This window comes from Mirounga angustirostris, unplaced genomic scaffold (genome assembly GCF_029215605.1).
Source record: "Mirounga angustirostris isolate CCGP_5_RB_7025 unplaced genomic scaffold, mMirAng1.0.hap1 SCAF_2, whole genome shotgun sequence".
NCBI lineage: Eukaryota > Metazoa > Chordata > Mammalia > Carnivora > Phocidae > Mirounga > Mirounga angustirostris.
Window position 1 is genome coordinate 269,472 of NW_026991710.1, and position 225,355 is coordinate 494,826.

A 225,355-nucleotide genomic window follows, 5' to 3' on the forward strand; every position below is an offset into this window, starting at 1 on the left:
ATAGAGCTGGAAGTCCGGAATTGTGATGCCGCCAGCTTTGCTTTTCTTTTTCAACATTCCTCTGGCTATGCGGGGTCTTTTCTGGTTCCATACAAATTTTAGGATTATTTGTTCCATTTCTTTGAGAAAAGTGGATGGTATTTTGATAGGAATTGCATTAAATGTGTAGATTGCTCTAGGTAGCATTGACATCTTCACAATATTTATTCTTCCAATCCGTGAGCATGGAATGTTTTTCCATTTCTTTGTGTCTTCCTCAATTTCTCTCATGAGTTTTCCATAGTTTTCTGAGTACAGATCCTTTGCCTCTTTGGTTAGGTTTATTCCTAGGTATCTTATGGTTTTGGGTGCAATTGTAAGCGGGATCAACTCCTTAATTTCTCTTTGTTCTGTCTCATTGTTAGTGTATAGAAATGCAATGATTTCTGTGCATGGGTTTTATATCCTGCCACTTTGCTAAATTCCTGTATGAGTTCTAGCAGTTTTGGGGTAGAGACTTTTGTGTTTTCCACGTAGAGTATCATGTAATCTGTGAAGAGTGAGAGTATGACTTCTGCTTTGCCAATTTGGATGCCTTTTCTTTCTTTTTGTTGTCTTATTGCTGAGGCTAGGACTTCCAGTACTATTTTGAACAACAGTGGTGATAGTGGACATCCCTGCCATGTTCCTGACCTTAGGGGAAATGCTCTCAGTTTTTCCCCATTGAGAATGATATTCGCTGTGGGGTTTTCATATATGGCTTTTGTGATATTGAGGTATGTACCCTCTATCCCTACACTGTGGAGAGTTTTAATCAAGAAAGGATGCTGTACTTTGTCAAATGCTTTTTCTGCATCTGTTGAGAGGATCATATGGTTCTTGTCCTTTCTTTTATTTATGTAACATATCACACTGATTCATTTGCGGGTGTTGAACCCCCCTTGGTGGGAATAAATGGGAATAAGTGGGAATAAATCCCACTTGGTTGTGGTGAATAATCCTTTTAATGTACTGTTGGATCCTATTGGCTAGTATTTTGGTGAGAATTTTTGCATCCATGTTCATCAGGGATATTGGTCTGTAATTCTCTTTTGTGGTGCGGTCTTTGGTTTTGGGATCAAGGTAATGCTGGCCTCATAGAAAGAGTTTGGATGTTTTCCTTCTAATTTTTGAAACAGCTTCAGAAAAATAGATATTAATTCTTCTTGAAATGTTTGGTAGAATTCCCCTGGGAAGCCATCTGGGCCTGGGCTGTTGTTTGTTGGGAGATTTCTGATGACTGCTTCAATTTCCTTAGTGGTTATAGGTCTGTTCAGGTTTTCTATTTCTTCCTGTTTCAGCTTTGGTAGTTTATATGTCTCTAGGAATGCATCCATTTCTTCCAGATTGCCTAATTTGTTGGCATATGGTTGCTCATAATATGTTCTTATAATTGTTTATATTTCTTTGGTGTTGGTTGTGATCTCTCCTCTTTCATTCATGATTTTATTTATTTGGGTCCTTTCTCTTTTCTTTTTGATAAGTCTGGCTAGGGGTTTAACAATATTATTAATTCTTTCAAAGAAACTGCTCCTAGTTTCATTGATCTGTTCCACTGCTCTTTTGGTTTCTATTTCATTGATTTCTGCTCTGATCTTTATTATTTCTCTTCTCCTGCTGGGTTTAGGCTTTATTTGCTATTCTTTATCCAGCTCTTTTAGGTGTAAGGTTAGGTTGTGTATTTGAGACCTTTCTTGTTTCTTGAGAAAGGCTTGTATTGCTATATACTTCCTCTTAGGACCTCCTTTGCTGCATCCCAAAGATTTTGAACAGTTGTGTTTTCATTTTCATTTGTTTCCATGAATTTTTTAAATTCTTCTTTAATTTCCTGGTTGACCCATTCGTTCTTTAGCAGGATGTTCTTTAGCCTCCATGTATTTGAGTTCTTTCCAACTTTCCTCTTGTGATTGAGTTCCAGTTTCAAAACTTTCCTTCTTTCTTTCTTTCTTGGAGGCTATTGTGTTCAATTTCTGTTTCCAACGTTGTATTGCTTTTTATTGCTTGAATATAGTAATAAGATTGATTTTTGTGTGTTATCCTGTGACCTAGGTCACATTTAACATGGGATAAAACGTGTTGTCATTGTTTTAGAATAGTCTGGGATTTTCTACAGAGATAATCATGTAGTCTGTATACCTCCCTTTCCAATCTATATTATTTTTATTTCTTTTTCTTGCTGTTTGCACTGGCTAAGACTTCCAACATTGAACAGGTGTGGTGAGAGAGGACATTTTTACCTTGTTTCTGATCTTAGGGGGAAAGCATTCAGCATTTCACCATTAAGTATTACACAATTACATAATTCTATACACTAAAACTCATAGAACGGTACACTAAAAAAAAGTCTTGGTGTATAATAATTTTTTTACAAAAAAATTTTTAAAATACAACAAGTACCAGCAATGAACAATTGGAATTTGAAATAAAAGACACAATACTATGTACATTAGTACCAAAAAGAAATGAAATACATAGGTATAAATCTAACAAAATATATAGAAGATCTATATGAGGAAACTATAAAACTCTGAAGAAATAAATCAAAGAAGCTCTAAATAAATGGAGAGATATTCCATGTTCATGAATAGGAAGACTTGGGGTGCCTGGGTCACTCAGTCGGTTAAGCACCTGCCTTCGGCTCAGGTCATGACCCCTGGGTCATGGGATTGAGCCCTGCTTCAGGCTCCCTGCTCAGTGGGGAGCCTGCTTCTCCCTCTCCCTCTCCCTCTCCCTTTCCCTCTGCTGCTCCCCCTGCTTGTTCTCTCTCTCTCTCTTTCTCTGTCAAATAAATAAATAAAATCTTTAAAAAAAATGAATAGGAAGACTCGATATTGTCAGGATGTCAGTTCTTCCCAACTAGATCTATAGATTCCATGTAATCCCAATTAAAATTCCAGCAAGTTCTCTTGTGGATATTGACAAATTGATTCTGAGGTTTATATGGAGAGGCAAAAGACCCAGAATAGCCAATACAAAATTGAAGAAGAACCAAGTTGGAGGACCAACACTATCCAACTTCAAGACTCACTATAAAGTTACAGTAATCAACACAGTGCAGTATTGGTGAAAGAACAGACAGATGCATCAATGGAACAGAACAGAGAGCCCAGAAATAGACCCACACGATTTTGTCAATGATCTTTGACAAAGGAGCAAAGACAATACAATGGAGAAAAGATAGTCTCTGTAACAAATGACGCTAGAACAATGGAAATCCACATGCAAAAAAAATGAACCTAGACACAGACCTTACACCCTTCACAGAAATTAACCTCAAACAGATCATAGGCCTAAATGTAAAATGCAAAACTATAAACTTCCTAACAGGTAACAGAGAAGAAGATCTAGATGACCTTGAATTTCACAGTGACTTCTTAGATAACAATACCAAAAACATGAAAGAAAAAATTGGTAAGTTGGACCTCGTTAAAATTCAAAACTTCTGCTCTGTGAAAAACACTGTTAAGAGAATAACACAAGCCTCAGGATGGGATAAAATATTTGCAAAAGACACATCTAGTAAAGGACTATCATCCAAAACTTACAAACACTTAAAAGTCAACAATAAGAGGGGCTCCTGGGTGGCTCAGTGAATGAAGCGTCTGCCTTCAGCTCAGGTCATGATCTCGGGGTCCTGGGATTGAGCCCTGCATTGGGCTCCTTGCTCAGCGGGGAGGCTGCTTGTCTCCCTCTCCCTGTGCCCCTCCCTGGCTGTGCTCTCTCTCTCTCTGTAAAATAAATAAATAAAATCTTTAAAAAAAAAAGGCAACAATAAGAAAAACAACTCAATTAAAAGGGCAAAAGACCTGAACAGACACCTCACCAAAGAAGATACACAGTTAGCAAATAGCATATGAAAACATGCTAAAAATCATGTCATTTGAGGACTGCAAATTAAAATAATCATGAAACATCTATCTGAATGACCAAAACCTGGAGTACTGACAACTTCAAGAGCTAGCATAGCCACAAGACATGCACCACTGCTGTGGGCCAGCGTGGACGTGGAGCCACGGGGACATGCACCACTGCTATGGGCCAGCGTGGACGTGGAGCCACGGGGACACGCACCACTGCTTTTGGAAAGGAAGCTAGTGTAGCCCTCTTGGAAGATGGTTAGGTGGTTTTTTACGGAACTAAACACACTCTTACCACATGATCCAGCAGTCCCACTCCTTGGTATTTACCCAAATGAGTTAAAAACTTACATCTAGGGGCGCCTGGCTGGCTCAGTCAGTAGAGCATGCGACTCTTGATCTCAGGGTCGTGAGTTCAAGTCCCATGTTGGGCGTAGAGCTTACTTGAAAAATAAAAAGAAATAAAATATACATCCACACAAAGTTTTCACAAATATTTATAACAGCTTTATTTGTAATTACCAAAACCTTAAAACAACGAAGATGTTTTTCAGTAGGTGAATGGATAATAAATTTGGTCCATCCAGGCAATGGAATACTATTGAGCACTAAAAAGAAATGAGCTGTCAAGCCAGGTAAAGATATGCAGGAAACGTAGATGCAAATTACCAAATGAAAGAAACCAGCTGAAAAGGCTACATATATTCCAGTTATATGAAATTCTAAAAAAGGCAAAACTATGGATACAGTAAAAAGTCCATGCTTGGAGGGATTTGGAAGGAGGAAGAATCTGTGGATTACAGGCAGTAAAATATTCTCTATGATACCTTTATGTATTCTGTGGATCCATGTCACTGTACATTTGTCAAAACCTACAGAATGTACAACACAAAAAATTAAACCTAAACTATATAGATTTTAGTTAATAACAATACATCAATATTGGTTCACAATTGTAACAAATGCATCACACTAATGCAAGATGTTAACAATGAGGGAAACGAGGGGGATCTATGAGAATTCTCTGTACTTTCCACTCAGTTTCTCTGTAAACCTACACCTGCTCAGAAGAATAAAGTCTATTAACTAAAAAAAAAGACAGACAACTTTCGGGCGCCTGGGTGGCTCAGTTAGTTAAGTGTCTGCCTTTGGCTCAAGTCATGATCCTGGAGTCCCAGGATCAAGTCCCGAGTTGGGCTCCCCACTCAGTGAGGAGTCTGCTTCTCCTTCTGACCCTCCCTGCTCTCTTAAAAATCTTTAAGAAGGAAATTCTAAAAAAAGACAATGGACTCCTCAAAGGAAGATATACAGTGGCCAACAAGCACATGAAAAAGTACTCACCATTCATCCTCAGGGAATGCAAATTAAAGCCAAGATGATATACCAAACCCATGAGAATAACTAAAACTTTAAAGATTGTTATAGACTGAATGTTTGTGTCCCCCCAAAGTTCATATGTTGAGATCCTAGCCCCAAAGTGATGGTATTAGGAGGTGGGACTTGGGGTGATTGCATCATGAGCGGGATTATAAACGGGGCTCCCCGAGAGCCCCCCTCCTCCGCCACTGAGGACACAGAAGATGTCACCTGTGAACCACGAAGAGGCTTTCACCAGGCACTGAATCGGCTGTCACCCTGATCTCAGACTTCCAGCCCCCAGAGCTGTGAGAAATAACGGTTTAAGCTGCAGCCTGTGGTGTTGTCACTAATGCGGCTTTAATGGACTGAGACCGCGACTAACAGCAAACGTGGATGAGAATACGCTGCTCATTCTACATATATTACTGGCACAACCACTTTAGAAAACAGTTTTGCAGTTTCTTCCGAAGTTAAGCCTACGCCTACCCATGACCCAGCAGTGCCACCCATGGGTGTTCACCTAAGGGAAATGTCCATAAAAAGACTATAGAGTAGCTTATTTTCATGATGGAACAGGATACGACCCAATGTTCATCAGCAAGAGGACAATTAAGGGGGGTGCATCGGGGCGGTGCAACGCTACTCAGCTGTACAAGCCCGCACACCACCTCGGCCGCTAGGGCCTTGGGGCTGGGTGCACCGCCAGGCGACAGGTGTGGGAACCGGGGGCCACAATCTCCCCACTCACCAGGGGCAGCAGGTGATCCTTTCCAATCCCATCCTGGGGACCTGCTTCCTCGGAAGCCACCCCAAAGGCGAGCTGGTGTCCAAGTCCATTACTTGGAGGTGGGAAGTGCAGACAGGGTTCAGGGATGGAAGGCAGACAGTGAGAAATGCAGCTGTGACTCCCAGGGCTGACCCAGCCCTCCCAGGAAGGCCCTGGTGTCCCGCCTGAACACAGTTTTGCAGGACAGTACAGCCAGGCAAAGCCACCCTGTGGATAAAGATAGACACAAGCGCACTTTGTAATCGCGCTGAACACAGACCACAAACATTGTCTGAGCCACGGAAATGACCCAGCATCCCCTCTGCTGGCTGGCTGCAGTGGTGGCCGTCGTCAGCGTCCACCTGGCTCCAGGCCTCCCCTCCTGGATGAGGTGTGTCCAGATGCCCAGGTACGGACAGCGTCCTAATTCCTGACCGGCACCTGACCCCAGCGAAGGCCTCTTCCTCAAGCCCTCCCCCAAACCGTCCAACGCAGCCCAAATCCCAGAAGTCCTTCCTCACTGAGATGCCCGTGGTTCCCATCATGTGTGTCCCCTTTCGCCACTTGTTCAGGTACAGGGAGTTTCTAGTGGATTTTGACGAGAGTATATTGACACAAAAGAGGTGGTTTCTTGAACCAGCTGCATGAGGTACATTGCAGTGGACACAGGGTAAACGCACATCTTGGAATTGTGCCTCCTTTTTGTTCCAGGATGAAAACAGCTGGGTGGCTCCCCGCTCTGGTCCATCCTGGGGGTGCTGCTCCCTGGGACTTCGGGCTGTGCCACCGGCAGAACCGCCTTGGGGGAAAAGGAGTCAGGTGGACACCGGCAGCTGGGGGGTGAGAGCCAACAATCTGGGTCCCAGCTTGGCATCTGCTCCAATTGCTTAGATAACTGGATTTATTGGGACTTAGCATTGCCACCTTTTTTGTACCTTCTCTTTGCTTCCTTTCCCCCCTCCATTTCTATCCCTGGTAGATTAAGCACGTTTCTCCACTTCTTTAAACGTCTACCAGTTTGTGAATTATATATGCTTATTTATATTTTATTCCTTCAGTGGTCACCCACAAGTCGTTTAACCAATTTATAATGACATACTGAAAACACAACAGTACATTTCAATGTGTTCTCTGTCCTACAGATAATTCACAAGTTTAATTTCCAAACATACGGGGGTTTCTAATTATCGTTGTTGGTCTCTAGACTGATTGCCCTGAGGCCAGACTACATGTTCTGTCTTATGCCAGTCCCATGAATTATGTTGGGACGAGCTTTCTGGCCTAATCAGCAGTTAATTTTTGTAAATATTTATGTGAACTTTAAAAGAATATGCATTTTTTCAGTTGAGTGCAGAGTTCTATATATGTTCAATTGGCCAAGTTAGCTAATGGCATTGTTTAAATCCCCTGTGTCTTTTCCTGATTTTCAGCTGCTTCCTTACTGAAGAGATGTGTTAAGTGCTTTATCCTTGAATCAGATCTTCTTGGGTTACATGTTCTTTTCCTCAGAACTTTGAATTTTATTGAATTCATGTTCTTACTATGTTGTTTCTTGAGTTATTTTTCTGCTAGGTTGGGCTCTTGGTCCATGTTTGCACTCAATATTTACTTGTTTGCTTGTTTCTCTATAGTGTGTCTATTTGGTTGCCTTGCTGGTTCTTTCCATTTTGCTTGTGCCAGGACAACCCCATCCAGAATACATTTCCACCTTAGATATAGCATGGAGAGGTTTTACACTCTTCCCACCATTTCTGAGAATGACTTACTTTTTCTTCCGCATTGGCCTGCGATGGGGCTTCTGATGACCCTGCATGCCTCTGTGGCCTGAGAGTTTGGTAGGGGCTGGGCAGAGTACAGGTGGGCCAGGTCGGTCAGTCTTACCTGTGCTTGGCTGAGATGATGTCAGGCAACCTGGCCAGGTTTACCCCACCCAGCAGGGCTGGGGCAGCAAGGCAGGCAATTCGCATCATCCCCAGGAGGACAGAGCTCTGGATCCCTCCTTCTCATTAGGAATCTGCTGGCTTTTCCCTGTTTCCCTGTAACCTGCCTCCATGCAGCAGCTCCCACCTTGCCTGTGGGGAAGCAGTGAGAATATTCAGGAGGAAGCCCAGGACTGACGTCTCCCACATGGCTTTTCTGCTCTGCAGGCAGGTGAGCTGGTTAGGGGTTGAACCTGCACTTCCTTCTCTTCTGTGTCTTTCATTGGCTGCTAGTTTTGATGATGTTCGAATTGGATTCTGCCTTTTCCAGATTAATTTTTTTAAGTAAACTTATAATTTTAAAAGTTTTAAATTTTAAAAGAAGTGTGAAGATAGTGCAGAGGGTTCCCATATTCCTGCACTCAATTTCGCCTGTTATTAACATCTTTCATGAGTATGGCACATTTGAACCAACACTGATACATTTTGTTAACTAAAGTTCATTCTTTATTCAGATTTCCTTAGGTTTTACTTGGTGTCCTTTTTCTGTTCCAAGATCTCATTGAGGATATCATATTTTTTAGGTGTCAAGTCTCCTTAGGCTCCTCTTGGCTGTGATATTTTCTCAGACATTCCTTGTGTTTTATGGCCTTGACACTTAAGGAGTGATGGTGTCAGTTAATTTGTAGAACATCCTTCACCTGGGGTTAGTCTGATGTTTTTCTCCTGGGTAGAGACCTGGGGTTAGTCTGATGTTTTTCTCCTGGGTAGACTGAGACCTGGGGTTAGTCTGATGTTTTTCTCATGGGTAGACTGAGACCTGGGGTTAGTCTGATGTTTTTCTCATGGGTAGACTGAGGCCTGGGGTTAGTCTGATGTTTTTCTCATGGGTAGACTGAGACCTGGGGTTAGTCTGATGGTTAGTCTCATGGTTAAACTGGGGTAATGGGTTTGGGAGAGGAAGACCACAGAGCTGAAGTGCCCTTCTCATGACATCTTATCAAGGGCACACACTACCAACATGGTGGATCACTGTGCTGTTGATCTTGATCTGGAGGTGGTGGTTTCGTCAGACTTCTCCACTATCACCTACTGTTTTTGCCCCTTTTTCATACTGTGTTCTTTGCAGGGAAGTCACTGTGTGCAGCCCACACTCAGAGTGAGGGTTTTTTCCCATCTCCTTGAAGGCAGTGTCTACCTAAAGTATTTGGAATCCCACATGGCAGATTTATCTCTTCTCCCCACTGTGTTTATTCATTCACTTATGTCTGTGTGGACTAATGGATCTTTATTCTGCACTTGAGTTATAACCCAACACTCTTACTTTGGTGTTCAAAGTGTTCCACCTTTGATCACTGGGAGCTTGGTCAGTTGCCGCTGTGTCCCTTTGACATGCCCCATCGTTGTGGGTTTGTGTCTGCTAATTAGCATTTCCTTGCTTCCAGGCTTATTTTGGATATTTCCTGCCCCAGTCATAGGTGAATTTCTCCTAGTTGGTGAGTTCTGATTATCTACTTAACTTTATTTCTGCTCCATGTATGAAGAATTAACTGCAGGAGTGAGAACCCATACCGAGTGTCAGTTGTCCGTCTTGGCCTGGAAGTTGCAGCCAGGCCCAGTCCTGGTTGGGTGACGGGGGGGAGCCAGGAGGTGTAATGGGCTGTGCCCCCCTCCCTGAGACCCATGGTCAGGGCCTAGTGGACATGCGTGCACAGAAGTTCTGACTGATGGACTCCTTTGAGAGAACCAGGGTTTTTGGCCAACTGGACACAGCACAAGGCCCTCCTCTCTTTAACACCGCACCAAAGGGTCGTTCTTAAAGCGAGTCAAAGGTCAGTGCTTGGGTTGGCCTCGAAGGTTGCCTAGTACCTGTTAACGTTTGCCTTTCCAAGAACTGTCTTGGCACAGGGAACTTCAGAGAAAGATGGAGTAGAAGCAGATGTGACCCTGGGATTGGCCTCTCTGCCCACCAGCTCCCCAGCTCCTGGGTCTCCTGCTGCAAGGGTGTAGTAGCCTGAGCTTCGGCTACACCCTCACCCAGTCCCTTCCCACCCTCCAGGCCTTTCCCTAGCCAGGCAAGACCCTTCTCTCTCTCCCAGCAAAGCCCTTTTTAACCCTGTGCAACATAAATCCCAATGGACTCACTCAACTGAGGGTGCAAGAAATACTGTTTTGTTCCGTAAAAATCAACTAAACCTCAACTCTCATGCGTTGTCCTAAGGCTCAGAGAAATCACCCTGGGCACTAAGGGGAACTGATGCGCAGCCCTGGCCAGGGCCCTGAGTTGGGGATGTGGGGCCCCAGCAGCAGGGAGGCGCTACCAGCTTCATCCTCCAGGAAAAGCAGTGTGAACAGTGCAGGACTCTGGGTGCGGGCTGAGCCCACCCTCCTGGCTAAGGATCTTCTCTGAGCCTCAGGCTGAAGCCTGCCAGCCAGCACTGGCCATCGGAGTCTGCGCCCCTTACTCCCAGGCTCTGCCCTCAGACCGGTATGGGCCTCTGCTTGGCCTGCTAGGGCCACCTGGGCCCCACCCCCACGGGCTGCAGCCTTGGCCACTGGTGTGCGGACAGAGCGGGGGCAGCAGGAAGGACGACGCCACCCCGGCTGGCTTCGGCTCCCTGGCCGTGGGGCAGAGACTTTGCTGCCGCGGCCGAGAATAAGCCGCACGTGGCAGCCCGGACGTGTCCCCTGTCCCGTGCCCAGCCTCCTGGCTGCTGGTCAGCGCCCAGCTCAGGACCAGCTGCCGCCTCCCTGCAGGCGACTCACAGGACCCAGGCCGTCCGCTCCTTGCCCCAACTCAGCCGGCGGAGGGCACCGCGAAGGCTCCGGAAGAACTCGGGGAAGGAACGCGGAGGACTCAGGACCGTGGGGGGAACGGAGCCCGAGGTCTGGCCCAGGACTCGCCGAGCGCCGCGCACGGGCTTCTCCCCGGTTCTGATGGGCCGGGCTCCTGCCACGGGACCCTCTCGGGGCCAATTGTGGCGGCTCGATCTGGCACACGCTTATTGGCTCAGGCCGGCCGGGTGGGCGGGGCAGAGCCCCGAGGGGCCGCGGGCCACGCTCCGCAGGCGAGGCTTTGGCTCCCGGACCTCTCGTCGTAGCGCTCACCTCGAGTGGCACTGGGCCGGGGTCCTGCCCTGAGGCCCTTCCATGAGTAAGTCCACGCAGACGTGTGGCCGACACTGGCCTGTCATTGAGACAGCCCGGGCCCCCCTCGCCAGCCCGACTACCAGCCCACCCCCAAGCTCGGCCGCAATCCCGCCCCCAGCCCAGCCCCACCCCCTGCCCCAGTCCCCAATCCCGCCCCCAGCCCAGCCCCCCGGCCCCGCCCCCAGCCCAGCCCCCCGGCCCCGCCCCCAGCCCAGCCCCATCCCCCGCCCCAGTCCCCAATCCCGCCCCCAGCCCAGCCCCCCCCCGGTCCCGCCCCCAGCCCAGCCCAGCCCCCCGGTCCCGCCACAGCCCCTCAATCCCGCCCCCAGCCCAGCCCCACCCCCTGCCCCAGGCCCCTCAATCCCGCCCCCAGCCCAGCCCCACCCCCCGCCCCAGCCCCCTCAATCCCGCCCCCAGCCCAGCCCCATCCCCCGCCCCAGTCCCCAATCCCGCCCCCAGCCCAGCCCCCCCGGTCCCGCCCCCAGCCCAGCCCCCCGGTCCCGCCCCAGCCCCTCAATCCCGCCCCAGCCCAGTCCCACCCCCTGCCCCAGCCCCCCGGCCCCGCCCCCAGCCCAGACCCATCCCCCGCCCCAGTCCCCAATCCCGCCCCCAGCCCAGCCCCCCGGTCCCGCCCCCAGCCCAGCCCAGCCCCCCCCGGTCCCGCCCCCAGCCCAGCCCCCCGGTCCCGCCACAGCCCCTCAATCCCGCCCCCAGCCCAGCCCCACCCCCTGCCCCAGCCCCCGGTCCCGCCCCCAGCCCAGACCCATCCCCCGCCCCAGTCCCCAATCCCGCCCCCAGCCCAGCCCCCCGGCCCCGCCCCCAGCCCAGCCCAGCCCCCCGGCCCCGCCCCCAGCCCAGCCCCACCCCCGCCACAGCCCCCGGTCCCGCCCCCAGCCCAGACCCACCCCCCCCGCCACAGCCTCCGGTCCCGCCCGTGGGACCAGCCCAAGCCGGGCTCTCTGCTACCCACCACTCCTCCGCGACAGGACCCCTCCTTTCCCTAGACCTGAGGGGGCCTGCTGAGACAGGAGTGGAAACGGTTCCAAACTGTGTGGACAGGTGGCCCGGACTCAGTGTGTTCACTGGGCCCCGCCGACTGCGACTGTGGACAGCAGGACTTGTCTAGCTGCGGATTAGCAGAACTGGACAAAACGGTCCTTAATTGCCAGACCTTTAAAATTGTGACCTGACAGCCTTGACAGTTAAGTGGCTTGTGAGCAAGGAGCTCACATAGTGCAGGTCCCTGAGAGGAGAGGAAGCAGGAAATCGCTAGCAGCTGGCAGGGAGCAGGAGAGGGAGGCGGTCCTCAGAGCCAGGAGCTGGTCAGACCTGCCTGCCTGCAGAGTGGGACGATGTGTCTGCAGGGTGCAACGGATCCAGGTGTGCTCTGCTTCGTCAAGACTTAAACAGCCAGAAAGGAAAGAGACTCTGCTAAGAGTCAGTGTGGATCTAGAACAAGCATCTGGAGCAAGACCGTGGTCAGCGGAGTCATGGTCACTGCTCTGAAGGGCCCTGGGCATGGCTGGTCCTCTGGCTGCAGTGCTCTCCCATGGGAATCCCACAGGGCTCCCTCTTCTTCTCCTTGGGGCTTCTCTGCACCTCCTCAGAGGTGAAATATTGGTCCTCACCATCCTCTCTGCCCCCTTAATCCACTCAATTTCCTCCACAGAAGAAATCACCACTTGATTTATGTTTTTGTTTATCATCTGTCTCTTGTCACTGAAAAAATCAGTTCCAGGAGGAAGGGACCTCAGTTATCCCTGGTGCATAAAACTGAGCTTGGCACATCAGAGGGATTCAGTAAACATCAAGTGAGCAAGTATCTTTACCTGGAGTCCTCAGACACCATCACCTGAGGTCACTGAGGAAGGGCTAGTCAGAGGGAAGGTGTGCCAGGTCACCTAGCATATCCCGGTTGCTGCTCAAGACTAAGCCCAGTCCCTGCTAGGCTGGGGTGGTGGGGGGAGTGGAGACTGAACGATGGATGCCATTTTCAGTGCCCTTCTAAGAGGGGCCATCCTGGGGTGGCCTAAAGGCACGGAGTTGGCTGCAAAGACTTCTGTCAGTGTTTTGGATCCGGGGAGGGAGGATGGACAGCTGCTCCTTCTTCAGGGGGCAAAGGCACACTGGGTGGTACTCAGGGCTGGGGTCCAAACTCTCCCCAGAGGCAGGTCCTCCCATACCCCCCTTCCTGACACCGCCCAGCCCCTGAGGCAGAGGCAAAGGAGTGATGGCTCTGGAGCAGCCTTCAGGGCACAGCTCTGTGGGGAGGCGTGCAGGGGGCAGGGGTGGGGGATGAGTGTAGCCTTTCTACTTGCCAAGACTGGGCAGGTTTTGCTGAAAGCATTTCTGGCCAGCATTGTGAGGAAAATCACAGGTGGCCCAGAGAGGCCCCCAGAACTGGAGGCCACACACATCCTTTCTGGGGATACAAGGCACCTTGGGTAGGCTTTGGGTACGGGAAGGACATGGGTGGGGCCCAGAAGGGAGAGAGCAAGGCTGCTGTCTGGGCCGGGTCAGGGTGCCCGGGGTTCCACGGGCACCTCCTCCAGCGTCAGCCCAGATGGGCAGGCTTCCCTGGTGGGGCGTGGGACCCAGAGCTCCCGCAAGGCACAGAGGCCTCCCTAAGGACACGGGGAGGAGATGGCCACCACAGGACAGACTAGAGGCAGGATCCTCAGGGCTGCAAAGGAGTTTGGGGGGGGGGGGGTTGGCCGAAAGTGTGGCCAACACAGTGGGACCCGGGCCCTCCAGGGCCTGGCCTATCTGTGGGGAGGGCAAGGCCTGTCAAGGGGTCTGTGCAGGTGGGAGACTCATAGAAGGAGGGGGGAGGGGGGAGGAAGGAAGGGAGCCCCAAAGGGTCTGGTCTGCCTTTTGGATGATTACCCTGGGTCTGCCTTAGAGAGAACCGGGTGAATCTGGGTCCGGGCGGTGGGGAGACCCTGCAGTTGTGGACAACCAGGGACAGGGGGAGGTGCCCCCTATCTGGCAGGGCGTGGAAGAGAGTGAGACCTGTCCAACGGGGTCCGGCCCCTCCTGCCAGGACCCCAGTCTGCCCTCTGGCTGCCAAGGCGGGATCAGGACTCTGGAGAGAATGGCCACATGGTGTGAAATCACTGTGGTGTTTTATTGGCTGTGATTCCATCCAGAGACTACACACGCGACGGCCCCCGACATGCAGGAGGAGGCCCAGGCGCAAAGACAGGAGGACGGACGACATCCACAGTTCACGCTAAGCTCGGCTGCTCCGGGCGCCCCATGCGCTGGGAACGGGATGCGGGGTTTCTACGAGACAGCGCCCTGTCTGCTCAGAGCTGGCTTTTCAAAGTGTGAAAACAGGCATTTAAAAAAGACGTGGGACCAGGAGGAGTCAGAGAGGGCGCGGGACGCGCGGGGCGCACCAAGGCGGCGCGGGGCGCCAGGACACGCTCTCACGTCTTGGAGCGGGGGGCGTGCGCGGTTCATATTGCGGTCTATTGATATGGCTTCTCTAAAGAGCGACGGAGGGCCACGCCCCTGGCCCGCAACACGTGGACACAATGAATTTGTGATATGGACAGAAAGGGGCCCCGGGCACCAAGGCAACGGGCTTTCTGTCACGATAAAACTCCCCAAACACGTAAGACCTCATTTACCTGAGATTCAACATATCGTGATGCAAAGGAAAACAAGGACGAAGGAGACGTAAGGGTTCAGGGTTCGGGAGGCCCGCGGCGGTTGCCGTCAAACTCCGCCTCCGCTGAGCGCCAGGCCACCTGGCAGTCCCCACCTCGAGGGGCCTGCTCCCTTCGGGGGAGGGCAGGCCGGCCTTTCTGTCTCCAGACGCACAGCACTCATCTGAGGGCTCTGCGTCTCCTCCCAGATCTCCTTGCGGGTGTGCGGGTGCAGGGGGTGAGGGCAGGGGATACCCCCCATCCAGAGCAGCCTCCGATGATGGTGAGACTGGAGGTGCCAACCAGGGAGGGGAGTGGGCTGGGCCCACGGACTCAGAGGGGTACGAGTTAGAGGGATGTGTGAGAGTCTGTGTGTATTCCACCCTGGTCGGGGGGTGGTCTGGGAAGTTTCCCCCTAGGCCTATTGCTTTGTTTCCCTTAGTTTAGAAGAGAACCCAGTCCTGGTATTTCTAAGAAGCTAAGCCTTCCAGAGGAGTGGGCCGAGAAGGGAGAGTGAAGGACAGGGAGAGACAGATGGACAATGAATGTGAGGGGTGCAGGTGGAGGTGGGCAACCTTCAGACAGGAAGATTCAGAGATCCTGCTACCCAGGTGTCATTGTGGGGATGGGGGAGGCTGCTCGCCCCTCCCAGTTCCCCTCCCAGCCTGCACACCCACCTTCCCCCCACTATGGCTGTGCTCCTGAGTTTGGGACCGGACAAGCGCCCACCAACGCAGGAATGGCGCACCGAGGGGTGGTCAAGATGCTGGCCCTTTCGGTGGCCCTGGCCTTGGGCACTGCTGGGTGGGTGTGAAGGGCAGGAGCAGTAAGGGACGTCCCAGGCTCTGGGGGAGGGTCCAACCCAGAGGAGCACGTGGGCTGGTCCCCGGGGCCTGCAGCACAGACCGCAGGGGCCCGGGGGAGGGGCAGGCGCCCCTCCCCCGTGGCGGTGGCGATGGCAGTGCGGGGAGAGGGGTGGGGGGGAGAGGTGTGCGCAGGCTCCCGAGGTATGAGGGGGGCATGGGGCTGATAGATCTAGGACTATGGCTTATATTGGCGTTGGGGGCTGCACTCTGCTCCCGACATCCCTTCAAGGGGCCTCCGCGGAGGGCATGTACAGGGGGTAGGTAGGCGGGGGCGGCGAGGGGGGTGGGGGCTCCGGGCTCTGGCGGGCTGCCGTCCAGCGCAGGGTCGTTACTTCTTGAACATGTCCTGCAGCGGCCCGGGCAGGTACTTGATGACCGTGTCCAGGATGCTCTCGTCTTCCTCCTCTGGCTCGTCCCCACAGCCCGGCGGGATGGCCTTCTTGGGCCTCGTCAGGCTGCCCTCCGAATTGGCCTCCATGGCGGCCTGGGCCTCAGCCTCGCGTTCCTCCTTCTTCTTGATGCCGTACTGGGGGGGAGGGGAGGGGGTCAGACCGCGAGCGGATTTCCCAGCCCAGGCCTGGCTCCGGGCGCCACACCTGGACCCTTCCTGCGCCTGCAGGATGGGCCAAGAGGCCTCGAGAGGCGGTGCCCGTGGCTGTGAGGGTGTGGGGAGCCCCTGGGCCCACCGACTGCCGCCAAGACCCCAGAAGACAAAGTCCCCACACAGGAGGGTGCCTGGAAGGGTGTGGGGGACCCCACGGAGTGTGCAGGGGCGACAGCGGAAGCCGGGGCTTGGGGGCTGTGTTGAGTGGGAAGCACAGGGAAGGGGGAAGGTCAATCCCCACCAGCGCCAAAGCTGCGCCCCCGCCCCACCCCGCCCCTCCCCCCTGCCATCCTGCCTCGCCTTCCCAGGGAGGCAGGGCGCTGTGCTCAGCGGGCCTGGCTGTGGGCTAGGAGGGGCAGGCAGGATGTCTGCTGGCCGTTGTGAAGAACCCATTTGTCCGTGGCTGGCGGGCCCACGCAGCCCAGATCCCTGGTCGGGTGAGGTGTGGTCACATCTCAGGCCTGGAAAACTCTCCCTAGATGCCTCCAGGACCCCCGCCCCTACCTGGACAGCGAGGGGAGGGTGCCCAGTGGCAGTTCTAGGTGGATGTTCTGGAGCCCCACCTAGGCGTGCCCTCAGCCAACACTCCCAGGCACCCCTGAGCCCCCCATTTCCGGTTTCCCCTCTGTACTGGGTAGAATAGTGTCCCCCCAAAATTCATGTCACCTGGAACCTTACAATGCAGGCTTATTTGGAAATAGGGTCTTTGCAGATGTTATTAAGGTAAGGAGATCATCCTGGTCCCTAAATCCAGTGAGAGTTTCCTTGTAGAAGAAAGACAAGGACAGACAAAGCCACAGGAAAGTGGAGAAAGGCTGGCTACAAGCCAAGGACACGGAGGACTGCCAGGGGCCACATAGGAGACAAGGAAGGGTTCTCCCCTGCAGGTTTCAGAAGGAGGGCAGCCCCGCCCACATCCTGATTGTGGACTTCTGGCCTCCAGAACTGAGAGAATAAATTTCTAAGAGACGAACACATGCCCCCTCCCCCCAGGCCTACCACTGGCCCTGCAGGAACCAGCATTGAACCATCCTAGCCCTGCAGGATGGAGGAGGATGAGCCTGTGGTCACCAGGAGGCCTCCTGCCTCAGGGCTGGTGGGAACTGGGCGGGGTCACACTGGACTTATGGGTTTCAGGGGCTGGTGGTCTCTGATGGGCCAAGCTCGGGACCCACTGAGGCTGGAAAGAGGGGCACCCCTTGGCCAGGCCTGAGGTTCTGGATCACACATAAGGGAATGCACAGGGGCAGAAGCATTAATAAGGGTAAACAGGGACAACTGGGGACAGCGTGTCGGTGTCAGCGATTATCCACAGACTCCAGATTTCTACTGGGGACACAGAAGCACAGGATCACTGGCCTCAGGGAGGAGGTGTTTCTGCCCAGGGGGAGGACTGACCCCAATGCTCACTCATCTCTCCTTGCCAACCCCTCCCAACGAAAATGGATTCTGCTTCTGGTGCTGGTGGGAGCGGGGGAATGCCCCACTCTCCAAGAAGGACCTTCCCTCTCCTTCCAGATTTCGGGGGAGCTGGCTGTGTCCCACCCCCAGCCTGCTGACGATGCTGACGGAAACCTCTGCACCTCTCTGCTCCCTGAGGCTGCAGGCGGCTTCAGGCATGGGGGAGTCAATGGCCACCTTCAGCAGAGGTCAGAGATGAAGAAGCCATGCTCTCTGCCCACCTGTGACCAGAGCACAGCCTGGGCTTCCTTGCCACTTGGCAGACACTGAGAGAGGAGTGTTCATCCGTCTTCTTCAGCGGGAGCCCTGAGCAGCCCACGGTCCCTTGTGCTGGGAGGGTCTCAGTGAGGGGCCGATGGGAGCACCCAGGGAACATCCTGGGCAGCAGGCACATGGACCAGAGGGCCCGTCAGGTCAGCCAGGGCACAGAGTGGGACAAGCTGGCCGGACACTGGGCGCCCCTTGCACAAGCAGCATGGGTCCTGCTCCTGGGTCACTGCTCAGGGACAAACTCACGGCAGAGGGAGTGGCGCTTAGGCTTAGAAGGGGAAGGAGGGACATGTGGCTTGGAGCCCTGTGGGGCGGAACGTGGGCGGGGGAGAGAGGCACTGCCAGAAACTAGGTCAGACCAGAGGGAGCCTCCCTCCAGCCCGGGGCACAGACTCCGGCAGACTCCTCCAGCCACAGACGTCTGTGCACGCGGCAGGAACATTCAAGCGCCGGGGTGCCGGTCCGTGCGCTGGACCCGGGGGGCTGAGCTGCCTAAAGCCTGCACTCACACTCACCGCGGAAGTGCCTGTGCTCAGGGAACACGCATGTTATGGCGAGAGCACGTTGTGTACAGTTGAGCAGAGTGATCTCCCCGACCAGAGAGGCAAGCTCTGAGCAACCACGGTCTGCAGTGTTGGGGCTGTCCCCTCTGGCGTCCAGAAAGGAGACCCCAGCCCCCAGCTCACTCCAGTGAGACTCAAAGTCCTGCCAAGGCTGCGGCCACTGGGGTCCAGCTGAAGGTCACAATTACTCTGTTAGGGGAGGGACTCCAGAGCTGGGGTCCACACCAGAGCTTGGCTCCACTGTGATCTGGCTAAGAGCTGATTTGAGGCTCCCGAGCTCCGGAGACAAATGTCCAGCCACAGCCGGTCCAGGCACCCACTGGAGGTGCCCAACCTCCACACTGACCATGAAGATGGCAGGGTCCCGCCCCACACCCCGCGGCTGGGAGGAACCTGGTGCTAATTAACAGTGAGGATCTGTAATATCCCAAAACAACAAATAATCGGCAATCACATGCACACTTTTACTATCAGCACAAACCTCAGACTGAACCTTGAGTGATCAAGGGGATGTGGGGGACTGGGTGGGCTTGGATCCACCAGTAGGGTGCTGGGAGGAGGGTGGTTGTGGCTCAAAGCTGAGGATCTCAAACCTGGTGGTGGGCATGCAAACCAGAAGGTGAGTATGCAAATCAGGAAATGTATATGCAAACCAGGCAAATAAGCACAAGTGGGTCAATCTCACAGGTGCGCCATGATGGGGTGGGGAAAGGGAGGCTCTGCCCACCGACCCCCAAGGTGAGACATCCTACAAGCCTGCTTCTGCTTTCCTTGGATGAGGTCGCCAAGGGACCTGGGTGCCCCAGAGGACACGTGACCCTGGCCCCTATGCCCTCCATCTCATGGCCCTCCCACCCATCTGATGGAGCCCTGGACTGGGCAGCTCAGCACCTCCTTTTCTGACCAGCCCCCATGAGGCCTACGGGTATGTGGCACCAGGGCAGGACTGGAGGAAGCTGGGTCTGGTGCCTGGGGGCCAGCGAGGATAATCTGGGGAAGCCACACCTGAAGAGCAGGATTCCCACCTGTGAGGAACAGAGGAAAGTGGGAAGGGTTACGTGGACAGGTGGAAGAGGGCTCTGCAGAGAACCCGGTGGACATGAGTGTCAGGCAGACCTCTTAGGGGCAGGACCTGGGAGCTGGGTCACTCAATGGGGCTCCAGGTGCAGCGGGGACCAGATGCTGCCCCCACCCAAGCAGATGCCCTGCCTTCACCACTCAGGATGGCTGCTGGCAAGGGGGTCAGCTCCGGCCCTGTACCCCACCCCATCAGTGCACAGCCTCCATTCCTGGTCTGAGCTGCCTCCATTTCCAGGGGGCCCTGGGGCTCATGGGGGGGTGGGCCACATTCTGGAGGTTGGAGTGGTGGCACTGGGAAGACCTGGGCCTCCTGTGGCTCCAGCATCCAAAACATGCCAGCCCCCCTCCTGAGCTGCCTCTGACCCATGAATGGAGGGACTCACCATTGTCCCCGTCTGCCCAGCACTGGCACCACCCCCTACCCAATGCCTGGCCAGGTGACCACTGTCTCATTTAGCTCTGCAGCCACACAGGAAAGGCCCCTGCCTGGCAGACTCAGTTTTGTGGTGTCTAGGTGGACCACAGCAGGTGTCTCTAACACACCCACACCTTCTCTGCAGCTGGACCCTCTGGGGACAGGTCCTGGCCCACTCATCCTACCTAATCCCACAGTAGCTGAGAAAACAATCAGGCTGAGCAGGTAAGGGAACCATGGCCCAGCCTGAGGTGCTCTGACCCCTGCCCGTGTGACTGGGTTCAGTAGATGCCCCCGTGCCCACTGGGCCCACGAGAACAGAACCCAGATGTGCGCAGGAAGGGTTCCTCCAACTGGCAGGGGTGAGGCCCAGCCTCCAGGGCTGGCAGAGAAGGTGAAGGCCCCCAGCACACCCAGGGGATTCCAGGTAGGGGTGCTCACGTAGGGAGAGAGGGGGCCCTGAGGCTCTGCCATGGGGTGCAGCCCTCCACAGAGCCACCCCAGTGCTGGGGGTCTTGAGGACAGATCCATCACTCGGGGGAGCTTGGTGAGGGTCCTCATCCATGAGGCATTAGGAGCAGTGTACCCAGGGAGGGGGCACCCCCCACTTCCACCAGGCCTCATGCCGGGACTGTTCCCCAGGTCCCCATCACTCTGTTGTGGAGCTCATGCTCACTGGAGCACCCACTCCCTCACTCATTCACTGGCTTAGCATCCACAGGGCCAGGTTCCGTTTCAGTCAACAGGAACAGAGCCAGGCACAAAACAGCCAAAGCCCCCACCCTCCACGTGCAGGTGGATAATGAACAGCAAAGAAGTAAAAAACAGGAGTGTGTTGGATAAAAGAAGGTTTGGGGAGCCAACTAAAGCAGGAGACGGGGAGGGTTGTGTGGAGGGTGGGGAGGGGAGGGAGGGGCCTCAGGGAGAGATCCAGAGAGAAGCAACCACGCAAAAGCCCAGGGGCACTGGGAACGTGGACCCCAAGGAGGCCCAGTGCACAGTGGGTGTAAGTCACCGCAAGCCTGGGCTGGGGCTCCAGATGAAATGGGAGCCAGCGGACGGTTTGAAGAGGGGAGAGACAGAAAGGGCTTCCATATTAAAGGCGAAATGAGTGGAGTCTGTTGAGCCCATGAACTCACACGAACGCACGTGAGTCTCCGAGGGCCAGGGCCAGGCTCAGGGGAGGGGGCTTACTTGGCACCTGCCTCCTGATGGGGGAGACTGGGGAGGCCACCCCCACTCCACACCCACAGGGGCCCCGAGGCCTATCCAAACACTGTGACCCGTTTGTGAGGCTCAAGGCCAGGTCCTCCCAGGATCCGCCACTGGGGTGCACACGTGGGGCAAAGCCGTGGGCAGCAGACACAGACAGACAGAGAGACAGACAGGCTTCAGAACACAGCTGCTCCAGCCCTCTCTCTCACCCCCTACCCTCCCCCAATCTCTCTGTCTCTGTCCCACCCTCAGCTCCCCCAAGCCATGGCCACCATCACCGGATTCCTCTCCTCTTAGAAGACATTCTGCCTGGGCATCTGTCTGTCTCTGTCTCTTGATTCTCCCCCTTCTGCCTCATCCCCCATTTCCTGATCCCTACAGTGATACCCCCACCGACAGCCTAAGCTGCCTGACCCAGAAGGGGCCAGTGCTGGGGCAGAAAAGGGCAGGAGGTGCTCGTGAGTGGCTCTCACAGCAAAATCAGCTTTGTGAAGGTCCCCAGAAAAGGTGTCCAGTGACCAGTGGTGGGATGTTGAGGTTTGCGGTCCCCACACCCCTATCAATTTGGGGGCCCCACGTGGGCTCAGAGATGTGCAGGCACCCCACTGGGCTGTCCCACCTTGGGAGGCCTGGCCCTCAGGCTGGGTGGAGCTGGCCCCTCCCTGGGTACACTGAGGCAGAACTCAGCAGGTGGGAAGATCCTGCGGTCTAGGCTCTGCCACCCCGCAGCCTGGGCATCTCAGAGTCCAGGGCCGGGGACCACGGAGATCTCCTGAGGGGACCCAGCTCCTTACCAGCAGGTTTTATCCGCAGGGTCTGGGAACACCTCTCTCAGAACCCAGAGCCAGGGTCATCGGGGTTAGGGGCAGGAAGGAACCAAGCAAGGCAACACTCCCCCCTTCCTGAGTCTCCTACCCAGACACCCGGACCCAGTGACCGCCAGGCCACAGGCACCCTTGGTGGAGGAGGCCCAGCCTGGCTTGGGGCCAGGGTGGCCTTGAAGACCTTGGGAGGCCATATGGTTTGGGGGATGCTGAGGGCTCACGAAACTCCCAGGTCCCCAGGGGAAGGCCCATCTCCTCACCTGGCACCCAGCCTGGCCCACCCTGGATGGAGCTGGAGCAGCTCCCCCAACACCTGCCCTCTCTCCCACCCTTCCAACCTGGCTGCTGGATGGTCCACGGAGGATGGGCCATGGACACACCCCCGGGGGCTCGGACCCCCTGCGGCTCTGGCACAGTGCTCTGTGAGCCTCGCAGCCAGCTCAGCCTCCCTTGCCCCTCCCAATCTGGGCCTCGGTTTCCCCATCTGTGACCGGCACAATGCTTTCACCGTCCCACTCACTGGGGAAGGGAGCCCAGATGATTCCCAGGAGGGCTGTGGCTGCCAACTCGAAGCCCACCCCCCAAGCCAGACCTCAGTCTGCAGGCCTTTTTCCCCCATCACCCTGTTGTGAACCTCAGAAGCTATGAGGACCCTCCAGGGCTGCTCGGGTGCAGTCCCCTGCCCATGATGACTCACCCCACTCAGGGTCTGCCTGAGAGCCGGTTGCCCCTGGGCAGCCCGGAGGGACAGCTCCAGGAGGAGCAGGGCGGGAGAGCTTCTCCTGCAGAAACCACCATCTGGTCCAGAGAGCCTGGGAGACCCGATCATGAGGATGGGACCCCGGCCCACTGTGGAGAGCAGGAAAGACTTGGTGTCCCACAGGGTGAGTCCTAATGCTGGCAAGCCTGCGCAGCAGACGTGGACTCCCGGGGGTGTGCGGACCTCTCCTGTCCTGCTCCCTTCCCATCGGACCACCTCCCGGGGCTTCGGAGTGTACCATCCGAAGGTCTGCTCCGGGCAGCCAGGCGAAGGAGAGGCAGGAAGAGCCCAGTCCAGGGTGGGTGAGTGGTGGGGGTGCCCTGGCCAGAGCCCAGCTGTCCCCACGCCCCGTGCCCACCTTGTCTCGGATGCCCTGACGCATGGCCTCACGCTCAGCCTCCATTTTGGCGTACTTGGCCTTGCGCTCCTCCTCTTCTTGCCGCAGGGCCTCCTGGCGCTCCTCCTCCTTCTTGGCTGCATCGGGGTCCTTCTCCTCGTCACCGCCAAGCATCTTCCCCATGTCTTTTGTGGCCCCTGGCGACAGAAGGGTGGTGAGTCAGGCCAGCTCCCCCCTGCTGGCCGCTGCTGCCCAGCGAGGGTCCCGGCCCGGGGCTCGGGTCTCCCTCCATCTCTGCTCCTGCCCTCCCAGCCCGACCCCCAGCCAGTTCTGGAAGCTTCTATCCATGGAGGGGAGCCTGGCCTGGTGTGTGTCAGGGGAGGGAGGAGGTCCGTGCTAGCAGGGAAGTGTGATCACATGGGCGTGCATCTGCCCATCTGTGCGTGCGGCTGCACGTGTCCGTGTGAGTCCGGGAGGGGCTGGGCATGTCTTCTCTGGGGCTTGTGTCCGACAGAAGGTGGTGGAAGGGACGGTTTGAATGCGTGAACAGGTGGGCTGAGGGGCAGCCCCGGGCGAGGTTCTGCTGAGGCTCCGGCGCGCAGGGGCTGGGGGGTAACCCCTGGCCCAGAGCTGCTGGAGGCCGCGTGTGGAGCACCAAGGTCCTAATTTCTCTGCTGCACCAGCCGCCACTTTTCTCATGAGCTCCTGATTCACAGGCAACAACAAACACCTCCCCGGACGCCCTCTGTGGCTCGACCCACAGGACAGAGACAGGTAATTACAGCTCAAGCTCGGCTGGCACTGCGGTGAGCCCCGGCCCTTCAGTGGCTCCTGGGCGCAGAGCGACCCCACGTCACAGGCATGGGGGGCAATCTCAGCCTGGGGCGCTCAGCCCCTTGGGGTGCCCCTGCCTGGCCAGCGTCCCCATCATCCCTGCATGCTTCCTCCGCAAGGGGCCCCCCAGCCCAGGCTCCCCTGTGCCTGCCATCCTGAGCCAGGACCAGTGACCAACCATCCCCACTCCCATCGACACCCTTCTGTCTGCTTCTGTCCTCTGACCCGTGATGAGCCCACATGAGCACTGCCAAGGCTAGCTGAGTCCACGCCTTGGGCGAAAACTGTGAGGTGGAAATGCACAAAACCCCCAGTTAAGTCTGTGTGGGTGGGCACGAACATCACTGCGCCTCTCCAGAAGTGCCCCCGTCCCCAGCTGCGTACTGCCCCCTTCTCTCTAAATTCAGTGACTCCGTGTCCTGATTCTCCGTTTCCCTCTCCTTGGCCCTCCTGGACTGTCATACTCAGTCTGCTCCTCACAGGTCCGTGCAGTCCTGAGCCTGGAGAGACTCGCCCTCCGGCAGGTGTCTGCTCTATGCTACTCCTGCCGGTTACTCAGGACTGACCCCCAAACCGTGTGAGCAGAGGACGTAGTTTGCAAGACCACCTGCTGTTGGTGGCAAGAGAACAACTCTTAGGGGCGCCCGGCTGGCTCAGTTGGTGAGGCGCCCGCCTTCGGCTCAGGTCATGATCTCAGGGTCCTGGGATCGAGGCCCGCTTCGGGTTCCCTGCTCAGCGGGAGTCTGCTGCTCCCTTTCCCTCCACTGCTCCCCCTGCTTGTGCTCGCTCGCTCCCTCTCTCTCTTTCTCTGTCAAATAAATAAATAAATAATCTTAAAAAAGAGAGAGAGAGAGAACTCTCGGGTGGAGTGCTCTGGGCTGAAAACGAGACGTTCGTCAGGCTGGACCACGCCTACGCCCCGTGGGCCTTCCTAGCTGCTGGGAACTACCACAGGGTCTCGGAGTGTGGGGACGCCAAGGCCACCATGTCACTGTGAGGACAGGGAGCCCCCCTCCACCGGGTATGTGGTACAGATCCAGACTAACAGAAAACTAAAGCCTCAGGGTCTGTTTTCAGGCACTCCTGCAGAATTTCATGAAGCCGATCTGAAGCCAGTGATTCACGGGAAACCAGACCAGAGTCACTTGCATACTCTTCTGACAGTTGCCCAGATAATAAGCAGAATCTCTCTGCGCCCCATGCTGCTCTCAGTCTGGCAGGCGTGGGGGAGGCGGCAACAACCCACAATCCAGGGAGTAGCTGCAATTTCCCGACTTCTCTGGCCTGCTGGCCACCCACAGCATCGAGGCTCCGCTTTTCTGTAAACCTCCCCTCTTGAACAGCTAATTCACACTACAGTGAGAGTGACCAACAGCTCTTCCTCCCTCCTGAGAAGGACTGGCGTATTAAAGCAGAACTGGTGGGCGGGGGGGCGCGTGGGTGGCTCAGTCAGTTGAGCCTCTGACTCTTGGTTTTGGCTCAGGTCATGGTCTCAGGGTTCTGAGATCGAGCCCTGCATCATCAGCCTCCGCACTCAGCACGGAGTCTGCTTGAGATTCCTCTCCCCTCCCCAGTCCTCCCCCACTCACAGTCTCTCTCTCTCTTTAAAAAAGCAAACAAGCGAAATCTTAAAAAAACAAAACAAAACAAAACAAAAAAGCCGAGCTGGTGAATGGTCTCACCCCCTCTCTCTCCTGGGAGGGAAAAGTGTAGGACCGCTGGGGAAGGGCAGCGGGGAGGGGCACCCTTACTTGGTGGTCCCTATACGGACTTCTTCAACTCAGCACATGGCCTGTAGCCTAGTGATCAAATGCATCTATTGAGCACCAGCTGTGTGCTGAGCTCTGTTACACTAGGGTGGGCCTGGGGGGCTTGCCCAGGACCCTTCTGGCTCTGAGTTTCACGGGCTCCCCAGGATTCCTGGCATTCTTGTCCGGCCCTCAGTTGAGCTCTGGGCTGTTCCCCTGGCCTGAGGCTTAGGGAAAGCCAAGGGGGGCCTGGCCCATCGGATGGAGGGGCGGCTCTGGGAGGCTGCATGGCCTCTCCTAGGCCAGGGGTGGGAGCACCAGAGGTCACCCCACAGTGGTGTGGGTTAGTGCCGCACCAGCCGGCTGCAAAGCCACTCACTGTCTGAACAAGACCCACCCTCGGGGCGACCACAGCGCCATGTGGCAAGCGCCACTGGCCCCCCGTGTCCCCGTCGTGGCCTCCACTGCTGTGCTGAAGAACAGGCTTCTGGAAGGCCCACCTGGCTGGGAATTAACAGAAACTGCAGGAAGCTTGGTCCTGGCACGGAAACCCCACAGGCCATTTGCTGTCCTGGCATGGAAGCTGGGGAGCCTGGGCAGGTGCCTGAGGGCCTGGCCGCATAGCTGCCAACCTCATTTCCAGGTGAGGAAACAGACACCGAGCGGTCCCACCCCAACCCCCAGGTCCAAGTGCCTGACGCAGAAGGTGGGTGGACTCTGTGGCTCGTGGTCCCACCGCCAGCGTCCCACACTGGCTCCATGGGGGCAGAAGTGCAGGGAGGGAGGCCAGAGTCTACCCCCCTTTTCTCTCACTCTTCTCTGAGCCTCAGTTTCCAGGTGAGAGGTGGAGAAAACAGTGCATGGGTTGGGGGGCGCAGACCCAGCCGGTGCTTCTCAGCCTGGGCCCTACACAGACGTTTTCTCCAAAGACCTGGGGAAGCTGGGTAGAACAGCAGGCTCTGATGTCCCCACCTCAGGAACTCTGCACTTGCTGCTGTTTTTCCAGAACTTTGTCCACTGCTCCCAACCCAGACAGGCTTTCCTGGGGCTCCTCGTGCATACTAATCACCCTGTAACAGTGGTCACTGCTGTGGTGCATTCATTTATGGTTCATTATACGTAACTGAATTGGTGCATGTTTAAATAATATGTAAGTTATTGCTGATTTTTAAAACTTCATTTGGAAAGTTTTAGATTCATAGAAGTCACCAGGTACAAAGGGTTCCTGCACACACCTGACCAGCTTCTTCTACCGTTGGCTGCGACACACTCATCAAAGCTAATATGATCATCACAGGTGCAAGACTGTGAAGCAAACTACAGACCTTATCTGAATGTCACCGCTTTCCCCTTTCCTATTCCAGGATCCAATCCTACATACCATGTTACATTTAGATTAAAGTCAATTTTTAAAAAGAGAGAAGTATTTTTTACCTTGAAATAAATCTATGGGAGAATTACAAAATTTAATGGAAAACTAAAATATTTCTAAATAAATAAAGACATTGTCATGTTCATGCCTGGGAGATTCCATAATGAAGCTGTCAGTTCTCCCCAAAGTGAGTCTCAATCACACCCCCAAGAGTTAAAAAGGAAATTCTGTGAAATATGACAAGCTAAGAATTTTGCATACAGAAAAGTTGGAAGTCCCCTAAAGGCCAGGACAGACACCGAGGAAAGAACCAGGAAGAAGCTGGCTGAGCAGACAGCTCATGCGCACTGTGGTGTGATGCAGTCTGGCTGTGGAGGGAGACAGAAATCGGCATCAGAGGGGACGGGCAGCCCCACAAACACACGGGACTTGGACACGTGACCAGTGACGGAGGTGGGGCCTCAGAAGCCTGGAGAAAGAACCAGATCTCCCTAAATGGGGCTGGGATAAATTTCTGGTGGGGAAGCGTGACCCAGGACTCCTCGGTGACACCACAAATTCTTGGGGATTACAGATCTGATAATGAACCCAAAATAAAAACGAGGGAAGAGAAAACAGCCCTCATCAGCCAGCTTTATGTTCCCACAGGTCGCATTACCTGAAATGATACTGTAAGTTTGTTTGCTTGCTTTTTCTTGTTGGTCTCTGCCAACAGAAAGTGAGCTCCACGAGAGCAGGAACCGACCAGCTCATGGCCGTGCCCCCAACACCTAGAATAGCGTCTTGCATGTCTGGGTGCTCAACAAATATTTGGCAAATAACAAACTAAAATTTTATTTATTTTTTTAAGATTTTATTTATTTATTCGACAGAGAGAGAGAGACAGCGAGAGAGGGAACACAAGCAGGGGGAGTGGGAGAGGGAGAAGCAGGCTTCCCGCCGAGCAGGGAGCCCGATGTGGGACTTGATCCCAGGACCCTGGGATCATGACCTGAGCCGAAGGCAGACACTTAACGACTGAGCCACCTAGGTGCCCAACAAACTAACATTTTAAAAGATATGTATCATGCACTGAGCCATAAATAAAATCTTAACAAACTCTACTGCTAATGTCATAGTCTATGATGAAATAGTGAACATTTTTCTCTTGGCTCAGTAATGAGCAAAGGATGCTCCCTCTCACTGATCCCACTCACCTTTGTACTAAAGGACCTTGTTCCTGCACCAAGGCAAGAAAAGAAAGAGAGGCATGAAGGTTGACAGGGCAGAAGTAAAACTGCCCTTAGTATTAACAAACAACATGACTGTCTACAAAACCACTACTAGAACCAATATGTGAATTTAGCATGGTCACAAGATACAAGATTAATAAGCAACAAATGTATTTTTATATACTAACAGCAAACAATTAGAAAATGAAATTTTAAAATAATCCCATTAAAAATACTGACAAAAACATAAAATATCTATGCCTCTGTTCTTTTTTTTTTTTTTAAAGATTTATTTATTTATTTATTAGAGAGCAAGTGAGAGAGAAACAGCATGAGAGAGGAGAGGGTCAGAGGGAGAAGCAGGCTCCCCGTCGAGCCGGGAGCCCGATGTGGGACTCGATCCCAGGACCCCGGGATCATGACCCGAGCCGAAGGCAGTCGCTCAACCAACTGAGCCACCCAGGCGCCCCTATGCCTCTGTTCTTAATAGATGTGCCAGTCTGCTTCGCCTAAAACCACAGAACTGCTGAGAGGAATTAAAGAAGACCAGAATGAATGGAGGGATGTACCATGTTCCAGGACATAATACTGCTGGGACGTCACTCTTCCCTGGGCTGGTCTGTTTGTTCAGTGCAACCCCAAGGAAATGCAAGCAGGCTTTTTTGAACAAATTTGCCAGCTGATTCTAAATTCATGTGGACGTGGAAGAAGACCTAGATTAGATAAAACATCTTTGCAGAAGGAGACTAACTCTAGAGGACTTACATATTTGACTTCAAGACTTCCTATAATCAAGACAGTGGGGTATGGACAAAGGAGTGGACATATGGGTCAATGGAACGGAACAGAGCCCAGAAATGGACCCACCCATATATGTTCGGCTGGGTTTTTTTGACAAAGCTGCAAAGATAACTCAATGAGGAAAGGACAGTCTTTTTACAAGCAACACTGCAACAAGCAGATATCCCCATGCAAATAAATACATGAGTAAATTTCTTCCCTTACCTCACTCCTTACACAAAGTTCAATCATAGACCTAACTGTAAAAGTTAAAATTACAAAACTTCTAGAAGAAAACATAAGAGAATAATCTCTGTGAGCTTGACTTATGCACAGATCTCTTACAGAGGTGACAAAAAGCACGAACTTAAAAGAAAATATTAATCCACTGGGCTTCATCAACATTAAAACCACACTCCCTGCGGTCTTGCCACCCCACCCCTGTGGGACAGGCAGGGCAGGGGTCTCAGCCGCCACGGGGCCCCCCTGCCCTGCATCCAGCTGCAAGGGTGGAGGGACACGGGCGGCTTCCCACCCTCCATGGGAGAGTGTCTTGGAGTTCTACTGAATTTCATAAGAAAATAAAATGAGTATTATAAAGATACCAGGTTCCCCCCCAACCCCCGCCCACCTCTTTTGCTGGTGACATGGTCACATACCTAAAGAACTCATGACATCCAGGGAAAACCTACCACCGACTCATCACGGAATATGGCAGAATGGCTAGACGTGATATTTATAGATATAAATTCATTGCTTTGCACCATCTAATCAATAACAGGCTGAGACACAAATGGGACAACGTTCTAGCCACAATAATTATAAAGAGAGCAAATACTTAGGAATAAGTTTAACAAGGAAATCCACAGAACCCGGAGGTAGAAAATGTCTCCTAAATGTAAGGCTTTACAGACATTGTGGATTCCTGAAGGGCAGGCTTGACACAATGAAGATGCCAATTACCCCAAGGCTAACCCTAACCGTGTGCAGTCTGGGGGGTACTTCTAGCCGAAACACCAACAAGCCTTTCTTCTTTCTTTCTTTGGGGTTTGGACCAAATTAAGATTCATCTGGCAGTTTAACTGTCGGAGAAAACCTGACCCTAGTGCCACGGGGAAATGCCCCCTCCCCGTGAATCCCAGAAACGTCCAGAGAGTTGGGGACAGCACCAAGGTCATCAGATTAGACCCGTTTTAAAACGTGGCCATGCGTGCTGTGGGGAGTGCTGGGGAAGGCGCACCCTCTCTCCATCTGGGGAAGGGACATGGTCACAGCAGTTTGGGCAAGCAATGTGACGGTTTTCAGCACATTTAGAGCCCACGCAGACTTCGACCCCGCTGCCCCACCCCTCCACACGGTCCCGTTAAAACAAACACTCCTCCCTGCAGAACGCACGCCCAGACACGATGCAGGCCTGTTAGTTTCAGCTGCGGCCCCGACAAACAGCTGGAGACAAGGTGACATCTCAGCCACATGGCCACACGGGCACTCACCATGATGCACCCAGGTCAGGGAGTCCAGGTGGTCGTGAGCGTGAGGGGCCACCAGGAGCTCTGAGAGCTGGGTACAGACAAATGAATATCACAGATGCCTCATTTGGAAAGCCAGCAGAGAAAGCCCTATATGGGAACACACCCGTGTTTCATGATTATTTAAAAGACAGAAAAAGGATAGGCAGGTTACAAACCAGGTTCACACCAAACCTAAACCCTGAACAAAACAGCATGAGTCCTTTTCAAACTCAGGGCATGTTTACAAAAAGCAACCAAATATTGTCCTACACTACAAAGAGACACCACTTTACACCCACGACTACTGAAAAATAATAATAATAGTTTCAAAAAAACAGAAGGGCACCTGGGTGGCTCAGTCAGTTGAGCGTCCGACTCTTGGTTTCGGCTCTGGTCGTGATCTCAGGGTGGCAAGATGGAGCCCCATGTCGGACTCTGAGCTCAGCGGGGAGGCTGCTTCTCTCCTTCCTCTGCCCCTCCCCCTGCCCGTGCTTTCTCTTGCTAAAATAAATAAATCTTTAAAAAAAAAAGGTAGAGGGGCGCCTGGGTGGCTCAGTTGGTTAAGCGACTGCCTTCAGCTCGGGTCATGATCCCGGGGTCCTGGGATCGAGTCCCACATCGGGCTCCCTGCTCTGCGGGGAGCCTGCTTCTCCCTCTCCCACTCCCCCTGCTTGTGTTCCCTCTCTCGCTGTGTCTCTCTCTGTCAAATAAATAAATAAAATCTTTAAAAAAAATAAAGAAAGAAAATAAAATAAAAATAAATAAATAAATAAAAAAGGTAGAAAACAAGCCTTGGCGAGGATGTGGGGAAACGAGCCCCGTGCCCCATGGGGGCGACGGGGTGTAAAATGTTGCAGCCATCATCAAAAACAGTGTGGAGGGGCCTCAAAAATTACACTTAGAATCACCACGTGACCCAGCAAGCGTTCTCCTGGGTCCGTGCCCAAAAGAACTGAAGACAGCATGATTCACAATAACCGACAGGTGGAGATAACCCAGGTATCCAGTGACGGATGGATGCGTGAACAGACGTGGTCCAGGCACTTGGGAACATTATTCAGCCTTTAACAGGAAGGAGATTCTGACATGGATGAACCCTGAAAATATCATGTCGAGTGCAATTTGCCAGACATGAAAAAACAAATACAGTAGGAGTCCCCTTCTAGGAGATTCCCCAAGTAGGCAAAATCATAGAGACAGAAAGTGGATGGTGGGTGTCGGGGGTGGGGAGTGAGTGTTTAATGAGGACAGTTTGGGAAGATGAACAAGTTCTGGAGGTGGAGGGTGGGGACAACAGTGTGAACGCGCTTCCTGCCACTTGCTGGGCACTCAAAAATGGTCAAAATTGCACATTTTATTCTATGAATATTGTATGACAATAACGAGAAGCATAAATTTAAAACGACGTACACTCTTATGTCTGAAAAAAGCCTGTCGGGCTGCAGAGATAACCTCAATGCGTTAGGACTGGGGCCACATCTCCGGCGGCCCCCAGGAGAGGGCCTGATGAACAACGAGGAACAACCCCCCTCCCAGGCCCTTGTGAATGTAAAACCTCTCTAACGATGAATGAGTTAGGGAGTCGGAGTGGAACCGGGATTGCTGCCTGTCTGGGAAGCAGAGCGAGGAGGACTTGATCCTGCAAAACCTGGGGGCGGGGGCGGCCAACGCTGCAAATTCCCCCGAACACTCCCGTTCCTGAGGCAGCAGGAACACCCCAGTCACACCTTGGTTTCGAGCCTCCGAGAGAGAACCTAGGCGAGCAGGAGGCAGGGGTGGGCACCGCGAACGGGGGAGTCAGTGCGCTGAGGAAGACAACGGGGCGGGCTGGATTCAGGATTCGGGCAGGGCCGCCTGCTCGGGGCAAGAAGATGGGAAGCATAAAGACATCCAGAATTAGGAAAAACGTGCAGGAAATCCCTGCAGATTGTAAGGGCATTAATATGACCAAATAATACATCATATTCCAATACGTTTGAAAACGTGAACGAAGCAGCTTTTCTAAAAAATGTTGTCAAAAACGGAGAACTATGTCTAAGAATTCACAGATGGATTCTTTCAAACATTTAAGAAAGATAAGTCCAATGATATTTTAAATGTTCTTGGAAAGGAGAAAAAAGAAGGAAATTCCCCAGGTTATTTTTGTGAAATCCGCATAAGAATGATGCCAAAAACTGGCAGAGAGAGCAATGGCCCAGCTTCTCCTCCAACAGTGGAAATGCTAAACCAGAACTGGGTTTAGGGAAGGGAAGCTGGCCTTTCTTGCAGAATTCTACAGCAAAACAGAATTTCTTCTCAGTGGGGTGGGTCCATTTTGGGGAAGTAAAGTTGGTTCTATATTAGAAAAATATGATGCTCCTAATGCGGTCCGCGCCGCCCGCTAGAACAGCGCTGCTCTGAGGCTCCGTGGGTGACCTGGCGCCTGACTTTGCCTTCCTCTCTCCCGGACGGACGGACGGACGCTGCGCAGCTGGCCCTGTCCCTCCACCCTTGCAGCCAGGGGCAGGCAGGGGGCACTGACGCTCTCCGCCAGGAGGAGGCCCGGGGGCTCCTGAGACCCCTGCCCTGCCTGTCCACCGCCTCCTCCCCCAGCCCCGTCCTACCTCCAACAGGGACGGGGCTGTGGGGGGACCTCAGGCGGTGCTGCCCGCGCATCACCCCCGCAGATGGGGGCCCTCACGAGCACAACCTATTTTTAAAAACAGCTTTATGGAAGCATAATTGTAATCCCACCCCCCAGGCCCCCTCTGGCAACTGCTGACCTACTTTCTGTCCTTCCCAGATTCATGTGTGTTCCCTAGAAAGTTGTGTAAATGGAATCATAGAACAGGTAGTACCTGGGGAGGTGGGGTCTGCGTCCACCACTGGGCACAGCACTTTGGAGATCCATCCATGCCGTCATGTGCACCAATAGTTCATCCCTTCTTACCGTTGAGTAGGGCCCATCACACAGATGGACGTGATCGGCTTATCCCTTCCCCTGTTGATGGACATCTGGGCTGTTTCCAGTTTGGGTCTTCACCGAATTGCTCTGCACATGTGTGGACGTGTTCTTCCTGTTCTCTTGGGCAGAGGCCTGGCAGGGAATTGCTGAGTTGCATGGTATCTTACAGTTCACTTTCTAAGAAACTGCCACAGTTTTCCAAAGTGGTCGCACCATATTGAAGCCCCAGCAGCACTGAGCAAGGACTTGCACTTCTCTGCATCCGTGCCCACACTTCCTCTTGTTTTCAGATTCCAAACGTCCAGGTGGCCGTGGAGTGTCTTTGTATGTGCTTAGTAGCTATGTTTACATCTTATTTGGTGGAATACCTATTCAAAGCTTTTGCACACTTTCAAAAACTAACTTTTTATTTTGGATCTACAGAAAATTTTTGGAGAAAGAGATGTTCCCACATCCCCAGCACCCAGTCTGCCCTGTTGTTAACACGTTACAGTAACGTGATATATTCGTCGCAATCAAGGAACCACGCTGATAATGGTATTACTATGTCCATGCCATGCTCCGACTTCCCTAGTTTTTACCTGATGTCCCTTTTGCTCCAGCGTCCAGGACACACATGATATTCAGCGGTCACGTCTCCTTAGGTCCTCTTGGCTGACAGTTTCCCAGGCTTTCCTTGTGTTTGATGACCTTGACAGCTCTGAGGACTTTCCGGGAATTTTCTTTCTCACAATTAGGATTTGTCTGATGTTTTTCTCAAGGCTGGACTGAGGTTCTGGGTTTGGGGAGGAGGACCCCGGTGCTGGAGGGCCCCTCTCCACACATCACGTCCAGGGCACCTGGGACCAGCATGGCTCCACACCACGATGCCGACCTTGACTTCCCAACCCGGCCCACTTGCAAAGCAAGCGCTACTGTCCACGGCCTTGAGCTTCTGCCCATTTCTTAATCGCATTGCTGGTCTTCTTATCATTGAATGGCAAGGGTTCTTTATAGATTTCGGATACAAGTCCAATTTTATCTTAAAGATGTAAATTTTGGTTTTCTTTTTCCCCCATTTCATTCATTTCTGCTCTGAACTTTATTATCGTCTTTCTTCTGCTCACTCCAGGTTTCCATTTGTTTTTCTTTTCCTGGTTTCTGATGTTAGAAGCTGAGGTTAATCATTTGAGACCTTTCTTTTTTTTGAATAGGGGTGTTTAGTGTGCTTCTCCCCGCTGAGCAGAGACCCCACCTGGGGCTGGATCCCAGGACCCCGGGATCATGACCTGAGCAGAAGGCAGACGCTCCATGACTGAGCCACCCAGGCGCCCCTCAGTTTATAATACTTTCTAATTTCCCTTTAGATTGCTTCTCAGACCCATGAGCTATTTAGAAGTGTGCTGTTTCGTTTCCAAGTATTTGGGGGGATTTTCCAAATTTCTTGTTCCATCCCACTGCGGTCTGAGAACATACTTGGTGTGACTGAAATCTTTCACGTTCACTATGATTTGTTTTATGGCCCAGGACACGTTCTAGCTTCATCCCTGTTCTGTCTGTGTCTGAGAAGAATGTACACTCCGCCCTCACGGGGAGAATTCTCTGAAGTCAATCAGCTCAGGTCTGCAGACAGTGTTGTTAAGTCTTGAACGTGCTCACCGCTTTTCTGTCTGTTCTACCAACTACTGGATATCTCCACCTGAACTTGGGGATTTGTCTATTTGTCCTTTAAGCTCTGCATGCCTGTCTTCATGTATGTACCTTGAAGCTCATCTTTGGTGTAGAAACGGTTGACACTGTTATATCCCCCTAATCCATCAGCATCTCTGTGAAGAAGGGACCTTCTTCGTCCCTGGTGACAGCTTCTGCTCGGAAATCGACCTTGTACGATAGTAACGTATCCACTCCAGCTTGCTTTTGATCAATATTAGCATGGCTTATCTTTTCCATCTTTTTACTTTTACCCTATTTGCACCTTTATATTTAAAGTGAGTTTCTTTTAGGTAGCATAAAGTTGGGTCTTGATTTTCTACCCAATTTGACAGTCTGCCTCTTAACGAGAGTGCTCCAATAGCCAGACCAGAAAAGGCTCCGGACCTCAGTGCAACTTTCTGTCAGAGCGGGAAGAAGGGCTGGCCTGGGTTGTGGGGGAAAGAACCCACAGACGAAGCGCAGCTCTGGTCCTGCCTAATGGAGCCCCAGAATAAGGCAGGAAAGAATCCAAGTGTCTAAGCAACCTGACCACATCTGGAACAAAGCTCATGAATATATTTAGGAAAACAAAAATATCCAGCACCCAACAGGGTGAAACTCAGAATGTCCAGCACTCAGTGAAAAATTACCAGACATGCCAGGAAGTGGGAAGTCCAGCCGCTGACAAGGAAGCCCCCCCAAACCCTGACAAGCCGACGGTATCAGGAACACACGGTGGAAACACCTGGGACATTGCAGAGTTCAATGGCAAGTGGCAAGCACAGAAAGCTATAGTAAATAACAGAAAATTCACCTGAAATGTGCAAATCATAAATACGGCAACTACAGGATATCCAAAAATTGCATTGAGTAAATGAAAGATGTTGAATTAAAATTAAGAGAGCGTTGGGGCGCCTGGGTGGCTCAGTTGGTTAAGCGACTGCCTTCGGCTCGGGTCATGATCCTGGAGTCCCGGGATCGAGTCCCACATCAGGCTCCCTGCTCAGCGGGGAGCCTGCTTCTCCCTCTGACCCTCCCCCCTCTCATGTGCTCTCTGTCTCTCTCATTCTCTCTGTCTCAAATAAATAAATAAAATCTTTAAAAAAAAAAATTAAGAGAGCGTTTTATCTATTCAACCAGCACCAGCTGACGACATCCCGTGTGGGGAGCATTATGGAGCACCATCAGGGACGCAGATCTGTGTGATCTTCGTAGAGGGCAGGCAGGGAATGTGTGTCCGAAGAATTTCAGGTATGCACATCCTCCCACCGTCCTGTAGTCCTGTCAGCCAGGAAGTAACGGTCTTCGGAGAGGCCACTCCTCCTGCAGCCAGAGCACCACACGTCCGTCCGTCTGACAACCTGCCCCGAAGACCGGTCTCCCGCGGGGAGTTACCTCCTGCCCGGCGCCTGACCTCGTGTTTGCTGATCCGGTCCCCACACTCGAGTATAGGCTGCCTCAAGACAGATCCTGTCTGTGCGTCTGGCTCGTGGGGGGAAGGAGGTAAATCCTGACGGAGGGTCCGTCACAAGCGCCGGACCTGTGATGACGAGCTGGTGTTGGTTAAGTCGACAGCCGCGAACGCACACAAGCTCACACCCGGTGTCCCGACACCAGGCTAGTTCTGATCACCCTCACGCCACGTGTCCTGGCGCACGCGTGTGCCCATGTGGGTGATGGTGTACCGAGATGTGGTTAAACGTGATGGACGGACACCCTCTCTACAACGCCCTAAAATGGGAGTAAAGACATTTACAAGTGTAATCACACAAGGTCAAACAGGAGAGGAGACGAGGGAACGAGGTCTGGGGAGGAAGGAAGGCCGACGCATGGCAGAACCTGAGCTGAGACACGGATCCACCAGCAGAGCTGGGCGCACCAGGCCCTGTGGGGTCCGGGCTGGGGTATGCACAAGGGGCCCTGTCCTCCCTGCACGGGGGTCCACCACCACCCAAGCAGCAAAGGGGAATCAAGAAGTCGTCTCCCTGGGGAAGCCGAACAGGAGGCCCCACAGACTCAGGCACTGGGGGCAGAGGTGACGGTCCAGCTCAGAAGCGGCTTAAGTGGACAACTGTTTCCTGAAAGAGAGGGCCCACCCAGGCCCCTGTCCACTGCCTTGCTGGCAGACTCTGTCATCCAGCCACACAGGGTCTATTTCTGGAGAAGTGACCCACACGTCCACACAAGACCTAAAGATCCTGACGCCTGGGGATCCCAAACACAGAAAGCACTTTACCACGTGTGTCCCACAGGGAAGCCCAAGAAGTCCCCCACAGCACAGGAGATGCGCAGACCGGCGTCGTAGCTCACTGGGAAAGAGAAACGCACAGCCGAGGAAGGCCTCCACCATGAAGACAGCTCCCAAATCAGGGGCGGGAGGGACCCAGAGGAGAGACGGGACTGAGGACAGGGGAACTCTTTATAAGGGGATAGTTTAGAACACATAAAAGAGCTCTTGGAAGTTAAAAATACAAATGTAGAGATAAAAAATTCGGTTGAAGAGCTAGGAAATAAAATTAAGGAGACATCCCAGAGAGTAGAACAAGAGACACAGAGATGAAAGACAGGAGAGAGCATAGAAGAAAGCAGAGAACCCACGCAGGAGAGTCTCTGGGGCAGGGAGGACGAGCCCTCAGTGGGGCGGCCACGGCGGCAACAGAGATCGGGGTCCAGGGGAGGTGAGGGACCCACGGCAGGCCCGAGAATCCCGAAACGTCAGAATGCCAGCGCTGGAGAGAAAAACCGTACAAGCCTCTCGAGGGAGAGCAGATAAAAGCAGGTCACGTAAAGAGCACTGGGAATAAGAATAGCATCTGATGATTCAACAGCAACTTGAGAATCTGGAAGACAACAGGAAAATAACTTCACAATTTGAGGGACAGAATTCTTTTGAATCTAAAACGCCATTCCCAGACAACCGTGCACGTAGGCACAAGACAGAGCCTTCCTCTGTGCGGTCACAGAAAGCTCCCGAGGACCCAACCAGTGTTGAGTGACAGCCTGGACAGCAACCAGGGACGAGAGCGAGCGGGAGGTGCCAGGGTCCTGGGGCAGCTGCTCCAGAGGAAACACAGCTAACAGTCCGTCTGGGACTGATAACCGCACCCAAGTGTCGTCGGGAGGGCTGCTTTGCTGGTGTGAAAAGCCTGAAAGACAGTCCACAGAAAACTGGGCGAACGGAAAATGAGCCCTGTGTTAGCCTCAGGGCAGACCGGAGGCTTTATAAGGAAGACATGTATTTGCACTGCCCTGCTTGGCTCACCAGTGACACTATTTACGTGGTCATGACGGTACCACCCTCAGCGGCTGGTACGGCCACGTGAGGAGCACGGAGCAGGAGGTCTGGCAAGAGCTCAGTGGCCCCCAGTCCAACAACGTCTGAGCCCCCCAGTCCAACAACGAGCACATGACTGAGGAACAGACAGGGAGGCATGCGACAAGGACACCTCCCGTGGGCTGACGAGAAAAAGTTTATTTACGTTCCATATTATTATTAGATCTGAAGGCATCCTTCCTTGAAAAAGAATTTTTAAATAATGAGCGATTCTAACAGGTGCTTTTGAATGCAACGCCATCTCAAATTTCCATATCACTTCTTTATATTTTTCTGTATTATTTCAATTCCCTACAATAAGCATCCACTTTCATGTTAAAAAATAAATATGTATAAATATCTCTTATAAAGTTGAATGCAAAGATCAAAATATTCTTTTTAAAAAAAAAGATTTTTATTTATTTATTTGACAGAGAGAGAGATAGTGAGAGAGGGAACACAAGCAGGGGGAGTGGGAGAGGGAGAAGCAGGCTCCCCGCCGAGCAGGGAGCCTGATGCGGGGCTCGATCCCAGGTTCCCGGGATCATGACCTGAGCCGAAGATAGACGCTTAACGACTGAGCCACCCAGGAGCCCCCAAAATATTCTTTATATATAAAGAGGACATACTGCAATCCTAGTCCCCTGGATCCACATCCCAAAGACCAAAGGTGGGCGTGGACGTAGGGAGGGCACAGGAGAGCACAGAACTCCCAGCCCACAGTGTCCTTCTGGACTGTGACAATTAGAGCTTAAATAATGTTTTAAAAGGGCATGTAGGCTCCAAAACCTGCAGAAGGTTTTTAAAAAGAAAATTAAGTCCATATATTAGGATAAAAGAAGTAAAATAGCACGAAAGCATTTCACAAAGGCGTGAGTGGAAACGGCAGGTCCGATCAGTTACGTTACCTCCAACGATGCAGGCGCCCTGCTGTTCCTGGTGGCAAGGCCCCCTCACTGGGTGCCCACCCCCACCGCCCCTGAGGGGGGTCCGACTCTCCTCGCCATCCTGGCCAAGGAACAAACGAGCTTCCAGGGAAAAATAAAGCCTGTCACTGGCCACGGGGCCACTTCAGCTCCTACCCTCGGCGCACTGGTCAAGGTCCCGGTAACAAGCAAGGATGACAGTGGCCTTCTGCACTGTCCTCACCAGCAGAGCTGGGCCTCTCCTGCGTGCTGGGTGCAGAGCCTGGGCCCCCGCCCTCCAAGCCCTTAGGAAGGGAGGCACCAGACACTGGGGGCCCTGCCTCACCCTGCTGCCATGGGGCTCGGGGCCCTGGGCCTGATGGCTGGATGGCGACCTGCAGGTGCCTCCTGCTCGCCTCCAAGCAGGCCAGAGCCCTGCCTCAGCCGGGCCACTGGAACACACTGAATGCACATCCCTAATTTTCTGCAAGGCCCCTTGAGCTTTTATGCATGCTCAGAAGGGCCAAAACCACCTCTTCTCTGCCCGTCCACTCCTTCTGTGGTTTTGCAAACCTTTATTAGTTGTCTGGGGATTTTCCTCCTGCCGTGAACAAAGTCCCCCTCCCCTCACCTCAGGGACCACCAGACGCTCCTGCCTGCTGGGGAGGGGGCCCAGGGCCGGGGGCTTTGTGGAGCCAGGCGCCAGGCGAGAGCATCTGGTCTTGGCTTTCAACAAACGGAGACAAGAGCGAGATGAAAACGCCTATTAGTGAGCCCACACAGAGCCAAGCCTGGGGGCAGATGGCGCAGCCGCCCGGCTCCAGGAGGGTTGTAATCGTCATGGATCCGTCCTTCCATTCAGCCACTCTGCCACTCAAGTGGCTGCCCACTCGCCAGTGTCACCCGTGAGGCAGGATGCTGCAGCCATGGGCCCTGGGGTCGCTGGTCCGCGGCACTTCATCTGCTGAGAGGGACAAGGGCCAGGGACGGCCCCCCACACCTCCTGGCCCCGCGTCTCAGGGACCTCCCACAGTGTCTCCACCTTGATAGCGACCCCAAGGGCAGGGTGGGCTCAGCTGGGCAGGGCATCTACTTGGACAGACAGAAGGACAGCAGAGACAGAGGCCAACACGGGTCTCTCTCACCCCCGTGGACCAGGCACAAAGCCTGGGGTGGTAGTCCACATTTCCAGAACCTTCGTTCTGAAGGAAAGCTAAGTGCAGAATGGTCCTGGTGGGCCTGAGGAGCCTCGAGGGCCCGAGGCCAGCAGCTTGCTGAGGGTTCCCCAGGACCACCCCGCATCTTCTGTTAAAGTAGCTTCAACTTGTCCCTGATGTCTCCTCCTACCACAGGCACACAGCATTTGTTCTTCTTGTCTCTCCCAGGAGGCCCCAGGCCTTGCTGGTCAGCTCTTAAACCACTGGGGGCCAGAAGGTGAAGGCAGAGGCCTGGGGCCAAGATGGCCTGGGGTGGGGGCGCCTGGGTGGCTCAGTCGTCGGGCGTCTGCCTTCGGCTCAGGTCATGATCCCGGGGTCCTGGGATTGAGCCCCGCATCGGGCTCCCTGCTTCTCCCTCTCCCACTCCCCCTGCTTGTGTTCCCTCTCTTGCTGTGTCTCTCTGTCAAACAAATAAAATCTTAAAAAAAAAAAATGGCCTGGGGTGCATGCAGTGGACAGCACCCTGCCCTGACAAAGCCCACCATCCCCGCGCAGGAAACAAAGCTCAGCACGGGGCTCTGTCATTTCCGCCACAACGAAGCTGCCACGTCCCACGGTTGTGTTAGGAACACCATCGGGGCCAAAAGGCACAGATGTGGATGCCAACCTTCCTGTAGGCTCTCTCAGAGCTGCTCTTAGCCAACTGCCTGACCTGGTCCCAACCTCCTGAGTCCCAGTCTGCACTGGCACCCAACACCCAGCATGCAGCACTCAGTACACAGCACCCTCAGCACCCAGACCCAGCACTCGACACACAGCACTGAGCACCTGGCACCCAGCGTGCAGCACCTAGTACATAGCACCCCCAACACCCAGCATGCAGCTCTCAGCACCAGGCACGCAGCATCCGCAGTACCCAGACCCAGCACTCGACACACAGCACTGAGCACTTGGCACCCAGTGTGCAGCACCTAGTACATAGTACCTCCAACACCCAGCATGCAGCACTCAGCACCAGGCATGCAGCACCCTCAGCACCTAGCATGTAGTGCTCAGCACCAGGCACCCAGCATGCAGCACCCTCAGCACCCAGACCCAGCACTCGACACACAGCACTGACCACTTGGCACCCAGCGTGCAGCACCTAGTACATAGTACCCCCAACACCCAGCACACAGCACCCTCAGCACCCAGACCCAGCACTTGACACACAGCACTGAGCACCAGGCACCCAGCATGCAGCACCTAGTACATAGTACCCCCAACACCCAGCATGCAGCACTCAGCACCAGGCATGCAGCATCCGCAGCACCCAGACCCAGCACGCAGAACCCAACACCCAGCACCCAAAGCACCCAGCACTCAGAACCACACTCAACACCCAGAACCCAGTACTCAGCACCCTCAGCACCTAGCACACAGAACACAGCACCATCAGAACTCAGCACAGAGCCTTTAGCACCTGGCACTCAACACATGGCATCCAGCACTGTCAGCACCCAGCATGCAGCACTCAGAACCCAGCACCCCAGCCACTCTGCTGGGCCCTGAGCAGCTTGGATGCCACAGTTCACAGTCAAGCCCATGGGACCAAAGGGGACCTACCGGGTGGAACAGGGACTCTCCCCCAGCCCTGCCAGGCTGCCCCTAAGAAAAGGAAGCCAGAGCTCCTGACCAACCCCTGCAAGGGAAGAGAAACCATGTTCTCCACTGCCTGGGAGATGAGAAAAGTGAGAGCAACCCTAGAAAAGAGAGATTTGGGGGCGCCCAGGTGGCTTAGTTCGTTAAGCATTCGACTCTTGGTTTTGGCTCAGGTCATGATCTCATGGGTTGTGGGATTGAGTCCCGCATCAGGTTCTGCACTCAGCGGGGAGTCTGCTTCTCCCTCTCCCTCTGCTCCTCCCCCAGCTCTCTCTCAAATAAATAAAATCTTAAAAAAGAAGAAGAAAATGTTCTTAAAAAATAAAAGAAAAGAAAGGACACCTGGGTGGCCCAGTCAGTTAAGCGTCTGCCTTCGGCTCAGGTCATGATCCTGGGGTCTCAGGATCGAGTCCCGCATTGGGCTCCCTGCTCAGTGGAAAGCCTGCTTCTCCCTCTGACCCTCCCCGCTCTTGTGCTCTCTCTCTCTTTCTCAAATAAATAAATAAAATCTTAAAAAAAATAAAATTAAAAAAATTAAAAAAAATCTAAAACGAGAGATTCATACAAAGCCCAAGACCAGGCAGGTCAGGAGGAAGGACCACGCAGCAACCAGCCAAAGCCTCCACCTCCCCCTAGACAGAACCAGGGTGCTCTGGGCAGCCCCCGACCAATAGCAGGAGTCTCAATGCTCCCCCCTTGCCCAGCCAGGGTGCACCCCCTGCCTGATCCATTAAGACCTGGGCTTGGGTTTACCATGCCAGAGTCTCTGAAATTTGTTGGCATTAGGGTCTGCCTGGACTTGATGCTCATTCTGCTAGTTTAACGCCCCAGCAGTAAATGTGCAACGTTCCGGAGCCAACCGAGCAGTCCCTGATGTTAGTGCAAGATCACTGTGAGCCCCGCCACAGAGGAGCTATTAAAATGAATGCTTTAATCCCAACCAGAATTTCTTGCCAACCAACAAGGAAAAAAACAAATGACTTTATCGGTTGAAGTGCAATATATCCATTTTATTCCCACATTGGGGCTAAGGCTTTATAACTGATCTGTAGCTTAATCAACTAGGAGTGTCGTCTCTTGAGGGAAGACCTGTCCTCATTGTTTTAGGGAGAAAAGACAGTTTCTCTGATGTGTCTTTCCAGCCTCCGAGAGATGTTGGATACGTGGTGTCTCTCCTGAGCCCACGTATGGGCTGGTGCCCATTCTGAACGAATGTTGGTGCTTTATCACTGACTTTTTGCTGGCTGCCTGTGGAGAAGTCCAGCTCTCAAGGGTGAGCAGGGGAAGGAGGAGGTACCCGGCCCTTGGAGGGCTCATGGTCTGGGGTCTTGCATCTGAAAATCAAGATTTCCCAAGTTGATGCAAGCCCTGTACTATGAGCTGCCCAATACCGCCCACCTTGTTCGGAGGGTGATGTGCCCACTTTGGCCTCACCTTCCATGACACACAAATGGAAATCTCCAGTGGGATCCCATAACTAACCAGAACAGGGGGCTGTCCCTTGGGCCCTCCCCTTCTGCCTGCCCTGTCCATGGGATGCTGGAGCAGCACCAACCACTCTGCCACCGTAAGAAGCAGGCTAAGCATGAAAGCCCGGGAAGCTCATGGGGTGACGGGGCGCAACAAGAGCTAAAGCTGGGTCCCAGATGGTACCACAGAGCAGCTGAGCCACCTCCTGACTCCTCTTCACGTGAGGGAAACAAACCTTGGTTCAAGCCCCTCTCTGTCTCTCTGATTTGAGTCAAAAGCATCTTCCCCAGTGCAGAATTCTGGTGCTTCCCCTCCCAATCTGCCCCTTCTGCAGCCCAGCTCAGCCCGCGGCTCCACCATCCCCCCAGAGAACCTGGCTTCACCTGGTAGTGTCCCAGCTGGGCAGCCCCAGGTCCATGGGAGGCCCCCAATAAACAGAGCTCACTCCAAAACAGACAGATAGGGCAGGGGGGCCAGTGAGACCTGCCCTACCCTCGGGACCCGGGTTAGGGACAGGATGGGGAGGCCTGGCCTCACCCTCAGTGTACGGTCCCGTGAGTGGACACTGGGGGTCCAGACAGGACCACCTGGTATCTCAGGCTCTCTCTACAGCTCTGACCTGAGGTCCTAGAGGCCAAGGCAAGGAGAGTCTGGGAAAGAGCCACCTCTGATCTGCAAAGACCTCAGGATCCCTGACGCTACGTCCCCAAAGCAGCTACAGGTACATGCAGGACTCAGCTGGGAGTCAGAGACCCAGCAGTGGGAGAGGGGGCTCAGGATGCTTTACAGAAGCAGGTGCCAGACAGGGAAGGAGGCCCCCTTCAACACGCCCGTGGAGGTGGAGGAAGGCACCAGCACTGAGGGAGGCACTTCTCTGCCCAGGGCTCCCGGCTCCCAGCGGGAGACTCAGCTCCAACCCCAGCCCCACCCCCACTTGTGTGAGCGACGCGGGGGGCACTGCCCTCCCTTCTCCAGGGTCTGACCTGGCAGTCTCGACACATCTGGGGACTGACCCCCAAGAGCCCCAGCAGAGAGCACACAACCCACCCCCACAGGGTGCAGAGGCCCCCCGACCACAGCAGCCCCCAGAGGCTCTCCCTGGGGTACACATCTGTGAAATGCTTTTCTTCTGTCCGCGGAGGTCTGGGTGACAGGGATCCATCTTCCTCCCATACACGTGCAGTCTGGCTCGGCGGGGCTTCTGTCCCCACTCAGACATGCTCGCCTCAGGAGGGTGGCTGTTCATTCCTGCATCCTCCCCGTGCACCAGGCACAAGCCCTGACGCCTGACTCCCCAAGAGAGGACAGCCTCCCCCCAGGATGGCCCCAGGCCAACTCACCACAGGACACAGGACACAGGGACCACGTGTCAGTGAGGCACTGGAGTGTGCTCGGTGAGAAGACCCCCCGTGGGCGTGGTCACGGTTGTCCTGCAACGTCCTCCTTCCCATCTCCTGCTGCCCCCGCCCTGCAGCCCTTGGGCCTTTGCACGTGCTGTGTCCCAGGGTCATCTGCCCATCCTTGAATCCCACCTCAGATGCCCCCTCCTCCGTGAAGCCCTCCCCTGCCCCCACACCATCCCCGAGGACCTGAGCATGCTTTGGACATGGAATATGTCACACCAGGCAGATCAACAGGACAGCCAGCCATGGACCAGTTCTTAGGGCCAGAATAGCCACGCTGCAGCTGATTTAGCCTGATGAGAGTCTACACCAACCACCCAACCACAGTAACCTGACAATTGCCTTTGCTCTTGTCCGCGGTGTGAATACAGCCCCAGGGCCGCTTGCCACTTCCTGGCCTTGGGAGAAAACTGTTTTTTCTTCAAACTGCACCCTTGAAGACTCTGAGCCCCAGATCTGTGTCCAGTGGCCCAAGCACATGGCCCCCATTCAAGGCCACCTTGTCGCAGTCTCCAGGCCACCACTCGAGCTGCTCCCACAGACTTCACGAGTGTTCTCTTCTTCAAGGGACTGAGCATTAAATCTGGGGTCAATCTTGGTGTGGCCCAAGAACATAAAGGCCTCCACGATATTCTCTCAGTGAGAACAAATTTGTCAACAGCTGGACACTTTTCTCAACAATTTGGCCCCAGGAGAATTCTCCCCAGCCAGCTCTGTGTGCCCATGGCACCCACAGCTCCCTGGCCTCGGCAGCAGAACAGTGTCCAGGGGGATCACGTCTGACTTTGAAGGAACCAAAGGTGCCCCCTAGTCATCCCAGGAAGAATTCAGGCCCTAAGAGCAGACGCCCCCATGGGTTCCACCCGGTCCCTCCCAGGCTGCATCTCAAGAGAGACTGCCACCATGCAAAGCCCTCCCATGCCCAGGGGCCCAGGGACTGGAGTGTGTGGGCAGATGCTGCCATCACAAGGAAAGGAGCCCCGGGAGCCATCTGTCCCCTCCTTTGTGGTCCGTGGCTGCCTACGTGCTCTCCGGGGCTCTGGGCGTCTGTGAGGCCACCAGTCAGTGCTCGTGGCCTTGCTGGGGCGTGAGTCCCACTGCTCACCCGCAGCGGCGCTGACAGTCCCACTCCCACCTGCCAGGCCCCCTCCTGGCCTGCTGGGCCCTGTCCTCCCTCACTGCCCAGGGCAGCCCCTTGTCACCACAGCAACGCCTAGCCATGCCCCTCAACCTTCCCTTTCTTCCAGTAGCAGGTGCTCCCGGGCGGCCTCGTGGTCCCCAGAGCCCGTGGAGGAGACCGCCTTCAGCAAGGGTCACACTGCGCTGTAGGGGCAGAGCCAGAAGCCCGCTGGCCAGGCTTGGGTTCCACGGGGGTTGGGCCGCAGGGACTGGGCAGCATCAGCCATCGACAGAGGCTTATAGGAAAGGCCTGGGGCCGCCGAACTGCATCTGAGCTCCTTCTGGACTGGCAGCCCCTGAATTTCGGGCTGCCACTCAGTTCATCATACCCTGAGCCCCAGAGTGGACCAGACATGCGCTTCGGGGTGGCGGAGTGGGGGACTGTGGACGCCCTGTTGGTCTACCTGACATGGGACTCTCCAGGCTGTCACCTTGAAGCTTCTGTCCCCAGCAAAGGCCTTCCATGAGACACATGGTCAGGACAACACAGCAGCCCAGTGAGCTGGCCACAACTTAACTAGGCTACATCCAGTCCTGTCCCCAGCAGGGCCGAGCGAGGCCTGCCCCCATGGGGCTCCCTCCAGGCCCTGTGTCTTTCCTCCCTCCTGCTGCACAGACAGGTACATGGTCTCTGTGTTTTTAGCCCTGACTCTATTTCTCAGTTTGTGTCTGATACATCTGTCTCTCTGTCTCTGTGTCTGTCTCAGTGTCTCTCTCCACCATGCACCCTGCACTTCTGTCTCTTGTCCCATTTCCTTGGGTTCCTCAATCTTTTTTTTTTTTTTTAAGATTTTATTTATTTATTCATGAGAGACAGATAGAGAGAGAGGCAGAGGGAGAAGCAGGCTCCCCGCTGAGCAGAGAGCCCAATGCGGGACTCGATCCCAGGACCCTGGGATCATGACCTGAGCTGAAGGCAGACGCTTAACCATCTGAGCCACCCAGGCGCCCTCCTTGGGTTCCTCAATCTTGGTCTCAGGGCCCCCTGTCTTTTTTCCCTGGCTGTTCTGTTCCGATCCTCCATCCCCTACAGATTCCCAGACAGCCAGTGCCCCAGTGCCCCTCTCCCTCTGGCCTGCCCCTCCCCACATCTGTCTTGTGTGTCCAGGGCACCCTCTCTCCAACCCACACCTGCTCCCTGTTTCTCGGGTCCATCCCTCTGGGTCTGGGTCTGGGTTTGGGTCTGTCTCTGTCCCTCTGTCTGTACGTACTCATCCTAAGAGGCCAAAATGATGCCCATCCAGGGGGAGAGAAAGCACAGGAAAAAAACACAAGGTCTCGCCCTGGAGGTCAGATGCAGCCGCCAACCTCAGCAGTGGGGGCATGACAAGTAGTGGGGGGCAGCACCTGGTGGGCGCACCCCGTGGGTGGCTGCTGAGAGGATACTCCAAGGCCCCCCCCGCCCCATGCAGCCCACCCCATTGCTGCCGCAGGAGAAACTTTGGGCTGACATGGAACAAAGGGGATCCAGGCTGGCAATTACCCAGCTAATTTCAGCCATGTAGACAGCCAAATCAGATATTTCAGGTTTCTTACAAACCCACCTCAGGGCCTGAATTAGCCACCTAATTAATTATCTGTACCAGCCTGGGACCGGCTGGGTGGGAACATGGATTGCTCCCGGTGCCAGGATGCTTGTCCCTGAATCATGTCCTGGTGACGTAATCATTATAATTAGACCCAACCTGCAGCCTATCCTTGACCACAGAATCCCAGGAACAGTGGCCCCAGGCCAGGCCCAAATGTCTTTTCATTCGTGGTGGCAGAAATGAAGCCATTCTGCAAAAGACAAGCCCACCCACAGGGCCCCTGTCCTGTGTTTGGTGGCACTGGCCCCACCATCCTGCCCTCCATTACCAGCACAACAGCCCCCATCCACTCTAGCATCCCCAGCTCTAGCAACAAGGTCCCGATTCCTCCTGCTCCTGCAGCAGCACCATGAGGATGGCCTTGTCACGCATCACCTGACTCATGCCAGGCTGTGCACGGTACCAGGTCAGGGTGTGGCCCACGGAGGCCACCAGAGGGAAACGTCCCGAATGGCAGAGTCAGGAGCTGGCCACAGGCTCCCATCCCAGGGAGCTCCGGGGAGCTGGTCTTGCAACCAGGGGAGCTGGGATGGGCCCCTTGGGCCTTGGCTGACCAGACCGCTCTACCAGGACGCACCTATCCCAGTGTGGACGTCAGCCCATTGCCCTGCCCACCTCCTAGGCCAGCGTCTCTGGCCTCAGTGATGACCCCCTCTGGATGAAATAGGCACAAGATTCCCTTCAGATAAGTCAGCAGGGTTAGAAGGGCGGCCCTCTCCCAGGGACCCACACACAGCTGCCCTGCCTGTCTTGGCGTCTTCCCTTGTCCCTGTGCTCAGCCAGCCCTAGCTCCCTGTGCACGTTGCTGCCCCCACCCTGGGTGAAACCCATGGGGTCCTTGCTGGACACCACAGACCCAGCCCTGGCCCCCACCCCTACTCTGCCTGCTGCAGCTTCCCATGGCTCTGCTCACCAACAGCAGAACCCCCATGGGGCCCACCAGATGCTGCCAGTTAGGATTGGCCCTTGGTGCCCCTGAAACCCACCCCCCACTAGCCCCCCAAAAGCGAGGGTGCTGCTGCTTCACCCTGGACCCCAGCCTCAGCACTGTCTGGTGGGCTCTGTCCTGACCACGCACACCGTGTACACCCTCCCCCACTCCCCGTGCTGGCCAAGGCCATTTGGGAGGCGCTGGCTTTGGTTCCTACCCCCCTTCTCCCTGGCTCTGTCCTGAGGGAGGGAGCGGGCAGGTGTGTTTCCGGGGACATGCAGTGAAGGCATCTGTGAAGTCTGAGGGTGACCACGTGCTGAACGTGCCCCCATGTGTCTGCATGCCACTGTGGGGATGAGGCCAGCCTTGTGCCCCCACGCCCCCAACTTCCTACCTCCCAGGGCCTGTTTCATCACGAACTCCATGACGATGGCTTTGATTCCTCAGCGGCTCCTCCAAGGGTCCGAACACACATCCAAGTGTGGTGGGGAATTCTCTGCCTGGGGGAGAGGAAGTGGTCACAGGTCACCCTGGCTCGGCCTGGGGGAGGGCTTTTTGCTCATCCCTGCGTGACGACCCCTGAGCATGGGTCCGTGGTCTGGAGAGAGCATCCTTTGTCGATTCCCCCACCCCTATGGCTGGACCCCGACACTGACAGGGACGCCGGAGAGGGTCTGGGAGGGTCTTAGTGGAGGAGGGTTTCCACCCCACACCCTGACCAGGGCAGGTAGATTCCAAGACCCCAGCTGGGCCTGCAAAGTGGCCTCACGTGGCCCCTGGTTTTCTGAGTCCATCTTACGGTGGCTACTGCAGCGACAGAGGCGGGAGAGCACAGCTCAGAAGGAGCCGGGCTGTGTGAAGCTGGGGCAGACCCAAGGGGTGTGTGAGGTGACTGGCCCTTCTGCCTCCCTGGTGGACCCTGGGCCACAAGGGGGTGGGGGAATCCATTTAAGAGACAGGAAGGGCTATGGTGGGTGGGGCCAGAGTGGATACCCCTTCAGAGAGGTCTCTTTGGCTTCTGACAGAGGAGGCTCAGGGACAGGTGGACCAGGCTCCACCCAGGGGAAATTCGAGGGCCCACTTCCACCCACCCGCAGCAGAGATCCGGGAGAGACTGCAGGGAACCCAGCCTTCAGGGCAATGGAAATGGGAGGTCAGACCCCACCCCCCCACCTGCGTCTGCACCGGTGGGGCGCTCCAGGGTCCAGGTCAGCTGAACTCTGGTGGGGAGGGGCTGCCTGTAGGATAAGCAGCTGCAAGTCCCCTCCCTCCCCACTTGTGGGGTCTCTCCTGGCAGGGAAGCCCAGGGCTCTGGAGATCCAGTGTTTTACGGCGTTTTCCTCTGCAGACGAAGGAGACCCGCGTTTGTGCGGCCTGGGGAGGGCTGGCTGGGTGGGAGTGCCCCCGCCTCCCCGCAAAGCGTTGGCGCGCAGGGGCGCCCTTGCCGCAAAGCAGATTCTCTTCCAAACTTCTCCCCTGGCTCCTGAGGGGGTGGGGAACTCAGGGCCCAGCCACAGAGAGGCTCGGGGTGCTGCTGGAGCTCCCCCAGGCTTCCCACTGCCTCCCCGCGCGGGCCGGGGCTCCCGCTGCCGCCGCACCCCTTGGCTTTGCGGGCGGGCGAGTTGCCCGGCTCTGCTGAGCGGCCCTCAGGCGGGAGCGCGCCAGGAGAGAGAAAGAGACACAGGACATGGAGGGGAAGGGGAGACGCGCAAAGCGGGAGCAAGAAGGAGGGAGGGCGCGGGCCGGGACCGCGGGGCCCGCTTCAGCACCGTGCGGGCGGACAGCGCCCGCCCCGGCCGAGCGCGCGCCCAGCCGGGGCCGGGAAGGGGCAGGCTGGGCAGGGGGCGGCCTGGAGTGGGGCGCGCGCGGGAGCGTGGGTTACCTTCCCGGGGCCGGGGTGCGGGCGGGCAGGCGCCTGGGCAGTCAGTGGCGGAGCGCGCTCGGGCTGGCCCGGTCCATGTGGCGCCCCGGGAACTGCGGCGGCGGCTGAAGGGCACGGCGAGGAGGGCGCGTCACATGGAGGCGCACCCCGCCCCCCGCCCGCGTCCGAGCGTGACGACGAGGGCGGGGCCGCAGCGGCGAGGCGGGCGCCCGCAGGGGGCGGGGGGCGGGGGCGACGGAGCCGCGCCCCCCTCTCTACTCCCAAACCCTGCCCCCTCGCCCGATTCGGTGGGATCCGGGAGCCGGCGCCTGCGACCCTCGCCCGCCCAGCAGCTTAGAATCTCAGATACTGCCCCCACCCCACCACCACCATGCGACCTTCTCGGTGTGGACCCGGGCGGGGGTCCCCGGCCCTCTTCGCAGACAGGGTCCCGCAACCCCACGCCCCCGCCCTGCGGGGCACCTCGTGAGCGCAGGTGGGACCCATACTTGCGCAACCCTCAGTGGCAAAAGCTCTCTCTTTTCCGGCCGGAGGGGAGAGGCCTGGGGGTTGGGGGCCGCGGCTCCCCTCCCCACTCCACTTCGCCAGGGCGCGCAGGGGAAGGGGTTCCTGTCGCCTCAGCCACAGTGAGCCGGACCCGGACCAGTGCCCCTGCGCGCTGCCCGCGACCCCGACCCCGCCGCTCTCGCCCCTCGGAATCCCAGGGCGGGAGAAGGGAGCCCCCAGACTCTGAAAACCCACCCACTCCCTGGGGGAGAGAGAGAACCGCAGACCGGCCCGGACCTATTTTTCAGTGTGACAGCGTCTGAGAGAGGGAGGAGGCCACCCCAAGTTTCATTTCAGTGGGACGGAGGCGGGAGACCCCCGCCCCCTCGGACGGCCAGCGCGGCTGCCGCGGGGGAGGAGACGCGCGCCGAGTGCGGCTGGCGCCGGCGGCTCAGGGCGGGCGGCCCCTCGCGGGGCAGGGACGCGTGAAGGTCACTGCAGACAAGGACCGCTCCGCCCCGACTGGCCCCGCAGCCCCGCCCTCCGCCGCGGCCGCCCCCTCCCCCGGGCCTCCAGGATTTCCCCGGCGGCAGAAGCCGCACTGCGGGGAGAGCCGGGTCGCCGCAAGGTCGGAGGCTGAGCCTCCAGTCCCGCCGCCCCTCCCGGGGGTCGGGAGACCCCACCCTGCAGCCGGGGCACGCGAGTATTGTGCTTGGTACTATGGGGAGGGGCTGCGGCTCGGCCGCAGTCCGGGTCTCAAAGAGCAGCGGGGCTGAAATGTTGCTCGGGCTTCTGGCCCAGGGCTGACCTCCTGGTTGGTGGGCAGACAACCCTGGTGGCCACCGCATTAACTTGTCACCGACCCCTCCCGACTGAGTCAGGACTTGCAGGACCTGGGGTGGAAGAGGCGACCCCGGAGCTGCTTCTGCCCCTCACCCCACCCTGGGGAGACCACGCCCCCGACTCCTCTCCGCCCCTCCCCTCAGCTGCCCCCAGAGGCTCAGACTCCGCTCTGGAAGACTTGCAGGCCCAGCCTGTTGGGCGCTTCGGCTCCCAGCTCCTACCCCTCGCTGACCATCTCCAGGCCCTACTGTGCCTGGCAGTGGCCTGGTAGGGGCCCAAGGGGAGGGTACGGAGGAAGCCAGCCCTGCTCCCTGGGCGTGCGGATCAGTCCACTCAGCGGCCGCTCTGGTTAGCGAGGTTCCTAGGGACCCTGGAGGAGGCCCGCGTCCCAAGACCTACAGCTCAGGACACGCAATGATGCAGCCTCTCCGGATCCCAGGGCCCCGGAATCTGGCCTCAACATTCTCACTTTGTCCTGCTGACAGGTCCTGTCACTCAGATCTGGGCCAGAAGGTGAAAGGGGAGGGGGTGCTGCCCAAAGGGGAGCCTGGGGACAGGACATAAGACTCAAGCCAGGGCTGCAGGGAGCCCCTGGAGCTGGCCTGCCCAGACTGCCCCCCCAGGAATATGAGGAGCACACATCTCATCTCTCCCCCAACCCTTCTCTAGAGGTGGCTTATAGCTCTGGGCCTTAAGCAGGTCTGGAGACGGGCATTCTGTGGTCAGCTGTTCCCAGGTGTGAGGGTCTTGAGGGTCTGCCTTGAGCCCCAGCTCAGGATCTGCCCAGGCTGGGCCTTTCCAGTGTCCTCAGAACCTGAGTGTGGATGCTGCAGGGAGAGGTCTGGTCCAGGAAAGAGAGAAGTCACTTCCCACTGGACCTCTTCCCTCCAGCCCTGCCACCAGATGGACCTGGAGGATGAGCCACAGCTGATCTCCTGTGTCAACCCACGGAGGACCCCAGAGGTGACCTCAGCAGAGTCCACAGCAGGCCCTACAACTAATGACCCCAGGTACCCTCATGAGCCACCTGAGGGAGACACCCCGTTGACCTTAGGGCAGCCAGGCTGGGCAGGGTCCTGCCATGTCGTGTCAGGGCAGTGCAGGCTCATGGAACAGAGGAGTACAGAGGTCCTCACGTCAGACCACAGATGCTGTCTGGCCCTCCCAGTGCCTCCCTGTCCCTCACTCTGTCATTCCCCTCCTACACTCACCACACCCACACGGTGACCCTCCCCCGTTCTCACAGGTGCCCAGGCCCTGAGCTGGGGGTGTGTGGCCCAACCAGGACTCAGGCTCTCCCAGGGGAAAGAGACAGTCCGGGTCAGAGTGACTGGTGCCCGCTCCGGGAGAGGGAGGCTGGGCAGCTGTGGAGCCCGAGAAGGGCCAACTCTGGGCAAGTGGTGAGGACGTGAGGTGAAGCGGCTGCGAACTGCCCCCCTGCCTGGTCTGTTCCCGTGGTAGTCTTGGTGGCCCCGTGGGTGCCCAGCAGAGGACCTGGGTGCTGGTGAACCGTCCCCAGACCTGCAGCCAGCCAGAGAGGCGGGAGCTTAGCAGGAAACTTACAAATAGCTGAGGAAGATCGAGGAGTGAGTCCAGAAGGCCCCTGGATGTGGGCGCAGTCCAGGGTGGTGTCAGGGCACAGAGGCGGTGGTCCTGGGCGGGGGGTGGATTCCAGGGAGCCAGCATGATGGGAAGGGTATCCCACCAAGAGGTTAGCATTTGGGACATGCATGTTTGGACACAGCCAAGGCCTGGCGGTGGGACCCTGGCCAGCCGGCAGCACGGGTATACAGCTCCCAGCCCAGCCCTCTGCATGCTCTTGAAATGCATGACCCTCCAGACTGGCCCCTCAAAGCCAGAACCCCTGATCCAAAGCAAGGTTTGCCAAAGACCATAGGATGCTGGGTTTGGACCCCCTGCCATCCAGAGTCCCCTTTGTAGCCTCCACGAGTCACTCCAGATGGCAAAAGAGAGGAGCCAGCCACCCTGCCCCAGCCCTCCCTGGGAGCCCCTCCCAGGGACCCCTTTGCTCCCTCCAGGGAGGCCTGGCACCTGCCAGTCCCATCTGTCCCATGGAGGGCCAGCCGTGGCTCCCGCACCCCAGGGCACCATCCTGCTCCAGCCCGGAGCGGGCCCTGGAAGCACCTTCAGGGGTTGTTGGTGCTGCTCTTCAGTTTTGGGGTGGGGTCTTATAGGGGGCTGCAGGCCCCTCAGGAGGGGCTGGGAGGGACTTTTGGCACACATGGGCTTGCCCAGAAACTTCAAACGCAAACTTAATAATTTAACGCTGAATGATTCAGTCCCCAACGCTGGCGCCGTGCGCGCTGCTGGTTTCCCGCTGGATTTCATTGCCGCCTGGAAGGTATAACATGGGAAACGCAGAAGCAAAGTGAGACCAGGGTTGTCTTTCATCAGAGCGGGGGCTAGAACCGTGGCTCTGAGTGCAGGGGCCTTATGTGCCTGCCTGATGCCGTGACCCCTTCGCCCGCCACTGTGGGCAAGAAACGCCTCTGGGGCCCAGTTGGCCACGGGGTCAGCATCTGGGAGTGAAGCTGGAGGTGCCACCCAGCCCAGGGTCCCATCCTGGGTGCTGGGACACACTAGGCCTGGTCAGGGTCTTGTGACGAAATGCACTTTCTTCCCAACCGTCTGGTTCCACAGAGGCCCTGCCCCCATCCCCAGCAGACAAGGGGTCCCCTGGGTCCCCACCAGGAACCCCATGGACCCACTTTCCTGAGGAGCTGGCCGAGGAGCTGGGCTCAGAGCACAGTGATGGATCCTGCCCTATTGGCCTCAGACCCCAGACCCCAGACCCCGGGCGCTGTCCACCTTCCTTCGCAGGGCCTCTCCCTCAGCCCAAGGTCACCTCACTCCCCGGCTCCATGCTAATCTCGCCGTTGACCAGCGCCTTCCTCTTCACAGGCTCCGGTCACTGCCAACACAGCCCTGGGGTGGCGGGGGCGGGGGGGCGTGGGCAGAGCTGGTGGGGTCTCTGAGTCACCTGCAGGGTATCAGAACAGGGAGGCATGCGTTTCAGAGATGCTCAGGGAAGGGGACAGTGCAGGGGCCAAGGGAAGGCACAGAGGGGTCAGCAGGGGCTGTGAGGCGCCCCCCGCATCCCACCACGGGCAGCTTCCCTAGAGCAGCCCCTCTGTGCTCCAACATAGAAATACCCTGCATGGGCTTGGACGTAGAATTCAGCCTCTCTCTGGCCACCGTGGGGCAGGGGCTGCACAGAGGCTCCAGGACGACCCTGAGTGGACATTGGCAGCCTGGGTGAGGGACGGGAGGCATGGAGGATGCTGGGGCAGGGATGAGTTTGCTCCTGGAGCTGAAGGCCTCTACCCTCTGGGAGCCCAGGCCTCCAGAGGGGTCCTCGTGCCCCTCACTGCAGCTCCAGAGCCTAGGGGGCTGGGCCTGGGCATGCCTGTGCCTGTCCCACCAGGGTCTCCTCTGCAGTCACCAGGACAGCGGGCCCCGAAACAAATGTCCAGGCTGGGTGAATGCCCTGGGGCATCTCTAAGCCTTGAGGGACATCTGGTCACGTCCACTGGTTTGGTGGTGACATCAAGCCGGGGGCTCTGGGCCCCTGACTCTCTGACCAATGGTCCCTCCCTGGAACCTGTCATACGACCCCCACCGGAGGACCTCCCTGAGCTGCAGACCAGATGTTCTTGCTCCGCAAATGGCCCCCCAAGTTCTCCTGCCCACCCCCCAAGTTCACTCTGCACCACCCCAGAGGCCTCCTCCACCCTCGAAGGAGCCACCGGACCTGCCCCGAGGACCAAGCCCAGTGGGTCCCTGTAACAGAACCTTCTTCTGCACTGTACTTCCCAGCCCTGACCTGAGCCAGGCTCAGCCCCCAGACAGGGGATGCCTGCCTGCGCAAGCACAGGCATGAGCCACAAATGTGGGCTGGCAGGGGTGCTGAGAGGGCCTCTGGCGTCCTCAGGGGCGGGGGGGGGGGGGTTTGCACAGGGTCCCCTGGAGGCTTGGCGGGGCGGAGTCAGCCAGTGACCCTGATCCAGCCTGGACTCGGCCAGCCAACAACAGAACTGGCCCTTGCAGGGGCGCTCCAGGCTAGAGAAACCCCTCTTAGGAACGCAAGCGCCAGACAGAAGCACGGCCCTGCTGGCTGAGGCTGCCTGGTGGCTGCCAGACCCAGGTCCCCTGTCCAGCGACGCCCAGAGCACAGGGAGGCCCCCCTGGGTCCTGCTGGGATGCCCACTGGCTCACCTGGGAAGGAGGTGCAGGGCTTGGCTGGATCCTCCTGCCTCCTGGGTCTTGACCTTCTGGCTGTGCTTGGGTCCTGGGGCTGGGAAGGTCAGGTGGCTAACTCAGTGCCTGCAGGACTGCTGGTGTAGGCCTCGCTGTGGGGCAGTTCCTTCTCAGCGGGAGCTTGAGGTCCCTGCAGTCTGGCATGCGCCCAGCGCGGGCGCCGAGCTGGAGAGAGGGGTCAGGTTCGGTGACTTCCCTCGGTGGCTTGCAATCAGCCTCCGTGGGAACACTCACACCACCGAAAGCCCCACAACCAGGCTTTCTTCCCTTTGTCCCTCTACCCTGTCTGCACCCCACTGCTTCAAGGGCTCCTGTGTGGTCTGGGGGTGGACGGGGAGCCCCTTGCAGTGGACAGCCTGGGCCTGCACCCACTCAGGAAAGTGGAGCCCTCTGGGGTCCCAGGCCTGAAGGACCCTTGGACGCACCCCCGAGGGGACGAAGGACCAGGACCGCCGCCCCAGTGGCAGAGTCCAAGCCACCATCTGTTCCTCCATCACCCCTGGGGCCAGCCTGAGACAGGGGACCTCCCGCTCTGCCCACCCCCACCCCCATGTGCTAACTGCTGTCCTTCCCAGGTGCTGCTCTGGGGTGGTTGCTGTGAGGAAGGCAAAGGCCGCTGCTGGTCCAGCTTCTCCAGGAGCCGATGGCCAAGACACGGCAGAAGGTTCACCACACGGCCAAGGGATGGACACCGGGGGAGGGGGGCGGGGACCAGAGACTGGGGGGACGGAGCCCGGAAGGGGGACGGAGCCCAGGGGGGATGGGGACCAGAGGCCAGGGGTGAGCCGGGGGGGGGGGGACAGAGCCCGGGGGGGGACGGGGACCAGAGACCAGGGGGACGAGGACCAGAGACCTGGGGGACGGAACCTGGGGGGGACGGAGCCCGGGGGCGACGAGGACCAGAGACCGGGGGGGATGGAGCCTGGTGGGGGGATGGGGGGACAGAGACCAGAGACCAGGATATGGAGCCTGCGGGGGGGGGGGGGGGGGACGGAGCCCGGGGGGGGTGGGGGGACGGGGACCAGAGACTGGGGGATGGAGCCTGAGGAGTACAGAGACCAGAGACTGCGGGGATGGAGCGGGGGGGGGGGGGGGGGGAGAGGGGGAGGGGGGAGGGGGATGGGGACCAGAGATGGGGGAGGGGACAGAGTCTGGGGGGGACCGGGACCAGAGACTGCAGGGATGGAGACGGGGGGGGGGTGGAGGGGGGACAGAGACTGGGGGGGGACAGAGTCCAGAGAGACCGAGACCAAAGACTGGAGGGATGGAGACGGGGGGGGGGGGGGGCGGGAGGGGAGGGAGGGATGGAGACTTGGGGGGATGGAGACCTGGGGGGACGGGACCGGAGACCGGAGACCGGGGCGGGGGGATGGAGACCAGGGGAGATGGGAACTGGTTGGGGGGGAAACAGAGACTCTGGGGGGGACGGAGACCTGGGAGCTTCATTAGCTGATGTCTAAGCCAGGCCTCAGCAGACATTTGGGCTTCAGGCTGAATGACCCAGTGTCACCCAGACCTGGCGGGGCGGGGCCGCATTCCAAGCAGAATGGAAATAAGTCCCCATCCAGGGTGGGGGAGGGTCTGCGTTGTGCCCGCGGTGGGGGGGGGGGGCGGTGCACACCGCCTGTCCAGGGCCAGGGGCGCATCTGGAAGGTGCGACCCCATCCTGTGGTCCAGAGAAGGAGACTGCCCACCCAACCTCACCATGCTGGCCATGAAACAAGGGCTTCTGTGGGAACCCGAGAGGACCCGGTGTCCCTTCCTCAGGAGGAGGACTTCAGACCTGGGGAGGGAGGCACTCCCAGGACTGCGTGCAGGAGACAGGACAATAAACACGGAAGGCATCCCACACCACAGGACCAACCAGCCCCCTTGGCCGCCCAGGGGCGGCGCTCCAGGCCAGCAGGGCAGGGGCACGGGGTGGACCGCTGGGACCCCGTGGAAGAGGCAACCAGGCCACACTTGGACGGTGCCTTGTCCTGGCCAGCGGGACGCCGGGAAGCCTTGGGGGCGGCCCCGGCCCTGGCAGGGGGCCACCCAGACCCGCCGCCCGGGACCTGGTGGCCTGGCCTGCAGCCTGCCCAGGGCCTGGCCGAGCGTCCGGAACCACCTCCCACCCCCCCTACCTGTCCTGGGGGCCTGTGTCCAGGAAGATGATCCCATCCGGGCTCTGCCCCAGGTGGCCAGTGGAGGCGATCCTAGGTCAGGGCCTGGGCTGGGGCAGGTGAGCTCCACAAGCAGGACTGTCCTCCAGTGGCCCCTTAGCTGCCCTGGGAGTGCCCCGTCCTGTCCAAGCTCTGCACCACCCCCGGCCCACCCCACCCTCACCCACTCGCGACACACCACGGCTGCATTGTGCTCCGTCAGCGGGAACCAGTGGACACACCTGTGTCCTCCCCCTCGAGCCAGAGTCTCCCCAGACAGCTCCTTCCATACATCTCTGCCCCCTTCTCTCCAGCTCCTGGGAAGGGGCGAGCGGTGCCTGAAAGGGCGGAGGCCATGCCATCCGCCTGTTCTGACAGAGGCCTGGGCAGAGCCGGCCAGGAGCGGGTGTGGTGGAGACGCAGGTGCCAAGCCCGTGGCGCCTCCTGTGACCTCTGGGGACGAGTGTGTCCTCAGCTTGTGTGATGGGGGCTCACCCCCACCCCGTTCCCCTGGGGCAGCCATGTGGCTGCTGGTCTGGGGACCATCTCTCAGGCCGATTTTGCTGCTTCGAAGGGCGGCGGGCAAAGACCTCACACAGACAACGGCTTGATCTCCTGCCTAACGCTGAGGTGGCTGAACACGTGAGCTGCAGCAGGGCGCTGGGCTGCACCCCCTGGCTCAGCCTCTAGTCGGGACAACTCGCAGCAGAGCCCCTGTCCTTGAGGACAGGTGTCCCCTTTGCACTGACCCATCAGCCCCCGGTCAGCACCGCCTCACTCCCCCCTGCAGCTTTGGCTCTTGGCAGGTGAGCCTGGAGCTGGGATGTGCGGCTCGCAAGGGGTGCAAAGTGGGGGACGAGGGCTGAATGGAGGGCCAGACTCTGACACTGACCTCAGCCCCTGTGGGCAGCTGATGGGCGGTCATCCACTTGGCCAGGCCCCCACCCCGACCCTGTGCCCTCAACATCTCAGAGGGCAGCCCACACTGATTCCCCAGGGGCTGTGGCTGGAGGAGTGTCCACTAGGGTCAGACCCACCTGGACATGGGTGTGAATGCCGGCTGTGGGGTCAGGCAGAACCAGGGTTGAGGGTGCAGCTCGGGGTTGGGCGACAATGGAGCCAAGGGACCCTGCTTGCAGAGCCCCCTATGAGCAAGGAGACAGGTGCCCCAGGTAGGCAGTCCAGCTGAGGCTGAAGGTGTGGAGAGGCCACCCTAGGGGAAAGAGACCAAGAGTGGGTGGTGGGGCTGTCCGAACAGCAGGGGGGGCTGGGCTGGCCACAGTTGGATGCCCCCCCAACATCTCTCTCCCCACCAGACTGGGGCCCAGGACAGCCCCCCCAGCTCCAGGGCACAGCTTGCTGAGAGCTGAGCTGGGGGGGCCTTCCTGGTAGAAGTCCTTGGGACCACGGCAGCAGGGGTGGACGACAGTCCCTCTGTTTCTGAGACCGGTGTCTGGGCTGCACCTGAGCTGGAAAAGAGCCGGGGCGTCGCCCACGCTCTGCTCTGACGGTGCCCCGAAGGCCTGCGTGTATGAAGGGTGCAGCAGAGCCTGGGGGCTCAGCACCGGAGCCCTCCTGCTGTCCAAGGGTCACCGCAGGACGTCCAAGGTGACGCAGGACCTTCCTGTCCTTCCTTCCCAGGCCTTTTCCGACAGGGAATGCTCACCAGCCAGGCTCTGCCAGGGGCGCTGCCTCTCTGGAAGGGCTCACACCACCCAGGTCAACTCCATCCCTGCAGGACATGACCCAGAGGCCCCCCGAGCCCCAAGAAGGGCCTCTGTCCTGCCCTCACATTGGTGGTCAGCAAGGTGTGCGCCCAACTAGCGGATGGCACATGAGCGCACTGTGCCCTGGCAAGAAGCCCGTGTCCAGACCAAAGGGCACAGGGGCCGTGGAGAGGCTGATGGCTCCTCAGTGGGGGACACAGAGCCAAACAGCCCGACTCCCCCACCGACGGAAGAGAAAAAGGTGTTTGTCCGCACTGTGGGCATTGTCCGCCCTAATAACACGTGTACAACGTGGACCAGCCTCCAAGACGCACCCCCCCACCCCCCGCACTGAGGTGCCTACCCAGAGGGCCACCAGTGAGCTGGGTCTGGACAAGTGTTCCTCCCAGAGACAGCCCTGCCTCTCCACCTCCGAGCAAACTGACCTGGGGACACCCTTGTCCCACCCTGACCAGTGCAATCAACAACCCTGGCTGAGCCAGCTACGAGCCCGCGGACGCTCTCAGCGCTTCTGCGCGGCTGGGTTGAGCTGGGCCGTGGCCACACCTCTGGCCACCTCTGGGGGTCCCCGTGGCGCCCCCCTCCCCCGCAGCCAGGCAGAATCAAGCCTCCCGATGCTCCAGGTGGGGGGAGGGGGTCTTCCTCCCCAAGGGGCCCCACCCAGCAGGATTTGTTTGGGAGGAGACCCTGTCCGGGCCTTCCTCACTGCCCAGGAGACGCTCCCAGCCTGAGTGCATGGGCCACAGGGCTCGGCTGGACACCAACACCAGACCGTGTGTGTGCGTCTTTGCTCTGCCCTCCTGGTGGCCGAGACACTCTCCTTCCGGCCTGCCTGTCCCAGCAGCTTGTCACCAAGACCGGGAGGCCCAGCCCAGGCTGCTCCTGGCAGTACCCACGGCAACCTCTGGGGTCTGCCCACATCTGCTGGGGGTCCAAGCTAGCTTTAGTGATGGGACAGAGGGTCCCTCCTGGCCCAGAGTTCTCAGCCCCACAGTCCTGGGTGGGGTGCATCTCCCAGGACCCTCTGCAGATCCGGGGACATAGGCCTGAGGCCCCAGTGGTCACCCTACAGGCTGCAGGGAATGGGGTGGGGTCCCAGAAGGTCTCTGAGGGAGACCCCAGAGTGAGTGGACTTGGCCCCATGGCAGCTGGGCCAGGAAGGGCAGGCTGAGCAGGGACCCCCCGCCACTCTAGCGCCCTGTACGGCCTGATGGATCTACCCTGGGGGGACCCGGACTAGGGCCTTTGTTTCAGGGGCCCCAGGCAGGTGACCAGGGCAGCTGAGCTGGACCCCACCCCTCAGAAAGGCCCCCAGACTCGGCCACAGGCACTGGAGGGGTGGGATGAGCGAGTATTTATTTCCCACAAATGGGCATCTGCCAGAAATGAGGCGGAAACAGAATTCAAGCCTGTTTTCTTTTCCTTTTTTTTCTTTTTAAAGATTTTATTTTTTCAAAGTAATCTCTACACCCAACGTGGGGCTCGAACTCGCAACCCTGAGATCAAGAGTCGTGTGCTCTACCGGCCAGGCCGTTTTCTGCGCTGGAGCCGAGAACACAGGCCTCGCTGCCCGAGGCCACGCTGCCTGAGGGTGTGGCCAGCCTTGGAAGGGGCCCCCTTGTCAGGGAGACACGGAAGACTTCTCAGACCATCCTACATGGGAACCACAGAAACCACCCCCAAGTTGCCGCAAGAAACACACAGCAGTTGCTGGAAGGAACGGGGACGAGTCACTAGGGCACAAAAACAAATCCATGAACACCGCGGCCAGGACCCCAGGCTCGGGGAGCAGGCAACGCCCACAGTCTGGGAGCAGGCAGGGAGGGGGGCATGGGCCACACACCCAGCAGAGCGGTGTCCCTCCGTGGCCGAGGACGCCAGTCACCGGGGGTGGAGCATCCTCTGCAGACCCGGGGTGGACACGGGGTCCTGGGTTTATAGAAGGGGGCAGCCTGGGGAGGCAGCTCCTCTGCTGGGTCCCTTATCTGAGTCCGTCGCCCCCCGCCCCCAGGACCCATGACGGGCTGGCTGTACTCATCACTGCAGCCCCCCAGTCAGGGGACAGGCCAGGGCACTGGAACAGCCCCCACACTGGGTCCGTGGCCTGGAGGCTAAGAGCTCTGTGGGCCGGGCAGGTGGAAACCTCTGGAATGTCACTCTAAGTAAATTAGGGCTGGTGCCAAAAGCAGAAACTAAGGGGGCGGGTGGGCTGCGCAGCTCCCCTCTCCCAGGGCAGCACGGGCTGGGGAGGGGCTCCTGGAGGGTCTGGCCCTGGTGCCGGATCCAGAGCAGCTTTGATGTGAAATCTCTGAAGCTATTTAGGCCGCTCATTATCTGTTAAAAGAGCTGGAGACTAAAAATAGCAGCGAACGCATAACAAACACAGTGAGCCCGCCCGCACCAGTGTGGGGCCCCAGACCACTGTGGGAACCCGTCACCTCTGCAAAGGGATGGTGCCGAGGCCCAGACCCACCTTCTCTCCCCCCCCCCCCCCGCCCCGCCCTCCATCCAGACTCAGAGCTGCAGGGGTGCTGGGAGGGGAGCGGAGGGGACCAAGCCCAAGGGCCAGAGGGCAGGCGGGGTCCCAGCCTCTGGTTTGGTCCTGCGGCCACGGGACCCCAGGGCAAAAGGCCAGAGCCTCTCCTTCCTCCGAGCCCCGGGTCTCGTGCGCTGCACACCCACAGGGCTGGCGAGTCTTGGGCCAATGTGGTCACTGGCAGGGGAAGGTGGGGTCTGAGCTTCTGGTGTCCAATATAGGTGAGGCCTCTACCTGGGGACATTGGTGCTGGGCTCGCGGCGGCCCGGACGCGAGCTGTCCACTTGGTGTTTACGGGCTGACACCCAGGCCTTACTGACCGATGGTTCAAGTCCACACCAACTCCTACATCCCACCCATGCGACGGGACGCAGGGCAAAGGCTGCCCCTCTCCAGTCCACGGAATCCTCCTTCTCTCCAGTATCACACTGGACTCCGCCAAAAGGGACCACACACGAGCTCCCCGAGGCCTGCAGCACTGACCAGACTGCGTGGCAGCTTCGGCCCAGGCCAGCCCAGGACAGGAGCAGGATGACCCTGGGAGCTTGTAACATCACTTCTGACCAAAGCTTCGTACTGACAGGGGCCCCCCCCAAGCCCGCATACAGAGTGACCATGCAGGACTGGACAGCCGGCACCTCCTCAACAGGCTTCTCATCAAAGAGAGCTCTTGCTTTGAATTTCCTCAACAGCAGCATCCGAAGAGCCCATGCCCGCCCCCCTCTGCGGAGGAGGGACCTGGTGGGACGTGGACTTGGGCCAGCATTGTTCTGTTCTGGCCATGCGCAGTGACCGTGGGGCCTGTCCAGTGCTCACGGTGAGGGCCGACCCCTAGACCCAGAGCCACGCTGCCCGGAGGCCCACAGAGGCCCGAGTCCGCTGCTTGCCGGCGGGTTCCTGTGCTCAGCTCCGTGGTCAGGGCCGAGACCAGCCTGATGACGGCACCACTGCCCAGAGAAGGTCACACGGCGCCAAGACAAGCGTCATCGGAAAATAGTTTAATTATGTACAGGCGGCCGCCAGGCTGATCACACACAGAAGGAGTGTTCGCGCACGGGGTTCAGGGCAGGACAGCTGAGCAGCGCACTCTACCGCGGGCAGAGGCCTTGGCCACTGGACAAAATGAAAGGAATCACAAACCGTGACAGTTACGGGGGGCGCGTAATCAACATTTCCTTTGGGACCAGAAAAAGAAAAGGAAAACCAGAGGCTTTGGAACGCTCTTTCTTCTCATGCCGGGGAGCGGCGTCTGTCGAGTCCACCGAGGACAGTGGGCACGGCGATCCGGGGTGGCCACACTAGCCCACGCCGTGACGGCCACGGACGGACCCCCGGGGGTTGAGCTCAGCAGCTTCAGGCTCCGTGAGCCACACACACGGCCTCGACCACGACAGGCTTAGAAGAGGGGCCGGGAGCCCTGGCTCTCGAACTCGGCCCACGCGTCGTTCAGCTCCATGAAGATCATCTTGGCGTACTGCTCGTAGGGCTGCCCTGCGGCCTGGGGCCGGACCAGGGGAGGAGCCCTTAGTCCTGCCCCGCCCCCGCCCCCAGGCCGGACCAGGGGGAGGAGCCCTTAGTCCCGCCCCACCCCCGCCCCCAGGCCGGACCAGGGGGAGGAGCCCTTAGTCCCGCCCCGCCCCCGCCCCCAGGCCGGACCAGGGGGAGGAGCCCTTAGTCCCGCCCCGCCCCCCGCCCCCAGGCCGGACCAGGGGGAGGAGCCCTTAGTCCCGCCCCGCCCCCGCCCCCAGGCCGGACCAGGGGGAGGAGCCCTTAGTCCCGCCCCGCCCCCGCCCCCAGGCCGGACCAGGGGGAGGAGCCCTTAGTCCCGCCCCGCCCCCGCCCCCAGGCCGGACCAGGGGGAGGAGCCCTTAGTCCCGCTCCGCCCCCGCCCCCAGGCCGGACCAGGGGGAGGAGCCCTTAGTCCCGCCCCGCCCCCGCCCCCAGGCCGGACCAGGGGGAGGAGCCCTTAGTCCCGCTCCGCCCCCGCCCCCAGGCCGGACCAGGGGGAGGAGCCCTTAGTCCCGCTCCGCCCCCGCCTCACCCCGTCCTGCCCCGCCCCCGCCCCCAAGCTGGACCAGGGGGAGGAGCCCTTAGTCCCGCCCCGCCCCCGCCCCCGCCCCCAGGCCGGACCAGGGGGAGGAGCCCTTAGTCCCGCTCCGCCCCCGCACCACCCCCACCCCCAGGCCGGACCAGGGGGAGGAGCCCTTAGTCCCGCTCCGGCACCCGCCCCGCCCCGTCCTGCCCCGCCCCTGCCCCCAGACCGGACCAGGGGGAGGAGCCCTTAGTCCCGCTCCAGCACCCGCCCCGCCCCGTCCTGCCCCGCCCCCAGGCCGGACCAGGGGGAGGAGCCCTTAGTCCCGCCCCGCCCCCGCCCCATCCTGCCCTGCCCCCACCCCCAGGCCGGACCAGGGGGAGGAGACCTTAGTCCCGCTCCGCCCCCGCCCCCAGGCCGGACCAGGGGGAGGAGCCCTTAGTCCCGCTCCGGCACCTGCCCCGCCCCGTCCTGCCCCGCCCCCGCCCAGCACTCACCTTGTCCGGATGCACCACCAGCACCGCGCGGCGGTAATGTTTCTTCACCTGCCCAGCGGTCACCAGGTCGGCCATGCCCACGGGTGTCCAGCGGCTCTCGCCATCCCACAGCACGGTGTGCAGGGTGGACAGCAGGGCACGGATGTTCCTCTCCTTGCCCTCGGTCCACTCCAGGAGCTGTGGGACACACAGGTGCTGCGGAGAGATCGGGGCCTCTGCCCCCTCTGCCCGCCAAGCCGCTGGCCATCCCTCCGATGGCTCCACAAACCACCCACCACCACACGGAGCAAGGCTCTGACCGTGAGACGCTCGGCTGAGACCCAGACCCGATGCCCCGGGTTCTGTGCTGACCCCACCCAGGCATGGTCGACACCGCTCCCTGGGCCTAGCCACACGCCGCACAGGACAGGACGGCCCCGCAGAGCTGCATCGCGAAGCCGTGTCCAGAGCAGCGGGACTTAATCACCCCAAAACATGTCCAAAAACACACCTAAGTGTGAACACAAGCACTGTCTCTGCAAACACGTTGGGCCGAGACCCTTTCGTGTCCGGGAGTCGGGAGCCTCACGAGGCAGCTGCTGGCTGGCTCAGGGTGAAGGCCAATCACGTCCGCAGGAGCCCCCCCCCCCCGCAGACTCGGGGCGCCCAGCCCCCCTCACCTTCAGCTTGAGGGGGTCCGCATCCCTCGCCTGCTCCTGCCTCCGCATCTCGGCCATGGTCCTCGGCCCCTTCCTGTCGGCCTTGGAGGAGAAGCCCTGGTCGGACAGCAGGTCCTCAAAGTCACTCTCCGACACTCTCGGCTTCTGACCTATGAGCGAACGGAGGCTTGGCCGACAGACAATGCGCTGGGGGCTCTGCCCATGGGTGCACACTGGGCGAGACCCACCGCTGCCCCAACGCTTCGGAAGAAAAGTTCGTCAGAAACGGGCGGCCTGCCAATCGGCGTACATCCCAGCCTGCAGCCTGCAGAACAGTGTCTAGCTCAACAACCCTTCGGGATCCAAGGACAGCCTCGTCCGTCACCTCCTGGGGTCAACGCGGATGTGCCGTCCCCGTGACAGACACGGCTGTGGGCTCCCGGACAGCGTGGGCCTGGCCGCAGCATTCCCTGCCACCCCGCGGGAGCCCCCGCCGAGCGAACAGACATGGGCCTCGCTGAGCACTCCTTCCCAGGTCAGGCCAGGAGTGGGAGCAACAGCAGGATGCCGCTTTACGAACCGCTTCACAGGAAACTTGAAAAAGCCACACACCGGAGACCAAGGCAGGACTTACCGAAGCTGGGGGCGCGGACCCCCCTCTCCTCTCGGCTGCCGATCACACTCAGGTTGGCGGCATAGTTAGGCCTTGGCTGTGCACAGGCTTTGGGGGGTGGCTTGGACTGGGGGGGCCGCGGGGTGCCCTGGGCCGGGGGCCGATTTGTCTGCTGCCAGGAGCTGCCACCCGTGGGAGGAGGGGCTGTTTTGGGGCCGAAACCCCCAGGAGCAAATCCAGCAGGTGAGCCTGGGGAGACAGTTCACAGGGGTTGAGTGTCCGAACGCGTGATGGCTGCCGCGCCCTGTGAAGCCACTATGGACGGGGCCACTGCTGTCTCCAGGACTTCACGTCCACAGGGGCTGGGGGACAGCGGGTACGCGCGGGGACAAGCGCGGGCACCGCCTCCCCACTCACCCTCAGAATGCACGGCTGCTGCTTTAACTGCTGATTTTGAAACAGACGCACAGCAAGCCAAACCACCAGCTCCGGGCCCCCAGGTCCCGGCTGCACCAGCTGCTGCGTGCGCGCACGCGTGTGTGTGCACGGCGACCACACACACGCGCGTGTAAGCACCAGATCACGACATTCACGTTCCCCATCCTAGGGGAAGAATGTTCTAGAGACGGAATCAGAGAGTAAGCTTTGCGGTTGGTGCTTCTCACGCAGGACCTGCTCCTTTTTATTGCTGAGCAGCATTTTGTGGTAAAGACAACGCGGTTTGTTCAATCCCTGACCCCTGGGAGGACCTCAGGGCTGGCTCCAGTTTTGGGCAGTTACAGACAAAGCCGCTATGAACACCGCGTCGGAGGTTTTGCTGTGAGTCTGGGGTAAATGGTTGCTGCACTTCGTTTTGCTGGAAACCGCCCAGCTCTGTGGTGGAGCGGCCGAGCCGTCTCGCACCCCCACCGGCACCTAGGGCCACACTCCTTCCACTGTGGCCACGCCACGCCCTGGGGTGGCCCCCAGCCAGGTGGCCCCCGCGCTGGGCACAGGCACTCGCCTCCCGTGCTCTGAGTGGATGGCTTTTTGCTCACTGCCGTGCTCATGTATCCCAGGCGTCAGTTCCAGGGCAAACGCGGGGCTCAAAAACATGTTCTCTGCATCCACAGCTTGTCTTCCCACCCTTCAGTCTTTAGCGAAGCAAACCGTGATGACGACGTGCATCATTTTCTCCGTTGTGGTTCGTGTGACACACAAACCACGCCCTGGGCTCCAGAGACCTTCTCCTCCACGCTCTCCTCCCCCAAGTGACATGTCTCATGTTTACACCTCAATCTGGAGCTGATGCTGAGCCGCCCGGTGTGTGAGGCCGAGCTTTAGGCTGCGGTCACTTTTCCGCCTGTGCTGCCCGTCACTCCAGTGCCATCGTGGTGGGTTTGCACCTCCATCACAAGCCCGCTGGCGCGTGTGGGCCCACTCGTGGGTGCCTGTTCTGCTCGACTCCCGACACCAGGTGGTGCTGGTTTCAGCACCTACAGCCTAAGCCCAAAGCCAGGGGTGGGGGCGGGCGACTCCCACAATCCTGTTCCATTAGAAATGCTTCAGCCACTTGAGGTGCTCTCGCTTCCCAAATAAACGTTACCACGAGCTTGTCCATGTCTACCGAAACCCTCGCTGGGCTTTCCGGTAGGAACCCTGCTGAACCTACAGACCCGTGAGCACGGTCTGCCCCTCCCTCTGCCGCGGCCTGGGCGGCCCTCACCGGCTCCGCGCCTGCAGCCCCAGCACGCAAGTCCACGCTGCTTACCACCAACAGCCCTCCCTGCACTGTTGGCGGGTGCTGACCACTCTTGCTGGGCCTGTGGCGTGGCAGACCGTCACCCGGCTGTGGGATGGCGAACCAGCCTCGTTCCTGGTTGTGGTGCACAACTCTCTGTGTGCGGACAGTTCTCTAGGCTAGTGTTTTGTTCAGAGTCTGCGTCTGTATTTACGAGGGACGTTGCCCTGCAGTTTGTTTTTTTTTGTTTTTGTACAGATTCTGGTTTTGGTATCAGGGTAACGCTAGCTTCCTAAAATTAACTGGAAAACTTTCCCTCCTCTTCCCATATCCTGGAAGACCCTGGGGAATCAGTATGAATTCTTGAAACATTTGGTAAAATTCTCCAATGAAATTCTCCATCTAGGACTGGAGACTCCCTTTTTGGAAGACTTTCGAGAGTGAATTTGTTTTCCTCACAGTTACAAGGATATTCCCACAACAGCCTCTGCGCCAACTGGGTTTGCTGGGGACCAGCTCTGAGGACGCGACCGATGTCAGTGCCCACGGCCCGCGCGCCCTCGCTGTCCCTGCAGGGACGTCCCCATGTCCTTGTGTGATCGTCCTTTTCAATCTGTCCCAGTAGAGCTTTGCCTGCGGTTTTACTGATTTGTGAGATTTCCTGGTCTTTTAAAAAAACCAGGTTCTGTTTCATCAGTTTTCTGCTTCACGGATTTTGGTTATTATTTCCTTCCTTCCACTTGCTTTGGGTTTATTTTGCTATCTTTCCAGACACCCTGAGGGAAGGTTCCAGATGCTGACCAGAAGGCTCCGCTGCGGCTGCGAACCCCCGGCTGAGCCACGTCCACGTTCACCTGGTTCAGGGCACCATTATCCTTCCTAAATAACCCACTCACTGCTCATCGTCGAAGCACGTGAAGACTGACAGTTATCCTGTCGTTCCTGGTTTCCGGTCCATGTGGTCAGGGGACCATCAGAGTCTCGACGAAGGCCCAGAGGTGCCTGGGATGGGGTGTGGTCTGTGCAGGTGGTGCCGAGGGCTGAGAATACTGCGGGGCGCGGGGCCCTGCCGGCGGGGCCGGGCGGGGGGGCGCCCCTAGCAACTCTATCGCTGTGCCAACCTCAGGTCCAGCGGCTAGATCACTTGTCGAGAGGGATCTGACGTCTACAACCAGGGTCTGAGCTCGTCTGTTTCTCCTTTCCTTCTGTCAGCTTCCGTCAGGATCCCGTTTCCTGAGGGCGTGTGACAGAGGGCCTGGGGCCCCGGTGCAGCCCTGAGGACCAGGCTCCAGCCCAATGATGGGTCACTTGGGACCTGAGAGGTCCTGCCCCCCCAACAGGAGGCTCTGGGCAGCCCACCCCGGTGTGAGTGGCCAGAGACAGGCCACGCAGGTGCAGAAGGCCAAGGGCAAACCCAAATTCCAAGGAATGCCCTCAGAGAGAGATGACGCAACCTGACACGCCAGGAACTACTCAAAGAAGGAAAGCCTCAGGGCTCAACGGACAGACGCAGAGCAAGCCCCAAGGTAGCAGAGACGTGGGGCAGGGGAGGGGAGGCGGTCCTGCAGACCCAGGGCGCTTCCCAAGAGGGGAACGAGAAAGTACACGTGCCAGGAGATTCCCCAGCACCGAGGAACGTGCATCTCCAAACCAGAGTGAAGGCTGGCTAGGCGCCATGAGGGGCTGTGGAAGAAGAGCTCCACCACCTGGGGCGCCGCGGGCCTGAGCAATGAGCCTTTCCAGCAGACACGGTCTCCAGCCTGGAGCTGCACCCGCCTGCTGACCGCCAAGGATGAGGAACCCGCTCAGATACTCGTGGTACTCAACGCCCCACATGCGTCTGGAGGAGACCGAGGGACCCGGAGGACATGTTCCCCAGTAGATTTCAAGGCCAAGGGCAGCAGACATAGGCGCTGGGTGGGGCATCTTGTCCATCCCTCCAGGGCTCCAAGTCCCTGCTCCCCAGATGGCCCGCACATGCCTGACGCCTCGTTCGCCAGCCCCTGCAAGGGGAGCAGGGCCACACAGACTGCACCCTCCTGCCATGGGCCAGCGCTCAGGGCCCCACACGTCACCTTGGAGGCCAGAACTGAGGTCACCGAGGTCTGCAAACGGGTCCAGGCTCTGAGACTTGGTCCAGCTGGCTGGGGGGCCGGGGGCGGCAGGCTGGCCTCCTGGAGAGAAGAAGGGACCTGGAGAAGGGCAGAGGGTATGAGAAGGTGCACCCCCGGGACGCTCCTGAGGCCGCACTCAGCTAGTGTGCGTACCCACACCAGCCCAGACAAGGCCGTCCACGTCCAGCCTCTTTACGGAAGCTAATCTACCAACTCACACGGCTCTGACCCTCGAGTCCCACCTCCCAGAACCCATGTCACGTGTGAACGTGCTTTACGATGTTCCTCACAGGGACGTAGCTGGAGGGTATTCTAAACGTGAGACGCTGAGGGTCAGAACGAGTTACCACTGTGCACCCCAGGATGGAACACCATACAGTCGTTACAAGTGTAGCTGTTGCTACATAAAGAATTCTTATAAATCAATTAAAAATACTTTGAATTCCAAAGGTGCATGGGTGGCTTGGTTGGTTGAGCGTCTGACTCTTGGTTTTGGCTCAGGTCATGATCTCAGACCTCAGAACCGTGAGGCCCAGGGGCCTCCAGGAAGCAAAGGAGCCACGGGACACAGGACAACACAAAGGAGCGCTCTCAGGGACACCCTTCACCGCCTCCCGCCGAGCCCTCCCGGCCCACACTCCTCTGGGAGTGGGGTCCCACCCGAGACGTACCTTCCGCAGCGGGCACGGGGGCCGGCACCTCGGCCCAGGCCTCCCACCCTCCTAGCAGATCTGGGTGGCTGGTGGAGGCCGTCATCTTGCCGGGCTCTGCCGGTAGGTCCCCTGGCAAGACAGCAGAGCTATCTGGGGTATCCCCTGGTGGAGGCAGGCAGCCATAAGTCCCCTCTGTGGGAGGCTGGGAGGACACCCTCTGTCCCCCCTCATGTGAGCAGAGCTGAGCACATGCACTCCCAGGATCCCCCAGGGAGCTGCACTGGGCTCGGCCCACACCGACCGGCTTCCTTCTTCCTCAGGGGCCCAAGGACGCGTCCCGTGGTCACTGAACTAACCAACTGGACAAGGGGGTCAGCAAGCGGAGCCGCTATTCAGAGCAGCAGTAAGGGTCTACACGTCTTCAAAGACCTCCCACCCCGTGGCCAGCCACATGGACTTGTGGCTGCATGCTGGTGCCCCCAGAAACTGCCTTCTGCCTCCTCCAAAACCCCGCAGACTGCACGGGGTGGACAGCTGCAGGCTGCGTCACCTTGCCAGGGGAGGGGGGACCCCACAGCTGCCCTCCGTTGGCCCAGGGTCCACAGCAGGTGACTGCGGTGCTTACCCAAGTGCAGGAAGTCGGTGCTGCAGGCTGGGGGTGGGGCGCTGTGGGTGGAGGGGAAGGGTGCGGGGGCCGCGGCAGGAGATTCTGAATTAAGAAATTCACCGAAGAGGTCAGGCTTGGAGCAGGGCTGGGTGTCTGGACCAGACGGCAGCAGGAGAGGGTCAAACGGGTCGGCTGTGGAAAGACACCCAGGAAGTGGGCGGAGGTGAGGCTCTGTGCAGGCGCCTTCGGCCCAAAGCATCAGCCAGGAAGCTGAGCAAGTCCCATCAGCACCACAGCCCCTCAGACGCAGGCTGAGGCCACAGCATCGACTCCAAGAAGGTGCTGGACGCCAGGATGCCCTTGCCCGAGACTCCCCGGGGAGAGGGGAGGGTTAGCCCTTCCTGGGACAGGAGAGCCGGAGGGGCCTCAGCAGTCGCCCCACACAGCAGCCTCGGTCTGCAGCTGGCCCGGGTCTGCAGTCTGACCAGCAGGCCCGGGGCTGCTCCCCAGTGAGTGGCTGAGGGGCCGGGCACCGACCCCACCCCCTCCGTTCCCAGGAGCCCCTCCCAGGTAATCTTGACAACAAGGCCAAACTGCTAAAGCCCTATCCTCTGTTCCCCCAGCGGATGGAGCAACGTACCAGCTGCAGCTGGCCCTTCACGGGGCGGGCTCTGTGAGCTCAAGGAAGGGGCCGGGCTTGCGAAGAGCAGGGGGGCCTCGCCACCCAGCAGATCTCCGCGGGGGACCTCTGGAGCCGTGTCAGGGGCTCCCAGGAGGCGGCTGAGCAGGTCGGCGGTACTGGGGGCTGCCCCGCAGGCCTGCATGGGGGGTGCCAGCCCTGCCTCGGAGTTCAGCCCCAGGAGGTCGACACTGTCCTGCAGCGTGGGCTCCTGCGGCGCGGCCGGCGTGGCCGCGTCAAAAATCAACTCTCGCTCTTGCGCCCTCGCTGCTGGGCCTGGCGTGTCCTCGTCAGCCGCGTCCCTGCTCTCGGCTGAGAGTGTCGCCGCGTCCTCGTCGGAAGGCTCACTCCCACCTGCGTCCTCGGCTGGGGCTGACGCGCTCTCCTTGGCAAAGTGAGCTTCGGGGCCCGTCTCTGTGTCTCTCTCCTCTGAAAAGAAAAGCATAGCAGCCGGACGGCAGGGTGAGGCCTCGCCGGAGGCCGGGAAACAGCGGCAGGCAGAAGATACACAGCTGAGGGCCAGGGCGCATCCCGCCACGCCCGCGGCCCCCCACGCACCGTGCCAATGCAGCGTGTGGAGGAAGCGGCTGGAGTCCGTGCAGCTGCTCTGCGGGGACTCAGACTCCGCGGGCGCGGCTTCCAGAGACCCCGCCTCAGCGTCGTACTGAGTGGTGGAGCCGGGCTGCCTGGGGAGCTCTGGCTTCCCTGCGGGGGGAAGGGCGCGTCAGGAACAGCCCGGAAGAACTCCACCGCCTGCAGCGGCCAAGGCCCTGGGCTGCGAACCGTCTCGGGGAGTGGCCAGGCCACACAGCCGGACGCCCGATTCCGAAGCACGGGAAACCCGCACTGACCACCAAAGAGGGTCCGGTGCGTGAGCAGCTCCGTGTCCGCTCAGCTGCTGCCCCAAACCACGCATGAACACACACACGCTTCTCAGGGAAGGGAACGTAAGACGCACACCAAGGACGCGAAGACGGCCGTGTCGCAGTCAGCAAGCGAGACCTCAAGCCCTGCCCGCCGTGGGGCTGCATGTGCCCCTTTCTAACTGCTCACGAGATAACCAACCCGGAGAGGGACGGTCTGCCCCGCTGTGCCCCGCAGGTCTGGAACAAAGCCTTGACTTCTTCCAGGTACACTGCAAACAGCAAGCGACTCCAACCTGACCCCCGCAGCTGGCCCACGATGACCCCCAGGGCAGGGGCTACCCACGGTCCTGGGGCTCTGGGAGCAGCTGTGGAGGCCCGAACCCGGGAAATGCGAGCACGTCAGGCGTGGAAGCTGGTGTCGGGGAAGGTCCCAAGTGGGGGCTCCGGGCCTCCGTACGCCGGTGCACAGCCGGACACGGGGATGGGGGCAAGCCCAGCCCCCAGGAGCTTCCCGTGGCAGCACCACCACCGGCTGTGTGTTTGGAAAACAAGGATCTCACCAAATTTAGACAGAATGTCTTGCTGCTCCTCCCGGCTGGAAAACAGGATTTTGGGGTTCAGCCCCCTCATGCTGGTGCTCTCCCAGGGTGGGGCCTCCCGGCTGGGCCTGTCTCTGGGCTCCACCTCCACCTCCAGGTTCACTTGGAATAAATCCGGGTATTTCTCCTGAATGTCACACGCATCCAGGTCATACCTGCCAGGGGAGACCAGACGCCAGTCAGGAAGCCACCCCACATTAACCAAAAGTGAGCACAAAACAGTACGCGTGCTCAGCGGGGCAGACACGCGGGCAGGGACCCTGGCCCTCACCCCTCAGGTCCCGCGATCCAGATCGGGGGGACCTTAAATGCGTGTTTCCATAAAACGACGCTGTCCACCCTGGCAAAAATCCCCAACTATTCACAAGTGCCCGTCAAACCCAGACCTCTGGAACGCCCTGCAGAAGGGGGGAGGGTGGCAGGGGAAAGGCAGCAGGGCCCACGGCTGGCGGGAAGGAGAAAGACAAGGAATGCCAAGAGCAGGTGTGCAGACGTCACCTGTGGGGCTGGCCGTGGGGGCTGTGGCTGCCAGGTCACTGAACTCGAATTCTGGGGCTCTGTACCTCTCTAGGGATTCCAGCATTTCCCCCCGTGTTCCCTAAGATCACCTCTGATAACATGTTCACAAACCACGTTGCTAAGCCCTGTTCTTCAGCTGGGCAGCAGGCTCCCAGCCTTCATCTTCTCTCACGCCACCTAACAGCTCTGGGCGGTTACTTACTGTTTCAAAAGGGGCAGCGGGTTCCTGAGTGACCCAAGCCGTGGGAGGAGGGGCCCACGGTCCCCTGTGACGTCCACGTGGCACCCATAACCCAAAACGAACCACAGCCACCGGGCAGTGGGGCCGCAAACGTGGGGGCAGACTGGGTGGTCAGTCTGGGTAGGAAAAGCCCGACAGCCTTTTAAGTCTTACTTCCAAGGACCCAACAAAATAAAATCAGCGAGCATGTGTGACCCTAATGTGGAACGTCCGCTGGTTTCAGTCCTTCCCACTCCTCCAAAAACAAAACCACCTTTGCGCAAGGGGAGGAAACCCAACAGAGCAGCTGTGTGGGCAACAACAGCCCGAAGCCGAGCTCCTCAGGCTCTCAGGCCACCCCACACTTTCCTCCTCTCCAGGTCGGGCACCCACAACGAGGAGATGATGCAGGTCACCGCGCCGCCAGGCAGGAGTGGCTCCCGTGGGAACCGCGGGGGTAAGCCCCGAGGCAGCAATGTCAGTCAAGGGGGAGTCCAGCAGCCAGCAAGGGCCAGAGGAGGCCTAGACCCCCATCCACAAGGAAGGAGTGAGGCAGGGGTCCACACAAAGGAGCACATGACCTCTGCAGGCTCAGCTCCGGGGGCCACAGGGCCTTGGGGGTAGCTCTGGGCACCACGCTGGGGGCCACTCATCCCCACCTCCCCACCCTGGCTGGTCCCCCAAGATGGCCTCCGGGGCCGGGCCTGCCCAGCTCACCCAGCAGGTCAGTGAGGGAACAATGAGGGTCTGTGAGCAGGGCCACAGCCCCCATGACCCCACCCTGCACTTCAGGAGGGCGTAAGGCCCCGGCCTCCCTGGGTGGCACCAGGGGCCAACATGCTTGGCTCAGACACAGAAATGCTGCCTTGTGTCACGGACTGCAATTCTGCCCACTTAAAACACACTGGGGACCCTCCCTCGTGACAGAAGGTCTCATCGAGGATGGACCCGCGAACACTGCTCCAAGTTCTTTTCTCAGGCTGTCCTGTTTCAGCCGCCTCTGCAAAATGGGTCCTGCCCACCAGAGACACACACTCGTCTGCATCGATCAGGCAGCTCCACCGCTCTCTCCCGATTTAATCACATGATCCGCTTCTGGAAGCACTGCACACACTGATGCACGGGCCCAAGAACGCAGCTCGGTCAGGCTCTGCGCTGGCACACTGGGACGTTCAGGCAAAAATGCCCCCTCTTTCCAGCCCCCACGAAAGTCCCTACGCCAGAAGTAACAACTCCCTGGTCCTCCGGCGCCCAGAGGGTCGGAAGTGAGTCCTCCCAGGACTGCGGGGGGGCTCCCAATATTCCCTTGACTGTCTGGGTAGGATGGGGCACAGGGTCCTGGGCATGCACGCGGCGTCTCAGAGCCCCTCCCCGGCTCTCCTCTCACCACTGGAACAACACTTCTGCTCAGGTGGCTGGTGTGCACGCATGGGAGACAAAGCGGAAAAGACACCACCTGGGGGGCGTAGTCAGTCAAGCGTCTGACTCTTGGTGTCGGCTCAGGTCATGATCTCAGCGCGGTGAGATCGAGCCCCGCACTGGGCTCGCGCTGGGCGGGGAGTCTGCTTGGGATTCTCTCTCCCGCTCGCGCGTGCTCTCTCTCTCTCTCTCTCTCCCCAGTGCCCGCTGTGCAGACTTGTCCCGCTACCTGGGCACCTGCGCTGCAAACAGAGGTCTGCACACACCCCAGGGACTGGGGGCCAGGTGTGCTGTGCGAGGCCCTCATGCATTACTCTAACGAGGTGCTGAATCTGGGAATGTAAGAACCTGAAGAGCCCTGGGTAAGTCAAGGGGGTTATCCCGGACTGTGTGTATTTCTGCTTTCATCTCTAACGCCAGATGGTGAACTTCTCTTAACTACCTCCGACCTCAGTGCCTAGCAGAGCACTCTGCACATCCCAAGTACTCTACATGTTAAAAAAGCAATAAACAGGGCGCCTGGGTGGCTCAGACGGTTAAGCGTCTGCCTTCGGCTCAGGTCATGGTCCCGGGGTCCTGGGATCGAGTCCTGCATCGGGCTCTCTGCTCCTTGGGAGCCTGCTTCTCCCTCCGCCTCTCTCTCTGTCTCTCGTGAATAAATAAAATCTTTAAAAAAAAAAAAAAAACAATAAACACCCATTCAGCTGTTTGTACCACAGTCCAGGGCGGAAATGACTAAATTCTAGTAAGAAACACACCAGGCCAGTCCCCAGGTCACCAAGGTGCACAGTGGCAGCCACCGTGGCTCAACGGAAGCGCCACATACTGGACTCTGGGCACGCTCCGAGGTGGGGAAGACCCAGGACTAGAGCTCAGTGTGGCGACCCAGCCATGCGCGAACCACATCGCCCCACCAGGGTCCAGCGCACGGCACTCATTTACACGGGGTGCACGGCAGGTGGGCACCGTGCACCTGACCCTCCTGACCTCTCCCATGTGTGACACCCACATACTTTGCAAATTTCACAGTAGTTGCATTCCGAGGCACGAAGCCCGTGTGGAACTGGACCTGGAACATCTTCATGGATGCCACCTGCAGACAGAGTGTAGACAGGAGACCCTCGAGCTGGGGAGGACTCCACCCGCCCACACTGCAGACACACACTTCACAGCTGACAGGCTCTGACAGTCTCATGTACAGCACCCTCCCGACAAGCAGCTTCTCGGGGTCTGAGGTAGGGCAGCCCCTAAGTCGTAACTTAGCAGACGCCCCACGCAGACAGCCTCCCGCAATATGGGGAACTCCGGGTGTTTCAGGCTAAAATCCCCTCTGCCTTGGGCTACACAAGGCAGTTCTCGCTGAACACCGGGCCCAAGAACCCTCCACGAGAACTAACAGAATGACAGCCCAGGCTGGTGTGAGCGCCCACGTACCTTGGCCTGCAGTCTTCCTCCCAGGGTGGACCTGGCGTGGTAAATGATAATAAGCACGTCCCCTTGCACGGTTATGCCCAGGGGAATGACTGCTTTGCCATCCTCGATTTTGAAATCCCTGAAGAGCAGAATGATGAGGAAAGGTTCACTTAAGTCACACACAGCTTTCCAGAGAGCAGTGGTCCTGGAAGGCTGCGGCAGCCTGGCAAGAACTTCAAGCTCCCCTAAAGCACCAACGCTTAGATCCACACATCCTTATTTTGGTGGTCTTCCTGCCAGATTTTTCTGGGAGGGGTGTTGCTCTGGGAACTTTTTTTTTTTTAATATTTTATTTATTTGACAGAGAGAGAGCACAAGCAGGGGAAGTGTCAGGCAGAGGGAGAAGCAGGCTTCCCGCCAAGCAGGGAGCCCGACGCGGGGCTCGATCCCAGGACCCTGGGATCAGGACCTGAGCCGAAAGCAGATGCTTAACCATCTGAGCCACCCAGGCGCCCCTGGGAACTGACTTCTAAGAAGCTACTTGTCGGGGCGCCTGGGTGGCTCAGTCCGTTAAGCGTCTGCCTTCAGCTCAGGTCAGGATCCCAGGGTCCTGGGATCGAGCCCCGCGTCGGGCTCCCTGCTCGACGGGAAGCCTGCTTCTCCCTCTCCCACTTCCCCTGCTTGCGTTCCCTCTCTCGCTGTGTCTCTGTCAAATAAATAAAAAAAATCTTAAAAAAAAAAAAGCAGCTACTCCTCAGCACACTGGTCCTGGGAACCTCCCACACCTGGCGCCCACTGGGTGGGACCGGCTCACCGAGCGTGTTCCTGCTCACCACCTCCACCTCGGGTGGGGCCTCGGCACCTTTCTGCAGCTCTGACAGACTTTCTCCTTAAAAGTCTCCCAGAGGACAAAAAGTGAATGAATCTGATGGCCATGGGGCCAGGAGGCCCTGAGCTCACCTCATCTTGTCATACTCCTGAGATGTGGTGGCCACGCGCTCGTCCCCCACGTAGACCTCGCAGAAGGGCCTGCAGCCGTTCCTCTGCTTGCTGAACAGCGGCACTGGCGTCATGACCACGGCTTTCACCAGGATCGGCTTGCTGTGGGGCGTGACGGGCTCCTCTGCCACCATGTCACACACGTACTCGATGTACCTGCAAGGGCCAGAGGCATGCCACGTCACCCGCCTGTCATGTCCCCAAAGCTCCAGTCGGCTCACCGCACCTGGTTCCCACAGACGCGAGTACTCAGTGCGACCAACTTTCCCTGGAGCAGTGCTCTAGTTTCACCTCACAAATCTGATGTAATTTTCATTTGGTTTAATAATTTTTTTTTTTTAAAGATTTTATTTATTTGACAGAGAGAGACACAGCGAGAGAGGGAACGCAAGCAGGGGGAGTGGGAGAGGGAGACGCAGGCTTCCCGCGGAGCAGGGAGCCCGATGCGGGGCTCGATCCCAGGACCCTGGGACCATGACCTGAGCCGAAGGCAGACGCCCGATGACTGAGCCACCCAGGGGCCCAAAAATTTTATTTATTTATTTGACAGAAAGAGACACAGGGACAGAGGGAACACAAGCAGGGGGAGTGGGAGAGGGAGAAGCAGGCTCCCTGCTGAGCAGGGAGCCCGATGCGGGGCTCGATCCCAGGACCCCTGGGACCATGACCTGAGCCGAAGGCAGACGCCTAATGACTGAGCCACCCAGATGCCCCTTATTTTATTTTTGTAAACATTTCATTTATTTATTTCACATAGAGAGACACAATGAGAGCAGGAACACAAGCAGGGGGAGCAGAGGGAGAGGGAGAAGCAGGCTTCCCGCCGAGCAGGGAGCCCGACGCGGGGCTCGATCCCAGGACCCTGGGATCACGACCTGAGCCGAAGGCAGACGCTCAACGACTGAGCCACCCAGGTGCCCCAGTTTAAAATATTTTTGAACTTCCCTTGAGACTTTTTCTTTGACTCATGGGTAATACAGAAGTGTATTAATTTTGAAAAATTTAAGAAATTTTCCAGCTATGTTTGTTATTACTTTTTTTTTTTTTTTAATATTTTAAAGCAATCTCCACAGCCCACGTGGGGCTCATACTCACGACCCCGAGCGAGAGCTGCATGCTCCCCTGACTGAGCTAGCCAGGCGCCTGTTTGTTACCAATTTCTGGTGTAATTCTACCACAAACACACTTTATGTGACTGCTATCCTTCTGTGACTGCAGCTTAATGGCCCAGAATGTGATCTTTCTTACTGAATGGCCCGTGAACACTTGAGAGGAACACGTCTATTTTGGTTGTGGGGTGAAAGGGTCTACAGATGGTTGCCCACGGTGTTCTGTCCCAAATTGACCGAGTACTCGTTCCACCCCCTGCCACGGCAGGAATGTTGATGCCTACCACTGTGATTGCCCATTTCTCCTTTCAATTCTGTTTTCTGCTCTACAAATCTGGAATCTGCTCTCACGTGCCTCACTCCTCCAGCTCTCCTGGGCGCTTTCCTCAGCACCTGCGGGGTGCACACACCAGGCATCTGTCCCTGCCCTCGTGTTGTGACCCCGGTCTCCTCCAGACGGGGAAGGAGTGGGGACTGGCTTCCAAGCAGCAGGAGGGAAGGGTGGCCACTTCTGAGCGTGGGTCCCACACTGCACTGTGCTAGCAGACCTGCTCGGGGAGCTCTCCGCCACATGACAGGAGGCCTGCGTGCACCTCACTCCCAGCACGAAGCCAGGATGCCACACCCCATCCACACCCGAGTCCCGCCAACAGCCTGAGCGAGCGCGGAAGTGGCCTGGAGAGGGAGCAGCAGACCTTCTCGGTGAAGTTCACACTACGCAGCCTGGCCACCCGACCCACAGAGGCGGAGAAGCACGTGCGGGCTCTTCGAGCTGCTATGTCTGCGGTGATCAGTCACCCGGCCCTCCTCCACGGCTGACGCCGGCTTCCTCCGTCTTGATGGCAGAAGTGGGGCTCCTCCAGACAGGGCATCGCTGGGTCTTGCTCTTTTATCCAGTCGGACGATCCTCCTCCTCGTGGGCACTTTCAGAGCTCGACCGCTGCTGTGGCCGGCTTGTACTGCATCGTCTTGCTAACTGCTTCTGTTCCTCATTTCTTCTTCTTCGGTCTTTTCCTCAAGTGAGCACTTTTTATAACTCTGTCCATTTCCTCTGCTGACTTACTAACTCTCGTACTTAGAACCTTTACTGGTTGCCCTGGGGATTCCAACAACAACTCGGACGAGGTCTGTACCTCTGCCCTCCGGTGACCTTTGAGCTGTGTGTGTGGGGTCTCCAGCAGACGAAGTACGGTGCATCTGAGTGCGTTTTCTGCATGTTTGTTTAGTGTTTCACCCTGTTTCGTGTCCTCTGAGCTTTGGAGGCTTGGTGTCTCATTAATTTGGGGAATTCCCTGGCAGCTGTGTCTGCCCATCGCCCTCCCCATTGTTCTGCCTCCCGCAATGGCCCGAGACGGCCTGGCAGGCCTGGCTGCTCAGCCCCTTCCCGTGATCCCTCTCCGCGCTCTGGTCTGAGTCATGCGGCCGGCCCGCCCTCAAGAGCCTGAGGCCCTTCCCTCAGCCGCAGGAGAGCCTGCGGGGGGGCAGCCTCCACGACCACGGCCTTTCTCGCGTCTGACGTTTGTGCTCGGGACTCACAGTTCCCGTCTTGCCTACCTCCCTCATTAGCACCTTCAACACATTAACCAGTCACTTTGAATCTCCTGTCAGACACCTTGGCGTCCTGTCCTGAAGCTGTGTGTCCCCCCAGTGGCCAGCCAGGACTCAGGAAGGCACGGACTCGCCCACCTCCGCACGTGGGCCCCGAAGTCGCCCCCCTCCCGGCACCGCGGCTACGACCCGGCCGACAGCTCCAAAGTGGGGCACGCGTACCTTTTGTGGGACGGCCAGATGCCCGGCGGGCAGCGCTTCATACTGAACATGTACACGGCAGCCTCCGCGGTGCTGAAGAGCCGGCAGAAGCACAGGAAGGAGCAGACGGCCACCGCGGACGCGGCTCTCCCGTCCTAGGACGAACGGCACGGGCCAGGCTCACGCAGCCGCGGCTGCAGGAAGGCGGCTTCCTCATCACACACCTCCCCAGACAACAGCCACGGGGCCTTCCCGTCTCAAGACCCACTTGCGAACTTAGGAAAACACACCTGACAGGGGTCCGGCTCAGAGTCCAAAAGACTAGAGGTTCCTAACAAACCCTCACTGTGCAGGCGGGAAACTGGAAATAAGGCTTGTCCTCAGCCACAGTGAGGGGGAGCAGAGACGGGGTCCCATGAGGCAGAGTGGCCTCAGGGCCAGGCTGCTGAGGCTCATGTGCATGTTGCCTTGCGGGGAAAGAACGCCCCGTGGGGACCCCTTGTGTTCTGTACAGAGGAGTAGGGGGACCACCTGTGCGGGCAGTCTTCCCCAAGGAGCGGTGGGTCCCACAAGGCACAGGCAGCCGCTGCTCCCTCTGGGGTCTGCTACCTTGAAGTGACAGGGGCCACGCCAGGGCAGCTAGGCCTAGGGTCACCGGCTGCAGACACCAGGGCAGAACCCGCTCCTCACAGGACTTGCCACGAGTCCAAGTGCTAGCCCGGCGTGTCCCAAACAGACCCCCACTCTCCAGCATAGGCGGTCCCGTGCTGCCAGGGGCCTCACCCAGTATCAGACAAGGCCTGTGACTGTGTGGGGGACCCCAGCTGCCCTGCCGGCCTCCCTCCTCGGCGCACTGGAGCTCACTTCCATCCCCTCAGCAGACTGTGGGCTTCCCCAGTGCATGGGTTACTCTCCCTGGTTTACGTTTTCTTCTCAGGTACCGCACCCCCAAGGTGGAGGGCAGGGATGGGGCAGCCTCACACTCACCACGCAGTGCACAACACAGACATTCTTGTGGTCTTGCCGTAGCCATGAATGCATGTTCCTGCAAACGCCGTACAGGCTGTGAAGGTTTGGGGCCCGCCTGGCCGCCCAGCCACACTCGGAGACCTGCGGGCAGAGGGCTTGGCTCAGCCTGGGTTCCCTGCACCAGCTGGGAGTGCAGACACAGGGGGATGGGGGGAGCCCCACCACGGGCACTGGCTCTGGACAGACGCCACCAGGCCCCCTGCTCCTGTGCTTTGTGCTCTAGGATGTGTACCAGGCTATGCAGACTTGGCAAAAAGACTGGAGAATCTACCCTTCCCCACGCTTGGCTCAGTCTAAATACCATGAAAGTGTCTGTGTCCCACGTGGTCATTTACTAAGAAAATCACGTGGCCTCTCACAGCCTCACTGGTGAGGAGCAACAAGGCACCCTAGATTTTAGCAATCTCCAGGGGACACATTGAAGCCCATCTGTCTCCTCACGGGTCACGTTACGGAGTCTTCCAGAGAAAGCCCCTGTCCCCGCCGTGTGCTGCATGGGGGCCCCGTGTCGCCACACCCAAGCCCCCCACCCCACCAGAGCCATGGGCTCCGCCTGCTACCACTGCTGCTGGGGAATGCCACACGTGGGTCTGAGGGCCGACTGGAAGAAAGCCGCATGCAGTGAGAGGCCAGCGTCCAGGCCACCCACCCGGTTATGAAACTTGGAGGACCGATACGTTCTCGGGGACAGGTTGTAGACCGCATAGTGTCCCGGGTGCTTGGAGTCCAGAAACAACCGTACGTCTTCTATGTTATTCTTGATAGCCGACTCCACGCCTTCCGCTGGGAATGACATCACTGAAAGAGAGCAGCCCACGTCAGCCGCCACAGGGTGGTGGCACTTGGCCTCCGCAGCCTCACCAGCCACGGGCAGGACAGTCGGCCACCTGGGCCCCTGCTCCTCATCTCCCCACAGCTGCTGACTGATCAGTACAATGGCCGCCAAGAACGGACAGAACACAGACCTCGCCACCCCCACCAACCCTCTGGGATCTCCACACAGTGCTTTCTGGGACAGTGAGTTCAGCCAGAGAGCCTGATGCACGACAGGGTCTCCAAGTGTCTGGATTCTGGTTTCGGTGTTTGGAGACCCAAGTTTTAAATGTGCTTTGCATCATTCCCCTCATGATCTCAGAGTTCCAGAAAGTTCCAGACCAGGGGGGGAAGGTGGGTCAACGGTGGTACTGCCCACGGCAGGGCCTGGAGATACAATGGGCAAAGGGACAGGTGCCCAGGGCCCCATCTTGGGCAAGTGAGTGGCTGCCCAAGGGGCACCCTCTCCTTCCCCACCAGCCATATCCTCGTGCCCTGCACCCCATGAGCCATCCTCAGACAGGAAAGAATCAGAAGCACGTCCTCATGGTTAGCGGAGGCAAACGTACCAGCAATTCTGGATGTGATGTAAGATATGTCCAAATCTCCCTTTGCATAACTGGAATTAAAAAGAAGAGCCTTGGTTATTACAGGAAATTTCTACAGATAAGTCACGAGAGCTTAAATGGAGCGAGTCGTGCGAAGGCTCAGGCTGTGGCTCACGGGAACGTCGTGTATGCGAGTGAGCACCTTCAGTGCACGTCAAGAGTGGAGGTAGACGGGAAGTTATAAACTGCAAGTGACGGAGAGGCACAGACCCCGGCAAACTGCCTGCTAGTCTACTCTAAAGACATATGGCCACGGGAGCTGGCAACCAAAACGAAGACAGCACATCGTGTCTGGCAAAAACTGAGTTTCAAGAGACCCAGAAAGCATCAGAAGCAGACATCGCAGGGGTGCTGGAACCACGGGACCAGGAACTTCAGCAGCTACGATTAACATGCTAAAGGCTCTGATAAAGCAGAGGGCAGACAAAAACAGACGGGCAGTGCAAACAGAGACAAAGTTTCCAAGAAAGGATCAAAAAGAAATGCTGGAGATAAAAACACTGTGGCAGAAATACAGGATGCCTCTGATGGGCTGATTACACGGAACACAGCTGAGGAAAGAATCTCTGAGCTGGAAGATCGAGCAACAGAACCCTTGAAAAATGAAAAGCAAAGAGAACAAAGACTGACAAAATCCAGAACAGAGTCTCCAAGGACGTGGGACAGCCGCAAAGGTGTATGGTACACATAACGGGAACACGAGACGCAGAAAGGAGAACAGCAGAAATACGTGAGCCGATAATGACTGAGAATTTCCCCAGACCCCGGACCTAGGACGCTCAGAGAACATCAGGCAGGAGCAATCTCTTCAGAAACCACGCCAGCAAAAAGAGATAAAATATGTAGTGTGGACAGAAAAAACCCACCCAGGAAAAACCTAGAATTCTGCACCCTGTGAAATTATCCTCCAAAAGTGAGGAGAAATAAAGACTTAGTCAGACAAACACTGAGGGAATCTGTTGCCACTAGAACTGCCTTGCAAGACGTGTTAAAAGAAGTTCTCCAGAGAGAAGAAAAATGCTTTGGTCAGAAACTCAGATCTACATAAAGAACAGAAGAACATCAAAGAGGAAGTGAAGGTTAAAAAAACAAAAACAAAACAAAACAAAAAAAACCCACTTTCATTTTTCTTATTCTTAGCTGATTTAGTAGATGCCAGTTTGTTCCAAATAACGGCAACGGGACACATTCTGCATTGACAACGCGAATGCTGGCCCCAAGTACCAGCGGCGGGGAGCAGGGTCCCCGTGGCGTCCAGAGGGTTAGGGCTCGTGATATGGGCCCTATTTGAAAGGAGATTTGGATTAGCCAGAAATATATACTGCAAACTCTGGAGCAGCCAGTAAAAAAGTTAAAAAAAAAAAAAAAGAAGAAATGTAACAGATAGGAAAGGAGAGACCAGGGGCTCCCGTGAAAGGCTCAATCACGACCACAGAAGCCGGGCAGAGCGTAGGAAGCGGGGACAGACACGCTGGGCACCCAGCCAGTGATGCATGTCCATGGTCTGCACGCAACCCATTTCAAGACAGAGACGGCGAGAGTAGATCAAGACTCAACTCTCCAATGTCTGCACAACACTCCCAAAGCTGAGCGTTTTCTGATGGTTTATTCACCATCTGTCCTGTTAGCTGCCTCCATGCCTGCTTCTTGTCTCCAAAACCTATTTCATGTAATAGATACCGTCCCTCTGGGAGTTTTATGATTCAAACACACTTACTCCCAATCAGGGTCGTACTTTTTTGGAAACCTGAAAGAAGTGTGCCTTGATGGATAGAGGGTTTTTAAATTACACTTACTAACCATTCGTTCCCATGGCTGGTGCAGTTTTATTACATTTAAGAAATCTACCTCACTCTGGTGTCACAAGAATGCCCCTATTTTAATTTTCTCTAAAAAATTGCTGTCGAGGGGCGCCTGGGTGGCTCAGTTGGTTAAGCGACTGCCTTCGGCTCAGGTCATGATCCTGGAGTCCCGGGATCGAGTCCCGCATCAGGCTCCCTGCTCGGCAGGGAGTCTGCTTCTCCCTCTGACCCTCCCCGCTCTCATGTGCTCTCTCATTCTCTGTCAAATAAATAAATAAAATCTTAAAAAAAAAAAAAATTGCTGTCGATGGCATGCCTGGTTGGGTATCTGCCTTTGGCTCAGGTCGTGATCCCAGGGTCCTGGGATCGAGTCCCGTGTTGGGCTCCCTGCTCTGCGGGGAGCCTGCTTTTCCCTCTCCCTCTGCTGCTCCCCCTGCTTGTGCTCTCTCTCTCTCTGACAAATAAAATCTTTAAAAAAAAAAAACTGCTGCTGACAATGAGATCTTTTAACTAATCAGATGAATGTTCTTTTCCATTACTGGATAAAAACTCGACTTTATCTTCCCCATACAGATACCCATGGACATAGCACCGTTCGTTAACCAGAACCCTAAGGTTTCACTGGTTTTATATGAGTCCCACACAAGCAACCATTTCACCAAATGGGCACAGTGCTCACGTTTGAAGAAAAGTGACGTACAATGGGTTCCCAGTCTTATTTTTTTTAATATGCTGCTGGCAATTCTGGGTAACTCGTACACGAACTTTAAGATCAAAATCGACAGAAGCATCGGTATTTTTATTTATAGTGCAATGAATTTACAGACTGACTGACACCACCTTCAAAATTTAATTCTCCCAAACATAAACACGGTGTATTTCTCCACTCAAGTGGTCCAACGTGAGGGCTTTTGTCAGACGCAGCTAACAGTGGGGGGTGCCTTCTGCACAACGTGCTGCCGAAGCAGCAGAGTCCGTCCCACTGGCTCTGGCCGCAGGAGGCCCAGAGGCACCGCGAGCAGCCAGCCCAGGCTCGCCGCCCAGCCCGCACCCCCGCCCACACGCCGCCCCACATGCCCGTCCTCTGACTGCAGCCAGCAGGCATCCAGGAGGGCAGGAAAGGAGCCCTTGGACCTGGGGATGCCTCTCTGCTGGAAGCCAGAGCCAGCCCTGCGCAGACCAACTGCCCTGAAACGATCATAACGTGGATTAAGTGCAACAGCATCCTAAGTGACCTGACAAGCAGGCAACCTGACAAGTTGATTCTAGAATTCATTCCAAAATGCTGATGTGTAAGAACAGCCGATGTTCTTGGGCAGGGTGGAAGGGGACCCGGAGAAAGGACCGGAATGCTGCCTGGCTTGGCCATCAGCAGAGGGGCTGCTCTTCTTGGGGAAGACTGGGGCAAGAAAAATCCCCCAAAGTAAAAAATCCCCTAAATGGATTAAAGACACAAATGTAAAACAGTAAAACCATCAAAAAATATATTTACAACACATTTAAATAACTGATTTAAAATATATTAAATGTGCTCAAACCTGGGCTATGAAGGACCCTGAGCACGGAGGCCGACAGACCTAAGAGAAACACGGACTCGCTGTACTTTAACTTACAACCCCTGCAGCACGGGGATGCCGGGGGGCTCAGTCAGATGAGGGTCTGACTCTTGCTTTCGGCTCAGGCCACCATCTCAGGGTTGCAGGATCGAGCCCGGTACTGGGCTCCGCGCTCAGTGGGGAGTCTGCTTGAGGTTCTCTCTCTCCCTCTGCTCCTCCCCGCCTCCCATGGTCTCGCACACACTTGCTAATAAAACAAAAAGAATCCACTGGAGGACAAAACAAACAAGATGAGCAACAGATAAAGTGTTTGCCAATATTTACTTTTTTCACAAAAAGAATTAATACACAGAACACATAATACAATATAATGCTGGTAAAACAAAAACAGAAACTCAGAAAAAGAGCAAAGGATTAGAACAGGTAGGCCAGAGCAAGAGAAACACCCGTGGCCAGAGGTGCACGTCCATAGGCCCTGGCCATTCTACCCTGCGTGGGGTGTGGTCAGAATGACGTGCAAAGTCAGGAACTCAGGGCACCTGGTCGTTCTGGCTCCAGGATGTGTGCGAGGGGTGCGCACACTACACGAGGAAGCAATGAGACCACACATGCAGGCCCAGGCCCCTGAGGCCCTGACTTCCAGACATGGACTCTCACACACAGGCTGCCCGGGCTGGGCCTCCTCCAAGGACAGGCCTCCCAGGACTGCTGGGTCCACAGACCCCACCGTGAGGGCTCTGCCTGCACCAGAGAGGGCTCTTCAGTGACCAAGCCATCCCCTACCAAGGCCCTCCCTGGGCCTCCTGTGGCACGTAGAGCCTTGGGGTCGCCCCAGACCCTCAGAGGACCTGAAGCTCACCACACAGGACTGCATCTGGGGGACTCCTTCCGTGAGCACAGCCAGCAGGCCTGACGAGGGGCAGAGGTGTGCCTGGCCCTCCACACCATGGCTGCCAGGCACTCGCAGTCATGAACATGAACATCACGGCTGAAACAAGGGCTAGGACCCATGCCTTGCGCCGTTCCCTGTCCAACGCTCCGCTTTTGTTTATGGGCTGGCTAAACAAAGCACCAGCAAGGGTTTTGGGTAGGCTCATTGTGAACCTGAGTCTGTCACCACCTGAGACGTTTCCCCTCCAGCCTGGATGCTCCTAAGTCTCAGACACGCTCTCTGAATCACATTTTAAGCATGAACCTTGGACAAAAGACAGTTACACAGGCCTAACCGTGTATCCACAGAGAAATCTGCTTGCCGGGCTGGTCCTTGGCTATGGTACAGTGATTTCGGGAGGATCCTCACCGTTCCCAGAACCAGTAAGAGTGGTCCCCTGTTACTTGTACCAAGATGTGGTTTATGCTCAGGCCTGCTTTCCCTCGAGAGCCTGCAGCCTGGTGCATGCCAGGCAGAGGGTGCCTGTGACCAGCCGAACACAAACCCTGGGTGCTGGGTCTCTGGGGGGCTTCCCTGGATGACAACATGTCACACGTGCTCTAGTGGCTTGGGCTGGGAATCCCACGCATCCCACGTGACTCCACGGAGTGGGGAGGACCGGGAAGCCGTGCCGGGCTCCCCCAGGCTCTGCACCACACACCTTTTCCCAGGGCTCTGAGGCAAGAGCCAAGTCTTGGGTGTCCTCCAGCCAACTTCCAACCCGGGGGTGGTCTTGGGACACTGACACATACCCTTTTTCTCTTGTTCTAGAAACTTTGATCCTGACGACACCAGATGATATCTTGGTCTATCCTCGTCTACACTTTGATCTTGACGTCACACGAGGACGACGCTGAGCGTCATTCCCGCCCCAAAGCGCATCCGATGGTGTCTACGGACCCCATGCCCGAGTCACCGGTGGAATTCTGCTTGTGCTGCCAGCCTGATGTGCGCTCTGAGGGTCACTTCTTCACATTAATACCCCGTTTGGGGTGTAAGATAGTCACACAAATCCAGAGTCAGCCACGAAGTCAACTAAATCCGGGGCACACCAGCACCACCTCTACCGTCACAAGAGAGAACCTCACATTCCTTTGTACACTGAGGTCGCGTTCAAGAGCTCGCACAGATGCACCAGCACCCCGTCCTCCCCTCCAGCCCCGTGGGGGCCCCAGCATCTCAGCCACGTGGGAGGCCACGAGCACCCCTCCTCCACACCCACCCCAGGGCTGGCAGCTGAGACCTCGGACAACGTCCGTGCGGCCGCGGCCTGGCGTCTGCTCTCCCTGAGTCTCGCTGAGAAGCCCCGAAACGTTGGGCCCACCTGAGAGACCCAGGGGGAAAGGGGTCCGCACCCCCTCGGTGTGTGTGTGTCCTCGAGGGCGGGGCTGAGTAGCTTCCTGCACGTCCCAGAACCCCCAGCTTGTCACCCCCGGGGAGCTGCGACGGCACAGCTCTCCGGTCCCAGGAGACCCCGGCAACGTCCCTTGTTGGGAGGAGGTGCAGGACAGCGCTGCAGCGGGCACGCAGTGCAGGGGACGGCGGCCTGTGGAGTGGAGCACGCAGAGAGACCCGCGACGCAGCACCACCACGCGACGCCCCCCGTCGTCAGAAGCACGCTGGGAAGGCACACCGGGAGGCAGCTGGGTCTCAGGACCACCGCCAGCCCCACCCGTCCCGTCCAGGCCCGCAGCTCGACCCTCCCGCCTCCGCAAGCAGAATGCAAGCCACAGCCGGCCCGACTCGGGGGGCAGGACTCCAGAGAGCCCGCGCCAGGAGCGCGCAGACTGCCTTTGACGAGGCATGGCCTGCGATGTCACGGAGGCTCACGGAGGCGCGAACGGGGCCCCGTCTGCTGAGACATCCGGTGAAACCCGGTTTCCTCTCATTGCAGAGTCACGGGTAACAGAATGCGGCGCTACACAGCCCAACACGGCACAGCACTCACACGCGCGTGCACGTGCTCACACACGCGTCCCACACACGCGTGCACACGCTCACACACGTGCTCACACACGCGTCCTACACACGCGTGCACACGCTCCCACACACGCGTGCTCACACGAGTCCAACACGCGCGTGCACACGCTCACACGCGCCCCACACACGCGTGCTCACACACGCGCCCCACACACGCGTGCACACCCTCACACACGTGTCCCACACACGTGCACACGCTCACACACGTGCCCCACACACGCGTGCACACGCCCACACACGCGCACTCACACACGTGCCCCACACACGCGCACGCGCGTGCTCACACGCGCACCCCCACACACGTGCTCACGCTCCCACACACGCGTGCTCACACGTGTCCCACACGCGTGCACACGCTCCCACACGCGTGCTCACGCTCCCACACACGCGTGCCCAGTGTCTCACACTCGCGTGCTCACACGTGTCTCACACACACGCGTGCTCACGCTCCCACACACGCGTGCACACGCTCCCACACATGCGCACACGCTCCCACACACGTGTGCTCCCACACGTGTCCCACACACGCGTGCACGCGCCCACGCCAGCGCGCGTGACTTAACCAGCGTCAACAGCGTACACACAACACGATGACCGTCGCACAGAAGAACAAGGAACGCGGGGCCAAGCGGTCTCCACGCTATCAGAGACCCACGGTGCCCACAGGGGAACAAACCTCCTGAGCCCTGGATGGAGATTCACGGACCCACCGCCCACGGACCATCCCCGAAACTGTCGCAACAGCGAGGGAGCGCCCACGGACGTGGACGTCCCTGACTGGCCCCCAGGCCCTGGGTCCTGCTTGCTGCTCCCGCGGAGCTCCACAGTCAGAGCCGAGGGGCCTCCAGAGAACCCAGCAAATGCAGGTCGCACGTTCTGGCCTCAGGAGCCACAGGCCAGCGTCCAGCACGACAGGACTGTGCCCCCTGAACGAAAACGTGCTCATAGAGTGACTATCCACCCACGCGCTCAAACCCACCCAGCCGAGGTACTTCGGTGTTTTGACTCAGCAGGCTGCACTTGTGAGACGTCCCTGGGCCCCCCCACTGCCCCACTCACTCCACACCACGGAGGAGAAACCACACAAATGTGCGGTGTGTGGGCACAGTGCAAGGCAGACATTGAGGCTGGGGGCGGGGCTCACGGTCTCCGTGGAAAAGGCCCCCCTGGGGGAGAGAGGGACGCAGTCCCGTGGCTTCAGGCGCTCCATGTGGCCCAGTGCCAGCCATGGACAGGGTGGAAACGAGCGGCCACCTCCATCACAGAGCGCAGAAACCGCCCCCCGCCGCCCCGCCAGGGTCTGTGGGCCCAATGGCAGAGCCCATGCAGACAGGGCATGCACGCTTACCAACAGCCTTGAGTGTGGGTCCTGCCAGGTCTGGAGGGAGGACAGCCCAAGGGTCGGGAAATCCCCACTACAAAGAACCCACGTGCTGTCACCTAGAAGCTGCGCCCTCACTCACTTGGCAACGGACTGGATGACCTTGGAGGAGGTGTCCTTGATGTTTGTGAAGAGGCGCTCGGTGCCCCCCCGCAGGATGTCCAGGAGCCCGCCGTAGGGCTGGTCGTACTCGGCAAGTGCCAGGCCTGGAAGCAGAGACGAGTCTCAGACCAGGGCACGGCCTGGGGCCAGCTCCCATGGGGACGCGAGCCAAGAAGCAGATCCAGCAAGGAGCCCCACTTCCTGTCGGCCCCAACTGTCGGCACACCACGTCCAGGCGCAGAGATGAAACCAGCAACTGCCGCATGAGCCTGGCGGGCAGTGCCACCCTGTACGACCCCCACTGAGTGCCCAGCCACCGGTTCCCTCAAGGGCAGAACCTGGGCACCATGAAGAGGAGCTGGGCCCTCTGGGCACACACGGCCCTCCGTTCCCGTCTCCAGGACGTCCCCCCACCCACTTCTGGCATGCGTGGGATGCCAGCTGGGAGGCCGCCGTCACACCAACTCGTGCTGAGGGAACCAGCAAAGGGGAGGCCCCCTCCAGCTCTGAGGCAAGGGCACACGGGTGGACAGGGAAGCCGTCGCCACCTGGAGGACGGAAGGGCGGGGAAGGACATGTGGGGAGAACACAGCGGGCCGTGCAGCGGGGAGGCCTGCTCAGCTCCAAGCCAGGCACAGAAAGGCCACATGGCCGGACTTCAGGCACGTTCTCGGGGGCAGGGCTGCTGGGACGGAGCCGGACTCCAAACAGGCAGCTGCAGACACGCTGCCTGGATGTGAACAGAGCAGCAACAGATCCAGGGCCCCCAGGGTGCAGTCGTCAAGGGGGCTCTGGTGGGAGAAGCTGGCGTGAACGGAGATCAGAACGATCCACGGGCTGCATGGGGGTCGTCTGCCAGGACGGTCTTATCTCAGTGTCTTGGGAACCTCCCCCCATGGCAGGCGAGGCGCCCCCCACACGGGACGTTCAAGGGGGCGTCCGGGGCCCACAGTGCACGGACACGGGAGAGCTGAAGGAGCCAGGGCCTGGATTCACACCGCAGACACCGAGAGCTGGGGGATGAGCACCGGGGCACGTGGCAGACAGCCTTCCAGAACTTTCCCAGGCACGGCCACACACAGCTTAGGCCGAGGGCTCCCCTGGGGACACTGCTCTGCCATGGCAGTGCTGGGCACCCGACCCATCCTGATACACACCGGCCGAGAGCACGGATTGCTCACCAAACGTGACGGGAGTTGTGAGGAAAACCACCGGCCCCACCACAGCAGTGTCTGGGCCTCCCGGTCGAAACCCCCACGTGGAGCCCTCCAGCCCCCCAATTCCCATCAGGGCCACTCTGTGCCCCACACACCCTCCTTCTAATGTGCTCGCCCTCCCGGTCACTGCCCTTCGAGGCATGCCCTCATCCACCTAGGCCACGGGCCACGCCAACAAGTGACTGACGGAGGGCACCCGGGTCTCCGCGGGGCTGGAGACCAGACAGCCACGGGGGTGGCCAGCAATGCCTGTGTGGCCACCCCTGGTTGTCCCTCCATGCTGCAGAGGGCCAGTGCCGACCTGACGATAGAGGGAGAGGACAGCTGATGCTCATGCTCGTCCCCAGCTCCCCGTGGCCCAGTCCCACTGAGTTCTGGCAGCCCGAGGCAATCTAAACCTGAGGGTGATCCTGGGGACCCCAAACGTGTAGCCTGTCTCTTGCTGTCAGGCCCAAAGCCCTGGGAGAGCAGGACCTGGGTGCCCTGTGCACAGCAGGGACACGGTAACCCCCGGGGACAAATGGAGGGCACGAGGCAGGGGGTACTCACCTCCGCCGTAGCCACCACTGCTGGAGCCCCCAGGAGGGGGTGGCCCTCGGGACGGGACAGGGTTCCCATAGCCTCCATTCTGCTCTAGGAGCTGCATTGATTCAAAACGCGAACAGTCAACCTCCGCGGGTGCAGAACACGGACAGTGGCACACGGTGAGCCCCAGGCACGCCCGCTACCAAATCAACCCGCCTCTGCCTGACTTACTATGAGGCCGAGGGAGGAACCTCCCAGACCCAGAACGGCCCACCTGAACCAAAAGACAGAGGACGCTGGCGGGGGATCCGCACACGTGCTCCTAACACGGAGGGAGCAGCTCTGAGTCTGCCCTTGGTGCAAGTGCTCCCCGCACGCCAACCGCGTGCCAGGCTCTGCAGTGACCCAGGACAGCGGGGGCATGGGAACAGCGGACCCTTGGGGTGACGCATCTGCGCCCTCAATCAGCTGGAGCCCTCTGGCTGCCACAGAAGCAAGGCAGGGGGCTGTGTCTGTCACGAGCCGAGCCCAAGGCCAGTGCCGGCTGGGGCCTTGACCCCTAAGCCTGCTAAGAGACGCTCGGAGCCCCTGGGCAAGGTGCACAGCCCAACTGTGTGACGTCAGGACAGGGCCGGAAGCCCCACCGGGGGCCGGGCTCAGCCCTCCTCAGCTTCCACGCTTACTCATAAGTTACCTGGCAGCACGCCTTAGGATTCCTGCTGGGGTTTTACAAGATAGTACCACTGAGCTAAAGTTTTACTACAGCAAACTCAGAGAAGAAGGTATACGTGCCATCGCTTCTCCCGAACGTGATGACGCCTTGTCCTTCTCTGTGACCTGCTAGCCAACGCTAATCTCCTACAGCTCCCTATAAACAACGCCCACGCCCACTAAGCGTTAGGCGGCGCGTGTCTGTTAGGCGGGCCAGACCTTCTCTGTGCAGTTTCTCTGCTTTACTGATTTCTGGAAGAAACAGAACGTCCCCCACCGGGACCCTACGCTTCCTACGACTCCCTGTAAACCCTAACGAATGGTGCTCAGTACCTCTGCGGCTGGGTCGTGAAGGACGTGGAGGGACCACTCGGCTTTTTTTTAAATTCTGTTTCCATAGTCTCCTCTTTAACGACACAGGGCACCTAATCATACGGCCCTACTCTTGGGTCTCAGACTCCGTTCTGTTCTCTCTCTCTGGCGGCTTGGTCTGCTGCACTGCAGCAGGCTGCCTTCTGCATACTCAGCCCCGCATGGCCCAGAGAAGAACCCTACAGACGGGGCCTAACATTTGCACACGCAGGTCCCAGGTCCCAGAAGCACTGTGGTCAGAACACACACAGCAGCCCGCCCACCGGGGGCTGCGTCCGTCCGGAAGTACCTCTGCCCGGCCCGCTCCCGGTGAGCTCCCGGTGAGCTCCCGGTGGTGCACACGCGGGCCGGCCGGCCCACAGATCAGACAGCTCCCCACACCACCAGCCAGCCCTCTGCCACCTCTCGGGGGCACACACGCCTTCTGCGCGGGACCACATGGGGGTTCTCTCTGAAGCGGACCCACTGTCTCACCCCCGTGCCCTCCCATGGCTTCCTCTTCCGCAGCACAGTGTGACAAGGCTCCCTGACACGTCAGGTCCTTATTTCAACCTTCCTGCCTGGGCCCGCAGGCCTGGGAACAGGCCCGTGTGACACGTGCCGAGCATCACCTGCCAGAGCCGCACACCCAGTTTGCTGCCCCTGTGACCCCACAGGGCAGCAAGCCTCTCGTCAGCTGGGACGCTCCCTCAGGGAACTCGGATCGCCCCGGGCTGTGGACGCGCCAGGGCACTCGTGAGCCTCGTCAGGAGCCGTGTCTCCTGCCCCAGAGCAGGCGGGGCAGAATTAGAATTAGGACTGTCCTGACCCCACCATCACGGGCAACACCTGGCAAGGCCCCTACCTCAGTGATGGGAGACTTGGGGTTCACATTCCTGGCGGCCGCAATCTCCTGGAGCTGGTTGACCAGTTCTGTGATGGACAGCCGCTCCTCGGGGTTGACCTTCAGCGTGGCACCTAGGGCAGAGGCAGGAGAGCTCGGGCCAGGGTCTGGGGACAGCAGTGCCCACTCTCCCCGAGCACACCGACCCCGAAAGCCCCTCGGTTCACTCACACCACTGATTTTACAAGTGAATGAGTGAAATATGACACAGCAAGCCCAAAAATGGCACAAAGTTACCATGAACGACGGGCCATTCAGAGCACCGAAAATTCACAAGGGGGCTGGGTGCTGGGAAAAGCCCCCACTGAGGGGTTGCCACACAGCCGCGAGAGACAGGACAGACGGGCCCGAGAAGTGACAGAAGGCGTGTCCTTCGAGGTCCCCACACGTGGGACTTACGGATGAGGTCGTGGAACACGGAGTACCGGGTGTCATTAGGGGGGATCGAGAACTTCCCGTTGACTATTCGAAGTTTTGCTCCGTCTTCAAAAGGATGCTGCCGGAAGCACAGCAGGTATAAGATGCAGCCCAGGGCCTGTGGGGAGGGTGGAGGTGAGGGGAGCGCAGGGGGTGAGGCGGGGGCAGAGAGATCGGGGCGGGGCGGGGCGGGGTGGAGGTGAGGGGTCTGGATCCACAGCTCAGGACGGTCAGGACCGAGTCAGCCTGTGTAAGCTGGAGCCACAGCCTGGTCTGAGTTACAGGCGGCCACAGAGTGGAGGCTGGCGCTCCCCGCACACCCAGCCCACCTTCCACCCTCCTTAGGCGCGAGCTCCTGAGGTCTGAGTCGTGGACAAACAACAATCTCTTATTTTCTCATCAAACCGGAAAGTTCTACACGCCAGCATCTGGGCCTGGCGGGGCAGCTGCGGAAAGGACACGACGCGCAAGCGGACGAGCCGCTGCAGCAAAAACACAGGAAGCACATCTGCGGGTCCGCGGGCGACGACCCTTCCCACCGCTGCTTCTCCCTGGAGCATCGGATGTCGGGGGTGCGGCGGGCCAACCAGGGCCCACACACCTCTCTCTCTCTCAGCGAGAGTGCCCAGGTGAGGCCAAGCCCTCAGCACCCAACGTCCGCTTCCCTGTCCAACTCTGTGTGCACACGTGCGTGTCCTCCGGCCCAGACGTGCTGAGGGCACCTACTTGGGGTCAACCAATGTTTGGAAAGAAGACACCACGGGCTGCCGCTATCATGAGAAAAGGCTCCAGCACGCACATCCTACCGACTCTCACACTTCCAACTGCTATCAGCACTACCTACGCTCGGGACAGAGATTCTCACATCCACAGCGGGGTCCACTGGAGGCTGGCCCCAGAGGCCTGAGGTCTGGGCCCTCAAGGGCGGCCTGGGTCTGAGGCGCTGCTGTCCCCCGTCTTAGAGAGGCCAGGCAGGGGGGCAGGATGCCTCGGCGTAGGTAGGGGAAGCCCCGGGCCGCTCAGCCCGGCGGCTCTCCCCAAGCTCTGCACCCTGGTGCTGGACCCCAGGAGACGTATGGCCAGACATGGTGCCCACACCATGCAGGGACTGCCACAGGGTTTCAGAAAGGTGAAGGGAGCACGGTCACCTAGGCATCAGGGCCTGGCCCTCACCGGCCAGCACCAGACCGGCACAGAGCTGCAAGACTGCGGCGGCCAGTCCGGCTGCATGAGCGCCCCGGCCTCTCCGAAGGGGCTCTGACCGGGACAGCAGATGTCCGTGGGTCAGAGGGCTCAGGTCCGAGCCTGCAGGCAGCAGATCTGTCGCACGCACAGTGTCCCAGACATGGTGTCCCCGAGGGCCCTGTGGGACTCCACCGCACGCCGACACCCCCCCAACTTTATTCAGTGCGTCTCTGCTGACGGCACTCACAAGTGACTCCTGAAAACAACGGAAGGAGGAAACGAAGGAGGGAGGGACACCGGAGGGAAGGGAGCAGAGTGGGCAGGCAGGAAGCTGTGCCCGAGGGCCTCCCGTGTGCTCACAGGCAGGGCTGCCCAGGCACCCCAGCGGCGCAGCCTCACCCAGATGTCCTGCTTCTCGCCGATCGGGAAGTTCGAGTACAAGTCCACGATTTCTGGCGTCCTGTACATGGGTGTGGTGTTCCTGGTGATCTGAAGAACAGACACACACGTTTCAGAGGAAAGGCCACATATGAGCACTGCTTCTTACTTTGCATCGATGCCGTGCCCCTTTCCAGAACATGCTGCGGGACATGCACGAGCGACGTTCATTGCATCCCGGTGTTCCACAGCGATGGCCGGCTGCTCACCGCCCTCCTCACCCCTGCTGCTGCCTGCTCCCTGGCGCCCCGGTGCTCGCCGAAGCGGCCGCGCCGAGCACTCACTGCGGGCATCCTAGCTGTCTGGGCCTGTGGGAAGTCTGGCCCAGAGCCGTGGGCCGGGTCACGTGCGTCTGCAAGAGGAAGTGCTGTTCTACAAGAAGCTTCGTGACAAGTTCTTGCAGAAGCACTTTCTCTAATGGGAGCGAGAACTAAACCAAATTCACCTGGTTGGTTCAGGTGTTTGCATCAAGAACGCGGACACGCAAGTATACAGGGTGGGACGTGTGACGGACGAGAGAGAGCCTGGTGGACAGCACGGCACAGGGCCACACGCCCAGGGGAGAATGGAGTCTCCGTGCACAGTAAACACCAGTGCCAACCACACGCCGCAGACTCCACAGCCAAGACCTCAGCGGGACACGTGGAAAGGACAACAAGCCGTTCTCCACCTGAAGGTCTGCTCCTCAAGAGCAAGCCTCTGCAGAGGCCGGCCCCGGCGGGTGAGTGCACGTGAGCCCTGCAGCCGGTACGGGGCTCCCGCGCACGCGTGTAACTCCTGCAGCTCCTCGGGGATCAGTGGGAACATGATCAAAGTGGATGAAGGCCTCGAGCAGGCCATTCCCGAACACCAGACTCCTGCACTCAGGCAGGACTCACCCAGAACACCAGGAGGGAGGTGAAGCTCGGGGCGCCATACAGCCCAGATGTGGGGTGACGGGGGCATCCACACGGGAAAAGTCACCCAGCGGCCCACTTTTGATTCTGTGCCGTTGTGCACATCTGATAAGCTTCTTTTAAACCTCCGATTTCATTAGCTGAACTTACTCACAGACCCAGCCACCGCTCGTCCAGGCGCACCCCCGAAGACACACACACGAGAACCCACATGCAGGCTGCCGTCTCTAACTCTGCAGACGGCACGACACTAGACGCAGCCTGACCGCGAGCACAAGGCACTAGCCAAAGGGCACAGGGTCGCACCGTGGAGGGACCCGCACGCACGGACCCGGGAGAGACCATGAAGGAGACAAAGCAGACAGAACCAGAAGAGCGTGTGCAGAGCAAGAGGGACGGGGACCTGGGAGTGCACACGCATGTGCTCATCCCTGCAGAAGAAACGCAGGAAGACAAAGAGGGAAGCGGGTGGCGATGGGGGAGCACTCCGCTTTCAGCTCAGTTCTTCTGGAAACCTGTAACTGCTCAGTAATCAAAAAATAAAATTAAAAAAAGACACACCCAAATATATTTCAAACGAGTACCAAAAGCACTCAGAAGGAGAGACACCGAATCCAAGGAACCGGTCTGGGCTGTGGGGGCGGGGGGGGGGCACGCCGGAACCCCACATGAACCCTGAGTTCTTGCCAGGAGAGGTGTGTTCTCTAGGGTCGCTGCAAGTCTTGCATGTGCAGCAGAACGATGAGTGGACGCACGAGGGATGCTGCTGCTGGGCCAGGCGCCGGGAAAGAGGGACACACAGATGTGGGGTGGGGGCAGGCGCCCACGGGACAGGCCGGCGTAGGTGCGTGACTTCTAACACAAGGACACGCGAGTAGCTACGCCCACACGCCCAGAGCTTGGCCCCAACTCAGGGGTGGCAGCTCTCCTCTGATGAACACAGATGCCAGGGCTGCAAGGACAGGCTCCTGCTGAGCTCAGAACACCGACGCTCCAGAAAGCAGACGAACGCTCCAAAGTGAGGGGAGCATGGCAAAGAACACAGGACCAAGGGGGAAGCAAATCCGGGGCATTCTGACACCACAGTAACCGAGGACTCACTATGAACCATGGAAAAAATGGCAGCCACGAGTCCTCCCAAACAGTCAGCACATGCGGGGTGCCACCGTGGCCACAGTGGGGGTGGGAGGAGATGCAGGGCATAGAAGCACAGCAAGCAGACCCCCCCACCGCCCCGCAGCTGGAAGACGGAAGGGACCATCACCCAAAAGAGGCGTGCACGGGACACAGTGGGCAGTCGCACACCTCCGAGGATCTACTGAAGTCAGTGAACGGGGCAGGACTCAGAGCCCAGGAGGCAGTTACTGCACCAACCGCCTGGCACACGGGGACCAAGGAACCCCTTCCCACATCACTGCACCACTATACTCTGCAAAGCAACTCAAGGGGAACATTCACACGTTTCTGCTTTGCTGGGAACAACTAACGCTCTCACACACCAGTGGGACTGCGCTGGTTTGGGGTGATTGGACACGTCTCCGCTTTAGTAATGGAGCGTGAGGGGCAGACAGACCCCTTCCCTCGAGCACAGCCCGTCTAGGAACAGCCAGCAGATCAGGAGCACCTGTGCTCTGACCCGACACCCTGGTCTGAGGCCTGGAGGAGACGGTGACCGACTCCAGGAGAAGCACACAGGTGCCCTGTGCAGATGTGACGCCAGACGAGCTTCTGCAGGGACGGGTCCTGAGGGGCCGAGCGGGAGGCCCGCTGGCTCAAGTCCTGTCCCTCGGGCTCCTTCCCAGCAGGCTTGCCTTGACGCCCCTGCACAGTGCGGCCTCAGCACCTCCCCTACCCCATCATTCCTTGTGGTTCCCCGTACCCTATGTTCTGTCCGTGTGGGCAGTTTCCATAAGCTGCTCATCAAAGTATAAGCCGCTGGGAGTGGCCCGCAGGGGTGTCCAGATGAGGGCCCACCATGGAGCCCTGCCGGCGCCTCCCCACGGCCACACCTGCTCAGGGCACATTCACCGATCTCCTCTGGGGTCTCCTGTGGGAGCCCATGAGGTGTAACTTTAACTGATATACATTTTTTTAAATAGCTTTATTTGGGATGGTGACAAAATTCTGTGGATGGATGATGGGACAGCCGAACAACGATGAATGTACTCAGTACCGCTAGAACGTGCCCTTAACAATGGCTAAGACAGCAAGTTTTACAATACACGTCTTCTACCACAGTACGAAAAAAATGCAGTGAAAGAAAAAGCTGTAAGAGGCAGTTCTGGGATGAGATGAGTGATGGGGACGCAACATAACCCTCAAACTCAGTGTTTCCTGGCCCAAAGATGGGCCTGGGAGGTGAACGCCAGGGTCCGACTCGCCGGTCCTCACAGGCCACACGCCCACCCCGCTCACCTCATCTTCTACCAGGGCCCGCCGCTGGGCGCTCCAGCTGTAGTCAGGGTAATGCAAAATGGTCGTGGCACTGCCAAAGTCACAGAGCTTGATGGTCCCCTGGTTACTGAGCAACAAGTTTTCCACCTGCAGAATTCCAGAAGACAGTCCTTATGAACTTGGGGTGCAGAGACCCAGGCCCAGGACGTGCTGAAGAGATGGGACAGGATTCCCCGGAGCGCAATGAGGAGCCTTCCACAAACGGGAAAACACAGCATCTTAACTTCTTGCTGATCCAAGTCAGTACGTGTACCTTTAAAAACAGGTAACTCGGAAAAATAAAAGGAAAAAATTTAAAATCAACCACAGATCAAAAATAACTCCACTCAACAATATAAGATATACAAAGAACCTTTAAAAAAGTTAGTTAAAAGATGAAAAACATTAACATGCCATTTCAAAATCATCAACTGTATCAAGAACCTAGGAAGAAATCGAACAAAAGATACACAAAACATCTCTATTCAGGAAACTAAAATTGACATAAACTCTTAAGATCCAAAAGAGACAAGGAACTGGACCATGTTCTTAACACGACAGGCACAGATCTGCCCGGATCACCCCAGGGCAGGTCCCCAGACTCCGGGCCAAAGCACGGACAAGAGTAACTCAGGAAGCAGGCGTCAACCAAGCGCACAAGCTCTCACAACACACACTCTACCGGGTGTGGGCCACACGTGGCCAGACCCTAGAGCCATAAGGCTGAGCAAACAGCTGGACAGGAGCACGACGCTCCACGGCCTGCAGTGTTGGACGGAGCCGTGCACAGGAGCAAAACAAGGAGAAGGATACATGTCCCCATGGCCTCTGTCATCCCCCGTGTCGCACCTGCCCCTCCACAGAGCACCACTCGACAACCCCCTCGGACAAGCCCTGGAGACTGTGGTCCCCTGGCGAACACGGGGCACTGAGAAGACAAGGGATGTCCAAACCAGGCAAACTTCACCAATACTGATTCTTTACTGATTTCACCCTCGTAGAGTTCCCGCCCCTTAAAAAAACTACGGACACACCAGCACAAGCATTAACGTGCAAACCAGGAGTCTCGATGCCACAAGAAAATCCACCAGCCACCTGGTCGACTAAGAAAGGCCTGTCCAGATGGCAGGGAAGGGATGGCTGGCATGCAGGGCTGCCACTGCCCAGGTGCCCTCAGGACAGTGGCTCCTTTTTTTTAAAAAATTTTATTTGAGAGAGAGAGACTGAGAGAGAGAGCACATGAGAGGGGGGAGGGTCAGGAGGGTCAGAGGGAGAAGCAGACCCCCTCACTGAGCAGGAAGCCCGATGCGGGACTCGATCCAGGGACTCCAGGAGCATGACCTGAGCCGAAGGCAGTCGCTTAACTAACTGAGCCACCCAGGCGCCCAGGACAGTGGTTCCTGACCCCACAGACTTCTGCAACGGGGGGGGGGGGGCGGCTGGGGGGGGACAACGGACCTGCCAACCTCTCGGGTTCAAGGGACGACAGGAAAAGGCGAGGCTTGTCCAGGGTTCAAGTCTAAACAACAGGGTGCCAGGGTCACCCCGGGCACACGGGAGAACCCCGTCCTGCCCCGCCCCACCAGCTCCAAGGAGGGGAGGGTGCTGTTCTAGGCCCACCAGGTGGAGGCACATCACACTTGAAGGAAAATCTGGGGAAGCTGGCCACAGACTGGACCAGAGATGGTATTAAGGGATCATAAGGTTCTTCAGCAAACACAACCTGCTCCCTCAAGACACGGTCAGAAGCAGGATGTGAGCTGCGTGGATGCCCGGTGAGTTTCACCAAATCTTGACTTTTCCAAAGATACGACAGGGAAAATAAAAAGGGGGCCATAAACCAGGAAAAGGCACCTGCAGCACATACTACGTGGAAAGGCCACCAGAAGAACCGAGGGGCTCCTGCTAATCAAACACAACCTGACAGACAAAAAACAGGGAAAAACGGGCAAAAACAAGCGTATTGAAGAAGGTACTGACTTCAAACACAGCAAAAACCGTTCCATTTCATCGAGGGCCCGGAAAAGGGAAAACCAAGAGCAGGCTGCCACTCCCCCAGCGGGCAGCTCCAGGTACGGCGGCCAGTGGGCACCTCGCCGTGGCACTGAGGGCAAGCCGCCTGAGGCCAGCACAGGAGCCCCGCAGAGCCTCTGCCCGTGGACGGATCGTTGAGGGGCGAGGGCACGGACGACCCGGAGGACGAGCAGTCCCCCTCCTGGGCCAGCGGGCGGAGGGAAGGGAGCCGAGAGCATCCCAGGGCCAGCAGAAGGGCAGGCGGGTGGGGTGACGGGCACACAGGCGGCATGCAGCCCCAGGCCCAGGAGACCGCAAAGCTGAGTGATACGGAAAGAGTGCTCGGCACTGCCTCGGTGGGGGAGCTTCCAGAAACCTGCTCTGATGTTGAAAAGCAACTGCATCCCTCTTTTGGGAAAGCCATCGCAGACTTCAGTGCCGGCCAGCTGGACACCCTGGCTGGGGGCGGGTGCAGCCCGAGGACGGGCAGGAGGCGGTACCTTGAGGTCTCGGTGGATGATGGGCGGCTTCTGTCTGTGCATGTGCTGCACTGCCCGGCACGTCTGATAGAATATCTTCAGGACGGTGTCGCACGAGAGCGGGCCTCTAGGCTCCATTCGCTTTAAAAATTCCACCAGCTGCCCTAAAAGAGACCATGAGATTCACATCACCGTGGAGCTGTAAATGCTGCACCCCGCCGCCCCCGAGCCCACCACGGCGCCCACCGCAGCCATGGCGCCGAGGCAGGAGCTGCGCGATCAGGAAACCCCGCGGAGGGACCACCACCAGGACACAGCGAAGTTACAGAGCCTCCAGCGCAGCCACGTCAACGACGGCCGGCAGCGCGCACGGTATCCACCACAGACCCCGTACCGCATGCGGACAGGCGCGTCGACCCCAGACACACACACCCTCTCAAACCGCCCCGTCTCCTCAGGCAACAGCCACCTGCCGGCGAGCCTTAAACTTCCGACAACACACATTCCCTCGGAGGGCGCAGACCGTCCGCGGACGGAGCGCGGCCACACACCTGTCCAAGGCGCTGAGGGCACGGAGCCCGCCCTCCCGCGGGGCTGTCACCTGAGGCCTGCCCACTCGCAGCCGCTCTTCCCGGTCTCTGTGGCCCAGGGACCTGCCGTCCTTGGACTCCGAGCTGGGAAGCCAGGAGACTCCGGTGTGGGGCCCGCTCCCTCCGCCGCAGGCAGGGCTGAGGGCTTCCTCCGTGACCACGTGCCACCTCCCCACTGGGAACGCCACGCTCGTGCCCCTAGCGCCTGCCTCTGCAGACTGCCTACACAACATGCCTCAGCACCCTAACCCTACAGCCCTGCTCCTACCTCTGGCCCCCTGCCTACAGCCCACCCTCTCCTGGGTTCTGCACTGCTCCCTCCTGGCTCCAGGCCCCAGGCCGCCTCAGCCCTCCAGCTCCTTCTGTCTTCTGGGCACAGTGCGCCACAGGGACCCATCCCCAGTGCAGAACCACAGTTTACCACCCCTATAGGCCTCATCTCCTGCCACACACCCCCCAAAGATGCCCCTCCAGCTATAGGCCCCAGGACCTTTGCACATGCCCCATTCTCAGCTGGAATGGTTTTCCTCCCGCCCCCTTCAGCTCCTGGCTCACACACCACCTTCAATGGAGCCGTCTCTGCTCAGCCTATAAATGGGCACACCCCTTCCCAGACTCTTTTCTCTGTGACACATGGGACTACCCAGCCCTCACTGTGGACTTTGCTTCGGGTCTATTTGCTTTGTCTGGGTGAGGCACCGAACCCCTGTGCCTGCACACAGCAGTGCCGACAGACACGGCTTCTAAACGTGAAGTGGATTCTAACTGCTCTGCGGACGGCACAGCGCCTGAGCAGACAGCATGGACTTCCTGCACTCCAGGGGGGCTGGACTCCTCCGAGAACGGCATCACCTTCGAAGCTTGCAAAACGGGATTATGGCTCACAACCCGCACACTCCTGCCCACTGACCCATCTGCCACAGAGTCTCCACTCTGGTGCTCCACCCAACTCTCCAGGCCTGCACACCAGCCCGCCTGGCCCTCACTCCACCGGACCAGCCACACCTACGTCCCAGCCTTGCACCCCACGCTCAGGAGGGATGGGGTGCCCTCCCTGTGACACAGGCAAAGCACAGGCCGCAGAGGAGTCCAGAGCAGGGGTGACACACGGACTGCCGTGCTGCCTGGGGTAACAGGAACGAGCCGGGCCACGGCAGGGGCATCACAATGCTTCGGTGGCCTCTGGTGTCCCCTGAGAATTAAGGGGGAATCTTTTTTAAAATTAACCAACTTAACGGTGACAGTGCTCCTGGAGAGAGCACGGTGGAGGGCAAGACTGGGGGGCTGTGGGCACGCATCCAGGCCCTCCCTCAGTGGGACGGGCACCCACATCCCTAAGATCCCCTCCACCCTCCACCCCCATGCCCCGCAGCCCTCGGCACCCGCCCTGCAAGCACCCCAAGCTTCTCATGCTGCTCTCAGACAGGCGGTCCCAGGCCAGTGCCCCACCAAGGAGTGTGCTCTGCGGGTCTGCTCCATCACGAAGCACCACGCCGCCCCACGGGGGCAAGGGCTGTGAGCTGCCGCTGCCAGGCCCCACCCCTGGGGCCCCTGGTGAGATGGATCGCATTGGTCCTGGTGGACCTAAAGCCTTCCAAAACCCAGAAAGAAAGTGACCCAAGAAGCATGCCGAGTGCCCCGAAGAGGAACAGGCATGAGCGTGAGCTGTGGGAAGCCGGACAAGGCGCACACAGCACCAGCAGCAGAGCCCCCAGGGCAGACGGGAAGCTGCGTGCAGCCTCACACACGGGGCCCAATGCATGCCGCTCCAGGCCCCCACCCCAACAGGCGCCCAGCAACCCTGTCCACAGGATCGCCGGGCTCACATGCCAGACACGCGGCAGTTCCATGCACCGACATTTGCGGTCAAGGAAAAGTATGCATCACAAAGGGGGTGCTGGTTGAGGATCTCGTGGCATGGGCCTAAGGGGCCCTGCAGATCCCTGAAAAGAGAACAAGTGAGCGTTTGGGCACAAGATGCCTGATGTGGCAGGCTTTCCTCAGAAAGGAAAGTGCATTTATCAAAATCCTATTTTGAGGAGCATCTCACTCCCCTGGGTGGTTCCCTCGCCCTGGCCCCTGGCACTGCCTGTTGTCTGCATCATGCTCTGCACCCCCGCCCCCGGCCTGCGCCCCCATGGCTCCTCCCAGCGCCCACAGCCGCACCCTTCCCTCCCGTGAGTGCGCCTGCGCTTCCCCCACCCAAGGCTCCTCCCGGTGCCCACGCCCACAGCTGCACCCTTCCCCCCCCCCGCCCGTGAGTGTGCATCCCCGGCCTGCGCCCACACAGCTCCCCCCCGGTGCCCACGCCCGCACCCCCCCCCCCCGTGAGTGCGCCTCTGCCCCCCACACGGCTCCTCCCGGTGCTCACACCCACGGCCGCACCCTGTCACTGGCACGGCACGTGCCCCTGTGGTTGTGGCGCGGGCTTCCTCTCTCCCAGCACACACTCCCAGTGCCCGAGGGCCCAGCGGCTCCTGCCTCAGGTTCCAGGTCTTCCCTGCCAAGCCTATGCACCTGCCCCGACTCTCCTCTGAGGACCTGCACTCTGTAGTCACCCATTGAGATGGTGAGCTCCCACAGGGCAGACGCTCCACGTGTGGGTGGGCCCCGACTGATCGCGGAGCAGACGACGGCCTGCGCCCCCACCGCGGGAACCAGGCACGCCCCATGCCTCTGGTCCCCTGGCACCACCCACAGATATTCACATGACCACTCTGCCCCTGGAACTCTCTGGAAGGCCCCTGGGTCCCTCCCACTCCTGCAAATAAACTAAGGAGTCTTCCTTCCTAAGAACACAGGGAGTGCCTGACGCCATTTGGTCGTGGGCCCTCACGGCAGCAACCCCACCCTCGGTATTACAGCTGAGCACTTGAACCCGTGACACCGCTGCGGTTCAGACCCTAACAAAATGTTACCTTTGCAGAGCTCGGTGAGCAGCAGGAACTCAGCCTGCCCAGTGTCTGACTCCTCTTTCCCTATGGACGCTGCAGAACAAAACTGGACAATATTGGGGTGGCCAGAAAGTTTTTTCTGCAGGTGTCTTGTTAAAGGAGAATGCGTAAGTCTGCACATTTAAAAACAAATATATATGACATTAAGACACTACAGTCAAAATGTTGAATGAAATTACCTTACAATCCCAGCACATAGGAGCAGAAAAACGGAGAGCAGGTGGGGGCGACTAGAAAGGCAGGTTGCAGGTAGAAGAGGGAAAGGAGAGGGAAGGTAGGGGATGAAGACCACCACCATGCTGGCTCACACACACCTGACCACAGGCCAGGCAGGACAGCAGGCAGAGGGCACATGCAGCGTGTGGGAGGCCACGAGGAGTGAACGAATCCAGCGAACCTCTGCAAGGCGAGGACCCGCAGGCTCAGGCAGCCGGCGGGCTCAAGTAGACAGAGCTTCGAGAGAGAAAAAACACATTCTGACAGCAGAGGGCAGGACCCCGGCGCAGGGAGAACATGCGCCAGAGTGCAGAGCCAGCAAGAAAAGCCCCACACATCCACCATCTGTGCAACAGAAACCCAACCGCCCGGTTGCTCGGGGCGGGGCAGCTGACCAGGAGGGACCCTGAGGCCCACGGGAACCAGGCCCAGCAAGGGGCCCTGGCGATCACTGGAGCACAGCTCATGGCAGGGCGCCGTGGGCCACGTCAGGCTCATTAAGGGGCAGAGGGCGGGGAATCGGCCCACCCTGTGGACACAGAGACCTCTTGGGTCGGAACACCTCTATTCCCAAAGCTACCGAACCTCTTGCTATTACCCTGGGAGTGAAGAGCAAGGAAGAAAACTCCTTTCTACTAAAAATATTCCACAGATAGGTCCAGTAAAAGCAGAAGGCCCATTTTAGCACATCCAAAAGAGCTTCAGAGCAGCTCACGGCAGCAAGCAGCCATAGCGTGATGCAGGCCTCCCTACGTGACCGCAGGTGCTCGCAGGCCCGGGAAAAGGATACCATGAAACAAACTTCCTGAATGATGGCTCTGTTCTTTTCCTCTTCGTTAGACAATAGTCTCTGTATCAGGAAATAACAAACAAGGAAAGATTAAGGAGCGTTCGTCTGTCTACTCTACACCCAAGAGAATAAATGCAATGTCGCCGAAGAGCGTAACCCGCTTACCTGTATTTTAACATCTGGCCTGTGTGAAAACTTGACAGAAGGTTAGAGACCCTTGAACATGGTCCTTTATGATCCAAGGACACAAGAAAAACTAAAAATAGGAGGCTTTTCTCCAAACAGGCTACAGCAAAGTTAGACAATCAAGGAAAATGGGAGGAGACACTAGCAGAGATGTGGGCCTGCGTTCCCGATCTCCAAGGCCAGTCAGTGCCTCAGCTGCAGCCAACAAAACCCGCCCGGCCCCCACAAGGCCTGCTGCGCTCCCCAGCTGCCCCCCACCGTGACCCCTGTCTACAGACAAGCTATGCAGACACATTTCACACCAGTGGCTTTCAACACCCCACCATCTGCGGACCCCTCATTCTGGCACTGAGGTCACCCTGTGCCCCAAACTTGGAAGCCACAACTTTAAAGTCCTCTAAAATGGCTGATGGCTCCCCTCAGAAGGAACAAACGGGACAGGCTGTAAAAAAGAAACCTATTCCTCATAATAGGAATAAATCTCTGGAAAGTGTCATTTAGAGATTTCCTTAAAATGATCCAAAAACCCACATAAATGTCATCCTTTATTACCTTTAAGGCATACTCTCTGCCACTTCCCAGATCTTGAGCTTCATATACAAATGCAAACCCTCCTGAAAATTAGAGAAATAGACATAATCAGTTTAGTGCTATGACTCTGACAGTAAGCCTTAAAAATATCTTCACTAGGTGAAATACAAACTGGACTTGTGACTAGCAATTTGTTTTCCACAAACATAATGTCCCTAATTGATATGATCCTTTCAAATATCCTGCTTTGGAGACAGGAAAGAAATCAACACAGGCACAGAGATCAATGAGGAAAAGAATGGAGAAAATCAACAACACCAAAACCTCTGAAAGCCAAAATTCTCTGAAAACAAGAAAATGAAGCATAAATTCTAGAAAGACTGATCAGAGAGGAAGCAAGAGCAAGAAAGAGAAATTAAGAGAGGACAAATTACCAGCATCTAGAATAAAAGAGGCCAGCAGTGCCCAATGCCCAAAAAAAGACTTTGAAGTACATCCAGTATCCTACATAAACACATGAATTCTTCACAAATTCTTTTTTTAAAGATTTATCTGTCGGAGAGAGAAAGAGAGCGTGCACAAGCAGGGGGAGGGGCAGAGGCAGAGGGAGAAGCAGGCTTCCCGCTGAGCAGGGAGCCCGACGCGGGACTCGATCCCAGGACCCTGGGATCATGACCTGAGCCAAAGGCAGCTGCCTAACGACTGAGCCCCCCAGGCACCCCTCTTCAAAAATTCTTAATTCTGGAGCGCCTGGGTGGCTCAGATGGTTAAGCGTCTGCCTTCGGCTCAGGTCATGATCCCAGGGTCCTGGGATCGAGTCCTGCATTGGGCTCCCTCCTCGGCGGGGAGCCTGCTTTTCCCTCTCCAACTCCCCCTGCTCATGCTCTCTCTGTCAAATAAATAAATAAAATCTTTTAAAAAAGCAAACCAAAAAAACCCACAAAAATTCTTAATTCTGAGTAAAATAAAATGTCAGCATAACAAACCCAACAATATATACGAAAACATAATACATCATGACGGAGTAGAGCTGGTTAAACATTTGAAAATAATTTAATTCTCTGCTTTCAGGATTAACTGGCTTAGCTTCTTCTAGTTTCCTACGGTGGAAAATTACATCATGAAAAGAAGAACTCTCAGCAGACTGGGAGCACGAGGACGCTCACTAGCCTGGTAACAGTGTCTACAAGAGACTAACCGTCAGCCTTGTGCTGGGGGGTAGAGGACCCCGTGCTTCTCCCCAGCACCAGGAACAAGGTGAGGACATTGGCACCACGGCCGTTCAGTACTGCACTGGAAGCCCGGCCAGCGCAATCCGACGAGGAAAAGAAATGAAAGGCATCCAGAGTGAAAAGGAAGAAGTAAAAATGTTTTTCTTTGCACACAATGTGACTGTGCAGATAATATTGTGAGATCTACCCCCAAAAGCTACTATAACTAATAAAAAAGTTTAGGGCCATCATGGGTTATATACACAACATTCAAAAATCAACTGTATTTCAGGGGCGCCTGGGTGGCTCTGTCAGTTCAGTGTCTGACTCTTGATTTCAGCTCAGGGCATGATCTGAGGGTTGTGAGATGGAGCCCCATGTTGGGCTCTGCGCTGGGCATGGAGCCTGCTTAGAACTCCCTCTCCCCCTCTCCCCCTGCACCACCCTCCCCCCCATGCCCCCGCCCAGGATCATGCTCTCGCTCTCAAAAAAAAAAAATCAACTATATTTCTACACACCCTAAAGATTTCTTAGACGTAAGAACAAAAGTATGATCCACAAATGAAAACAATGACAAGTGGACTTCATCAAAGTAAAGAACTTCTGGGTTTTTAGCCACACCCCTGAGAGGGTGAGAACACAGGGCACTAGCTGGACTTTCAATCACTTGCCCAATAAAGGACTCTATCCACAAAATATAAAGAAAATCCAAAATTTAGTAACAAAATTTTTAATGGGTGAAATACCCAAAAAGACACTTCACCAAAGATACACGAGTGGTGAGTTAGCACATGAAAAGATGTTCAACATCATCATACATTAGGGAAACACACACTTAAACTCAAGAATCCTGCTGTCCATCTAATTAGAAGGCCTCAGTTTTTTGAACGGACCATATCAAGTGTTGATTAGGATGTGGGTCCACTGAGTGCTTACACACTGCTTGTGGGAATAGTCTGGCGGTTTCTTCAAAGGGTAAAGGTAACTTGGCTCAATGGCCCTGTCTGTCTTCACACTGCTGGGCATTTACCCGGGAAAAATGGAGGCCACATCCATACAAAGACCTGTACACACATGGTCCCAGCGACTTCATGTGTAATTGCCCAAACTGGAAATAGCCCCCACGTCCATCAGCAGTGAATGGACAAGCCAATCGTCCCTACGTGAAACACGACTCGGCAATAACCAGGATGGACTACTGTCACCAGCAGCAACATGGACGCCGAGGAGACATGCTTTCCCTTACGGAGAAGTCTAAAAAACACTAACTCATCTACAGTAACAGAAAGCACATCGGTGACTGCCTGGGGGTGGAGGCCACGAGAAGCAAAGGGTTGTAATGGGGAAGGATGAACATTCTGGGGGGCGGGATGTGCTCACTGCCTTGCCACGGTGACAGGCACACGGTGTACATGTACTGGGCATATTTAATGTGCCCGACACCTACATGTGCACTTTGTGTCTCGTTTCTATCTCAACAGATCTGCTAAAAAAATAAGTCAGTCCATATAAGAAAACAGATGAAAGGACATAAGTGAAAACCCATGTAACAAAAATAGAAAACAGATGGCTTCACTGGTGAATTCTATGAAACGTTTAACAAAGAACGAGCACAGCAATCTTGCACAAAGTCCTTCCTAAGTGACAGGAGAAAATAGTTGCCAACCCATTGTGTGAGGCCAAAGACACAATCACAGATCGAAAGCACTCGTTAACACAGATATAAAAACCATCAGGAGGATACCACCAGAGCAAGTCTGGCAACACCTAACTCGGATGATAAACTATGACCAAGTGGGATCCACTCTAGGAATGCAAGGGTGGTTCGACACCAAAAACCAATCCCTGTGGCGAAGGACACAAACAGGACAGGGAGAGCAGAGTGCCTCGACAGACACACAGAAAGCATCTGTCAACATGCAAAACCACTCATGACTTTTTTTTTTTAAGATTTTATTTATTTATTTGGGGGAGAGAGAGTGAGTGAGAGCACGAGCAGGGGGAGAGGCAGAGGGAGAAGCAGGCTCCCCAATGAGCAGGGAGCCCAATGAGAGACTTGAACCCAGGACCCTGAGGTCATGACCTGAGCTAAAGGCAGATGCTTAACCAACTAAGCCTTTTTTAAAAGCTAATGTTTATTAATTCTGGGTAGTAGGAACACAGATATTTGTTCTGTTACTCTTTCTACTTTTGTTTTTGAAATTTTTCCTAAAAGAGAATTCCCAATTTCAGGACTTGTTCTGTAGCTACATTAACCAAGACTGTGTGGTGCTGGTGGAGGAACAGATTCAAAGATCCCAATGCAACAAAATAGCAAAGTCCGAAAAACAGTCACCCAAATGTGCCAAGTGATGTTTAGCAATGGTGCAAAATCAACTCAATGGAGACATGTGCAATGACCAGCGCAAAAAACAAAACAAAACAAAATCCAACTTTGATCTAAACTTTACGCTTTATATGACAACTCGAAGAGTACGAATGTAAAAGTAGGAAACTCCTAGACAAAACGTAGGAGAAAAATCCCCATGATCTAGAGAACAACCCTCAGGATCTCGAGCTGGGCATAAGGGCTCCCAGATGTGACAGTAAGAGCAGACGTCACACGAGGAAAAGCTGATAATGTGACCTCATCATATTAAAATGGTGGGTCTGCAGAAGACCCTGTTTAAGATAAAAAGACAAGCTGCTGACAGAAAATTCTTGCAAACCACATGTCTGATGGAGAACTTCTGTCCAGAATACATAAAGGACTCTCAAAACTCAGGGACAAGAAAACACAGTTCTAAAATAGGCAAACAACACGACACGCAGAGACATTCTGCCCATGAAGGTGCACGGTCAGCCTCTAGAGAAGTGAAGACTGAAGCCACAATAAGGAATCACTACACACCTGCTACAACGATCAAATAAAAACGCTGCACGGAACGCTGGCAAGGACCAGGGACGCTGGGTCACTCTGGTTAAGAACTCAGCTGTGCGGCCACAGACTCCAACGGTTAACAGAGAAGGCGCCACCTGCCGGCCAAGGGGAGAGGCCGCACCAGAAACCAGCACTGCCAGCACCTGGATCTGGGACCAGGAGCCTCCAGAGCTGAGAAAATAAATTCCTGCTGTTTATGGCCCAGTCTGTGGCATTCTGTTATGGTAGCCTGAGCAGACTAAGACACTCATCCACTGCTGGTGAGAAATGTGAGGTTGGCAGTTTCCTAAAACAAAACATACAACTCAGCACCTGCACTCCCAGGCACTTATCCCAGAAAAAGAAAGGAATTCACACAAAAACCTGCACACAAGTGTTTACAGCAACTTTATTTCTAACAGCCAAAAACAGCTGGTAACAACCCACATGTCCGTCACTTGGTGAATGATTACATAAACTGGGGTTCATCCACACCACGGAATACTCGTCACCAATAAACATGAACACATTATGGACACAACCACCTGGACAGATCTCCAGAGGAAAAAAAGCCAATTCCAAAAGGATACACAAATGTCAAGACTGTAGAGAGAGAGACCAAATCAGTGGTTTCCAGGGTTAAGAACGTAGGCGTAGCTGTGAAGGGGCAGGAGGGGTCCTTGTGGGGATGAAACTTCTGCATCTCGATGACGTAACTGTCAAGACACTGACTCTAGTTTTTCAAGATGTTACTGCTGAGGGAAATGGGCAAAGCGTGCTGGTGTCATTTCTTAAAACTACAAGTAAGTATCTACACTTATCTCAAAACTGAAAGTTTTTAAATAAAAACAGTAATACTGCTGGGATGCCTGGCTGGCTCAGTTGGTGAAGCATCTGCCTTCGGCTCAGGTCGTGATCTCAGGGTTCTGGGTCTGAGTCCTGCATGGGGCTCCTTGGTCAGCAGGGAGCCTGCTTCTCCCTCTGCAGCTCCCCCTGCTCGCTCTCGCTCTCTCTGCCAAATAAATAAATCTTCAACAAAAATGGTAATACTGCTGTATGAAACATAAAGGACAGGGAAGGCACTAAGACATTTTACTGTACACATTCTGGAATTCGGAGACAGGCACAGATACCTCAGCTGCCCAGGCCGGCCCCCCGCTCCCCAAGGCAGCCTGGCCAGGGACAGCAGTGACCTCATCTATGGCTTATTTCCTCCTCCTCCTCACACACCTGCATCTGTATTATATAAAAATACACGACTTAGGGCACCTGGGTGGCTCAGTCCTTAAGCGTCTGCCTTCGGCTCAGGTCATGATCCCAGGGTCCTGTGATCAAGCCCTGCATCAGGCTCCCTGCTCCGTGGGAAGCCTGCTTCTCCCTCTCCCACTCCCCCTGCTTGTGTTCCCTCTCTCGCTGTCTCTCTCTGTTGTCAAAAAATAAATAAAAACTTTAAAAATAAATAAATAAAAATAAAAATTTTTTTAAAGATTTTATTTATTTATTCATAAGAGACAGAGAGAGAGAGAGGCAGAGGGAGAAGCAGGCTCCCAAGGAGCAGGGAGCCCGATGTGGGACTCGATCCCAGGACCCTGGGATCATGACCTGAGCCGAAGGCAGACACTTAACCATCTGAGCCACCCAGGCGCCCCAAAATAAATTGTTTTTAATTAAAAAGAAAAATAGGCATAGGATATCCATGCGCAATTCTTTTCTTCTTCTTTTTTTTAATTTTATTTGTTTATTCATGAGAGACAGAGAGAGAGAGAGAGAGGCAGAGGGAGAAGCAGGCTCCCAAGGAGCAGGGAGCCCAATGCAGGACTCGATCCCAGGACTCTGGGATCATGACCTGAGCCAAAGGCAGATGCTTAACCATCTGAGCCACCCAGGCGCCCTCCATGCACGATTCTAGAACAGGAGTCTGAATAAGCTAGTAAGCACTGAAAAATGCTCAAACTCATGAGTCAGAGAAACGCAAATCAACACAAGCCCACACAGTTTTTGCCCATTGCAATGAGGATGGTGCGGGGACAGTGGGGTCTGGCAGGCCTCTACGTAGGGTCACGGGCTCAGGGGTGGGGTGGGGTGGGGGGGAAAAGTGAGCACCAGGAAACGTGGTACACCAGCACAAGGAGCAATCTGGGAGATCTTACGATGTGTTATCAATCAACACTGTTTCTAAGGAACAGACACCCCATCACCTGCATCTCGTAGCCTCACATGATCACCACAGATCTTTCAGGGATACGTGCCCATGAGGACGGCAGGAGTCCACAGAGACAAACAGGCCGGGCCAATGGAAAGACAGAGGGCAGCCTTTTCCATGCCCTGCAACAGTGACCTGCGCCAACACCACCCCCCCAGGACCTCCCCGCAGGGTGACTTCCTCCCACAATAATCTCCCCTCCACGGTGACCTCCCCATGATGTCCCACTCCAGGCACCTGCATACCACCTGCACCTGCAGTCAACTGAGGCACAGACCAAGAAGGAGCGGGAGCCTTGGCACACAGCTCCCACCCTGGCCCCCAAGCAGCGCCCACGTCCAGCGGCTCCACAAGCAGGTGCACTGCTGCTTGCTGCTTTCACCGTGACATCCTCTGGACATTTCTCCCTGCAGGACACATGCTACAGGGGGACCTGCGCCACCACGTGGGTGACCAAAGATACGCCCCACCAGTCCCAACTCCACCACTCACTGGCTGGCAGCGCTGGCAAGCTACTGACGGCCCGTGCTGTCAGCCACCGTCAGGAGGACAGGCCACAGGAAACCCCAGGGACTGTGCCCGCCAAACAGTCAAAACTCCATAAATGCTGTTGCGCTGGTTATCGTTACTACTTCACACTAGGTGTCAGTCACGGAGGGTAAGGGGCTGATGTTAAAGTCGCCAAGGGGCAAGTTTAGAGGGTGGGGTTAGGAGAACTAAGAGAGGGCAATTCAGAACAAGATTGAACCACGCCATTCTGAATACTAGAACCAGCTGCCCAAGGTGTAAGCCCTTCCTGCAAAGACCTCGGTTATCCGTGCTGGAGAAAAAATCCACTCAGCACCCCTCCCTGGGTGAGAGCAGCCACGGAAGTCGAGCGGAAAGATACTCGGAACAAGACCACCAAGCCACAGGGCTCAGGCACACTTCCTGTGTGAAAGAGCCATATGCTAGAATGTCAGTGAGCAACGACCGCCCAATCATCTTTTCAAATCAACTTAAAATGTGCTACACTGTGTATCCCTGTAGAGGATGTCCTGATTCAACCTACGATCCTCTCCTTCCGTCACACCAACCCCAGTGGCTTCTGAACCCTCCAGCCGAGAGTCCTATCACACAACCCTGCGACTGCCAGCCGATCAAACGGCCCCTGTGCCCTCACCAATCCTGACACTGCACACAGGGGAGAAGCCCTCTAAAAGCAGGGGCCAGGAAGCAGAGGGGTGGAGGGCTAGGACAACAGCCGGGGTGTGGCGAGTGCCCTCGCAGCTTCTCGGGCCAGCACTGACCCCAAACAGAACACAGGGGACCCACGTTCATCAAAGGCCACTGATAGCACACATGGCACACGGTGTTCCAGCAAACACACACGACTAGTTACACATACATTACGGGACAGTTCTGCGGACTTGTTTCTTTCTCTGAGGAGCTGCCCACACACCACCCCGTCCACATCACTGGCAGTGCAGCCAAAGTCAGTCCCTGGAGAGGTGGACTCACCTTCGGGGCAAAACCCATCTTGGCAGAGCGATCACCTCTGTTACCTCTCTGGACAGTAGGAAGCAAGCAAGAACGTGCAAAATCCAAAACAAGAGATCATAAAGAATGTATTCTAGAATCTGCTTGGGCCCAGCATCTCTGACACTGCGGTTTTTTTTTTTAATGAAAACCTAAAACCAATTGTCAAAAGATCAGGAAGCCATCTGGCTCCACAGTTCTGCCCCACAGCCCATTTCATGCTCCAGATGCAAATTCCAAAAAGCCATGAAAATAATGTCTTTTTCCCTAAACCACCTGACAGCAAAATCTGATCTATCCTAAATTCATCTGGGGCAACACCTGACATGAACTGAGGTGGGGCTATTTAAAGACTTCATTACCCCACAGTGAGGATACTCACTCATCTAATCATGGATATATGATTTATCCGATTATTAAAGACCTTCCCCACTCTTGTAGGAATATCATAGGATATACAGGATGTCTGCTATCTTTCCGAAGCCTGAAGAACTGTGAAGTTGTCAACATCTCTACCCAACGGTTTCGGGTCTGGAACCTTCCCCACGTTTACCCCAAGACAGCATGAACTCCCACAGCCTAGGTTCCAGAGTTGCTGTTTTTCCTGAAAGACTTCACATGGCTTTCTTACCATTTAAGTTCAGGAAGAGGCTTCTCAAGCTTTAAAGGCTACAAGGCTCTGTTACTTTTCTAAAGACCAAGACTGTGAGGGGTATTTTTATATCCTGACTTGTCTAGATAGCAAAGGGAGTGGGTTCTTTTGCACAACCATATTGGCTCCTTCCCATTTCCTTGTTCTCTGTCCTGTGTGTTAAGCGACCAGGAAGCTTCCTGCTCCAGAGGACCCACCTCCCATGGCTGATTACCCCTCCTCCTGCCTGGTCCCGCCCCTGCCCTGGTAGGGGCGCACTCTCAACCCTCTCACCTCAGTTTGGCCTGTTGGAACCCTCGCCGCTGCCTGCCCTGCCCCAAGGCTCCCCCAATACTGCGCTGTCTTTCCCTCACTGGAGTGTGTGTCTAATTTTAAACTCCAGAAGGCAAAACCCACCTACTGTCCACTATGAATCTCTTAAGAAACCAAGATAATTGCCTGGTATTTTGGGAACTCTCACTCTTTCAATGTTCATAGAGGTCCTGGCCCCACCTCTGTAAGAAAGTCACGCCCCAAATCTGTTTTTTACCCAAGTGGAGAAAAAGCGTGTTATAATGCTACAGCCAGAACACCCCCTCAGGCCTTTAGGAGCGCGGACTTCAGAAGGGTCGCCAGTTTCCCGACTGCACTGAGCACACAGGGCAGGAGGTCGGGCCGCCTGACAGGCCGAGCCCGCAGTCCTGAGAGCTGCCCCCGACAGGCCTGTGGTCCCACCGTGCACCACTCCCTCGCCCCACGCTAACTCAGGGGAAGGCCGTTCTGCTCCAGCACCAGCCCCAGAGCCAACCACGCTCAGCCAGCAAGCATCCCAGCTAGCAAAGTGTGACATACCCCTGTGGGCGCCCCGACAAAACGTAAGGAAAATCCAGAGGAGAGAAGGGGACCACGCCGACGACGGCAATAGATTCTGTGTGAGGAAGAGAAAGGACGTCAGGAAGCTGGAGCGCGCGTGCGGAAACAAAGATGACTAGAGGATGGCCCGGAAAGTCCTCCGCGACTGACGAGTCCAACCTGCAAGGCTCTGGACAGGTCACGACTGCGGGCATGCCCTAACTTGGGTGGACTCACAGCAGAGATCGGGCAAGGCAAACAGGCGGCGAGAGGAGGAAGCTGGGCGACGGGTCACGGTACCGTCTATCCCAACATCCAGGGAGAGCCGCCACCGTCACCCAGGGGCGCAGCACCCAAAAAGTCAGCCCGATGTCCAGAAATCCAGGGCCGCCCCATCACCCCCACAACGGCCCTAGCGCCAGGCACGGGCCCTGACTCATACCCAGCCGGCGCACTGCCCAGCCTCCTGGGTCCCCTTCCTTCCGGCCCACCGTGGCCCCTCACCTGCCCACCACCTTCTCCCCCACTGCCACGGCTCGCCTCCGGCCGCAGGTCGGCCCCGCGCCTCCACAACCGCCACGCCTCCGGCAAGGAAGCGCCCAGCCCCCGACCCCGCTCACTCACCCGCCGCAGTCGCGCCGGGTCGGCCTCACCCGCTCCACGTCGCGGCGACCCTCCCCACCCCCCCGCGCCGGGGCCGCCCCGCCCCCGCCCCGCCGGCCCCGCGCCCGGCCCCGCGCCCCCGGCCTGGGCCTCACCCTCGGCCAGGACTCGCCGCACCCGCAGCCGCAGCTCGCCCAGCTCCACCGTCTGCCCCACGAAGTCCGTCTGGTCGCGGCCGGCAGCGCCGCCCAAGGAGCCCGGGCCTGCCAGGAAGTCCAACGCAGACTGCAGCAGCGACATGGCTGCGGCCCCGCAGCGCGCGCCGGAGCGGGGAGCTCGGGTCCAGCGGCGTCCGGGTCCGCTCAGCAACCGCCGGCCCCGAGCCGCGCCATCTTCCGCCCCGACGCCGCGACGTGGGCGCGCGGGGGCGCGGCGCAGCGCCGGAGAACGCCGTGCCGGCAGGCGCGCGTGCGCGTGCGCAGATGCCTGGGCGCGGATCGCGCCTGCGCGGCGCCGCCCGCCTCGCGGCGAGCTTCCGGCCGCCGCGCTCCGGGCGCCTGGCTGGCGGGCGGTGCGGCTCCGGGCCCGGCGTGCGGCCGTGTCTGCGGAGGCTCCTTTCCGGGTGCTCGGGCCTACGGGGGCGTCAGCCGCGGCCGGGAGCGGCTCGCTGGGCCGCAGCTCTTGAGAAGCGCCAGCTGGGCCGCCCAGCCGGCGACACTCCCCGCGACTTGTGGAGCAAGGTCGGTAGCACCGGGCGCGCGCCTAGCTGGTTCGGTTCGGGGGGGCCGGTCTGAGGGTTTGTTCTGAGCACACGAGGTGGTTGCTGCCAAAAGCCGGAAGAACCCTAAGAAGCCCCGTTCCCAGCTTCCGTGGAAGCGTCCGAGCTGGCGGCGCTGGGCCCCGGATCGCGGTCACCCGCCACCTGCGGCTGCCCCTGCGGGGGAGGCCATTCGCCGGCCCGCTCGGCGCCTGATGTCGTCTGCCGGCTCGCGTTCTCTCGCGGGCTGGAAGACGGGTCCGAAGGCTCGGCCCCCGTACCCCGCCCGCTGCCTTTGTCGGAGCAGGCGCCGGGCCCGACCGTGTCCTGCTTGGCCGTCGTCGGCAAGCGTTCCCGCTGGAATTCCCCCGGGGCGGGCGTCCCCCAGCAGCGCGTTCGCCTGGTGCCCCGAGGGCTCAGGGAAGAGGCCGCGCCACCGACGGGTACTGACGTCCTCAGCGAGTCGACGGCGGCCGACTGTCCGAGAGCCGAAGAGAGCGGAAAACGGAGTTAGGCAGAGGGTGCCAGAACACGCAGAGGGGGAGCGGCGCGTCCCAGAGCCCAGGAAGCTGTTTGAGGGGACGTAGGAAAAGGAAGAAAAGACGTACCTTAGGTCTAGCGCCAGCGGGATGATCCTGGGATCTTTCAGGGACAGTCCCGCTGCAGTGCTGGGGCGGAGGAAGAATAAAGAAGCGGACACTTGGAGGTGACTCGACGTCTGGCTGTGGAGAAGGAGGTGTGGGAGCTGGAAGACGGTGTGCGGCTGAGGTGCCTTGATGGGAATTCCTGAGCAGCTTGAAGCTGCTGGGAGGGAGCCTGTGGGGCGAGAAGGTTTGCCTGTACGAAGAGGGAGGGGTGACACCCAGAGTACGGAGAGTAAAACTCTCTTTGGGCACAAGACGCACACTTTTCATAGCGGAGGGAGGGAGGCAGGGAGGGAGGACGGCTTGCAGCTGCAGGTAGTCTTAGGTGTTGATTGGAATGAAAGGGAAGGAATTCTCTGGCGGCTTCTCTTTTCACCACGAATGAGGGAGACGGAACACCCGCTGAAAACAAGACGGGAGGTAAGAAAGCGAAGGTTTAAGCAATGTGGAAAAGGTAGGAAATAGCTGTTGTGGAAAACCTAGTGCATAACTCACTAGAAAGCATGGTAGACTTTCAGGACTCCTTTGAATTTGGAATTTATCCTCATATGACCTAGGATCAGGTAGAGTTTTAAATGGTGTAATTACTTTGGAGACCAGAGTTTACTCAGACTTTTTATCATAAGTATTTATGGAGCACCTTCATATCCTGGCACCACACGGACCGTGTTCACTCAGTCTGTATCTCCACACTTCTCTCCTGAGCTCTTAGGCCTTTGCTGTTAGATATCTCGTGTTGTGTATACATGTTTAAAACTGAATTTATGGTCTGCATCTGCAAGCCTCTGCAGATTTCACAGCAAAGAATACAGCCAGAAATTAAGAGGGTCATTTCGTAAGGATGAAGCAGTACATTCATCAAAAAGTTGTAACAGTTCTAAACAGTTTTGCACCTAATAATAAAGCTTTAAAATACATGAAGCAAAACCAAATTTTTTTTAATCAAAACCCAATTGTAAGTTGGTGCTGTAGATTGTAGTTGGAGATTTCAGTACCCCTTTCACAATATACGATAGAACAAGTACTGAGAAAATCACCAAGAATATAGTTGAATGACACCATCAGCCAGCTTGATCTAATGGACATTTATGGAACACTTTACACAATACCAGCAAAATACACATTTTCAAGTGTGTAAAGAACATTTACCAAGATGGATCATATTCTGGGCTATGAAACAAACAAGTTCTCTGACCTCGATGCGATTAAGTTAGAAAATCAGTAACAGATATCTGGAAAATCTAAATATTTGGAAACTGAATGACTCACTTCTAAATTACCCATGGGTCAAAGGAGAAATCAGAAGGAAAATTAGAATTTTGAGGTGAGAAAATAAACGTGACATTTTAAAATTTGTGGAATGTAGCCAAAACTATACTAGAAGATCTCAAACCAGTAATTTCAGCCATTCGTCTTAAGAAACAAAAACAAGAGCAAATGAAACCCAAAGTGAGTACAGAAAGGGAAATAGTAAGTGTCAGAGTGGGAACCAATGAAATAGAAAACAAAAACAGAGAAAATCAGTGACAACAAAAGCTGATTCTTTGAGAAGACCAATAAAATAGAGAAATCCCTGGCCATATTGAACCAGAAAAAAAAAAAAAAAGACAAATTAACAATATCATGAATAAGAGTAATGGTGTCAGTGCTAAAGGGATAATCAGAGAACATGAACACCTTTATGCCAACAAATTCAGCAGCTTAGACTAAAGGAACAAATTCCTTGGAAGACACTACCATGGCTCACTCACTCAAGAAAAAAGTAGATAACTTGAATAGCCTTATATCTATTAAAGCATTGAATTGACAGTTAAAAACTAGAAATATTACTAATTCTGCATAAACTTAAAATTGAAGGAAGGACGTCTTAACCAGCCCAGCCCATTCTATAAAGACAGCATTATTCTGACACTGAAATTTGACAAAGACATTACAAGAAAAGAAAAAGATTAATATCTCTTGTGGACATAGATACAAAAATTCTTTTAAAACACTTTTTAGCAAGTTGAATCCAATACTGCAAAGCATAGTATAACATGACCAAGTGAGGTTTGTCCCAGGAATGCAAAGTTAGCTTAGCATTTGAAGATTGATCAATGTAATTTACACTGTTAACAGAGTGAAGAAGAAAACCAAATGGATCATCTTACTAGACACAGAGAAAAACATGATAAAACCCAACATCTATCTATTCCTAATTTAAAAAAAAAAAAACCTGCCAGCAAACTAGGAATGAAATGAAACTTGGCCAGCGTATTAAGGGCATTTATGGTGCTCCTGGGTGGCTCTGTTGAGCATCTGACTCTTGATTTCAGTTCAGGTCATGATCTCAGGGTCATGAGGTTGGGCCACATCTGGCTCTGCACTGAGCATGGAGCCTGCTTGAGATTCTCTCCCTCTCCCTTTGCCCCTCCCCTCCAAGTGCATTTTCTCTCTCTCTCCCTCTGAAATAAAATAATAAGGGTGTTTATGAAAAGCCTATACTGACATAGAGAATAATAAAAGACGGGATCAGTAACAAGCCAAAGTTGTCAGGTCTTAACAGTTGTGTTCATCATTGTGTAAGAAATTCTCGCCAGTGTAATGAGGCAAGGAAAAAAAAAGCTTCCAGGTTGAAAGTAACAGGTAAAATTGTTTATGAAGATGACCTAATTGTTTATATTACTTTCCCAGTCTTGGTACCGTTGACATTTGGGGCCAGATAATTCCTTGTTGAAGTGAAGGGGTGGCATTGTCTAGTACGTTGTTGGACATTTAGCAACACCCTTACCTCTGTCCCCTAGATATCATTAAGACATGTCACTTGCCACAACCAGAATTGTCTCCAGACCTTACCAAATGTCCCTCGAGGGACATTAGCACCCTCAGTTGACACTCACGGCTCTATGTATAAAAAACAAACGGGATCTACAGAAGGAGCTACTGGGCCTAGTAAGTGAATTTAGCAAAATTGCAGGGTACAAGATCAATATGCAAAAAATAAGTGCCATTATTTCTAGATAACCAGCAAGATAGTGGAAGTTGAAATGAGGGGAAAATGCCATTTACAACAGCATCAAAAAATATTAAATGCTTGGGATAAATTTGAAAAAAGATGTGCAAGATTTATATACTGGAAACTAAAAAACATGGCTGGGAGAAATTAAAGACCTTAATAAATGGAAAGAATACACCATATTCATAAATCGGGAGATTTGGTCAGAGTGATTCTTCTCAAATTGATCTATAGATTCAGTGCAATTCCTGGCAAAACCCCAGCAGACTTTTTGTAAAAATTGACACACTGATTCTAAAATTAATCTGGAACTGCAGAGGAGGTAGAATACTCCCAAGTTTGAACAAGGACAAGTTGTATGACTTACAGTGCCTAACTTCAGGGCTCATTATAAAGCCACAGTAATCAAAGTAGTATGGTGCTGATTTAAGGTACATAAGTAAATCAGTGCATCAGAATAGTCAGAAATTGGCTTGGAAGTACATATAAGGTCAGTTGATTTTTGACAAAGGAATAAAAGTAATTGAAAAGATAGTCTTTTCAAAAAATGTTGCTGGAAAAATTGGATATCCATATGTTTAAAATCCGTATCTTGCATTATATACAAAAATTAAAGCATAAATCTAAATGTGAGACCTGAAACCATAAAACTTATTTTAAAAAAGTGAGATATTTTGGTATGACACTAAAGCACATCAATGAAAGAAACAGTTGGGGCGCCTGGGTGGCTCAGTCGTTAGGCGTCTGCCTTCGGCTCAGGTCATGATCCCAGAGTCCTGTGATCGAGCCCCGCGTCGGGCTCCCTGCTCAGCGGAGAGCCTGCTTCTCCCTCTCCCACTCCCCCTGCTTGTGTTCCCTCTCTGGCTGTGTCTCTCTCTGTCAAATAAATAAATAAAATATTTTAAAAAAATAAAAATAAAAAAATAATAGATAAAAGCAACAGTTAACCTGGATTTAGTCAAAATCAAAAACTTCAAAATACATTGTTGAAGATACTCAATAGGTGAACAGATAAACTGTGGTGTATCTATAAAATGGATTATTATTCAGCAGTAAAAAGAAATGAGCTGTCAAGCCATGGAAAGACATGGAAGAGCCTTAAATGCATATTGCTAAGTGAAAGATGTCAGTCAAAAAAGGCCACAGACTGAATGATTCCAATTACATGACATTCTGGAAAAGGAGAAAATGTGGAGACAGTCAAAGGATGAATGGTTGCCAGGGGTTTCTGGGGGAGGGAGGGATAAAAAGAGGGAGCATAGGATTTTTAAGGCAGTTAAACTTCTGGATGATAGTGTAATGGTGGATACAAGTCATATATTTGTCAAAACCTATAGAACCCTAATGTGAACTATGGACTTTTAGTTAGTGATGTATCAATACGTCTCATCAGTTGCACCAGCTGTATCACACTAATGTGATGTTAATAACGGGGAACTGGAGGGGCACCTGGGTGGCTCAGTAGGTTGGGCGTCCGCCTTCGGCTCAGGTCGTGATCCCGGGGTCCTGGGATCAAGCCCCGCATCGGGCTCCCTGCTCTGAGGGAAGCCTGCTCCTCCCTCTCCCACTCCCCCTGCTTGTGTTCCTGCTCTCACTGTCTCTCTCTCTCTCTCTGTCAAATAAATAAATAAAATCTTTAAAAAAAAAAAAAAGGGAAACTGGAGGGGGAGTGGGGAAAAGATATATATAGTAAGTCTACTTTCTGCTCAATTTCTCTGCAAACCTAAAACTGCTCAAAAAAATAACCCATGAGGGGTGCCTGGGTGGCTCAGTCGGTAGAGCCTGCGATTCTTGATCTCAGGGTTGTGAGTTCAAGCCCCACATTGGGTGTGGGGGGCTACTAAAAACACATAAATTTATTTTAAAATAGCCTATGAATTTAAAATATGTATATTTAAATATATGCAAATATGTATGTGTGAATATACTGTCAAGAGAATGAAAAGACAGCCCAGAATAGAGAAAGTATTTACAAATCACATGATGGACTTGTATCCAAAATATATGTTTTACTTGTGTGTGTGTGTATCTACACAGAACACATGTATAGAGGATATGTAAAGAAAAGTGCATCATCTCTGCATAATCTTCACGATAATTTACAAACTCCTGAACAGGCAGGCACACAACCTTCTTTGATTTAGTCCCCACTTACGTTAGGTGCATCTCCTAGTTTGAGCCTTGTGCTCTAGCCTTACCAAACCCCTTGCACTCTGCTGCACACCAAGCTGTCCGTGTTACAGGCACACACACAGCTGATTCCTTTTTGTCTGTTTCTCACAGCGTTGTTTGAGGATTAGAAGAGATATTACAGATGAAGTACTTGGAACAGTGCTTGGCACATAGTTATTGCTTGACAGGTGTCACTTACTCTTGTTGTCATCTTGTCATAAATATTTCCAGACTCCGCTCTGGCATACCCCATTCTTAGAGCTTTCCCAGACTCCGTTCCCCCACAGCGCCCTAATGTGTGTCAGGTAAGCTTACCCTGTTCGTGTTTACCTCTAATGCCCAGCACAGTGCATAATGCCCTATGGGGTCATCGGCTCTCGGTTACCTCCCCTCTTTTATGTGAAATTCCAGCTTTTCCTTATTCCCATCGGGATTTTGAAATTCTTTAGTCTCTTTAAACAAAAAAAAATGATCCCTCAACTCCATGTTCCTCTACTTTGTCTTGTATTCTTTATTTCATTACTCAGTCTTGTATTTTTTTTATTACCATGAGTCTTAAAAACATATATGATGAAAGTAACATGTAACTAACATGTTTTGAACGCGTATGCTGGGCACTGGTTTTTGGTTTTTTAACCCTGGTAAAATACACTTAATAAAATTTACCATCTTAACCATTTTTAAATGTGCAGTTCAGTGACGTTAAGTACATTCACACTTCTGTGCAGCCATCACCACTGTCCATTCATAGAGCTCTTCATCTTGCCAAACGGAAGCTCTATTCCTGTTAAACACTCTTCCTCCTGCCCCACCCAGCCCCTGGCAATCACCGTTCTGCTTTGTGAATCTGACTACTCTAGAGACCTTGCGTAAGTGGGATCATACAGTATTCATGCTTTTGTGACTGGCTTATTTCACTTAGCTAGCATAATGTCCTCAAGATTCGTCCATATTGTAACACATGTGAGAACTTCATTTTTAAGGCTGAACAATATTATGTTGTATGTATGTATATACCACATTTTGTTTAGGTATTCATCCATAGGTAGACACTTGGGTTGCTTCCGCCTTTTGGTCATTGCAAATAATATTGCTATGAACACTGGTGTACATACAAATGTATCTTCAAGTCTCTGCTTTTAATTCTTTGGAATATATACTTAGAAATGGAATTACTGGATCCTTTGGTAATTCTCTGTTAATTTTTGGAGGAACCATACTGTTTTCCATAGCAGCTGCACCATTTTATATTCCTACCAAAAGTGTGCAAGGGTTCCAATTTCTCCACATCCTCCCAACACTTGTTATTTTTCATTATTTTTATTATAGCCATCCTGGAGGATGATTATCTCTTGACTTTGATTTACTTTTCTTTAATGTAACCTAATGATGTTGTCCATCTTTTTTTTTTTTAAAGATTTTTTATTTATGTATTTGACAGAGAGAGAGGGAACACAAGCAGGGGGAGTGGGAGAGGGAGAAGCAGGCTTCCCACTGAGCAGAGAGCCCGACGCGGGGCTTGATCCCAGGACTCTGGGATCATGACCTGAGCCGAAGGCAGACGCTTAATGACTGAGCCACCCAGGAGCCCCTATGTTGTCCATCTTTTTATGTGCTTGTTGGCTGATAATGTATTTTCTTTGAAGAAATGTATATTCACATCCTTGGCCTATTTTTTGAATTGTGTTGTTTTTTTACTGTTGAACTATAAGGGTTCTTTATATATTTTGGATACTAAACTTTTCTCAGATATATGCAAATATTTTCTCCCATTCTGTGATCATCTTTTCAATTTCTTAATAGTGTCCTTTGAGGCAGAAAATTCAAATTTTGATGAACTCCAATTTCTATTTTTGTTGTTTGTGCTTTTGATGTCATATTTAAGAGTCCTTTGCCAAATGCAAGGCCATGAAGATTTTCTCCCAGTGTTTTAGCTCTTACATTTAGGTCTTTGATCCATTTTTAATTAATTTTTGTATATGGTATGAGGTAGGATCCAAATTCATTCTTCTACATGTGGATATCCAGTTGTCTCAGCACCATTTGTGGGAAAGACTGTTCTTTCCCCATCGAGTGGTTTTGGCAGCCTTATCAAAAGCTAGTTGACCATAAAGTAGTGGTTTATTTCTGAACTCTCAGTTCTCCTCTGTTGATCTATATATCCTATGCTGCACTGTCTTGATTACCATAGCTTTGTAGTAAGTTTTAAAATGGAGAAGTGAGAGTCGTCCAACTTTATTCTTTTTCAAGATTGTTTTGGGTATTCCATAAATAGTCAAAGGTTCCTTAAATTTCCATGTGAATTTTAGGGTCAGCTTGTTAATTCTGATTAGAAGGCAGTTGGAATTTTGATAGGGATTGCATTCAGTCTGTACATCAATTTGGGAAGTATTGCCATTTTAACAATATTAAGTCTTTCAGTCCATGGATATCTTTCCATTTACTTAAGTCTTCTTTATCTCTTTCAACAATGTTTTGCACTTTGCTAATTTGTTACTCTTTTTGATGCTATTATAAATGTAATTGTTTTCATAAGTGTCTTCTCAGATTGGTTTTTGCTAGTGTATACAAATGCAGTTGATTTTTATATATTGATCTTGTTTCCTGCAACCTTACTGAACTCATTTATTAGATGTAATAGTTTTCTTGTGTGGATTCCTTAGGATTGTCTTTGTGTAAAATCACATCCCCTGCAAATAGAGGTAGTTTTACTTCTTCCTTTCCAGTATATATGCCTTATATTTCATTTTCTTGCCTAAGTGCCTTGACTAGAACCTCGACAGTATAGTGTTGAATAGTGTTGTCCCTGATCTGGGGCAGGCGTGGGGTGAACATTGAGTATGATGTTAGCTGTGAGGTTTTTGTAGATGCCATCTATCCGATTGACAGAGTTGACTTCCATTCCTAATTTGTTGACTGTTTTTATCATGAGGAGGTACTGGATTTTGTCAGATGCTTTTTCTGCATCTGTTGAGAGGATTGTGTCGTTTTTGTCTTTTGTTCTTTTGATGTGGTGTATTACAGTCACTGATTTTTTATTTTAAACCAACCTTGCATTCTTGGAATAAATCCCACTTGGTCATGGTATATAGTCCTTTTTATACATTGCTGGATTCCATTTGTTAACATTTTGTTGAGGATTTTTGTGTCTATATTCAGTATTTACTGATTATTTAAAAACAATATTTGAGAAAATTTAAACATAAAAAAATCTAAAAAACAATATAACAGATATATGTTTCCTAATTTAGTCAGTGCCTAAAAATCACATGTAACTTTTTGTCTTATTTTTTTGGCATGAATTTTTTCACCCTCCTTGCTCACCCCGCCTTCTACTCCCTCCTCTCTCTCCCCCTCTCTTTTGAGAAGTAAAGTGTTAGAGTTCAGTGCTGGCCATGATGGAGTAAGCCGCCTACAGGCTTTCTCTCCTGCTGATGACGGGTAAAAACGAGATAAAATATTAAAAACAGTACAAAGCCGATAGGTTGGGAAAGGTATTCGAAACTTGGAGCAGTGACCATGTACGTGTGAGTTTTCCACTTTTTAACGTCTTTTTCCCATTTGACCTTTGACCATGGGCCAGCTATCCACTATGGGGCTGTGCTGTGAGAATTGCTGCACATACAGCAAAAACTCTCAAGAGAAACCCCTGTCTTTCTGCCTAGAGAAACTGGAAAGGGGCCCCTGTAAGCAGAAGCATGTGAGGGAAAGGCAAAAGAACTAGAATACTCAGAACAATTTTGAAAAAGAAGAACAAAGTTGGAGGACTCGCTCTATCAGCTATCAAGACTTACTATGAAGCTGTAGTCAAGACTGATATTGGCAAAGGGATAGGTACATAATAGTCAACTGGACAGAATAGACACTCCCAAGATAGACCTACACAGATACGGCCATTAACTTTTGACCAAAGTGCAAAGGCTGTTCAGTGGAGAAAGGATAGTCTTTTCAACAAGTGGTATTGGAATAATCAGACATCCATCTGCAAAAAAGGGAAGCTCAAATATACCTTGCACATTATATTAAAAATTATATAATAGTATTAAATTATTTATAAAAATTATAAAATACATAAAAATCTATCACACACTGAAAGTAAAACCTAAAACTTTAGAACTTCTAGAAAAAAACAGGAAATCTTTGTCATCTTGAGTTAAGCAAAGCATTGTTAGATACGACACCGAAAGAATGATCCATGAAAGAAAAGTCAGGGGCGCCTGGGTGGCTCAGTCAGTGAAGCGTCTGCCTTCAGCTCAGGTCATGATGTCAGGGTCCTGGGATCGAGTGCCGTTGTCAGGCTTCTTGCTCAGCAGGGAGTCTGCTTCTCCCTCTGCTGCTCCCCCTGCTTGTGCTCTTTCTCTCTCTGACAAATAAATAAATAAGATCTTTAAAAGAAAGAAAAGTTGAGCTAGACTGCATCAAAATTTAAAACTTATGTGCTCCTACAATGGTAGGAGAATGAAAGACAATTCACAGATTGCGAGCAAATATTTGCACATTACGTACCTAACAAAGGACTTTTAACCAGAATATATAAAGAACTCTCAAAACTCAACAACACAAATAACTCCCCCCAAAATAAACAAAAGATTCTAACAGACACTTTGCCACAAAAGGTACACAGATAAAAGGCACATGAAAATACCTGATTATTCAGTAGGGAAATGGCACACAAGATACACTACACATCTATTAGCATAGCTAAAATTAAAAGCTAACTTTTTAAAAAATCCTACCAAACTAAGTGCTGGGGAGGATGAGGAGCAATTGCAATTTTCACGCGCTGCCAGCAGGAGTACACGATGGCACAGCTCCTTGGATGAGTGCTTGGGCAGTTTCTTATAAAGTGAAGCATGCATTTACCGGCAGACGCATTCTGAGGTATTTACCCAAGAGAAATAAAAACATGTTTACACAAATACTTGTGTGCAAGTCGTTATAGTGGCTTTATTTATAATCACCCAAAACTAGAAACAACCCACGTTTTCCACCTAGTGAATGGATGAACAAAGGGGTCCATCCATACAGTAGAATTAACTACATAGCAGTAAAAAATATATTATCGATATTCCCAAAACATGGGTGAATCTCAGGCACACCATGCTGAGTGAAAGAAGCCAGACTCAGACGGTTCCATGGGGTACGAGTCCATTTATGGGACAGTCTGGAAAGGGCAAACTGATGGTAACAGAAAACATGAATGGTGGCCAGGATTTGGGGTGGAGGAAGGCTTGACCACAGAGGGCGTGCTCAGGGACAGAACTGCATTGTGACTGTGGTCATGGTTACACACCTGTGTGCATCTGTCAAATATTTATAGACCTGTGCACCAGAAGGGGTGATCTTTATGTAAGCTTTAGAAAGTGAACAAAGTGAGAAATAAATGCTAGATACATCAGAAAGCTAAAGCCCCATTCCCACCCCAGCTCCCACCCCTCCTTGCCAAGGTCATGTCAGCGCTGTCGTGAAATTGGTGAGTGCCTTGCTCCCCTGTTCTTACTGTGCATGTTTGTATAATCACGCTGTGTTCCAAACATTTATATAAATGGTACAATAGTACATGTATTGTTTTTGCAACATGATTTATTTCTCTCAACATTGTGTTTCTGAGTTTGATACGTGCCTAGATCTATTTCATTTATCTTCACTTCCTGTCTCCGTCGCTCGGCCGCCATCACAAAACCCCGCGGACCGGGCCTTCAGCGGCAGACCGTTGTTTCTCACGGTTCTGGAGGCTGAAGTCTGAGATCGAGGTGGCGGCCTGCAGACGGCCACCTTCTCGCGGTGTCCTCACCAGGAGGCCAGCGACCTCTCCCCTCTCCTCCTCTTCTGTGAGGACACGGGTCCCATCTGGGGGATCCCTCACCTCACCCCCGCCTGGGGTCCCCCCTCCTGATGCCATCCCGCGGGGGGTTAGGGCTTCCACGGAGGAGTTTGGGGGACACGTTCAGTTCTTAGCACTTTTTAACAACTCATTTAGTGTTTAATAATAGAGCGTTTTTGACATTTATTAAAATAAACTACACCAGTGCATATCCTGTGCGTCTCTGTTCCCTTGTCCACACGCCTGAGGCTACACCCAGAAATGGAGTTCCCACCTTGTACAAGGGGTGCGCACACCACACTTTATCATTTTTGTCTTCATATGAGTGTAGCGTCACTTACATTCGCGCGACCTCATCACTCTTGACAGGCTTTTGTAGACCTTAGTGGTACCTCATTGTTTTCACTTGCATTTCCTTAGTTGCTGATGAAGCTGAATATCTTACATGTTTGTTCTCAATTTGTTTTTCTTGTCCAGAAATTGCCGGTAAGCCTCCTTTATCTGTTTCTGGAGGTGGGGCTCTTTTTCATTTTGTCTTGTCCTTGAGGGGGGCTGGCACTCTGTTTTAGTCCAAGCCTCTGGGACTTGGTCCTATAGAACATCCCACATTAGGCCACAGCCATACCACCCTGAACATGCCCAGTCTCGTCTGATCTCGGAAGCCAAGCACGGTCGGGCCTAGCTAGTACTTGGAAGCAAGAACATCCCACATTTAGGATGAAAGTGTCTAGCAGTGCAGTGGTCTGGTGTTGGGCTCAGCGGTTTCAGGCTGGTGACACAGCGTGGAGAGTGCCTACCACGTGTCTGTGCTTTCTCTCGTTTCTCCCGTTTCCAGAGGGGAGGCAGGCACTGAGCGTGGCTCCTAGATGACAGTGCTCAGCAGTGAAGTGGTGCTCCTCCTGCAGGCTGGAAATACAGGGGCCTCCTGGGAGAGGACCGGTGGCAGAGGGGGTCCTTCCAACCACCACTAAGCCCCCGTCGGGAAGGGCATCCTGCTCTCAGGCACCAACCCACCCTGTGTCGCGGCAGAAGGCAGCAGGGGTAGGCCCCAGTGGCACTCTGGCCTGCTCAGACCTGTGCTTCTTCCCAGGCCCCACCATGTCCGAGCCCCAGAGCCCAGAACCGGCCCTCAGTATACAGGGAGACTCCCCCACGGGCACGAAGGATGAGGACGCTGCTGACGGGATCCAGCACTCACACCGCATGCTCAGCTTCAGTGATGCACTCCTGTCCATCATTGCCACTGTGATGGTCCGTGTGGGGCCCCACCCAGAGCCCCTCTCACATCAGGACCCCTGGCCACCCCCTCTCAAGACAGTCTTCTGGTAGAGCTTGGCCCAGTATAGACCCTGCCCTGTCTCAGCAGTGTCCTGGGGTCTCCCGGCCGCTCAGGCAGCTGGATGGGTGGGGGGAGCAGTCCAGCACTGGCCCAAGTCCCTGGCACCGTGGCATCCAAGGAGTGGTCTGTGCACAGCCCAAGAAATGTCCCTTGGTTCTTTTTGTGTCTTTGCTCTCATAGATCCTGCCTGTGACCCACACGGAGATCTCCCCAGAACAGGTACTTGGGGACCACAGTCTGCAGCATCCAGGGTGAGGGTGAGGGTGCAGGAGACTCAGTCCATAAGCCCAATTCTAGGCTCCACCCAAGATGTGCCTGGCTGGGAGGGCTGGGGCGAGGTCGTCTTCTGCTCCCTCGGCCACCCTGGTCGGCCCCAATCCTGGCCTGCAAATAGGGTCAGTGCCCTCAAAGTGAGCCTTGAGGGTGGGTTGAGAATAGAAAGTGCAGTAGCCCATCTGGTTGTGGGCCTGGAAACCTGTTCCTGGCTCCCCCAGAGTGTCCGTCACGGTAGATGGTTACTACTGGGCTGGGGGCCTCCTCAGTGCACAGGGGCACATGGGTTTTATCATAGAAGTGAGTGGGAAACAGTTCCTAAAGCAGAGTTTCCATTTGTATTAAGAGAATATTTCTGTTTCATAAATTAAGTAGTGACACACAGCACCTCAAAAGCTGGACGCGATTTCAGAAGACTCTTGAAAGTCCCCGGGCATGCCTGTGTGAGCGTGCCTCTCTCAGCCCCTCAGTGTGAACGGGGGTGTGGTTGGGGCACGGAGGAGTGAGGGTGGGAGATGCTGGGGCTGCTGGGCCTGCCAGCTGCCGTCTGGGCTCCAGGCCCAACTAGCATGCTTAGCCTGGATGCAGCTGGGAATCACAGGAGCTGCTTAGACTTTGTCTTTTTCATCTCTGGAAGAGTGACTGGTACCTCTGGTAGGGTTTTGAACAGAATTAAGTAGAAATGCAGGTCGAGCCCGGTAGCCGCAGCGGTGCCACTCTGCTCCCTAGCTGCCCTCTTCAAAGGCAGCCTGCTACCCACTGGGGCCCTGGTGCTCACCTAGCTGTGCCTGCTCCAGAACCTTCTCTGGGGAGGGCCTGGGCCTGGGCCAGGTCAGAGACCTCAGTGCTACCAATTTCAGAATGGGGTGTGGATGAGGAGCTCCTGGGGGCTTGGTTTCGGCTCAGGTCCTGACTCATGGATGGTTAGATCAAGCCCCACATCGGGCTCTGCGCCCAGTGGGGGAGTCTACTAGAGATTCTCTCCCTCTGCCCTTCCCATCCCGCACATGCTCACTCTCTAAAAAAAAATAAAATCTTTAAAAAAAAAAAGATTGGGGTGCGGATGGTAACAGGAGATGTCAGGTGGCACGGGAAGGTGTATGAGTAAACCTCACTTCTCTGCAGTTGGGGTCATCTTTTTGGAGAGCAGTACTTGTCGTCGTGAAATCTCTGTGTGTGTTAGCTGGTTCGTGGAGAAGCTCTGAGCCAGAAAGTTGTGCAGTGGTCTGGGGACGCCCACAGAGAGGACAGTGCTGGAAGGTGTCAGCTGGCAGGCACTCCTCCCAACTTGAAGGGAAAGACTAGTCAAGGTCCAGAAAACCTAGCAATTCAGAAACTGAGTCCTCAGTGAAGTACTGGGATACTGGGTGAGACACCCAGTTGCGGGTAAAGAACCAGAGAAAAGGGCAAAGCAATCAGTTTTCCACTTTGAGTTTTTGCTGATAAAGTCCAAGCTTTGTGTCCAGCTCATTTCCATTTTCCCCATCATGCCTGCAAGTCACTTCCCACCTGGGGGAGGTGCCTCCACGACCTCCCCAGGCTTCATAGCTACGTCAGATTGGGATACCTGGCAGCTTGGTTGGCTCTCTGCTCTGGACAAAGAGTCTCTGCCTCAAGAGCCGTCATTTCAGCGGGAAGCTCCACACGAGATCCCCAAATAGGCACCTGTGGGATGTGGGGCATGGGTGGTGTGGAGCAAGGGGTCGGGGGCTGGGAGGCTACCCCGAAGAGGAGCCTCTTCTCCGCAGGGAGGGGCTGGGGTAGAGGCCGATCCAAGGACCCTTCACGGGCCCTGCATGGGGCCGCCCTCTGGCTGCCGCAGAGTAAAGTCTGATGCTGACGCTCTTCTGTTCCGCCAGTTTGACAGAAGTATACAGAAACTTCTAGCAACCAGGATTGCTGTTTATCTGATGACCTTTCTCATCGTGACTGTGGCCTGGGCAGCACACACAAGGTACGGAGCCAGGCTGAGGGCTTTTTCCAGACTGAGCTCCACGTCTTTGTGGCTCCCTCGGTGTGTGTGCCCCGTGGCTGCAGGCCTCCGCTTGCTCGCCTCCACATGACACAGCGTCGCCCGCTCCCATGGGCACACGCGCTGGGCCTCGACCTGGCACGGGGCAGGGCAAGCGCAGGACTGCAGGCGGACTGCCTTGTGCATCCCTGTGGCGCTGCGCTGTGCATGCACGCTCCCTCTGCCCGGTCCCGGGACTCTGGCGAGGAGGAAGAGGCTGCACGATGCACACTCCCGAGCCAGAGCCTTCTTTTCGGGAGGGGCTGCAGGGGACCCCTGACCCCCAGGCGGGACAGGCGGGCTCTCAGGAAGAGCGTTGGGGTGGATGTGGGCACGGATGCCCTCCGTTATCGGTCTGCCCTTGCAGAGGAAACACTTCTGGTTGGGGGTGCCCGGCGAACAGGGAGACCTGGAGCCCCTCAGATGCAGGCGCTCGCGTTGACAGTATCTTAACATTTTACGTTACAAACTTGTTTTCAGCAAGATGACCGTTTCTGGTGGGGACAGGCGGCCGGCCCTTCATAAGGGCTTAGGGAAGGGCTTTTCCCTTCCACCTCGATTGTCCATGGAGAGTGAGAAGCTACAACCACCCTCTGTCTGGTCCTGCTGGTGGCCGTGCAGGCCGCCGATGTGGCTGAGCTCCTGTCGCTCCAGCAGCATGCACAGGGCCACACAGAGCCTCGCGTGTGTGCTGGGTCATCGATGGCCACCCTTGGGGGCCGCAGTGCCCAGAGCAGCACAGATCCGCCCGGGGCCCCCACGGCTGTGTGCGTCCCCCCAGGCTCCGTGGGTCACCAGTGGGGCTGCCATCCCGAGGGGATGCAGCCCTGAGTATTGGCCCCCTCGGGCCCCTTTTGGCCCCTGGCTGGATGCAGACCCCCCCAGGAAGGGGGGACTGAGGCCCACTGAGCCCTGCCCAGGGAAGGTCTTGTCTTCAGAGGGTCAGAGCCCTGCAGGGTCTCCAAGGAGGAGCTGGGCGAGTTCCTCAGTTGCGCGTGGTCCCTGGCCCTGTGTTTAGTTTTCTGTCACTCCTTCCTGCCTCCATATCAAACCATCTCTCTGTTCTGTGGGGTGTTTCAGCAGGTTTAGTGAATGGCATCCCTGGAAGGACTTGTTTCTTTTTTTTTTTTAAAGATTTTATTTATTTATTCGTCAGAGAAGAGGGTACAAGTAGAGGGAATGGCAGGCAGAGGGAAAAGCACATTCCCCGCAGAGCAGGGAGCCCGACGCGGGACTCAATCCCAGCACCCTGGGACCGTGCCCTGAGCCGAAGGCAGATGCTTAACGACTGAGCCACCCAGGTGTCCAGGACTTCCTCTTTTAAAAGTGGTCTTTGGACGCGAGACCTGAAGAACAAGTTCCCTGGAGGTTTGAACTCCTCCTTCTCAGGTTTCCAGTCTCCCAGAGAACTTGAGGCGCCTCCCGAGGGCACGTCCTCCCTCCTCAGCTCCCTCCATGGCTTCTGCATACCCACCCCGGCTCTGTTGGAAACCATGCACTCCAAGTTACAAGAGTCCGTGAAAATGTGAGCAGTGCAGTTTCTAGGGACTTAGGATATCCTGTTTGTTTTTTCAGTGTCCTCCAAAGTTTGTGCTAGGTAGAATTTTAAATTTGGTTAAAAATGACATATTTGAGGTACGTGGGTGGCTCAGTCCGTTAAGCATCAGGCTCTTGATTTTGGCCTGATCATGATCTCAGGGTCGTGAGCTCGAGCCCCGTGTCGGGCTCCACACTGGGCCTAGAGCCTGCTTAAGATTCTCTCTCTCCCTCTGGCCCTGCCCCTCCCTCTTCTGCCAAAATGACATCTTTTATTGACATTTTCATCAGCAAATGCTGGAGCGTGTGTATGATGCTGTTAGAGCCTCTTTATTGACAGCACATCTTCCTGATTTTCTTACACGGTTTAGACTGTTCCAGGTTGTTGGGAAAATAGACGACACGCTTGCCTTGCTCAACCTGGTAAGTCCTTCCGTTTCTTGAGAAACGAGTGTTTGTAGGCCCATCCTCTGAAGAGGGCAAGCAGGGGCTCGGCCTTTCTGGCATCTCTGGTGTACGGAGCCTGGAACCCACCACCCGCTCCTGGGCTCCTCCCACGTCCTCCCCCGGGGGCGCCCCTGACAAGATGAGCCCCCTCCCCTCCTTGTTGGGCAGCAAGGGTATAAGCTTCCTTGGGGTCTAGGAGGTAGACAGTGACATGCCTCTGGGGTGGGGCACTGCCAGAGGTCACCCTGGGCAGCAGGGCCTGGAGCCACCTGCCTGCCTTCCCCTCCTTCCCTTCCTCCTCCTTTCTAGGCCTGCATGATGACCATCACCTTCCTACCATTCACCGTAAGTACCTGCAGTTTCCTCCCCGGGGCCAGCCTGCCCTCCCCTGGGCAAGAGGACTCGAGACCCCGGATGCTTCCTCAGAAACTCTCAGACCAACTGGGTGGTCCAGGGCCCAAGCACAGAGTTACATTCACGGCTGCTTTGAGGGTGGGGCACACCTAGGGTTCCCAGGCTGGTTGAAGGAAGGGAAATCCTCCCCAAAAGGGGCCTGCAATGGCAGAGACACCAGCTTGACCTCTTACGGGCCCAACAAGGGGCATCCCGTCCATGCTCACCAACACTCGTGGCTCCTGCCTGGCCCCCCATCCCACTGCTGCCGTCCCAGGCTCCTCCCCAGCAATGCCTTCATGCCTGCCCCCACTCTCAGTTCGGACAGAACTGTGCTCTGGGTGGGCAGGGCTGTGTGTCACAGAATTCTTCAAGAATCTGATGACATTTCGGCTTTAAAGGCTTAAAGCATTCCGTGGAATTGCTCTGGTAGGGAGGGACACCCTCTGGGTCTACTGCCGGATGTGTGTGCCCGACTGAGAGCAGGGGGCTCATGAGCTCTGGGGCCCTGCAGAACCTGGTTTTGTCTTGTCTTGTGTTCTTGGCTGCAGTTTTCCTTAATGGTGACCTTCCCCGAGGTGCCTCTGGGCATCTTCTTGTTCTGTATGTGCGTGATCGCCATCGGGGCCGTGCAGGTAGGACACCCCGGCCTGCCTCCCCTCCCCCACACGCTTGTCCTCCTGCGCACACGTTGTCCACACGTGTGGCGAGAGTCGTGCTCGCGGGGCATGCTGTAGAGTGACCGCCCAGGCGCCCTGCCACGCCTGCGGCAGAAGATGCAGAGGTTCTTAGAGCCTGGGCTTCCTGTGCTGGCCTGGAGAGGGTCAGTGCCCTGTGGTGCCTGGTGGGGCAAGCCTCTCGGAGATCCCCCCACGCGGCCCAGAGAGACAGGCAGAGGCTCCTGTCCCCTGTCCGCCCCCCCAGGGCACGGCGTGGCGCGCGCGCCTCGCGCCCGTGCGGCTTCCGTCCGTGGGCGTGGGGGCAGGGGTCCCTGGCCAGAGGTCCCTGCCTCTGCCTGCAGCCTCCTCTCCCACAGGCGCTGGTCGTCGTGTATGCCTTCCACTTCCCCCACCTCCTGCACCCCCAGATAGAGCGCTCCATCCACAGGGCCCTCTACCGGCAGCATATCCTGGGCATCGTCCTCAGGGGCCCGGTGCTGTGCTTCATGGCCGCCGGCTTCTCCCTGTTCTTCTACCCTTTGGTGAGTCGGGGGGAGCAGGGAGGCGGGGAGGGGGGACTGTCTCACTGATGCCCCCGGGAGGGTGGGGCTGGGGGGAGAGAGCTGTGCAGAGGTCTCGGGGGACCACCAGCACGTGGCCTGGTGCCCAGAGTGCCAGGGAGCGCAGCCGGAGGGAGAGCCTCCCCACCACCAGCGGGACCTGTTGTGCAGGTGAACGGGCACCCCAGCCAGCCAGGCCCGCATGAAGAGACACAGGGTCCAATGGGGGCAGCCAGCGGGCCATGACCACCCACGTTTTCCCCAAGCGGGCGAAGCTTTAAGACAAGACGGGAGAGACTCAGATGCCCGGAGTCTGGGCTGTGCTTGTTCCCTGGGCGAGTAAGGGGTCTACATGAGGCCACCGGGGCAGCCGGCACTGGATGGCTTCTGGGTGGGGGTTCCAGGGGCATTGCCACGACGACAGGCAAGAGGCGCCTTAGGACGCACAGTGATAAACCGTGTGAGCAGGTGGGGAAGTGTCCTAAAGACCCACGCAGAGGGTACGAGCGGCCCAGAGAGAGCGCAGAAAGAAGATCCCACTGAGAAGTGGAGGGGGACCCAGCTGGGGTCAGAGGTCAGGATGCTTTGCACGGACAGCTCCGTGCACACCACCACCCGTGCAGGGATGCTGGAACTTGGAGCTGCGCCAGCCAGATCACAGAAATCAAGGTCGGCTAGTGCCCTCTTAGCCCTTAGCTAATTTAATAGGCACGTTGTTCTAGAACGCTTCCATTGTCCAGGAATGCAGAGAAATACAAACAAGCAACTGTCTCAGAGTCGATTGTGGAAGCTTTATGCGTGGCTCCTGCCTGGACCTGAGCTCTCGTGAAGCGCAGTGAAGTTTCAGGCCCAAAGCATCGTAACTGTGAAAAAATGGTTGATGTTGTTTTAAATGTCTAGTAAACATTTCAGGAGATGCCAAGTTTGAAACAGATAGGCTAGCAAGGGCCACTGCTGAGCATCGTTCCCTCCAGGACGGAGCTGCCTGGTGGGGGCTGAGCGGCCAAGGCGTCCAGAGGTCAGGGCCGGGCAGGTAGAGCGGGGGAAGGTGCACACTGGCGTGTCAGGTGAGGGGCAGGCCTCAGGACACTGCTTGGTCTCCTCAGTCTTGAGCATGTTTGAGGTGCAGGGGTGCTGGTGGGAAGGATGCTGCAGGGGCGCTTGGGGTCGGGCAGGGCATCCTTGGCTGTGGCCTCTAGCAGGGTCGCTCCCAGTGGACAGGGCAGGGCCAGCAGGGGGATGCATTGGACAGGAGTCAGCAGTAAGGGGCATATGGTCCGAGGATGTGTACACGTCCTGGTTTTGAGTGGGACCGTCTCTCCTGGCTGTGCGTTCCGGGTGGTCAACAGCACGTACTGGTTGGACAAAGTCAGGGCTTGAGCAATGACGAGGGTCACTGCATGGAGGATCGGAGGGACGGCTGGGGTGTGTGGTGTGGGTGGCCTGGGTGAGCCGAGCGGAGGACAAGGTAGTCTGTGCCCACTGCCAGGGCCTGGGCTGCATGGGCTGGTGTCCAGTGTGTCCTGGGGGTAACAGGTGACACAGCGTTGGGTCCATGTGTGGCTGGGCAGTGACCATGCCCTGGTGGGATGAAGGCAGTGGGGAGGGGACACCTGAGCCACCAGACTGGGAGGGTCCAAGTGTCAGTAAGTAGGTCAGGGGCCTCAGAGGATGGGGTCACTCAGGCCGTGGCGCTCTGTGATGGATCAGTCAGCTCTCCATCCACCCCGCACTCACCTGTCCATGAGCCTTCCTCCCTCTGGCCCCTTGCCTCCGCCCCCTCACCTCCTCCCCTGGAGCCCCATGCCCACCACTGCCTGTGAAACAACACGTCGGAGCTTCCTGACCCCCAAGGCCTGCCCACTGCAGCCTCCATCCTTCCAGACATTGCCTCAGCCAGACACTGTGTCGGGTCCACCTTCCAGGTCCAGCCCCTTCTCACCAGCCTGGTCCAGGCCATCCTGTCCTCCCTGTGGACTGCCTTCTTCTGATGGCGATGCCCACAGGGCCCAGGGCCTCACCTGCCAGCATCCGTTTAGATGCCCCTTGTGTCGTGTTCCCAGCCCCGCACCAGACTCAGGTCCCTCGTCTGCTGGGGCCGCCCTCCTGCCGATCCCCATCCCACAGTGGTGGGCCGCCTCCTACCTGTGTACCTGCGTCACAGCTGGGCAGCACCTCCCTCAGGGTGTGTGTTGAATGATGCTCGCGTTGCGGTCTCTTGAAACACGGGAACTTGCTCAGGGAGAGATCTGTGACGCGTCTGACGTGTCCCGCTGTCTCCCTGATTGTGCCATGCGTAGTCGTGTCCCCACATCAGCTGACCTTGAAGTACTGGCTGTGCAGGACAGAGGGCCAGGTATGGGCCTGGGCAGGCATGGGACAGGGCCGGGGTGCCGGCTGGGTGGTGTGGGGCCTTGGGGGCTCGTGCTGCCAGGGCCCAGGGCGGGATCTGCTGAGCCGCCCCAGGACCCGGCCCTGCACCCTTTCTCAAGTAACGTGGTGGACGCACAACATAAACTCCCCCCGTCCAGTCCAGAGGCATTGGCTCTGCGGCCACCACTCTACCTGCTTCTGGAATGTTCCCATCACCGCAACAAAAACCCCACCCCCGTGAGCAGTCTCCACCCCCCACCACACCCTGCTCCCTGGAAAACCCCTGATCTACTTCCTGTCTCTCTGGGTAATTAGTGTAAATGGAATCCTACAACGTGAGGTTTTTATGTCGGGCTTCTTTCATTCAGCATAATGTTTTCGAGTTTGTTCATGTGGTAGCAGGAGTCAGGAATCCACCCTCCCGTTGGACAGTCATGGGAAGGACCGCAGTTTGCTTAGCCACTGGTCCATCCACGGACACTGGGGTGGTGCTTCCCTGTCCCAGCTGCTGGGCATGATGCTGCCGTGAACACGGGGGTGCCGGCATCTCATCGAGACCCTGCTCTCCGTTCCCCGGGGAACACACCCAGACGTGGAATGGCTGGGCCGTGGGCTCATTCTGTGCCTAGTGTTTTGAGGACCCTCCGCGGTGTCTTCCACGGCGGCTGCGCCCCACGTCCTCGCCGAGGCTTGTCGGTCCCGCTCCTTTAAGAGCAGCGGTCCTGCGGGGGGTGGGGTGGGGTCTGCCCGTGGTTTTGACCCGCATTTCCCTGATGTTGGTGATGCTCAGCACCTTTCCCCGTGCGGGTCGGCCACTGTGTATCTTCTTCAGAGAAATGTCTGCCCACCTTGGCTGGGTGTTGTGTCTTTGCTGTGGAGGTGTTTTCCGCCTGCCCCGGGTACCAGACCCTCATCAGCTGTGCGGCCTGCTGGTATTTTCCCACATTCTGTGAGCTGCCTTTTCATTCCTCTGGAAATACTCTGACGCACAAAAGTTTTTCAGCTCGATGAGGTAGAAGTCACATGTGCTTTCTTCTGTTGCTGGGGCTGCCGCCCCTTTGGAGCGGATGGCTTCTGGGTGGCATTCCGGGCACCGCATCGCCTCCTGACATGTCCTGGGTCTCACGCAGTCGTACCTGCTGATGGCAACGGTCATCTTCCTTCCCTACGTCAGCAAGGCCGCCAGCTGGTGCAAGGGCAGGCTTGTGGGTAGGTGCTCGGGCAGGCTGGTGTGTGGGGCCTCGGCACTGCTCCCTAAGGCCTGTGGAGTGTGGGAAGGGCCCAGGCACCCATGACAGCCAGGTGTCCCTGCGGAGTCCCCTCCCCTGGCCAGCTTCTCCCTCCTCGCGTCCACAGGCCCCCAAGAGCCCCCAGCTCACAGCGTGGAACCCTTCACTTTTGACCTGCATGAACCTCTCAGCAAGGAGCGGGTGGAGGCCTTCAGCGACGGGGTCTACGCCATTGTCGCCACACTCCTCATTCTGGACATCTGGTAAGGACCCAGGCTTGAGGGAGGGGGTCCACGGCCTGCCTCTCGTCATCCAGCCCTACAGAGGCAGGTGCCGAGGTCTCCTGATGCCAACCTGGACAGAGCTCCCCAGAGCTCAGGGTCTCCTGTGCTGAAGGGGGGGCATCAGCGGTCACTCCTCCCTTCCCCAAGCTGGGTAGATGGGTGTGGACGGGCCTTGCCTCAGGCCCCCCCTCCCCCGCCCCCCCCGCCCCCCCCCCCCCGTTTACCCTCCCATCCCTCCCGCCCCCCCAGCCTCTTCCCCTTCTCCCCCAGGACGCCCCCTCCCCCCCAGGCCTCCCTGCCTCCCTTCCCCTGCATCCTCCCTTCTGCTCAGTTTTCCCTTCACTCTGCGCTCTTCTGCTTCACCTGATCTACCTCCTCTCTGTCAAAGTTCTCATTTTAGTTACTGCATTTTTATTTTTAGGTGTTTCATCTGCTTTTTTTCTTCATATTTTCCATTCTTTTTTAGAGCCTCTTGTTTCTTTGATCCTATTTCAGTACGCTTACTTTGTCGGACAGGTTACACCATTTTGATTTTACATTTTTGTATCTGATGGTCTAAAGTGTTAGTTCTCCTAATTCTCTCTTGATAGCTTTTTCCTACTGCAATTTGTAAATTTTTAAAATTTGGGAGCAAACGTTCATTGGTGCCGATCTCGGAGGCCTAAACCTAAGGTTCCAGAATGGTGCGGCTTTGCTTCTGCCACTAGGGCCCAGCTGCAAGGAGCAGTGGAGGCTGGGGGCCTCTGCCCGAAGCCACAGCCCCAGCACCTGGGGGCATTTGCCCCTACCTTCAGACTCTTGCAGCCCTCCCTACGTGCCCCCCCCAGACACAGGGGTAGCCCACCATTGTGAGCTGAGAGGTGTCCCAGGTGCTTCCCCCCAGCCTGGGATCAGGGGTGGGCTCCCTGGGCCGTGCAGTCGGGGGCATCCACCCGGGGAGAACCCCGAGATGTGTCTTAGAGTTGCTCCTTCCAGCAACGTTCGGCCCAGCAACCTGAGAACCACAGAGGCTGACCGCGCCCCCGTCTGCAGGACCACCGCCCAAGTGGATGGGCAGCTGCGGGGGGAGTGGACAGACCTCACGCGCACCCAGCTGTGGAGGCCAGGGGGGCTGAGGGGACAGTGCTGCCCACCCGGCCTGCACAGAGACAGGACGCCGGGACATCTGCGCTTCAGAGGCACAACACGGAATTGCTTGGTGTCTGTGTACTGACCACAGCTTTCCATGTCGTTCTCTGAAACGCACGTGTGCTCGTCCAGGCTGGGATGGGGTGGGGGTGCAGCCCTGACCCGACGCCCCGCGTCAAGGCTGTGACAGATGCTGTGTGTTGACCGTCCTCAGCGAGGACAACGTCCCGGACTCCAAGGACGTCAAGGAGAAGTTCCACGGCAGCCTGGTGGCAGCGCTGAGCGAGTATGGGCCGCACTTCCTGGCCTACTTCGGCTCCTTCGCCACCGTGGGCCTGCTTTGGTTTGCCCACCACTCGCTCTTCCTGCACATCCGCAAGACCACGCAGTCCATGGGGCTGCTCAACACGCTCTCACTGGCCTTCGTGGGCGGCCTCCCTCTGGCCTACCAGCAGACCTCGGCCTTCGCCCAGCAGCCCCACCAGGAGCTCGAGAGCGTGCGCGTCAGCTGTGCCATCATCTTCTTCGCCAGCATCTTCCAGTTTGCCATCTGGACCACGGCCCTGCTGCACGAGGGGGAGACGCTGCAGCCCTCAGCACGCTTCGGGGGCCACGAGCACGCGTTCATGTTTGCCAAGCTCGCGCTGTACCCCTGCGTCAGCCTGCTGGCCTTCGCCTCCACCTGCTTCCTGAGCCGGTTCAGCGCGGCCATCTTCCACCTCACCCAGATCACGGTGCCCTTCGCCTTCCTGCTGCTTCGCCTCCTCGTACGCCTGGCCCTGGCCCCCCTGCGTGCCCTGCGGGGCCTCAGCCTGCCAGCACACCGGAGCGAGGACGACGCACGCGCCCCGCTCCTGCCTTCTGCCCACTAGCTCCGGGTGCCCGCCTGCCCTGGCCCGCCCCGGCCCGCCCCAGCCCGTTTGGTTCTTATTTCCATCGTTCTGCTCTAGAGCCCTAGCGAGGGTTTCTGCTTCTGCAGACAGTGCGACAGGAGCCTGGCGTCTGCGTGTCCGTCTCTGTCCTGGGCCCACATTCTCTATCTTCGTGAAGCCGAGCCGCGCGGGTGCTCGAGCTCCCGCTGGGAGCCCACGGCGTCAGCCCTGAGCGGGGCATGGGTCCCCAGGCACAGAGGAGATGGCAGGCCAGCAATGCCCACACTGTATTTGTCCTGGACATAAATTAGGCTTACATTCAGGTAGTGACAAGGTACATAAAGGCCTGGGTGCCAAGCCCACACTGCCCCCTCTGGGCACACAGACTCACTTAAATACAGGATAGACAGCTACAGGCCAGAACCAGCGCCAAGGCCTGCAAAGCAAACACTAATTGCACCACCAGGGACATCACGGTGGACACACACTTGTGTGCTGAGGGCACAGGATAGGAGTGTCCCGTCACAAATGGCCACAACAGTGCATTTGTGCAGTTTGGGCAGAAGCTTGGGGGACACGGGGCTGGCAGGGCGGAGCCTGGCCAGACGGCACCGACAGCAAAGAGCCAGGACAAGTGGAGAGACGTGGTTCCTGGGCCTCGCTGGGGGGCTCTGGAGACTCCCCAGACCGACCAGGGGCCTGTCTGAGCTCAGTGTGGTGGGGGCCTGGGCGTCTGGTCAGCCCGACAGGTGCTGGGAATGGGCATGCTGATTGTTCACAAACAGGTGATTAAAGCTGGCTCCTCCCCACGTCACACCTTGTAAACTTCCTCTGGGCCTCCCAGCCCAGGCTTCCATGGGTTTGCTTCTGGTCCCTTCCGGGCACGCTCTGCCCCACCCCTGTGAGGGCCCAGTTCCCCTCCTGCTCCATCGTCAGGATGCTGGCCAAGCCCACCTGGCCTCGGGCCCCTCTGACCCCCAGGTGCAGCCTAAGCAGCTCCTCCACAGTGGTGAGCCCAGCAGAGAAGGCACCTTTCCCCCAGGACAGGTGGCAGGTGCCCCCCACCCAGCCCTCAGTGGGACAGTCGGTCGGGAGACCTGCTGGCTGGGGCATTCGGGGTCTGTACTGGGCACATTCTCTTAGGAGCATCTGGGGGGTTGGCCCAGAGTTCAGTGCTGCCCAGCTCAACAGGCTCAGAGATGGTGCAGGACACAAAGGGAGAAGTGCCTGCCACGCACGATGGTGGCCTGGACCCCAGGGGGCGGGACGATTGGCCAGCCAAAGCCCCGCGCCCACCCTGTTGCTGGATCGGAGGCCAGGGGGGGAAGCACCTGCCACCCACCCCGCAGCTTCCGTGTGGCACAGGGGTGAGGGGGAGACGCCCCCAGTCAAAGCTGCAGGCAAGTCCATCCATCACGGGTTGGCGGCGGCTGCTGCTGGACAGGCACGCTGCTCCAGGGCCCTCCTCTACTTGGGGTCCCCTTCAGGGACAGGCACCCCATCTGCTCGGGCATCCTTGGGGGTCCCTGCCTTCCTGGGCTTCTGCTTGGTCTTCCTGAGCATGTGAACCTGTCCCAGGACAGGGCAGGTCAAAGGGCTGGGTGATATTGCAGGCACGGTGGCAGCCCACTTGACAGAAGGGGTGCGGGGTGGTTCAGCCTGTGGGCCCCTCCCGTCGCGTACCCAGGGGGCTGTTGGGGAAGAACGGGCTGCAGCAGGCTCTCAGGCCCCACCCCGCTCACCCCGTGTGGTACCTTGGGGCCCGCAGCCGAGATGATCATGTGCCCAGGAGCCTGGATCCAGGGCTCTCCATCCACCTGCACAGGTGTGGCCTTGAGGAGAGTGACGCGGAAGTAGGAGCCCTGGGCGATGCGAATGCCAGAGCGCAGCCCACCCTGGACTTGGCCCTGATAGAGGGGGAGGGCCGGCCGGGTTCAGCGGGCTGCGGTCCCACGCCGCGGGCCCATCCCCACCTGCCCACACTCACCATGTGCATGACGCCGGTCACCCCCACCACCTCTAGCAGCCCGTCATCCATGCGTGGCTTCTCGAACCTTGAGTCACTGTCGGAGCCCCACAGATCGGCCCCCGAGCCCCAGCTGCACCGAGGGAAGGGCGCACAGGTAAGTGGGCAGGCGGACCAGGGCTTCGAGCCCCACCTGAGGCCAGAGCCCCCTGGAGCCCCACCCACTGGCACCTGGGGATGTTGATGAAGATGAGACCCTCGATACTTGGCAGCTCTACTTCCTGCTGCTCCACCTGCAGCCGGATCTCTTTGTGCAAGCCGCGGGAGTGGCTGATCTTCTGCAGCCCGACTCGCACATACACACCCTTGTTGTGGAACCTGCAGGAGAGGTGTGCGCCTACTGTCGAGGTGGAGCCCTTGCTCTAAGACAATCCCCCAAGTTCCAGTCCCATCCACCAATTCCTGCTGGTGAGTCCCCAGGAAGTACGCTGTCACCAGGGGGCAGCCCTGCTGTCCAGAGCGGTCCCAAGCCCCCCTCCTTGATCTTCCGGCACCTGCTCGTGAACTTGCCAGGCTCCTCCTCCCGTGCCTGGTGGAAGTCCAGGCTTAGCTCTGCGTCGATGCCAATCCCACAGTAGTTACTCATCTGCACAATCTAGAGACAAGACACGTTCTCCCATGACCCTGGTCAGCCCCCACCAGGTCCTTCCCGCGTCCCCCAAGCTGGGTCCAGCCTCCTCATCTCCAACCCAACTCTGCCGCCATTGTCAGAGCTGCTTCTGTTCTGTAATTGCCCTTCACCCAGCAGGAGGCAAGCATCTGAGCCAGCCAGCCTGGGATGTCCCCAGCAAGCCACGGCTGACAGTGCCTCGGCTTCCCCATAAAGGGGGTGGCCCTGGTACCTACACCAGGTGGTGGCCGGGACACGCACAAATCCCCGGACAGAAGTGTGGAGTTGCCTGTGGGGGGCTCCCTGGTACCTTGGGGGGCTCCACGTCTGCCACGCTGTTCTCTGCACCGCCAGTGTCGTGAGCATCCAGCAGAATGGTCCAGCGGTCCATGAGCACAGCGTCAGCCTCATCCACGGACACCAGCACGGAGAACGGGTCCTCGCCACTGTAGCCCGCCCCCCAGCGGAGGACCCGGCCAAGGTCATTCCCTGGGACAGCGACAAGCGAAACAGACTCTCCACACCCACCGACCTGCCCGCCCCCCCCGCCCCAGGCCTGTCCCCCGACCTGCTGGCTGACCCCACCTGTGCCCAGCGGCAAGATGGCCACGGAAGGCTCCGGGCAGGCCAGACGGTGCCGCATCTCCTCCAGGGCGGCAAGCACCCAGCCCACGGTGCCGTCCCCCCCGCACACCAGCACCCGGAAGCAGGGCACCTGAGAGAACACGTGGAACCTGGCGAGAGGCGAACGGGGGGCTCTGTACGCATGCAAGCCAGTGGCAGCACCCGAACCCCACGCAGAACGGCCTGGACGCGTCTGTTCCCTCCAGCCTCTCGACAGCCGCGTGCAAGCACCCCCTGAGGCTCGTCGGGCTGAGCGGCACAGCGGGCACCCCCACACTCACCCGGGAAGAGGCCCCCCGTTGGTCAGTTCAAAGACCTGGTGAGGGTTCAGCAGCTTCCGAAAACTACAGAGCAGGTCACGGCCCTTGAGGCCTCCACTCTTGGGGTTCACAAACACGAGGAGGGGGGAGGAGTCTGGGGGCAGCTTCGTGTGCTGACAGATGGGGGGCTGGGTTAGTGCAGGTTCTCAAGGCCACCCCACGGGGGCAGTGACAAGTCCTCCAACCCTGAGCCCACACAGCCCGAGCCTACCTGGGGCCAGCCCCCCGCCCGAGGAAGGCACACATGGGGCCCAGGGGGGCTACCTGGCCACCCCCACCTTGCCACTGACCACTCAAGGCATCCCCCGCCCCCAGCAGAGGAGGCACTCACAGCCGTTAGCCAACGGGGCAGAGATGAGGCCGGCCGGCCTGGAGCTCTGAGCAAACGGGCCACGCCACCATCCACTGCGACCCTCGTGGCCAGACCGTGCCCACTACCTGACCCGTGCAGCCCAGATGCCAAGGCTGGACACCCACACGGGATTCCAGCTGCCCCTCCTGCACTCCTCAGGGCCCCTGCCCACCCACACCGCAGCGAGCAGGAGCAACTGGGCTCAGAGTGGCCCCACGCCTCCCCTGGCAGAAGTCGTCCATCTCCCAAGAGCCCTCAAAACGCGGTGCCCAGAGAGAGCAGGCAGGGGGCTCAGGCCCCCACAATGGTGAGGATGCTGGGGTGCCCTGGGGTCCCATGGTGGGAGGTGCTCGGTAACAGGCACAAGCTCAGCAGCAGCTCAAGACCAAGGACACCCTTGGGGTGACATGTGACCCACGGGGCAGAGCTCCTGCAGTCATCCCTCACCTGCTCACCCCAAAGCAGGTAGCTGCCAGGAGAGAAAAAGGGCATGTCGGCACCGCCCACCCAGCTCTGCCAACAGGGCCAGCTGCCAGGGGCCCTGACCTGCCCGGGGCTGCATCCTCATCAGGACAGCAGGAGGGCACCCGGCTCAGGATGGGAGCGGGCGGCCAGGCCCAGGCGTCGCCCACCCGCTCACAATGAACTCATCTACTCTAATTCTGCTTCACCTGGACAGGGGCCCGGGGTCAGGGACAGGTAGTCACAGACAGCTCTGGTGAAACCTTGGGGGCCAGCAGGGCTGAAGACCAGAGACTGCTGGCAAAGACATGGGAGTGTAGGGCAGGACCTGGGGCTCTGGCCCCTCACCCTGCCCTGACCTGCCTGGTGTCCACCTGGCCCTGCGCTCGCCCCCAGCTCAGACTTCCAGATGCTGTCCGAAGTCAGGGAGCCCCACCTCCTGGCCAGAGGTGGCCCAGGCCTCCCAAGCAGGGGGAGTGGGGCCAGGTCCCAGTGGCCCTTGGCCCTCCACCTGTCAGCCATGGTGCAGGCCTGTCACCCCCGGACCTCGGGCTCCTCCCCTGCTGTGAGCTGTGTCCCTGACGGCACCCACTCACCAACACATCTGGCAGCACCAGGGCGGTCAGCGGCCGGCCGTGCACAGCTGTGTCCCTGACCAGCATGTACAGTCGCTCAGCCTCTGTGAAGGAGGCCACGTCCAGCACCACTGCACCTGCAGCAAAGGGGCTGTAAGCTCAGACCGCAGCCTCCCCTCATCCCACTGCCAGAAGGGACCCTGGGTCTGGCTGTCCGATGGCATCCACAGGACGCAGGCCCACCGTCCCTGTGGAGCCTTTAAGGATGGCCAAGGTCAGAGACAGGATATGGAGGCGGATGGAAGAGGGCGGTGTGGCTGGGCACACCCTCATCCCTGAGGCCCCTGGGGGGCGAGGAAAGCTCCCACAAGAACGGAGGACACTGATGACTGCTGGGGACCCACAGAAGGGACTGGGGCTCATGGGAATGTCCTCCCACTTCTGGGTAGATCTGAAGTCTCCCATGAAAAAAAGATGCAAACCCAAGGGCAGAACAGGTTTTGCAGAAAAGTCCTCTGCAACTCAGTCACATTTTAGTAAAAGCACGACAGCCGTAAGCCAGGAAAAAAACCAGAAATGGGTCCCTCACACGGGGTTCCACCATAAAAAGGTCAGGTCCTCAACAAAATGGAACAGTGAACACGAAGGCAAGAAGGGCAGGCCTTTCCACCTAACTCCAGGGAACGACCTTTGGCCCAATCTGATCGCGGCCCAGGGCGGCGGCTCACCTTGGGAGGAGTAGACGTGGCTCACGGACACCAGGCCAGCTGCAACGACAGGCTGCCGTCAGGGGAGGCAAGCGGTCTGGGCACGGCCTTCCCCCCACCTCCAGCTGCCACTGTTTGTAGCTGGGCCCACAACCCAGCAGGGGCAGCTCCCCCAACCCGTCCCTCCCCAGCCCAGAGCCAAGAGCAGAAAAGGCAAAGGCTAGACCTCAGGAGTCTCAGAAGCCCCTCAGAGGAGGTGAGGACACAGACCCACTGAGGGGCAGTTGGCAAAGGCTCAGACACGGTGGCGGGGGAGGAGGGGAGCAGGAGAACCAGGCCCCGCGGCCTGCTCTCAGAAGCCCTCCCTTCCTCTCCCTGCTGCCAGGTCAGCCAGGCCATCACACCTTTGGTGGCTGCAGCCTCCTCCAGCAGGCTGCCATACTCCTGGGCAGACAGGCCGGGAGGCAGGCCAGCAACATACAGGGAGACGTGCGGGACCACAACTCTGCTCTCAGCCACGTAGAACCGCACCTGGGTCATCTGCCGCAGGGACGTCTGTGGGGAAGCAGAACACTGAGCAGAGCACTCAGGGAGGGCCCCGCAGCGCCCGGCCCCTCCACCCTCCTCATCCAGAAAAACTTCCCAGGCTGAACCACACCAAGATGGAAAGGGAAATACAGGCTTCCTCCCTTGGCACAAACTCCTCAACTGCCCTCGGGGAGCTCCGGGGGGTGGGGTCTGTGGCTCACGACCCCACCTTCTGGGGAAAAGGTGGCGTTAGCAAGCCGAGACCCGCCAGGCCCAGGAGCACTGGCACTGCCAGCCAGGAGGGACGCGGTGTCCTGGGGACAGGCTCCCTCACTAGGAGGCAGCGGCCACGGCCAAAGGCTGGTGGCTCTGCAGGGACCAGCATTCACACCCAATGACCTGCCGGATGTCACGAAGCCGGGCGAGCAAGGGCTCTTCGTCCTCCAGCACCGTCCGCTGGACTGCAAGAACGAAAGGCAAGGTCCGTGGGCACCAGGTGCCATGCCCACCTCTGCTGCCCGCAGACCTCAGGGCGCCCGGGGGGGCAGATCAGGGGACATCGACCGCGGGCTACCACTCACCTTGCCTGCTACCCATGAGCACCTCCACCAGCTGGAAGCTCTCAGGACCCTCGGCCTGTGGGGGGCAGAGTTTGAGGCATCGGGCCTGGACCCGTGACTCGCCCAGGACTCCCCCCAGGCCGGCTGGGACCACAGCAGCATACACACCTGACGTCCGAGCAGTGGGAGAACCTCCAGCACCACAGTCCGGGCAGTGCTCTGCGGGGTCACACGGATGGACACGTAGGCCACACCCACCCTGCAGGGAACAATCTCAGGAGCTTGGGTCACATGGCCCCCACCCCTCCCAACTCCCGCTGGCAGACCCTGGGCCTTGGGCCTGGGTCTCACTTGAGCCAGGCAGGGTAGATCCTCAGGACTTCCTGGGTGTGGGGCAGAGCGCGGATGATCCAGGCCTCGGGTGCAGCCTCTCGGGATCCAGGGCCTCTGCTGTCCTCCCCCTCTGCACTCCCACCGGCCCGGGTCTTGCCCCGTGCCCCAGGGTCCGCAGCGTGGACAGGTAGGGGGAGTGCCTGCAGCTCAAAGTCTCGAGGGTCCTCCATGACGTAGTAAGCCCGGAGAGCCGCCTCCTGCGGGGGGGGGGCCACATGTGGACAGGAGCCAGGGCCAGGCTGGATGCCACAAAGCACCCCCAGGAATGGGCCCTGCCTCAGCCCCTGTGGGCGCTCTCTCATACCAGCACCTCCTCGCTCCTGGCCAGGCGGGGGACAGTGATGACTCGAAAGTGGTTTCTCTGCAGAGCATCGTTGCCGTCAAAGATCTTCAGGGTCTGTTTGCCTGGGCCAGAGAAGTGGGTATGGATCCATGGAGTGGGGTACAGGCTGGGGACAGGACAGGGCATGGGGTGAGGGATGGGAATGGGGACAGGGGGCACAAGGGACAGGATGGGTGGACAGGGCGGCGGGCCAGGCAACAGCTAAGAGGCACTTACTGGACTCCGGGGCCAGCACCTCTCTGCCCAGGCCAGCAGGGCTACTTCCGTCCACACCATCGTCCCCCTCACCTGCAGGAGGGGCACAGCTGACCTCGTACTCGGGGCCTACCCCCAGCCCCCACGCCTGGCCCCAGCACAGCCCTTCACGCACCTGGCTCTGGGGCCGCGCTCTCAAAGATGCGGAAACAGTGCATTTTACTGAAGTTTCGGGACAGCAGGCGCACGCACGCAGGGGGCAGGACCATGGTGCGCAAGCGCCCAAACGTGCACTCCGGGGCGAGCGCCGCTGAGCAGACTGAGTGGGCCTGGAGATGGGGGCAGGGACTCGCCCTCAGCCACTCCGCAGGGGCCCACGCTGGACTGATGGCCCCTAACCAGGCCACGACAGGGCGCACTGGCGGGCGGCACCACGCTCAGACCAGAAGGATCCCCGACTCTGTACAACGGGGACCATCCCCCGCCCCGACAGAGTGCGATGCAGACGGGTGAGAGTGGAAGGACGCACCACACCTGCTCCCAGGACCTCCATCCTGCTTTCCAAAGGGTTAGTACGTCCACGCCGCCCCACCCCCAAGGACCGTGACACCCCGCCTCCCAGGAACCCCACCGCCCCATTCCGCCCCCTCAGGACACGCCCCCCCAAAGCCCCTCCTGCACGCCGCGCCACCCCCGCCCCCAGGACCCCCGCCCCCCGCCCCCCCGCAAAGCCCCTCCTGCACGCCGCACCACCCCCGCCCCCAGGACCCCCGCCCCCCGCAAAGCCCCACCTGCATGCCGCACCACTCGCAGCGCACGCCCGCCAGGACGTCGGAGGAGCCGCACGTCTTCCTGCAGACCTCGCAGCGGGCACCGGAGGGCAGGTTCCCCTCCCGCCAGTGGTGGTGGTGCGTGTCCTGCGGAGGGGGCCGTCGCCGGTGGCTCAGCCAGCCCCCCAGCACGCCCCTCCCCCGCCTTCCCCCCCAAGGCGTCTGGCCCTGTGCACTCACATGGTCCCGGTGCCCGTCCCCGTGGCACTGGCGGCAGTCGCTGCAGGCGAAGGGCACACAGTCGGGGTGAACGTGCAGCTCACACACTGGGGGGCGGGCAGGGTTAAGGGCCTCTCGCCGCTCCCCACAGCCCTGCCCCCTTCTCTCGGGCATCTCTGCCAAGGCCGGCCAGTCCTGGCCACACTTCCTTGATCCTTCCTGGGGTGGGAGCTCTCAGGAGGGGAGTCCCCCTCTCGGAGGACGGGAGCCGGCTTCTCCTCCTGTCTCCCTGCGTGGCCCCCTGCACCTGCTTCCCTGTGAGGGCAGCTCGGGATCCACAAGCACGCCCCCCCATCAGTGCCCAGGGCACCACCCCACCTCCTGCCCAGCTGCCTGGCCACAGCGAGGTGTGGGCCACCCTGGGCAGCAGAGATCAGGCCCCTGGTGAGTGGTGCAGGATGGGGGGGGGGCGGGGGGGCTCAGCAGTACCTTCACAGCGGAGTGCAGGGGCCTCCAGGGTCTTGCGGCACACGGCGCAGAACTTGCGCTTGTAGAGACCCCGCGGGCCAAAGCAGTGGGCCACGGGGACCTGCAGGGAGCAGAGCTCCCCCTCAGCCTGGGGCCTACCTGCCAGCGCCCATCCAGGGCCAGGAGGCCTCATCCTCTACACCCTCAACAGCTCCCACTGCCACCCACACCCCCTGCCTGACCCCTGCGGTCCCCCTAAATCCTCGCCCGCCCCTCTGTGCCTCCTAGGGGTCCTGCCGAACTGCCCAGTCTCCTGAGTCCTTGCAGGACCAAGGCCAGCTGTGATCTCAGGCAGCCCTTTCTGCAGGGAACACCCGGGCTGGTTCTGCCCATAGCCTGATTCAGCTGTGCAGTCCAGGAAGCTTGGGCACCAGCAGCTTCCTCCAGGCCTGTTCCCCTGCCCTCAGGACACATCTGGGGCAAGCTGGACCAAGCACACAGGGACAGAGGCCCACCAACAGGCAGGATGAGCGGTGCTGGGTGCCAGGGACCCCCGAGGAGGAGTGGTCAGAACCAGTGGGAAGTGAGGCCCGCTGCTGTCCTGGGAGGGGTTCACATCCTGGGGACCCAACGCAGCACAATGGAACACTCCCACCCCATCCAACCAGCCAGCCTCTCAGCCCAGGACCTGCCGCAAGAGCCAGCTTCCCCAAGCCCTCTGCCCACACTGCATACGCACCCGGACCAGGCTGGGGGCCACACCCGCACAGGGGGTCTTCACGTGCTTCAGGCACTTCTCGTGGGACATGAAGTTGCAGACTGTGGAATGAGAGTTGCATGAGTTGGCCCCTGTCCAACCCCAGGCTTTGGCCAACAGAACCACCAGGGGCCATGGCCAGGTGCCAGCATTCTGACAGGGCAGTGCACCCCTCACAGTGGGCCTGCTCTGCCAGAGCTGGAGGGGAGTCAGCATGGGGTGAGTCGCTGCAGCTCCCCCCCCAGCTCCGACCCAGCATGCGCAATGGAGAAAGTGACTCCACCGTCTCCACCGTTGTGGGGGCAGAGGGAGGGCATGGTCACAGCCTCCCTCCACAGAAGCGCCAGGGACACCCTGATCCTCTGCCCCACGCCACCTCTCATCCCGAGAGCCCAGAGTGGGGATGATGCTGTGTCCTAGAGTCTTGAGAGTGGCCCCTGCCCCTTGCACACAGGGAAACACTCCAACCTGTTGGCCCTGAGGTGCAGGCAGGTAAGTGGGCATCTCCCCTGAGACCAGCTTCACCAAGAACATCCTTCCCTCACTCCCCCACAACTCGAAAGACCCCTAACTAGCCCTCCCGTGTGGTGTGCCTGCTGAGACCAGGGCCAGTCTGTAATGGGCCAGGGCCCCCGAGGCAGGCAGGGTGGCCAGCCCAGGGATGGGTGCACCTGCCCCCACCCAGAGGGGTAGACAGCCCAGAGGCTCTTTAGGCAGTGAGCACTCAGACGTACGCTGTGCCCGTGAGGCCACTAAGAAGGGGGCCCAGAGACGAACAGGATGGGAGGAGGAGCACAAGAGGAAGCAGCCTCTGGCAGCACAGACAGCAGTGAGTGGGCCTGGGGAGGGGGCGGGGGGCCTGGGGTGGGGTGGGTTAGACAAGGCAGCAAGAAGCTGGGAAGTGGGCAGGGGGCAGAAGAACTTACTCTCCAACACAGCCCTTGGTGAAAAGTGTGACCGGGGGGCCTTGAGGCAGCCCCTTCCACCCACTGCAGCCCTTCCCACGCGTCCCTAGGAGAAGGCAGGCCGGTCCTCCACAGGCTAGCAAGAACAGCCTGAGACCTTGCTTCAGAAAAACTACTGTAGGCTGGAGTCACATGGAAGCAGCAGGGAGGCAGAGAGGAAGGGTGAGCACTCCAGCTAGCTTCCCCTTCAGGGTACCCAGACTAGCTCTGTCCCGGAAGGCAGCAGCGGCGGGCAGGTGGCACCCAGCTCCTCTGGCCCACGGAGATAGGGCCCGATCACCCCACATCCCACATCCTGGGTACTCCCAGGCAAGGGAGGAGGCTCTTCCTCCCACACCCTTGTCAGGCCCCTCTGCTTGCCAAGATTACCACCCCTTCTCCATGGAGGTGGAGAGAAGGTCCATACAGCTGCCCAGGGATGGCCTCCACGTCATCCCCCAAGCCCAGCCTCTTTACATGAGCTGCTTCGCCCTTTAGACCTACAGCCCCACCTGCAGGAGGTCACCGCAGTGAGGAGGACCTGGAGTCCAGCCTCAGACCTGGAGCTCTGCCTTCACCACCCCTCACCTGTGCGGGGATCCTGGGTCCAGCCTCAGACCTGGAGCCCTGCCTTCACCACCCCTCACCTGTGCGGGGATCCTGGGTCCAGCCTCAGACCTGGAGCCTTGCCTTCACCACCTCTCACCTGTGCGGGGATCCTGGGTCTAGCCTCAGGCCTAAAGCTGACTCAGCCTGCACAAGCACTTCTCCCTGCTCAGGTGAGCCTCTTGGCATGGGAGGCGGTAAGAAAGGGCAGTGTTTCTGATATGAGAGAATCTAGGGGTGACTCCCCCCAGGCCACCTGGTGCAGCACTAGGGAGTCAGATCAAGCATGCCATTTTTTTTTTTTTGGCAGAAGGCATCCTGCATGAAGGGCCCAGCCTCCTCCACCCAGACCTGGTCAAGCCTTCTCTGTGAACTTTGGCGTTAAGTGGTCCCTCTGTCCCCAGAGACAAAAGCCTGTCTCCCCAAGTGGAAAAAAGGCTCCCCACATGCCACCTTCCACATCCCTGGGCAGCTCTGGTCCCCAGGGCCCACCCACCTGTCCTGCCAGAGGGAGCAGACTACAAGAGAGCAGACCTTGGAAGCCTGCACCCTCGATGTCCAATGAGCCAGAGGAGGCAAGGCCTCCCCGCCCGGCCAGCCAGCTTGGCAGCTAGTTGGGAGCCCTGTTGGGGCACGCCGCACTTGGCCCTGTGGGCAGCAGTGTGCATGCAGGGCAAAAAAGGCCCAGCACTAGGGTACAGGAACCAGTGGCCCAGACCAGCCCTGCCTGACCACACTGCTGCCCCTTGCTGCCCCAGCTGCTGGACTGAGGAGCCCAGACAAGGACCACCTGCTCAGGGTGGGCTGGACTCATCCCCCAGTCACTGCACCTGCCCCACGCCGCCCACAGTGCTCTTCCGCCATTGAATCCCAACCCCAGTGAGGGAGCACAGGGAGCAGTTTTTTCCTGCGGCCCACAGTCCCGGGGGAAGCCACCTGGTGCCCCCGAGCCCCTGGAAGAGCCAGTCCTTATCACCTCCCTGGAGAGGGTCCGAGGCCAGCACACTCCTGCCCCGTGGGGCAGGCGGTTCTGTCCTGAGGGGGCCATTGCTGGGAGTGCAGAGGTCAGAGGTGAGGAGCCCATTCTGGGCCAGGGGCTGGGTCTGTGATGGGGTCGCGGGCGCTCACCGTCGCACAGGAAGCCGGCCAACCCCCAGATGAAGTCGGAGCAGAGGTGGCAGAAGGTGGGCTTGGTGAGCGTCACCTTCCGGAAGCTGTGGCCAGACGCGGCGGGGCCTGGGGGCCTGGCGCCCGCCCGCTCCGGACCAGACCCCGGGCCCGGCCCCGGCCCCGGCCCCGGCCGCGCGCGGCCTCTGCCGCCTAGCTCGGGGCTGGAGGCCGGGCTGCCCGGGCGCGGCGAGCTACCGCCGAGCCAGGCACGGGCCCGGGGCTCGGCCGCCGCCGCCATCCCTGCCCGGGCGGCCCGAGCCCCGGCGGCGGGCGAGAGCCGGGTCCGCGCTGCGGGTGAGAGGGACCTCCGCCTCCCCGGCGACCCCGCGGTCCGCGCCGGGCTTCCGACTGCGCCCGCCGCCACTGCGCAGGCGCGCGCTCGGGGGCGGAGGCCGAGCAGCCGGGGGGCGGGGCCCGGGCGGGGCCTTCTGGGGCGGGGCTTGGAGGGGCGGGGCCTGGGGCGGGGCGGAGGTGGGAGGCCGGTGGGCAGGCCTGCGGAGCCGGGGTCCGAGCCCGGGCCGAGTCGGGTGCCGCCTGGGGAGGTCTGGAGGGCAGGGGGGTGGGTCTGGCGTCCGGCCGACAGCCTGCGCCGGGAATCGCGACCGGGCTCCCCGCACGCAGCTTCCCGCCGACGCCGGCGCAAGGCGCTTGCACCTGCGGCGCCCAGACCCGCGCCTGCGCAGACGGACACCTCCCACGCGACACGCCGATCCCGCGGGTGGTTCGTGGTTGCGCGGGGAGGCCCTGCGAGCATGCGGCACATCCCAGGGGCCCGGGGCGGAGTCGGGAACCAAGGCCCGCCTCCCCTTCAGGCCCCGGCCGTGCGTAGAAGGCCGGCTGCGCTGTCTTCGCGCGCGTGGGCCCTGCCCTGCCCCGAACACCCGCAGAGCCGCCCCTGTCCTCACCACGGATGAGGAAGCCACGAGGGTCCGGGTCAGCGGTAGCAGGGAGCTCTCCCTCCCCACGCCGACGTTGCTGCCCCGCGTGTTCGCAGATGGTGCCCTCTCCCATCAGCTCTCTGTGGGAAGCCCGAGGGGCCAGCGTCCCTCCCTCCGGGTCGTGGCCTTGTGTTCCCGTCGGGGGCTGGCCTGTCGCGACGCTCCCCAGGTCCTCCTCGACCCCTCCCTGCTAGGAAAGACCGGCCCCCACCGCACCCCCGGGGAAGGCAGTGAGTTCTGCCCGCCAGCCAGCCCTGCTGAGATGTCTGGCTCTACAAAGGGCCGACGCCAGCACGCACAGCTTTGATTTCGACAGGCGGCACTGGGGGGGTGGGTAGGGGACGTGTCCACGAAGGTCACCCTGTCCCCACAGCCTGCCAGAAATCACTCCAGGGTCCCTACTTCTGTGGGCCTCAGCGCAGGCTGCAATCAATGCCAGTGGCCGAAATGGGCACCGTGGGCCAAGGGACTTCTTGGGGGACCCAGAAGGGAAAAGCGGGGGCTGCAGGAAGGGGTTGGCTCCCGTGGGTGCGGGGAAGGGTAGAGCCCCAGGGTCCCAGAGGAGGAGAAAAACAGGGTGGAGGATGCAGCCAGGGGGGAATAATGTCCGGGGTGGGGGTGCGTAATGACCACGAAGGCGACAAGGCAAAGCCTGGAAGTGTGCTGGGCCTGCTGGGAGGGCCTGTGGAGGGAGAGACAGGGAGGGTTACAGTGCCTTATTTTGCTGAGGGGGGATTCCAGGTGTGGACAGCAGAGGGAGAGAGAGGGGGGGCAGTGCCAGAGACAGGGTCCTGAGAAGGCAGGAGGACTCTCGCCCTCACTCCCAGGAGGGTTCTTCATTGTCCAGAAACTGTTCACTGTGCACCCAGAGCCCTGGGCTGGCATGTCTGCAGTCCTGGAGCTGAGTTCTGGGGCTGACAGACAACAAACTGAAAAATAAACAAGCCTGGAAATGCCACTTAATGTCTTGGTGCCGCTGTGGATGGAGAGAGTCAGGCCTGAGTGCCCAGGAGGAGCTGGGCCGCGGGCAGCAGGAAAACAGCCAAGCAAGGGGGAACAGAGGGTGCAAAGGCCCTGGGGCCACTCCTCTCCCCTTGTTTCCTCAGCACCCCCATTCTGGCTTCAACCCACCCAGCTCCCCGAACCTGCCCTCAGCCAGGTCACAAGTCACAGGTGAGGGCCAGGCCCCAGGTCTGACCTGCCTCCTGGCCCTGGCAGGGTTATAATCTAGCCATGGAGCCTGAGAAGGCACAGGTTTCTATGGAAGACCACTCCGCACCATGCAAACCATAGCTGACTTCTTAGGAAACAGGACCTAGGGACGTATCTCTCCGTGCGTGAGAAAGTGGGGGGCAGGGAAACACCTGGAGAAGGGGTATCCCGTGTGCATTTCTGCAGAAACGGAACTGCTCTCTGATGCGGCATGCCAGCGGAAATGGCAGACACACGTTTCTTGGGACACCTTCCAAAATAGCAGCTTCTAGCTGACACTGAACACATCTGCCTGGAGCACGGCTCTCCTCGAGGATCTGGGTGGCCCGCTCTGCGCCCCTGCTCCTGCAGAGAGCTTTGGGTCTACAGGCAGTCCCTCTCCCCTTCTTTTCTCTCAGGGTCTCCGTAAGCTCAGGCGCCCTAACACAACACCACAGGCTGGGGGGCTTGACCAACATTTGCTTCTCACAGTTCCGGAGGCTGGAAGTCTGAGATTGGGGTGGCGCATGGTCATGTTCTGGTGGGGGCCTCATCCTGATTTGCAGACGGGGCCTTCTCGCTTGGCTCCTCACCCAGCAAGAGAGAGACAGAGAGGACAAGCCATCTGGTGTCTCTTTTTATAAGGGCACTAACCCCGTCCCATGCTCTTGACCCTCAAATGCCCCACCTCCAAATACTATCCATGGGGTTAGAGTTTCAACATATGAATCAGTGAGAGAACCAACGTCTGTTGTTCAAGCCCCTCAGTTTGTGGTCCTTTGTTATGTCAGACTCGCACAGAAACAGGCCAGCCGTGCATCATTTGGCGAGTGGCTTCCGACGCCCCATGTCTTGTTCTGAGCACCACGGATGGGTCTCTTTCCCGCTGGTGCACATTCAGTGCACGTCGGCATCTGCCCCAACGTGGACACACCACGGTTTATTCTTTCTCCTGTGAACGGACTCGTGCGTCGGTGCCTGACTTGGGCTGTTAGGAAAGATGTCTCCGGGAGCTCTGGTCCATGTATACACACATCCACTGGAGGATCCTGAAGAAAAATAAACCCACACCAAAATACTAATGTGTGCGTCCACTAGTAACGTAGGAGACTTTCCTCTGCTGCACGTTTGTGACAACCACGGTCTCCCAATTTCAGCTTTTCTGGTAGGTTTTGGTGTGGTTTTCACTTCTGTCCTTTGGTGGTGAGGAAGTCGCCAGATCCTTATCACGGATCCACCTTCCCTCTGCAGCTCTTTTGTAAGGCCCTGTTTGTTAAGTGTCTCGATTATTTTTCTATTGAGCATCTTTTCCTTATTGCTTTGTACTTATTTACATACTCTGGAGATGATTATTTTGTGAACTACAGTCCATTCTCGCCGTCCGCGGCTGCCATGCTCTGGAACCGTGAACGCGGGACTGCGGGGTCCGCGAACACACAACCAGGGCTCCTGGGGAAATGCAGGGTCAGCTTCCTGGGAGGCTCTGGGCACGTTTTCATCAACGGATCAACACAGAACCGTGTGTCGTGTGGCTTCTGTTTAAAGGCACCTCATCGACTATACGGTTGAGTCATCAAGGACCCATCCGGCCGGCATCACCGAACCTCACGCCTCAACAAAACCCACCCAGCACGCGGTTTTGTCTGCAGGCCCATCACGGCCTCTGGCGCTTGGAGCCCTGGGTGGGACCTCAGGACCGTGCTGGGGGGTCGTTATAAACAACGGAGTCACCAGCCAAAAGCACGAAAATGCGGGACATGTGGCACTAGATCGACAACGGAAAGGACACTAGTTTCCAGGGCGAGCTGAACCGAGAAGGCAGGGCGTCGCCTCCTCCTGTCTCCGCCGGGGACTTCGGGCCACGCTCCGTCTTCGCTGCTCTGGGCACATCCCCGAACGACCACGGACGTGCTGGGAGTGTTGACTGTGGGCTCACAAACAAGTTTCAGTGAGCAGGTGAATTCGCAATTCCGGGAACCATGAATATTGAAGTTTCCTGCGTCAGTACGGCCTCCTCCACACCAGGATGGTCCTGTTGCTCTCAGTGTGGCTCTGGGTGAACAGGCCTTCCTAAGTTTTCACCTCATCCAACTGATCAGCCTTTCCTTTCTGGGGAGGGCCTTTGTGTCCTGTTCAGGCACCTGCCTGCCCTGAGGTCATGGAAATGCTCCTGGTTTCCCATTTCCATCTCCCGAGGCCGCCAGGCCTGCCTTGGTGGTGTGGGTGAGGCAGGGTCCCATCACAGGGACCCGCAGCCTCTCTCTTCAAGAAAGAATGTAAGTCATCATAGAATTAGAAACACATGTATTCAGAATAAGATAAGAAATCATCTTTTCAAAAATTGACTAATAGTACAAACATCACAAAATCAAGAAAATACCACAGTTCTTATTCATAACTGCATGGTAGGTACTCCACTAGGATACATTTTTCATCTACGTTTTTTATTGTCTCTTCTTATAACAATTTTTCAACATTACTTCCGGGGGAAAAGAGAAGAACTTAGTGTCTCTAACAAGGTTGATTGAAAACAACATTGTGACTACTATTTCACCAAAGTCCTCGCTCGACCACTCAGTACTCACAACTCCTATTCTGTCAAGACTGCTATCAGGTTTGGAGAGAACTTTGACGAGTTGTTTCATTTATAAGCTGGGAAGTCTGGGATACTGCATTTTCTCGTGCCGTGACTAATCTCAAATGCCCGCATGGATCTCATGAACCTCTTCCGTCACGTCCTTGTCACACTGGCTGTGAGGGTTCTCCATTATCTTGTTGATGTCAGCATTTCCTGTTAAATCAGCAGAATGTTTAATCCCATTCCAAAAGTCCGTGTGATTCACTCCTTTTGGCTAATGGCCATGGCAGTTCCTGGAAGCTGTTTTCTGTGCCAGGCTGTCTGGCATGAACTTTGCGAGGAAGTGACTGGGGACAACATGAATATAGTCCATTAAACCCCAGCTGGTGTTTCTACCACTCAGCTTCCCCTTGGCCCGATCCTGAAAAGGCCCCCCCACCTCCCCAGAACCACCCCAGCAAGAGGGGAAATGTGACAGAAGGAGTTTGAGGCAGTGTGGGAATCGCTGTGGTCCTAGTATCCTCCTTCAGCAAAGTTTACAAAACCGTCTGATCATATGACCAAGGCCCCATGTGAGTCTGTGCCATTGAGTGGACCTGCTTTGTCTGTCTTTGGCCAGGCCGCAGGGTCTCTGCTCCTCGGGCTCCACAGTCCTGATCTAAGACAGCAGAGGCCCCTGCAGGTGCTCACGGTGTGGACAGGACATGCTCCCTGCAGAGGCCTGCCGCTGGCCTTCTCTGTCTTCTGGAGCTGTGTTCTTTGCAGTCCTGTGCTCATGATCCCTTCCTCCATCATCAAAGCATAGCATCTTTACTCTAAAATGCATACCCAGGATTTTTTTTAAAGATTTTATTTATCTATTTGAGAGGGCGAGCACAAGCAGGGGGAGAGGCAGAGGGAGCGGGAGAAGCAGGCTTCCCGCCGAGCAGGGAGCCCGACCTGGGGCTCGATCCCAGGACCCCGGGATCATGACCTGAGCCAAAGGCAGACGCTTCACTGACGGAGCCACCCAGGCGTCCCTGCCCCCAGGATTTGTTTTACTCAGATATGGTAAGGTGACAGAAATGGAAACACCCACCTTTGGAAGGATAATTTATTACTTACATTTCCCAGGAGAAGGGGCTACCCCACACCATGCAGGGCCGTGGGGGAAGCACCAGTCGGAGTCAGAAAGGAGAAGCAGGAGCAAAGGGAGTGTGACCCAGAGTCTTTACTGGCGTTTCCACGGGAAGAAACGGGTGAGCAGCCAGCACGGGGAGTAAGCTTAGGATCGGGTAGTTTGAAAAATTTGGGCAGGCCTAGGCTATAGTGGCAGTCCTAGTTGTCCAGTATCTGGCCTTGGGGTGATGTGCGGCAAGGGGGGTGTTGGTTTGGCGCATGAGAGCATTGAAAGGCGGGCTGGGGGTATGGGCTCTCTCCAGAAACTGTGTAGTCCTAGGAGGGCCCTCTCTCCAGGACCAAGGCCCCAAATGCCGGAGCATCGAGAATGAAGAAAATAAGCAAATACAGGCAGGGGAGAAAAAGTTGTTACCTGCCTAGAGATATAAGCCAGATTTTGTTTAAGAGGGAAAAAATAAGGTCCTGCCCTAAGAGAAGAGACACGGTGAAGGGATGCTGCTGTGGATGGAGCTGTCCCAGGGGAGGCTCCTGCTGGCCCTTCCCTCCCAGTTTCCTCCTATCAGACAGAGGCAGGAGGGAAAAGCCTAAAACCAGAAGGAAAGAAAAAAAGAAAAGGGGAGAAAATACAGGCCTGATTTTGCCTGTTCTTCCGCCTGGAAAAATTAGGAGCAACTAGTGGTAGATTACCCCAACCCCATGATGTGGTCCCACCCATTAGGGGCCCCACACCTAGAACCCAATATCATTAAAATTGTATCCAACCCGGCACCTGGGTGGCTCAGTCGGTTGAGCGACTGCCTTCGGCTCAGGTCATGATCCTGGAGTCCCGGGATCGAGTCCCGCATCGGGCTCCCTGCTCGGCGGGGAGTCTGCTTCTCCCTCTGACCCTCCTCCCTCTCATTCTCTCTGTCTCAAATAAATAAATAAAATCTTTAAAAAAAAATTGTATCCAACCAACGTGTAACTATTTCGTTCTTACTGGTGGGCTGAAACGTCCAGCTCTGTGCCTGTTCCGGCAGTCTGTCCGCCACAGCACCATCCCCCAGACGAGATCCTGACCCAGCCTCCTCTCTCCAAGATGGTGCCCCCCCAAGGGGATTCCTGGGACACACTCGTTGGGGCACAGAGGTCCACCAGCCTTTAGTCCTGCTGGGCCCCACTGGCAACACATTCCTCCCCAGCCCCTGGCTGCCTGGGAGCCCCTTGGGACTTGGAGCCTCGGAGCGGGCAGGTCATGTGAACAGCGCCACCAGCCACCACGTGTGACCGAGCCCAGTGGAGTCCTACTGCCAGGACGTCCCCGAACGTGGACAGGACCCAAGGCTAGCACTTTAGCCAAACCTCATGCAGGTGTCTGAGCGGTGGATGCTCTTGGCAATAATGGCTCATCTTCACCCTGATGATGCACTGGGCGGCCATTGCCTGAAAACTGTCCCCTTCAGAGTAAAGAATGCTGGGAATCTCTTGCCTCACAGACGCCAGAAATGTAACTTAAAATCACACATGTCTCTGGATATACTAAGGCCACAATATGAGTCTTGACTAAGACATCCTCACCCTTTGGAGTTACAAACGTTACTAACACAGTAGCCAAGACACATGTCACTTGAGACCACCATGTCCCCGACACGCTCCATGACCGTTTCACTGAGGGACATAATGGTCTTCTTTTTTTTTTTTTTTTTTAAAGATTTTATTTATTTGACAGAGAGAGATACAGCGAGAGAGGGAACACAAGCAGGGGGAGTGGGAGAGGGAGAAGCAGGCTTTCCGCAGAGCGGGGAGCCCGATGCGGGGCTCGATCCCAGGACCCTGGGACCATGACCTGAGCCAAAGGCAGACGCTTAACGACTGAGCCACCCAGGCGCCCCGACATAATGGTCTTCTTAAACAATTCCTCTTCATATCCCAGTCCAATAAATGGACCCCTAGTTGAGTCTCTATCTTGCCCCAGGCGTTAAGCTCCCTTAATTAAGGGCCCTTTGCCCAACTCTCACCTCACACCAACCTGAAAAGCTTTCCCTGTACTGAAGGGGAGATGTGTTCAGCCTCGGTGTAATGGAGACTTGTCATGAGGCCCCTTGCTGATCTCTCCCTACCCCTTGTGTCCCTGTGTGGCCCGGGACCGAGTGCCCGGCCTCCTGTTTCCTGGGATCCGTGAGTATGAACTTCTTCCTGCACGGCGATCATCTCCCTGTGTGTGTGTCTCACCATACCTGGTTAAAACAAATCCTGAGTGCACGTTTTAGAACAGTCTCCAGATCTCTCTCTCTTCCGAGGTCTTTACGTGGCCACTCCCGTGTCAAGTCTCCCTCTGCCTCCCCCTCACGAGGATGCTGTGATGACAAATAGGGCCCATCCGGATCATCCAGGATTATCTCCCCATCTCAAGAGCCTTCACTTAATCACATCTGCAAGTCTCTTCAGCACGGAAGGTCACACTCAGAGGTCCTGGGATTAGGACCACGGACACCGCTGTGGCCAGCCAATCAGTGTGCATTTATTCCACTCACAACTTGTGTTAACTGTCACACATTTTGATTCTCTGGTGTACTTAAGCCCCCAGAAGACATTACATTATTTTTGTATAAATCACTCTTCATTAGATTCATGTACAACATACTCTTCCTGTACCTCTGGGCTGTGCTGGATCATTCTGCTTGGAGGTACCAGTTATCATCTCCGTGGTGAGGGCCAATGGTGACCAATGTCCCCAGAGTCCATTTCTCCACAAAGTCTTTATCTGACCTTCTCTTTGGAAGTAAAATTCTTGCTGGATTCAGAATTCTATCTTACCAGCCGTGTATTTCCAAGACTTTGAAGTTTTCATTTCACTGTGTATTGGTTTCAATTGCTTCTGTTGAAAAGTCAGTGAGCTTTGAAGGTACTTCGTGGGTCTTTGGTTTCAGCCCTTCACGATGATGTGCTTGGGTTCACGCCTTTCTTCGTGGGCTTCGTGGCATTGCTTGATTCTGTGGCGGGGTATCTTCCAACACTTCTAGAAAATCGCCCGCTCTTATCTCTGCAAATCCTGTTTCTGTCACCAACCTGGGGGACCGGTCCGTTGGCGGCCTCCAGCGACGGGGTTCTGCTGTTTCAGGCAGGAGGGTGCAGGGTGGTGAAACGTCTGATTGTGGAAGACACGGTGCTGTACGACTTGCCCGGTGCGTGTGTACGTGAAGCGTAAACCCAGGCCAGGCCACCCAGCTGTCTGTCAGCAAGGTCCGCTCACCCTCTCCAAGCCAGCTTGTGCCCCGACCACACCTGCTCCTTGTCACTTCGCTGTGCCAAGCCAACACCCCAGGGGCTCACCTGTGACTCTGCTCCTTCCCTCCCACCCCTGCATCCAAACCACCGGCGGTCCTAGCGCTCGTCTTCCAAATGTGTCCCACATCCGACCACCTGTGCCCACTGTCCAGCCGTCGCAGGTCGGAGCCATCAGTAGCCGCCGGACCCGCACATTAGGCGACTCCCCGGCCTCCGGGGCCATCCGAGGCATGAAGCCGACAACGACTCACTCTCGGCCCGGGGACAGCGGGGCGCTCTTACAGGAAGCGTCCGAGCACAGCCGGTGAGCAGGGCGGGCGGGTACTGCCGTCCGGCGGGGGCGGACCGAGCCAGGGAGGGGCGGCGGTCCCGGACTCCCCAGGCGGGAGCCCGGCCGGGCGGGGGCACCCCCCGGCCCCCGCCCACTCACCGCCCGCCCCGCCCGCGTTCCAGAACCCACCCAGGCCCGGCCACCGCCCGGCCCCGCCCCGCAGCGGCGGTCACATGGCGTGCGACCCGGAGGCGGAACCGGCGGCGGAGACCTGGGCTCCCGGGACGCCGAGGAGCCGCCGGGCCTGCGGGATCGCGCGCCCCGCCATGCGGCCCCCGGGCTCCCGCACCCCGCCGCTCGCGCTGCTGGCCGCGCTGCTGGCCGCGCCCCGGGCCCTGGCAGAGGCCCCGCACCTAGTGCTCGTGGACGCGGCCCGCGCGCTGCGGCCCCTGCGGCCCTTCTGGAGGAGCACCGGCTTCTGGTGAGCGCTCCCCGCGGGGAGACGCAGGCCCGAGAGGCCCATCGCGCCTGCATCGCGCCGCGCGCTCCTCCCGAACCCGGGCCGCGCTCCTGGACGCCCTGGTTGCATTGGAGAGACCCCGGGCTCCCGCGCCCACCGCTCATAGGCGCTCTGATGTGAGGAAGGCTGCCCAAGCCCTAGCCCTTCCCTGGCTGGTTTACTCCTTCCTCTTGGGGTCCGCCTTCAGTCAGACTGGGGGCTTTCTTTGCCGGCCGGCTGCAGGCGGTGTTTTGGGTGCCACGAGGGGTTTTCTGAGTGGGTGCCCGGCGTGGTGGAGACCTGTGGACAGGCCCTGAGTTTGCGCGGTGGCCACCTGGGGCCGTCCAGGCCCAGGAGGGGCAGCGGCCCAGGACACTGCTCTTTGCTGCAGACCAGGACCCTCCCAAGGGGGCGGCCACAGTGATGTCAGACATCCCTGTCCTGGGACCTATCTCCCAACCCCCCGCTCCGACCCCCTCTCTTGTCTCCAACCCCCTCTGTGGCCTGCTTCTGGCTGAGATCACCTGGCTGAAGGGGGAAGGAGCAGGGTATTGGGATGGGGTCCTCTCTTTTCAGGGTGCCCCCTGGGTCCTCTCTTTTCAGGGTGGCCCCGTAAACGTGAGCCTTAATAACATTCCTGGTGTTAGGGGTCATTTTATTACATCAGGGACAGTAACATGCATTGGCAGGTACTCCCCAGTCCAGCTGCTGGAGATGGGTGTCCCGGGCAATCCCAGGCCCTGTCCGTGGGGACTCATGCCCCATCCCCCTTGTTCTTTCCCCAGCCCCCCACTGCCTCACAGCCAGGCTGACCAGTATGACCTCAGCTGGGACCAGCAGCTCAACCTGGCCTACGTGGGCGCTGTCCCTCATGGTGGCATTGAGCAGGTCCGGACCCACTGGCTGCTGGAGCTCGTCACAGCCAGGTGAGTGATGGGGGCAGCCGGCAGAGCCCCCTTTATGGAGAGGAGGACCGAGGCTAAGAGGAGGACTATGTCGGGGTGTGCAGGACCGGGCAGTGTGAGGGCCGTGGTGGGGGCAGAAGAGAGGAGAATCCTGCTCTGAGGAGCTGTTGCCCTCACACTTCCCGGCAGAATGTCATGTGTGGGGCTCTGGTGGGTGCTGAGCGGCCCCTGGATTGGGCACAGCTGACATCCCGCTGGACGTCACTTAGAGGCTCAGGGGCGGGTTGGTGTTCCGCTGCACCAGCAAGAGTGCACCCACATACCTCATGCGGTGTGCTCGGGGGTCAGGCTTTGCAGGAACACTGCCCAAGGGCTGGGCTGCAGTTGTGTTGGTCCCAGCCCCCTTCGGCCCTGCAAGGCTCAGCCCAGCCAAGGCGTGAGACGAAGGAACACTTGGTTGTGTGTTGGGAAGACTTCAGAGACACAGAGACCCTCAGGCCCCTGGCCAGAGCTGCCACCTCTCACCAGTGGGCCCGGGACTGGGCAGGCCAAGGGACCAGTATCCTATGGGCACCTTGGAGGCGTCCTGATTGCCTCGGGCCCTTGTTCAAATAAGAGGTGACACCCTCTGTCAAATCGACCCTACAGGACCATGGACACACAGCGCGCGGGCCCAGGGGGCTCTGTGACAGTCCGTTTCAAAGGTGCCGCTCTTGGATGTTCAAGCGTCTGGGGCCTCTGTGTGCTCCCCGGTTCCTCCAGGGTGGAGGGGCACCGTGTCACTCTTGGAGGGGTGTGGTGAGTGGTGTCGGTGACCGACTGCGGGAGCGTGTCTGCTGAGGGCTCCTGGGACGCTGCTAGAGGGCGGAGTCCGTGGCCGCCAGCGCCCTGCGGCGAGCTCGGGCCCCCTGCACGGCGCTGTGCACGCTGTGGAAGAGCTGCCCCTCCTCGGCCGCGTCCTCCTGGTCCTCCCCAAGGAAGCCACCTCTCCTCAGCGTGTCCCTCACCAAGGGGCTGCAGCAGGCCAGGAGCAGGGCGATGCCCAGGGCCCCGTAATCTCGGCGCAGGCCCTGTAGCGTGGCCACACCGGCTGCATCCAGGAACAGCAGCGGGGCACAGTCGATGACCACGGCATGGAAGCGGGCCACCGTGGACACCAGCGCAGCCGTGCTGGTCACTGGGCCCGGGTCCACGCCCTCGGCAGGGTCTCCCTCGCCGGCCCTCACCTCCAGGCCCTGCTCCTTCTTCCTGGCGGCCGCGCGCCCTGCGTCCAGCCCCGTGAGGCTGTAGAGTGACCGCAGGAAGAAATCCTTGTTGGCGTAGTGGAGCGGCCCCGCAAAGCGGAATATCCGCACCCCAGGCTCAGGGACCAGGCCCTCAAACTCCGCAGCGTCCTCGTAGAAGCCAGAGTCCCCGATCTGAGCGAGCAGGGCAGCCCGCGGGCGCTGGGTACGGCCAACCAGGCTGAGCAGAGACAGGAGGATGCCGGCCAGCAGCCCCACCTCGACGCTGACCAGCGCGCAGGTGGCCGCCGTGGCCACCCAGACCAGCGCGTCAGCGGGGCTGAGCCTCCACAGCTGCGGGACGTCCCTCACCTTGCGCAGGGCGCCCCGCAGGCTGACCACAATGACGCAGGCCAGCACGCACCGCTGCAGGTCCCGGAAGAGCGGTGCCAGGGCCAGCAGCACCAACAGCACCACGGCGGCGCTGACCACGCTGGACAGCTGCGTGCGGCAGCCGGTGGCTGTCTTCACTAGGCTCTTGGACAGGGCAGCGCTGGTGACATAACAGTGGAAAAAGGCAGGCAGCACGTTGCAGCAGCCCACGGCCAGCAGCTCCTGGTTGGCCCTCACGGAGTAGCCGTGGCTCCGGGCAAACATCTCGGCCAGAGAGATGGAGAAGGCGGAGCCCACGAGGGCCAGGGGCACGGCGTCCAGCACCACACGCCACATCAGCCCAGGGTCGGGCACCCGGGGGGCCACGAAACCAGTGGGGATGTCGCCGGCCACGCTGGAGCCAAAGCGTTCGTGGAGCTGGCCGAAGTGGGACACCAGCGTGGCCGCCACGATGACCAGTAGCTCCGTGGGCAGCGGCACCTTTAGGCGGTGCCGGCAGCGGTCTGAGAGCTCCTTCGAGGCCAGCAGCACGGCCAGGCACGTGGCACTGGTGACCACGTCGCAGAGGTTGGCCTGCCCAGCGCTGCGCAGCAGGCTCAGCCACGTGCTGACCACCATGCCCGGCCCTTGGTGCCGTGGGATCTGCACGCCCAGCAGGTGCCTCAGCTGGGAGGTCAGGATGGTCACCGAGGCCCCCATGGCAAAGCCATCGAGCAGTGGCTGGGAGAGGTAGGTGGACACAAAGCCCAGCCGGAGGATGCCCATGAGGACCTGTGGACAGAGCGTGGTCAGGGCAGCGGGCCGCCTGGTGCACAGAGGGGGCGGCCGCAGCACAGAGCCCAGCACCCCTTCACTGCTGCCGCTTATTTCCCGAACGGACTCTGCCCGGGGTCCCCCGCACACACGTGTGCGCACACAGGCACGGCAGACGCTGGAGGTGCACACGTGGCCTCGTACGCTCATTTCTGGTCTCCTCGCGCGTGCGGGCTCCGGGCATCGGAAAGCGGCTCCTTTCTCCTGTCCTGCGAGGGGCACTGCCCCCCACCCGGGAGACCTGGGGCCCCTGGGAGGGTGTGCCATTGGGGTGGACAGGACAGGCCTGGTCCAGGAGACCCCTGGGTGTGGGGAGGCTGCAGGAAGGGAGGCAGCCTCTCAGGGTCCCACCTGGGACGGGAGACCCAGGGGAGCTGTGTGGGCCAGCCAGGCACGTCTGGAGCTGAGGCCCCACTCCAGCCGACTACTGCTGTCCGGGCCACAGCTGGCTGGGCGGGGCCCCCGTTCCCGGGCACCCTCAGGCCCTCAGGTGCCCCGGTCCTGGGGTGCCGTCCCGTGCCCACCTCTGCCTCAGCCTGCTCTGTCCCATCCTTGCTGGTTAAACCCGCCGTCCTCTGAGGCCCTGAGCCCGCACTGCCCTGGGCCTGGCCCTTCTGAGTGGGCGGTGAGCGCCCGAGGGGCCTGCGCCTCGCTCGGCAGAACCCCAGCCGGTCGGCCCCTCACCTGGTAAATGCCGGCTACCAGCGTGAGGGCAGCGGCGACGCGGATGGCGTAGCAGTCCTGCTTGCAGTCCTGTGGCCCGGGCCCCACGGCGGCGGCTGAGGCGTTGACCCTGCTGCTGTTGTCCCCGGGCCCTGCGCCGCCCTGGGCGGGGCCGAAGCCGGCCAGCAGGAGCTCGCGGTCCACCACCTGGCCCACCATGAGGCAGAGCAGGCTGAAGATCCCCACGGACACGTGGTGAGAGGTGCCCATGAGGAAGTAGATGAGGTTCGCGAAGAAGGACGTGTACAGACTGTAGATGGGCTGTAGTCCCGCCAGCAGTGAGTAGGCGATGGCCTGGGGCACCAGGATGATGCCGATGACCAGCCCGGACATGACATCGCCCGCCAGGGCCTCCCGTGGCTGGTACTGGCACAGCCAGCGTGTGGCGGGGAGCAGGTCCTGCACCAGCGTCCAGGCGCTCTGCGGGCTGCACGCGCACCTCCACCACAGCCTGGCTTTGAGCATCTCACACAGGCCCAGGGGCGCTGGGGACCGCCGGCGGACCAGCACCGGCCGGCCGCCCCGCTGCACGCACTCAGGGGCCACCTCCATCTGGGAACCTGCAGTGGAGGCGGGCGTCAGCGCTGGGGTCGCAGGGCCGCGCAGAGACCCAGACCTGCGCGTGGCCGGACCCCGCTCCGCGGCTCCCTGTCCACCTCCCCGTGCGGGCACAGGCCCCCCCCACCCATCCCAACCACCGTGGTCCCCTCTGGCAGCCCTTGGGTCAGCTCTGTGCCATGGGCTTGGAGGACGAGGGCCTCCCTGTGCCCCCTGTTGAACCTTCGAGATCCTGGGACCCCACGTCTGCGCTGGGGGAGGGCTGCTCAGACAGCAGCACTAGCCACCCCCTGCTCCTTGGGCAGAACCCCTGGGACATGCTTTGGCAGGGTGATCTCAGCGGGGGCCAGCTGGGAGGGAAGTTGGGGCAACCGGCATCTGTCCTCTTCCCGGTCCGCCAGGACTGGGGGGTACCCCTTCCCAGGTGTGTGTTCACACTGCTGAGGCGGGTCGGGGTCTCAGACCACACAGGTGCACTGTGGAACACAAGTGTGGGACTGCTGGCCTTCTCTTGCCTTGTCACCCCAGGCCCAGGACACAGGTCTGGGGTCTCCCCGGGCTGTGGAGGACGGCACGTAGGGGGGCAGGCAGGCACAGCCCCCATGAGCTCCAGGGGGATGTTGAGCTGTGCTTCCTTCCTGGGACGACCTCAGCACACAGGGGCCCCCCCGAGCCCCCAGAGTCCAGGTGTGTAGAGTGAGGACTGTTGAAGTGGCATCTGCCTTGTGCCGGGGGGTCCACAAAGGAGACCCTAGAACTGCCCTGCCCTCCCCTTCACCCAGGGAGCTGGCCTCTCCTGTCGCCTCGGGGATTTCACGGTCCTGCCGCAATGCCCCGGGATGATCTTACCTGAGGGAGCCCCTCACGGGCTTGGAGGACCGGAGGGTAGCGAGGGAGCTGGCCTTTCAGCCTGTCGGGGCCAGAGTCCGCCGGCCGGCCGGCCCTCCAAAGCCCTCTGGCTTTTGTTGGCGGGTGGGGGAGTGTGGGCGGCAGGGTTCTGGCTCAGAGCTGGAGCCAGGAGCCAGACCACGGCAGAACTGGCGCCCACCGCGGGCAGTGCTCCGTGGTGACCATCTGACTGCTTGGCCAGCTGGGCTTGCAGTTAAATTATTTACCCCAAAGATTGCTGAGTCATGGGTTTCCCCCAGACCGGTGTTACCTGAGCGGCTAATCCAGGGAGTTGTACTGTAATCAGAGGCTCACAAACAATTGTGTGGGCCTCTTGATAAGCTCCCAGCCTCCCAGCGGGGCCCCACGTGTGGGACAGGGTGGGCGAGGGCCCCCAGTGGCTGGAGCAGGATGCTTGGATTCTGGGGTCCTTGGGGGAGGCAGAAGGCCCAGGAGCCCAGCCAGTCCTGGGACAGGGTACAGGCAGAGGGGACCCTTCAGCTCTGGGGCCTATTGCTGTGGTCCCCACAACTAACTAAGGGTGGGCACTGGGGGAGGGGCCGGTCTCTTCATCCCATCCCTGGTCATCCTCCCCGTCGTGCCGTGAGACAGGTCTGGTCCACACTGGAGCGCCGGCCCGAGCGGCACTGGGCAGCTGTATGCTCGGCCTCTGTTGTGTGTCCTTGTGTGGAAAGCGGGTGTGAGGCCCCTGCTAAGTGTGTGTGCGTGCAGGTGTGTGGATTGCTGAAGGCAGGAGGGCCAGCGGGCATCAAGATATGCTACCAGCCAGGTACACCCTTCTTGGGGGGGTGGGGGTCCGACCACCTGAGTGACTGTCAGGTGCCAGGCGTGGGCAAGGACTGGCGTGAAGGCACATGATGGCTTTAGATGATTACCCATGCGACCCACAAATGATACAATGACTATTCTGATCCTCCACCTTTACACTGAGTAACAGGTGAACTTCCACCACTGGGATCTTGAAGGGTTATGTGTGGAAAGGGGCCCATCCCGCGGGCTGCCGTAGCCCCGTAGCCCCTACTGCTCTCCTATCCCCCCGGGACCCAGCCTAGGGTTTTCCCTCCACTGACCGGCCCCCCCCCCCGAGTCCATCCCAGGACCCACGTGGCCCCTGGTGGGAGCTGTTTGCCCAGATCAGGAGCTTCAGGCCCCTCCCTGGGGCAGATCAGGTGCACCTCGGGGTGCAGAGGGGAGGGTAGCTATTGAGGGGGGGCATATACATTTATCTCCTACCCCGGCTACTGGCAAAGGGGCCGAGAGAACTCCCTGAGTGACCTCAGCGCCCTTGGGGGTTTTGTGACACAGAGGACTCCTTGGTGCCCAGAGCAGCGGTGGCCAGGGGCAGATACACATGTGTGCTCGTGCTGGGCCAGGGGGCCTGGGTGCTGGTGTAGGAGAGGGGCTTACTTGGGGTGGGGACCTAGTGTGGGAAGGGGCCCTTCCTCTGAGTTAGGAAGGGGAGGGGTGGGGGTTTCTGGAGGCTCTGGGCAAGAAAGCACCTGGGTGGGGTGAGATTCAAGGCAGGTGGAGATGTTTCAGGGAGGGGCTAATGGGGTCCACCAGGAGCCCCTATCCTGTCAGATGCAGCCTGGGGGCCGGATGTGGCTCCCTTGCCAGCAGGCATTGGGCCTCATACTCTGCCCAGGCTGGGTGTCTAAACCAGGTGAAGGAACAGTTGCGGTCACGTCTGACCTTTGGGAGAATTGCAGGACACCCCTGCCCCTGCCGTGTCCGTCCACTTCTCTGCACTGAGGCTGGTGATCGGCACCTGTGGTCTGGGCCCCGCACACGGGTATCTAGTCCTGGGCATTTGCCTGCCAGAGGGGCTGCTGAGGCCCACCCCCCGTCATTGCGGTGGGCCCACCGAGCTGCACACTTCACCCGGGCAGGGGCCTTGGGGTTCACCCTGCTGGAACCTCCCTCTGGGGGCTTCTGCCCAGCCTTAGGCCACATGGTTATTTCCTTAATATTTGTCTTTAAATCCCTGTTTTAAATTGTCAAATACGCTTATTTGGAAAGGAAATATTGTATCCCGACCCCGAGTGCAAAGGGGCTGCCGGCCGACGGCCCGTATGGCTTCCAGGGCCCCGACATGCCGCCGTGGTGCACGGGCCCCGGGTGCTGGATGGGAACATGGAGAGCACCGGGCCTCTCCCGCCGGCTGGCCCTGAGCCTGACACCCTCCTGCCTCCATCCTCAGACTGAGGCTGCGGGTTCCCTTGGGGGGCGGGTCTGTGAGCCCGCTGCGCGCGCCCCCACGCATCTCCCTCGGCTGGCGGCTCACTGCGCTCCCCGCCCCACCCTCCTGCTCCGGGAGCGCGCGCCCCGCGTCTTCGCCCCGCGGACCCTCCATGCGCGCCCCCCACTCGGCACCCCCCACCGCCGTGGCCTGGTCCTCACTCCCCCGCGCACGTGCGGCCGGGTCCAGCTCCGCGCACCCGAGCACTCCCCAGGCCCGGCCGCAGCTCTGTCCTCCCGCACACGCGCTCAGGCCCTGCAGTGGGGGCCTTGGCGCAGCCCGCCGGCCGCCAGCGCGCGTGAATGAGCACTTTGTGCAGCCGCCGCAACCCCGGCCCATGTGCCAGAGCCGGAGGCCTCGCACCCAGGTTCGGACCCTTTCAGGGCCGCGGAATGGAAGCTGGTCGGTGGAGACCCAAGCCTCTCTGCACTTCACCTCAACACTCAGCCCCCTCCCTAAATGAGGTCTCCCAGATCCTCACTCTGACCGGGCCAGGCAGAGGAAGACTAAGGCACCTACAGTGGGGCCTAAGGACCTCTGGGGTGGGTTTTTTGGCCCCTGGGACCGGTGTATTGGCCCCCAGGGTATCCTTAGCTGTGGAGGCTGGCTGGGCCAGGGGACAGTCCTATCCATCCAGGGGGCAGGCTGGGGATGCCTCTGCGTTAGGGCTCCCCCGTGGTACCCCACTGGCCCAGGACACCACCCACAGGAGCAGCATGGATCTGAGGTCTGCTGTGCACCCAATGTGTGCAGGCTGGGATTATTGCCGCCAGGGGCTGCAGGGAAAGCATGGAGCTCCTGCACATGCCTTCACTTTCCACTTGGTCACCCCATCACCCCTGCCCACCCCCCTCCCCCACAGTAGTGGGACTTTGGAACCGTCTGCTGTGCACATTTAATTTTTACCCAAGTGCTTGTTAGTTTTCTTTGCTACCGGTTGTGACCTTTGGATGGGAGGGGAAGGGTGAGGGAGGTGATCCCCACTGCCCACAAGCTTGTCCTGCTGGGCCCCAGAGATGGAAGGACGCAGCCCCTGCACAGGGGGGCCAGCAAGGGAAAGCAGAGTGCAGGGCCGGGGAGGAGCAGAGGAACTTGGGTGTGGTGGCTTGACCTGGTCCCTGGGTTGGACTCTGAAGGCCAGGCCCAGGCTCATCCTTGACCCTGTCCAAAGCGAGGCATGGGGGAGAGAAGGACGTAGAGGGGAGGTGTTGACTTATCCATGTCCTCACTGTGTCCAGGGAGACAGTGGGCCAGCCAAGCTGTGGCGTGGGATGGGGAGGTTGACAGATGAAAAGCTGTTCAGGGCCAGGTTCTGTGGTGACCCCACCCGGCTCCTCCCCAGCTGCCACAAGAGGGCGCCCTGCAGGCCCTCCTGCCCTTGGCCACCTTCCTCCCTGGGATGGACGGATGGGCAAGCATGTCCTCAGGGGAAGCCCTGAGAGGCCTGCCAGCCCACCGGCCTGTGCTCCTCACGAGGCAATACCCCCAGCCTGGGCCACCCCTGGGCTCCGTGCACACCCCTGCACCACTCCTCCTGCCCCGGCCCCTTGCCTGTGCCTGACTGGAAGGCCACCAGCTTCCTCACCCAGCGCCCAACGCCGGGCCCACCCTCAGATGCCACCTGTGCCCCTACCCACCTCGCTGCTCAAGCGAAGTCTGAGGGGTTGTGCAAGACCTGCCCCCTCCATCTGCAGATGTTGCCCACCCTACCTCGTAAGTCCATCTGCTCTGGCTCCTTCCTGCTGCCTTTGTAGCCACCGCCCAGTCCTTGCGCTACACCTGTCCCGGGGGGACCTTTCCAGCCATCATGGCCAAAGGAAAACTATGGAGACAGCACCAAGATGGGCGGTTGTCAGGGGTTGGGGGCAGGAGGGTGAGCAGGGGGAGCACGGGGGATGTGGGGGCCGGGGAGCAACTCTGGGTGGTGCTGCGGTGGTGGGCACCTGTCCTGATGCCCGTGTCCAAACCCACAGAATGTGCACCACCAGGGGGGGCCCTGCGGCCATCTGTGGACTCTGGGTGAGGATGACGTGTGCGTGGAGGCCCGTCCGCCGTCACATGTCCCATCCCAGTGCGGATGTGGATAGTGGGGAAGGCTGTGCCTATGTGCAGGCAGGGAGGAGATGGGAAATCTCTGTACCTCCCTCTCAATTTTGCTATAAACCTAAAACTGTTAAAAAAAAAAAAAAGTCTTGGGCCCCTGGGTGGCTCAGTTGGTTGAGCGACTGCCTTCGGCTCAGGTCATGATCCTGGAGTCCCTGGATGGAGTCCCGCATCGGGCTTCCTGCTCGGCGGGGAGTCTGCTTCTCCCTCTGACCCTCCCCTCTCTCCTGTGCTCTCTCTCATTCTCTCTCTCTCAAATAAATAAATAAAATCTTAAAAAAAAAAAAAAAGTCTTGGGGCGCCTGGGTGGCTCAGCCAGTTAAGCGTCTGCCTTCGGCTCAGGTCATGATCCCAGCATCCTGGGATCGAGCCCCGCATCGGGCTCCCTGCTCAGCAGGAAGCCTGCTTCTCCCTCTCCCACTCCCCCTGCTTGTGTTCCTTCTCTCTCTGTCTCTCTATGTCAAATAAATAAAAAATTTTTAAAAAATCTCTTAAAAAAAAAGTCTTAAAAACAAAGTCATGGCACTTTTCTCCTTGAATCTCTGACAAGGGCTCCCCATTTCACTTTGAGTCAGGGTCTCATCCTCACTTTGGGCACAAGGCCTCCTGTGATGTAGTCTGTCACAGCCAGCACCCTATTCTGCCCCAGGTCCACACTGTGTTTTCTACTGCTTGATCACTGCAAGTTTACTCCTACCTCAGGGCCATTGCACATGCTGTCTTGTCTGTTCTCCCGGGCATTCTCATTGCTGGCTTTGTCTCACTACGTGGTAGGTCTTAGATGTTACCTCAGAGAGTCCCTCCCTGCCTGATCCTTTGCTCCCTTCCCCTTGCATGGTACATCTGATGTGCCCACATTCAAGATTCACGTGGTTGCCTGATGATTTCTGTCTCCTCCCAAAATGTGAACCTGGAGGAAATTGGGCCCCAGTGTAGTAGGGTGGGAGGCTGCCCTTCTGCATTTTCTGAGTGTGGGAGGGGGAGAGGAGTACTTTTGAGACAAATCGGGAGCCCTGGCCTCCAGGACGTGTGAAGAAGCAGGTTGTGGCCCCCCGCCCCCGGGTCCTGCCAGGCTTCTGTTCCATGGCTCCCCACTCCACAGTCTGCTGTCTTCAGGTGCCTTGTTCTCCCCTACTCCATTCTATTGTGCCCTTCCCAAAAGATCTACCTGAGGACGTAGAGGGGAGGTGCCCAGAGCTGTTCCGAGCTCCTGAAGGCTGGGGGGTGGGGTTCCAGTACAAGCACACTGGTTCATACTAGGCTATGAATGACTGATAGGCTTCTGTCATTGGTGTTTTCAAGGGGACGGACCCACTGAGGAGTCTGGATCTGAGACCTGCATGGCACCTTTCAGGCTCCCTACCTGCTTGAATGTGGCCACAGTTCCAGCCCGGGGCCCACTTTCCTCTGCCCTGACATTCACTGTCCTACAGGGAGTCAGCTGGGCAAGGCCTGAGCTACAACTTCACGCATCTGGATCGGTACCTGGATCTTCTCAGGGAGAACCAGCTCCTCCCAGGTAAGCAGCAGCCCTGCCCTCTGCCCTCTAGTCCTGTCCCGTCCCCGGGACCTGACCCCTCTGGGTTCTCACTGGTTATATGCAGAGGACTGGCCTCTGTGCGGGCAGGTGGGGCCCAGGGCAGGCAGAGCGCGGGTGCCGTGCGGGCAGGTGGGGCCCGGGCGGATAGCCACCTTCATGTGTTGCAGGCTTTGAGCTGATGGGCAGCCCCTCCAAACGCTTCACCAACTTCGAGGACAAGCAGCAGGTGTTTGAGTGGAAGAAGCTGGTCTCCCTCGTGGCCAGGAGATACATTGGTGGGCAGGGCACAGGCACTGGAGGGACGGGTGGGCACTCCTGGGCAGGCTCTCCTCCCACACAGGCCACCCCCTTGGTCTTCTCTGTCATGAACCCTGAGCCAGGGTCTCCTGATGGGGGAAGGAGGCCGGGCAGGGGGCAGTGGGCTCATATGGAGACGGATATCCTTGTCACGGTCCAACCGTAGGCAGGCCTCCCTGTGAGTGCTGATGGGCTTGGCATTCCCCGTGGGGGGCATGTGTGACAGTGAGGGGACATTCTGCAGGCAGGTATGGACTCTCACACGTTTCCAAGTGGAACTTCGAGACATGGAACGAGCCAGACCACCACGACTTTGACAACGTGTCCATGACCATGCAAGGTGGGTGGCGCCTCAGGGGTCCTGTGAGTGGAGAAGGGGCGGGAGCGGCCCCTCAGGCGCCAGCGTGTGGACTCCAAGTGCCCTCCCGCCCAGGCTTCCTGAACTACTACGACGCCTGCTCCGAGGGTCTGCGGGCTGCCAGCCCGGCGCTGCGTCTGGGCGGCCCCGCGGACTCCTTCCGCCCCTGGCCGCGCTCGCCGCTCTGCTGGGGCCTCCTGGGTCACTGCCACAACGGCACCAACTTCTTCACGGGGGAGCTGGGCGTGCGGCTGGACTACATCTCCCTCCACAAGAAGGTACAGCCGCCGCCCCCCGCGCCCCCTGCCCCTCCGCCTGCCAGGGGACCCCCGCCGCAGCCCCACCCGCTCTTCAGCCAGACTCCGGGAGCTGACCCCAGTTGTCCTGAGGCCAACCTCCGCAGGGCGCGGGCAGCTCCATCTCCATCCTGGAGCAGGAGAAGGCCACCGTGCTGCAGATACAACGGCTCTTCCCCACGTTTGCTGACACCCCCATTTACAACGATGAAGCGGACCCGCTGGTGGGCTGGTCCCTGCCGCAGCCTTGGAGAGCCGACGTGACCTACGCGGCCATGGTGGTGAAGGTAGGCCCGCCCCCAGCACCCAGCCCAGCTCCTACCCCAGGAGCTGCGGCCCTTAAGGGGAGGGAGGGTCCGGCGCGCGGCCTGGGAGAGCCTACCGCCTGGACGCCCGCAGGTCATTGCTCAGCACCAGAACCTGCTGGTGGCCAACTCCAGCTCTGCTGTGCACTACGCGCTCCTGAGCAACGACAACGCCTTCCTGAGTTACCAGCCGCACTACTTCACACAGCGCACGCTCACCGCGCGCTTCCAGGTCAACAACACGCGTCCGCCGCACGTGCAGCTGCTGCGCAAGCCCGTGCTCACCGCCATGGCGCTGCTGGCCCTGCTGGGTATCCCCGCCCCCTTCTCTGCGCCAGCCCCCACTCGAGCGGACGAGGCCGCCCCGTGCCCCCTGGGCGGGGCCCGGAGCAGGGCCGCGGTCGGGCAGGGGTGTCCTTCCAGGCCCTAGTGGCTTGCGCGAAGGCCCCAAGGCAGGGGAGGCGCGGATGTATGCGCCCTGCCGGGGATGGGGGACTTTCTTGGCCCTCCCGGCGCCGCTTCCCCAGCCCAGTGGGTCACAGACGTTGTGGTGTGGCGGGGCCCTCCTGGTGCGGGACCCTTCGTGGAGGGGAATGAACGGTGGGAAGCCAGGCCTCGGGAGGGCAGCCCCGGGAGGCCGCGATTTCCCCTGGCGCCAGCCCACGCCTGCCCTGCAGACAGCGAGCAGCTCTGGGCCGAGGTGTCGCAAGCCGGGACGGTGCTGGACAGCAACCACACGGTGGGCGTCCTAGCCAGCGCCCACAGCCCGGCTGGCCCCCTGGACGCCTGGCGTGCCACCGTGCTGGTCTACGCGAGCGACGACACGCGCGACCACGCCAATCGCAGCGTCGCCTTGACCCTGCGCCTGCACGGGGTGCCCCCAGGCCCGGGTGAGCTGGGCTCCCGGGGAAGGGGTGGCCCTGGAGGGGGCGGGCCCGGCGAGGCGGGGCTCCAACGTCCGCTCCGCAGGGCTCGTCTATGTCACCCTGTACCTGGACAACCGGCTCTGCAGCCCCCATGGCGAGTGGCAGCGCCTCGGCCGGCCTGTCTTCCCCTCGGCAGAGGAGTTCCGGCGCATGCGCGCTGCCGAGGTCTGAGGCAGGGTGGGGGATGGGGCAGGGCGGCTGTCGAGATCCCAAGGCCCTGAGTACCAGTCCCTGTCCCCAGGACCCGGTGGCCGTGGCGCCACGCCCCTTCCCTGCCAGTGGCCGCCTGACAATAAGCCCAGCGCTCCGGCTGCCCTCGCTCCTGCTGGTGCACGTGTGTGCACGCCCCGAGAAGCCGCCAGGCCAGGCAAGTGGCAGCCCCCTACCCCGCCGCCCAGGCCCCTCCAGCCCCCCAGTCACGGAGCCTCTCTCCCGTCAGGTGACCTGGCTCCGTGCCCTGCCCTTGACCAGTGGGCAGGTGCTTTTGGTCTGGTCGGATGAGCGCGTGGGCTCCAAGTGCGTGAGTGCACTCACTCCCACTCCCCTAACCCCCACCCTGTGGGAGCTGTTGATCCCCACCTATGCCCAGTCCCTCGAGGCTGCAGTGCCCAAGTGGTCACTCCGCTCTGGTCCTCCGACCCCTCCCCACCTCTGCCTCTCACACCCCCACTCTCGCAGCCACACAAACAGCCCGAGGCATCCCACCCTGCTTGATCGGGGGTGGGGGTACCTGCAGGGAACACTGACAGGTGGCCCTGGGCTCTAGTCCCCTCGTCCCCTCTCTTCATCGAGCATGAAGGAAGAGGGCCAGGGACCCGGGGAGGGCTCAGAAAAGGGGCTGTGCGTCTACCCTGCCCCCCAGCCCACCTGGACGCCAGCCCTCAACCCGACTGACCCTCTCCAGGTGCCTGTGGACGTATGAGGTCCAGTTCTCCGCAGATGGTGAGGCATACGCTCCTGTCAGCAGGAGGCCATCGACGTTTAACCTCTTTGTGTTCAGCCCAGGTATGCCTGCCACTGTCTGCCCTGGCCTCAGCTGCCCCATTTCTGGGCCTCAGCACATGTCCCATGGGGTGGGGTCCAGGGAGCTCTAGGAGTTTGGGGTGGGCTCAAGGGGGCACTCAAGAACACATGTGTATGTTTGCATCCTCAGACTCTGCTGTCACGTCCGGCTCCTACCGGGTTCGAGCGGTGGACTACTGGGCCCGGCCAGGCCCCTTCTCGAACCCTGTGCGATACCTGGAGGTCCCTGCATCATGAGGGCCCCCACTGCCCAGTGACCATGAGCCTGTGCTGACCCGTGAGCCTGGGCGGCCAGGAGCTGCGATGGGCTGGACCACCAACGGCCCATCAGTCGGCTCTGTTCGTCCTCTCCTGTCCTCTTGCTCATCCCCTTAAAGTGCCTTTCCACTCATCAGTCTTGGGGCTGGCCTTTGTGGATGGGCCCAGGGCAGACTCGGGACCTGGCTAGAGCAGGGCCTTCCCCTCCTCCCTCCTCTCCAGAGTGCTTTCTCCCACCATGGGAGCAGGCTGGGCACAGGGAGACTGAGGTCCAGCTGCCAAATGGATGGCTGCCCAGCCTCCCTGGGGTCTCTGGCCTCATTGCTGGGTGCAATGGGCCCCATTCCTATCCCCTGCCCATTCTGCAGAGCAGGAGGGGGCCGCCTGGGTCAGCGTGGAGCCCAGATGGGGGCCCACTTCCTGAGGCCCAGGCAGGCTGAGCCTTGCACTCCACCAGGTGGGAGGTAGGGTGGGACTTCCAGGCTGTCTGGCCCCCACTGTGGCCAGCAGCACAAAAGGCCAGCAGTATCAGCTGTGAGCCGTGTCTGCCCCCATGGCCATCCTGGTTCCTTATCTGAGCCCAAGGGAGACAGATGGCATGCTGAGAGGAGGGTGACTGGGGACTGTTCACAGAGATGTGACGGTGGGCAGGGTCCTGCATGGGGAAGTGCAGGACCCAGGATCCTCCCCACACCCACCCACCACCCCAGGGCCGACAGGGCAGGTGAGGGAGCACTCACCCGTCCGGACAGAAAGGTGTGGAGAGGCCACCTGGCGAGGAGCAGAGACCTTCAGTCCAGGGGTGCAGCCAGTCTGGGGGGCCCTGTGAGCAGGAGGGGGGTGGGGGTGTGGAGGCCCTGATCCCACTCTCCTCCTCTACTGCCCTCCAGGGCTACCTTGGGCTTAGGGCTGGGGGAGGCGATGTGGGTCTGAAAGGGCAGATGGAAGACAAGGCCCAGTGAACCCCTCTGGCTTCCCCCAACCTGCCAGCCCCCGTCTCCGTGAGAAACTCAAGGACCACCAGGTCTCACCAACTGCCTTACCATGGGTGGGAGAAGTCACCTTGATCACACTTCCCTCTGGACCCCACAGTCAGCCCCATTGCTTTTCCTCTTTCCCAGCGTGGGTACCGTAGTTGCTGCCGGGGGGTCCAGCCCTTGTGTCTCTGTGGGGCACCGTTCCCTGCTGACTGCCGTCAGTATCCAGGGGGCAGAGGGGGTGCTGGGTGGGTCCCGGGGTCCCACACGTGGTCCTCCTGCTCTATCACGAAGCCCTGTCTCAGCCAGCCCAGGCTGTCATGGCGTAGTAGAACGAACCACCGACCCCAAGGCCCCAACTACAGAAGCGTGTTCTCTCCCAGTCCCGGAGGTGAAGTCTGAGATGAAGGTGCGGGCACGGTTGGATCCTTCCGAGGCCTCTCTCCCGGGCTTGCAGGCGGAGGCCTTCTCCCTGCCTCCTGTGTCCTGCTGCCCTCTCCTAAGGACGCCAGTAGCACCCATGCTCAGGACCTCATTTTCATCACCTCCTTAAAGGCCCTGTCTCCAGATACAGTTCTGTTCGGAGACACTGGGGGTTAGAACTTCAACATAAGAATGTGGGGGGGCTACAGTTAGCTCCTATAAGCAGGACTCCATTTCTCCATGGTGGTTGGGATCCATCACCCCAGTAGTAAAGCAGCCTTTTCTCTGCCTGCTGGTTCAGTGGCTGTAGGACCCCTGATGGTGGAAGGGCCATCTCAGCTTCCAGCTTACGGGAGGGGGACTGGGTTCCCTGGTGGACGAGGTCCTTCCTTGGATGCCAAGACCTTCAAGGCCACGGAGCAGAGATCCTTCAGACGGTGCGGCTGCCTCCCTCTCTCCACCCTGGCCCTGTGTGTTCTGGCTTTTGGCAAAGCAGCCCCACGTGTGGTCTGCCCCTGCGCTGTGAGTTCCTGGCACGAGCCCACTGCCATTGTCCTGGTGGTAGGATGGGTCCCCCTTGGGAGGTGATTGTGGTTCAGTGGGGAGTTGGCACCGGCATCTCAGCAGGACAGCAGAGACGCGTCTGTGCTGTGCCCCTCGGCCCCCAGGGGCCCAGTCACCGTCTCCACCATGCCTGTGATGTCCATGTAATCAGCCTGTTACCATTTCGCTGATGCATGCCTGTTCTCTGACCACGCTGACAGGTTAGCTTTGGTCTTTGCTGATTTGGGGTTGGGCTTTTGGGGAGTTGGGGTGTCCACGTGATTGGCCCACACACAGCCTCTGCCCCCTCTGCAGGCCTCTTTGTGTCTGGGCTCGTGGAATTGTCACTGGGATGGCAGAGAGACCCGTTTACCAGTCTCAGATGTAGAGGACACCCCATAGATGCATGGAGGTGTTTCTGTGGGACAGCACTCGTTCTGTGCTTCTCCCCAGACCTTGTCCTCAGTCTTGCCATCTTGGTCTTTATGAGTCTGGCCAACTGGTCACCCTCTTGGATGCTACCTTTTGTAGAGCCAGGCTTGGGCTAGGTGTCCCCTGGCTTGGCCTACTGGGGGACATTGGTACATGTACACATTTGCCCATGAACCGTGTCTGCAGGCTTCTCTTGTTTCCCAGCAGCCAGCATCCTTGTAGAGCCCCGGGTTGGTTGAGGGAGAGGGGAGCTGGACCCTCTTGTTCATACAGCTCACTTCCAGGTGCGCTTGGGCCCCGTCTCCAGTATTCCCACTTGAGGACAGAAGACCAGACATACTCGGTCTCACTGGGCACTTGGGTCAGTCAGGTTAGACCAAGACCTCAGCAGCAAGCCCAGAGCTGTTGTCAAGTGGATAATGGATTTTGGTCGAGGAGGAAATGGCCCTGCTCTGGGATATTGGGAGCCGGGACCAGAGATGTTTCTCTTGTTGGCACTTGCCAGAGACATCTCTGCCACAGATGCGTCAGGCACCATGGGCCTGACGGGCCGTCCTCCCAAGTGGCATGATGTTACTTTATAGGACATCCCCGCATTTCCCATCAGATCTCTAGAACTCCCCTGGAAGCTCTGGCCTTTGACAGGGCTTATCTTCCACCCTGGGGTCAACACGGGTTTGACTAAGTCATCCGGGGCGCTTGTCAACTCCCACACCCAGTCCAATCAGCATAATGTCCTCAAGAAAACCAAGAGCACCAGGATCCTACTAAGCCTGGGAGAGGGGGTGCCATCGGGACAAACCGTGAAAGTATGTTGACGTCCCCATCAAGCAAGCTGCTTCTGATTCCCTTCTTCTGTGAGGGTAGAAAAGGAAGCATTTGCCAGGTTAGCTGCATATCAAGAGACGCACTGTGTGGTTTTCTGCAGGAAACATAGTCTCAGCTATGACTGGCGTGGCCACAGGATACATGGTGATCACCTGTCCTAACAGCATCTGGCAAAGTCCTATGGGAACACAGAAGGATCTCCCCCCCGCCCCTCCTCGCAGCTTCCAAGTGTCTGATCTTGGAGCAGATCTCTGCAGTTTCCCTGGAAATGTGGTTTTGGCTTGCAGGGAGGTCCCTGCACAGGTCAGGGAACCGATGTGGTATGCTGCCAACCCTCTCCCTACATCCGGGGGACTGCAGAAACTCCAGCAGGAAGGGTCTGCAAAGCCCTTGGCTCGCAGGCTCCAGCCCGGGCCCCATACTGTCAGACCGCCAAGCCCCCGTCAAGCTCCCGTTGGCGACTGTGATGGTTTTCAGGGCCATTATCAGTTCAGGGCTGTTATCCAGTAACCCCCAGGAGGTCTGAAAATGGCCACAGGACCCCTTACATACTTGGGGACACTAACAGTAACTGGATTCTGAGTTCTTCTTTTCAGGGGACCTGACCTCCCTGCTCCATCAAGGGCTCTGGGCCTGAACATGAGGCCCCGAAGCCTCGCAGTGACAGGTTGTGTCTGAGAACTGCCCACTTGGCCACCATCACCTCTTGTTTGCAGAAGACCCCTGAGGGTCCCCACTTCAGAAACACCCATGTGTGCGTCACCTGGGTCTTCTTGAAACTTCACTCTGACTCACTAGCCTGTCTGGGCCGGGGGCCAGGACAGCGCTTCCAGGACCCTCAGGCGCTGCTGGCCCCAGGAGCGTGCACGAGAGCAGCAGGTCAGAGTCAGGCCCCTTCCAGGGCTCAGGCCGGCCCAGCCCAGTGGCTGCATGTCCCACACTTGTGCAGGGACTGAGACGTGCTCCGTGAGGCGTTCTCTCTCCTCTCCCTGGAGGCCGTGTTAGGATCTAGCCTCCGTTTGTTTCTGGAGGCAGAGGGATGATCCAGACACAGATGTGGTCACACGGGGGCATGACGGCTCTGGCTAGAGGACCCAGCAGCCTTGGTCTCCTGCCCATCTGTCCCGAGCCCTTCCCAGGTCTCAGGGTGTCCCTCTTCTTGAAAATTGCTATTCCTCAGCAAATAAAGGCTTCAGTGGGTCCAGCCTTGAGTCAGACTGCGGCACGTAGGATGAGGCCTGTATGCCCGCCCTGTGGCCAGAGAGGCCCCGGCCCCGTGTGCCCTCAGCTCGCCTTCATTTCTTCCCTTTCAAGGGAGAGGGAGAAGTGCCCAGGCTTCACAATCACCGCTGTGGCTATAGCAACAGCCCCTTGCTGCCACCTGCACTCCGCCCAGTGCCACCACCCGGGGAACCTGAGTGCCCGTGACGCCACTTCCCATCCACAGGGTCAGCCCTGAGCTCCTCAGATCTGAGTCGCCCAATGCCAGGAGCCCATGCGGAAGGTCTGTGTCCTGGGGCCACTGTGAGTGCTGCTGGCCTCATCAGTCAGGGCCCTGGCAGGGAGGACACACACACGCTACGGCTCAGCTTTAATGCAGGACCAGCTGCAGAGGTGGGTCAGGGAGCAGAGAGCCCAAGGGAGGTTCCTGCAGGGGCCAGGGCACTAGGCATGGACGTTACCCTTCCCAGGTGTGAGGGAGGAAGAGAGGCATGTCCCACAGACCTCTGACCTTGCCCTGGGACTCCTTCCAGATGGTGCATAGACCAAACCCAAGTGGAAGCCAAAGGCAGAGAAGCCAGGTGCCACCAAACACCTGGGTGTGACCTGGACTCCAGCCCAGGGAGGGGATGGCAGTGGGCCTGGCGGGGGAGGGAAAGTGGGGGTAGAGAAGGAGGGAAAGGAGTCGGGCCCTTTTCAGGGCCCCAGGAGGGTTGGAGGGGCTGCAAAAGAGGGCCATCCTGAGCCTGGTGTCCTTGCCCACAGCCCAGAGGGCGCACCACGTCCGCTTGGGCAGGGGGGATATGGATAGAGTTCAGCCCCCGGCGTGATGGAACGTCATGAATGCAGACCCTTCCCAGACTGAGAGAGGCCCCGGGTGCCGCTGCAGGGGATCATGCATGCCCCTCTCCCACCCAATACCTCACCACCACCTGCCCTGCCCATGGGGTGCAGCCCAGCGGCCCTAATACCAGGCCAGAAATCTTCCCTGCATCCTCCTGGTCAAGGGTCTCCACCTGGGTTGGCAGAGGAGAGGGGCTGCCCGTAGGATGCTCCAAGTGGCCCCTCCCTGCCCAAGCCAAGCTGGGCTGCAGACCCCCCTACTCAGCAGCAAGAGGTGGCCAAAGCCCCATTGTCTGCCCTCCACACCTGGCGGAACCCCTCCTCCTGGGGCCCTGGGGCCAGCTTGTAGAATGGCCATCCCTCCAGGTGAGGTCAGGTGTACCAAACACCATGCGGGAGGGGGCTGTGAATGCCAGCACCGTCCCCAACTCCTGACCCCGGCTCAGACCACTGCCTTTGGGGAGAGCTACAGAGAAACCTGACGGAACACCCAGGGCCAATGACAGTGGTGAGCCAGACTTCTCCATCAGGGAGGCTTGTCCACCCATCAGCCCTGGTCAGGATAGCCTGGCCTGCTCCGGTCTTGGGCAGGGATCCCCTCCGGGATTCAGGGGTGCACATATGCAGGGGCCCGAGGCTCAGCCTTAGAGTGCTGGTCAGCCCCACGAGTTCGTGCCCCACCCTGTGAGGGCCAGCCATGCAGCAGGACAGCGGGTGAGCTCCAGTGGGGACAGCTGACACTACGAAGGGGCCAAGGCTTACACCAGGGGCTGCTCTTCTGAGCTCACCTCTCAGAGGGGTGCACGTGGGGCTGCCCACCCTACTGTGTCTGTGGCTGAGAGTCAGCACCCCAAGTGTCCCTCAAAGAAGGAGTAAGTGGGTCCAGTTCCCTCCAAACCGTGGTTCCAGAGCAGATCCAGGGATGAGGCCAGGCCTGTGCTCTGTTAAGGGAAAGCTTCAGTGAGGATCTGAAGTTGAAATAGGTCACAGGAGGGGAGGTGAAACCAAAAAGGTTGTGCATGAAAACGTCCAAATCGATTTACATCCCAAACTCAGGTGTTCATGTACTCACTCAACAAACACTGATGGAGGGTCTGTGTGCTGGGGCACCTGTCACCTCAGCAGCCTCCCGAGCCCTCCATGAAGGCCCCTCCTCTGTCTTTCTAGCACATCAACCTGCTTTGTCTTTTTAAAAATAATACCTTTATTGAGTGCAATAACCTGCACTCTTTAAAGTGTACAATTTGATGAGGTTGGACACATTTACATCCGTGACCCCCAGAAGTCGCCACAGCACCCCTGTCCCGGGTCCCTGCCCTGTCCCAGGCAGCCCCAGATCTGCTTTCTGTCACTAAGCTCCCCTGGCTTTTCTAGAATATTACATAGACACCATCAGACAACGTACACTCTCTTTACTCTTCATGGTTCTTTCGCTTAGTGTAACTATCCTGAGATTCATCCCTGTTGTTTCCAGTGTCTGTTTTTTGCTAACCCATTGTATGGATGTGGATCAGTCAGGTGGCCCACTCGCTTGTCAGATGTTTGGGTAGTTTCCAGTTTGGGGCTATTACAAATAAAGCTGCCGTGAAGATTTGTGCACAAATATCTGTGTGGACACGTGCCTTCTTTTCTGTTGGATAAACACCTAGGAGTGGAGGGACCAGATCGTAGGACTAGATTCGATGTGTGCTTAACTCTGAAAACGCTTGCTAAACTATTGTCCAAGACAGTTGCACACAACAGCAGTGGACGAGAGTCCTGTTCGCTGTGCGCACTCCCGTGACCGACTTCTCCACATTGATCTTGCATCTCGCTGCGCTCGCGAAGATGATTAGTTCTAGTGGCTTTGTTTTTCTAGATTACATAGATTTTCTACATAGGTGATCATGTCATTTACAAATCAAGACCATTTTACTTATTTCTTTCCAATCTGCACCGCTTGAACCTCCAGTACAATGTTGAATAGCAGTGAAAAGGGCAAACCCAATGCCTGGTTCTGATTTTAGGGGAAGATTTAGCATTAGTCTTTAACCATTAAGTATGATGTCACCCATAATGTTTCGTCACGTTGGAGAAGCCTTTTTTATGCCTAGTTTGCTGAGAGTTTTTTTTGTTTTTTTTTTTTTTTAGATCAGGAATGGGTGTTGGGTTCTGTCCAGTGCTATTTCTGCCTCTGCTGAGATCATCTTTATGATTTTTCTTTCTGTTAATATGGTTAAGTTACAGGGGCACCTGGCTGGCTCCATTGGTTAAGCATCTGACTCTTGGTTTCAGCTCAGGTTGTGATCTCGGGGTTGTGAGATTGAGCCCCGCATCAGGCTCTGCGCTTGGGATTCTCTCTCTCTCCCTCCCCCACCCCCCTCAAATAAATAAGTAAATAAAATCTTTAAAAAATATATGGCAAGTTACATTAATTGATTTTCAAATGGTAAACCAAATCTGCATCCCTGGGATTAACCCCAGTTGATCATGATGTATTTTTATATTGTTTTTATATCGTTTATATTGTTGCTGGCTTCATGGAATGAGTTGGGAGGCTTTCCCTTCTCTTCCCTTTTCGGGTAGTATTTGTGGAGAATGGGTTTTATTTCCTCCCTAAATGTTTTCTTAGTCATCTCTACACCCAGTGTGGGGCTCGAACTCACCACCCTGGGATCAAGAATCTCACGCTCCACCGACTGAGCCGGCCAGGGGCCCCCTCACTAGATGTTTTGTAGAATTTCGCAGTGAAGTCCTCTGGGCATGATGTTCTCTTTGTGGGAAGGTTTTTAAAGAAAAGTTCACATCATTCAATAGGCATATTCAGGCTCTCTATCTCTCCCAGAGTGAGCTCTGGCAGTTTGTAATTTCCAGTGAATTTGTCCATTTCATCTAATGTGTCAGATTTTTTGGCATAAAGTTATTCATAACATTTCCTATCATTTTCATGTGTGTAAAATTTGTACTGGTGTGGCCTCACTCCTTCCGTTTATCAAGAGTGTGTCTTCCCTCTTTGATTCCAGATCGATCTTCTTCTAGAAACAGCTTTTGGGTCATTATTTTTCTCTGTTTTCTATTTCATTGATTCCTAATGTACCCTTTGTTATTTCTCTTCTTCTGTCTACTTTGGGTTTCATCTGTTCTCATCTTTTCTAGCTACTTTAGGCGGAAGCTAAGATCGTTGGTTTGAGACATGTCTTTTCTTAAATAGGTGTTTAGTGCTAGAAGTTTCTTTAAGGACTGCTTTAACTGCACTCCAAATAAAGGTGTTTTTGGTTTTTTGTTTTCATGCTGTATTTTCATTTCCATTTAGTTCAAAATAATTTTTAATTTTCTTTTTGGGTTTTTTCTTCAATACATGGAAAATTAAGAAGTGGATTATTTGGTTTGCAAATATTTGAGAATTTTCCAGATAGTTTTCTGTTCACAATCTCTAATATAATTGTAATGTGGTCAGAGAACATTCTTTTGATGACTTGAATTATTTTGCATATGTTGAGACTTGGGCCCAGAAGATGTAAAATTCTTCCAAAATTATCAGTTAGCCCAAGTTAGCTGGCAGTCTTCTATGTCCCTAATTATTTTCTGCCCACTTGTTGAATCCAATATTGGGAGAGGAAAGTGGAACTCTACATATAATTGTGGATTTGCCCATTTCCCCCAATCAGTTTTTGACTTTTATTATCTGTCATTAGGTTCATGCACATGTCCTTAATCAGTTTGCTTTTATGAAATGATCTTATTTATCTCTGGTGATATTCTCACTGTGAAATCAACTTTGTCTGATAATCAGTACAGCCCCTCTAGCTTTCTTCTGATGAGTGTCAGCATGGGATACCTTTTCCCATCCTTTTACTTTCACCTATTTGTGTCCATATGTGAAGTGTGTTTATGTGGGTAGCATAGAGTTGAATCTTGCTATTTTACCCAATCTGGCAACCTCTGCCTTTGTTTGTTTGTTTATTTTTAGATTTTTAAGAATTTATTCATCTGAGAGAGAGAGAGAGCACGAGCAAGAAGGAGGGTCAGAGGGAGAAGGAGAAATAGACCCACTGCTGAGCAGGGAGCCCGACGTGGGGCTCGATCCCAGGACACTGAGATCATGACCTGAGCCGAAGGCAGACGCTTAACCAACCGAGCCACCCAGGCATCCAGCAACCTCAGCCTTTTAATTGGGATATTTAGACTGTTTACATTTAGTGTGGTTATTGATGTGGTTGGGCTTACTCTACCATCATTCTATTTATCTTTTATTTGCCTTGTCTGTTATTTCCCCTTTTTCTGTTTTCTTTTTTTAATAAATTATTCCATCTGTCTCCTTTGTTGCCTTATTAGGTGTAATGCCTTCTTAGGTTGTTTTAGTGATTGCTTTGGGGTTTTTAACTGGCAAGGACATGATACCATCTCTATGTAGTAAAAGAACCCTACAACCCTGTATTTGACTTTCCCCTCCCAGCCTTGTGCTCTTGTGGTCATATATCTTACTATGATATGATTCATATATGAGCCCCACAATACACTGTTGTTATTTTTTGTTTTAAGTAGTTGTTGATTGTCAGGGCTCCTGGGTGGCTCAGTTGGCAGAGCCTCTGACTCTTGTTCTCAGGGTTGTGAGTTCAAGCCCCACATCGGGTATGAACCCTAAAAAATTGTTAAAAATAAATGGCTGATTATCTTTTAAAGAGATTTAAATGATAAGAAAAACATCTCTTGTTGCTACTCATGCAGCTACTATCTCTGGTGCTCTTTAGTCTCCTTCTCCTTCTTATTTTATTATTATTATTATCATCATCATCATTATTTGTGTGTGTGTGTGAGTGAGTGTGGCTTCAGGTTTCCGTCTAGTGCCCAGAGGATGTCCTTTAACATTTCATGTAGTATGGATTTGCTCATGATTAATTATTCCAGCTCCTTATGTCTGAAAAAATTCTAATTTCATCTTTGTTTCTAAATGACATTTTTACTAATAAAGAATGCAGGTTGGCAGGTTTTCTTTTTTCAGTATTGTAAAGAGATTGCTCCACTGTCTTGCGTGCATTGTTTTCATCCAACAAGACATCAACAGAACATCCTTCTCTTGCTCCTGTATACAAAATTTTTCCCCTGGATACATTTTGGTTTTTTTTTTTTTAAGATTTTATTTATTTATTTGACAGAGAGATAGAGAGATAGAGAGAGCACAAGTAGGCAGAGAGGCAGATAGAAGCAGAGGGAGAAGCAGACTCCCCACTGAGCGGGGAGCGCGATGCGAGACTCGATCCCAGGACCAGATGCTTAATCGACTGAGCCACCCAGGCGCCCTACATTTTGTTTTAAAAAAGATTTATGTATTTGAGAGAGAGAGAGAGAGAGCACGGGCGGGGGCAGAGGGAGAGAGAATCCCAAGCAGACTCCCCACTGAGCGCAGAGCCGGACATGGGGCTCGATTCCACAACCCTGAGATCATGACCCAAGCTGAAACTAAGAGTTGGACGCTTAACCTACTGAGCCACCCAGATGCCCCATTCCCTGGATACTTTTAAGATATTCTCTTTATAACTATTCTTCAGCATTTTGAGAATGATGTACATGCTTCAGTGTAGTTTTCTTCATGCTTCTTGTGCTTAAGTTTTGTTGAGCTTTTGGGAACCGAGGGCTTATGTTTTTCATTACATTTGTAAAATTTCTGGCCATTTTCTCAAGATACTTTTTCTTTCTCACCTCCACTTCCTATCCTCTGGTGACTCCAACTCCACATGTAATTCACCATGTGGAGTTGCCCAATGGCTCACTGACACTGTTCATTTCTCTTTTCAGTCATTTTTTGTCTCTGTGTTTCATTTGGATAGTCTTTATTGCTATGACTTCAAGTTCGCAATTTTTTCTTGCGCAATATTCTATCAATCACATTCAACGTATTATTTATCTCAGATGTTTCATTTTCAAAGTTCAGTTTGAGGCTTTAAAAAATCTTCCATGTCTCTACTTAGCATATGCAGTCTTTCCTCTAGCATCTTGAACATATGGAGTATAGTCACAGTGAGTGTGCCTACTAATTCTCACCTTTGTCACATCTGAGTTAATTTTGATTGATTTCCCCCCTCATAATGGGTTTTAATTTCTTGCCTCTTTTTCATGCCTAATGATTTTTGGTTGTATGTCAAACATCGTGTATTCTACATTTTGGGTGCTGGATAGTTTTATATTTCTGTAAATATCCTTATATTTCTTTCTGGGATGTAGTTAAGTTACTTGGAACTTGTGTGATCCTTTTGGGTCTTGTTTTTAAGCTTTGCTGGACTGGACCAGAACTACATGTAGCCTAAGGTTGATTTTTCCTTGCTACTGAGGCAAAACTCTTCTTTCTACTCTAACTGATGCCCCTCAACTTAGGAGGTTCTCAGTGCTGGCTGTCAGAAACAGGCGCTATTCCCACTGTCTGTGGGCTCACCCTTCTGCGTGGCTCTTCCCCTAAGTTGGGTGTGGCAGCCTGCAGTCAGCTGAAACCTCTGTAGATCCCTGGGATTCCTCTCTGCACAGCTATTTCCTCTCCAGGATTCTGCCCTGTGGACTCTGGCCACTTGCCCTCCTGGGACTCCCCACTCCATCCCCTCAGCTGAGGGAGACCTCTGGGCACTGCCCGGGTCCCAACTGCCTACACTAACCCTGGAAACTCTCTCTAGGCAGGGAGCAGGGACGGTCGTAGTCTCCCTCATTTGTTCCCCATCTCAAGGATCACTGCCCTTGCTCTGTAATGTTCTGTGTTTTGGGTCCTGTTTTTCACATATATTTATCTCCGCCTTTTTTTTCTTCCCTGTTTCAGGCGAGAGCATGTGAATCTGGTCCCTGTTACTTCATCTGGAGCAGAGGCAGAAACCTCTACAGCAGGTTTAAATTCCCTGCCAAGCACTTTCCACCACCTGAAGCATTTCTCAGTCATTACACCTGCTATGAAGATGCCATCTCTTAGTAGGGATGGGGGCCTTGTCCTCCTGGCAAAACCCCACATCTCTAGCCCCTCTGACAGAACCTGGCACAGAGCCAGGGAGCAGCCTGTCGTGGTTGAAGGATAATATGAAGAGCAACATATTTGGGGGACTCACCTGTGCCAGGCAGGTGGGAGACAGAGACTCTTGTAATCTTCATGACAATTCTGTGGGTCGGATTGTGGATGGGGGAGACTGAGACAGAGAGGTTAGCCAATTGTGTTAAGTCTCAGTGTTAAAGGGGCAGGATTTGAACCAGTTTGGTATTTCAGGTCAGTTGTCATGAAGGAGCAGTGGGCGCTTGCCAGTGGGAGGGCCTCCTGGAAGAAGTGGCCTGGGCTGGACATTCAGGCAGGCCTGGCTCCTGCCTGGGGAACCGCAAAAAGGTGGGCCTGGGGGCTGGGAAGTGGCGAGGCCAGGGAGGGGAGCTGGGTGCCCTTGGTGGGGGCCACCTCATTGGGTGCCTCCGTCAGGGGGCAGCGTGTCCCGGAACAGGGAAGTGGGCCGGCAGCACTGGACGCCTCAGAGTAGCTCTCTGGGACCCTCCCTAGCCAGTACCCACTGGGTGGGCCACGCCTCCCCGCCCCCCCGGCCTGGGGCCGCTCATGGGCCCATGCCTCCTCCCCACTATCCATCTTATCCCCCACGCTGCGCTGGATTGCCTTGCATTCAGCCCCCTTCCTTGTTTCTGACCTCCCCCCACCTCAGAGCCACCTTTTCACAACACCTGCCTTTGGCGGCCTGCACACCTGTTGGAGTTTTCACGCTCCAGTTGTGTCTCCTCACAAACCTGTTCCTGAAGTCCGTGGCAGCCTTCGAGCCGGCTGAGACCCCCTCTGCCCACCTGCCCATTTTGTCCTAGAGCACCTGCCGTGACCACCAGTGCCCCCCCTCCCCCCGCCCCAGGTGGGCCCTGAACCAGCTCTCCTTGCTTCCTCCCCATCTGCAGGGCCTGAATCAAGTGCGAGAGGGCTACTCGGGTCTGCCCTTTGGGCCCTCACTCAGGGTGCAGACAGGACAAGGTTGGCTGGGCTCACCTCTACCCATCCATGAGGTGCCTACACTGGTCTGGAGACAGGATCTGCCTTCTCACTTGCTTGGGAAGGTGGGCAGTCTGGGCCTTGATAGACCCCAAACCCTGACTGTTGGCACTCTCTCATCCAGCTCTCCTCTGCCTTGGGAATGTTGGTCTGCAAGGCCTCTGTAGTTTCAGTCTTCCCTGGAAGGCTTCCTGGAAGAGGGGACTCCTAAACGGAGTTCCTGATGGAGCAGCATGGATAACAGTCCAGAGGGGATTGAGAGGCTCCTGCATGGGGGGGGGGGGGGCAGTATTATTTGGCCAGAGTTTGTGGGGGGAGGGAACGTGGTTGGGACCCAGGCATCCAGGGCCTCAAGGGTCATGGGGTTTATGTCGAGGGCACTATGGAGCCACAGCAAGATCACGGTTGTATTTTAAAATGATGATTGTCCATTCCGGTGAAGTGACAGTGGAGGGGAAGCTGAGGAGAGCCTGGCCCCGTCTTCAGATCAGAGAGGATGGGGAAGAGGCCCTGGTGGGTGAGGGTGGGGGAGGCGGGGCAGAGCAGGTGCTGAGCAGGGCAAGGGCAGCTGGGGCAGTGTGGGGAAACAGCCAGGAAAGCTGGACTCCAAAACACGTGGTTTCAGTCCTGGACATGCTGACTGCCCACTGGGAAATCTTGGGCGAATTACCTGCCTTCTCTGTGCCTTTGTTCCTTCATCTGCATCAGGTGACAGCAAGGCACCTGCCTGCCTGTGAGGATCAAAGAAGGCGCGATGTGTGTTGGTCTCTCTTACTATTGTTAGTGTCCTTGGGGTTAGCATCACAGTGACAGGCGGGCGCTAGAAACATACTGCCTTCCGTCCAGGCTGCGGGGTGAGCCGGGGCGCCCGGGTAGAACCTCTGTGCCCCACTTCACCGGAGACCTGTTCCCTTCTCCCGGAGCCGCTTGGGACCCGAGCTGGCTCTTAGATCTCTCCACTGCTCCCAGCGGCTCCCCGAGGACGTGGATCTCGAGGCCCGGAGAGCTCCGCGGCCATCCTGTCCGCCCCTCCTGGGCAACCAGGAGATGGCCTAGCTGCGGTCAGGGCTGGCCAGAGGTCGGGCGGCCGTGGGTTCGATCGGGGCCAGCTCTGAGGGTACCAGGAGTGCTCAGGCACGGTGGGTGCAGGTATGGGGTGGGCGCCGCCGCACCTGGGGGCGCGCGGGGCAGGGTGGGGAGCTGCGGGGCGGGGTGGGGTTGGGGACCGCGGTGGCGGGGGGCCGGGCTGGGGTGGCGGGGACAAACGGGGCGGGGGCCGGGGAGGCGGGGCGTGGCGGGGGTGGGGTGGGGGCGGGACGGGGGCGGGGAGGGGAATGGCTGGGCTGGGTGGGGCGGACAGGGGCCGGGGGCCGGGCTCGGCCCGGCGCGGGCGGAGGCCGGGGGCTGGGGGCGGGGCCGCGCCCCGGGGAGCCGCCCCGCCCGCAGGCCGCCCGCACCGCGAGGGTTAAGGCCCAGAGCCCGGCGGGCGGGGCGGGCACGCGCGGATTGGGGGAAAGTTTGGGCGCGGGGCGGGCACGGGGCGGGCGCGGGGCGAGCCGGGGCGAGCCGATTGGAGGGAAGTTGTGTCGGGGCGGGGCGCGCGGCGGGCTCGGCGCTCGCTCCGGGAGAGTTGACAAAGCCCCGCAGGGAAGGACGCCTCGCGGCGCGGCGCCCCGGGCCCCTCGCCCCGCCGCCCCGGGACCCCGGCCCCGGCCTCCAGCCCCTGGACTCGACCCCTCCGCCCGCGCTGCCTCCGGACCCGGCCTCGGCGCCGGTCCTGGCCCGAGCCGCCCGCGCCCAGGTAGCGCCGCCCCGTCCCGAGGCCGGGCCCGGGGGCGCGGGGCGCCGGGGTGAGGCGCCCCGGGCGGCGATGACCGCGCAGCGCGTCCCGCGGGCCCGGCCCTGAGCCCCGCCGCCCGCCTGCCCCGCCGAGGTGAGCCCCTCCGCGCGCCCGAGACCCCCGGGGGACCGACTGGGAGGCCCGACTGGGGACGACCAGGGTCCGGGGTCCGGGATCTGGCCGGGGGCTGGGAGCGCCCGGGTCCCGGATGGCCGGGTGCACGCGCCGCCGCCGCCCCTGCCGAGCCAGTGGTCCTGTCCGCGCCCCGCCCCCGCCCCTGCACCCCACGTGGGCCCCCCCCCCCCCAAGCGCAAATTTGTCCGCTAATGGCGCTGGCGATTATCTGCGCGGCCGCCGGTGTTGTGTGTCCCGCGGGCAGGGCCTGAGTTACAAGCGCCAGGAATCCAGACGGTGTTTAGAGACTGGGGGCGGCGGGGGAGGCCGGTAATTAGTGTAAACCCTTTGTCTGCCTTTGATACCCACGGTGCTCCCCGCCGCTGCTTCCTCCGCCCGGAGCGCTGGCAGGGAAGGCGGGGCGGCCCGCACCCCGATCCCCGCAGCCGGCTCCGGCGCCCTGGGCTAGAGGGCGGCGACCCCTATCCCGTACGCCAGTGACCGACCCTCAATACCTCCAGGTCCGGACAGGCCAAGATGACGCCCAGCCCCACGTTGTTGCTGCTGCTGCCCCCGCTGCTGCTGGGGGCCCTCCCGCCGGCCGCCGCCGCCCGAGGTGAGTCCTGGCGCCCAGCCCGGCGCCCCGGCCTGCGCCAGCGCCGCCCCTTTCCCTCCCGGCCCTGAACCCTGCCACAGTGCCCGGCTGGCGCGCGTGCCTGCGCCCCGCCCCTACTAGCCCCGAGCTTGGCGGGTCTACGCACCGCTGGGCCCCCGGGCTCACCCCCAGGGTACACCCCCCTTTGCCCATGGGGTGCGCCAGCTCACCATGCCCCTCCCCAGCTCATCTGTAGGGTCCCCCAGCTCATCCCCAGCTCACCACCAGCTCACCCTTGGGACTCCATGCTCACTGAGGGGGCACACCTCACCCACAGGGCCCCTCTCACCGAAATATCACCCCGGCTCACCTGTGGGGCCCCACACTTGCTGGCAGAGTGGGCTCTGGCCCCAGTCCCCCTCAGGACACACGCATGTCCATATGTATCTGAAGTTGAGGGCAGCTGGTTATCCTGGGGATTTTGGTGGGGTAGGCCCCTGGGAACCTGCAGAGACCCCCATGGTGGCCAGGGTGGGGTTTGAGGACAGTGGGGACATTGTTAGTGTCTGGGATTCATGACCCAGCCCTGTGTCCTGAGCTTGCCCATCCCTAGAAAGTTAGAGGGTAGGGGCTGGGGGGATGGAGTGTCGGGAACGTGGAGTTGCTGCATGGTGTAGGGGTGGGGGCTTGTCTCAAGGCCCACCCAGAGGACCACCTGCTTCAGGCTGCGTGTCCGCGTGTGCCATGCCAGGACTTAGATGCATGCTCACACACCTGATGTCCAAGTAGGCAGGCCCGGAATGTCTCCTGAGGGACCCTTGCCCCTGTACGCAGCCCCAGCAAGGTACATCCTTGGCTGGCAGGTGATGGGACATACATGTTCACGGACTCCCACCCGCCATATTCTGCGCTGGCTTCTCAGCTAGGCGGGCCCTTTGGCCAGGCCAGCCCTTTGGGTGTGTTGACCACTCAGGAACGTCCCTGCCCTGTCCACCAGTCCTCTGAGGCTTCGCACCCCTCCCCCCGCCACCCAGCGGGTACACCGAGCCCAACCCGGCCTTATATGGGCACGTTTGGGTGTTGGGTGGCAGGCGGCAGCCCAGGTGGGCCTAATGCCACAGTACCCCCCCGCCTGCCCGGCTGGGGACTGGCCCGGTGGCTTAAGGGCGGGGGCTGTCCAGGCGTGGCTGGGCCTGGCAGTGTCCTGGGCACGGCGGGCACTCAGGTCATACCCAGCAAGGCACCCCCCCCGCCCCGGTGGCCGGCAGCCTGGATTCTGACTCCTCTTTCATCTGCTTGGACTCCCCTCATTCCCACACCTGCCTGTCCTCTGGCTACTCAGCCAGCTCTGGAGGCCGCTGTCCTGGCCTGGTCATTGGCCGGAGCCCACCGCAGAGAGGTGGATGGCAGTGATGATGGCAGCGGGCGATGGCCGCGGGCGGCAGGGCCTGCCTCGGTGCCAGGGGGCCCTGGAGGGGCCACACTCTGCTCTGTTCCCCTCCGCCTTGGCCTGGGGCCTGCGCCTGGTCTCCAGCCCCGGCCCTCACGCTGGCCGTGCACGGCCCTAGCGGCTGCAGGGACCTGAGAGCTACTCTCCAAGGGCAAGGTCCTGTGTGGCTCTGGGGGGCGGGGTGTTGGGGACCCCTGCTCCTGAACTGTGCTGGCTTCTGCTTCAGGCCTGGCCTTGAGGGGCACGGCCGCTCGGTGCGTCCGGCTTTGTGGGTGAGCAGGCCAAGCGCCGACTTCCTTTAGGCGGGCAGAGTGGTGCAGAGAGAGCCGGGCTGTTTTCTGAAAGCTGTCCTCCCCGTGCGTCACGCTTTCTGGAGTCAGCGCGTCTCCAGACTCAGATCATGTTTTTAAAGTTCCCCTTTCTGGAAGTTTCACAATCATGGTGGGTTTGTCTTAAACAGCTTTTTCCAAATTTGAGGGAAGATAGGATTCGGGTTTCTCACAGTGGGAACTTGAGAGGTTCCGAATGACATACCCTACCCAAATAGCTTTAGAAGAACTTGTGGAAGGGGTTGTTCCGTTTGAACTTTTCCAAGGAGGATGCAGTGGACAGGTCTCTGAGCAGCCAGCCCTCGAGGTCACCTCCCTGTCCTCTGAACCCTGCGGGCCTGCCCTGGTAGGGCCGAGCGCTGCCCCCCTGGGGCTGGGTGCCGGCCGCTGGGTGCCCCACTCCACGGGGATGGTGCCTTCTTGCCATGCGGGCTGTGTTGGGGGGGGTCCGCCAGTGTGTGTGATTCAGCGGGAGGGCTGTCATGATGTGCGTGTGCGCCGGCTGGCCTTGGCCTCTGGCCAGGCCGCAGGGGGCCTTCCCCCCACCCCTACGGGCAGCGGCGGGCCAGTGCGCAGCCCCTGCTGAGGTGGATGTGCGGGAGTTGGGCCCAGGCACTGTGAGGTGGGGATGCAGGCCAGCCGCCCCATTTATGTCTCGGGCCCCACTCCTGGAAGAGAAAATAAATCACTGTCCCCTCTGGGGGGAGGAGGGAGCTATGAACAAAGTCGCCTTTGGCTGGGCCTGGAAACTCCTACCGCAGGCTCCTTCTTCATTGTGCGGGAATCAATGGGCCTTCAACCCCCGCCCAGTGCCATGGGGAAATGTTGGTTTTTCCCAGCAGTGGCCTCAGCCTCCGGCTTGGGGTTCAGGCACTGCTAACCGTGCTCGCGGAGGCAGGCGTGGTCCTGCAGGCCGAGGGCCTTGCTGCTGGCCATTTCCCTGCTGGTGGCTGGCCCTCTGTGCCTTCCCAGTGACTGCGGCCCTGGCATGTCCAGGTGACAGCCTCCGTGGGCAGGATCAGCACGTGGAGGGGAGGGTGTGCCCGGGCCACTGTGTTCAGACCCCACAGATGCCGCACCCAGTGCTGCCACCCAGTCTGCCTGCCATCTTCCTAGTGGTGGTCACTGCATGCTCCTGGCCAAGGCCCGTGGGTGTCCAGCGTGGCTACTCTTGGGGCCCACGGAGAGCAGGGCCCACTGCCCTGGGCTAGTTCAGGCTGGAGCGGCAGCTAGGCGGCCCACAGTCTAGGAAGGCTAGGGGAGGTGGGGTGAGGGCCTGGGGAGAGGATAGGCAGCACAGCCCGGAAGGAGATGTGGGCACTGGTCAGGTGAGGAGAGGAAAGGCCTCCAGGTAGGGCAATAGTCTGGGGAGAGGTGGGCAGGTCACATTGACTAGGGTGTACATCCTGTGGCCACAGGTGCCTTGGTGTAGCTGGATTGGGGGCCATGAGTAGGCACAGGCCAGGACTGGGCTGAGAGGCTGGTTGGCTGGGGTGCAGGGAGCAGGGGCTGGGGGCGTCCCGGGGGCTGGCTTCCTGCCCCCCCCCCCCGTGAGTGGCTGGGGGCAAGGCCTCGAGGCTGGAGGGCCCTACACACCCTTCATCCCACATGGACCGCCCCCTTGGGGAGCACCAGCCTGAGGCAGGGGCTTCCAGGACTGTCCCTGAAATGCTGGAGACAGTGTGGCAGGGACAGTGCTCCAGCCTCAGGCCTGCTGACCCCCAGGGCTTCCCTTCTTGGCAGGAAACAATGGCTTTCTTCCCCAGTTTGCTAGAGATTTACACAAGCCCTGCACTGTGAAGAAATAATGGGGCCTGGGTCAGCAGGCAGTGGGGAGGGAGCTGGGCCCAGCTCTGGCCTGGGCCCCTGCTGGGCAGTGATCCCCTCCAACTCCACCGTGCTGAGCCCCAGGAGAGCCAGGGCCACCGGCCAGCGCCCCCTGCGCTCTGTAGCGGCCGGCCCATTCCGGCAGGGCCCGCGGGCTTCACCGTGGAGCCCGGCAGCAGGTACCGCGTGCGCCATGACCTGGGTAGCCGCACCCTGCAGCCTTCAGGGACCGCAGGGGTCCCGGCATGCCAAAGTGCCATGCCCTTGGGTCTGTCCGCAAGAAGCTGGCTGTGGGCTGTTGGCCGTGGACACGGGGGCTGGGTGGAGCAGGGGTGGGTGGGAGTGCGGGGCTCGGTGGCCCGGGGCTTGCCCAGGCTGCCGGGGGCGTTGGGCTGCCCAGCGCCCGAGCCCTCGCAGGAAGCTGGCACCTTGGTGCCTAAATGCCAGCCTCTGGCCCCGGGGTCCCAGGCTCAGGAAACACCCAGCCATCGGGTTAGAGGCCACAGCGGGCGAGGCCCTCGGGTGGTCTGGGCCTCTTGTCATGTTACCCTGTCCTTTGGTCCAGCGCCAGCATGTGAGGGAGGCCCAGTGGACCGGGTCCTTCTTGGTTCCTTTGCTGGGACTGGGGCTGCGCCCCTCTGGGGAGCCAGTGATGCTGGACCAGTTCTAGGTGCGGGACGTTCTGTGAGGTGGGGGATGGGTGGCAGGTGCGGGCAGGGGTCCGCTTGGAGTGTGGCAGACTTGGCAAGCTCTGGACGCAGCCACCAGGGCGTCCAGCTGAGCCCTCTGGGTGGGTTCTGTGGCAGTTCCTGTGGGGACCCCCAGGGCAACAGCATGTCAGGGGACGCTCTGTGGCTCCCGTGTGTGCCTTGGGAATGGCGAAGAGGAGGAGCCCTGGTCAGGGCTCTGCTGGAGGTCCACCCGGGCGCTTCCTGGGCAGGGGACGGACCTAGTGGGCCCCACCCAGCCCGTTGCCTTACGCCGTGCTGCTCCTGGGCAGTGGGTTGGACAGGACACCCCAGCCAGCTTGCTTGCTCGGTGGGTCAAGCTGTCCCTTTCCTGCACCCAGAGCGGCCTGGTTTCTGGGGCAACCACCTGCCCTTCGGGTCCTACCAGTTCCATTGCAGATCCCGTGGGTCCAGCCCCCAGGGGCCGCCCTGGGCCTGCTGACTAGGAGCCCGTGTGTGTGTGTGTGTGTGTGTGTGTGTTACTGCATGGCTCAGAGCCAGGGCAGAGGCTGACCCCAGCCTCTCATGGCCGCCCTGTGGTGGTCTTCATCCGTGCCCCCTCTTTTTGGCCTCCCTGCTTCCTAGGCCTCCTTGGGGAGGGTACTGGCCCCAGGGCCGCCGTGGCTGGGCCTTCCCAGCTCCGCCCCCCCACCGGTGTTTGCTCACCGCGGGGATCAGCACAGGGACCCCCCCACTCTCCCAGAGAGTGCCCACCTGCCCTGCCTGGTCCAGGGTGTCCAGCCAGGCTAGGTAGGCCCTGCCTCCCCTCCCTGCCCTCTGCTCAGGCCCCATCACACTGTCCTTTGAGTCCTCTTTTCCAGGCCACTTGACTTCTCCAGGAGGAGAGGGCTCTGGTGGCTCCTGGCTGGCCGTCCAATGTCACTTCACGGCCAGTCCCAACGAGGTCAGCCTGACGACCACCTACCCCCACCCAGAGGGTTCCTTCCGGGCTGGAAATTTCTGGGGCTTCTCAGGGTTGACTGGGAATGGAGCCAGCCCCGATGTGCTGGCCGCGTGGTTCCTGCACCCCTCACTTCCACCTGTGTCCATGGCCCCAGTGTGGGCGGCGTGGGCTGGTATGGGGTGAAGCCCCCGGCACATGGGGCCCCGGGGAGGGGCAGTGCCTGGTCCAGCTCCTTGGGAAGGGTGCTCAGGGTCTGCAGGTCACGAATGCCTTGGGCAGTGGAGGGAGGCAGAAGCTGACACGTGGAATGCCCCCACAGCCAGGCCCTGGACAGACCTGAACAGAGCAGGGCCTTGGTTGTGGTTCAGACGTGGTTCACCCAAAAGGGGCACTGCAGCTCCCGGTGGAGGGCAGGGAGGAGGGGGTGTTGGGGAGGTGTATCGGGAGGGGATAGGCAGTGCAGAGGCCGTGAGGGTTAGTGAGGTGTGGGGGGCTGAGCTTCAGGTGGCCCCCGAGGGTCTGTGAAAACTGCATGGGATAGGCTGCAGTTGGGGGTCCTGTCCCTCTACCTCCATCATGTGTCACCCCCCCTCCTTCCCAGCGGCCCTGCCCCCTTCAGCCCTCCTAGGGCCCACTGGGATGGGAGGGACATCAGCTGAGGTTCCAGTGGAACCTTGTTTTGCTAAACCTTGGGAAACGGTGCTCTCAGCAGGTGGGGCAAGGGGGTCGCTGGTGTGGGGAGTCTGCATCCACTGTTGGGGTATGTCTCTCTGTGTGTGCATGTACCTGAGGGACTGTCTGTGGGTAGAGTGGGTGCATCTGGGGGACAGTGTCTGGGGGACAGTGTCTGGGGGACAGTGGGGGACAGCCTGTGTGTCTGGGGGACAGTGTCTGGGGGACAGTGGGGGACAGCCCGTGTGTCTGGGGGACAGTGTCTGGGGGACAGCCCATGTGTCTGGGGGACAGTATCTGGGGGACAGCCTGTGTTTCTGGGGGACAGTGTCTGGGGGACAGTGGGGGACAGCCCATGTGTCTGGGGGACAGTGTCTGGGGGACAGCCCGTGTGTCTGGGGACAGTGTCTGGGGGACAGCCTGTGTGTCTGGGGGACAGTGTCTGGGGGACAGTGGGGGACAGCCCGTGTGTCTGGGGGACAGTGTCTGGGGGACAGCCTGTGTGTCTGGGGGACAGTGTCTGGGAGATGGCATGATAGGATGTATGTGTGACACCTGAGTTCTGGATGGCGGCTGGGAAGCCTGGCTGTGTAGGCTGGATATGTGGGGTCTTCTGGGTTGCTGCCCCCTGACCCCTCCTGGCACCCCCATTCCTGGCCATGTTTTCACAGCTGTTGGGGAGGAGGACGGGAAGGAGGGAGGGAGGAAAGGGGGTGTGGTGATCCTCTCTCTGCCACCACCTTGATGTTCAGCCCCCTTGAGGGGTGAGACCCAGCCCCGGCCTCCGTTTGCCCCCATGTCTGCCCCCTCCATGTGGCTGTCCACATCCTGCCCATGCCCAAAACTGCCCAAGGCTGTGGCTTACGGTGTGTGGAGGGTCGAGGGCTTCCTGGGGGTGGTGCTCATGGGGAAGTGCGAATGCTGGCTGAAGGACTCCAGGGGCCGCCCCAGAGCTGGTGGGAAACTGGCTGCCCCCCACCCCTGACCCACACGCCCTCCAGCTGCCTCAGCTCCTGCCTCAGTTTGCCTTTGGCTGGGTGGGTTGGACACCTGACCAGGTGGAACAATGGGGGCTTGTGTTTCCCAAGCTAAATATAGAGCCGTGGCAGTCAAACTGGCAGCCAAAATCCCCAGGAATCTGGGGGGGCTCCCTCCGGTGAGTCTGCTGGGGTCTCTGCAGAGGCAGGGGTGGAGGGGGCAGGGCAGGCCTGGCCGAGGGGGAGGGGAGGGGGCTGTTTGCTTTAGGATAAGGCTGGCTCCGGCTGGGGCCTCTGGCTCCCGCCTGCCTGTCCCCCTGTACTGCGTGCAGGCCGGCCCTCGGGGCCACACTTCCCGTCGGTCTGGCGGTCACTTGGCTCTGTCCTCCTCTCCCTTCCACAGTGGCCTCTGAGGCCCAGTAGATGCCCCCCACCGCCCTCCCACCTCCTCAAACTCGCCTGCCTGGTGCAGGGAGGGGGCGGGCCTGGGGGTGCCCCTCCTGCCCCTCCTGCCCCTCCTGCGCCCGCAAGCACTGTCCAATGGGTCCTCTGTCTGCTCCTGACTCAGGCTTCTTGCGGGGCCGGGGCTGTGCTGGCCAGGGTGGGATTGGGACAGGCAAAGCCCCGGGGAGAGGGACCCCGTGCTAGCCCCCGGCACCTGCCAGGCGGTTTTTGGGTCTGTGTGCACACCCAGGTGTCAGCCTCGGAGGCTCCGGGCAGGCTGCGGGGTGGCCCCTCTGAACAGTGGGATTGCAGGCAGAGACAGGTGTCGGATGGTGGCTGCCTGGGAGTGAGGCCAGGACCCTGCGCGCTGGGGGCCTCAGGAGACCCACTTGTCTGTGGGCCCTGCAACCCGTCCCCCTGCAAGTTGGGGGTGTCTGGGGGCCCCATGTGCAATTGAGAAATTAGGGAGCGGTAGATCTCAGCAGCCCCTTCCTGGGGTACTGGGGGCTGGTGAGGAGGCGGCTGGCTGGGAGTGCAGGGATGGCCTGGGGCCCATGTTAGGAACCCCATGGCAGGGGTTGGGTGGACCCTAGCAGAGGCAGAATATGGGTGCAGAGAAGCGTTCCTGGGGGTGGGCTCGGTGGGGCAGGGTGGGTGAGCAGGTGGGGGCTGGGTAGGGCCCTCCCCCACAACCTCTAGCTCCCTTTTTGCTTTTTGCTTGTGGTCATAGAGGGAAGGGCCTGGTGTTGCTGTGTCCCCCGCTTCCCTGTCCCCCCAGCAAAGCTGGGCCGCCTCCCTGCCTGGACCCTGGGCTGTCAGCTCCCTGCATCCAAATGGGGACCGGCCCCACCTCCCCTCAGCTCCTGCAGACCAGTGGTGTGGGGCTGTGCTCTGCAAGGGTCCCCTGGGGTGGGAGGGGGCGAGCCTCCAAAGAGCCCGCGGAAGCACTCTGGGTCCTGGATGCAAAGGCCGGCAACGAGCAGCTGGTGATCACGCGCTGAAGAAATACCGGCTGGTTATTAGGGATACGTGCTGCCCTCAGGCCCCGTAGCGACAGCATCTCCCAGCAGCCGCCGCCCGGCGCCTCCGGGAGGCCAGGACGCGGGATGCTGGCCCTCCTGGCCTGAGTGGCCGCACTGTGGGGTAAGTGCCCCCGGCCAACAGCCGGAGGGCAGGGTCTCGGGAGCTGGGCCCAGCCAGGCCCCTGGGAAGGGCAGAGGGGTGCCCGGAGCCGCCTCTCCTGGTCTGAGGGTACCGTGGGTGGGGTGAGTGTAAGAGCTCAGCGCCCCTGCGGTCACCCCATAGTGCAGGAACTGTGGCGTGGGCCAGGAGGTGGCCCCGCCTCTCTCGGACACCTGCAGTGTCCTTGCCAGCGGCTGGGCATGCCCGCTCTCCCTGCACCAGAGGCACTGAGGCTGGCCGTGGCCTGACATGGCTGGGAGTGGGTTTCTTCCCGCCGGCGACTTGGGCTTCCCCCGTTGGGGGACAGCAGGCAGGGGGCTGCCAGCCAGACGGGAACCTCGCTGCGCGCCCTCTGGCCTCACCGTGCCGCTCGGCCCAGCCTCCTGGTGTGCCGTGGCAGATGCAGACAGCCACAGACACGGGCCCCCAGACACTTCTGTTTGTGCTGCATGGACTCCCTCCCGTGCGCCTTGCCTACGGGAGGCCGTGGGGGGCCGTCCTGGCTCGCCTGTGGACGTGCATCCCGGCTGAGCCACCCCAGCCCCTCTGTACCCTGGCTTCTCTGTGACGGCATGTATGGGGAGTTGCGTGCGCACGGCCTGGCGGGCAGCGGGTTCCAGGTGAATGCTGACCATCGCGGTCTGGGAGCAGGGCGCTGGCCTCCAGACCCCCACTGCCTGGGCTGGGCAGGTGTATGTGCGTGGAGTCCCAGGTGGGGACCCGACGGGGACAGCCCCCTCCCCCGGCTCCCAGCACGCATGCCTGCCTGCACTCCCGACCGCCTGCCGCCCCCCTCTCCTCCTGGACTGAGCCCTCTGGCCTGCCCGCAGGTCCCCCGAGGATGGCGGACACGGTGGTTCCAAGGCAGGTGGCCCGGCTGGGCCGCACCGTGCGGCTGCAGTGCCCCGTGGAGGGCGACCCACCGCCACTGACCATGTGGACCAAGGATGGCCGCACAATCCACGGCGGCTGGAGCCGCTTCCGCGTGCTGCCCCAGGGCCTGAAGGTGAAGGAGGTGGAGCGGGAAGACGCCGGCGCCTACGTGTGCAAGGCTACCAACGGCTTTGGCAGCCTCAGCGTCAACTACACCCTCATCGTGATGGGTCAGTGGTGGCCACGCTGGGGCCGTGCCGTGTGGGCCCCGAGTCCATGCAGCCTGGGGAGCGGACCTTCCCTCCCCCCCTGCCGGCCTCCTCTGAGCCCAGGACAGGACGTGACCTCTGTGGTCACCACCCTGGCCTGAGCCCCCCCGTGGGCCTGTGCCTTGGGGTCCCCAAGCTCTGCTGACGGGGAGACCAAGGCTGGCTAGGGGGCAGCAGGAGTGGGCACGGGGAGCCCCAGGGTGGTGGTCCCACTAAAGGGCCGGCCGGGCAAGCTGGCGGCCTTGGCGTCGGCTCCAACTTTGAGGCTCAGATTTCAGAGTTCAGAGGGGCCGCCAAGGGCCTTCTGTTCTCTTCTGCCTCTGGGGCCCGGGCTCGGGGACTGGCGGGGTCCCCAGCGACACACCCTCTGCACGCCTGGCCCTCCCCCACGGGCTCCCGGGTGGGTCCCTGGGGGTGGGGCTCCCTGGCAGTCATGGCGGCCCATCTCGCAAAGCGGGAGCGCTTGACCTCTGCCACCCCCTCCCGGGTCCCCGGCTGGGTGGAGGCGGCTGTCCCAGGAGGGGCATTCCTCAGCCTGCCCCACCCCCGCTGGGCCCCCTGCTCTGGATTGTGGGATGGGAAGACCGCTGGTGTCCCCCCCACTGTCCTTTGAAAGGGGAGGATGACGAGGCGGTATGCGAGCCATGTCAGCTCACCAAGGCCTCGGCTCCTTGATGTGGGCTAGGGTTACTGCAGCTGCTGGGCAGGCCTGGCCCCCTCCTCCCACTGGCCCTGCAGACCCCCCGGAGCCAGGGGGGGCAGCTCTGTTGGGGTCACCTGCACCCAGGGAGTCGGCTGGGCAGACAGCTCTTGCCCGGCTGTCTCTGGGATTCTGAGATGTGGGCGTGCCTCCAGGGGCTCCCATTTGTGTTTCTAGAGCTTTCCCAGCTGGGCCCATGGCTGGGGTCAGGGTGGGGACTGCTGGGGCCCCTCTCACGTGCCCTCCTCTCTGCAGATGACCCTGGTGTGGGAAGGGAGCGTCTGGGGCAGGACGGCTCCTCTGGGGGCCAGGAGGACGCAGCCAGCAAGCAGTGGGGTGAGACCCTCCTCCTTGGGTGCGGGTGGGGGCTGCCCCCCCGTGCCGTGCTGACCTCTGTGCTGTCCGCCTTGCAGCGCGGCCCCGTTTCACACAGCCCTCCAAGATGAGGCGCCGGGTGATCGCCCGGCCAGTGGGCAGCTCTGTGCGGCTCAAGTGTGTGGCCAGTGGGCACCCACGGCCCGACATCACATGGATGAAGGACGACCAGGCCTTGACAGGCTTGGAGGCCGGGGAGCACAGGAAGAAGAAGTGGACCCTGAGCCTGAAGAACCTGCGTCCCGAGGACAGTGGCAAGTACACGTGTCGCGTGTCCAACCGCGCAGGCGCCATCAACGCAACCTACAAGGTGGACGTGATCCGTGAGTGCCAGGGCTGTGGGGCCGTGGGGGGCTGGCGGCGCCCGGGGAGGCGCTAACGTCGTGTCCCCGTGCAGAGCGGACACGCTCCAAGCCCGTCCTCACGGGCACGCACCCCGTGAACACGACCGTGGACTTTGGGGGCACCACGTCCTTCCAGTGCAAAGTGCGCAGTGACGTGAAGCCAGTGATCCAGTGGCTGAAGCGCGTGGAGTACGGCGCCGAGGGCCGCTACAACTCCACCATCGACGTGGGCGGCCAGAAGTTCGTGGTGCTGCCCACGGGTGACGTGTGGTCGAGGCCCGACGGCTCCTACCTCAACAAGCTGCTCATCACCCGCGCGCGGCAGGACGACGCCGGCATGTACATCTGCCTGGGGGCCAACACCATGGGCTACAGCTTCCGCAGCGCTTTCCTCACCGTGCTGCCAGGTGTGTGGGCCCCCCGCCCCCAGCCCGGGCCCCCCGAGGCCACGTGCCGGCCTCCCGCAGCCTTTCCTGGGACCCGTGGCGACGACCCTCTCCCACCCCCTTCCTGGGCCTCTCTTGCAGACCCCAAGCCGCCAGGGCCACCCGTGGCCCCCTCGTCCTCGGCCACTAGCTTGCCGTGGCCCGTGGTCATCGGCATCCCGGCCGGCGCCGTCTTCATCCTGGGCACCGTGCTCCTGTGGCTCTGCCAGGCCAAGAAGAAGCCGTGTGCGCCTGGGCCTGCCGCCCCCGTGCCTGCGCACCGCCCGCCCATGGCCGCCCGCGACCGTGGCGGGGACAAGGACCTCCCCGTGCCAGCCAGCCTCGGCACCGCCCCTGGCCTGGGGCTGTGTGAGGAGCTTGGGCCTCCGGCAGCTCCCCAGCACCTGCTGGGCCCGGGCCCATCTGCTGGGCCCCGACTTTACCCCAAACTCTACACAGACGTGCACACGCACACGCACACACACACGCACTCGCACACACACTCTCACGTGGAGGGCAAGATCCACCAGCACCAGCACATCCACTATCAGTGCTAGACCGTGCGGCCGCGCGGGGCGCCAGGGGGCACGTGGGGGGCTGGGGGCAGAGGGCCGCGGAGACAGTGGAGCCCAGGCAGGGGCACAGTCAGCCCCCGGGCGCCCTGGATGACGCACACGCGTGTATGACATACCTCTGGACACACACACACACACACACACACCCCCCCCCAGACTCAGACGCCCTGGGGAAGGTCTGCGTTTGTAACTTTGCAGTGTGCATGTAGCAGCAGGCTAGTGATGAAGGAATCCCTTGGCTCCTGTGAGGAGGATTTCACAGGGGCCATGGTCAAGCCGCCCCTCCCGCCCCTGGCAGGAGGTCGGAGGGGCACCCTGGCTTTGCAAACCGAAACCCCCGACCCCTGTCCTGTGCTGGCCTCCGTGTCCCTGACCAGGCCTCCGCGGGCGGCTGGCTCTGCTTGCCACCCCAGTCCCTCGGGCCGGGAGGTCAGGCAGAGCAGTCCAGACCCCTGTCCTGAGAGGCGGGTGCCGGCTGGGGGTGACCCTGCCCATCCAGCCTCCCACTGCCAGAGAGAAGGGCCCTTGATATTTATATTTAAGAAATGAAAATAATAATATTAATAATGCTGGAAGGAAGGTGGCACTGCAGACCAGGCCTGTCCTCAGGCCTGGGACGCACCTGGCCTGCTGGCCAACTGGATGGCCACCTTGGGGCACCCATCGCCCCACTGCCTGTGGCAGCCCCAGACCTCTGTAATTTTATATAGAGTTTGAGCTGAAGCTTCGTATATTTAATTTATTTTGTTAAACAAGAAAATGTGCATCTTCTTCCATTAAGCTGGTGTTTCTGCCTTTGGCTTCTGTGCATGTGCACGTGTGTGGGCCTGTTACAGGTGTGTGTGTGTGTGCAGGCCTGGGTCTGCGTACATGTGTGTGCCAGGCTCGGGCTCCAGGAGTCCTGTCACTGGCCTGAGGTTCTGGGGCTGGCACCTTGGGGTCCCGGGGCCTCATCAGCTCCCCCGAACCGAACTCAGGTAGCCATGTTTGGAGCGCTGACTGATCACGCACCTGCAGACACCTCCCGAGCTAGCTAGAGTCCTGCACACCTGGCCCAGCGGGTGTCCCCCTCCCTCCCTACCAGTATGGCCCCCATGGCCCTCAGTGCAGGGCTGTGGTTTCCCTGGCCCACACTCTGGGGGTTCAGCTGGTGGCCTTGGAGGGCTGGGGCCTTGTTGTCACCTCCGTCCTGGTGCCTGCTGCCTGGAGGGTGCAGTCCCAAGTCTGCCAGCCGTTACCAGGTTATGAACAACGGTCCCACTCTCCAGCTGGGGACACTGAGCCTGGGACTTGTTGCCTCTTAAGAAAAGGCACTAAGATAATGTGATTTTTAGCAAAGCCACCTCTGTGAGGTCCCCAGAGCCTCAGAAGTCTGGCTGAAGGAGCGGGGGGCACTGTAGGGAACAAGGATAGGTCCTGCCCAGCGCTACAGGCCAGGGCACTGACCCTCCCACCTGGTACTGCTGGTTCCCTGCAGCCAGAGCTCCCCAAGGTCAAGCCTCCCCCATCTCCCTTTTCCCCAGCTGAGGGCAGGTCTGGGGACCCTCTCTTCTGGTGTCCGGGGGCTAGGCCCCAGCCTCTGGCCCTCTTCCTCTGGGCCCCCTGGCCTCCCCAGGATGGACCCCAGTCTTTCTGTCCCCAAGGAGGCAAGGGCTAGCCCTGAGGGAAGGCCCACTGGGGTGATCCTGATCCCACAGGCAGTGACCGAGCCTGGGCAGGGCCGGTGGCCTCTGGGTGTTGGGAGGCCACCCTCAGTGGACGTCATGGGAAGCCAGGTGTGGGAGCTCTGCTGGAGCAACCAGGGGTAGCTGTGGGGGCTTCAGGCAACCACAGCTGGTGACCAGCAGATGTTCCCCAGACAGGACAGGCTGTGGGGGCCGGTGCCTGGATGCGTTTCGGTCTGAGGTGGGGGAGGGATGGAAAGAGCCTTGGGTGGTGGGGAGAACTCGGGCTACAGGACATCCATAGGCCATGGGGGTTGGAGCAGTCCCCACCAGCACCTGAGAGGGTACAGCCCACCCTCCCCCGGACCTGCAAAGGTGCCCATGCCCTTCCCAGCCGAGGTCCGGTGTGTCTGCCTGGGGTTCACATGGGACCTGCCCTTGTCTTCTGCCCCTTCTGCGTTCTGATGGATCCTCTCTCAGGGCCAAGACAGGCCTGGCAGGGCCCTGGGTCCTGGCTCTCGCTGAGACCAACAGCCCTGGGGTCCACACCCCCGAGAGCCCTTTCAGGGGTTCTGAGGGAAGGCGGGCACTGAGGGACTGGTGACTCTGTGAACACGTGGGGACCCTGTCTGGTCCCCCCAAAGCTCTATGCCTTCATTACCACACCTTGGGGCTCAGGGTCCTCAGCCGCAGCCTGACCCACAACGACCTCAGCTTCCTGCTCTAGAGACCATCACGTGGGTCCAGACCCCTCTCCGTGCGCTTCTCAGGGGCCACCTGCAGCTTGCAGACCCTTCTCCCTTGGCCCCGCGCTGTCCCTCTGCTCTCGGTGGGCTGTCGCCAGCTCCATGCTGCCTGACCCCTGGGCCATTCTGCCCACTCCCACTCTGCACCTGAGCCCACATCTCTGTCTCCATGGGTGCCCGGCCCCCCGTCGGGGACTCCCAGGTCTGATGCAGAGGGACAAGACTCAGCTGGTGTTAAGGGCAGGGTCCCCCACCCAGGATGGGGCCTAGAGACAGAGAGGAGGGGTGGGTGGGGAGGTGGGCTTCCGCTGCCCCTCCATTTTCACCCCTGCCTGGGCAGAAAGGCCAGTGAGCCACCACCAAAGCTGTGGGGACCACCAACAAGGAGACAACACCTGGTGCCCCCAGCTCTGTGGGGTTCTCTGCGGAGTGGGGCCTGGGCCCTGCCCTGGGAGCTCCCAGTTTGGAGACAGAGGGGAGGGACCCAGCTGCGTCCTCAGAGTGACCCCAGGCCAGGCTGGACAGGGACGTGTGACAGGCCATTTCAGGAGGACGCTCTTGGCGTCCTGGGTGGGGTGCGGTGTGCCGGGTGGATGGAACCCCAAGTGCTGAGCGGGGCCAGCACTCTTCCCTCTGATCTGTCCCCATGTGGTGATAAGCTGGCCCCGTGAAGCCCGGAGCACTTGAAAGGGCAGGTTCCCGGCCATCCTGGCTTCAAAGGGGAGGCTCATCCCACAGCTGTCCCGGGGGGGGGGGGGGCTCAGGCTGATGCGAGTGAGGGGGCCGGGGGACAACCCCACCCTCATAGGACTTGGGTCGGGACGGCCTGGCAGGAGATCAGAGCCTTGTCCTGGGGTCAAGCCAGGGGACTGGGACAGGAATGCAGGATGTGGGACCCAGGAGAGGTGTCAGGAACATGGGACATGCAGGCGGGACACAGGACGAGGACAGCACAGCCTTGGCCTGGACTCAGAGCCTGGGGTTAAGGGCCCGCAGGGGATGGCCAGGCTGTGTGGCGAGTGCTCATGAGCAGGCGCAGGGCACGGGGCCAGGCCGCACAGCCACAAGGCTGTCCTGTGGGCGTGGGCGGGGGCGGTGGGAGGTGGGCTACGGACACAGGGCCTCCCACTGGGCCAAGCCCGTTCAGGGAGCCGGGCCCCCTGGCTGGGCTGGGAAGGCAGGACACGGACCCCACCCCACACCTGGCACCAGGGTAAGGTGTGAGAACCTTCCAGGTGTCCCAGAAAGCAGGGCACTCAATAGAGCCCCTGCCACATCCAGGGGGCGCATGGGAGGGCTTGGCGGGGTGCAGGGGGCAAGGGTGGGGTCTGTGCCCTATGCTGACCTCACCGTGGTCCTAGCCCCACACGGCCACCCAGGCCTGGGGGACGCTCTCCTGGGGGGCCTGGGTGATGCAGGGTCCTGGGGTTTGGGGGTTATTTTTAGGCCTCATGACAGTGTCTCTGGGGAAGTATTTGCCCAGAGCCATGGCTGGGTACGCTGATGGAGGGCTGTCTGTAGCTCAGGAACCCTTGGTTACCCAGTGGCAGAGCTGGCCTGCAGTGGCCCCCCGGGGCTGGTGGGATCCATGCAAGGACAACCCCCCCCCCCATGGCCAAACCTCCAGCCCCCACACGGGGCTCCCGGTGGGCTTGCCTGTGGAGGCAGAGGGCGGGCTCAGTGCTCAAAGCTGGGGTGAAGCAGGGAGCAGACATGGTCTGCACTTCCCCCATCCAGTGAAGATGGGGGGGCCCCCAGGGGAGATGCCCACCCAGCCCTGGGCTGCTCTGGGGCCTAGCAGGACGGCCATGCCTCTGGGCCTCAGGCTCCACACACAGCCCTCATGCCGTCCGTCTCCCTCACAGATAGGCCTGGTCACTCTGACGCGAGTCACGGCCCAGTGGGGGCTTCCTGGCCAGCCCCTCACCATGACCCCCTGGCACCATCCCTCAGGCGTCCGTTCCCCAGCCTGGGACCGACCCAGGGGCAGCTCTGGCCTCCGGCACTGACAGCCCAGCCCTGCCTGCTGAACCTTGTAAAGGTCTGGGCTGTCCTTCCTGAGATTCAGCCCTGTCCTGTCAGCCCCACCCAGGGCGCTCCCTGGCCCCCGCCAGCCCCGCAGCTCTCCACAGCCTCTGCTTTGGCTCGGAGGTCGCTACAGGCCGGTGCCCCACCCCAGCCACTCTGGTCCCTGGGCTGCAGTTGCCCGAGCAGGGACAGTGCCCCCCCCCCCCCCCGCCCCCGCCGGCCCACGTGCTTTGGTGACGCTAGGTGGGAGCCGGGACACATCCCTGGGCCCGAGGGACCGAGGGGTGCTGAGCCCACCTCCCACCTGGGCTTCTCCCGTGGGGACAGCGCAGGGTCAGCCGCTCCTGATGACCGTTCCGGCCTCATGAACCCAATCCTGGGCACTGCCAGGGGTGAGCCTGGGGCCCTGCTCGGGGGGCTCAGGGGCTCAGCCCCGAATATGCTTCTGTGGCCCGCAGCCTGGCCCAGACTCCGTGGCTGCCAATGCCCAGTCAGCTGCTCGTGCCCTAGCGTTGCTGATTCGTGGGTGGGAGCCACTGACCAGGACTCGCACTAGCCCCTGCCTGCCTACGTCCGCCGCCAGCCAGGCCAGGCCTCCTGTGCCCCCACCCTGGGAATCCCGGTCAGCCCAGGGTGTGGGTGGGTGGGGACTCAGCACAAATTCAGCATCGGCCTGGGGCAGGGCAAGGCGCTGGGGTCAGGGGCCCCTCTGCACATGTCTGCCTCTTGGGATCCCGGCTGGTTCCTTTCGGGGGGTCTTGAGCCTGGTGTTTGTCTGGGACGACAAGGGAGCATGCTTGGGTTGGGCCCCATGGCCAGCACAGTGGCCGGAGGCTTCCTGGGAGCTGCATCTCTGCAGCTGGGGTTTGGGGCTGGGGCATACACGCTGCCCCTCACTTCCTGACCTCGGGCCAAGTCCATCTGGGCCGTGTCTGCGGGCTGGAGGCTTGCTCCCTCCTCTGGCCTCGCTGAGGCCTCTCTCCTGGGCTAGAGGGGCGTGGGCTCACCCCCAGAGGCTGCGCCGCGCCGGCCCCTGTCCACACCACCTTCACGGTTCCAGGGAGGCCGAGGCGAGAACTACGTGAAGTATTCTGAGGACCCGCCAGCCGCCCCATAGTCGAGCCTTGGTGGGGAAGAGTGAGCTGGCCTCCTGAGCATCTCAGGGGGGAGCAATGCCCTGTGTTGGGGGCTGGGTGGGGGGTGTCTCTGATGACTCAAGGGAGGGGACCAGATTGGGGCCAGATGTGTACCCCCCCGGTGGCTGAGCTGGAACACACACTCCAACCAGAGGCAGCGTGGGGGCACCCACAGAGGGTCAGCAGCAGCCCCAGGTAAGGGAGTGGGGGTGGGGCCTGAGGCTGCCCCGCCCTGCCCCCACCCCCTGCGACAGCCGTGGGGCATCTGGCCGGCAGGTGGAGACAGCTGCCGACAGCTGGCTGGAGGGGCGGGCGCCGGCCTTATCCCGCGTGTAGGCAGGGAGTGGTCGGGTGGGTGGTGGGTTTTGTTGGGTTGCAGTTGAAGGGGGTTGCATGGTGAGTCCCAGGGAAGCTACCACGTTCCTGAGTAGCCTTCCCCTGGGCCCTGGAAGGGCCCTCGCCGCGAGGATGGTGCTGAGCAGGCAGAGGTGTCTCCGCCCTGGTGCAGGGCTGAGGCTCCATCTGCCTCTTGGGGGGGCCCGGGGTCTGGGGACTTCCCGAAGGGAGGGGCCAGGGCCGCAGAGGAGGCTGGGCGGGGGGCAGGGGTCTTTGCTGGAAAGCAGTGCGTCCCTCCCCCCACCCAGCAGCGTCCCCCGCGAAGGGCGGAGAAGTTGGGCTACGGTGGGGAGTAAGAGTGGGAGCCCACCTGTGGCTCCTCTCGGGTCTCGGGTTAGGGGTCGGGGGGAGCAGGTCCTACCCAGGCTCGACCTTCCTGGAAAACTGTGAATCTCCGTGGGTGCCTGGAGACCTGTGTGATTCGCCCCTGGGACCATCGTCCCCGTGACTCCAGGCCCTCCCCGGCATCATCCCAGCAGCCCCCCAGGAACCGCCCCCTCAGCTGGGGGCAGCACCAGAGCTGCCCACTGCCTGGCTGGGACCCTCCTCTGGGCCATGCCCTGGGCACCTGGTTGGGGGGCACCTAGCTTTAGGCAGGACCCAGTGAACAAGGGGCAATGAGCTCAGGGTGGCCACGACCCCCTGCCCTCTCTGAGCCTCCTGTGTGAACCAGGACCCGGCCTGGCCGGGCTCTGACCCTCTGATATGTGGGCAGGACGGTGGGTGTCCTGGGGTTCACAACCCCACCCACTCCCAGCCCCGTGACCCCTGCCTCCACCCCCACGTGCCCTGGGCAGCGCCTCCCACCGCATCTTGCAGGCCTGGCCGCTTCCCCAGCACACTCTGACTCAGCCCTGGGCATGAGGGGCCCCCGCTCGGCTGGTGGGTGGGATGGGCAGGGCTCTGCAGAGGCAAATTCCTTATTCCTTCACAGCTTTTTCTTCTATTTTTTCCACTTTCTTCTAAAAGCTGTTCTCCACTGTTCATTCCTGGACCCCCTCCAAGACAATCGGCACCCGGCTCCTCGGGGCGGCCACAAAGCTCCTTTGACGGTGGTGGTGGGAGCTAAACCAACAGCGGGGCGGGGGCGGGGGGACGGTGCCCGGGGCCTCTGGGAGGCTGTGCGCAGCCCATGGGGGTCCTGCTGGACCCCGGGCTCTGCCGGGCTGAGCCTGCTCCCGTTTCTGGCGGGGAGGAGGCTGTCCACCTTCGCCGCCGGAGCCCAGTGCCTCCGGCTCTCCAGCTGGAGCAGGGACATGGCCAGCGCCTCTTCTGAGCCTCCTGCTGGCCCTGCTTGTTCGGGGGAGGACTTGGAACCCATCCCCGTCTCTGTCCATGTCCTGCGTGTGGTGTCCGGCCAGCATGGCCTTGTCGAGGGCGTCTGCCACCACAGGACCCCAGGCCCGCCTGGGCGACAGGATGGTGGTTGCCCTCAGTTGTCTGTGTCCTCTGCCAAATGTCCCCAGCTGTGGGCCCAGGAGTGCTGGGGTTCTGGTGCGCACAACTAACTGCACACAGTGCCACTCATTAAATGCTCGGGGAGAGAAGCAGCTTTGGGGCCCAGAATGTTGGGGTGTGTGGGGCCAGAGTGTGTCTCCCTCCCGCCTGCCCTCCGGTGACCCAGGAGGCCTGCCACAGACAGACACCTGGGGCCTTTCCTTCTGGTCCAGCAGGGTGGATGGGTGGTGGCAAGCATCACAGGCCACGGGGGACCCAGGCAGGGAGGGGGTGGGGCTGGACAGCCATGAGCCGTGGCCTGGCGACAGGACAGGAAGAGTCTGCATAGGGGAAGGCACGGGAGGGCCCCGCGGAGACGCTCTGGCTGGTGTCCCTGATGGGGATGGCGGGCCAGCTCAGCCTGGGGCAGGCTCCTGGGTGCCCGGGCCTGTGACAGCTGCCCGAGGTCCCTGAGCCCTTGCAGGCTGGCTGGAGGAGCCTTCGCTACAAACATGAACATCGCCCACGGGGCCCGGTGAGGGCAGTGGCCCGGCCAGGGAGCAGGCCCAGAATGAGGCACAATCCGCCCTTTGTTCCTGCGGCCGCCTGGAGCCTGTAGGCCAAGAGGAAATGAGGGAGAGCCAGCCAGCAGCCCTCACCCGCCCGGCAGGCCCTGCTGCCAGGGCCCGGCGGACGCCAGGGCTGGGCTCTGCAGAGGGGCTGGAGGGGCTGCCTGCCCCACCACCCTCTGGCCCAGCACAGCGGGATGTCTACGGGGGGCCTGCACCTCCGCAAGCCCCAGGCCACCACCCCCCGCCCCGTGCCCCGCCCGGGCAACTGGCTCTGCGCACACACCCCTCGTCCTCTCCCCTCCTGGCTCCCGCAAGACACTGGCAGCCTGTCTGGCTGGGGGTGGAGAAGGCAGGGGTCCCCTCAGATGTGAGCGAAGGGGTCTGCCGTCCATCCTGCGGCAGCCAAGCTTGTTAGCTTGTTCCGTTGCCCGCCGAGTGGGGTGACCCTGGCCCCGAGGGGCCAATCCTCTGGCAGATCCCGCGCCTCAGCCACGGCCCATCCAGGGGCAGTCTGGGGCCACCGACGGGCACATGTGCACGTGTGGTCTGTGTGTGGCGCATATGCGTGCCTACTGCTGTGCGTGGGGCTTGGGCCTGCCGGCGGTTCTCCCTGGGGTCTCAGCAGAGCGGTGAGGACGCGCGAGCCGCCGGGTATCTGTCTCGGGCTGTGTTTTAGCCTTTGCCTGAGTCTGTGCTGAGGCTGAAAGGTGACCCGGAGCCCCTCTGCGGCGCCGTGATCCTTCTTATCTGCCCTGGGAAGGGTCGACTCTGCCTAGCGGGGCCCAGCTTTGATCCCCACGGGCAACATCCCCGCCACGCTGGCCAGCCCGGCAGGCTGGGGGCCTCAGCAGGGGCCGGCCGGGACCCGGAACCCTGGCCTGGGGCCCACCCTGGGGCCACCAGGCAGGAATACCTGGGGGCAAACCCCACGGCCAAGGCACCCACCCTCAGGCCGCAGGGGTGGGTGCTGGGCCCTCTGGGATGGCCTGGGGTCCAAAGTCCACCCAGAAGTGGGGAGGCCCTGGGGGCAAGAGGGCCTATCCCAGGGTAGGGCAGGGGGCGGTCTGGGATGCTCCACTCGGGGAGGGCAGGGGCGGCAACTCCCCCCCCCCCGCCCCGCCCGCCACTGCCTCAGTTCCCTCCACCTGATACCAGACCTGAGCCCACGCCCAAGCTACTCTACCTAACATGGCGGTACTGAGGGTCAGGGATCCCTGTACACCAGAGGGAGCATCTTCAGGGCAAGGAGAAGGCACCTGAGGCCTGGGTACCCTGCCCCACGGCCTTGGATGGTGACCGCCGCCGGGAAGGCTGGGGGCTCAGACAACACGGCCTGCCTCCCCCACACCCAAGAAGGTGCCCGGCTCAGCCTGGCCTCGCCCTGGCTCTCCCAAGTGCTGGGTCCACTCAACTTCCACCAGCCTCCTGCTGGCCACGGGGAGCTTGCCCAGATGGATGGGGGTCCCAGGGCTGGGGTCCTGGCCCACTGCTCCTCCTCTGGGCCCTGCAGAGGCTTCCCTCCTGTGGCAGAGGGGAGACAAGCCCAGCCGTGCCCATGGCAGCTGTAGCTGTGTCCCCAAGTGTCCCCAAGGCAAGGCTGACCTCCTGTGGCCCCAGGCCCCCGCTGAGTCCCCCGGCCTGCCTTTTGCTCAAGCGCCCAGGGCTTGTCCGGGAGGCTGTCAGAGCTGAGCTGTGTTCCGAGCCACCCCCACCCCGGCGAAGCCCGTTCCACTGCTGGGCCAGGAGGGCAGGGACACTGCACACCCCTGCCTCCCGGAGGCTCTCTGCACTGCCAAGCCAATAACAGCTGTGGTAGGCGAACACTGGGAGACTGCCGTTCTCCGGGGGGAAGAAGCTGTGGGTGAGCCCAGCCTGGCGGCCTTGGGGCCATCCCCGAGCGGGAGGATCCCAATGTCAGCCCTCAGCCCCTGGGGCAGGGGAGCAGGAAGAAGCTCCCTGGCCCAGTGACGAGGCTCCGATGCCCACAGCCCAGGGGTCCAGGGTCACAGCCTTGAGGGGGCCCTTGGAGGAAAAGGCATCTGTCAGGAGCTGCAGGGCGGCTGGCCAGGCTGCCTGAGGCCAAAGTGCCTGAGGTCAGGCTTCTCGCGCTCCCGGCCGGCCAGCTGGGGCACCGGGGGACTGGCCGGGGCTGGCTGAGGCCCGGGTCCAGCTGCCCCTCAGGGTCTGAGCCACGGCTTGGGGTGCTGGGTGAGTGTGAGGGAGCTGCACGGGGCAGGGCCGCAGACTTGGGGGGTCTCCAGAGCCCTGGCTGGCCTGGCGTGTTTGTGGGGGGCTCCCGGCGAGTTCTGCAGCCGGGACCACCCCAGCGGGGTGTGGGAGCTGGCCCGACATGGTCCCTGAGCCAGGGCGCCAGCCTCATGCGCAGGGGCGTCGGGGTGTCTCCGTGTGGCGAGCAAGCGGGAACGGTTCTGGGCTCACATTACAGTTTCCACTGGAAAAACAGCCCCATTCTGAACATTGGCTCTGAGCTTTAAAAAATTGCAAATATATCCAGTTTCCAGACGAGCGCTCAGTGAACTCGGTTGTTTCTGCCGGGCTTGGCGAGGGTGGGCGCCTGGCCCAGCTGCAGCGACAGGCTGGGGCCAAGGCAGGCCGGCGGAGGGCCAGGAGGGCAGGGCTGGCCTGCCGCTCTGGGGGTGCCTGGGCTGGCCTGGCCAAGGGCCACAGGGCACACGCCCAGATTCGGGGAGCAGGAGGCTGAGGCGAGCGGTCGTCTTTCTGTCACCAAGGGCTGCGGCCGGCTGCACCCGGGCGCCGCCGACTCCCGCACGCGACCGAGTCCTGTACGTGCAGCATGCTCGGCTACAGCTGGGCGCCCAGCCGGGGCGTGGCCTTGCCAGCTGGAAGGCAGCAACCAGCTGCAAACCCGGGCTTCTGGGGCTGCAGGACCCCAGGGTGGCGGCCGACTCGGGCCCTGAGGGGCTGTCTCCCGGAGTCTCAGTTGTGTGTGTGGAGGGGGCTGGGTGCATGCGTACGAGGGTGCGGTGTGCGTGTGTCTGTGAGCGTGCACGCATGGGGGCCCCTCTTCTCCCTCACACTCAGGGATCAGGGCAGGGCAGGGCTCAGGCCCCCAGCACCGCTAGAACAACAGAGAGACCAGGTCTCCAGGGAGGATTCAGGGGTGCCAGGCTTCCCCTACCTGTTGGCCCCTGGGGTGAGGTGGGCCATGCTGGGCTCTGCAGGGCAGGCTCTTAGTTGGCCTCGGCATCCCTGGGGAGGGGGCTGTTGGGGGGGCAGAAGTCTGCTGCCCTGGTCCCCGAGTGTCCTCTCCCCACGCCAGGCACCCCCAGGCTGGGAGTGAAGGCCCTGAGCCTCCCTCCGGCTCGCCTGTTTTCCTTGGAAAGCAAGGAACATTCTTGGTGCAGTGTGGCTGACCCACCAGAGGACAGAAGCGCCCACTGGGTAAACCAGGACCCCTACCCCGGCTGTGTTCCCAGCTTCACAGAAGGCTCTTCCTGATGCCAGAAACATCTGGAAACTCTTCCAAGGCCCGGATTCAAGCTCTTTGCACTTGGAAGCCGGGCAGCCCAGAGGAGGACGGGGATGCAGGTGGCTTGGAGCCTGGGCGCCACCCCTGCTGCCCATGCCACCTGCGTGAGGAGACGGGACGTCTTGGCTCCTGGGGGAGGTGCTTCTGAGGCAGGAGCTGAAGGTGGTTCAGGAGGGTGCTGGCCCATTTCACAGACGGGGCCAGAGGCCTGTCACTTAGCCCTGGGGGGGAGATGATGGTCCTTCCTTTTAAACCTGGTCTCGTCCAATGTCTCCTGTGAAGGTGGCAATCCTGCAGAGGATTCTGGAAGCTCCAGTGGCCGCAGTTCCTCCCCGAAGGTGGGGGGCCACCCCGGAGCCTCATGGTGACCCTGGCCCCGAAGTCATGTGCCGAGAAACATCTGTGCTTCCCCTCGCAGGGGACACTACCCTTCTCTGCCCAAAGAAAACAAGCCTCAGAGGCAAGGAGCCCCCCACCCCCAGCGCTCTGTCCGCGCTCACAAACTACCCGCCCTGGGTCTTGGCTCTGAAAAGTCCTGAGGCAAATCGTTTTTCTGCCAAATTTCAGTCTAAGACGTAAAAAGGCAGACACCAGAAGCAGTAAAAGTGAAAACAGGAAGAAAAGAGGCTTTCTCGGAGGAGGATGGTCTGAAAGGGGCACGGGAGCTGGCCGCCTGCCTGGGGGATGCAAAGCTGGGGGGGGTCCCCCCTTCGGGCGTTCAGGAGGGCCCTCGCCTGGGATGTCCTGCTCACCCTCACCAGGCCTGAGACCCTGAGTCAGGACCTGTCACCCAGGGCCGGGAACAGAGCCCACTGCCCTTGAAGACCATGGCCCTCCAATCCCGGCCCCAGAGCTGTCCCCCTCCCTCCCTCCACCCCTGCACACACACATATGTACATGCATCCCTCCATCCACCAGGTCTGGCGCTGCCCTGCTCACAGGGTCTTTGCAGCATGTGGAGTTGGACAGGACGGTGTCCTGGGTGTCCAGGAGTGGGACAGGGTTTGCTGAGAGGGTCCCATAGGCCAATGCCACGTCTAGATGCCAAGGGCAATGGAGAGCCTCACCCCGGAAGGGCAGGCCTGGCAGGGAGCAGGGGCTCTGCCCTCATTCGGCATGAGGTGGGGCTCGGGGTGTGTGTGTGTGTGTGTGGGGGTGGCACTGTGCCTCAGTTTCCCCAATTCTGCAGCCACCAGACTACACTTGCAATCCCCACGTCCCGCTGACTCCAATGCCCTCAGGCGTATCTGGATCCTCCGAGGACGCTGGTGTCCACGATGAGTCATGTGGCTCCTCACCCCTGGGTCAGCCGTACCCTCTGCAGGGGCTTGAGCCACCCTGGTGATGCAATGCCGAGTTGGGCCCCGCCCCCCGCCCACCTGGGGAGAGCTGGGGGGCATGGAGCCCTGCCTCTGTGCCTGATCTGGGGCGCGTGCCCACTTCCTCCCAGCCCAGCTCCGTGCTGTCTGTCCCCTGTGTTCTCACTGACTGCCCCCGCCCTGTGGTCTGTGCCGAGTGCCCCCCAGGCTCCCCAGCACCCCCACAGAGGCCCCGGCCTGAGCTGCAGGCAGCCCTGCTCTCTGCAGAGTCCAGGCTGCATCTCCGTGTCTCTACAATGGCAAAATAACATTTCACGAAAACAAATTTAGGAGGTTCCTGAAGGTCTGTAAGTCCCATTACTGAATTCTTTCTGCCCCTCTAGTGCTTCTGCAGGTGGCGATTTCCCTTCCTCGCTGAGCTGCTCCCACCCGTCTGCACACACGAGGCCCCATACCTGTCCTCGGAGGACACAGCCAGCCTGCTGCTGCCAGAGGGACAGGTGAGGGGTCTGGGGTCAGGTGCAGAGTGCTCCCCGCGGTGCTGGATGCAGCCCTAGGCCAGCCCGGCCTGACGCTCTGGCCGGCCTGTGCCTGGGCTTCCGGGGGCCTCGTGCCATCAGCACGTGAGCCTCAGCAGGAGGCGGAGACTCTGGGGAGGGGCCCAGGACTGCCGTGGGGTCTGCAGATGCACCCCCTCTGCCCCCACTGACTGCCGGGCTGGGTGGTGAAGAGCTTCGGGGGGTGGGCATGTCTGTAGGGTGCAGAGCTGAACTGGTGAGTTCCCCCTGCAACCCCGGGAGGCAGGGGGCCCATCACTTCCAGTTGCACATGAAACCATGAAGGCTGAGGGGGAACCCTGAGACCACCACCCTCAGGATGCGGCCACAGCTGCCTGATTTACCCTGAGCTCTGCACCACGAGCCCGGCATGTTTGCGAGACAGAGGACAGCATCACGAAGCGTGCTCTGTATTCCTGAGGTCAGGCAGGCTCTTCTAAAGCAATTTTCCAAGTGGCGTTTGTGCTGACTGCAACACACAATTATTCCCTTGTTGGGAAAATGAGGAACGCACCCGCAGCCCTGCTCCCACCCTTGCAGGAACCCGCCACAGCCCCTGGGATCTGCCAGTCCCGCCCAGCAGCCTCCACCCGCTCTGTGCCCGCCCTGAGCACGCTGGACCTGCAGCCCACTCCTGCTGGGCTCCAGGAAGGCAGCGGTGTGTATCCGGGCCCTGCCTCAGCGCCATTCAGTCTCCTGGGCTGTGAGTGCATCCAGCCCCATGCCCACGAGGCCGGCGGGCAGAGTGACCACCAGAAGCACTCGGGCCCCGCAGCCCTTTCCCCAAAGCTCTCTTTGAAGGACGGAGGCAGCTTCACCCGGATTTCTGATCACTCTGTAACGCGTTGGAAATTTAAAAGCAAAAGTTCTGGGGCGCCTGGGTGGCTCAGTCAGTTAAGCATCTGACTCTTGGTTTCGGTTCAGGTCATGATCTTGGGGTCGTGAGATCGAGCCCCATGTTGGGCTCCATGCTCAGTGGGGAGTCTGCTGGAGATCCTCTCTCTCTCTCTGCCCCTCCCCCTGCTTGCGCATGCTCTCTCTCTCTCTTAATAAAGAATCTTAAAAAAATAAAAACAAAAGCAAAAGTCGTGTGCCATGGAGAGCTCAGAGTATCCTCGATTGGGGCTCCCAGGGGCCCAGCAGGACAACAGGCTCTTGGGTACCTCAACCAGGCAGTCTCCTGCAACCTTGGGGGAGTGGGGCCTGGACACGGATGTATTTGTATGGATGGGATTGCTAACTCTGACTCTCCTAAAGCAAGTGTCTAGGCAAAGTGCCAGGCTGTGCCACAGAGAGAATCTTCTCGCATCTCAGCTATGCACCTGGAAACCCACTGGAGCGAGAGGAGACCCCTGAAGCTGTCCTCACACACCCGTGCACATGTTTGTAAACACATGTCGCCAGTGAGGGGTGCTGCGCTCGTGGCTCGTGTGCCCTGGAAGGACACGGATGTAGGTTACCACCTGGAACACCTGCTTTGGCCACAGCAAGCATCAGACGAGGCCAGATGTAAATCACTCCCCTTGAGAGACATGCCCACGGTTGTGGCTCAGGGAAAGAACATGGAGTGAGAACACACCGCGTGTGCACGTGCGGCCCACGTGCGGCAAGGAAGGGCGCTGTGTGACTCTTCCGTGTGAAAGGTGAGGGGAAGCCGGGGACACCCCCAGGGTGAACGGCCCCGCATCCAGGCATCCAAGCACCTGCCTTGCCGGATGGCACTGTCCCTCTCACGGGGTGACCTGTGCTTCCTGGGATGTAGCATCTGTGGCTGTGCAGACGTCTGCCAGGGCGGCCATCCCTCTGGGGCCTCTCCTTGCCCTGACAACAGGAGGGTGCCAGCCTGCCCCCCGGTCAGCCACGTTCCAGCTGGAAGGCCTCCAGGATCTGCACACGTGGAGGAAGGGACACCTGCCCCCTCCCACCATGCAAGTCCCCTGTCCACGGTTCCCTTAAGTGCAACACAAAATTGGTGCAGACTTGGATTTACCACCTAAGAATTTTAGGAATTTCCTCCCGTCTGAAAAGAAAACGCGTTCCAAACCTCCCTCCATGTCACAGCCGTGGGGGCGTGAAAGACCTCTGTGCTCCTGAGGGTCGGCTTAGCCTCTCTGACTGCACAGCCCCAACTCCCAGTCCATGGGGCGTCTGGGACAGGGCGAGGGGCCTGGAGCTTGCAGAACCCAGACCTGCTTCCTTTGTGCTGGCCTCTTCCTGAGCTCAGGTCCTCCTCTGTCTTCCTGTTGGTCCCAGGGGCTTTCCGCATTCTCCTTCTGGTAAAACTCCTGCCAGTCAGCGGGTGGGAGGCCATGGAGGGCCCGGCCCCAGCTCCCAGTGGCCATAGCTGGGAAATGGTGCTGGTTGGACATCCTCTCACTTTGGAAAAACACATCCAGCAACTGTAAGTTAATATCCAATTCGACACCTCATCCATGGAAATTTTATGGCTAAAAACAAAATTTTTGACAGATGGCCCCTGCTTTGTCTTAGAGATGGTGAACACCCAGAGGAGAAGGCCCTACTGTGTGCTTCGAAGCCCAGAGGCTTCGGGAGGCTGCTGGCTCCTCCTGAGAAGTGTCCGGAGCACCTCTGAGGCTGGCGGGTGAGGAGGGGCCAGCACTTAGTGCCCGCAAGGCCATCCTGGGTGCAAGGGGCCGCGATGTCTGTGAGCTTGTGGGGACGTGAGAACTCAGGGTGGGGAAATGTTTTTATCTAAGGAAAAGAGGGACTGCAATCCTGCGGTGCTTGTATTAAAAATGGAACCGTAAGACTTGCTCTGGGGGCGCCTGGGTGGCTCAGTCGTTAAGCGTCTGCCTTTGGCTGGGGTCATGATCATGGAGTCCTGGGGTCGAGCCCCGCATCGGGCTCCCTGCTTGGTGGGAGGCCTGCTTCTCCCTCTCCCACTCCCCCTGCTTGTGTTCCCTCTCTCGCTGTCTCTCTATCAAATAAATAAATAAAATCTTTAAAAAAAAAAAAAAAAAAGACTCGCTCTGTCCTGGGCAGGTGGGCCTGAGAGGCTGGTCCTCTTCAAAGGTATCTTTTTGGGCAGATTTGACTTTGGAACCGCATAAATCTGTACTGCAATTGTAAAAGAGAATTGGACCGAAAGCGGTCCCAACACACCAGGGTTTGGGGAAACTGCCGCTTCTGGAGGTGCGCCCACGGTGGGGGGAGGTCCCCTGGGC

General features: G+C 58.5%; 7 protein-coding genes across 50 annotated transcripts; 3 read left to right on the forward strand and 4 right to left on the reverse strand.

Annotated features, from left to right (window-relative positions):
- Positions 1 to 14,032: 14,032 nt before the first annotated feature.
- CPLX1 (complexin 1) lies at positions 14,033 to 63,421 on the reverse strand. The gene is made up of 7 exons (XM_064584114.1): positions 59,447 to 63,421; positions 56,224 to 56,430; positions 53,551 to 54,988; positions 49,950 to 50,118; positions 49,171 to 49,276; positions 23,139 to 23,314; positions 14,033 to 16,114 (listed from the first exon to the last, which is right to left on the reverse strand). Exons 5-7 carry the CDS (start codon positions 49,199 to 49,201, stop codon positions 15,917 to 15,919), a joined length of 405 nt encoding a protein of 134 aa, XP_064440184.1. The 5' UTR covers positions 49,202 to 49,276; positions 49,950 to 50,118; positions 53,551 to 54,988; positions 56,224 to 56,430; positions 59,447 to 63,421; the 3' UTR covers positions 14,033 to 15,916.
- Positions 63,422 to 63,655: 234 nt separating this feature from the next.
- Positions 63,656 to 118,543, reverse strand: GAK (cyclin G associated kinase). Of its 12 annotated transcripts, none has more exons than XM_064584084.1 (29): positions 118,229 to 118,366; positions 117,471 to 117,546; positions 108,178 to 108,239; positions 107,440 to 107,499; positions 106,398 to 106,546; positions 102,911 to 103,053; positions 100,380 to 100,505; positions 97,030 to 97,119; positions 95,428 to 95,563; positions 94,990 to 95,102; positions 93,087 to 93,177; positions 91,301 to 91,424; positions 83,530 to 83,579; positions 82,797 to 82,945; positions 82,106 to 82,228; positions 81,140 to 81,273; positions 78,222 to 78,416; positions 77,283 to 77,400; positions 76,862 to 76,941; positions 73,652 to 73,845; positions 72,784 to 72,930; positions 72,187 to 72,654; positions 71,565 to 71,738; positions 70,958 to 71,101; positions 70,248 to 70,364; positions 66,474 to 66,701; positions 65,861 to 66,009; positions 65,202 to 65,396; positions 63,656 to 64,170 (listed from the first exon to the last, which is right to left on the reverse strand). In XM_064584084.1, the coding sequence occupies exons 6-29, from the start codon at positions 103,025 to 103,027 to the stop codon at positions 64,069 to 64,071; spliced, it is 3,564 nt and encodes a 1,187-aa protein (XP_064440154.1). In that variant the 5' UTR covers positions 103,028 to 103,053; positions 106,398 to 106,546; positions 107,440 to 107,499; positions 108,178 to 108,239; positions 117,471 to 117,546; positions 118,229 to 118,366; the 3' UTR covers positions 63,656 to 64,068. The 12 variants fall into 12 exon arrangements, with proteins under 12 accessions (XP_064440154.1, XP_064440152.1, XP_064440147.1 ...); XM_064584082.1 differs by having other exon boundaries at positions 106,398 to 106,512; positions 118,229 to 118,360; XM_064584077.1 differs by lacking the exon at positions 117,471 to 117,546 and having other exon boundaries at positions 95,428 to 95,524; positions 106,398 to 106,512; positions 118,229 to 118,542.
- A 47-nt stretch (positions 118,544 to 118,590) lies between these two features.
- Positions 118,591 to 144,383, forward strand: TMEM175 (transmembrane protein 175). Of its 12 annotated transcripts, none has more exons than XM_045881680.2 (12): positions 118,674 to 118,813; positions 119,480 to 119,598; positions 131,556 to 131,716; positions 131,985 to 132,023; positions 133,937 to 134,031; positions 135,996 to 136,047; positions 136,381 to 136,416; positions 137,016 to 137,099; positions 137,501 to 137,665; positions 141,187 to 141,265; positions 141,413 to 141,548; positions 142,912 to 144,383. In XM_045881680.2, the coding sequence occupies exons 3-12, from the start codon at positions 131,564 to 131,566 to the stop codon at positions 143,567 to 143,569; spliced, it is 1,497 nt and encodes a 498-aa protein (XP_045737636.1). In that variant the 5' UTR covers positions 118,674 to 118,813; positions 119,480 to 119,598; positions 131,556 to 131,563; the 3' UTR covers positions 143,570 to 144,383. The 12 variants fall into 12 exon arrangements, with proteins under 12 accessions (XP_045737638.1, XP_045737636.1, XP_064440176.1 ...); XM_064584106.1 differs by having other exon boundaries at positions 119,480 to 119,566; XM_045881678.2 differs by lacking the exon at positions 119,480 to 119,598.
- DGKQ (diacylglycerol kinase theta) lies at positions 137,664 to 156,565 on the reverse strand. 10 transcript variants are annotated; one of them, XM_064584092.1, is made up of 24 exons: positions 156,157 to 156,565; positions 153,461 to 153,540; positions 152,743 to 152,842; positions 152,275 to 152,360; positions 152,056 to 152,181; positions 151,440 to 151,458; positions 151,286 to 151,357; positions 151,031 to 151,131; positions 150,685 to 150,923; positions 150,502 to 150,592; positions 150,355 to 150,409; positions 150,173 to 150,234; positions 149,650 to 149,800; positions 149,267 to 149,305; positions 148,560 to 148,675; positions 147,111 to 147,262; positions 146,791 to 146,939; positions 146,516 to 146,694; positions 146,090 to 146,190; positions 145,767 to 145,913; positions 145,557 to 145,668; positions 145,324 to 145,476; positions 139,829 to 140,018; positions 137,664 to 139,206 (listed from the first exon to the last, which is right to left on the reverse strand). In XM_064584092.1, exons 1-23 carry the CDS (start codon positions 156,434 to 156,436, stop codon positions 139,842 to 139,844), a joined length of 2,787 nt encoding a protein of 928 aa, XP_064440162.1. In that variant the 5' UTR covers positions 156,437 to 156,565; the 3' UTR covers positions 137,664 to 139,206; positions 139,829 to 139,841. The 10 variants fall into 10 exon arrangements, 9 of the variants coding, with proteins under 9 accessions (XP_064440162.1, XP_064440161.1, XP_064440160.1 ...); XM_064584091.1 differs by having other exon boundaries at positions 145,324 to 145,401; positions 151,440 to 151,593; positions 156,157 to 156,564; XM_064584090.1 differs by having other exon boundaries at positions 137,664 to 138,546; positions 139,837 to 140,018; positions 151,440 to 151,593; positions 156,157 to 156,564.
- A 7,997-nt stretch (positions 156,566 to 164,562) lies between these two features.
- On the forward strand, positions 164,563 to 181,063 carry IDUA (alpha-L-iduronidase). 13 transcript variants are annotated; one of them, XM_064584096.1, is made up of 15 exons: positions 166,050 to 166,198; positions 166,847 to 166,987; positions 167,615 to 169,311; positions 177,361 to 177,446; positions 177,635 to 177,742; positions 178,009 to 178,104; positions 178,183 to 178,400; positions 178,526 to 178,705; positions 178,818 to 179,034; positions 179,401 to 179,613; positions 179,693 to 179,814; positions 179,891 to 180,016; positions 180,089 to 180,165; positions 180,554 to 180,654; positions 180,803 to 181,063. In XM_064584096.1, exons 3-15 carry the CDS (start codon positions 168,860 to 168,862, stop codon positions 180,907 to 180,909), a joined length of 2,103 nt encoding a protein of 700 aa, XP_064440166.1. In that variant the 5' UTR covers positions 166,050 to 166,198; positions 166,847 to 166,987; positions 167,615 to 168,859; the 3' UTR covers positions 180,910 to 181,063. The 13 variants fall into 13 exon arrangements, 9 of the variants coding, with proteins under 9 accessions (XP_064440170.1, XP_045737622.2, XP_064440166.1 ...); XM_064584100.1 differs by lacking the exons at positions 166,050 to 166,198; positions 167,615 to 169,311 and adding an exon at positions 164,563 to 166,043; XM_045881666.3 differs by lacking the exons at positions 166,050 to 166,198; positions 167,615 to 169,311 and adding an exon at positions 164,563 to 166,043 and having other exon boundaries at positions 178,198 to 178,400.
- Positions 169,927 to 171,522, reverse strand: SLC26A1 (solute carrier family 26 member 1). The gene has a single exon (XM_064585661.1). It carries the CDS (start codon positions 170,668 to 170,670, stop codon positions 169,927 to 169,929), a length of 744 nt encoding a protein of 247 aa, XP_064441731.1. The 5' UTR covers positions 170,671 to 171,522.
- A 148-nt stretch (positions 181,064 to 181,211) lies between the features above and the next one.
- On the forward strand, positions 181,212 to 208,936 carry FGFRL1 (fibroblast growth factor receptor like 1). Its single transcript, XM_064584105.1, has 9 exons — positions 181,212 to 182,852; positions 192,979 to 193,043; positions 193,414 to 193,527; positions 196,657 to 196,751; positions 206,074 to 206,346; positions 207,341 to 207,421; positions 207,499 to 207,783; positions 207,858 to 208,211; positions 208,332 to 208,936. Exons 1-9 carry the CDS (start codon positions 182,571 to 182,573, stop codon positions 208,784 to 208,786), a joined length of 2,004 nt encoding a protein of 667 aa, XP_064440175.1. The 5' UTR covers positions 181,212 to 182,570; the 3' UTR covers positions 208,787 to 208,936.
- The last annotated feature ends 16,419 nt before the right edge of the window (positions 208,937 to 225,355 follow it).

Coding starts and splice junctions, on each gene's coding strand:
- FGFRL1 (XM_064584105.1), top strand. CDS start 182,571: ATGGTGGTTGGGATCCATCACCCCAGTAGTAAAGCAGCCTTTTCTCTG. Junction 193,044..193,413: donor GGCAGAAACCTCTACAGCAG/GTTTAAATTCCC, acceptor TTGGTATTTCAG/GTCAGTTGTCATGAAGGAGC. Junction 193,528..196,656: donor GCCTGGGGAACCGCAAAAAG/GTGGGCCTGGGG, acceptor CAATACCTCCAG/GTCCGGACAGGCCAAGATGA.
- GAK (XM_064584074.1), bottom strand. CDS start 118,373: ATGTCGCTGCTGCAGTCTGCGTTGGACTTCCTGGCAGGCCCGGGCTCC. Junction 106,513..107,439: donor TTCAGGAAGTTTGTTTCATG/GTATCCTTTTCC, acceptor AGACACCTGCAG/AAAAAACTTTCTGGCCACCC. Junction 97,120..100,379: donor GGGCCCTGGTAGAAGATGAG/GTGAGCGGGGTG, acceptor TCTGTTCTTCAG/ATCACCAGGAACACCACACC.
- TMEM175 (XM_045881680.2), top strand. CDS start 131,564: ATGTCCGAGCCCCAGAGCCCAGAACCGGCCCTCAGTATACAGGGAGAC. Junction 131,717..131,984: donor CCATCATTGCCACTGTGATG/GTCCGTGTGGGG, acceptor TTGCTCTCATAG/ATCCTGCCTGTGACCCACAC. Junction 136,417..137,015: donor TCACCTTCCTACCATTCACC/GTAAGTACCTGC, acceptor TCTTGGCTGCAG/TTTTCCTTAATGGTGACCTT.
- CPLX1 (XM_064584114.1), bottom strand. CDS start 49,201: ATGGAGTTCGTGATGAAACAGGCCCTGGGAG. Junction 23,315..49,170: donor GATGAAACAGGCCCTGGGAG/GTAGGAAGTTGG, acceptor TTCTGTCGCCAG/GGGCCACAAAAGACATGGGG. Junction 16,115..23,138: donor GTCAGGGCATCCGAGACAAG/GTGGGCACGGGG, acceptor CCTCCCCCCCAG/TACGGCATCAAGAAGAAGGA.
- DGKQ (XM_064584090.1), bottom strand. CDS start 156,436: ATGGCGGCGGCGGCCGAGCCCCGGGCCCGTGCCTGGCTCGGCGGTAGC. Junction 152,843..153,460: donor TGGCCCCCAGCCTGGTCCGG/GTGCGTATGCAG, acceptor TGCTCCCTGCAG/GTCCCCGTGGCCCACTGCTT. Junction 145,669..145,766: donor ATCTTCATCAACATCCCCAG/GTGCCAGTGGGT, acceptor CCCTCGGTGCAG/CTGGGGCTCGGGGGCCGATC.
- IDUA (XM_064584095.1), top strand. CDS start 168,860: ATGGAGAAGGCGGAGCCCACGAGGGCCAGGGGCACGGCGTCCAGCACC. Junction 177,743..178,008: donor CGTGGCCAGGAGATACATTG/GTGGGCAGGGCA, acceptor GACATTCTGCAG/GCAGGTATGGACTCTCACAC. Junction 178,105..178,182: donor CGTGTCCATGACCATGCAAG/GTGGGTGGCGCC, acceptor GTGGACTCCAAG/TGCCCTCCCGCCCAGGCTTC.
- SLC26A1 (XM_064585661.1), bottom strand. CDS start 170,670: ATGGAGGTGGCCCCTGAGTGCGTGCAGCGGGGCGGCCGGCCGGTGCTG.